Below are 218,210 nucleotides of genomic sequence, written 5' to 3' on the forward strand. Positions count from 1 at the left end.
CGCTAATCCACTGCGCTATGCGGTCTCGTGTTGTAAGCATACGCATGTAATTAGTTATATAAAGAATAAAAATGCTTTATTTCGTTCGGGCTTGGGATAAAGGACATGTACGCATCGCATCCTCTCCTTCTGTTTCTGGGGCTCTATGTGCTGCTTTTTTACCAAAACAAAAAATAAATAAATAATAGAATGCTGCTTGACCAAATATTTATTTGGTAAGATCTTTTAATATAATTTTTTTTTTTTTCCTTCTTAAACTAGAGCAAAGCCTTTTTTGACTCGAACGCTCTTACGGTTGGTCCCTGTCTACTACGTATTCCCATTTTTAAATATAAACTAACTCTTCGGTGGAGTCTTTGCACTCACTGCAACTTATTGGTTTGGTTTTGGGCCGAAACCATTTACAAAATGTGGAGTTCAATTGATTTCAACGTCGGATCGATTAGTTTCGTTGAAAATATGAATCCATATTTAATTTCATTTGGGTTAGGATAAAGTGCCCCTCGGGGAGGGGGAGGGGGCGGAGCTGAAAGCCTGAAACACAGTATTTTTTTCTCTTTCTCATGTTTTTATTTTTTATTTTTTTCCTTTTTGCGACAAAGGCCATCCCATTTGTTACCCATTAGAACTTTTTGTGTTTTCTTTCCCTTGCCCTTTTCTCTTAAAAAAACAGTTTTCTCTGTAAGATAGAACTTGGTGTGGGGTGGTTTCAAATTGACCGGCCCTGAAGATTCAAGTGGGAACCTTTTCTCTTAAAGGTTTGTTTGATAGGACTTTCTTTTAATATCTTGAATTTGGTGGAGCGGTTTCTTTTTGTAATGTATGACCACCACCGGTGAGTAGTTTAAGAAGTATTGGATTGGATTGATAATTTAAGAGAAAACGGTTTTCCTAAGAGAAATAGTGTTTTTTTAAAAGAAAAGGGCAATGAAAAGAAAATACAAAAAGTTTTGATGGATATTTTGGCAATTTAATCCATTCTATTATCCAACCTAACAAATGGGAGTCTTTGTCTAAGGTCAAAGTTCAGGAGGGCCTTTGTTACAAAAAAAAGTGTAAAGGGGTCTGTTTTCGACAAGGGGGTGCTTGTAATTTAACCAAATACGTGTCATTTGAAGGGCCACTTTTTATCCTTATCCATGGTGCTTCGAAGCAGTGGAACCAGCTTAATTGAATCTTTTAAAGTATATATTCATGTATGGTTATGTACTTCAAAAATTATATAGTTGTTTTTAAGTATAAATCCAATGCCCTCATTTTGTTTTTAATAAATTGTTTTTAAGTAGCCAATCCTATATAGTTGGGATAAGGTTTGGATGATGAAGAGGAAGATGAATACTCTCACACTCTAGGCCTCTTCATTTACTTGAAGTCTACATCTGAAAGTGCAATAATTACATTAAGAGGTATATTGGTATTTGTGAACTTTTCTTTCCTCTGAACTTTAAATATAGAAAATGTTATTCTGAATTCTAAAAATTATCAAATATTTATTTTGAACTTGACCTTTCATTGAAAATTATCAAATATGATCCCTATTTCTATCATAGCTGAAGAAATATTTGGCTGAACTTGATCTATCATAGCAAGTCCATGTTAGCCTTACACAACTACTGTTTAAAAGAGAATTTTTCAATTAACCACAAGTTCTGAATTTTTTTAGTTTTAATTTAAAATATATATATATATGCCAATTTCAATGGTGACTCACTCAAGAGAAAGTGGAACACGAGAGAGGGTTCTAAGTTTTAATAATTTTAATTACATTTTTAATATTTTATAATGTACTTATATTTATATTATTGATTCTATATTAATATTACAAAGTTTTGGGTAAAATAAATAATTGAAATTTTTAAATTTTTAAATTTCCGGTCAAAAGAAAAGCTCCTAAAATTTCTCATACATGATGTTAGTGATAATGTTCAGAACCTAACCAACCTTTAAACTATGTACCGGATTACAAGTGGTAGAATGTTGCTGCTGCACAACAAATTAAATTGGTCTAGATTTCTTTGGCATGAAAGGTGATTGAGTCCTTTTTCAGCCCAAAACCAATTGGAAAGGATTTCTTTCTCATGCAATTGATGCTTAAAATACTGAAACTCAAGTAGTGGAATGAAAGAAACCACCCAAATTTCTAAGTATCATAAGTAGTTTAACAAAAGAATCAAACTATAATAAGTTCGCCTAGAGATTTCTTTCTACTTTCAAGTGATGACTAGCTTAATTTTCCTATTCCAATTCATACAATAGTTTCCTTATCTATGGCCTCTTAAATTTCCTATCATCTTCCCACCCTCTGATTCACAAGATCAGTTTCTGTCAGGGCAAGCCCGTGCCCACACCGTTCCAACCGCCTTTTGCAACCTTGCATTAGGAATTTCTCCCCATGAAATAAAGCACATAAGCAGTGAGATATTCTCAATGCAATGCTGTAAGGGCTGCTCGAATGGGCTTTGCCCTGACCAAAGCTGAATTCTTGATCCACAAAATGTTGTTTACCTGCATATCTTATTAAGGCCATGTTTGGGAGTGCTTAAAAATAAGTGCTTATTTGGCATAGGACCACACCATTAAACACTTATTGGTATTTGAGAAATAAGTCTGAAATAAATGCTTATTTTAAAAATAATGACCTATTTTTTAAGCCCAAATTTCCAGCTTTTTTAAGTGATCATACAATAAGCACTTATTCAATTTTTTTTCTTCCAAAATTGTCTCTGGTAAATTTTTAGACTACCAATTATACCCTTTCAATATTGTTACTTTTAGCAACAATTTTGTTACTTTTAGGAAAGTAAAGTACTGTTATATGAAAGCACTTTATAAAAGCACTTTTACGAAAGTATTTTATTAAAAAGAACTTTTATTTACAAAAGTACATTTACAAAATCACTTTTATGAAAATACTATTATCAAAGTACTTTTATGAAAGCACTTCTATCAAAGTACTTTTATTCATTAATTTTGGATTGGATATTTTGACAATTTGAAAGAAAATGAAGGACAAAAGGATCACAAGTGATTATTGGAGAAAAAGACCACCAAACGCTCAATATAAAGCAAGTGCTTAAAAAAGTTAGATGTCAAATGCAAATAAGTGCTTATTTGAATAAACACTTGTTTTTAACATAAACACTCCCAAACATGGCCTAATACCTATGGGCAATGGGCTTATTTTATTTGCAACGTGTTGCTTGGAAAATAAGCTGAGTGTAAATTATAGTTAAATTTTTTCTTCAGAAAATCTATCTTGGACGTATCTGTTTGTGAGAAGTAAAATAGGAAGTAACATGAATGGTCCCTATTTTATATTTTCAACCTAAGCCATAATAGCAGTATAGAGGAAAATTAACTCCAATTTAAATATGAAGTAGTTTTCATTTTTTATTTTTGATAGTCAAATATGAAATAGTTAATCACCACCCCATCCCCACGAGTAAAGAAGAACTGCTGTTACGTATTTTGTTTAAGACCCACTAGTGTTCCTTTTTTCTTTCGAGAACAGAAGTGAATGCATTTTTTTTTAAGTAGAGGAACAGATTGCATTCAACATTTTCTATAACAATTGTCTCATGTATTAAGCGAGTATATATATATACTAACGAATGAAAATTCATCAAAATTAACGGGGGTGTTTTTGAATGGTCAAATGCTTGACTGTCATATCTCCTAGCTAGAATCATACCCATTCATACTCATATTTGAGTAGGGGTCAACTTGGGTGAGTTTGGATTGAATTTTTATTAACATTTTAATGGACTGGATTATATAGTTTTTATAATTCTTAATTTTTATATATTAAATATATATATATATATATATATATATATATATATATATATATATATATATATATATATGTATAAGTTTTTGTTTTTATAAAAAGCTTAGCTCATAATCAAGCTTAAACCAATAAAATTATAACCTACAAACTTTTGAGTTGAGCTTGACTCAAATCCGTATTTACATTTGATGAGGGCAGATTTGACCCTCTAATGATATTGTGACACATGGCACCTCGGAGCAAGTAGGTGACATCCGTAATTACTTTGGCAACAACTTGCCTTAGCCAAGTTGATGGTGTCCCACCTGGCGGCCCGGTACAGATGCGACCTGTCTCTGGCGCGAACTGGCAGCCTGGCATAGGCATGAACTGGCAGCCTAGCACAGGCACGGCCTGGCCCAAGTGCCGATCTGGCGGCCTAGCACAGGCGTCGACCTGGCAACCTGCGAGACATGCTCACCAACAAATTCAGCATGCATATCCTAACACTCCCACGATCCTTGGAAGTTGGCCCATGTGCTGAACGATCTGGAGGGTAGTCAACGTGCATGGCGACTACCTCCGGGAATCTCGAACCACTTAGACGATCTCGTAGAAATCTCGGATATGGCGCATGAAGCCCACGCCAAGCAATGCCTATATAAAGGCACCAACCCCAATGGCAAGTGAGGCAAGTAGGCAAGTAAGTAAGCAAATTCTAACTCTCATACTTTGTGATTTTTAGCTCGCAATCTACTATGAGAGTACTGACTTAATCATCAAAGCGACCTTGCCGGGTTAACCACCCTGGGTCCTCTGACATTTGGTTCCTTACAGGTCTCTAAAGAGCAACGAATCTCATCAATCCAGCTCGGCACCTCACAGGCAGCTCGACACCTGGTCAGCCTGGCACCTCGCAGGCAGCTCGCCACCTGGTCAGCTCGACACCTCACAAGCTGCTCGACACCTAGTCAGCCCGACACCTCACAGACAGCTCGCCACCTGGTTAGCTTGGCACTATAGTCAGCTCGCCACCTACCTGCCTAGCTTGACTCAGCTCAGCAGCCAAAGTCCTCCACTTCAACTTGAATCATCGACCACTTGAAAATAGACCAAATGACGAGTTATTTAGTCAAAAAATTGATACATCAACATTCAAGTCTTTAATTTAAATCAAGCTCAAACTGAACCCTCATAATTTTTATAAGAACCGAATTTAAATGACCATATATTTAATTTGGCTTGACTCAAATCCTCCCTACTCCGATCTATATAAAATGCTAACTCGGGACACGCACTCCCTACAAGGTTTTTAAGTGTAGGGGATGTGGACCCTTGTAATACATTTTTTTTTTAAAATCAAAGAGAAATTAAGCATGTATTTAATGTGACGAGAGTGGTGTACCACATGTTGGAAAGGTTATTATATAGTCACACTACGTGTACGTGGCAAAAAAAAACAGAGTGTGGTCACTGGTCAATCAAATTTGAATTTGAACTTAATAGTCATACTCGGTTGTGTAGAGCTAATCTAGTTTTGTCATTTATTCTCTCTCTCAAATCAAATCATATATGTAAAGTAAAGGAAGATGCTAAATCATATGATTCCAGAACTAATTGATACACGCCTCCTCATCGATCATACACTGTTACCAAACAAAACATATCGTATATCAATCAGGAAGCTCTAACCATAGAATTGAACGACAGTAAAGTCAAAATGCACCCAAGATTTATATTTGCATGCATTTCGCACTCCAAAAACTTTGTGCCTTCATCGGTGGAATGTTTCGGTGTGGATTTACCGATTTACCTTTCCGCGTCATACATGAGTTCATCATGTTTATGGAACCTGCAACGTAATTTCCATCTTGCGTGTCATTTTCTATTTTTATTCTATTTCCATCATTTTCATCGTAATCATCATCATATTTTCTTTTTCACCAGTCCTACCGTCGTCCATCGTCATATTCCACCAAAACGGCAAAAACCAAACTTTGTCATGCATGTGTTTCTGTTTTCACCGCCAAGATATATACATACATATATATATCGTATAGCTACGGCCATTCCTTATCTTCTTTGTTTACGCAATTGGTTCCACGCCCTCATTGCAGATGAGTATCACAAGATTGCAAGACCCCTCAATACTGAATGCTCTTCATGGCATGGATTGGTAAAATTCACATCTCTGCATATCTCAACCGTCTCTCACTAAACAATTTCGACAAGTGTTCTCAATGCATGCTGAAGTGAGCATATGGGGCGCAGATATGTGATCTCGGATTAATATCACCCATTTGATTCATCTTAATTAAATTGTGGGCCTTATCATCATACATCATATGGGTGAGAAAATGGATGGACTCTATCTGGTAGCCAATCTCGAATCAATCTTGGTAAGGTTCTCTTTGAGATTGACTATATGGATTTGAAATACCGATTGTTTATGATCAATTGGCCAATGTCAAAAAGCTTTGGGAGAAAAATAAAGTAAAACAATATATTATTATTATTTTATTAAAGAACAAGTTTCATAGATAAACTTTGGGGTCTACCTTGAAACCAAAATGACCCATACTAGCTCCTATATCTGTATTGTCAATGATGACTATATATCTAAAGCCTACTTCTCTTAACTTTATTAACAAATGCCCCAACTACTGCCAACTTTTAATAATAATTATTTTTGGCTGTTGCAAAATTATGACACTTCATTCAAACTTAAATATTATTAAATAACAAATATGACCTTAACCAGTTTTTGATATCATCTCATCCAATTTTAACATGACAAAATACCTCCTAACAAATTCCAACCGGCGCATGTCACGACATTACCCTTAATCTGTTGGACATCATCGATCTGATCAACTGCCCTGATAATTCCGTTATTAACTAGATGATAAGTTTACACAAGAAATTAAGTTGTTTTACTCATAAATTAGGCCCAGTGTCTTTAAACCTTCGTTAATTCAAACGGTTAGATCGTTCGGCTTAGGAATTATCCAGCTAATTTGTTCTGTACGTTTCACTCTTAGCCCATTTTTTGTCAAAAATTGTTGATTTGGTCAATGGTTTATTGGTTTGGATGGTTGAATCATCGACCCGTTCGACCTAGATAATAGTTTTGAACTATTTTTATTTTAATTATTTATTTTTAATTTGGAATAAACCGTTTGCTCGAATCGAACCACTGACTTATAAACTGATGGCTAAAGCAATTTTAGTTCCGAGTAAGTTTTTGAAACATTGATTAAACCGTTGGGTTGGATATATCTATATAAGTCTGGAAAAGAGAAAGTAAAGTCGAGGGGGAAGTTTTAAATAATTCCAATTTTATTTGAACCAGAGCAACATTAATATAGAATATTCGGGATTTTCATGTATACATCCATTTTATGGTGTTATTAGATATGATAAATAATTAGTGTTGCATTTGTTGAAGATGATGAATAATGTGACAATATTCTTTTATATGGCAAAATATATTATATTTTTTAAAATTTTGGATAGGATTTAAGTATAAACATTCTTAAATCGTTGCTATTTATAATAAATAATTCTGATATAATACATAATACATGAGCAAATGAAAAAAAAAAAAAAGATGATCGGCAGAATGTCGTTCTTTTTTAAGAATACATAATACATAATTATTATTTATTATTATTAAGAATAAAAGTTCTTTAAGGGGTGAGCACCTAATAGCTTGATTTTTTCAGGTTACACAATTCCTTAAAATTAATGGGATCAGAGACTATTTGAACAAGGGTTTTAGTGTTCAATCCTTATTACATATACAATTGACATTCGACGGTTGAACACCCCTTTGGCCACTCCATTGGCATACTGACAGTAATATATTGCAGAAGCCTACTAGCTTATTAAAAAAAAAAAAAAAAGTCATGGGGCTTTCAAAAAACAGGGGCCAGGTTGTGACTGGTTTAGATCACATTAATTAGTCAGTTTCCAGGAAAGCTTGAATTCTCACAACCCACATTAATTAAGTTGTTCACAGGAAAGCCTGACTTTGAGTTCTAACTGTGAAGTTTTGGTGGCATGCGTATTTTGTCATCCTGTTCACTGGGGAGGGTGCTATTCTGATTTCTTAGTATCTACATTACATGCTTTAATTTGTCAAGTTTGAAAAAGTTGCATTTGATTGGGTCTAGGTCTAGGAGGTGAGACCCCCATTCTTCATTCTTCATTCTTCATTCATTCTACTATTTGTTTTATTTTTTTTAACCACTGTCCTTATAAAATAAAATAAACAGGCCGGATGTTGCTTGTTCCACATAATTCAAGAACCCTTCCTTCTCTATAGCAAGCAGCTAGAGGTGGCGCACCGCGTTGCTTCCAAAGCTAGATCAGCAGCAGCCCAGAAGGCAAGCGTGTTTTCACTATTTCCAGCGCAAGCAACGCGCGGGTATTTGCGATTGCGGCTCAGGCGCTCAGCCCCTGTCCGACCCTTTGGTTGTTTCCCTTCCCAAACCGTTATTACTTACACACACATATTGACTTTATCAAAAAATCGAAAATTTTGAAAAAATGGTTACGACAGGGATGATGACAATGATGGATGGACCGCGGAACGTATACAGTCAACTCAATGGCTGGGTCAAGGTGACGTCTGACGAGTAAATCCAAATCCCAATCAACCTAATTAATCACAGTGGTGTGGACACACAGGGCCCATTCCCATTCCTTCTCTCCCTATTTAATCCCGGTGGTGATTTCGCCATGGCCACCATATCAATAGCCATAGCAGACACGGAGATACAGAGTTCGTCAGTACCTGCTCGTCCCCCAATTTGATTATTCAATTTAACCCTCTCTGCTCTGCTGCAGCCTCAAGAATTCCCAAGTTTCACATAACCTTTCAAGCGACCCCAGCTGCTTACTTGTTTCTTCTTCTTCTTTCTGTATTCACCACAACTTCGAAAGACGATTGAATCAATATTGTTGATGCCGAGGAAAGGAATGCGCACCGTCTTCTTCTCTTCCTCCAAGGATTCATCCCCACCCCCTTCTCTCTCAAGCCGCCCTTCCACTCCCCTCCACTCCTTATCCGAAACCATGATCACCGAGAACCTCCAAGTTGCAGAGTCTGTCATCACTAAATGGGATCCTAACTCTTCCACCTATGCCAAAGTCACCTCTCTCTTCTTCGAGAGCCGAACCGAAGCCATGGAGTTCCTCAAATCTGTCAAGGATTTGCAGAGATCCATGTATTACCTCCTCTCCCACCACTCCTCTTCTCATCTGCTCGTCCGCGCCCAGACCCTCATGCAGATTGCCATAAAAAGGCTTGAGAAGGAATTCTTTCAGATTCTCTCCGCCAATCGCGACCATCTCGACCCTGAATCCATTTCTGGCCGTTCCTCCCTCTCCACTGCTTCCAGCACTTCTGATTACGACGACGGCTCCGAAGACGATCTGCAAGTCACCACCGACTCTATCTCAGAGGTCGAGCAAGCCTCCACTCTCGCTATGTCCGACCTTAGGTCTATTGCCGAGTGTATGATCTCTTCTGGTTACGGTAGCGAGTGCGTCAGGATCTACAAGGTCGTCAGAAAATCGATCGTCGACGAAGGCCTTTACCGTCTCGGTATCGAGCGGCTCAGCTCCTCTCAAATCCATAAAATGGACTGGGAGGTTCTCGAGCTCAAGATAAAAAATTGGCTCAATGCTATCAGGGTCGCAGTGAAGACTCTCTTCTCTGGCGAGAGAATTCTTTGCGATTACGTCTTCTCCACCTCCCAGTCAATCAGAGAATCTTGTTTCTCGGAAATTTGCAGAGAAGGGGCCATCCATCTCTTCGGGTTCGCCGAGTCCATCGCAAAAAGCAAGAGATCCTCTGAAAAGATGTTCCGGTTTCTCGACCTCTACGACGCTATCTCTAATCTGTGGCCCGAGATCGAAACAATATTTTTCTTCGTGTCGACCGCCGCAGTAAGATCACAAGCCCTCTCCTCACTCATCAGACTCGGTGACGCGGTGAGAACGATGCTATCGGACTTCGAATCGGCAATTCAGAAGGATCCGGCGAGATCCTCTGTTCCTGGTGGTGGACTGCACCCTCTTACTCGATACGTGATGAACTACTTGAGCTTATTGGCCGATTACAGTGGAAGTCTTTCCGATATCATTGCCAATGGACCTGCGCCGGTACAATCTCCACTTCCAGAGTCTTACCACTCGAGCCCAAGCTGGGTGGATAACCAGTCATCGGCGATTTCCGTCCGATTGGTATGGATCATACTGGTCGTCCTTTGCAAACTCGATGGTAAGGCCGAGTTGTACAAGGATGTCTCTCTATCATATCTCTTCCTGGCTAACAATCTCCAATACGTCGTGTCAAAAGTACGCACGTCGAATCTTCGGTACCTCCTGGGGGAGGACTGGATAAGCAATCACGAGGCAATGGTAAAACAATACGCCGCAAGTTACGAACGAATGGGGTGGAACAATGTGTTCTCGGCGTTGCCTGAAAATCCGGGCGCAGTGGCGTCGAAGGAGGAGGCGAAGGAGCATTTCAAGAGGTTTAGTTCAGCTTTCGAAGAAGCTTACCGGAAGCAGTCGTCGTGGGTTGTAACGGACGGGAGACTAAGGGACGAGATAAAGTTGTCCATCGCCAAGAAACTGGTACCGGCGTATCGGGAGCTTTACGACAGATATCGGATAGCGTTGAGCGATGAAAAGAATGTACACGGTGTGGTCAGATTTGCCCCAGATGATTTGGAGAATTACCTATCGGATCTGTTTTACGGGACGGGAGCATCAGGAAGTACTTCGTCGTCGTCCTCCTCTCGTTCCCGTGGGTGGCGTTCTCAATGAGACGGGGCGATTTTTTTTTTCCGGTTCTAAACCGACCGTCAGTCTCTGAGTCTGAGGGGTTTTTTTACTTTTTCTTCTTTTTTCAGGAATCAGTCTTTTGCCGGCATTTTATTTCTATTTATTATTTATTTTACTGTAAATAACAAAGAAAATAAAATGCCGGCGAGTTTTTTCTTTTTCAAATGATGTATAAATGACAATATAGAGACGATACGACATAGACTATTAGATTTCAGAGGTTGACTTGCTATACAGTTCCTAGCGAATCCAACTTACCGCCTCTGCCGTGGCCCGTGGCCGGTGGCCGTGGGTACAGTGTTCAGAGGTTTGAAACGCTATTGAAAGAAAACCGGTCGGCCGGCAGGCGGAAAGAGAGAGTTGATGACGAAACAATCTCAAATAATATAGTTGAATAGCGAAGACAAGAACATTATTGCATTTGGAATTGTAGTTGTCGCTCTTATCTTCTTTTCGTCAAGCAATCTAGTCGTAACGTAATTATCGATTGCTACGCTAAGGATTTAACCGGAGAAGAAAAGAAAGTCAATAAAACTCTAATTTGTTACGTAATCAAGACCGCGAGGATGCTGGGCAATCTATATTACAACACAACGAGAGAATCCCATTTATAATTTGTTAACGGTGAGAATGACTGCTCAGCCCAGGGTCAGTATTTGTAGGCTGAAAGTACATTTGGGTAACTCAGAATTGATGCCAATTCATCCGAAGAAGGTATGGATGGATAGTGTGTGTTTTTTACCTTTTGATATTGATGCCGCCCTAAAGTGGTGGAACTCGGTGATATCCTGTAGGAGGAAACAATAGAGCCTGTGGTGATGTCCTGATCTTGTAACTCCGACGATCAAATTAGTATCAAGTGTTTAGAGATGGTTGAGAATTCAGGAATTCATAAAATATCAATTAAATGTTCACCCACCCCTTAAATAGGTTCCGGTATACCTATCAGGATGTATATGTGTTGGGCAAATGTAGGACACTTGTTGTAGTCTTGGAACACCTAAAGGTTGCTTTGCGGTGGTGGAGCTTTATCAGGACAACTGTTACTCGAGCTTGGCCACATAATGCTCGACCTAGACACATGTGGCCCACTTCAAGCTAACCAGTATCCAACTGAGACACCTGGAGCCCAATTGGTGCGACAAGCATTAGCCACTTGGTGTATGGCTGTGACATGCAATGTCGATCTGTCTTCCATGTCTTCAGTGCATGTGGTGGGCCCAAGATTGGTTACTTGGCAATTTTACCTCACGTGTCAATGATCTTGTTGCATGTACTGCTAAGTAGTCATTCAATGGGCAAATGTGAAGAGCTCTCCTAGAAGGGAGCTTGTCTTACTATGTAAAAGCTCTCCATATGGGAGCTCGTCTCAATAGGAAGATCTCTTCGGAGGTTGGAGGCTAGTGAAGCCCATATATCCAAGCAGAAACTGAGGAGTCCAAGGTGAATCTTATCCTTTGAAATGGCAACAAGACGGTGTTCTCCAAGCTAAAGGCAAGGTCGTTAGTTCACTCAAACATGCCACGTGTTCAGTAATTTGGAGGTCGGATTTATACTCATCAAATATATTGTCTTAAATCCCTGCATGTTCATTACCCCACCTGTTATATTTCTAATTAGTGGGACCCGTGCAATGCATGGATTTTGTTAAATGAAAGTTAAACAATAGAAATATATAAGAGTATATAATTGTTTTATCTTTTAACTTTTTAGTAATTAATCCAATTGAACTCGACCTAAGTTAGTTGGTTTCTAGTATTTCAGATCGGCATTAGTTTAACAATTTTCCAACTCAACTAAGTTAGGTCAGTTTCGGTTTGACCATTTGTAAACTGACCAAAATTGAACCGACCCGACCATAGATATATATTAATAGTTTATATTTTAAATATAATTTTTTAATATAGGAAAATGGGAAATTTTCCATATTTCTTAATCTAAAATATTTTATATCATAAATTTATTTTTTAATAATACCACTATAATTTATTAAATTTAAATTTAATTTTTAAGTTTAAATCTTTTGAACAAACAAACTAAATTGAAAATATACCCAAACCAATACAACCCGAGTTGGTGGGCTCACTAATGATCAATCGGTTTCAGGTGACAAACTCCCGACGTAACTAGGTCAATTTGGTTCATAAAACAGCCTACAATCAAACTGAGAAATCCTTGAACACTCTTAATTTCAACTAAATTAATAGTTTAATTTATAATAAATAACAATAATTTAATCTTCAATAATTATTGAAAATTTAATGTAAAATACACAATTATTGAAAATAAATTTATAATGAAAGTACAATAGATATCTAATAAAAATACAATAAATACTGAAAATATATTGAATTAGTCAATAAATAGTGTAATCTCAAATAATAGTTTAATCTCTAATAAATATTAATCAATAAATTATAGAAGAGCAAATTTCTTAAACTACCCAACTACTTAGCTAATTGACTAACTACACCCCTATTGTTTAAATGTTGTATTATACTACCCTTATTGTTCCAAACAATTACCATGGCCATTAAATCGTAAGCAAAGGGTTGGAAATGTCCATTTTACCCTTAGGTAATTTTCTCTCTCCTAATAATCGAGTTGAAATGACCCTAATAGGGAAGTATCAGCAGCCTCTCTGTATCTTCCATCAGATACAAGAGAAGGGGGAGAGGAAAAGTGGAATCGAGAGAAAGAGAGGGAGAGGAAGAAGAAAAGAAAAGCAAAAGGAGGAGGTATTGATGAGTTTGAATCCGTGCAGGGGCAGTGATGAAATAGGGGAAGGGAACGAGAGAGAAGGGGAAGAAGGAGGGAGGGAGAGAGAGAGAGAGAGATGGAAGTGGAGGGGGTTATTGCTGCCGCTAGTTCATAGTCGCGAGGATGTTCACAGTCGGGAGTTATCACTGGTTGCCTTCACCATTCTTCACTAGCCATGAAGACCAAATTGTCCTCACTGTCGTTCTTCACCAACCACGATGACGAACATATCCGTTCTTCACCGCTGTTCTAGAACGAGGACATGATGTTTGTTGTCCCCGAGCTATTGGAAGAAGACCACAAGGTCCAGGTCGCAAACACCCTGAATCTGCTCTTCAGTCACCAACAAACTTCCCCCACCTGCGGCGATGACAAAACTGCTCTAGTCCACCTCGTTCAAACACGGCATCGATCCAACTGTTATCAAAGCCCTAGCTAACACCGGAACCAACATCGACATTGGCACAGCGAACAACATACCCTTGTTGGCCTCTGACCCCAACTTCAGGAAGGAGTGGGTCTGTTGGAATCTCATCGCCTGCTAAGAGGTGGAGTTTCTCCCAACAGAACCTCAGCCCCATTCAGAAAGGTGTACGCGAGTAACGTGAGGCCGGAATTCAGTTAATCGGAAGCTCGGGTTGATTGTAGTCTCCCAGAGTTAATTCATAACGTTCATCTAAGTTATAAAAAAAGAGTAGCCAATCCTTTAATGGCCAGAGGTAGTCAATTGTCAAAAGAATTATGATGAGGTATTAAAAATTTAAAAAAATTGCCACGTGTCTCATGAAATCTTTTTAAGATGAAGTTTCTTTTTGTCTAAAGATCTCATAGTAGACATATGTTACTTCCCTTCGCGGGAGACATTACACGGGTGACATTAGGACTAGTCTGACGCTTAATCCTACTAGATGTCCTACTACCAGCGACTTTAATTGATGTATTTTCACATCGCAGGTCTGTGATGGTCTCAAATTCATCGCAGTTCATGAAGAACTATGAACTCATTGCGGATCCACATCGTCATTGTGGGTGTTTTTTTGGTTCCAATTTAGTAACTTTATTGCCATTGCCAAGGCAGTCGGGGTGAACATGTACTTACACCGACATATATTACCCTTCAAAGCCCAGGATAGGAATACGATGATGATGGTCTATTGACAAAAGGAAAAAAATTCTATGCCCATTTCATTCCTGGTCTTTTTGTTTGGGTCCTTTGCTTTTCTGATTGTTTGATCAATCCGAGCATGGATCAACGAATTTCGCCATTTATGGCTTCAAAAAACAAAATCAGAAAAAGATAAATAGCATAACCTACTTGTATTCTTATATATCTTTCAAGGGCTATTCAAACGTCTTCGGGTAAAATCTCAAATAGACACTGCAAAGAAAAAGCAACTTTATTTTAAATACAAGGTAAATATAAAAAAAAGGATGTACGTGATCTTGAGGCTCCTATGCAATTACTGTTTGTTCTGATGGTTTTGGGATGGACTGCCATCCCGTACAAATGTGGAGGACCTCTTTCAGAGCATCTGAAGGAGCTTCCATTGTCCATGTTGGGTAGTATTCGCTTGGATGGAACATGCTTTCCACAGCTGTCTCGGTCAATAAACAAGCTTGAGCTCCATTCAGGAAAATGTCACCCTCAGATCTAATACAACCAGACCTCTCCTGTTCCCTGTCTGCAGCCTACATAACCAGCATGATAAACCACCATTTCAGTCCATGTAACTACATGTTTTTTTTTTTTTTTTGTTGGGGGTGGGGGGGCGGGGTCATTAACAAGTTGAAGCAAGAACTTCGTTCAACTGGGAATCAAGTGCAATATCAACAGTTTGATCACCCATCCACCAACACAAACATATTAACAGACCTTGGAACAGCAAACAGAAGCATTAATGTTTTTCGTTCATCTAACAAGAGTTGGTCTGGGAAATTTTTCAAGTAGATGGGCCATTCTGAGAATCCCATGTCCAGGACAAAATGGACCAGTACTAATTGAAAAGATAAAAACATCGGATTGTTTTGTAGTTCCTCAAAGTGGAACATTATCATTGCAGCACAGTTTCTACTAGCGCTTTTTTTTTGGACAAGCATTTCTACTAGCAAATTTGATATTATCAACCTCAATAATTGAAAACGCACATACTAAAACATTCTCATGGCTTCAATAAAGGATATGGTTTTATTTTATCAAAACTAATGAAGGATATGATAAGTGAATAAAGTCAAACACAAAATTCCGGTCCTCTAAAGTGGGAGAGAATACTAAAGATATAGGCTACAAACCATCTTCTACTGACCACCAACCAGCTTCCCTAATAAAAATATATAACCTAACAAACGCAAAGGTGAGACAATAACAGTGGGATAGTGCAAACATAGAAGATCTAGCCTTGGCATTGGGCTGCAAATTAGGCAGATTGGCTTTCAAATACTTTGACCTATAACTGGAAACAAGGTGCATCCCCAAATTCAGGATCATATGATCTAACAGATAGAAAGAGTATAGCCTCATTAAAGCGAGTTTCCTGTCAAGGGAGGTAATCTCATTCATATCAAAATCAGTCTACCAAATCCACCCAGGCACCTACATACTTCCTCTGTTTCCATTCACAAAAAAAACAGCACACACCTTGGAAAAACTCTCATTGTATTTGCTTTGGCAAGGGTGAAGAGATGATTTCCCATTATACTCGGTGCATCGGGACAAAGTTTATCCTGAAGGCTATAGGTGGTATTAGGATTGAAGCATCTTTAAATGGTGTTAAGACTTCTCTGCGTGGAAAATGGTGTGAAGGCACAACAAGAACTAGACAGACTTCAGAGATAAGCTAGGGTTGCCAAATATAGAATGGCATGCATTATATGCAAGGTTCAAAGTATCGGAAACTTCAAGTGTATCGAAAAGGCAATTTTAAGAGATGCATCGGGATACGCCTTGGATATGCATGCGTATCGGAGAAAAACTAAGATACACTTGGAAACAATATAAATACTTTAATAAATCATAAAAATACATCAACAGCATTAAATATAAGACCTCAATGAGGTGTATATACATTAAATTAATATATTTTAATGGTTTTATGAACAAATACATTATAGCTAATTATAATTTCATTAGAAATCCCATGCTTAACTATAATTTATAAATTATAATTCTTAAGTTTTAATGTTTTATGGGATGAGAAAAAACCCAACTCTCCTATCCAACCATAAAACATGCATTGACACAACTCTATGAGAAAATATAATTAATAATTATTTATTGTTTAAATAATTATTACTTATTATTCATTTCCAAAAATTATAAACAACAAATAAACATTATATAATATATTCAGAAAACAGTTATTAAAGAAGAAATTTCAATTGCTTTGTGGATATGATAGATTATCCATAGAATTATAATATATTCAAGGGAAAATGACTAATCAGCCCAGATCAGAATTTTATAGCCCCATAGTACAGGGGGAATGCATCCTGACCGTGAATTGGATGTTTCCGTACTTCTCCGTATTTATTCAGTAGGGGGACTGGAATTCAGAATTCTGCATCGGATGTTTCCGTACTTCTCCGTATATTCAATCATTGTGATCAAATGATAAAATATAATTAATTATTTATTTATTCTTTAGTTCTAAAAAAAATATATATTAAAGAAGAAATTTCAATTGGTCTATGAATATGATAGATCATCCATAGAATTATAATATATTCAATTGTTGTGACCAAATGATAAAATATAATTAATTATTATTTATTTTTTTAATTCTAAAAATATAAAAAAAATCAAAAAAATATTAAAGAAGAAATTTAAATTGCTCTATGGATATGATAGATAAATCCATAGATCTAAAACAAATTTAGTCTTTATAGGTAGAGAAAAAAACTTACATTTTCAGATTTTTTGTTAATTTATATTTTCCCCGAATATCTTCATGAAATTTCCATAAATCTACTAATAGCACAAAAATTTTGTGATATTGAATGTAAGAAATGTAGATCACCATAAGTTTAAACATTCAAGAAAAAAAAATCACAAGAAATTATAAAAGATTGAAAAAAAAATTACTTATTTTTCCATATTTTTTCAAAATTTGAAAAATCTTTAAAAAATTAACGATTTACACTTGTTTCTTGCAAACTTTTGCAAATCTAGCACTCTAGGAATGAAGTTTGGAGTTTTAGAGTCATTTGGGGGTGAAAAAAGGCTTATTTCGGGGAAAAGAAGCTTGCTTTTCCCCTTTAATTTTCTTTTTTTTAGTTTTTGGCCGTATCTTTTTCATCGATACGCTACTGATACGCCCGGATACACCCCCGATACGCCCCCAATACACCCTTGATACGCCCCCAATACGGGTCCGGTACGCATGAAAAAAGACGAAACATCTAATTTCCATGCATATCTTGTATCGGTTTTTCAAAGATACGATATGGGAGCAGTTAAAAGGTGGGCCCTTCAAGCCTAGGAGCACAGGCGAGGCACATTTTGGGGTATGCGCCTCGCCCAGGTCCTGGTTGCACCCCTTTCAAAAGGCACACACCTAGGCTGAGGCGCAAGGCGCATCAGGCGCACCCGGCGTGCGCCTTTTTTAAAATTTTGCACGTTTTCCTTTTCTTTTTAGTCTAACGGCTGGGTCAGGGGCTCTGCCCCCTAGATCCCCGACCACACCTCTCAAGGCAAGCCCGAACAAGTCTATGTTAGGGTTTGAAATCCGAGAACCCCCTATTTGCTAATGTTGTTCATTCATTCATTGCAATAAAAAATCTTCTTATAAGGCAATGAAAGTTTTAAAATCATTACATTTTATATGAGAAAAAAGAATTTCAGACCCTAACATAGACTTGTTCGGGCTTGCCTCGAGGGGCATGGTACAATGGAACCTTCACTTGTGCTTCTTTTTTCAAGTCCATCTCTCAACTTCCTACTCACCAACCCTTTCCGTCAAAAGAAATTTGGTGTAAGCCAGTCCCCAAAAAAATTATGGCTTTTTGTTGGGAAGTTTTCCATGGGAAAGTACACACTTTAGACAACCTACAAAAGAGAAGACCTTTTCTCTGTATTTCTCCTAATTGGTGTATCTTCCAGTGAGGATTGTTACCATTTATTAGTATCTTGTCCCTTTTCTACAGACCTTTGGGCTTGGCTACTTCCGTTGTTAGGGGGTAGTTGGAGTCTACCAGCAGAAGTTCACATAATAGGGAGAATTATGTGGAGATGTGCTCGTGCTGCCTTGACTTGGACTCTTTGGGAGGAAAGGAATCTCATAATTTTTCAAGATAAGGAAAAGAACAACCAAGATTTGAAAGACTGTGTGTTAAACAGGGCAATACATTGGCTGAAAACCTTGGAAATCTTTCATCAATTCTCCTCTAATGACATTTGGAGAAATTGGTCAGCAGTAGCAAGGTGTTCATCTTTAAAGGCCAAATCAAGTACAAACTGGTCTCCTCCACCCGAAGGCTCAATTAAGTTGAACTTTGACGGAAGCAGCATGGGTAATCCAAGATTATCCGGAGTGGGGGTGCTTTGAGAAATGAGAAGGGAGAGATTTTGTAGATCTACTCAGGTCCTTTGGGAATTGGGAATTCCATCAGGGCAAAACTTTTAGCTGCTGTACAAGGGGTCCAATTTGCAAACCAGCTGGGGGTACAACATCTAATAATCGAGGGGGATTCCAAAGTGGTGGTGGATTGGTTAAAAAATTCTGAGGAGGCTATGTGGCGATACAAGAATGAAATGAAGAAATTTAGTTGGTTGACAAGGAATATGTCGGTCACTGTACAGTGGGTGGGGAGATCAGCAAATACCTTGTCAGATGTGTTAGCTAAGCAAGGGGTAAATAGGGAAGAATTATTTTGGGCTCAGTTGTGATTCTTGTTTTTCTTTCATAGTTTACTTGTAAGTTTCAAGGAGGGGCTGCAGCTCGCACCTCTCGTTGGGATGATGTATGAACTCACTCTAATTTGCTTATGAATCAATAAACTTATTATTATTCATCAAAAAAAAAAAGAATGCAATATGTTCTACATCACATTAAGGAGAAAAAGAGATTGTGGGTTTTACATGCTTGAAAATGCTTTATATGTTTGCTTTTATTTTTTAATTTTCATTTGAATACGCTTTACATGTTATGTTTATGTATTTTAATTTTAGATAATAGGTTTTTAAAACATTTATTTTAAATTTTAAGTTTATATTTTTTATTAACATTATATTTAATGTTTTTTGAATTTTTTGCATTTTCTTAATTTTTTTAATTTTCTGACTTTTTTTTTTATTTTTAGCTTTTTTTTTGTAATTTTGCACCTTGCTTAAAAGGGTGCGTGAGTGCGTGCCTCACCTTATGCCTTGCACCTCAGGCACAAATTGGCCCTTGCGCTTTTAAAACACTGTATGGGAGGGACAAGGGTACAATTCACCTATGATTATGTAGTATGGACAGGAATCGAGAGAGCAAAAGAATACTTCATCAAAGAAATTGACTATGAACTAGTAAATGGCTCTAGATCCAATTCTTGACTTCTTAATAACAGTTACCCTGCTTGCATGCAATATTTTGCAAAATAATGGTGTGGACCCTTATATTCAGAAGAGACCTGAACAAGTGAGAAATAAATGAAATGGAAACCTGATCAGGCCTGCTAATGCTAATTCAAGGATGTGGTTGTGGAACACATTGGAGAAGTTCACCGCCTGACCTTTTTTCAGAAACATATCCATGCTGGAGGGAGCAAATTTCCCAAGTCGATAGATATGAGAAACACTTGCCTCATCTGAAGTGGCATTTATGGTCTAAACATCCTTGGGAAAATGCCTCAGCAAGGATGATATGTAGATCAACCAAACATGGAGTCATGGACCACGTGTTGTATCAAGAAATTGAGGGGGCAATACAAGCCATCTATTCATATCAACGTTCAAAATTTCGATACGATGCACCCTGTATCGGGCGCATTGTATCGTATTGGGAGCTGCCCAAAACCCCAAATAAGGGGTGCTTTGGATTTTGATCATTTTCAGGGGGTAGGCATGCTTAAAACTGAACCCCTTATGCAATTTTGAAGAAAAAAACTAAAAAAAAACTAAAAAAGCAAAGTTATTAAATAGTGAAACACCCAATACACCTATTCATGCGTATTGGGTGTATCGATACTTTAAACCATGATTCATATACAAGGGACCACTGCTTGGGATAATAGTACAATCTCAAGCTAACAAATATGAGAATGAGGGCTCAAGTTAGAGAGTGGCAACTTTGTACAAAAAATCTCAGGCTGACAGATAGCAGGGACTTACATTGGGTAATGGCACAATTTCATCAACTCATATAATTTAACTTCAGCAAAGTGTATAGGTCATTCATAGGAATTTAGGAGTAGATCCAATAGGTGATAAAATGAAAGAAAGTAGACTATGATGGTGTTATGGGCCCAGGCGTAGGATCTCGTCATGGGTCAGTCCACAGGGAGAACCTCTTGCTTCCCCTTGCGCCTTCCCTTGCGTGCAAACCCTATTGTGGCAACCGAATGGGTGATTTGTCTAAGAGACCACCCGAACTCTCCTCACTCTTCTCTTAACTGGAAAACCGAATGCCTTTATTCCAATTCACAGCTCCTTAAATAGGAGATTGCAAGAGGTGGCTCCTTATTCCATTCGGCTAAGCTAGGACAATCCAACTTTAAATCAAACTCCTACTTCTAATAGGTAAGCAAACTCCTACTAAGAACTGAACTTAACTCCTATCTCTAATAGATAAGAACATAACTGGATAAAGTAAGCTAATGGAGAGCTAGCAGGATAAGCTGACGTGGCAAGATAGGTTGTTGTGTGGGCCCTCCTCACTGTTGCTACTGGCGGCGGCGATATGTACTTCCTACAAATGCATCCATAACATCACACCCCTCCTGGGCAACGAGCTTGTCCTCAAGCTCGAGATCCGAATAAGCACTGTGAAGATCAGACCAGGGAATCCAGGTGGCCTCAGCTGATGGTAGTTCGTCCCACTCTACTAGCACTTCTAAGGTCCCTCAATTGACGCGGGACCGGATAAGAGCTTGAGGTTGGAGAATGAGTCTGCCGTCCTTTAAGGGTGGTAGGGGAGGTATCTTCTCAGGAGGAGTCCCTGTAAATGGCTTGAGTAAGGACACGTGGAAGGTATCATGGAGTCTGATGTGGTCTGGTAGCTCGAGTTGATATGCAACCTTCCTGATCTGCCGTAAAATCTTGAAGGGCCCGTAGAATTTGGGGGCTAGTTTAGGGGAAGCTCTGCATATGAGGGAGTGTTGCCGATAGGGTTGGAGCTTCATCCATACGAACTGTCTGGGTTCAAAGGTTAATTCTCTGTGGTGCTGATCGTAGGCGTTCTTCATGCATGCCTGAGCCTGCTATAAGCGTAGGGAGACTTCGGCGAGGAGGGCATCGCAGTCTTGCAGGCCTCGATCCACTTCTTCCAACCGTGTCGAACCCGGTTCGTAAGACAATAGACGGGGAGGGTCCCGACCATAAACAACCCGGAAGGGAGTCATGCCAAGAGAGGAGTGATAAGATGTGTTGTAACAGTATTCGGCCCACGGGAGGTACTCCACCCAATGCCGTAGCTGGTCTCCCACAAAACAGCGGAGGTACATCTCTATCGTTCGGTTTACCACCTCCGTTTGGTCGTCCGTCTGTGGATGGTAGGCGGAGGAGAAGGCTAGGGCTGTTCCCTGCAGTCGAAATAGCTCCTTCCAGAAGGTGCTAGTAAAAACCAGGTCCCTGTCACTGACGATGGATTCAGGTAGCCCATGCAGTCGGAAAATATGGGTGAAGAAGGTGTGGGCGACTGAGACCGCGCTATATGGATGGGATAAGGGAAGGAAATGAGCATACTTGGAAAAACGGTCCACCACCACGAATAAGACCGATTTCCCGCCAACCTTGGGTAGGCCCTCAATGAAATCCATGGAAATATCGGCCCAGATCTGAGTTGGGAGTGAAAGCGGTTGGAGAAGGCCTGTTGGGTGCAAGTTTTCCCACTTTTGTTGTTGGCACATAGAGCAATTCTGAATGAAGTCCCGCACCGAAGCCCTCATGCCCCGCCAGTGGAAATCAGCGTGGATGCGGTGCAATGTTTTCTGGACACCTTCATGCATGGAGTTGTGTATGCTAGAGATGACGGAGGGGGTTAAGGGACAGTCGGCTCGAAGATATATCCGTCCCTTGTAGAGTGCTAACCCGTCGTGCATGGACCAGTTTGGGTTGGTCGTTCCGGACTGTATTTTCTGGACAAGATCATTCCACTCTAGTGATTGTGGCAGCGTGTTCCGGATGTCTTCCAGCAGGGTGGCTCGGGGTTGGGAGATCGCATGGAGGAGCATATTGTCTTCTTCTGCTCGGCAAGATAAGGCATCTACTACACGGTTCAAGGTTCCCACCTTGTAGTCCACCCAAAAATCGAAACCCAGTAGTTTGTTGACCCAATGTTGTTGCGGCGAAGTGGTAAGCCGTTGTTCCAACAAATATTTGAGGTTGTAGTGGTCCGTCTTGACAACGAAGGACCTTCCCCATAAGGTGGCAGTTGTAGTATGGCGCCGATGCCAGTACCGGATGCATCGCATTAGACAGTGAACTCGAGCTCAAAGTTTGGCAGTTGTAGGACCGGAGTGGAGGAGAGGGCTTCTCTTAAACTCGCAAAGGCTGCATCGGTTGTATGATCCCAGTGGAAAGCATTCTTCTTGAGTAGATTGGTTAGTGGTGCCGCCAAAAGTCCGTAATTTTGTACAAACTTGCGGTAGTAACCCGTCAATCCTAGGAATCCGCAGAGAGCCTTGGCGGATTGCGGTCTGGGCCATTCCTTGATCGCCTGAATCTTGGAATCATCCACAGTGACCCCTTGCCTACTGATCACATGTCCTAAGTAAAGGACCCGTCATTCCCCAAAGGAGCATTTGGATCGCTTAAGGAAGAGTTGGTGTTGTCGCAGGAGTTCAAAAACGATCCGTAGATGTTAAACATGTTGTACCCACGACTTGCTATAGACTAGGATGTCGTCAAAGAATACCAAGACAAATCTGCGGAGGTGGGAGTGAAACACTTCGTTCATCAGGGACTGGAACGTGGAAGGAGCGTTGTTGAGGCCGAATGGCATGACTAGGAACTCAAAATGGCCATGATGTGTCCTGAAGATTGTTTTCTCTATATCTTCGGGAGTCATTCGGACCTGGAAGTAACCTGACCGGAGGTCTAATTTTGAGAAGTATTGGGCGCCATGGAGTTCGTCCAACAGCTCATCTACGATGGGGATAGGAAATTTATCCTTGACCATTCGGCTGTTAAGCTCTCTGTAGTCCACACAAAATCTCCAAGTCCCATCCTGCTTGGGTACCAACAGAACCGGAGAGGAAAAAGGGGAGCAGGTGGGACGGATGATCCCTTGCTGTAACATATCTGCACACTGCCTATCTATTTCATCCTTTTGTCGGTGTGGGTAGCGATAGGGTCAGACGACGACGGGATCCGATCCGGCTATCAGAGGGATCCGATGATCGCAAGCTCTGGAAGGTGGAAGCCCCTTGGGTTCTTGGAATACTGCAGAAAAATCCGTGAGAAGCCTCTCCATATCTGTGGTGCGCAAGTTCTCACCTTGAAGTGTATGCAACTGCGTCTTTGATCTTATCCTAGTTCCCTGCCATGTAACTGGTTTTCCGTCCAACTGGAATGTCATAGTCAGGGCACTGAAATCCCATAGGATTGGCCCTAGAATGATCAGCCATTTGACTCCCAGGACGATGCCGAATTCATCCAAGGAGAGTAAGAATAAATCAGCAAGGAAAGATTCTGACCTAACCTGAATCTTGGTGTCCTTGCAGATTTCGGGGCTGTGAACTCTTTCCCCGTTTGCCACAGCTACTTGTAACTGCGGCCTGATTTCCATCGGTAGTTCTAACTGGCAGGCAGCCTGTTCACTGACAAAGTTGTGGGTGCTATCGGAGTCTATGAGAATATGTACTGGTTTCCCTGCTACCAGCGCCCTTAGTTGCATGGTTTGTGAGGTTTTGATCCCCGTGATTGCATGGAGGGAGATCTTAGGGTCTGATGCTGCAGGTTCATCCTCGTCCTCTTCGGGTTCGTCTACCAGAAGACAGAAAAGCTTCTTGCACCTGTGCTCGGGGGAGTACAGATCATCGCAGTTGAAGCACTGCCATCTTGCGCGCCGTTCTGCCATCTCAGCTCGGGATAGTCGTCTAATAAGGGGTGTTGTCCTGCTACTCCCTATACTTGATGCCGATCTGGAAGGTTTACCGGTAGGAAGCCTTGGTTCCCTACTGGCAGTTGAAGAAGGAGGCACTCCTGCTGCCTTTAAAGGAGCCCAGGTCATTGTTGGCCGACCTACACTGAGGGTTCCGTGGGTGAGCTGCAGTTTCCGTTCGAAGGCGCGTGCGAGGTTCATCGTTGTGACCAGGTTGGGAGGGTGTTGGATCCCCACATCCACCCTTAGGGGTTCTGCCAGCCCCGCGGTGAACATATCGACTTGCCAATCTACGCGAACCGAGGTTGCTCTGGCGAGAAGGGTTTGGAACAGGCGTTGGTATTCTGCCACTGTTCCAGTTTGCTTGAGGTTAATTAACTCGCCCAGCGGGTTGCTTGTCAACGGGGGTCCAAACCTGAGGAGGCAATAGGATTTAAATTGACCCCAACTGAGCTCGGGTTCTTCCTGCTCCAAACGGTAGAACCAGAGTTGTGCCTCTTCCGATAGGTGGAAAGTGGCCAGACTGACCTTGTCTTTGTCATCAGTGCGCTGATTACGGAAGAACTGTTCGCAATGATACAACCATCCTAACGGGTCTCTGGTGCCGTTGTAAGACGGAAATTCTAGCCGACTATACTTGGGAATAACTGCGGCTGTCGGGGCAGCAATCTGCTATTCGCTGGACGTCTCTGCCGAGTCCGGACGGCGACTGTTGGTGATGGCGGTTCCCTCGAAGTTTCTTTCTTTGTTGGAGAGGAACGTTTCCAGCAGGCGTCACAGCTCCCGGACATCATCCTTGACTTCACGAACCTCCATGCTAGTTTCTGCGAGCCTATGCTCCATTTCGTGGACCCTGGATGGCAGCGGCTCCTGATCCCCCATGACGATAGGCTCTGATACCAGAATGTTATGGGTCCGGGCGTAGGATCTCATCACGGGTCGGTCCACAGGGAGAACCTCTTGCTTCCCCTTGCGCCTTCCCTTGCGTTCAGACCCTATTGTGGCAACCGAATGGGTGATTTGTCCAAGAGACCACCTGAACTCTCCTCACTCTTCTCTTAACTGGAAAACGGAATGCCTTTATTCCAATTCACAGCTCCTTAAATAGGAGATTACAAGAGGTGACTCCTTATTCCATTCGGCTAAGCTAGGACAATCCAACTTTAAATCAAACTCCTACTTCTAATAGATAAGTAAGAACAGAACTGGATAAAGTAAGCTAATGGAGAGCTGGCAGGATAAGCTGGCAGTGGCAAGATAAGTTGTTGTGTGGGCCCTCCTCACTGCTGCTGCCGGCGGCGGCTGTATGTCCTTCCTGCGAATGCATCCATAACAGATGGTTTCACCATGTATATAGAAGACCATCAATAGCACCCATAAGAAGAAGTGATTTGTTATAAGTTGAATGGACTAGAAGGGTAAGAGGTAGACCAAAAAGGACATAGGTAGAAATAATAAGCGATGATTTAAGCACCAATAATTTAACAATGGATATGGCATTAAACAGAATGGACTGGCGAAACATGATTCATGTAGCCAACCCTATGACGATGAAAGTGTTGCGGGTTAATTACCTTGATATTTTAGGCATCAAGTGGTGCTCCTTAGTTGAGTCAATTTTTAGAAGGATAGTAGCCACTATAAACTCATGGTTCTCTGCTCACAAGTATGCAGGGAAGTATCCCCATCCCCTGCTTCTTTCTTTCCTTTTGAATCCTACCACAAGCTTTAATGATTTTTGCCTATGCATGGTATAGCCTAGCTCTAAATTTATAGTACTTAGTTGTACAGGAGCATACTTGTAAACACGTTTGGATTTTGGGTGATATCAATACAATTACATGTTACCATTTCAAAGAAAACTATAGATTCACTATAATGGTTTAAATTAATAAACTTTAAGTGCTTAACCTTAGGGTCTAAACAGTATCTGCCAAGTATATTATAATTTTTTATTAATAAGTATATTATAGGTTTTCAAACTGGATCCACAGCCCTGTTCACTTTTTCTCTCATCACCTTGCTAATGTTATGATGGCATAATAGTTTTTTCATCAGAGACTAAGACAAAACACATAATATTCTGAAAAGAAAGTATCAAGGTTCTAGATAGGTATAGTCCTAGAGTTTCTCCCAAGTCATCACATAAAACACTGGCTTTGCAAAAATCTCCCAAGTAATGAGACAAGACACAATTTTTGTGAAAAAAAAAAGAATTAAAAAAAAAGCATACCTTTTCAGTCATATATTTAAAAGTGACCTTCTTCTGTCCTGCTTCATATATATTGCACTGGGAGTATATCTGGTGCACAAAAAAGGCATTACATAATTTCACAATTATAGCAAAGATTTATATGCATTACAAATATGTAAATTCTAAAGGTCTAAAGAAATCCATCCACACTCATTCCCTAGATAGTTGGTCATGTTTTAGTCAAATGAACAGCAGAGCTGCCAATCTAATCTGTCCATCTTCAAGCCAGTCCTTTGGATTGGCCACATAGGTATATCTTGTCTGATCAACCCTGCTCCCTAGAAAGCAGTTAACTTTACCTCCATCAGTGACAGCAGTCAATTAGCTTTTTCTTTTCTTTTTTCTTTTGCTAAATAGATCAATAAGAGAAAATAACTTTTTAAGTCATGTAATTTAGGTCATTGGGCTGGGGAAAGGAATGAGAATACATAAACTGCATTGGACATTGGACTGACACCTCTTTCTGCACATGTAATAAAAGAAGATCCATCTAAAGAAGTTCACATTCCAGAAAAATTCATAATAAGCCTGTGCCCATCATCAACTAAACAAATTCATAGGCGTATCAGTACCTGCGACTCCACGCTAGCACAAACAGCATAAATACCCCAATTCCTGGTGTAATTGTTGTATAAATGAACCTTTCCAAATCTAACACGAGGATGCCGCTGTCTGGTCCCATTGAAAAAGCAATGGTGAATGGTTACACGGATACATCTATCACCAGTATGAGTGGGATCTGCTCCAATAAGCATGGTCTTGTCATGCTGTGAAAAGTGACATCTGATGAAAGTCAAAGAATGTGATTCATAGATTATCAATCAACCATAGTCCACAAAAAAATATTCCTACTCGAGTAATATGCACAATCATCTCCTCACCTAGAGATAGTAATATCAGTGCTTTCTCGTGTAATATCAATCAGCCCATCATCATAATCACGCAAACTGCAGCGGTCTATCCATATGTGCCTTGACTTGGGTTTTATTTGAATACCATCAACATCGTGTCCTCTACCACCTTCAAACTCTAGATTGCATATGATCACATGTTCACATTCCTTCAGCCTAAGACCTTTTCCCGTGAGTTTTATCCTTTGGCCCCGGCCATCAATTGTCTTATAAGATGCTACACTCAGGTAAGATAAAAGTTGGATGGTGCCCGAAACTTGAAAAACAATCCAGAGTGGTTCTTTTCTGCGACAACCATCACGCAGTGATCCAAGACCATCATCTACAGGCAGGAGAAGGGGGAAGTTATTTTGGCAGAATATTGATAACAATAAGCAGGCATATCTTAACACAATTAATAGCATCTAAAAACCAATTAACATGTCCTCCACAATGCCAGTGAATTGCCAATCCAAATCAAATTTGTAAGCTGAATGAGATGGTAAATTATGCACCGCTAGCGTTTTCTGAGGTTTTTCAACATATAACTTTTGAATCTGAAACCCTACCTTGGCAATTCTAGCAACAACAGAGATGAATCCGCATGGAAGGTAGAAATAGATCCAAATTGAATTGATTGAGAACATAATCAACTAAATCCACCAAAAACCACAGAAGGTTGGTCGGGGAGATCAAGTGTAATATGCCTCCATCCCATTTACCTATTTCTGTAAAAAGTTCGTTTAATCCAAAGCAACAACAGCTAACTACCCAGGTTATAAGTTGCAACTTACTAAACACGCTTCCATAGTGGATCTTTGTAAACAAACCGACACATGCACAGAAACCAATTCCACAGTTTTACATTGCGTACCTATCGCAAAGAAAGCTCTGGAATAAAACAAAATCGAGAGAGCTCGAAAAGGTCAAAAACAATAACCCAAATAAAATCCAACATATTCAGATGGAAAACCAGAGGCAATTAGCGTTCAACCAAAGCATTAGATTTGACAAATATATTCAACCAAAACTATTCCGTCTTTAAACCGAGAAAGTTTAAAATGAAAGGAACGAAAATAAATAAATAAAAAGAAATGAGTGAACCTGCTAAAGTAGTGACATGATAAAGTGGTCCATGTAGACCGCCGATGGCGAATCGACCAAAACCCTCGGCCTGTCCGGCCAAAGCTCTCAAGCTGCAATCTACGTGAGCGTAAGGCAGCGAAGCCATATTCGTCTGAGCTGATCCAATTGGGGTGGTATGGGCAGCTTGATTTGGCGGGGTATTATCTTTATTTTCAAAACCTGCAACGGCCGGCCTCCTCCTATCGGGAAAAGATCCGTTTATGCCGTTGCGACTATTGCGAAGCTTGGTCGAGCAACGCCCGTGGACGGTACCCATTAATTCCCAAATCGAGTAACCCCGATCGATGACTTATTGCTCTGCTCACACCTCACAGTTCAGTGAGAAAGTTGCTTGGACACGGTTTCGTTTCTCCCTCCACGCTCTCTTGCCTTGCTCAACTCCAACTTCTTTCATAACTCAGTCCGTAATTTACACGGGCTGGGTTTTACATTATCGGTCCTCGGCTGGCCCTGGGCCCATGACTTTCATTCTTTTTTATTTGTTTTATTTTTTTCAGGTTGGGCCCGGGCCTAATCCTTAGTTAGCTTGAGTCCGGCCTAACTTTATTTTCATATAAACCCAATCTCAGCATGGTCCGACTATATATATATATATATATATACACGAATGTCAAATTTTAAAATAGATTCATTGACCAAAGTGAGTTAAACATGAGTCTGAATACAACCTTATTGCATCAAATTTTAAAGAGGGTTGGGCCTGGATTGGGAAGATTGAGCTTTACCTCAAACTTGGTCTAAGCTTGGGCCTTATGCCCAAATCTTAGGGTTGGGCTTATGTTGATCATAACCCCAGCCCAGCCTACCCAACCTGCACCCGATAGTTTTAATAGGGCAATTTTCCCCTAAGAATTAGGACAGGGGGGTTCCTTATCTTAAATGGGAATGGACGGGACAGAATTTTTTTTTCTCCAAACCCAGAATGAAATCCACATATAATTACTCAAATTTGCCCCAAATCCAATAATAAATTATTAAAATATCCTTAGATTTAATTTTAATTTCTAAATATATAATATGACTTAGGGATTCCATCATTCTATAATCTCATTTCTAAAATACGATACAGGTTTGATGTATTTTTAGATAATTGTTTCAAGGGTTGAATCCTTGCCCTGCAACTAAGGATGAGGCAAGGAGCAGAGTAGGGGATTTTGTTTATGGAGTGTGGATGGGGTGGGGATTTCCCACCCCATACCCATCCCATTGCGATTCCTAAGTAGAGTTAAATCGAGAAAGTTATAAGTTCTGTACATTGTGTTATGTGCCAAAATATCTTATATTTCGGATTTTCCAATGCTTATTATTCACAATTGGTGATAGTGTTGTTTACTTTATACATTTTATGGGAGATTTTACTCATTTGTCGTTGCCGGTCAGTGATGTTTTATTTTATTTTATTTATTTATTTTGCATTGTGGAATATCAGGTTTATAAGTCGCTACATATGTCATTTCCAACTTCCCCCAAGTAATAAAGTTCCATCTAGAAATCATTAAGGTCTTTTTTTTTTTAATATTTCTTCGGTGCTCTCATTTTCGAAGTAATTGTTCCATTAGAGGAGACCCCATCCACCCTCGAAAATGTGAAGATGATAATGCTGCTCAAAGTTCAGTTAATTCAATTATAAATATATTTTGAATATCAACTCGAATTAATCATTTAAGAGGCGTTCTACAACGTAAATTGTTGTTTCTCAAAACAAAAATATAAAAATATGTTATCGATTTAGTGTTTGTTTTCTGTTTTAAAAATAAAATATAAAAATGTGTTCTCGAATTATTAAACTTCATGTTGCATGAATCATATCAAGATCTCACATAAATTTGGTATTTGGATGAATATCGATTGATAGGTTAATTATCAATTGTTTAGGAAACAATTATTCTGGAATCCGGACACGATTATGGTTTTTTCTTTTTAGAAGAAATTAAAGGACACAATTATGGTTCGCCTCAAATAGATTCTAACCTGCATTAAAAAAGTGTTTTTTTTACTGCTCAGTCCACTCAAAAAATCTTAATTCCATCATATAATTGGGGTAGGTGTAAGCTCGGGATTGATGTTAATTTACTGCTCAGAAGATGACCGTTAAAAGAGGTTTTTGCCAAGTTAAAATAGGGTCATTTCAGTAATTTTATATGTAAAATAATTATAAAAGGGTAGAATGAGTATTTAAAAAAAAAAAAAACTGATGCATCAATTTAACGGTTTCTATCTGGAAAAAATGACAAAATGGGACTTTTGTTGAATTTCTCAAAAATTTAGGAAAGATATTTATTAAAATGAAATTATAGGAGAGGTTTTATGATTGTCTGAAACTTTAGAGAAGGTTTTTTGTATTTTACCCTAAACATACTCAGGTTGTGTGTAAACTGTAAAGCCATCTAGGTTTCTTGGAAATGCGTGTTAAAGAAAATTGTGTGAAGTGTGAACTAATGTGTCACGTGGGAACGGGAAGTCAGCTCAAATTGTTGAATTTAGACGGTCAAAGATTTTTCTGGGTATGTGGTGGTTGTATGTTTGGACTATTTGAAGCAGCGAAATACACATATATGGATATAACTCGAATAGCAAAAGATGGATTTTCCCCGGTTAATTCACAACAATCCATTTTTTTTTGGAGACAGTTACCAACATGAACATGAGCATGATAAAAGTAAAAATCACCGTTGGATATGGGGTTATCCTCCTCTTAAGTCTCAAATCATTTGCTTTGTCTTCTAAGAGCATAAGGGAATTTGGTATAAAAAAGAGTTCATATTAGCGCCTCACAATGACACATATAACATCTAATACGTGCATGTGCATGCATGCACTAGGCACACAGCAGCCGAAGACCCGATCAAAGTGGATAACAATAGAAGACCCGGTCATGTTAGCTTTTAATTGGGATAAGCCTTAGTCATTCAGTTTTAATTCCGTTAGAATAGATAAGTCTTCAATTATGTTCCTAGACAAGTGCATTCTATTTCCTAGATAAGTGCATTAGATAAATCTTCAATTCTGTTCCTACATAAGTGCATTCTATTTTTTTGTTGATAAGCTCCTAAGATTAAGGGGCAGTAGTTCCTATTTCTACTCCCAGGTAGCACAATAAAGCTATAAATATAGTCTTAATGAATGGAGTTGGCATTGGCTTTTCTACAAACAAACTCTCTGTCTCTCTCTTCTCCTTATTCTAAATCATTCTCCCTCTTGTTAGATAACTTGAGCGTATCAACATCCCTATCTTATATTGAAAACATCTCTAGATGATAGCATTAGAGATAATGAGACTTCATGGGGAGATGTTTCCAATACAAGGTTGGGATGTGTTATGGGGCATTATGGGGCATTGAATATGAATTCTATAAAAAAAATGGCAGTAAAGCTGATATCACATCTGTAGCACATATAATGTGCCTCACAAATGCCCCACATGGCCACATGCACATCTAAGTGTGCATTGAAAACATCTCTCAAAGTTGTTAGTGGGAGATGTTCCCAATACATAGTCGGGATATACTGTGGGGCATGATGTGAATTCAGTAAAGCCCACCGGTTTGAGAAGGGCCTACCCTCATCCTAATGAGCATTGAGAATTGGGTTGGGTTGGATAACTTTTGTTAAAGTTATGGGAAAATTTCACTTCAGTACTCTAAACTTTGGGGGTAGTGTCAAGTTAGTATCCGAACTTTCAAGCGTGTCACTGTTGATGAAGGAAGATTTGGCCCGACCTCGTAACCACTCAACACGTGGCAAAGGCAACAGCTCGGCACGACAGTACGCCCAAGGCGCGAGCTCCGAAAGGAGGAACCAACAGTCCGAACTCCCCACAAGGAGCCCGAACTCTCCCTTTGACCCTGGACCTTACGAGCACAAAGAGCAACAACCCGAACTGGCCCACCCCAGGGCAGTTCGGGCCACACCCCTATCTGAACTCAAGACTTCACCTCGCACACCACTCCAGCACTTCGTCTCCAGGCCGCCGAACTGAACAACCGTACCTGACACTAAAGGAGTCTGTACCCTAAGGCGGCGCACCTGATTGACTTAGGATCTGACGCTTGACAGCCGCACTTCAATGGCCACTTGCCACCACCACCTCCAGTCACAGAGACGGCTCCGACAAAAAGAGCAGTGGCGGTTGCCTGCCTCAGCAGAGGTGATGACACCCGAATTGGCAGAAGTGCAGAGGTAATGATACCCGACCTGACAGGAGATTGGGAGTGAGTGTGCAAAGTGGTTATAAAAAACTCTCTTCCCCCCAAGAAGGAGGTATGTGATAACTTTGCGTTATCTGGTTTTTGTCTTGCCTTTGAGAGAATAGTAACTTGAGCTACGGAGCAATCTCACTGGGTTCCTCCCCCGAGATTCCTCACCTTCTTCTCCGGTTTCAGGCACCTGTTGCTCCAATCAGAGGCAAGGTCATTGACAGCTAGGACCGCCCAGATTGCGCACCATCAATTGGCGTCGTTTGTGGGAAACGCTTCTAAAAGCCTCCCTCTAAAACTCTTATAACCCTTTTTTTTCCAAGGAACCCCAACACTCATGGATTTTTCTAGCAATGCCAGACGTAGCACGGAGATGAACGCCCCCGGGGAACAACTTCAACTCCCCGTGGTGTGCATCAGACAGTTCACCATCCCCCTTCCGGTGGATGGAATCCCTAGCCTGAATGCACCACGAATAGTGGCGCCAGTGAACCTTTCCGCTATGAATGTCCCCCTTCCTCTACCTGTCGAGACAACCTTTATCGAACCAACTGCTGTCCCCTTGGCGACTAGCCAGAGCCAGTTTGACGACTTGATGCAGTGCATGCGAGCAATGCAAGCCCAAATGCAGCAGTTCCAGCAGCATCAGCTCAAGCAGCACCAAGTACTGCACCACCTCTCTCAATATCACTATCAGCAGCAGTTCCCCGAACAGCCTCCTCTGAACCAACCACAGCTTCCACCTCGGCACCCTGCTCCAAAGCCGGTTAAGCCCTCCCTCAAGGTGGACGCCATCACCGAGGAAAAGCCTCCCAACTTCAGAACCCCCCCAAGAGCCAAGTCTCATCCCCGGGCCAAGGGGAAAGAAGAAACACCCCCGTCTCGCAACTCGCCGGTGGGTCGGGAACCTCGCCCGCCAAGTCAGTACCTCGGCACCCCAAGTTTGAGCTCCCGCCCACAGAGAACCGATTCAGCGTCCTGGCAGCGGACTACAACATTTCAGGCCCATCAAGCTCGGCAACACAGAGGCCAACAGTGCTAGTACCAGGCCCACTCAGCAACAAAGACGCCGACAAAGTCACCGAACTGCCACCCATGTCCTGCCCGAGCTCAGAGGTAAAGAAGAGACAAACTCCCCCCTTTAGACAAGTATGATGGGTCCTTCGACCCCAACGACCACGTCGATACCTTATAGTCCCAAATGCTCATAGCAAGGGCCAGTGAATCGTGCATGTGTGTGGCCTTCATCACCACCTTCAAGGGGATGGCCCGCATCTGGTACAGGAACCTGGCCCCGGGTCAATAAGAAGCTGGACCCAGTTCGTGCAAGTCTTCACCGCACACTTCGTTACCATCAAGCGGTGCCCCAGAACCGAGGAAAGCATCTTCGAAGTAGTCTAGAGGGAAGGAGAGTCCATCCTGGGCTACATCAAGCGGTTTAATGACGCGTGCTTGCAGATACCGCGACTAGACCCACGGTGTAGCTCGCGGATGCCAAGAGAGGAGTAACACACAAGGAGTTCAAATGGCACATGGTAGCTAGCCGACCCGCGACCGTAGCCGAATTCCTCAAGCTCGCGGATAAGTTCATGAGAACAGATGAAGAAATCAACCAAAGGACCGAAAGCGAGATCGAGAAAAGAAAGAGGGAAGGCATGCCCTCCAACCCAGACAATAGAAGAAAAAAACCTGGCCCGGGAAACGAAGCCAAGCCAGTTGTTCCAAGCTCCCTTAGCAGCTCAAACGGACTACACACCCTTAAACACAAGGCGGGTCGAGATCTTGATGACGATCAAAGAGGCCCCATATGTAAAATGGCCACCTCGCCTAAAAGGGAACCCAAACGAGAGAAACAAAAACTTGTACTACAGTTTCCATAGGGATCACGGTCATAGTACCGAATAGTATAATAATCTCCGGGACGAGATAGAGGGACACATCCATCGCAGGTACTTGAGAAATTTTGTACAACATAATAATAATAACAACAACAACAATAATAATAATAATAATAAGACAGGTCGGCAAGGGGAGCACAGTAGGGACGCCCCCAAATCCAGCAGCAAGTCGGCCGAACCGTCGCAAAGACAACCTCCAAAAGAGAGGCCAGTTCGGGGAACCATCCACGTGATAGTGGGAGGTTCGGTGGTAACAGGTTGTACTTCGGCGGTGGCCCGGGCGTCAGTTCACGAAGCTGCCCGAGAAGAACAAAACCCTCCTAAGAGGCTGAAGACGGAGGAGCCGATTTTCTTCACGGAAGACGATACGCGAGGGGTCCACTACCCTCACGATGATGCGCTTGTCATAAAACTAAGGATCAACAACTTTGAAGTCAGGCGCATACTTGTCGATTCGGGCAACTTGACAGACATTCTCTTCAACTCGGCGTTTGACCAGCTTCAGTTGCAGAGAAGCGAGTTGAAGCCCGTGAACACTCCTCTGGTGGGCTTCAGCGGAGAAGAAGTCAGACCCCCCAGGAAAATAACAGTACCTGTGGAAGTCGGCACATGGCCTTGTGCGGTCAGACTCAACCACGATTTCCTGGTGGTCACGACCCCCTCCCCATACAATGTCATAATAGGGCGGCCAATCACGCATGTCCTATGGGCAGTGGTCTCCACCTACTACTTGGCAATGAAGTTCCCTACAGACTTCGGTGTGGGGGTAGCGCAGGTCAACCAGCTTGACTCCCGCAAATGTTATGTTGCCGCCCTGAAGGGAAAAACCAAGGTGGCCAACGACCTCGAACTGAAGCGGCCTACAGAGCAAGGCGAAGAACGAGCTGTGCCCACAGAAGAAACGGTCGCGATCCAACTTCAACTGCGGACCCAACACAGACGCTACAGATCGATGCTTCCCTCCAGGAACCTCTATGATCCAAACTGATAAGCTTCTTACTTCAAAATTTAGATATTTTTGCATGGTCCGCGACCGATATGCCCGGCATTGACCCCAACCTTATAACTCACAAACTTAATACTGACCCTGTAGTCAGACCCATTAGACAGAAGAAATGCAACTTAGCCCTAGAGCGTTGAAGGGCGGTCGACGAGGAGGTCGAAAAGCTTCTCGCAGCAGACTTCATAAGGGAAGTTCATTACCCGAGCTGGGTAGTCAACCCAGTACTGATAAAAAAGGCAAACGGCAAGTAGCGCATGTGCGTCAACTACACCGACCTGAACCGAGCTTGCTCGAAAGATTGCTTCCCCCTCCCCAGAATTGACCTCCTAATTGACGCGACCTCGGGACATGAGTCGCTAAACTTCTTGGACGCCTACTCAGGCTACAACCAAATCAGGATGGACAAGTCCGATGAGGAAAAAACCACCTTCATAACTGAGTTCGGCCTGTATTGCTACAAGGTCATGCCCTTCGGACAGAAGAATGCGGGGGCGACCTTCTAAAGACTTGTGAATAAGTTGTTTCAGCCCTTAATTTGCACGAAGCTAGAATGTTATGTAGACGACATGGTCGTTAAGATGCAGTTTTCGCATGAATTAATACATGACTTACATTCTATCTTCCAAATTCTGCGTCAATTTAGCATGAAACTGAACCCAAACAAGTGTGTCTTCAGTGTCACCTCAGGTAAGTTTCTAGGGTATATCGTCAACCGGCGCGGTATTGAGGCCAACTCGGACAAGATAAAGGCCATCCTAGATATGAGACCGCCTCAAAAAGTAAGAGGGGTTCAGAGGCTAAACAGCCGCATATCCGCTCTAAGCCACTTCATGTCCAAGTCGGCAGACCGTTGTCTGCCTTTCTTTAAAGCAATCAAAGGCAAAGGGTTCGAATGGACCCGAGACTGCCAGCTCGCATTCGACGAGCTAAAAAACTACCTCGCTAGTGTGCCAATCTTAACCAGGCCCGAGGAGGGCAAGGTCTTAGAACTGTACCTCTCAGCAAGCGACGAGGTGGTCGGTTCGTTACTAATAAAAGAAGTAGATTGGGTCCAATGAACCATCTATTATGTTAGTAAAATTCTACAGGGAGCAGAGACAACATACCCGCATATAGAAAAGCTGGCATACGCACTGATAATTGCAGCTCGGAAACTCCGCCCATATTTCCAGGCTCACACTGTCATCGTCTTGACTGACAAACCTCTGAGACAAGTCTTACTCAAGCCCGAGGTTTTCGGTCGACTGATGAAGTGGGCCATTGAGCTCAGTGAGTACGACCTCCAGTATAAACCACAAACTGCTATTAAGGCCCAAGAGCCCAGAGCTCCCAAGCTAATAGAGTCCGAACCCCGTGAAGTAGCAGCTAGGATGGCATCTCTCCTAGTTAGGCCAAACACGAACTGGGATGAGGAGCCCTGGATCCTTCACATAGATGGCTCATCGAACCAACAGGGCAGTGGGGCTGGAATAGTCCTGCGCAGCCCAGGTGGCACAAAATTGGAATACACACTACGCTTTGAGTTTGCGGCATCCAACAACGAGGCAGAGTATGAGGCATTGATAGCTGGGTTGAACCTAGCGTAAAAGGTAAGAGCAAAACACATAGTTATCTGCAACGATTCCCAGCTTGTGGTCAACCAGGTTACAGGCGAATACGAAGCACGCGAGCTAACTATGATCGCCATTTGGCAAAAGTAAAGGAGGCTCTGCTCAACTTCCAGTCACACTTCATCAGGCAAATCCCGAGGTCAAAGAACATTGAGGCCGACGCCCTGTCTCGGTTAGCCAGCATCAGTCACAACGCCATGAGAACCGTGTACATAGAGGACTTACCTCAGCCTAGCATTCTCGGTGGGGTAGAGGAGGTCTTTCCCGTCCTTGAAGCAGAGCCGAGCTGGATTGATCCACTCGTGAGCTTCTTGCTAGATGGAACCCTCCCGACGGACCGCAATACAACCAGGAGGGTGCAGCGCCAGACAACCAAATATGTCATAATAGACGAATGGCTGTACCGACGGTCCTACACGCTCCCCTACCTGTGTTGCTTGTGACCTGCCAAAGCCGAGCTCGTACTCCGAGACACTCATGAAGGGCTGTGCAAAGGACACTTGGAGGGCAGAGCCCTCGCCCAAAAGGCACTTCGACAAGGGTAGTACTGGCCAACGATGAAGGCAGAGGCCGTTGAGCTCGTCAGAAAATGTGACAAATGTCAGAAGCATGCCAATATCCACCATCAACCTGCCGCCGACCTCAAGTATCTCACCAGCCCATGGCCCTTTGCACAATGGGGCATCGACCTCTTAGGGCCATTCCCGCCAGCAACAGGTGGGAGGAAGTTCCTAGTGGTGGCGGTAGATTACTTCACAAAGTGGATAGAAGCTGAACCTCTTGCAACAGTTACAGCTCGAAATGTACAGAACTTCTTTTGGAATAACATAGTATGTCGCTTCGGGTTACCTCAGGTACTGATCTCCAACAATGGCAAGTAGTTCAAGGATATCAAATTTCAGAAATGGTGCCAAGTTATGGGGATTCGGCATAACCTCACATCAGTCGCACACCCGCAGGCAAACGGTCAAACAGAAGTAATGAATAGAGCTATTCTCCGTGGACCGAAAGCACGACTAGACCGAGCTAAAGGGTTGTGGGTGGACGAGCTACCAAAGGTTCTATGGGCTCACCGAACTACAGAAAAAACCGTCACGGGAGAGACCCCCTTTAACCTCACCTATGGCACAGAAGCGGTAATCCTGACTGAGATCGAAATACCTACACCTAGAAGTATACGACAATCAAACAAATGAAGATGAGTTACATACCAACCTTAACCTACTGGACGAGGTAAGAGACCTCACGTACATCCGGACCGCAGCTTACCAGCAAAGAGTAGCTCGGTACTACAACACCAGAGTAAAAAAGCGGAACTTCCGCGTCGGCGACCTGGTCCTCCGTAAGATCATAGAACCCGAGCCCGACATGGACAAACTTGGACCGAATTAGGAAGGGCTCTACCGAGTAAAGAGAGTGCTCGGGGGAGCATACGACCTCGAAACTTTAGAAGGCAAATAAGTACCTCAAGCGTGGAACGTCGTTAACTTGAGATGATACTACCTATAGATCACCAAGCGAAGTGGACTAAGTCACTACTAGAGCCTAAGGGCTAGGATGCCGAGCTAACAAGGACCTCAGCATGGGCAAACAAAGGCAAAAAAGCCAACCAAAAGCTCAGGCAAAGTGCTAACAATGAACTAATAGGGGCATCGACAAATGGTCAATTCGGAAGAAAGAGTGACCAACACTTAACCAAAAGAAAATCATTCCATTGCAAAATACTTTGTGTACATTTCAAAAAAAAACAAAAAACAAAAGCGAGCTCACAGGCCCAGAGGTACTTCTTCACCATCAGAAGGCACTTCAACGATACTCGAAGGTCCTGCCACATCCTCAGAATCCGGCTCACCGTCAGCAGCATTGGCCATCTCCTGAGTAATGCGCGAAGTGGTTATGGCGCTAATATTGAGCTCGGGGTACGTATTCTGGACCATCCACCGACTCAGTTTAAAGCCCCTTCTGTACGAGCCCACCATCAGGTCGTCAAAGTGCGACGAGGTGATATATTCATCGACGGCCTTCTTCTTGGCATCCTCGATGCCTTGAGAAAAGATCTATGTCCTCTCCCTAATATCCTCTTGAAGGTATTCAACCTGATGCTGCAAGTCAAGCCTCAGGTCCGCCATATGCTTCACCACCACTCCCATGGCCTTGGTATCTCTCTGAGACCTCGCCAGGCTGGCCTGTGCAGCACAAGAAGCCGCCTCGGCACCTTGGGAAGCCTCTTCGGCAGCCCGTGCCTGCCTCGAGCTCCTTTTCGCTTGGGCCGCCAAGGCATGGATAGAAGAATTCACCTACCAAAAGAAAAAATAACAAATGTTCAAAAGAGCAATGGCAAGAAAGATGATGACAAAGAGCCCGACAAGAAATCGTTGACTTACCACCATGGCATGAGTGGCAGCATGACAAGCTACCTGGTTCAAAGGAAGCTTGGTCCATGCCACGAACTCCTCAAGGTAAATGGCCTCCCTACTTTTTTGAAGAGCATGCTTCGGCGACAACACGCTCTTGAACTCGCCTTGGCCTCCCGAGCCTGAAGGCCCAGCTCGCATATAAGTAGACTCAGTGTAAGGAGTCCCCGTACAAGCAGACTCAGTGTAAGGAGCCCCCGTATAAGCAGCCTCGGCGTAAGGGGCCCCTGTCGCTTCTTGTACTGGAGGGGCCATCTCGGGCTCCCTGGGAGGATCCACTGGCGGGTAGCCTAGTACCTCGGGCTCCGCATCTCGGGGCAGCTCGGTAGAGTTCGTTTGGCGACTTGCTTCCTCCTCTTCATGACTTGAAACAGGTTCCCGCCACGAGTCTTCTCTGCGTCCATTGCACCTGCAAATAGAGCTCGACATCAGGAAAACGAAAGAACAGAGTAAAACAAAAGGCAAGCCTCTAAGGAACCTACCCGAACTCAGACCAGCCTCGATGAGCTTGGCCTCCGTCAGATAATGGTGACATTTTAGCCCAAGCCGTGCCCATTCCCGGAGGCCCTTTGCCGTCTCCTTATCAAGTGTAACACTGGCATCAGGGGCAGCCATCCCCCACCTGGTTTGGAACGGCCACCCCAATGCACTTCGCACCCCGAAGTAGTCCCGTTTCCACGCCAGGACCTTGTTGGGAAGATCGTGTAAAAGCTTAAACCCCGGGAGAGGAAACAGGTAATATGCCCGCCTACGCCCGGGAAGGGGACCCACTAGATCTCCAGGTCTAAATGCAAGATCTGTTTGCAAAATAGAGAGATAGTCCGCACCAAGTTACAAATGGAATTCGGGTGAGGCTGGCCGACAGTAATGCCGAAGTGGTTCATAACCTCGACAATGAGGGGGTGGAAAGACAGGCGCAACCTAGCGACAAGCTGCTCCCGGAATATCACGATCTCATCGGGACCGTGTTCCCAAGGGAAATTGCCTAAGGGTATAAAGTAAGTGTACTCCCTAGGCAAGTTGAACTGGGTAATAAGGGAGTGAAGCCCTTCAGGCATCATGGTCGAGGGCCTAAACTTGTCTAGTGTCCGACCTCGACGGGAGGAGGAAAACTACTAGAGGTGACTCGGCCTACGGGTTCAAGATCCTCCTCGAGCTCTACCTCAGGTTCACTAAGGCTGTCGGGGGATGCAGCTCGATTCATAGAACTTGCATCTGAACCCCTCGAATAATCGTTTGAGCTATCCAAGCTAGACATCAAGAGGAAAAGGATGCCAGGAAGAAAGTAGACTCACCCGGAAAAGGCAAATGAACTACAGAAACTTGGACGCGAGCTCAAGAAGCAAAACGCGGGAGAATGGCAATGAAAAGCGACTGGGGTCCCCCACTATTTATACTCATAGTAATCGAAAATCAACGGCTTTGATCAAGGCAAATCCAATAGCCCGCAGTCGCGTTGACCGCATGTCTCCTGAGACCGAGATGACTGACCGCACGTCTTTTGAAACTGAAAGAGCACCGGCACACGTCTCCCCGCGTTAAAGGCAGCAGCGGTGCGTTTTTTTTTTCAAATTTGAAATAACGCCCGCTGTCACGTCTCCCAGTGGCACGTTTTTTAAATTTTGAAATAAACGTGCACTATCACGTCTATCAGCATTTATAGATGGATTGATCCGTTTCCCGACTTTTTGGCGCTCGAGAAACCCGAAAAAATCCTGACGAACACACACTTCGCGCTATCAATCAAACCAGTCCGAAGTACGGGTCAAATCCACCCGCCACCTCGCGAACTCCCCGCGCCAGGGCAAGCCCCTTTGCACGAGGAGTGGGGGGCAATTGATGAAGGAAGATTTGGCCCGACCTCGTAACCACTCAACACGTGGCAAAGGCAATAGCTCGGCACGACAGTACGCCCAAGGCGCGAGCTCCGAAAGGAGGAACCAACGGTCCGAACTCCCCACAAGGAGCCCGAACTCTCCCTTTGAACCTGGGCCTTACGGGCACAAAGGGCAACAACCCGAATTGGCCCGCCCCAGGGCAGTTTGGGCCACACCCCTATCCGAACTCAAGACTTCACCTCGCACACCACTCCAGTACTTCGTCTCCAGGCCGCCGAACTGAACAACCGTACTTGACACTAAAGGAGTTTGTACCCTAAGGTGGCACACCTGATTGACTTAGGATCTGACGCTTGACAGTCGCACTTCAACAGCCACTTGCTACTGCCACCTCCAGTCACAGAGACGGCTCCGACAAAGAGAGCAGTGGCGGTTGTCTGCCCCGGCAGATGTGATGACACCCGAACTGGCAAAAGTGCAGAGGTAATGATACCCGACCTGACAGGAGATTGGGAGTGAGTGCGTGAAGTGGTTATAAAAGGCTCTCTTCCCCCCAAGAAGGAGGTATGTGATAACTTTGCGTTATCTGGTTTTGATATTGCCTTTGAGAGAATAGTAACTTGAGCTACGGAGCAATCTCACCGGATTCCTCCTCGGAGATTCCTCACCTTCTTCTCCGGTTTCAGGCACCTTTGCTCTAGTCAGAGGCAAGGTCATTGATAGCTAGGACCGCCCGGATTGCGCACCATCAACTGTAATACTTGAACTTTCAAAAAGTGTCAAATTAGTCTCTACTTTTAACCAACCATCAATTATTTATTGAAAATATCAAAACTACCCCTTAAAAGACTACATTGTTTGTTGTCTTTAGCTTGAGAGGAAAACAAAGAGAAAAAATGAAATATGATAAAGAGAAACATGAAAACAATACCTCAAAGCAAATAAATAAGTAGACAAGAATGCGTTTTAGAGTTAAAAGTAGAATATAATGAATTAGTTAATCTAGAATCTCAAACACCTCAACCGGTTCAACTTCAACGTAGAAGACGATGAACATTGTATTATATTGAAGGATAGTTTTGATATTTTAAATAGTGCACAGCTAAATTGGAGTACTAACTTGACATTACCCCAAAATTAAAGGTAATGGAATTTTCCTTAAAGTTATTTAACTGCAGCGGCCAGGCCATGTAGGGCACCGTTTTTCATACAAAGTGACCAGTGACCAGTGACAAAGCAAGCGACGACAATGACCTTCTTACCTTAAAGAAATGCAAGGCGGAAAAGCAAGCAGAGTCAGCAGTGAGGTCGCAGAACCCATAAAAGAAAAGAGCACCACTTTCAACTAAGTAGTGGTGGAATTTTAGATTTTTAGGGGCGGCTCTTGGCTCTTCACTCTTGCACTTCGCGCGGGTAAAATAGAAAAACAAGAGTGAGTGAAAAACAAAACAAAAGCAATAATATTAGCAACAAAACAAGGCATCTTCTTAATTTTATTCGTCTGTTCCTTCCTCTCGCCTTCCTCTCTTTCCTTACCATCATCATCTTCATCGTCACTTCTCCTTTCACTTCATTCCACAAAAACCCTAGAAATTGGACCTCTGCTGATGAAATTGTAGGCTTTGGTTCGAGGAGCACAAGATGGGGTCTGTGATCGAAGAAGGTACGCTTGTCTCTAGCTTCTTCCCTTCTCCTAGAGCACAAGATGTAGTTTTTTTTCTACCTTTTTTTCGGGATCGATCAAAACATCGATTGGCACCAAATATACCAATATTAATCATTGGCTTTATCCTGGAATCTTGCATCGATGCCTCTGATCATGTCTATTCTTCATGGTTTATTATCCAGTAGGTGAGAGGGACTTGGAGAAAGGACAAGGGCTGAACCCGAATCCTTTAGCCGAGCCTTTGCATTCGCCATCCCCTACGTCGACGGCGCCGGCGCCTGCTCTCGTTCTTTCTAATTCCGGTAAGAGGATCGATCAAGCGGGGAAGAAGAAGTACGTGAAGCAGGTGACCGGTCGTCACAATGACACCGACCTGCATTTGGCTGCGCAGCGCGGCGATCTGGTAGCGGTGAAACAGATTCTCAATGACATCGATGCGCAGATGGTCGGTACGCTTAGTGGAGCAGATTTTGATGCTGAGGTGGCGGAAATAAGGTCGGCGGTTGTGAACGAGGTGAACGAATTAGGAGAAACTGCCCTGTTTACCGCAGCCGAGAAGGGACACCTCGATGTGGTGAAGGAGCTATTGAAGTATTCAACCAAGGAAAGTGCTTCGAGGAAAAATAACTCTGGCTTCGATGCGTTGCATATAGCTGTTAGTAACGGTCATCAAGGTGGGATTTTTTTATCCGCTGCCTTTATTTTTCTTCTCTTCGTTTAGTTAGTGGGATTTATATTTCTTTTAGCTCTCTGTCCGTTTATGAGGAGGCGAGTATCATAAACATAAAAAAGGCCCTAAGAAATTAGAGTAATGAGAAGGGATTTAGTGGTACTGAGTCTACTGACTGATGACTACTGAGTAACTGAGATATTGATTTATTTCCATCTCTCTCTCTCAATCAAACGATCGGTTGAAAAGTAATTGTGTTCAACTTTCTTTTCGCGCATTATGATTACATTTATATGTCAGGGTATTCATTTTAGGGGTTTTTATAGTTCAGTCCACCTCAGAAATCTGACCCCCACCGTATAGGGATTTTTATTACTTATTCGACATTGATGACAGATTCTACTTCATCTGTTTTTGGTAGCACCTTCTAGTTTATTTTTGCAAGAAAACAAATTAGTAAATTAGATATTTTACCAGAGGAAAAGGAAGACTTAAAAAAAAAAATATTTTTGAGGTTCCGGCCTCTACAAATCTCCTAGGGACACAATTGATTGCACAGTAGTAGTAGTGCAAAATAGCCAACTCCAAATGGTTGTCATTAAGGTCGAGTTCAGTTGAGATTAGTATCAATGCAAAAAGTATATTAGATTATTTAAAATATCTGTAATGATGCAGAGGGAAATGACCGTTGCTTGGTTCCATGGTAAAATCTCAAGCTGTCAAGCATGAGAACATGAGCTCAAGTCTGAGAGAAGCCACTTATGTAAAAATGCCAAAGGTTGGGTTCCATATCCAATCCACTCTCCTGAGATCTGTGATATCCGTGCAAGGATGCCATATCATGTTTAGTGTAAATTTGGTATCTGATACCATATCCATCCATGAAATACATATTTACTGATAAAAAAATACCATATCCATCCATGCCCTTGTTATATCAGGTATGGTAACATAGGCTGAGATCCCAGATAGATGGGACCAACATTGGGTAATGGTCCTTACAGGGATTGAGGATGGAAAAATAAAAAATCCCAAAACTTCAGAAAATTAATGGTGGAAGGGGATTCAAAGGTTATAGTGGTATGGCTGAAGGACAACACCTTAGGCTCCATCTGTTTGCGGTGTAAAACCTCATCGATGTAAAAGTTCACTGCCGGTTTGGTTTTGTCAGTGTTTGGATGGAGTGGAGTTTTACATCGATTATCAATGTAAATACTACATCGGTTTTATCGATGTAGTATTACATCGATTAATCACAATTTTTGAAGCTCAGTGGTTCAGAAATTTTTAAACCGTTCGGTGACTCCAATGGACTTTTATATCAATGAGGTTTTACATTGCATACAAACACAGCCTTAGGTGCTAGGATGCATTTTTTTATCAGTAAAAGAGAATTTCATTAAGATAAGAAATTATAAATTATAGATTATGAGTAACCTCGGCCACCCCACTAAAACTTAAGTTGCCACCTATGACTTTTTGATTTCTCATCCTTACAACTGAGCCCAAAAACACGGATCCCTTTTTACCCCTTGTTTTGCTAGCTGTCTACAAATCCATTTGCCGCTCTTGGAGTCCACTGAAATGATAGCTGCAAGTCCTTGGAGATGCTTTTAATCTTCTTGATATCATTTCTATGCAGATAGGGTATCTTTTCAGTTTGCTTTAGCCAGCTTATCACTACTTTGGAGTCGCCTTCCACAACAAGCTTTTGCACCCCCAGCACCTTAGCTTTTTGGATCCCAAATACCACTGCCTTTAGTTCAGCTGTAGTGGAATAACCCATGCCAATAGGGCCTGAGAACAGTCCCACTACAATCCCTTGTCATCTCTAAATACTCCAATTCCAGTTCTTCCTGGGTTGCCAACAGTATGGCTGAGGAGCTAGTAAAATGATCAGCCAACAGTATGGCTGGTGCATTAGCATGGCAAGAGGTTAATAGAAATAGATGTATGGGAGATTGGGAGATAGTTCTTTGCACTGCAATAATAAAGAAATAAAAAAAGAAGGGAGTAGGTAGTGGCTGCTAGTCTACCAAAAGAGGTTCTTGGTACAATCCCATGTTTGTACCTTATTTTTATCCTATAAACTAATGGAATTATGTTTGTTTCTGATAAAAACATTTAGTAATGGCCTTAATATGGTCATTACGTAAAAGATCCCTGTACCTATGCAGAAAGCATTCTTTGCTTTCCTAAAACTTAAAAAAATATGATGAGTATAAGTATGCATTTTGCATAAGTTTGGACCTACTTATTTGTGCTAATCTGCCTTCCTAAGTACAGATATTATCATCCAAAAGAGGTTCTTTTATTTAATTATGGACTTGGTTTTCTATTGGCAAAAAAGGGTAAAAGTATCTTGGATTTCCATATCATTTGCATCTGCCGAAGGATTGAAGTATAAAGGATATTTGAAGGAAAAAATTAAATACTTGGTGATTGGTTGATGATGCTGGATCACTCATCATGGATTTTCTGATGGTACAATTGGATTTTGAGAGTATGGATTTGCCTTTTTTATAAGATATTGTTGTAAGTCATTTCAGGAGTTGTGACTTGTGAGTGGATGTTCTTTTGAGCTAGGTTTTTATTCTTGAAGACTTGGTTAGCTTAGGACTTTAGGCTACTTTGGCTCTATATGAGTTTTTTTTTTTTTGGATCAATTTGGCTCTATATGAGTTTTCCTTTCTCCATTGTGGGGGTTAATGGTTCCATTTGTGAATATATCCAGTCTATTCTTGCTGTAACAAGATATGGATTGGCTATTTTTTCTTTAAGATTTCTGGTCGTCATATAAGGTATGGCTTCAAGCCATTTCATGAGTTGTGAGTAGATGTTGGGAGTTGAGGTAGGTTTTTACTCTTGAAGAGAGGATTAGTTTAGACTAGTGATGATTTTGGCTCTATGAGATTTCCCCTTTCTCCATTATGGGGGTTAATGGTTCTACATGTGAATATATTTGGTCTGTTCTTGCTGTTATATATAATAAATTTATGGGAACCGAAGAAGGAATTGTTCTATCTGTATTGTAGAAAGCTTTTATATCCCAGTCTTAATGCTGCAATTTGTGATACTAATTTTGTGCAAATCCTAGAATATTGATTGTACTATTGTAGGAAAGCAAAATACATTGACCATTTGAATAGTTTACTGTTTTCAAAAAACCTTTCTGTTTGTGAACTTGATATATCTAAACAAAACCAGGTAAATGACTGTTGTAGTGACTATTTTTATACAGCTGTTGTCCAGGTGCTACTAGACCATGACCCAGGGCTAAGCAAAACAGTTCTTCCATCAAATGCAACGCCTCTTATAACTGCAGCTACCAGAGGGCATACAGCAGTAGTTAATGAGTTGCTATCAAAAGATTCAAGCTTACTAGAGATTTCCCGTTCCAATGGGAAAAATGCATTACATTTTGCTGCTCGACAAGGGCATGTTGACATTGTAAAGGCACTGCTTGACAAGGATCCACAATTGGCTCGAAGGACTGACAAGAAAGGGCAGACTGCATTGCATTTGGCTGTTAAAGGGACCAACTGTGAAGTTGTAAAGTTGCTTCTTGAAGCAGATGCGGCTATTGTGATGCTCCCTGATAGATCTGGTAACACAGCATTACATGTGGCAACCAGGAAAAAGCGAGCAGAGGTATTTTGTGAGTTTGATGCATCTTAATCATTATATCTATAGATTTTCTTTTTTGGTAATCTTCTGCCCTAGTTCTGTGACATTGTTTACCATTTATCACTTTTGGAAATGATGACTTTTTTATAAAAGATAAAAAAGAGATACAAAAGAGAGATCCAAGGCCATAAGGTCTCACAAGACCTTTAAGCTGTTGTGCTGCATACCCAACATATTCTCAAAGAAAATGAAAAAAGCTAGGGGTGCAAGTTGGCTACCAAATTTGAATAATTTACACTGCATCAGGCCTGGGCTTTTGGTCTGGATCCATTCAAATTTTAACAAATACCCAACCGGAGCGCACCCAAGTTGCATCCCTAGAAAAAGCTACCTAATCTTCTAATGTGGAACCTAGATACAAGTCACTTCGAGCAAGCCTTTTTCTAGATGGGAACTGAGGCTAGATCATTAACAAATCTCCTACCTGAGGCTGTTGATTGTCCAGGTCAAACTGATCATACATACATATGTATATGCACACATGTAGCTGTGTGTGTGTGTGTGTCTATGTAAAAGATACATGAATGTATACATATATGATTGGGTATATCTATGTGTGTATTAGCATATGAAAAAGATACCTCCCAACACTTGATATATATTCATGGTTTACTTGTAATAATTTCATATAAGATTTTTAAAATTGTTATTTAATAGGGGTATGCAAGATTTTTAGCAGAGACAACAAGAGAATTGAATTGGCAACTTTATAGTCAAGGTACCATGCTAAAGGCCTATTGGTTATAATCTGGTTTTTTATTGGGTCAGAGCCAATAAGCTCAATTAATAATAGAGTTGGTTCTTGGTCTATTACTTACAAACCCTATTATAGGGTCTGTGCTTTCCTACCAAAAAAATTGTACGTCTGGGCTGGTAATGGTGTATTTTTGTGTCATTTTGGGACTGTCTCTACCCTGACCTGGCCCAGACCCAGCCCTACTCCTAATCCAGTGGAAAGAGATGTTCCATCTGGTTGCCCAATACCATCTCATTCCTCTCTCATCCAACCCACCATTACCTGAGAGTTACCATCCACCTCCAGAGAAGTCGAGTGCAAAAGAAGGGTGAATGCCCCTCATAGGGGGGGGGGGGGGAGACAGGAGATACATTTGTTGGTTTTATGTGGAGTTTACTGTTGTCTAGTCGGTTTGATTACCTTAACATTTTCCTTGCTTATCTCCATTCTTGACTTCACCGTACTGTATCATTCATTGGTTTTCTATATATAACTAATTAGTAAAGTAGGCATGCAAGGTTGTGAGAATGATTGCTAGGGGATTACTCCAATGTTTTCATGTAGTTTCTAATCAGTCTTTTGGCTTCTATATATTTCTCCCTCTACTTCCCATCTTCTATGTACTCCTTTATCATCATCATGATTATAGTTACTATCATTATTTCCATTAATTCAGCATTGTATTAATATTGAGTAATGACAACTGCATTAGAATCTTAAAATGTATAAATTGAGTAATGGCCTTGTCTTGTTCTCCCTTTCATCTCTTGTAGATAGTGAATGAGCTATTGCAGCTTCCCGACACCAATGTCAATGCATTAAACCGAGAGCACAAGACAGCCTTTGACATAGCAGAAGGACTCCCTCTTTCTGAAGAATCCTCTGATATAAAGGAGTGCTTGGCCCGCTGTGGAGCGGTAAGGGCAAACGAACTTAACCAGCCAAGAGATGAGTTGAGGAAGACAGTGACAGAGATTAAGAAAGATGTCCATACTCAGCTAGAACAGACAAGGAAAACGAACAAGAATGTAAGCGGGATTGCTAAGGAGCTGAGAAAGCTGCATAGAGAAGGGATTAACAATGCTACTAACTCGGTAACTGTAGTTGCAGTGCTGTTTGCTACAGTGGCTTTTGCAGCTATTTTCACAGTGCCTGGTGGGGACACTGATGAAGGGATGGCAGTGGTGGTGGGGCATGCATCTTTCAAGATATTCTTCATATTTAATGCTGTTGCGCTCTTCACGTCGCTGGCAGTGGTGGTGGTACAGATCACTCTGGTTAGGGGGGAGACAAAATCAGAGAGGCGGGTTGTGACAGTGATAAACAAGTTGATGTGGTTGGCATCGGTGTGCACCTCTGTAGCATTTATAGCCTCAGCTTACATAGTAGTGGGGCGACATAACCAATGGGCTGCCATCCTGGTTACTGTTGTAGGTGGAGTGGTAATGGCAGGAGTTCTTGGCACCATGACGTACTATGTGGTGAAGTACAAACGGAATCGGAAGATCAGGAGGAAGGAGAAGAAATACTCTAAAAGGAGCGCATCCAACTCGTGGCCTCAATCAGAGCTTTCTGATTCCGAAGTCAACCCTATTTATGCCATATAATATAGGCTAATTAATTAATAGGCAACCAACCCACCTCCCCAAAGGCAGTATTCTTCTAAGTTCTATCTTGTGTTTCTAGTATGTAACAGAATGAAAACAAGAACAAACGATTTCTGTATGAGGTTTTTTGGCCATGTACTTCTTCTTCAGTGCTTCTTGTACATATAAATTCTGGGGTGCTTTTTGCTTGTGACCTCTTGTCACAAAATGCCGGAACCAGCTCAGGTGTCAGGACGAGGACGTCAACGAAACACATTCCCTTCCTCTTCCTTGTCCTGAAAATTTTTATTTTTCCTTTGAACTTGTCAGCCATACTATCAAACTACTTGTTCTCCTCTCGTTTGTGAGTTGTGATATTCCTTGTTGCTGTTCAATGTGGCTCATCTCATGGTCTTACTGCAATTACGAATTTGTTATGATTTAAAATCTTATGAAAATCATAAAATGTTACTGGAATTTGGTCTTCCGCCTCTACCTCTTTCATCTTTTTCATTTTTTAAGGCTCAGTTTGAAAACAGTACAAATACAAATATGAACAGTGCAAATATATAGAAAATAATATAAAATATAAAGTTTTACACTCTACATATTTATTATACGTATTAGGTTTTGCACTCTACACATTTATTATACGGCATCATGCCTTAAGGGGGAAAACATCTACCTAGACCTAGTCACGTTTTGTATTCAATCAGCTTGCAACGACAGGGCATTTCTTTTGCAATTTCACTTGTGGGCTTGTCGCCTATGGTCGACTTCCATTTGTAGCAAAGGATGACCTCAGATTTAACAAGTCAAAAGCTACAAATTAAAAGAAAAAACGAGTTTGACAGCTTAATGACTCAACTATCTTCAACCGCTTAACCTTTTGCTTCAGTTTTCGCAGTTTAAAAAATCACTCAACTCAAGCCAAGTAAAACAACTGGTAACCATAGTCGAACTAGAGTCGACAAACAGACATTGAAACAACTATCACAGGATTCACAGCTCACCGGATCCTGCCCCTCCTCTCCTTTTGGGATGGTAGCATTTATTTTAATATGCGGGTTTACCACTTAATCCCTCGGATTCTAATGTTAAACCGTGAGACCATGAAAATGGGCCTCTGTTTCAACTCCGCTCGGGTATGGGTTCGCATCTGCCCCCCACAGACTTGCCCCCCAAAAACGTCCCACAAAACCTATGTGCGACGCGTGTCATGATACACGTGCACTAGCGCGACGTGTGCGGACTCCTTTTCATGCCGTTTCCCGTACCTCCGTTAATTCCTCTCTCTTCCAAGAGGGTTTTTCTCCCATTCTACTTCGAACTGAAACCTTTCACGCCCAAAGGGTTTCTAGCACCTCCGTTTCCAGTACCTCTGGTCGAGTTCCGCCGGCCGACGCCGACGGCCATACTGGCAGGAGGTAAGTAGATTTTTGTTGTTTAAGAAGTAAAATGAAAGAAAGCCGGTTTCGATTAATAAGTGTTCGGGTTCCTAACTACTTCCCACGAAAACTTCGACGACGTAACCTTGTTATGCAACTAATGCTGTTTTAAGAAGTAAAAAAAAAAAAAAAATACTATATATATATATATGCTTTTTAAGCCCAGGCGGTGATTTTTTTTTGGGAAAATGCCCACACTAATTCATTCAACAATCAAAGTTGATTGTAAGATCTTAATTGGAACAAAAGAAACTGAGAAGGAATCGGGGTGATGCGACAAAATACACCTGCAACTAGAAATGAGCTTAAGATTAATGCTCTAAGTCCAAGGAGAGTGAGAATAATCCCCCAGCAAGAGTTTTACGATAATTTCTGCATCATCTTCAAACATAGCATTGGAGAGACCAAGAGAAATTGCAAACTGGATAGCTTCAGACAAGCTAAGGTGAGTGAGAAGAATCCCCCAACAAGCGGTGCTATCAAAATGAATTTTAATGGAGCCCGTAAGGCCTCGTCCAGGTTGTAGGCAAAGCATGAACCGAAGGGGCAAGAGGTAGTGATGTAGAGATAACACAATCAACTCGGACGCCAAGCAAATCAATTAGGTCTGAGCTAATCGACCGGAGGTGCTGGCGGCCGGTATGGCTGTCGGCGTCGGCCGGCGGAACTCGACCGGAGGTGCTGGAAACCGTTTTGGGCGCCAAGGGTTTCAGTTCGAAATAGAATGGGAGAAGAAACCCTTTTGGGCGAGAGAAGAATTAACCGAAGTGCTGGAAACGACGTGAAATGGAGTCCGCACGCGTCGCGCTTATTGCGCGTGTGTCATGACACGCGTCGCGCATAGATTTTGGGGGATGTTTTTGGGGGCAAGGCTGTAGCGACGGGATCTGCTTCACACAAATGGGCACCACAGGCACATCTACCATGCATTGGGAACATCTCCCGTGAATAATAACCAATAAATACGGGAGATGTTCCTAATGCATGATAGGATGTGCGTCTGAAGCGCCAAGGAGTAGATCCGGTCTCAAGTAAGTGGGGGGGCAGATGCGAACCCCTCGCGTATACATTGATATTTTCCACGGACAGACGGATTGACGGACACGGCGTACTACTGGTGTAGAATCGAACGGGTCGCTGAAACTGAAAGTAAAACTTCTCTGACTGTCGTTGCGCCCGGATCTCAATTCATCAACCTGTTGCTTTACAAACGCGCTTTTTTTTTTTTAATGGAGAAATCGGAGGCTGATGTGAGGACTGAGGTCCATCCTCCCTCATACATGCTCCTGCTAACGTGCCCCTCTGGGCTCTCCCAGGCGCAGGTTAGTCTCTTCACCTTCTTAGCTTTACAACTTCTTTCCTTTGATTATTGTTTATCCTGGTTAATTTTTCCGTGATTCGTCACAGGCTACAGATATTACTCGTTAGTTGATTCAGTAATCTGGATCCAGTTGATTTGACGCTTTCCCTTGATTTATTTAAAATTTATGTTTCCTGTTGAATGAAGGTTTCTGTAGATTTCAGTTCTTCATACGACCGGATTCCCCACCCTGACATTTACTTGGAGAACTCCATTTCTGAGGTAACATACCATACCTATGCTTTTTCTTTTGTTTTTGAATTCTAAGTTGTTATTAACTTTACCTCATTAGTTGGGTAAAGTTCGTTATGCTCTACGGAGCACTCCCTTGAGTATACTACTCAGCTTAATGCGTTTATTACATTTTTTTTTTCTTGTATAGATTTGGGATCGACGTCTTAAAGAAAATCCATCTCTATATAATGGCAAAAAGTTCAGGGTATGCTATTCTTCCACACCAATTTTGCCTGTTTGAACTTGGTTTTCTGTTCATGCACCTCCATTGTTCACCATTTGATAATGGAAATAGAAAATCTGAATTGCTTGGAAGACACGAAAACTTTCTTGGTAAGAGAGGTATATTTGTGTTCAATGTATGAAGAAGGAAGGAAGAAACTAAAATATACACATTAGATTGGTGATCAACGCTTGTCTATTGGGAAGCAAACAAAACGGGTGATGGGAAGGGTTTAAGTTATTATTAGATGCTATCTTTCTTAGGATCTGCACAGTAACTGTTAGAGGAGTGATAGTTGATTGTAGAAGTACCTTTCTGGTGGTTTATCCATCAATACTGGATGCCAGGATTCAACACATGAATAGGGAGTTACTGCTACAGAAGGGATAGAGACATGCTGCTAATCATAAGAGTTACTGCTACAGAAGGGATAGAATATTTCTAGGATGTAATTTAGCACAGAAGACTAAAAAAAAAAAGGATTTTGAAGTGGAAGTATGAGGAGTTGAGGGGGAAACACATGAATAGGAGTGGTTATAAAATGTGAAAGATTTACATGAACATTCTATTTCAATCACATATTCCAAATATGTTCTTAGATACAAACAAGGAAGATAATAAAGATGTGCCAAATTTAATTTTTTTGGGTATGAGGAATTTTCACAGTTTGAGATACAGATTTGCAGATATTTCCAGAAGATCAGCTTTTTTTATTAGTCAGAAGGCTGGCTATCTTCCATTTTTGTCTATTTCAACACACCTTTCTCTCTCTGTCATCTTTTCTCCATTAATACATCTTTACTTATATCCACAGGCATTTAAAATTTGACACTCTAATGCATGATTTACCTTGAAATTTACTTTTATTGACATGCTGAGCATTAGTAACTCCTATAATTTGGTCTCTCTATATATTTTACAGTATGGAGGTTATCTCTTGCAAAGTACTACTGGTTCTAACCATGAGCCCCATGTATGTCTCCACCTTGGTTTGACGGATTACAGGTCTGCTCTTTCCCTCTCTCTCTCTCTCTCTCTCTCTCTCTCACTGTGCACAAAGTGGCCTCTCTCAGTCTTTTTTTTTTTATATTTTTTTTTTTATCAGTGAAACTCTCTCAGAATGGGTAGATAAGATGGCACAACTTTTGGTTACAAATAATACAAGGGAAAATAGGAATCACTATTTATTTTAAATGGTAGACTTGGTTCCAACTAGGCCCACAGTACAAACATAAGCATTTTGGTGGGAATACCCATCAAGTAAATAGGAATTGCTATTTGCTCAGTGCTTTTCATTTCCTCTTTTCCTAGGACAAAATAGAGAATCAACAGTTCTATTTTCTGATTTTTGTTTTCTTTCTTCCATTTTCTCATGAGTAAGTTGATTTTTTATGAATGAAGTTTATACATTTTTTATGAAGATTATAGACAATTGATAGTGAAAGATGGTTGCTGATTGCTATGGAACCTAGGGAATTAGCATAGGATTCATGGTTTTTATTCAAAATAAAAAATCCCATCACCTAGGTCCCCCCTAGGTGACGATGCGCTCCCCTACCACCTAGCCTCGCCTCAGCACCTTGAAAACTTTGGCTTTAAGTATAAGCATTTCCATAGGCAATGGGAATATTTATCTTTGATCATAATTTTGATGTACATGGTTTTTGTTCAACCAATGCATTTTTGGCTTGTGATTTGTTGGTGAAGAACCTCATATTTCCCTACCTATCTCTATATTATTGTTGCAAGATTTTTTCTGGTGTTTATCAGAACTAGATACCAATAATATACTGTTTATTCCAAATTCTATTTAATTAGGCTTGCACCTCAAATGTAAAGATGATATTTTCTTCGTTTTTTTTTTCATTCAATGTTCTTTTATTCAGATAATCTACTTATTTTTCAGGACATTTGTAGGTACAAACTTAAATCCTTTGTGGGAGAAATTTCTTGTTCCTTCAGAAGGTAATGTTGCATGCAAATAATTTTTAGTTCATAAATTATGTGCATTTTATTTAGTAATTTTGTTTTTCGACTGTTTATACTTCAGAGATCACAATTGATTTTTCATGATAAAAAATAATTTATTGATAGAAATTAGTGTGAAGTACAGTAGCCTTACTGTTGAGTCTCATGGCCTGGATTGCAAATAAGGTTCTTTCTCAACCAGCCAGAGACCACATTTGTTTGGTGACCAACAATTACTTGTATTAGTTTGGGTGCGGATTATGTGCATGTTTGGGTGTCTTTGGATATTTATGGGCATCAGGGTTATCAGTAATGTTTAAGGTCCAAGAAAGTCCAATTTCTTGAGCACTACTAGGTTCTCTTTGGATAGTGGGAATGGATTCGTAGTTGTATTTTGTTTCCGGTTTAAATTTTTTGGAATTTAGATGATTAACCCCCCCAGTTGTTTCTAACATCAGGTAGAATGTGGCATCCAAACTTCCAAAGACTAAAAAGTAAAAAACAGGTGTTTTGCCAAGTTTAGCTCTGATGATGGAATCTGGAGACTCATGGGATTGGTCCCTCATGATCCCTCAATTCTGTCACTAATTCCATTTCCACTCTGATTCTAATGTAACCTTAGAATAACATCTCCGGCCGGTTCATTGCAACTTCATTGCTGAAAGTTAACCATTTGTTTGTGATAGGTATGATCTTGGTTTAAAATGTCAACATGTTTCTTAATGTTTCCATAAGCAGAAAGTTTAGCTAGAGGCGGGTTCAGAGAATTGATGTGTACTTCTTTTCATAACAACTATCAAGAGTTTTCTTTTTTTCTTTTTAAATAAACAATGGAGAAAATAATGGGTTGAATAATTTCAATACCAAGACTTCAAAGAAGCACTCATGACTGGAAGGCTGGTGAACTACTATCTCTGACGACAGAGATCAATAGGATGAGCTTGAATGTACATAGAGCTGTCAATTGGTATTAATTGGTTCCATATGATAGACCCAGAACCGTCCCATCTCCCATTTATTAATTGGGAGTCTGGGACAATCAGGTCAGGCCGAGCTATTCTTGAGATCCATAATTACCTATATAATAACAATTTAAAACTTTATTTTTTTATAATACCTTAATAAAAATGATTGTTGATAAAACAAGTTTTTAAACCTAAATTGCCATATATACAATTGATAAAATTTACCCTTTTGGACATAAAATATAACCAAATTTACAAGAAAACCAGGAGGCTTTTAAATATTATTAACTATATAATCAGTTTGGATCTGAATTGGTTCAGAACAGAAATAACAGTCCCAAACCAATTATTAATCTAGAAAAAAACAACAGAAATAGAGTCAACATAATCAGTCTGGTGTTTTCTGTCTGGAGAGGCGGCACCTTGCACCTCTCTAAGGGGTTGTTCATGTAACCAATCTTTGAATTAATGGAATATGATTCTTTATTTATCAAAAAAAAAATGTAAGCAGTCCGGTCAGTTTAGTTCTGTCAGGTGGACCAAACCCATTAACAGCCCTAAAAGTACAAGAACAAGGGAAAAGGTGGTGGATGGCTGATGGTTTTTGGCTTGTTCTCTGCCAGATCTTCCTATAATGTGATGGCAATGAAACATGAAGAAGAATACCCTTGGAAGTTGGAAGTGGATTTGGGGATTGGGTGCCCCATCCAAAGTCTGCTTTTATCCTTTGAAATGCAATTCTGGACAGAATCTTAACAATTGATAATCTTCTGTCAAAAGGATTAGTGATGGAGAACAGACGCTGCCTATGTGGAAGGAAGAAGAGTCTGTCAATCATCTTCTGATTCATTGCAAGGTGTTGTATTGCATATGGACCTATTTTTTGAAGTTATTTGGGTATCAGTGGGCAGCTCAAAAAAAAAAAAAAAACTTAAAATGCTTTTCTATTCCTGAATATTGAAAGGCTTAAGCAAGAGGGGCAGAGCCCTGTTGAAGTTGACACCAGCATCCATCTGTTGGTCAATTTGATTGGAACACAACAAGAGGATATTTGAAAGCAAAAGCATGTTGATGGAAGCTTTGATAGCTAGGGTGGAGACACTGTTGGCACACACACACAAGGAGTTTGCAGGGCTCAATAACTATCATTTTAGCAATGAGTGGCATCAAATCATATGGAATGGAGCCTAGAATTGAGAGGTGATGTAAATAATACTTGTGGATATAGTGAAAAATTGTAATCTTTTTTTTTTTTTTTTGGGTTTGAGGGATCACTCCCTCATATACTTTTATACAAACTCAACTTAAAAAAAATAATGGAGAAAATAGAAAGGAACTCCATATCGATCAGCACATGGATCAATAAGGGGCAAGTACTCTTGTTTCACCATTCCAGCTCTTGCTACTATGTCTGCCATGCCATTAGCTGTTCCAGGAGACCAAATGATTGAGACCCTCAAATTGTCAGACAAAGCTTTGGCCTCTTTTATTAGGTGTCTTAGCACCCATGGTTCCTCAATTGTAGAATCTATCCAGCCAATAAGACCTTGGCGGTCGGTCACCTTCCAATAACAGTCCATGCCAACCATGTGATGAAGGTGAGGAACAAAGAAACCATTGAAGAAGAAACTCAGTCTTCGTAGATTTTGGGATATTATAATTTTTAAAAAAGTTATTTTCTAGATTACTAGTGTCTCTAGGAATAAGGCTAGTTACCTTAAAAAGGTTGGAATAGTTCAAAGAGTCTTATTAGAGAATTTGTAGAGTTGTGAAATGGTGAAAGTGCAATCACGTCACTTTTGTGTTAACCTATTTATTAGAGGTTAAATCTTGTCTGTTTTGCATGAATTTGGTATTATTAGATAGATTATCATGTAATCTATCCAACAAGACCAAGATTGTATAAACTGGTGTAAGGGCACGTGCTATGCATGTGTGCAAGTGTAAAATATTTGGAGAACTGCTCTTTGTAAGTATTAACATTACATTACTTTGATTTAACCTTTGTGACCTGCATGGAAACCAAGGTAAGTATCAGCATTATGTAGTATAGACATGACATGTTTCAAGAAAGTTATGGTCAATTTAGTGATAGGGTTTAAGTCTGTGATATCATCATTTGGCCTTTAACAACCAGTTTATTGCAGATTTTCACATATCCAGATTTCAAGATTGCCATCTTGAGAAAGTATTATGCATACTTTCTTTAGTCTTTTAAGACAATGATATGGTAATTAAATGCTTGGTATTACATGACAAGTCACCTTGTTGGTCCCAATCCCATATTGAATTCTCAAACAACATATATTTTTATTTCATAAAAGTTACAACAGCTTACATTTTGGACAGTGTATTTCTTAATCCTAATTGTTAACGAGACTTTAGTTCCCTTGTTGTCTATTTGATTAATTTATCAGTCTGCCTAAATTTCTTGGAGCTTCTTCTAGTTAGGATTTTTAATCATTCATGGTGTGGATCAGTGTTTTAAAAGGTGTGGGAGGCATATGCCTGGAGGCGCACCTCCAGGCGAAGCACCCCCAAAATGCCTTGAGGTGTACACCTCATATATTTTTTTTTCATGAGGCATTAGAGGCATACACCTCATGCGCCCCATGCAGACCTCATATAAAAAGACAAGAAAAAAGAAAAGAAAAGGGAAAGGAAAGGAAAAGAAAAGAAAGGGAAGGGAAGAGAAGATAAGGGGAAATGGATATAAACAAGTGCTATGCATCTTCATTCTTTTTAATATAAAATATTTTTATTAGAAATAAAGAAAAATGAGATCCTCCTTCCTCTTCTTCCCCTCCTCTTAAAGAGGCTTACGCCTCACACATCTAGGTAGTGGAACACCTCGCCTCACGCCTCCACATTTTAAAACATTGGTGTGGATATAGTTCTAGCCCTTGATGATGCATGCTGTTTAAACTCACTGGTTTTACTGTTTTGCAGATGACTCCATACGATGTCAACACTGCTCAACTCCCTTGGGTAATGGTGCAGTTGTAGAGACAGCCGATAGAAGGATCCTTGTGCTGCAAAGAAGCAATAATGTGGGGGAGTTTCCTGGATACTTTGTTTTTCCTGGTGGCCATTCAGAGGTATCACTTGTAAAATTTAAAATCTATCACCAAAAATAGTTTCATAGTTTTCATAGTTGTCTGATTTCTCTTTAACTTTTTCTGGTCAAGAGTTTATGTTCTATTTTCTGATTCATGTATCTGCACTTTTTTGCCACCAATCTTTCCAGTGGCAATAGTCTTCCTTTTCCGTTGGGCCTTAGAACTTGGAATGTGTGCTCTTCCTGTTTAGTTTATGATTTCCAATTTTCCACTTGTTTATAGGTGGTTGCTCCTTTTTTTATTTAAATTTTTGCCTAGCGAGTGAGCCTATCTTACCAGTGATCTGAATTCCCATGGAACTTGAACATTTGTCCTTAATGGTTATTTTATAGGTGTAATGTTTATTTGCCCCATGAGTTCTTTTACTTTTTTTCTCTTGCAGAAAAGTAATGTCCATTTAAAGCAGAAATTGTTAATAGTTGTTTTTTTCTTTCTCATGATTGGCAGCCTGAAGAAATTGGAATAGCATCTCATCAGTATGACAAAGACTTGACAGACTCTGGACATATAAACAGGAAGGTTTCTCAGGAAATGTTTGATGGAATTATTCGAGAAGTAATTGAAGAAATCGGAGTACCCACAGCTTCTCTTGTTAAGTTACAACAACTTTGCTGAATTGGGGAATAACTTCTTTCACTTTATTCTTTGCAATAAAATTGTCTTTTATGCCGCTTCTAATATCTGATTGTTTAAATCAATGGTGATTGTGGTTTCATCTTTATCTCTCCCTTTCTTGTTATTTACTGGAATTGTATTGCACATGCATTTATTGCTTTCATGACAGTATTCATTCCCTTTTGTTCTCTCACATATGAGCAGAGGTAAGGTTGTGCGGTTGTGTTCTAACTGGATTGTGCTGCTATAATAATAAAAGTACCTTCCTTTCTATTTGTGGGTGCAATACATGGCAAACTTCTGCCTTGTCATTAAGAGAAACATCACTAATATATGAGTATGGATTTCATCAAACAGTTTCTTCTCATGACAATGACCTTGACATGCATATCTGCATAATCATAATTTGTTATGTAGCCACCATATTCTTTAATTGGAAAGCAGCTTTGGAAATGTTCACTTTGTGCTCTCAAACATCTTATCAGCCCTGCAAGTAATGATATGCTTGCTTCTTTTGTCTCAGGAATAAAGATTTTATTGCCATGTTTTCCTATTTCATTCAATGACTTGAGATGCATAGTATTTTTTTATAAGGTTGGTTTGCTTTGGATTCTCTGCTCCAGATTGCTTGATTAATTAATTAATTAATTTTTTATGGGAAATGGTAACTTTCATTAATGTTTAAGGAGATTAAGTACAACTGTCACCTTCATAAGCAAGGTGACCCCTCAACAAAAATTAAACACACATCCAAAAAAGGTTCTCACTACCAACTCCTTGCTTTGCTAAAGTATCAGCCATTGCATTGGCTGATCTCCTATTCCAATTAAAACAGACCTCCAGCTCCCTTTTAGGTGCATAATTTCCCTTACAAGTTGTCTAAGGGACCAAGTGCCCAAATTGTTTGATTGCATCCATCCTATTACCAATTTCGAATCTCTCTCTACTTCCAATTGTTGGAAACCTAGTTGTTTAGCCAGTTTGAGCCCCTGTAGGAGTGCCAAAACTTCTGCTCTAAGAGAGTCTCCCACGCCTATCGGGCCAGAAAACAGAGCCATAACTCATCTTTCCCCATCTCTAAAGATACTTCCATGCCTAACTGGTCAACCAAAAGAGCCAAGATCATGTGGAGGTGTGGTAGGGCTGCAGTGTGTTGGACTATTTGGGAGGGAGGGAAATTCAAGGGTATTTTCTAGTAAGGAGAGAAGCTTGGAAGTAATCCTGGAAACTATCCACATTGGGAGATTCACTAGTTAAAAACCTTGTAATTGTTTGCAGAGTTCTCAGTTGATGAGATGACCAGAAAGTGGAAGGAGATTGTGGAGTTAGGCTCAATCAAGAAGACCTCAAGTTCCAGCTGGACACCTCCACCTCATGGGTTTACCAAACTGAATTTTGATGGCAGCAGCATGGGTAATCCAGGGCCCTCCGGAGTGGGGGGAGTGATAAGAGATGAAAAAGGGAACCTGTTAGCTATGTATTCTGGCCCAATTGGGGTGGGAGATTCCTTGAGAGCTGAGATCCTAGGAGCTCTTGAAGGGATACAAAGGGCCAAGGAAATGAACTTTAAAATGTTGATCATAGAAGGTGATTCTGAAATTGTAGTAAATTGGCTAAAAGAGGACAATTCTATGCTCTCGAAATACAGCAATGAAAAGAGGAAATTCAAGTGGCTCACCAAGGATATTGAATTTCGTTGTACATGGATATAAGTGCTAATGCACTGGCAGATGGTCTAGCTAGGCAAGGAGTGAACAAAAACTCTATGTTTTGGGCTGTTTTGTAATTGTTCCATGAATTGGGGTTTATAGGGTATTCGGGAGTTAAGATTTTTTAGCTCCTTACCTTGTAATTCAGATTTTCCAAATTATTAATAAAATTCACTGTTATTGATAAAAAAAAGATCCCCCCCTCCCCACCAAAATTCCAGAGAGGCCTGGATTACCTACAGAGCTTCCGTCAAAGTTGCTTGATTAATTTATTGCACCATTAAATCAGGGTGTTGGTGGCAAGAATGGTAGAATTTTATGTGAACTCATTTGTCAGGCTTTTGGAGGTTGTAGCAAGAGAGGAATTGCCATACCTTAAAGGAAAATCAGCTTCCTACCTACCTAACCTTATAGACCTTAATTCACAAGGATTTAGGGAAATCAATTTGAACAAATTGAAGACAGGTTATTTTGTCTATCATATGGACCTAGCATATGAACTTGATGGAAGAGAAGAGGATTTAGGGAAATGAATCAGCTTCCTACTCTACCTAACCTTATAGACCTTAATTCACAATGATCTACTATCTCATCATATGGACCTAGCATTTTATTAATAGGCAAAAATGAACTTGATGGAAGAGAAGAGCTTTGCAGCTTTTAATAATGGAGGCTAATTCATGGGATAAGGTAATTGGACCATGGTGGTTGAGTCACTGCATTAGGGGTATAAAATCTTCTACCCTATCTTGTTTTGTCACTGTGACGAGTCTTAAGATATTGTAAAGCTCTAGTTTGGGCTCCCACCCCCGGGTTTCTAGTAAAACTTAATTTTGTACTTAATACAATGGATACCATTGCTTCACAGAATATACATGCAATGCATACACTATATACTTACTACGTTTTATGTCATGCATGGATGCCATAGATTATCCTTGTGAGTCATGGTTTCCTTTTCTTTGTATCCCATATAAATTACTTATGCTTGCTGAAACACTATATACTTGCTATGTTTAATGCCATGCATTCAAACTCATCTTGAGACAGTTTGGACTTCCAGTCTAGTAATTTGGAGAAATGTTTATCTGATGTTCTTTCTATTTATTGACTTCACATGCAGAGTGATCCAGTCTTCATTGGTATATCTCGTAGGGAGTTGAATGTTAGACCTACAGCCTTCTTCTTTCTTAAATGTAATCTTCAGTCAGAGAAAATTCAGCAATTATATTCTAGCGCACAAGATGGCTATGAGTCTACGCAGCTTTATACTGTTTCAAGGGTTAGTGCATATTCCATCCAAGAGTATTGATATGAAATTCCTTTGTGGAATAATTTGAACTCTTTACTACTTTACATTTTCTTATTGATGTTCTACTTGCTTATCAGATCGAGTTAGAAACTATGGAATCAAAAATGCCTGGCTGCCACCGAGGTGGATTTTCTCTTTACAAGTTGATGACAGAAGCTGTGCAAATCTGATAGAATGAGGAATCCAGAACTACTACTTTGGTCAAGGTTTTCAGTCTTAGTCATCTACATGATTCTCATAAAGCTATTCATTTTGAGTATTTTATTGCTCTGTAAAGAAATGGGATTATGAGGATGTATTGTACAGGAGAAGTCATCTTGAGGCATGCATAATGGTGGTGCACATGCAAGAGGGTCAGGACACGTTGTACACTGCTGCTAATATATCTTTTAGTTCAAGAGTCGTCCCAGTCAAAATGATTCTGATAGTTCAATCTGTTATTTATGGATCTATAGAAAATGTGGTTCATGGTCCAAAACATTGCCTATTGATTAGATGGGATCAAATTTCAGCTAAATATCCTTTCTTTTTCTTTTGATAGGTAATTAATGGTATGCAATTTTGATTTAGGTCTCATTGATAGACCCATTGAATGATGATTTCAAACTCCAAAATTTTCAGTCACATCTCGCGTGCACTACCAACATTGAGGGTAGCTATTCATGTCACCATCATTAGTTTACCTCTTCTTATTTATTTATTAATCAGATTGCTTGTACTTCATTCTATTATATGCAAAATCTGTAACTGGTATTGAGGCCATGATTTTGTTGATCCAAAGTTGTTTATAATTCCTATATATTCTTGAAAGTTTAGTAGGAGAAACCAATGGATCAGGAACTAGAGTGGAAATGTTCTAAAATTTTGCAGAATTGGCTGGGTTTTTCATGGGTAAGAAAATTTTGGCTATAGAAGTTAAAGCTGACTTTTGGAGGTTGCAAGGATTCAAATCAGCATAGGAAGTGAGGATTTAAATTAATGTAGTTGTATTTAAAATTTTATGATCGGACCTAAACTGACTTCTGTTGTAAAGCAATTAAATGAGCATTTGATTGGTTAAGAAAGAGTCCGGTTTTGCACCATCATTGATTTGCGTTGATTTAAATTGGTATTGACTAACAGAAACAATACTGTTGATTTGTTCCTCCACTTACCATATTGAATCATGTTACGTAGACTGAAGGGTCATTTATTAAAGCACCCCCATATTTTCATGTATTTAATAAAACCTACCTTACATTGTTGTGTTTTACTCAAATACCCTTGTAGTTTGCCACTGATTTACTTAACCAACCTTCCATTAAGAACACCGTTAGTATTGCCATCTGAAAATGGTCAAATGACCACCTAAACAATTACAAAGGGCATGGATTCATGGTTGTTTACCCCAAAAATACCCTTCACACTTCATATCGAGCTTTTAGAAAGAAAACCCTCCCTCAACAACAGAACAGAATTGTAATCTCATTGTGAATCGTGACGGTGGAGTTAAATTTTCCACTTTCATCTAACGCAAGGCCAATTTAGTAAATTGCTCATAAACCATAGGTGTATTTTAGTAAAATAAAACCTATAGTATAGGTTTTAGTGAATATGTGAAACTATGGAGAGCATTTTCATAAATGACCCCAGGCTGAAACTATAGAATGGTAACATATTATATTTTTCTTCATTCAACTATCAAGTCAGATTGTTTTATGCGGTCGAAATTGTTAATGTTAGTATATCCTTGTCAAAGCTAGAGCTTGTGTTTTTATCTATTTTCATTATCTCATATGCATATTAGGATAAGGCCATAGATGACCAATCCTTTTCCCTACCTTGCATTTATAATTTATTGTGTGGTTCCCTGCTCTAGTGTTGAAAGACTTGGTCAGTTGATATTTTCTTTTCTTTTTTTTTTATCTTAATAATTAATTGCATATAAAGGTTCTACAGCTACATGGAACTTAGGTATCGAAGAAAAGGATATTTTCTAGGAGGCATGGAGTTAGAGGAGGAAGTGAGATTAGATTTTGGTGATCCAAGCCAAAACTCAAAAGTCTTCTTTCTTAAGGTAAAGAAAGGGATGGGGTTTTGAAGGGAGAATGACATCTAAAGTAAGGAGGTACTGAAGCGAGTTAGTACATTCCAAGGAAAGGTTAAAAGAGACGGTACAACAACTATTTCTTACAGGCTTGCAGTCAAATCTGTTAGGAACAAAGGAGTTCTGCTACTGGTTATTGACAATTGCAACTAACCTCTTTGACTTGGTAGATAAATGCGAGAGTGGGTGAAGAAAATTCTTGTCCGCTCTTGTAGAAAGAATCTTGACCCTTTATTAATCCAGATGGTAGAGTAAAGCAGAAATTTTTAATTAGTTTCTTCACGATTGATGGTTCACAATAAGGCATCATCAGAGAGCAATCGAATCATCATTCAACCCAAACACAGTGCAACCATTTTCATGGTTCTTAGTGTTATTATATTATTCTTAGCACCTATAAAATAAATATGGTGATTGATTGGAGTGAGGAGGATAGGCACGTTCTGGAATCATTCCCCTCATCTACGCAGGATAATGTTCCTTTGGATGAAGCCGTGGGACCAACCATTCTATATTGTTGGGAGCATTACACGTGGGACAGACTTGCGGTGGATGATTGATTCCCCGCTCCCCCAGGTGGTGGTTATGGCAGTAAATAAGTCGGGTGTTGCTGGATTTATATTCTGAGCAGATTAATTGAAAATTCCCCTCGGGAACACATGTTTTCTATATATATAAAAAAAAATGTTTATCAGAGGCTCAGAGCATGTTGATTGTTGAGTATCCCATGATCCCATCCCATCCCATATCTCATTAGGGGAAACTAAGATTTGACAAAATACATTCCATCAGTTCCGTGTAATTAGTTCCATTATCCTAGTCTGGAATCCCAATAAAGATCGCAATAATTCACCTTTTTTTTTCTTTTTCTGAGAGCAAGCTTAGCTTGCTAGTCGAGTTGTTCAGATTAGAACTCTGAACGACCAAGGGATTTTCCACATGGCTGAGTCAGTTTGGACCTGAAAGGGCCCATCACATATTCCTCTAAATCAACGAAAATTTGAGCCCAAAAAACCTGTATTTAAAGTAAACATTATTAATATTAACTTTAAATTGTTGATGACACCGATGCAAGATTTGTATTTTTTATTGGTATTTGATTGTGTTTGTAGTATTGGGCTACTTGAGGCCTCAGTCTAACCTCATCTTCTATATAGCAAGCCAAATCCCTCTTTAATTTCTTTCTTTTCATTCTTTTCTACAAAAATTGGTTACCACAATGGCTAGCATGGAATGAAGATCATGCTATTAGGATCCTTGGCATCTTTTTCATTTTGATTTCTCATAAAAAGAAATAAAGATTCTACTACAATTTCAACTACTGTAGTCTGTATTCAAGTTATTTGTGATGAATGATGCTTTCTCTCTTTTGTTTTCTTTGACATTTACTTCTTACAATATTGGTCACAAGCTTAAATAAAGGAGGGTTGTTGGGTTGAGCTGAATTGACTATTGACTTTTTGTTTATTTTAATACTAAATATTTATTATCATTTTTTTTCACTCTATATGTCTCATAGTTGCTTGTGAAATGGCTAAATTGAATGATTCCTTGCTCTGTTTTTTAGTGGATAAAATAATTAAATAATAAAATATTTAAAAGTATAGTAAAAATCCAGCTTCAAATTGCCTATCAAAGGAAGCTGTTTTAACCTCCCAAATAACTTTTTCACTAAAAAAGACAAAGCAACAAGTATATTTAATCCAGTCACTTCGCAGCTTAGTTGTTATGCACTTAATATTATTTTCCATTGCTTCTTTTACTAAATTTAGATTAAATCGTAGACACCATAAGAGTTTTAATACTAGTAAGGTTCAAAATATCTATATATCCGACATGCTGGTAGGGGCATATCAGGCAACATTGATATTAGTTTTTACTTTTATTTTTATTTTTTTTTTCAAAAACAGATTCAGGAGGGCTAGTTTAAGGCTCCTCCACCCCCTGAACCAGTCAGAACTTCGATACATTGACTGTAACGACATACCAGAGAGATCCCAAAATAATATGTATTAGTTAATATGGGCCAATACTTATCAATACTTTGAACCTTGAATGCTAATTACAGTTTAAAATAAAAAGGATGGAGATGAGGGGTTCTTGCCCAGAGCCAGCTTTTATGAGCAAAACCCACCAACCATTACATGATTTTGTGATTATATACACAAACAAAAGGCAAGTCCATTTGCAGTGGAGATAAAAGATGAGAGATCAGAGATCCATAAAGTGGGGAATCTTTGAACTGTAAAAAAAAAAAGACTAGCAGCACGAAGACTCCATGAAAGACTTCTCAGTCAACTTGAAAAAGCCAGATTACTTGTTTTGCGCAAGTCATCATCTTGGCAAATAAAGCCAAAAGCATACCGACCGCTTGAGATGATTTTAAGGTGAAAAATTAAAAATTAAAAGAGTAAATTGGAATCGTATACTTTCAGGCCGATGAGCTAGCAACTGAGACGGTCACATGACATCCTCTCCATTTTGGGAACAAGGATATACTAGTATGCTACGTATATAAGTGTGTAAACTGGGCTATATGACCAATCACTTCACAAGTGAATATGACAGTGTTTTCAATACACAAGGCCCATGGTGTAGGGCCCCTTTGTATGAAACATTGGTGTGATTACTCGTAATTGATCATGTGGCCTGGTTCACATGTCGGTATTCGCAGAAGATTCTGGGAATCAATTTTGGAGGTATGGGGTCAATGTTACGGATATATACACTCCACCGCGTGGACTTCAGTGCACTTTCTCTGTCACACCCTGACGCCTGTTTAAAAAATAGGGTGAATAATAGATATCCTATACTTTGAGGGTAGTGACAGGTATCCTGAACTTTCGATTGTAATATTTGAATACCCTAATTCTCAAAAGTATAGATTTGGGTTCATCCAATAGCTAAAGTGTTAAACATTATTGATGTAATCGTTTTCGGCCACGTACCAATGTTTTGTGATGTAAAAATTTTTTGGCGAAATACCTTGTTATTTGACCCGGTGGTGGCATGCCTTAGTGATGAGCTACTTGGTGGCGAACTCCCTGAAGGAGAACTGCTTGGTGATGAACTGCTTGATGACGAACTGCTTGGTAGCGAACTGCCTGGTGGCGAGCTTCCTGGGGGCGAACTGCCTGGTGGCGAACTCCCCGGTGGTGAACTGCCTGGTGGTGAACTGCCTGGGGGCGAACTGCCTGGTGGCGAACTGCCTGGTGGCGAACTGCCTGGTGGCGAACTGCCTGGTGGCGAACTGCCTAGGGGTGAACTGCTTGGTGGCGAACTGCCTGGTGGCGAACTCCCTACTAGGCGGCCGATGCCTTAGAGAATGCTGGAGCTCCCTGGTGCGACGCAATCCGACTGCCCTCGGCATGATGTGGTCTTCTTTCCTTTGTAGGCTGCGGGAGATGAGGGACTTGCGACAATTTCATCTTTTCCTCCTCTTTGTAGGTGGCGGGAGCTGAGAGACCTGCGAGAACTGAATCTTTTCCTCTTCTTTGTAGGTGGCGGGAGCTGAGGGACCTCCGAGAACTCCATCTTTTCCTCCTCCTTGTAGGTGGCGGGGGCTGAAGGACCTCCGAGAACTCCATCTTTTCCTCCTCTTCGTAGGCGGCGGGAGCTGAAGGACCTACGAGAACTGAATCAGAGGTCCCGGGGGTATTTTTCCGATGGGGGCTCTCCGATGCTTAAGTTAGCACTCTTATTGTAGAGAGCTTTGAAGATAATATGAGAGAGCTAGAGAGCAGGGTTGCTTCCCTTTTTTTCATCCCTCTCCCCTTTGGGGGGTGAGGTCTTTATATACCAGAGTCCTCGTGGGTTAGGTGGGTGAAAAGCCTCCAAACGGTAAGACTCGTTGCATCCTGTCAGAACCGGGGTACGGTGGTGAACTCCTTGAGGTCGTTAGGCTGGTGCTTGTGTCAGGCGGCCAGGTCGGCGCCTGGGCCGGGTTGTCAGAGGGGTGCCTGCGTCAGTCGGCTGGTCAGTGTCTAGGCCAGGTCGTTAGGTCGGCGCCTGTGTCAGTCGGCGGGTCAGTGTCTAGACCAGGTCGTCAGGTCGGCGCCTGTGTCAGTCGGCAGGTCAGTGTCTAGGCCAGGTCGTTAGGTCGGCGCCGGTGTCAGTCGGCGGGTCAGCGTCTAGATCAGGTCGTCAAGCTGGCGCTTGTGTCAATCGGCGGGTTAGTGTCTAGGCCAGGTTCGTCGGTGGGCGCCTTGGTCGGATCATGCGCTAGGCTGGTCCAAGTCGGCCAGGTCGCACAGGCCGCGCACGCCGCGCAGGTCGCGTGTGCCGCACGCAGGTCGCGCAGTCGCGCGTCAGGCCGCGCGCAGGTCGCGCTAGGCCGGCCAGACTGGTGCCTGGGTGGGTCACCAACTTCGTAAGTTTGTTGGCTGGGTGTTTTCCTAGTTGTCACGAGGTGCCACATGTCACAATTTCACTGGAGGGCCAAATTTTTCCTCATCAATAGCCCCCCCACTCCCGAGCTGATAGTAACTCAGCGAAGGGAGTAGATTTCTTTTGGCCCGTAAGTCGATGAGCTAGTAAGTGCTGATCCAATTACTAGTGTGGCCCGTAGGCTTTGGGAGCGACTCGTAGTCTACTCTTTTTTGACTTTGCCCGTGCCGGAGAGGCGACCGGGTCTTAAGCAGTAATGTGGCCCGTAGGCTTTTGGGAGCGACTCGTAGTCTACTCTTTTTTGACTTTTGCCCGTGCCAGAGAGGCGACCGGGTCTTAAGTAGTAATGTGGCCCGTAGGCTTTTGGGGGTGACTCGTAGTCTACTCTTTTTTGACTTTTGCCCGTGCCGGAGAGGCGACCGGGTCTTAAGTAGTAATGTGGCCCGTAGGCTTTTGGGAGTGACTCATAGTCTACTCTTTTTTTACTTTTGCCCGTGCCGGAGAGGCGACCGGGTCTTAAGTAGTGATGTGGCCCGTAGGCTTGGCCTACATCAGCTTCGTAATGCCGGTCACCTACTCCTACAAGAAGCTACTAGGGGCTCGACCTTCGGGGGCAACACTACTAACTTTAGGTTGCCAGCTCACACGGGAGCCTTGGAAGGCTCGACCAATAAGGGCGCCTATGTAGTCAGTTGGCCACCAACTCTCGCGGAAGCCACGAAGAGTTCATCTTTGTAGGGGGGACCTTGCGGAGAGGACTGATGTGACATTATCTGAATTGAAAGTAAGGTTGGTAGAGCTACTTAGTCCGTTAGCTCCCTGCATAGTCTCTGAGTTCATAAAAAATGTAAACTATAAAGCGATAGCTTCAATTTCTAAAAAGTGAGGACTTAGTTTTGGCAAGATGAGAACTTAGCTTTTTGTAGCATGTTCCCATAGACGGCGCCAATTGATGTAACCGTTTTCGGCCACGTACCAATGTTTTGTGATGTAAAAATTTTTTAGCGAAGTACCTCGTTATTTGACCCGGTGGTGGCGTACCTTAGTGACGAGCTACTTGGTGGCGAACTCCCTGGGGGAGAACTGCTTGGTGGCGAACTGCCCGGTGGCAAGCTGCCTAGGGGCGAACTTCCTGGTGGCAAACTCCCTAGTGGCGAACTCCCTGGTGGCGAACTGCTTGGGCGCGAACTGCCTGGTGGCGAACTGCCTGGGGGCGAACTGCCTGGTGGCGAACTGCCTGGGGGCGAACTGCCTGGTGGCGAACTCCCTGGTGGCGAACTGCCTGGGGGCGAACTGCCTGGTGGCGAACTCCCTGGTGGCGAACTGCCTGGGGGCGAACTGCCTGGGAGCGAACTGCCTGGTGGCGAACTGCCTGGTGGCGAACTCCCTGGTGGCGAACTGCCTGGGGGCGAACTGCCTGGGAGCGAACTGCCTGGTGGCGAACTGCCTGGTGGCGAACTCCCTGGTGGCGAACTACCTGGTGGCGAACTCCCTGGTGGCGAACTGCCTGGGGGTGAACTCCCTACTAGGTGGCCGATGCCTCAGAGAATGCTGGAGCTCCCTAGTGCGGCACAATCCGACTGCCCTCAGCATGAGGTGGTCTTCTTTCCTTTGTAGGTTGCGGGAGATGAGGGACCTGCGAGAACTAAATCTTTTCCTCCTCTTTGTAGGTGGCGGGAGCTGAGGGACCTCCGAGAACTCCATCTTTTCCTCCTCCTTGTAGGTGGTGGGAGCTGAGGGACCTCCGAGAACTCCATCTTTTCCTCCTCTTCGTAGGCGACGGGAGCTGAAGGACCTACGAGAACTGAATCAGAGGTCCCGGGGGTATTTTCCCGATGGGGGCTCTCCGATGCTTAAGTTAGCACTCTTATTGTAGAGAGCTTTGAAGATAATATGAGAGAGCTAGAGAGCAGGGTTACTTCCCTTTTTTTCATCCCTCTCCCCTTTGGGGGGTGAGGTCTTTATATACCGGAGTCCTCGCGGGTTAGGTGGGTGAAAAGCCTCCAAACGGTAAGACTCGTCGCATCTTGTCAGAACCGGGGTACGGTGGTGAACTCCTCGAGGTTGTTAGGCTGGCGCTTGTGTCAGGCGGCCAGGTCGGCGCCTGGGCCAGGTTGTCAGAGGGGTGCCTGTGTCAGTCGGCGGGTCAGTGTCTAGGCCAGGTTGTCAGGTCGGCGACTGTGTCAGTCGGCGGGTCAGTGTCTAGATCAGGTCGTCAAGCTGGCGCCTGTGTCAGTCGGCGGGTCAGTGTCTAGGCTAGGTTCGTCGGTGGGCGCCTTGGCCGGATCATGCGCTAGGCTAGTCCAGGTCGGCCAGGTCGCGTAGGTCGTGCGCAGGTCACGCCAGGCCGGCCAGACTGGTGCCTGGGTGGGTCACCAACTTCGTAAGTTTGTTGGCTGGGTGTTTTCCTAGTTGTCACGAGGTGCCACATGTCACAATTTCACTGGAGGGCCAAATTTACCCTCATCAATTATATAATGTCGAAAATATCTTTTTCATGTATTTTTACGAGAAATAAAATTATCACCAAAAAATGTTGGGATAGAAAATTTTGAATATTTTATTTACTGTCTATGTGAGAACATCATCATGGGGAGACGTTCGATTACTTGGAAGTGATCTCAGAAATACTTGAAAATGATATTTTTGGTATTATATAATGTTTAACTGATACTCAAGTGTTACAATTGAAAGTTAAGGGTACCTATCAATCATTCCCCTAAAGTATAGGATATCAATCTGTTTTTTACCCTAGAAATAATAGAATTGTATAGTTTGAGCTTTGGGGTGAAGGGGTAAATGAAGATGACCAATGATAAGACTTGGTCGTGAATTTTGTTTTGTCTCAAAACAGAGATCAGATCTAACTTCTAAGTCTTACCTCAATATGGCTATGTGTGATCACCCCTCCCAGGATCAACATATCAATATATAACACCACATATTTAGTGGTTAAGAGATGCATGAATACCGATACATGTAAGGTTTGGGGTTTTGAAACTTTGGGATGATAGAAAGCATCCCTCTAATACTAATAAAGTTAAAAAGAAAAAAAAGAAAAAAAGCATTGTGGCATGTTTATTTGCTCTGATGCCTGATATTTGAAGTGTAATAATTACATTAAGAGGTATATTGATATTGGTGAACTTTTCTTTCCTCTGAATTTTGAATGCAAAGAATATTGTTATGATTTCTAAATTCTAAAAATTATCAAATATCCATTTTAACCTCATATATGAGGGGTTTTATTCGTCTATATAATTCAATAAAGAAATAGTATTAAAAATTTAAAAATTATTATAATGATTAATAATTACTAATATTTATTTTTTAACAAGTAATAATAATAATAGTAATAAATGAATAATGATTAATGATTAAATATTATAATAATAAGTATTAATTAATTATTAGTTATTAATTAAAGTATAATTATAATTAATAATAATTATTATTGCATATGAGGCTCTTGAGTTATAAGGAGGGGGAAGTGTTTTGTGTTCTGTGGATATCATTGAAAAACAAAAAATATAAGATTCAACTTTAAAATATAAGAGATAAGAAGAAACGAACAACCATTTTTCTTTTGAAGTTGCAAGATTCCTCTTAAGAAGTAAGAGTGAAACAAACAGGCCCTTATCATATGAACCAATACCCAATTGTTGATATTGGATTAGGGGTGATCATGGGCTGGGCTGGGCTTTGCACTTATGATAAGGGCTATAGCTTAGGCCCGGCCCGGCCCAGGGTTTTGGGTCTATAACATAAGCCCTAGCCCAGGTCTACACAAGCCCAGGCCAGGCCAGGCTAATGTCTTTCATATATAAAACATTATATATCTATAGTATTTTATATTTATATAACATGCATATAAACTTTTATTTTATATATTGTATAATATAAAATATTACATATGATATAAATTATACATGTCACGTTGTAATATTTATATATAAAATATATAATATAATGTAAAATAGCATGTATACATTATACACAAAATGTGTAAGTTTAAATATATGTAGGCCAGAATAGGCCTAGATTGGGTTTAATAAAGTGTTAAGTCCAAGCTCGGCCCTAAAATTTGCGGGCCTAATGTGGGCTTAGGCTCGGGCTGGGCCTGAACACAAAACCTAAACTCAAGCTTAAAATTTCTGAGTCGAACTGAAATGATCACCTCTATATTGGATGCATCTCTGTTTTGATCATTTCTTTTGAGAGGAGATTTTTTTTTTTTTTTTTTCTTTTAAAGGGCTACACAACTAGCGGAGGTAACCCATCCCCCAATCCAAGTGCAATCGGGATTAAATCCCAAGTCTCCACTGTGAATAACATGAGACCTTACCTACCCGCTTGTTGGAACTATATCAAGGTATTTTCAACATGAACTTTGTTAGACAAAGTTTTAGAAGAATAAAGAAGAATTAGGATTTCAGAAAAACAAAGGTTGTACTTAGTACCAATGCCATTTCTTTTTTAAACATTTGGTGTTGATGTGGAAAAGATAAATTGTCACTTCAACCAAAAAAATGCATGTAGGAGACTAGTGATAAGAGCCATTTGTACTTTAGCTACCCAACACCTCTTCAGAGGCATCGAACAGGGCCTTAGAATTGAGACATGCATTTTTGTTCATGTAACATGACAATTCATTTCACACCTGTTCATATCCTACGCAAGAAACAACAATAAAATCAAACACAACCTAAATTACAAAAGACCAAAAATAGTATCATGAAATAATCCTAGGGTGACGAGCCCCACTCCGTTAGCCATATCATAGAGAATTTGCAATTCCATGGATTTGATCCTGTGCCATACGCATTAGGAATCCTAACATAGGAATATGTTTTAGAAATGATTAAAAGAATATGGCTGACGAATGCTAAACGGGGAAAAATGCTGGAATCTAGAAGTATAGGGTCTTTGTTGCAAAAGTGCAGGAGATTACTGTCACTGGCTCACTGCTGCAAACTAATTGCAGAGTGGAGTGTAATTTACCCAAAAGTTCGCACTTATGCAGCTCTATGCGTAATATCGAGTCTATCGCTATACACTGCAGCAGCTCTATCCACGTAGGTTTCACACGTCAGCCTGATTAGTCCGGTAGCGTACTAACGTGTGTGGATTACCACTTACGAAAGAGAGGGACAACTGTTTGTTAGTTCTGGTCGTTATCAGTCCCTAGAAATTGGAATTTGGAAGGAACCGTGTTCACACGGCCAAGCCGCATACTGTTGATTTCGGTTTCCGTCAACGCAATGCCCGTCCGAACAGTCTTTATAGCCTTGTATTGAGAATATCATCCTATTTACGTGCTTTATTTCATGAAGAGAGATTCTCACTACAAACGGGGTGGCCACGAGCCCAGCCTTTTACAAATTATTCAAGCTCGGCTTATGAAAAGTTTGGCTCGATTCGGTTTAAACTGAGTTTTGAGTTTGATATATAGGATTGTTTGTTAATCGAGCTTGTGAGGTTTGGGAGTCTAGTATTAAATAAATAATTTTTATTATATATATATAAATATATATATATAATAATATTTTTATTTTTATGTATAATAGTAAATATTTTTTTGTCTAAAAAATAAAAAATAATTTTATACGTATAATTTTTATTTTTCAAAAAAAAAACTTGGCTTATAGCTGGAGCTAAGACGAACTCAAACTTGCGAGCTATGAATTGAGCCGGGCTCTAACTCAAGTCTCTAGTTCAAGCTCGAGCTTGGTACTATACTTGCCAACTAAGCTTGAATAGCCAAGTATTTGGCTCGAATCCACCCCTAAATGCAAGACTGCAAGAGGCTGTTGGTGTGAGCACAAACTTGCACTGACCTAAGCTGAACTCCATACTATTGGTTTGTGGCAAAATCTGAAATCAGATTTGGTGCTCACACGATTCTTACAATCCATTTTAGTGAAAGGGTTTGCTCCTCACAAATGGGCGACTCACAGGCACATCCACAATGCATTGAGAACATCTCCCATGAATAATAACTAAAAAATATGGGAAATATTCCCGATGCATGATAAGATGTGCATGTGAGGCACTTGTGAAGCACCAGGTGTGAGGAGCAGATCTGGTCTCTCCTTTTTAGCCCTGCATTGAGAACATCTCCCCATAAATAAAAAGATATAAATATGAAGATGTTTCCAATGCACAACTGAAAATAGCTCTGAGAATGGTGTGAGCACAATTTTTGAGGATTGAATCTGCTCTCTGAAAAATTATGCTCAAACCATTTAGTCCGCACCAAAACTCCATTGTGGGACCGTTGAGACTCGGATTGGTTGCTTTTGATGAGACTAGATCTGCTCCTCACACCTGGCGCCTCCTACCATGCATTGAACATCTCCCATACTTATTAATTATTATTCATGGAAGATGTTCTCAATGCATGGTGGATATGCATGTAAGACGCCCATTTGTGAGGAACAGATCCCGTCTCGCTTTTGGTATAGGACGTGTGGCTAGATTCATACTCACACCCAAGCATGATTATAAAATTAAATAAAGGATAAATTATAAAGACATTCCCTGTAATGGTTGTAATGGATTAGTGACAATTACCTCTAATTTTCATTTGCGATAAAGGAGCTCCTGAACTTTCACTTTGCGGTAATTACCTCAAATAAAGGAATGTGTTAAATTATCAAAATATTCACTTGAATTTTTCTTATTTTTTCTTATTTTTATATCTTAATTGACCTAAAAATACATTCATTTTCTATAAAGGAAACTCACTAAAATAACAAAAATAATCTATTGATATAGAAAAACAAAATTCTTTAAATTCTTGTTTTTTTTCACTAACATGAATATCTCTCTTCACCTTAAAATATTCTTTTTTTTTTCTATAAAAAAGAAATTTATACCATTTCATTTGAATATTAAATCTAATAAAAACCTACAAGAATCTATTAGAGCAATCTAGAGAGCTTCAATATTATATTTAAAAAACTAATTGAATCATAAATTATTCAAATAAATATAAAAGGATTACAAGGATTTAAAAAAGTTTAAATAATGGAATGAAAATCTTTTTTAAAGATCAAAATCTAATAAAAGAGGTATTTATTGCAATATTAAAAGTTAAAGGGAAGTTCATGCGGTAGTTGTCAGAGAAGGATTAGAATAACAAGTGCCGCTAATTATGGACGTGGGACTTGTCTTGTAGTGTTCATCGTCGTCGTCGTCCGTCCACGGACGCGGTCCACCAAGTCACCAACCCATGTGAGCCCAACATCTTGTGCGGCCTGCCTGCCTCAGGCCCAGTGCCTGGGTCAACGGTCAGTCTACGGAGATCGGTTTCCATCAGCATCACTGCATCAGGGTAAGTCCGTGCTCACACCGCCCCCAACAGCCTTTTGCAATGTTGATATTCTCAATACAAGGCTGTAAAGGCTGCTGGGAGCCTGGACGGGCGTTGCCCTGATGGAATATAAATTCCTGTTCTACGTCTCTTTCACAGTTACAGTCATCACCTTCTGGATGGCCTGAGGAATTCACATCCGCGTCCCATAATATATTCCAATCGTGTGTTCCACTGAGAACGACAACCTCAGAAGATATTCCGAATGCACGCTGAGATGTGCACATGAGGCGTTTATGGGGCGCAGATGTGATCTCCCTGTTGAATTTTTTTTTTTTTTTTGAAAATGATCTCCCTGCTGAATGGCAATGCTGTTTTTTAGAATTTAGATAATGGTGGTAGTGGTGTCACCACCGACCCACATTATTCCGAATGGGTGACAGAGATGACGGATCCTTTATCTCCCTTCACTGGCTGAAGGGTAGTTGATCATTCACCCATTGATTTTTTGCTTTCTTACTGTATTTCCTTTTTTTTTTCTTCTTTCTTTCCCCTTTCTACTTTTTTATTTGTTCTTACACCTCGATCCTCATCAGCTTTGCAACAGGTTCTCCTTTTAGGAGCTTTGTGATTTTTGGTGGGCAGCCATTAGTGAGGTTTAGAGTCGCTATATATACAAAAACATCTTTCACGCATGTGTGTTTCGTGCCTGTGTTACCTTGCTTCCTCATCACCTTAATAAGTGAATGACAGGTAGAAAGTTAGTTTTACTGTCAGTTGAAGGTTTTTTCAGCTCTGCTTTGACGATCCCATGATTCCTTGTACTTGTTGTTCCTTTTATATTGTTTCTTCATCCTCATTCCTGTATTTCTGATGAAGATGGACGGAAGAAGAAAAAGAAGAAGAGGCTCTGTTCTTCAAAGCACAGGTGCTTGGTTATGTTTTATTTTCCTGTAATTGTCTCTATCATCATCATCTTCTTTTTCCCCTGAATTTTAGTCTCGTGGTGTAGAGTGCAAATTCCAGTGTTAGACTGAGTAGATGTTAGAATTTCAATTTGGTAAGGGTAGCTAGCTATCTCATTTACAATGTAATAGTATCTTCTTTTTGGTTTTGTTTTGGTATTGTTTGATGACAATGGTCGTGGTGATGATATTAATAACGTGAACTCGTGATGATGATAGAGATAGTGTAATTAAGTGAAAGAAATCGGAATTGGCATTCATCTAAAATGAAATAATTTCCTGGGTGTTACCATGTACAGGACATTGATTTGAGGTACAGGAGATGTCAAAACAAGGCACTGAATACGGGAATCATAATTGAACCCCCTGTTTCTCACGGTTCACTTCTGAAGTGCTCCAAAGGTCTGCTTGGGGTAGATATAGATAAATGTAGTCTGAAATTAAGATTGCCTCTTAATCCCGGATTATCGTGAAAGAAAAGATTTTGACCTAGAGATCAAAATTAGCAAAGAGGAGGCTTTTATTTTTCTGTAATTGCTTCCATGGAGTCTCCAACTACGCAGACAAACATAGGCCCAAAGAAGATGACGAAGCAATTGACAGGAAAACGCGAAGACACTCCCTTACACTCGGCAGCAAGAGAGGGACATCTAGACGCGGTTAAAGAAATCCTCTCTGGGACCGGAGATGATGAGTTGAAGGGCTTGTTGTCAAAGCAGAACCAGTCGGGAGAAACAGCCCTCTACGCTGCTGCTGAATACGGTCATGTTGATGTTGTAGAGGAGATGATCAAATACTATGATATTGTATCCGCCAGCATCAAAGCCAAGAATGGCTATGATGCCTTCCACATCGCTGCCAAGCAAGGGGACTTGGGTATGGCCCTGAAGAATTCTTCGTTTCTTCTTCTCGTAGTGGTTTCTGTTTATTGGCTTAAGCATATCTCTTGAACATGTTGCAGAGGTATTGAAGGTGCTGTTGAAGGTTCTTCCAGAGCTACTAATGACTGTAGATCTATCTAATACTACAGTATTGCATACGGCTGCAACACAAGGCCACGTTGAAGTGGTGAATTTCCTCCTGGAGGAGAGAAGCAGCCTGGCCACAATAGCAAGAAGCAATGGGAAAACTGCCTTGCATTCTGCAGCAAGGAATGGGAACGTGGAGGTTGTAAAGGCCCTTCTAAGCAAAGAACCTAGTATTGCCAAACGGAATGACAAGAAGGGGCAGACGGCACTCCACATGGCAGTGAAGGGGCAGAAACTTGAGGTGGTGGAGGAGTTGGTCAACTCAGTCCCTTCTTTGATCAACATGGTTGATACCAAGGGCAACACAGCATTGCATATAGCGACAAGGAAGAATCGACCTCAGGTTGGATTACTTACTTTCATGACTTATTTTTCTGTTCATAAGCAAGAAGCCATTTCTTTGTGTATAGCCCACAAGATGAGATGCTATTAATTGTTTGGCAGACTTTTCCTCTGAAAAATGCTAATCTTGGAAATGAAAACAGGTAGGCACAGAAAAGATTAAATACTAAATTATCGAGGAAGAAAAAAGATGATGATAATATGGGTAAAGCAAAGTTTAGAGTCCTGATTCAACCTATCCAAAGTTCCATTGTTTAAAGTTTCACCTGTTAATCATTCACCTTATACTATACTGATAAAGTTCCATTGTTTAAAAGTTTCATCTGCATATCACATAAACCTTTTTATTGGCCTTGAGTCGGCCCTTTTCCCTAGTTTGATTAATCTTTTGTGAAAACAATGAGGCTGAAGGTTCCCTTTTCACTTATTGTAAGACCAATGCTAGCAAATATTTTCTCGTCCTTTCTTGAGAGTGGTATTTTCCTTGTCAATAGAATTACGTTGAAGTTCAAGGCTTACAGCCTTTGAACCCCATTGGATAACCTTTTCAAAGAGATGTCAACTTACTGAAAAACAGCTATCTTGCTTATCTCTTTTAAAGGTGTTGTATATCAAGGATATTGAGGGGTTTAGAAAGTAATTAAGTAGAAGGTGAAAATTTTGTATTTAAGATTGTTCCAAAAGGTAGACCTCTGCAAATCTTAATGTAACAGGTAGCATAAAGGATCTCCATATATGAATACAAAGTATTTGGTTGTTCTTACAATTATGGTGTTTCTTTACATAGAATATGTTTCTATATGTGCAGAAACTTGTTGCACAAAGGTCCTTTATATATCTTTTTGATTAATTAATACAAATCATACTTTACCTTATTCAAAAGGAGAAAAAGAAAATTATCAAGTCAATGTTAGTATTTTCTCTTCAAACCATACTTGTCAAGGTGCTAAGGCGAGGCTAGGCAACAGGGGATCTCCTTGTTACTTAGGCAACGAGTTTTTACATAAAAACCTGCTTAAATTTGCTTGTTTCTCTAGCTGCTGCTTTTTTTTTTTTTTTTTTTTTTTTTTTTTTTTTATGGATAGCTTGCTACCCTTTCCTAGTCAAAGTAGCAACTTGAAAACATTAAATGTGATCTAAAGTGAATGAATTAAACATTAAAAATAGAAAGGGACTTTGAAGGCAAATTTGTTAAATTTTCTACGCCATTGACTTCAAAACAAGTTTCAGAATACCATTGGCCAACTCATATTAGGGCAATGTTTATAAACCAAAACCCTTAACTATAGTGTAAAATAATAAAAACTAGCTGACCTGTCCTAAATAAACTCAGAAATTTCCACTCTCCAAGGTTCCTAATTGCATTGAAAATTGAAACAAAAGCTAGAAAAAAGGTGTAAAAGAAATAAAGAAAAACAAACAACCAGCCCACTCTTTAGAAGCAAATATCCTGCATTTAAATTAGAAAACAACACATCAGTTAGATTCTAATCAACACATTTAAAGAGAAGCAATTGCAACTTCTATTCCATCATCAATCATTGGATAAGAGAAGTTTCAAATTGATAGATCAAGTATCAACTCTATGACTATTCCAGTAGGTAATATCTTGCTAAAGAAGGGTCAGATATGAAAAGACAAAAACTAAGAACTAATATCACAGTTCTTGTACCTGAAAAAAATAATAAAGAACTTCAAATAAGTGAGAAGCAAACTACTTAATGTGCATTCTGTTTTAGTGGCATTATGACATACAGAATATTTATTCATTCTCCAATACTAAGAATGAATTATGTCTTACCTAGCAAAATAATAGATTATGTCTCATGACTCCCATAAGATGGCATACCACACCATTAAGATTCTATCTGCAGATAAGAAACACTATATATGAAACCCCATGTTGTAGAGAAGCAACACCAGAAATATATTAAGCTAAGGAAACAATAACTAAACAGGAATCAAATTTAAGGAACCAATGAAATAGGCAATGGAGAGGGAAATAGCATCATCTATAGGTTTAAAGAATACTTGTTTCTTGAAGACCAGACATCCACATTGAATCTTTCAAAAAGAGTTAAGCAGATAAAACATCAAGAATAACTCCAAACTAAACAAAGAAAAGTTGGATCCAATCCCCACCTGCTTTTTCCTCTTCTGTGTAGCCAGAAGGAAGAAAACAAACAATATTGGCAAGCAGCCTATTCATGTCAAGAATAAAAAGCTTTCTTCTGCAAGTAATGGGTGCTCTCTCTAATGAGGTAAAAAAATCTCTGTATTGGTTTATCCCCTCTTTGCATCTCACCTACAGGAACATCCGTTAGGGCATTTGTAGTTGATGTAGAAAGAACCATCTTGTCCTCCTTGCCATCTCTTGGAGATGCCTCAACATTTTCCTCCTCAATTTTACAACATTCCTTAACTGCTATAAAACTACATTCCTTACAGCATTTTCCTCTTTCTTCTTAGTTTTACAGCATTTTCCTCCTTAGTTTTACAGAATTCCTTACAGCATTTCCCTCTTTCTTCTGTTCCAGTTGTTTGGTAGAATGATAACAAGCCCAATCTTGTACACAGGTCTTTCTTAGTCATATCTTCTGGTTTCACAGCAGAAATGCTAAATCTGGAGATATCTAAATCGTTCTCTTCATAAATAAGTCATCTCGATTCCCCTTATACATTTTTTTACAGCAATTGTTTTGTCAGGATGGTTAACAGAAACATCATCCGTAAAGTCAAGGAGATACAACTCTTTTGAATTTGGCTCCCCATAGTTCTTACTTTGATATAATGACATCTGAACCTTAATTGACTGATCATCACTAGCAGTAGCATCTCCCATTTCTAGGTTTTGCATAACCTGCAGTTAGGTACAAAGACCCTCATTGTTAATCATCCCCGATGTGTTACTTGAGGAGCCAGACTTCTTCCCAAGTTCCTCTATATCATGTTCCCCATAAGGGTCCACTTCTCTAACAACTTTCCAGAGTTCCCTGAACTCATCATTCCTCTTCTGTACAAGGCATCCATCAGGATGGATAAGCATATACATATCATTAGAAGAACCATCTCCATCAATAGGTTTTCCTGAATTGTTCACCTCAAGGCTGTTCACCAAGGTAGCTGGAGTGTTTAAACAGTCAACGGACACAGATATTGGTGAACACTCTTCCAAACTTCTTTTCATTTCTTTCCATGCAAACTCTAACTTCTGATGCTTTTCGTTGCCCATTATAAAAACTCAAGAATATTCTTCTGTTGTAGCCATTCTTCAGAAAAATAACTATAAGAGTGTTATCCCTCTTCGCAATTTCGTTCTTTTTTATTTTGTTCTTACTTTTCTCTAATTCATGTGCACTGTCTGAACAAGCAACGGCAATATTCCCCATGCTAATTTGTACAATCTGCAATGAGCTGCTAACATACTTGTCTTTTTCTGGTTCCAAACCATCTCCTGAGGACCCAAACAACTTTCCTTCCTGCTTTTTATATGCTTGAACACTTTACACTAGGGAGGAATTACCATCAATTAACTTGTCACACTTCTGAGTTGAATTAGCATCTGAACTTTTTGATGGACCACTGGTTTTTTTCAATGCCAGATTACCATTCATAAGCGCTCCATGTTCCTTCCCTCCAATAGAATCCATTCTTGCTTCTTCTAAACAGCAATTGAATCCAGCTTTTTCAAGATGTTCAAAACTTTCCACCTTTTATTCATGTGGGCTACATGTTTCCAGAAGCTTTTGGCCATCAACCCTCTTCTTCCATCCTCTCCTTTTCTGATGTGTGCCCCCCTCTGGCAACTCCAAGTTACATTCTTCCAGCAGCTTATTTTCAAGGCCATTAGAGCTCATGCTCCCATGTCTCCCCTTTTGGCCATCACAATTCCTTCATGATTTTCTCTTCATAAAACTGAATCCAGATCTCCTCTGACCAATAATTCTTGGCCACCTTCCTTTATTGGATCCTGAAGCAGATCTGTCTTTGCAAGGATATCAGAGCTTTTCTTTTTTATCTTATTTTTTTTTATACCATTGCATTTTTCATGGTTTTCCTCTATTTGAAGTGAAGTTTCAGTGCTTGTTATTAACCATTTCTGCTCCTTTATTCGAATCCCCATTTTATTTGACTTTAAATCTTTGTTTGAAGGGGCATTATACCCCTTATTCTTCCTCTTTATCCTTGTGTTTATCATGCCAACTTCTCCATGGTTTTCTGTTCTATACAAAACTTAGCAGATATGTGGCCTTATTCTATTGGTGTGAGGAGATATAAGTAAAATATCTATGCATATTTATGTATGTGATAAATCAAAGAATGAAGAAACAAACAAACAGGGCATCAACACTATACCATGTTGAATTTGACAAAGATATACAAGAGAAAATGTATGTACACAGAGAGAGAGAGAGAGAGAGAATACTCTGTTAGAAATTGAGAGGAAAGTAGAAGAGGCTCCTTATAATGAATACCATGATGAAAACCACTGGCTAAATCCTTACTACAATGAACACTTATTTTATATTTCTGTTTATCTTTGCCCCAAACCCTTCTTATGGGCCTCTAAATTAAAAACTGATCTATTATGATGCTCTTTCACACCCTTTTCCCTTGTCTATACAATACCATATGCTTTAGCTGCACTACGCCTAAAATTTGTACAGCCCCATACAAAAATACCAAAGTAAGGCCTCAAGCAAACCAAAAAATGCCTTATTTCCAAAGAATCACTTAGGCGTTATCTTGACAACTTTGCTTCAAACATGTTTTTCTCATTTTCCATTTATAATGTGCATTTGTCTCTGATATATCATTTTATACCCAAGAAATCAATTTGTTTTCTCATTGATCTAATGTCTCATTTATTTTGTAACCTCCCATTCCAGCAAGGATAGCCTCATTGCCATCTTTATAAAGTTAAAATTACAAATAAGATTATATAGCTTTGTCAATTAGTATCCAGGATTTGATGAGGCAATAAACTATTACTCACTCTAATCCTTATTTGGTTAACTTACATTTCTGTTCTTTCAAAGGAATTTTAACATCCTCATGTTGGTCAATCTGAACTCAGAATTGCCCTCCCATTTGTCAAAGATGTTAACCTTTTTCCATTTTATTCAGTAGGAAGCACTATCTGCTGATTTGGTCAAGCTTCTTGTGAAAGGAAGAGGAGAAAGTTGTAGATTTCAGCAATAGGAAGAGAAAAGGGAAGAAAGGAGAAGAAGGTCAACTAGGATTGTGTCATAACCCTACCTGCCAGCCCCTCATTCTATTTATATTTAACTTAAATATGAGGTATTACAAAGATGCCCTTAGTAGGGCGGCAACTCAAACTAAATAGTTACAACTCTTTTAAAAATAAAAACTAATGGGCCCAAGGCCCAACAACTTCTTAATTTAAAAGAAAATAAACTAAACACAAATCGGCCCATTCAACACTCCCCCTCAAGTTGGGAGTAGATGTCACACATTCCCAACTTGCGTAGATCATGCTCCAGCTTATTCTTTGCAACGCCTTTTGTGAGAGCATCAACAAGTTGCAGATCAGAAGAAATGTATGGAAGACAAACTTCTCCAGAAGTTACCCTTTCTCTAATAAAATGTCTATCTACTTTAATGTGCTTAGTTCGGTCATGCTGGACTGGATTATGGGCAATATTAATTGCTGCCTGGTTATTGCAATATAGCATCATAGGTTCTTCTGCCTGTACACCGATTCGGCTTTTGCACTTGATCTTGCCACAATTGTTTGTTTTTTACTCTTCCATGAGATTAGGTTACCCCCAACTAGGGTGCACACCCCTGAAGTTGATCTTCTGTCATCAAGGCATCCAGCCCAATCTGCATCTGTATAAGCCTCTAGCTTCAACTGTCCATGATCAGTAAACAATATGCCTTTGCTTGGATGTCCCTTCAAATAAGCAAGGATCCTGTCAACTGCCTTCCAGTGCTGATCTCGTGGAGCATGCATGTATTGACTCACTACACTTACTGCATAGGAGATGTCCGGTCTATTCATACACAAGTATAGTAGCCGACCCACAAGTCTTTGGTATCTCCCAAAGTCTTTTACTAGTTCACCTTCTGATGCACTGATTCTATGGTTCTGATCAATGGGGGTGCTAGCTACCTTTGTTCCAAGCTTCCCTGTTTCTTGGAGAAGGTCCAAGACATACTTCATTTGAGAGATAAAAATTCCATGTTTCGATCTTGCAACTTCGATGCCTAAGAAGTATCTCAGTTCTCCAAGATCCTTAATCTCAAATTCCTTATGCAGGTTCCTCTTCAGACTATCAATCTCACTCAAGTCATTCCCAGTGACAATAATATCATCCACATAAACAATTAGGATTGACACCAAAGATCCCCTGCGCTTCACAAATAAGGTGTGATCAGATTGAGTTTGAGTGTAGCCAAAAACAATCAGGGCCTTTCTGAATCTGTCAAACCATTCTCTGGGAGATTTTTTCAAGCCATATAGTGACTTCTTCAGCTTGCATACCTTTTCCTTTTCAGCATTATCATAAAAACCAGTTGGAAGATCCATATACACCTCTTCTTGCAGATCCCCATTTAGGAAAGCATTCTTCACATCCAGTTGAAACAAGGGCCAAGAGTATGAGGCAACAAGAGAAAGGAGTATCTGAACAGAGGTCATCTTTGCAACTAGCGCAAATGTCTCTAGATAATCAATGCCATAGGTCTGTGTGTACCCTTTCACAACAAGTCTTGCCTTGTACCTCTCTATATGCCTTGTACTTTACTGTGTAAACCCATCTGCATCCAACTGTCTCCATGCCTTCTGGTAGGTCCCATGTCTGATTCTTAATCAAAGCCTCCATATCTTCCTGCATAGCTGTCTTCCACTCAGGTTTGGAGAGAGCCTCACTAACACCCTTGGGTATAGACACTGAATCAAGAGAAGAGAGAAAAGCACGGTAGGAAGGAGAAAGTCCACTGTAGGATAAGTACTGTGAAATACAATGAGCAATGCACTTTCTCTTTCCTTTTATAAGAGCAATAGAGAGAGCAAGATTATCTGTAATAGTGTTAGTAGGACCAATGGGAACTGAAATAGTAGTGGGATCAAGAGGAATACCTGAATCCGTATCAGTCGAATCTGGAGTCTCCAAGGGATTGACAGGAAGTGGTGTGAGTTCTGCTGTAGTGGAATCAATCGCCTTATGAAGTCTCTGTCATGAGTAATACTGTGAGACAGAACGAAAGGAGGTGGCAAGGTAGGTGACATCGGGTGGTGGTCAAGCACAGGAGTAGACACAAGGATTGGAACTAGGAGAGGGATAGACTTCTGACTTACTTCCCCAAAACACTCCCCCTAAGAAGGATTTCTTGAGAAGAAGTACGTAGATTAAAAAAAGGTAATGTCCATAGTAACATACCGGTTCCCAGAGACCGGATCATAGCAGCGGTACCCTTTCTGATTCTCTGCATATCCAAGGAAGACACATTTCTTTGCCTTGGGATCAAGCTTCGAACGGTAAGGACCAAGGATATGTGCAAAGCAAACACACCCAAACACCCTTAGAGGAATATGAAACATCTCCCCCTGAGGAAAATGAAGGCTGAATGGAGTGCTGAATCCAAGTATACGAGAAGGCACCCTGTTAATCAGATATATTGCTGTGAGAACTGCATCACCCCCAAAATGAACCGGAACTGTAGCTGTGATCATCATGCTTCTTGTCGTCTCAACAATGTGTCTGTTCTTCCTCTCTGCAACACCATTCTTCTGTGGACTGTAGGAGCAACTACTCTAAATGACAACACCATACTTCAATAGATATGAGGCAAGATGTTTCTCAAAATATTCCCTAGCATTGTCAGATCTGAACATCTTTATTCTCGTTCCAAACTGTGTTAGTACCATCTGGTGGAATTGCCTCACCAAGGATGGTACTTCAGTGCGGGATTTCATCAAGTAAATCTAGGAATATCGAGAGAAATCATCCACAAATAGGAGAAAATAGCGATTGCCGCCCATAAAGGGAACATGATAAGGGCCCCACACATCCAAATGAATAACATCAAAAGGAGAAGAACATCTTTTATTACTAGGTTTAAAAGAGTGTCTACAATGTTTTCCAAGTTAACAACCTTCACACTTCAAACTTGACAGACTCAAACAGTTTTGGAAACAAAGAACTCAAAGAAGAAAAAGACAAATGACCTAGACGATTATGCCAAAGCATAATCTGATCCACAGATTTTGACTCACTGTCCCTGCAAACATGATTACTTTGGTGAAGAGGAAGAGCATCTAGGAGGTAGATTCCATTCACTTCACGACCACTCCCAATCGTCATCTTTGAGTCTAGATCCTGCAAAATACAGCGTCCAGGAGAAAAAATTACTCAGCAGTTCAGATTTTTAGTCAAACTACTAACAGATAATAAATTGGTGCTCAATTTAGGAACATGGAGGACAGAGGGTAAACAAATGGAATCATTAATCTTGACAGATCCCTTCCCAGTAATAGGAACATGGGATCCATCAGCTATGGAGACCCTATCTCTGCCAGAACAGAGCTGGTAAGAGGAGAAAATAGTGGAGCAATGGGTCATGTGCTTTGAGGCTCCTGATTCTATAATCCAAGGAAATCTCTCCTTACCTGAAGCATAAACATAGTTTGCAGTGACATGTGAACTACCTGTGTGGGCAAAGGAGGTAGAGTAAGCTCCACTTGTGCTACTTGTACCTTGTCCGCTTGCGGCTGAACTGGAACTAGGTGTATCCCTCTGATTCAGAAGTAACCCAAACCTCTCAAGCTCAGCCCTTACTACAGCAGCTGCAACGGACTCCAAAGCAGCTGTAGTAGGGGGGCCCGGAGTGTCACCAGTAACTGCCATGTGCGCATTTCCTTTCTTATTCTTCAATCTGGTTGGCACAAGATGTGGGTGAAGCTTCCAACAAGTATCTTTTGTATGCTTAGGCTTCTTACAGTAGTCACAGACCAAGTCCCTTTTGTCTTTTTGTTTTCATTGCCATTCTGTTTAGATTTCACAACACTTACCATAGCAGATTGATCAGAAATGAGATTCTTCATTATTACATCCCTCCTGCACTCCTCTCTTGACACAAAGGCATATGCTTGGGAGAGAGTGACACTGTCCCTGGAAAGAGGATGCTGTCGTGTAATGTCATACTTAGGGTTAAGGCCAGCAAGGAATTCGAACACCTTATACTTCTCTAAGTGTCTTTGATAGGTAGCTGCATCCTTGGTGGTTTCCCAAGCAAAAGTCTCTAGATGGTCGATCTCCTGCCACAGGGTCTTAAGGACTGAAAAATAGGCTGCAACAAATCTATCTCCCTGCCTTGTAGTAATAATCTGATTTCTCAGTTGATAAGCCCTAGCAACATTCTCCCTTTGTGAATAGGTTTCTGCAACTCCATCCCATATCTCCTTAGCAGTATTTGCCCATAAAAAATTTTTACTTATATGTGGCAACATGGAATTACACAGCCATGTCATTACCATATAATTTTCCTGCGCCCACCGAGAGTTGCCAGTTTCAGGTTTCACCTCTTCACCAGTAATATACCCCAATTTTCCACGAGCTCCAATGGCCATCTTTGCAAATTGGGACCATTCCAAGTAGTTTGTACCATCCAGCCTAACTGTAGTAATGGTCCTAGCTCCGAAGGGGTCTCCAGCACCTCCTCCCACAGGTCCCATTTCATTTTCGGGCTTATATTCAACTCTTTGTCCCTCCATGCTTCTCAAAAGGGTATAGAAACAAATAAAAAAATGCAGCAGGAACAAACAAAACACCTTCTGGAACCAACGACACTCTGGTGTCTTGGACTTTCTTCCCACGAAAGATTCCTTTTCTGTAGGATGGGAGAAGAGAGAGAAAAAGCAACCACCCTCTCTAGGAGCCTCCAAACCACGTGGGACTTGAATCCCCCCTTATAAAAAACTCCAAGGAACCCTAAAAAATTAGGGCACCACTACCTAGGTCAAAATTGAAGAGTCCAACAAAAATAGGACTTTTTCTCTCTCTAGTTTTTCCTGATTCTGATGAGAAACCCTAGACCAGCTACAGGGCATACAAATCCATCAAGAAAATCCAAAAACTGGGCTTACCTGAGAGCTTTGATCAGCCTCTTAAATCTCCATGCAGTCGGCCGATCTAAGGCTGCATGAGAGAATCACTTCCAAAACCTTTAACATGCTCTGATACCAAGTAGGAACCACTATCTATTGATTCGGTCAAGCTTCTTGTGAAAGGAAGATGAGAAAGTTGTAGATTTCAACAATAGGAAGAGAAAAGGGAAGAAAGGAGAAGAAGGTCAACTAAGATTGTGTGTTATAACCCTAGCCGCCAGCCCCTCGTTCTATTTATATTTAACTTAAATATGAGATATTACAAAGATGCCCTTAGTAGGGCGGCAACTCAAACTAAATAGTTACAACTCTTTTAAAAATAAAAACTAATGGGCCCAAGGCCCAACAACTTCTTAATTTAAAAGAAAATAAACTAAACACAAATCGGCCCATTCAACACATTCATAAAGGCTAAATGAATAAGTGTGTTCTTCCACATAAATCTCCTCCCAATGTAAATGGACTATGAGATTAGCCTAAATTGTGAGTTTTTTGCCACAAAGTTGTTATCCTATAGAATTAATTATATTCTTCGCATGTTAGAAGGTGAGATACCTTCATTTCTTGACCTGCCGACAACTTCATACCAAACATAAAAATAAAACACTGCAGACAACTACTGTGAACAAAAAAATGGCTATTGCATTTGTCTTATAAATGGATCTTAAAATGTACTAGTGCCACCTCATGGTAAGGAGTAAATTGTATTTGTAAGTTCAGGAAGATAGTATGCCAGTAGCACGACACATCTAAAGTTCCTGCTACCTTAAATCACTTCCTGTTCATTAATCTTGTGTCAAAACTTTATTATGATCACCCCCTCCCCTCTCCCCCTCTTTTGTGACAGAAGGGTGGCAAGCAGGTTTTTTGGTTATAATATGTTGGCGAGTTAAAATGGCTTTCAAATACAGATCTGTGATGTAGCTGGCATCACTAATTGAACAGCTTGCTACAGAGCATTTGCAATTTCTGCCTCCGTTTGCTAAATATGCTTATTGCATAAAGAGAACTGCCCATGTCTCGGGCATGTAAGTCAGCACAAGTTTTTTCTCTCTGCTTTGCTCTTCTTGTTCATGCACGTATTCATGGTTGGTTTTGGAATTTCAGCTGGGGAAAACTAAACAAAGAAAACATGAGAAAAGAAAACTCAATCAAATGGACTTAACTCTTTCCTATTCAGCCCTCAGTACAGAAATAACATACGCTGATTTGCTAGAAAAGAGTCACGGATTAAATGCTAATTAATATTCTACTTATATTATAAGCCAGTTTTAACTTTTAACTGTGTGTTATCATTCTAAATTCTCTACTCCTTAGGTCTAACAAAGTAGTGCAGAAACATCTAATCACAGATTTTGGAAGAATAATAGAATCACTCATGCCACACTCCTATTCTTTTCTGCAGATTGTAAGGAAGCTTCTAGACTATACAGATACTGATAGAAAAGCTGTTAACCGATTAGGGGAAACTGCAATTGACATAGCTGAGAAAATGGGGTACTCTGAACTTGTGACACTCTTGGAGGAGTACGGTGTCCAGAGTGCCAGGGCTATGAAGTTGCCACCAAACCCAGCACGAGAACTGAAGCAGACCGTAAGTGACATAAAGCATGAGGTCCACTACCAGCTTGAGCACACACGCCAGACAAGGAAGCGGGTTCAGGGGATCGCCAAGCAGCTCAACAAGATGCATGCAGAGGGCCTCAACAACGCAATCAACTCCACAACCGTGGTTGCTGTCCTCATTGCTACTGTTGCTTTTGCTGCTATCTTCACCGTCCCTGGCCAGTATGTTGATGACCCAACAAATATTCCACCTGGCCTCTCCCTTGGAGAAGCACATATTGCTCCAAAAGCACCATTCATGATCTTCTTCATCTTTGACTCTGTTGCACTCTTCATATCTCTGGCTGTTGTAGTAGTACAGACCTCAGTTGTAGTCATAGAGAGCAAAGCAAAGAAACAAATGATGGCAATCATCAACAAACTAATGTGGTTGGCATGTGTACTTGTCTCAGTTGCATTTTTGGCACTTGCATTTATAGTGGTGGGTAAAAATGAGAGATGGTTGGCTATTGGGGTGGCAATTATAGGGACAACAATCCTAGCAACCACATTGGGGACAATGTGCTATTGGATTGTGATGCACCGCATTGAGGCCTCCAACCAGAGGAGCATTCGGAGGTCATCACTTGATAGCAGGTCTCGTTCCTGGTCTATATCAGTAGTCTCAGACCCAGACACCGAGTATAAGATGTATGCAATTTGAGACATACTACGCCATGTAATTTTTTTCTTTGTATGGCGTCTCAGATCTATTGCATCTTTAGATAATTATATGTATTCTCCCTGTATGTATATTTTCTTCCTTAACAATTGATGCAGCAACTGTCTCTTGCTCCAAGATCATGTAGAAAAGGATGAAATCATAAAAGTACAGTGTTTGTGATTAAACTAAAGGAAACTTTGTCTTGTTAAAACTTCAGATAATAATCACGTTATCATCACTTTATATCGAAACTCATCAATTTAAATCTACCCTATTCAGCGGGTACCAATCTCATGGGAGTTTTTTTCTTTTTTTAAAATGGATTTTGGGGTAAGGACAGGTTTTGGGATTTTATAACTCATATGGGTGCGGGTAGAATATGTTATTAGGCTAAATTTGACCTTATTTTACCCGCATTTTGTTGAAACGCATATGAATTTATGTATTAGGTGTTAAATTTAATAATATTTTGAATTTTATGTAAAGGATAGTTGATAGTTTGCATGTTTTTTACCCGTTTTAATTAAATGATTAAAATTTTTGATGTTTGTTAATACTTGTTGATTGCTTATATATTATGGGAATTAATAGAAAATAAGATGTGGGTTCTAGACTCAACCTACCAACCCCACTTGCACCACTTCAAATGTAGGGAGGGTAGGGTAAGGGAGCAAGGATTAGCTGAACGCAATGGCTATTCAGTGGGCCGTGGAACCAATGATAATATTCTACGCCATTAATAAAATACATGCGGACCTGTGCCTTTCATGCACAGTGGGACTGGGACCTATGAATTTATTATAGGCATGGAACATCATTACCGGTTCCGCAGCCTGCTGAACAGCCATTGCATTCAGCTAATTTGAATATAGATCAGAGAAGATTTTATATTTTCATGTGTAGAGAGGGTTTGTATTTTGACAATCCAACCCGTTAAAGTTTTGGTGGAGGGCATGGGTTGGGAGCTTTGGAGAAGTGGATAACGTCTAATTGAATTTACAAAACCTTCTTCGAACCCATCTAGTTGAATGGTGCTCTTGGAACAGTATTTGCTTCCCCAAGGGAGAAGCCACGTGGAATATTGTATGAGTCATCAACATAATGGCAAGGGATGGTGAATATAGCAACAATAGCTACGGGGACAGCAACTGTAGTTGATTGCGTTGTTGAGACCTTTTGCATGCAACTTGTTTAGCCACCTGGCAATCCCCTGAACCCACTTCCTTGACTGGTGTGCGTGCTCAAGTTGGTGGTGGGTGGACCACTGGACCTCATGTTTTACATGTATCAATGTAAATGTAAATTTGGTCAGAAAGAACAAACGCAAATCGGAGATTTACCTATTTTAATATTGATAAACTTTGAGAGTGTAAATTTGCTTTTAATTTTTGGGATTTTTAGTGTTTACTCCACCTAAGAATTAGGAAATTATTTTCTCAATTGTATTTATTCCCAGCTCCCCCTATAAATACCATCCCCATGAATTTGGCATCTTTCCACTTACACTGATCCAAACTGTACGATCAAATTATGAATTGTGAGGTGGAGTGGAAGGTAAAAACCCCCTAATTCTTTGGGCTGCATTTAATAAGATTGCAAATACAAAAATAGGTGGTTTTCTGGTCTTGAGATTAGTGTTTATTTATAATAATCACAACCAAACACGATACAAGGGTGTCTTGGGCATTGTGGTTTTGTGTAGGTAGGGGTCCAGTCTAATGTGAGTCCATTATAAATGGATCAGGTCCGATCCAGTCCAATGAATATTTTAGATTAATCCAATTCAACGTCTGGACCATCTAATCTGTTCAAATTCGTTTTGATTCAGATTAATTTCAATGCAAACCCGGTCCATTGACACCTATATTCTTGTCTTATGTCAATGGATCAGATATTGGCTTAGTCCAACTCAATCCAATATAAATTTATTACGAATGGACCAGGTCCAATCCAATCTAATAAATATTTTGGACTGGATTGGTCCAATCCAATATGTCTTGTTGGTCCATCCAAATTGATTTTGGATTGGATGGTGTCCAATTCAAAACCGGTTCATTCACTCCTCGTCTTCTATAGCACCTTTCTATTAAAAAAAAAAGGGTAAAATACAAAAAAGCTCTCCTGACAATTATAAAAACCTTCCTGTAATTTTACTTTGATAAAATCCTCTCCTAAAAAGTTTCTGACAATCATAAAACTTTTCTGTCATTCCACTTTAGTAAAAACCTTCCCTAGATTTTTAAAGAATATGACAAAAACCTCCCTTCCGTTGATAACCAAGACAGAAAATGTTAAACCGGTGAATCAATTTTTCCCCAAATACATATTTTACCCTTTTGCAAATGGTTTGCATCCGTTTTTACTAAAATACCCCTATCGACGTGTTATCCTCTTTTCCTCCTCTCCTATGGACCTCTTCACCCTCTTTTCCTATCCCAATTTATCCGGTAAGAGGAGGAACGTAAGACGCAATCTATCATCCAAACTCCATCCATTCAAAGAGGAGCCTTTTTTTATCCTCTTTTTCTTTCCGTTTTTTTTTTTTTCATATTATTTCTTTGCCGGTTTCTTCCTCTTCTTTCAATCTTCCATTGATTGCTGAGTCAACCCATCGAACTTCAACAATTTGCCATTCGAGATCTAAGATGTGGGTTGTATACAACTTTATAATGAACTGTGTGGCTTTCTCGTCTATATTTGGTTCACCCACCCAATGCCCTCTGTCTTCATCATTGCGATGCAGCTGTCCCTTGTTTCTTGCTTTGACACCTACATCGTCCTTGTTGTGCGGCTTCTAACACTTGAAGATGCTCAAGATGGAGGAGAGCAAGGAATTAGTGATGATGATTTCTTACTCTCTTTACCACTTGTGGTTTTGCTACCCATCATAATTAATTACACGTTTTTTTTTGAAGAGGAGATTTTTCCTTTAAGCAACCCATAAATTAAGAATACTTGTTACTGAAAAAACAGAGAAAAGGGGTTCAGGGTCACCAGTGCCATGCCTCAAGAAGAATCACATTGGAAATACTCAACCATGCAAGTAAACTACTCATCAATGCAAGGACACCAAGGAGACAAACTCTAATGTTACACGCCCCTTGGACCATGTGTCGATGACAAAATGTTATGGATGTTCCTCAGCAATGTAAGCGATCCAAACCATGGCCTTCCCTTGGATTCATTGACAGGCCAGTTATTTCCATGTTGCTCTACTATTTCAAAATGAAGTTTTGCCATGGGTATCCATTCTACTGGACTACAAAGATCAGAAAGCACAGTAGCTCTTGACCTGGTTTCTGACTTTTTCTTTAATTGTCCAGATGACCCTGTTTTTCCTCTCGATCCACCATATCCAAACATCTCATTCCCTTCTCTCTGTAATTTCTTGCTAGCACCAGCAACAACAGTGCTATTGTTGTCTTTCTCGTCATCGTCCAAATAATCACTCAATGCCCTACCCCGCCCCTTCTTGGAAGAGTGATGCGGCGATGGAGGCAGCGCTACCCATGCAGAGGGTAGATGTGTAGCGGACGACAGAAGGGGTGGAGGAGCATGAGGGATGTGGTTGGCAGAGACTTCCAAGGATGCTGCAGACAGTAAGGAGGAGGTGGAATTTATTGTTATCAATCTGGAGAAGGTCTTGGGAGTCAAGCTTGACAGGAGGGTTACTGAGGAGGTGGAGGACACCTTCGACGAAGCATCCATTCTTCCCAACGACTTTGAGGGCGAAGCAATGTTGTTGGAAATCGTAGAAGGTGTGGGAGATGTTCACGCCGCCGCCGAGGCTAGCGAGGTCGACGTCGACAGTTGATTTCTTGTTGTTCTAGCCAAGGATTTTGGAATGCATTTGCATGTATTATTCAAAGTCTTCCCATTGGAGCCTAATGAGGTTGGCCTCAATCTCTCTCTCAAAAAATAGAGGAGGAGGTTGAAAGAAAGAGGGACACTACCACACAGGAATGGTTTACATACTTTTCAGATTACCAACATGAGGATCTTGAATTGCACGTGCTTTTGCCTATTGGTGCTATTGCCTATAGTCTACATACTTCAAATCTTTAATCTGTGGGAATGACGTTTTCATGTCATGCGAGAATGATAACTGGGGCTCGAGAATCCTTTAAAAGGGTAAGATGGCCATTTTGAAAAATTAATGCATCGTTGAACATTTTCTGTCTGGCTCATTGACGGAAGGGAGATATTCGTAGAGTTTTTCAAAAGTTTAGGAGAGGTTTTTGTTAAAGTAAAACTTGAGGGAAGGTTTTTATGATTGTCATCTGGATCCGATCTATCGGGGTGTGATTCGGGTTCAGATATAACTGGATCCTATCATATTGCAGTTTGCACTTCGCAGCCCTAACCTAATCGTCGGACCTGTCCGAATCGATACAAAAATCGTCGAGGATTGACGGTGATTTATATATGATTCGTCCACGAAACGTTAACCCACAAAACGTATTCGCGCTGAACTCTACGTTAGTGCTATGATCTGAACTGAAACTGAATTAGAAGAAAAGGGAGTAAGGGACACACACAACATCCGATCTCCCGCCGAAAGCTCGAATTAGAGAAGATGGATGACGAATTGCTGGAATTGCAGAGACAGTTCGAATTCGCTCAACAAGCAAAATCGAGCATCAGATTGTCGGAAAGAAACGTAGTTGAATTAGTTCAAAAGCTTCAAGAGCTTCAAATCATCGATTTCGAGCTTCTCCACACTGTCACCGGAAAAGAATATATAACACCTGTATGCTTACCTCTTTTCTTATCTGATTTTCGTTTGATGGTTTTCAATTCGTCTTTTTTATTTTTTCACGTTCGTTCTATGCCAATCTGATCGAATTACATAGATTTCATGATTTAGATGTTACCACATGGTTTCCTAGCAAACTCTAATAGCTCGTGTTAGGGTTTTACTTGTTATTCTACATTATTAATGCTAATTTGGTGATCTGTTACAATAGGATCAATTAAAGCTTGAAATGGTGGCAGAGATTAAGAAATCGGGACGTGTTTCTCTGATTGAACTTGCTGACATTATTGGGGTGGACTTATATCATGTTGAGAAGCAAGCTCATCAAATAGTTTCGGATGATTCCGGTCTTATGCTGATACAGGGAGAAATTATATCACAATCTTATTGGGATACTGTAGCGGAAGAAATCAACGAGCGGCTTCAGGAGTGTAGTCAGATTGCTCTGGCGGAACTTGCTGCGCAATTGCATGTGGGCTCAGAATTGGTGGCAACTGTGTTGGAGCCTCGCATTGGGAGCATTGTAAGTTCTGTTGATACTTGCAATGATTCTTAGGATATATGCGTATGCAGTTTTGTAGTGGATTGTTTTGTAAGTTTTATTGTACTGCCTAACATCCAGGTGAAGGGGAGATTGGAGGGTGGGCAACTGTATACACCTATGTATGTCACACGTGTTAGTGCCATGGTTCGTGGAGCTGCCAGGGGTATAACAGTTCCAACTAATTTGTCAACGGTCTGGAGCTCTTTACAGCAACTACTGCAGGAAATAGATGGAGCCAATGGTGTGGCTGTTGAATCTGCCTTTTTCCATTCCTTGTTTAATGGGCTTGTAAAAGGCGGCGAGATCCTTGGATCACTTCGTGCAGGAGTTCATTGGACGCCAGCTGTATTGGATCTAATCTTCCTTCTGTTTTTCTTTAGTATATACATACATATACATATATTATCTGTAATGGTAATTGTTTGTACAATTGGGTGTACAGGTGTTTGCCCATGCACAAAAAGAGAGTGTAGATTCTTTCTTCTCACAGGTTTGAACCTTTAATCCTTAATGCATTTGTAGCCTTTTGGATTTTGGGTAGTTTACTTGGCTAGAAGACAAATCCTGTGTTTTAGAGCTTAGAGCTACATGAACAAATCTTGTATCATTCTATCCTTTACAACTGTACCATATAAGGGCACTCTCAGGATTTATGTCCATTATTTGTGAATTTACTCAAAAAAATCTTGGATACCAGATGATTACTTGCTGCTTGATTATGAGAATGTTCAAAGAGGCTAATGGATATTGTAATAAGGTCAAAAATTTTCTGGAGCTTTGGCCTTATTAACTTTTATCAAGGCTGATGGATATTGCATGATGTGGGGTGCAAATATGGAATTCTTTTGGGTGAGTCACAGCAGATGTGAAATTAAGGATTGTAGCTGAAACCAAACAAAGTGTAGATCTAAATTATGGGTGGTTACTGGTCAGGGATAATTGAAGTTTCAATCACACTCTTAATTTTGGAAGTTCGAAACTACAGCGTGTTTAGAGGATTTGCTAATTGGATGCTGCTAGATTACGTTCTTGCTAGAAATGTCATACACCCTTGCCCATATTCAGATTCACTCATCCATTCTCTAGCAGACTTCTTTTTGTTTCCTTCTGTCTGTTTGTTTCCGTGCCTATGTCAACTTTATCCCATTAATCTCTTTTCACAAAAAAAGTCATTAACTCATCCCTTCAGACTGTGACCTTGTTAGTTGTTTATTCAGCATTCCTTGCAGTTTTTACTGGGTCCTTTAAGATCTTTCCTTTTACTTTGTTTGTTACTGTCATTTTTTTTTTCTGTTGAATAATGGTTTGGTGCCTTGCAAATTCCAAATTCTGTTATTTTTATTTCTTTATTCAAACTTTTTCTTTTTTTGCACTACAGAATTCTTTTATCAGTTATGAAGTTCTTTACAAACTTGCAATACCCCAGCCTAAGCAATACTTACAGGTAGCAGAATGTATTTTATTTATGTTATATTATTTTTGCAAGAAATAATTGTTAACATTTCGATTGTTGAACTTTCTGCTCAAGGATGCTTTTTTGATCCTTATGTAATAAAAAATGTGTTTATGCACTCCAATTTAGTCCAGATATCCCGAAGGTATTCTACTAGATACTGTTTTTGTTCACCCTTCAATGATTGAGATGTTGGATGCTGCTGCAGAGGATGCTATTGAACATGCCGGTTGGTAAGGACTACAGTAATGCATTTTATTTTGTTTTGTTCTGTTCTGGATTGCACAACATTATCCTGGTTCTTCTTGTTTAATGATTTATCTGGTAAACAAGAATATCTTGTCCATGTGACATGAACAAATTTATGTACCCACATGCTGGATGATGATGAAACTAAAGTTCACACAGAGGAATAACCTCTAAAATAATAGCTACTTCCAGTTCTTGGGATGAGGGGATGCTTTTGTGAAAGAGATTTTACTCCCTAAAAAGAATAATACATGATTATATACTCCCAAAAAACAAAATGACAATTTTTTTTTATCAGAAATGATAACTTTCATTAGAGATAAATTAACCTGAAATACAGAATTCAACCCTTATTAGAAAAGGTTGATCCAATAAACATCAAACATTACAGCACTGCCCAAAAAAGACTCTCCCTTGCAGTCCCTTGTTTTGCTAGGGCGTCAGCAAAACCATTTACTGATCTCCTTACCCACTTGAACCAAACACCCACCTCCCTTGTTATGCTAAGAATTTCCCTTATCAGCTGTCTATATTGCCAAATTCCCAGCTGCCCTGATTTATCCACCCAATTACCAACTTGGAGTCTCCCTCTATCTCAATCTGCTGTAGCCCCAACTGTTTGGCCAGTTTTACACCTTGATGTAGTGCCAAGATTTCCGCTCTCAAGGAATCTCCAACTCCTATTGGACCTGAAAACAAAGCCATTATCTTGCCTTCATTATCTCTGAAAGCACCTCCTATACCAGATGGGCCTGGATTACCTATAAAGCTTCCATCAAAGTTCAGTTTCACCCTTTGTTGTGCCGGTGGGGACCAAACTTCCTGTATCATAGCTTTGGAAGTAGTAGTAGATGCCACAATACCCCAACTTCTATAAATGTCTTCAACTGAGAAATCCTTAAGAAGATCACGAGATTTCAACCAATGGATAACCTTAGTAGTTATTCCTTCCACAACCTCTTCTTTGGATCTACATCTACCTTTAAAGATCCTATTGTTTCTTTCCTCCCACACTGACCACAATACAACAACTCTAGTGGCTCTCCACATAATCCTTCCACGAACCGTTGGTTGCCTGTAAAAAGTTGGATCAAAGAGGTTCACCACGCTTGAGGAGGGAGTCCACCTGTAGCCAAAGAGAGAAGAGAACCAAGACCAAATAAAGAACACAAAGGGACATGAGATTAGTTAATGTGAAATTGTCTCACCAGAACCCAAACAGAGGCAACAAACATGGGGGGAGAGGCACATATTTGGCCTCTTTTTCTACAATAAATCCAAGGTGTTGATTTTTTGGAGTACCACTTCCCAACAGAAGGCCTGAATTTTAGGGGGTACAGGGCTACCCCACACCTCCTTTGAAGGAAAGTTCCCTACAAGGTTAGAGGTCTGAAGCAAAATGTTATAGAAAGAAGAGCAATTGAAAAAACTAGAAGGGGAAGGTTTCTAAATTCTGCTATCTCTACAGGACTGATCAAGAAAGACTTCCCCTAACCGAGTGATCAAATCATCAACCATCTCCATTTCAGAATCCCTTAGACCTCTTCTCAAGCCCAAATCCCAGGAGTTATCAACAAACACCGAAGAGATCACTTTTCTTTTGTTTTCAGACAAGGAGTAAATAGAAGGAAATCTATCTCTAAGGGAGTTTTCACCAACCCAAACATCTTCCCAAAACACGACTTTATTTCCAACGCAAGCATCATATTTGAAATAAGGAAGCATAAGAGGCAAAATACCTTGAATATCTTTCCAAGGAGAACACTGAGAAGCCCCAGGGTCGAGTTCTGCATCCCAGCCGTTATATGCCAATCCATGAATACTAACAGTCACTCTAGACCAAAGTCTGTCCTGTTCCATCGGTAGTTTCCAAATCCATTTCCCCAGCAAAGCCATGTTTCTTAATCTTATATTTCCTAACCCAAGGCCTCCATCATCCCTACTCCTAGAAACCATCTCCCACTTCACTAAGTGATCTTTCTTAGTATCCCCTGGTTCCCACAAGAAATCCCTCATTATCTTCTCTAACTGGTTAGCTACTTTCATTGGTACTCTAAAGGTAGATAGGAAATAAACTGTCAGGTTGGCTAAGGTTGACTTGATTAAGGTTATTCTACCCCCTAAAGAGATGTAATTCCTCTTCCAATTTGCTAACCTCTTGGAGAATCTTTCAATTACAGGGTACCAAAAACTCTCAACCATTGGGTTCCCTCCCAGTGGTAGGCCCAAATATTGCAAAGGCCAGCCCCCCACTTCACACCCCAAAATCTTAGCTACGGAATCTACCTCCTCTCCACCTAGATTGAGCCCTGCCACACAACTTTTTCCCCAATTCACTTTAAGATTGGACTTCCTTTCAAATTGAAGCACTAGACTCTTTAAGTTCCGTAATTCCCCTTCCTCTCCGTCACAAAACAAGATGATGTCATCTACAAATTGTAAGTGTGTGACCACCACCTCCTCCCTACCAATCATCTGCAAACCTGGTTATTTACTCTCAAACATCTACTCAAATAATTTTAATAATTAGCCAAGGGGACTCAACAAACGAAGTACTAGCTGTACTCCAAGGATTAAGGCTTGGTAAACACTTTGGGACTCCTGGGTAGTTATTGGATGGCTCCAAAAAAAGTGCCAAACTTGGGCGTACAAATTCATTGAAGTCAGATGCCTGGTTAGACAATTGAGGTCATCCTTTGTATGGACCCAAAGATAAGCAAAAAGAATTGCTGATGCATTAGCAAGACTGGGTGTGACCAGGAACCAGTTGTATTGGAGGATTAATGGATTATAAGTTGGGAAACCTGATTGTATGGAATGGTAGAACATGATTCATGTAGCCAATTCCATATAGTTGTGACAAGGCTTAAATGATGATGATGTAGGATGTAGCAAAAGCTAGCCTAAACTTCTTTTTTGGGTGCTTGGCACATCTTCTCCAGTGTATAATCTCGTTCTTTTATCTTATGCAATACAAATTGAAAGCGACTAATAAAAAAATCTATGGTAAGAAAACTCTATTTGTAGTTTTCTCCAAGGAAAAAAAAACTGGTTTCTCAGTAGGGTTAACTCATAGTTATTATCCTGGCATTTGAAAAGTAAAACCACTTCTAAAACCTTCCCTAGAAACAAAAGTTCTAAAAAGAAAGTACTTTAATTTGAGGAATGTCAAAGACCTAGAAGGGGAACTGAGGCAGCAATTATTTTGGGCTGTGTTGTAATTTGGGACAGAAAAGTGTGCTAAACTGGGAATAACGTTCCCACCACCAAGTTGTACAAACTTGTTTCATTCTTAACTTTAAAATAAAATACATGTCTACTGATAAAAAAATGTCAAAGGCCTACTGAATTACTCGATTCATTTTGTGCAATATTGGGTTTGTTAATTAATTGAATAACCTTTCTAATGCAACATGATCACACAGAAAGGACAAGTTCTGACACTGCAAATTTAATCCATAAGTTGGCTTTGGGTTGCTATTAAGTGATTGATCTATAGTTCAAACTTTCATTGCTTCAGATCCCACATCAAAAGTGACATGTATTTGATTTTTAATTTGCAGAAAACTATTCTACTATATTAATATTTTTTATCATTTATTATAATGTATATAGTAGCACTTTCCTAAGATCAGAACCCATTGTAGCAATGGAGCCCTTAGTTCCACAACCCATAATCTTTCCAAACCTAGGCCTAGCCTACTGCTGGCCTCCAATACAGTTCTGCCTATCCCTTCTCTAGAAAGAAAGCCAGCTATGGACTTTGCTGTTATTGTAACCCATTTGAATGAGGTATTCATTGGATGGGATGAAAGGCATTGCTTTCCTAATGTTTTGCCTATATCCAGGGAGTATTTCCTCTCCTCATCCAGGCAATCCCAAATTGCAAATCTCCTACCTCCAGTCTAATATTCAACTATATTAGTATTAATTAAATAAAAAGGCCATTACCCAATATTTTTGATATATGGCCATTACCCAATGTTGATCCCAGCTATATGGGGTCTTGGGAGGGGTAGATTGGAAACGGTTCTAACCTTTGGCATTTTTTACACCAACTGGCCACTCTCAAACTCGAACCCACGTTCTCATGCTTGCCAGCCTGAGATTTTACCATTACACCATGTAATTGCCCCTTATTATATTAATTAAATAAGGGTGCAAAACTGAGATGTAACTTTGGATGGTCTCCCCCTTCTTTTCTATGCTATTTAAATGAAGCATTGGAATTGATTTTTTTTTTCTAATATAATTTCTGATTAATTGCAGGATTGATTCTCTTTCAATTTTACCTCCATCTTTTGGATCACAAGATGCATCTAAACTTTTATCACTTTGTCCATCTGTTCAGAGGGCTCTTAAGGTAGTATTCTGTTTTACTGTCACCATTAACCGCACATGCATTCGAGTTAAAGTAATGATCACTAATATGTTGCTTTTCAGTCTGCAAAGGCACATATCTTTGGGGAGTCCTGTCTATTTAGCAATGCGTTCATAAAGGTAAAGCTCTATGATGTGCTGCTATAGGAAAATGCTTCTTAATGAGTTGCTTTCTTTGTAAACCATTTATTGCTTGTGTGCTTTCATTCCAGCATTGTCAAGAGTTATCTAGCTAGGCTATTAGGTGTATCTGAAGCTGACTCAATTCAGGTGGGATGGGTAAGGAGATCTGCCAACAGTTTGGCAGATAGCTTAGCAAAGCAAGGGGTTCAAAGAACATATATGTTTTGGGCACATTTGTAATTCTGTACTGGGTCAGCTTACTATGCTGATTTCTTTTGCAACTTCTTGTTGTATCCTAAAGCATTTTAATCAATAAAATTTTTCAAAGTTATTGATAAAAAAGGTGTATCTGAAGCTTACCCCATATAATTGGGCTTGGGTAAAGGCATTTCTGAGTTGAGGTGCATCTGAATGTTTTTTAGGCATTGTTGTACCTCTTGCATGTCGTTGGTAGGATTGCATTGGTGGTAGGAAACAATTTGTAACTTCCAGATAGACATCTTGGATTTGTTTTCCATTCTGAAATTCATTGTTTTGATGATCCCTTTCTTTTGGCTTTGGTTTAAGGTGGCATAATAGTGTTCCAATTGGGTATAAATGGCATCCAAGATTTAAGCTGAAAAGAAGATTGTAACTTTTATGAAAGATAAAATGATACTACCAATCACATGGCAGAATACATTGTACCTGTTAAGGTATTAATTAGGTCCCACCTAGGAGATCTATCCCTGGCACAAAAGCCTTGTTCTTTATATCCAGCTTATAGTCTCTAAGAAGTAAGATCTAACCAAATGTAGGAGTCTAAAGGATTCAATTGAGATAAGGAAATAGTTTTACAAGTTTAACCATTAGTGATAAAGCTAGCCTACACGCAAGCAAAGGTAAAAGATACGATCCAAGTATTACAATCTCTTACTCCATCAAAGATGTTTCCACTTCACATGATCTCCAATGCTAATATTATATTCAATGAAGAGAGTGGAAGTGTTTTTTTAAGGATCTCCACGATCCAAGTATTGCAATCTCTTTTTTGTTTTAATACAATATACTTTACCTTGAAAAAAATGATATATTGTAGATATTATTTTGAAGAGGTGAAATTGAACTGTTTAATGGGGTATTGGAGTATTGTAGAATTTTTCTAGCGGTAATGTATAAATTGCAGGGGTGGAAATGGTGATACTTGTTATGCTTGGTTTAGTGGCACTTTAAAAATATTATGACACCACCTATATAACAGATATTCTAATGCTTTTCAATATTACTAGAAACAAACACTAAATGTTTAGCGGTGTCTGTCAACTTTTTTGCCTCTTGTCCTCTTTGTGCCTACATCTTATTTATATTCCAAATTGTCTAATTTTTAAAATTGTCTTTCGACTCTTTCCATGATATTATTTGAACCACAGTGAAATGCAAGCTATATCCCTTTTGATTGATTTGGCCTGTTGACCTTTTCTATCAGTATTATTCTGGACTAAAAATGCTATTATTAATTCTATTAATGTATGATCCATAATTTCGTACCATCTCTATATGGAAAAGCATTGTTATCTATTGGGGTTTGCTAAATGAATCTCATTTCCACAATTTAATTTATCTAGGGCCGTATTGTATGTTGAAACAAAAGTTTGTTGATTGCTTTCCTTTCTTTTTTCCCCCTATTTTCTCTGTTTCAACAGAAACAATAGGTCTTTATATATTTCATTCTGATTACCAAAGAAATAGAATGGAATGTTAAAATAAAAAAAAAAAAATTGATTAAGTTTTGTCATTATTGGTGTCGCCTCAAGTTTCACATGAATGCATTTTTTTTTAATCTTATCTTTCTATTTGCTAATGTTGTTCATTCATTCAACCTAGTAAAATATATTTTTAACAGACAATTAATATTATAAAATCTTTTATTTTTGCATAAGGATTAAGAATTTAAGACCCTAACATGGATTTGTTTGGGCTTGCCTCAAGGAGCTTGGTCAGGGGTCCAGGGGCAAAGCCCCTGGCCCAGCCGTTAGGTTCAATAAAGAGCAAAAGGAGCAAAAAATTAAAAAGGCATATGCCTGGGCTGAAGCGCAAGTTACACCAGGTGCATGCCTTTTTGAAGGTGCTGCACCTAGGACCTAGGTGAGGTGCATACTGTAAAATGCACCTTTCCTTTATTACTATATTCAGTTACAAAAGTGGCACCTCCAAAAGTTTATGTTGATGCTGTTTATTTATTACTATTTTCTTTTCTTTAAAACTCTAATGCTTGCAGTAACTTTGTGTCTCTTTATTTGGCTAGGATGTGCTTGATCGAATGGAAAAAGAGATAGAAGCCTTCAATTATTCAAGACCTGGTCAAGGGCTAAATGAAGATTTAAACTTGGTCAGCAAAGCTAAAGTTGGACATGATTCTGGTCAGTTCAGTGAGTTGAATGAAACTGGTAATGAGGGAAGTAATAAAAATGCATCTGAGAAAGGATCAAAGAAGAAGAAGGGAAAACCAACAGGCAATACAAGGATTGGGACAGCTGAAAGTAGTCCTGATAACCAGGAAAATCTTTCAACAAAAGCGAAGAAAAACCAGCGGAAAAACAAGGAGTCAAGTTCTTCACAAGTGCAAGAGGCAAAATTGAGTGCGAAAAAGGATTTGGATAAAATGAAGGAGGACAACCTTATTCCTTCTGAAGAATGGATAGTGCAAAGAATCTTGATGCTTTGCCCAGATCTTGAAGGACAAGGTCTGTTGTACAATGAGTATATTTAGTTCTCTTGGTTGAATTTTTGCTTGAGATCCTATTTTTGACAATTGACATGGTTTGATTTGATAGTTGTGGATGATCCATATACATTTCTTAGACCCTTGGCAAACTATTTGAGACCTATGCTGCTTACTGCATGGAAGGAGAAAAGGAAGGCATTACTTACGGAAAATACAGAGAAAATTAAGCGATTGCTTGATAATCTGCAAAAGAAATTAGATGAGGTTAGCCTACTTATATCTGTTGTCTAATAATCTGCATCTTTTTACCATGTCCTGCCTTTATCTGTCTTTCAATGGTGTCAATATTCGCTTTACCTTTTCATGTTCACCAATTTATTTAGAATGTGGTTTGGATCCATAACTTAGTTTGCATACCAATAAAAAAACCATGAATCCACGCCTCCACGGGAAAGCTTTACAAGCTTTAAGCTACAAAGGCTTTGCAATAAAAGTGAGGATTTGCTATCCATCCTTTCCCTATCAACCCTGACTTTTTCTAAGTCTTAAGCAATATGTTTTAACTACTTTGGATGTATGCCTTGGTCTAGTTTCACCATCCCATTCTGTTCAGTACCATATCCATTGTTAAATTGTGGGCACTTAAATTATTTCTTATTGCTTCCACCAAGTCCTTTCTGGTCTGCCCCTAGCTCTTCTAGCCCCTTCAACTTGTAACATATCTCTTTTTCTAATAGGTGCTGTAGATGCTTTTCTATGCATGTGACCAAACCATATCAATCTACTTTCTCTCATTTTATCATCTATTGGAGTTCCTACGTTCCTTCTATTGACTTCATTTCTAGCCCTGTCCTTACAATTCATCCACATCTAAGCATTCACATTACTGCCACACACACTTTTTGGACATGCTGTTTCTTAACTGCTTAACACTCTGCTCCCTACAATGTAGCTGCCTTACAACTGTTTTATAGAATTTTCTCTTTAGTCAAAGTGGTATTTGCCTCTCACATAAGACTTTGGGTGAACCCTCCATTTTGCCTATCCCACTCTAATTCTATTGCAACATCCTCAGTCTCTCCTTTGTTATGAATTATTGAACCAAGGTAAAGGGGGAGGTCACATTGAGTTATCTCTTGGTCTCTAATCCTGAGGCCTTGTTCATTTTTGGGTAAACACTTATGATCAAAAGAAATGGTTTAATGCACTTACCCAGGTAAATATGCACTTACCTGGGTAAGTGCATTTATCCGGGTAAATGACTTATCAAAAAAAAAAAAAAAAACGAATGGGGCCTAAGAGTATTGCATCTTGTAATTATTAAATATACATTGCATATATTCTGTTTTAGTCCTGCATATTTTTAAAACCTCTTGTTTCTAATGCAGTTGTCCATAAACCTAATTTTGTATTTAATTTATATATAGTTTTATCGATTAATACCTTTTCATCAGCAAACATCAGGCATCATGGGACCTCCTCTTGAATATGTTTAGCTAATTTATCCATGACTAGTGTAAATGAATAAGGACCAAATGTTGAACCTAGGTGAAGATCCATTCTAATACATTTTGCACATAACTGGAAGGAGATAAGTGCCATTTTTACTTGGGTGCAGAGATCAGCAAACGGCTTGGCAGATACCCTAGACAAACAAGGAGTAAATAGGAAGTAGTTGTTTTGGGGTTTAGTAAAATGAATGTAAAACCCAAATTTGGGTTAGGTGGCTGAAACCAGCCTATTTGTAACAGAGATGCTTTGGCATACTGTGCATACCAATTCTTTTCAGTATTAATAAAAGTTACAGTTGTCCATAAACAGAGGCATCTGATCTCCTATCTCCAAGGGCTTGCATATTTTTGTATAGATGTATGAAACTATGCATGTATTCATATATACATGTGTGTGTGAATAGTTGGTTATAGGATTGTGGATATTGCTGGACTGAATAGTTGGTCATCTTTCCTTTTTAGGCCTTCTTAAATATGCAATTATATGAAAAAGCTTTGGAATTGTTTGAAGATGATCCATCAACCTCAGTAAGTCCTCCATTCAGGTTATGGCAGATGGTTTTCTGAAGCCTCTTCTCCCACTAATGGCTTTCTTCTCTTTAGAAAAGGAAGTCCTCCATTCATATACATATTTGAGTTGTCTGCTTTTAAAGTAGATGCTGACTTCTCTTTCACAGGTTATTTTACACAGGCATCTGCTGAGAACAACTGCTACTCCAATGGTTGACATGCTTTTACTTAACTTGGTAATGTTTATATTCAGAGGTCTTAATTTATATGTGTTAGAATTATATTGACTCTAGAATTTGATTGATTAAGAATATAACCAATCCCATGTAGGGCATGCACAGCAAACTGAAGAGTGGAATTGAAATTGATGAATCTCAAAATCCAGAGTCTGCTTCACTGGGATCTGGTGAAAGAATACCCCTTGTATGAAAATCAGTTTCTCATGTGAACTTGTGATATTCATGGTTAAGAGTGAAATGCTGCTATGATTGTTTCACCTTCATTTATTTCATTTTTTAAATGCAGGCAAAGAGCTTAGATGGATCTCTTTCAGTTAAGGCTCTTGCTGTAATCGAGGCTTTAGAAGGAAAGGTAAGTGAACATGCAGAAAATGACGTAATTCATCCCTCATTGAAGTTTTTATGATATTAAGTTGTGGCTTACTGTAGAGTCCCACTAAGTGTTCTTTCCCTATGATTCCTATAAGTAACCGGTGCTTATATACTTTGTTTCTATGTAAGAAGCTGTCTAGCTTTCACTTGTAAGGACCTAGAATACTTTGATAATTTAAACGGCTCTATATATGTGTTTCCTGACAAGTTCTTATCACAGTAATTATTTGCAACAATTTAAATATTTTCTTTTGTGTTTTTTGCTATTTATATATAGTTTCATACTTCTCACATACACACATACATACATACATACATACATATATATAATTTCATACTTCTCTACTTTACATAACTTGAATAAATGTAAACCTTATGTGACAGCAAGTGGATACATTCATGACTATGCTCAGAACACTTGCAGAGGAAAGGTAATGATGCTCATTATTATCCCCGTCTCTGTCACATCTTTGTCTAGAACCTGATATAAGTTTGACACTTTTGCTTTTTTTGCAGTGGAATTCTCTTAAAGAAACTCAATAAGAAATTGGAGAGGACACTCTTGCATTCATATCGTAAGGTATGCCTTCTCTTGGATTCTGGGAAGTGTCTGGAAATTGGATGATTAAAGGAATACCTGTATTTATCTATATCATCATCATCATTTAAGCCTTGTTTCTGTGACTGTCAGGATCTGACGTCTCAAGTTTCCGCTGAAACTGATCCAGTTGCTCTTCTGCCAAAGGTTGTTTCTCTACTCTATTTTCAGGTTAGTGTGTTCATATTGCTATTCTTTTGCATTTCTATCAATTAATGCTGCCTCATATGAAGGGATCTTTTCTTTGTTTTTTTTTTCAATCTTTCTTTCTTTTCATGTTTTTCCTAGGTGCATAATAAGGCTCTCCAAGCCCCTGGAAGGGCCATTTCTGCTGCTGTTTCTCGGTTGAGGGTATGCATTTTGTATTGCTTCTTACATGTATTGTTGGAAAGTATCGTGCATCTATACACTTTTTTCATCAGGATTCATGAATTGTAGCTTGAATATTTTTACAAGAAGGGAAATAAATGCACTTGGCGGGTAACAACAACTAATCTCCTATCCTTTTTCTTTGTCATGAATATGAGCCTATATGTTTCTAATTGGATGTTCCCAACTTCCATATATGTTTATTCTTTTCTTTTGCCTTCCCTTCTTTTTGATAAATTAATGATAGAAATTAAGAATATTCAAGTCAATAGTTCTCTGAGAAAGATGCTAAAACACATTATTTATACCATTGGAGATAAATCAAAACAGAATGTTTGTTTGAGATTCAACAAATGCTGTGACTGAGGAAACATGTCTATGTTTGGGCCTAGAACCTTAAGAAAAAAAAAAAAAACAAGGTAGAACACCTCATTCAGCTACATTCTTTACCAAGTAGCCTTGCTAGATCAACATCAGGAGTATACAGCCAAGCTCTATTGGGAGGCTATTATTCAAAGAGTTACCATGGGTTATCATTTGTTTGTTTGGAATTTAGTAGTTGTTGGGTAACCTTTAAGCTTATAATTAATGCTACTCCTTCCAAAAATTGAAAAATAGAAACAGATTCCTGAATCTGCCCCATGTATTATGACTTTTCAAAACCATTTTCCGCTTATTAATTCAGAATTCTCACTTCGGATTGTTGAAGGCATTTCACTCTAGTCCGTGCATCATAAAAGCAAATAAGTAGATACAAATTTCTTTTGTTTTTTTTTTTTTGGTAAAATATATGAGTTTCAATTACCAGTTACTGAGTGACTTCAACATATTTTAACATAGAGCAAACATCTATGCATTTTGGGGGATCCAGTACCTTTTATCTATTTATTTATTTATTTATTTTTGATCGGTAAAAGTTGTGAATTTTATTGATTTATTATGAGAGAATGATATACAGGGAAGTAAATGTGTCGAGCACCCCCATTTGGTAGGGTAGCTCTTGTTACCTTTACTCCACTTCAATCATTATGCTACAATAAGTTAGCCTGGAGGACCATTGCCAAAAGTTAGTCTCTATTTATCCCTTGTCTTGCCAAGGCATCAGTGATGCTATTGGCAGCTCTCTGTGTTTAGCAGAAAGAAGTTTACATGGACACAAGGAATCAGAATGAGATGTGTTGGAGTCTGACTTGACAAGAAGAAGAAACAGGGACCAAGAGACACATCTGTAGAAAAGTATAAGCTAATAGAATAGTCCATACTTTTTTGTATTTTAACATCACAAACATGAAAGTCTAAAAGATTTTTTTAGTGACATATCATTGAAAAATGTCATTCATTGTATACATTAACTGTTAATTTACATTGAATAATCAAGGAGGAAAAGAAAAATGCCATATAGAAGTATTCAAGAATCCATGGAGTATCAAATTCCAATATGTGTTTGACACAAACACTTCATCCATTTAGGGGAGTCCCTATCCAGTTTTTTGGCCTCTCTCATATAATATGCTCGTATTTCCAAGCATCCATCATGTTGTGCTTAAACAAGCCCACCACCACATTTGAGTCCCCCTCCATTACTACATTTCCATAATTTAGGGATTTACCCTGCCTCAGCCCTTGCAATACAGCTGGTAATTCATCCTGTGTAGAGCCACTATGTCCTATTGGGTCTAGAGGATAGTGCCAAGTTTGCACCATAACGATTCTTGAACAACTCCCCCTATTGAACTCCCAGGATTGCAGATGAAGTCATGAGTGGTAATGAAAGTATGGTTGTAGGTACTCTAGCCAATGAAAGAACAAGTGACAATCTGCCATTCTCTAATGTTGTCATCAAGATAAAGTTGAGCAATGATTTTACCCAATACACCATTCTCACCAGGGTGTTTTCTGTCATTAACTCCTTGGATTAACCTTCTGTCTTGAAATTTTTTTGCATTCCTCTCTTGCCAAAATTGTCCACAAGAAAATGTCAATGGGTCAGGTTTGGCTCAAGCCAGACCTTTGACCCAAAGTCAAACCCAACCTGACCTGTCCAAGGAACAGAACGGCTATTCTTAGCAGAAGTTATGTCAATGTATCTGGCTCAGTGCAGGTCAGCCTCAATCCAAGCCCAACCTGAAACCCAATCAAGATCGATTCGAGCCCAATCCTATGGGGTCAGCTCAAGGCAGGTTTACACTTAACCTGACCTACTGACATCCCTGCAGAAGATTGCTGCCTTGGTACATTACAGTGCCTTTTATTTAATATTGTTGGTTCTTATCTAGTTGGTTAATTAGTCGTCATTGTCATCATCATCCAAGTCTTATCCCAACTACATGGGTCAGCTACATAAATCTTGTTTCACCATTCCATTCTATCTCATGCCATATCCATTGTTAAATTATTGGCACTTAAATCATTTCTTACTACTTCTACCATGTTTTTAGTCATCAAATAAGAAATATATATTTTTAATCATCTTCCTTCTTTATGATGTTTCTGTTTCTAGTTTTCTTAGAAATGTATATGAATATGCCAGGAAAAATTGGAAAGCTCGGCGTATAAGATCTTAGTTGATTACCAGACTGCTACAGTAACCCTTTTGTCTCTACTAGCGGCTGCAACTGATGACGTGAGTACTGATCCAAAAAGAAAAACTACTAAATTTGTTCTGGACTCCATGTGCCTTAGTTACTAATAATAATTTAGTTCTCTGTGTTTTTTATTTTTGAAATCTTTATGTTTGTTTCTTTTTCCTTTCAGTTGGTACTTCTATGTTAATGTTCCTGAGGCTCAGTTTGGAAAGAGTACAAATACAAATATGTAGAGTGCAAAACCTTGTATTTTGTATTATTTTGTATGTATTTGCACAATTTCCGAATTGAGCCTTGAAGAACTTCTGTTACTTGATGCTCAGTTTGGAAGGAGTACAAATGCAAATTTGTAGAGTGTAAAACCTTGTATTTTGTTTTATTTTGTATGTATTTGCACTCTACAAATTTGCATTTGTACTCCTTCCAAACTGAGCTTTCTGATAACAATTCAAATATTACCTCTACTTGTTTGATGTTACTGTAGTTCTAGAATGCCAGTCATTGATTCACCTGTATTCTGGGTCAAAGAAATGTGACTTGGGAAGAGAGACTCCTGATTTTTTCCATGATATTTGCTGGAAATGTAGAACCCTGCAAATATTATTTTTGACTTGGAAAGTGAGTGGTACGATAGGGACGCTATCTGCTGAATTATTTTTCTAAACTCTGTGGTCAGGTAGGTGTTCTCTATGTTCTTATACATGAACTATAATCTGCTTATCAAAAAAATAAAAAATAAAATACATGGACTATGATGTATGATTGGTCTATACCAAGTAGCAGTTGATTATGGACGTGATAAATGAAGTTTGCATCGTTTATCCTTCTCTTTTTATTATCGTTAACCTTTTAGCTATTGTTTGTCAAATTTTGGTAAATCCTTTTTCTTCATTCTTCTGTAGGAACAAGACTGTTCTTCTGATAGAATTCTGAGTAAAAGGGAGTTTCTGGAGGGACTAATGCCAGACTTGAAAGGCTTGGTTCTGAATACAACTCAATCCTAACTAGGTGAAACGAACAGTAGAAAGAGCATCTTATTGAATTTGAATATGGTGATCAATTGACATGGAAATTGTGGAACAAAGAGCAATTTTAAACTGAAACATGTTAAGGGCACCTGCAATTCATTTGGACTTGTTAGGATGAACTGAAGATGCATTGGTATTTTTTTTTAATCTTTTTTTGTTCATTTGTTTTAGTTGCCTCTACATGCTGTAGAGTGTAGACTTTAGCTTACTCTGTTGCGCTCATATGCATATACAATGTTAAGTTGATCTGATGAAGTACTGATTCTGGAGAGATAATTATCATCTTTATTTATGAAATGAACTGAGCATAAAATATTTGCCCTTGTTTTTTTTTTTTTTTTTTTCGTTTCTTTCTTTCTTACCCTTAGAAACTGGATAGGGCGTTGAATTATTCAAGCATCCACATAAACGGTTTATGTGGAATATTTCAGTCAAAAATCAAAATATTTCTGTCTACTAATTTTTCCTTTTTTTGTTTTTGTTTTTTTTTAGTTTTAGTATTTATAATGTATTTTTGGACGGTTTAAACTTAAAGAGTTAAAGAGGACGGCTATAATTTTTAAACTGTATATATACAGCCAATCAGAGGGCATGCGAGTCAACAGACAACATTTTGTTCAGTTTTCAAAATATCGAATGGCCGGTGGTCGTAGGCTCGTAGCAGATGCAAACTCATAGTCCTAGATAATTACTAGACTCCTCTTCTCTGGAGTCGTCGGACCTATTCCTATTTCCCCCACCCCAATAAGCCAAGGAGTGCGTGCAATTAATTACCCATCCCAAGAAGCTTTGGCATGTCATTTATTTATTTGATGGGTTGCCTAACAAGTAACAATGTGCTAGGCTAGGATTGATTGAGGACACTTACAAGTTTAATCCATTTACAAGAACTGTGCGGCTTTGAAATTTGGACCAGTTTAATCTTGGTCTGCCAATAGGAATGGACTACGTGGGAGGTTCAATAAGAGACGAGCGGAGTTCACATCTGCGCCAACACATCCCCGCCATATATTAGGAACATCACCATCATCGGGAGATGTTCTCAATACACGGTGGGTATGTGCTCTGAGACGTTGAGGGGCGCAGATCTGAACTCGGACGAGTGAGTCCAGAGAAATCAGAAGACTCCAAGTGTGGACTACTGTCTGTTTGGTTTCAATAATCAAATATACGATCTCTCATTAACTATTACAGGTCACCACAACGAGAAGGACGTTCCCTTCATCTGGATGCTGGATTCCCCACCTCATGAGTGGAAAAGGAAAACTGTAACTAGACGATATCCTTTCTGGCTCTAGGTGGTCGATTGATGCAAAGGGCCGTCTGCTTGATAAATGGTCGTGATGTTCCAACTTATTTCTCTATGTCCACGTGGATGTTAGGCATTCCGTCCAGAAGACTGAAAATTTAGAGCGAAGCCCAGATTGTTTGTGTTGAAAAATGTAACAAAGACTTCGTCTGGTAAGCAAAACAAGACAAGGATGGTGCAAATCCAGGTGAAGCAGGACGAGGAGAAGCAATTCCTATACCACTGCCTGAGCACTATAGGGGTCGACGAGATTGCCAAAGACGTGATCGAGATAGCCAATCTTCAAACCAGGACACAGCGGCTCGTCCTCGCACTTGAGCCGCGTCTCCTCCAACTTGGGGTGGCGGGTTTGTCTCTCTCTCTCTCTCTCTCTCCCCTTACTTGCCTGCAAACCAAGATGCAACGGTTCGTCCTCGCACTTGACTGAGTAACAGAAGCGTATTTTGACATTTCAGGAGGTTATCTAAATGCAGCATCAATACCTTTAAGGAGAGCCTTGTCAGAAGCCAAGACATATGCATCTAAGGTTTCATATAGAATCCCCTTATTTATACGTTTCAGTTTTAGTTCCAAATTGTTTCTCTATTACCCTAACTACCAGTCGGTTATAGCTTCGTAATGGCTTTTGGACCAGACTCCCTCTCTTTATGCCTTTTTATATAGTATTCCAGGACTGAAACTTGTTTTCTGTATCTACTAATCCTTTAACTGATTGCTGTTGGGGTTTTGTGTTTCTAGAGGGGATGCTTAATACTTTTGCACTGTGCCACAGGACCAAGTTCTCAATAAGAAGCCTTTATCACCTCATGTCTTGAAAGACCATATACAAGCAATAGAGAGGGAAGTCATGGTGAACCAATCTTTGGATTTGTCAGATTCCACTCAACTACAGCGACTATTTTCTGGTTCCTCCTCAGGTTAGAAGATATCGATCACTGTATATATTGGTATGCAAGAATGAAGTTATTCTTCGATGTTAAACGCACCTATACTTTAGTTGGAAATTAGCAATTGGCCTACTATAAAAGGCTCCGTTTGTTTGTGATACAAACGCTGAACCGGGGTATTTATGTACTCTGGTTTGTGTTTGCGAGAGTTTGTTTGATACGTAAAAAAGTAATGGTTATCAGAGCAAAAATGTATTTTCTGACACTTTTGTACGCAACATTACTGTACCTATTTTTTGGATACAATTTTGTGCTTAATTTTTTGACCAAAGTTAAGGCATTGGAACATAAGATAGTTGGAGCATTTAATGATGGGTCCACATTTTGCACCGATTTAAAACAAACAAGATGAATGCATAAACGGTTTAAAATGTGAACCGTGTTTGTATTCATGAACCAAAAAATGAGTAAATATGTAGCGTACATATTTGTGTTTGCATTGCAAACAAACGCAGCCAAAGGAACAACTGAAAAAGGCAGAAGAGAAAAGTGTATTTCCATTTAGGAATGCTTGACATTTATAGATACAATGAGAAACTAAATTAGTCATGTGGCTATGTGCTGCCAGCTGGAAGACTGGAATTTTTGAATTTGTTACAGCTGTTTGGAATTGAATGTTCTAGATTATCACCCCCGTCAAGTTGGAGCAGCGAAAACGACGCCCAACTTAGATCATAGCTGTTGAAAATTTTCGACACTCAATGCCTTGGTGAGTATGTTGGTGGGCTGTAAATGAGTGGAAATGTGGAACGTGGTAATGTGCCAACGTTGAATATGTTCCCTTTATCAATGTCGACATGCTTAGTTCTCTCATGAAAGACAGGATTGGCTGCAATGTGTAGGGCAGCCTTGCTGTCACAATAGCTGCATGGGAGAGGAAAGCTGAACTGAGAGGTAAAAAAAACTCGTTGAAGCCACAGTAATTCAGAAGTGGTGATGGCCATCGCTCGATATTCAGCTTTGGCAGATGATCAAGAAATTGTTAGTTGTTTCTTTGTCTTCCATGACAATGGAGAATTTCCCAACAAGGTGATATACCCAGAAGTAGATCTTCTTGTCAATGGGCAGCTAGCCCAATTTGAGTCACAAAAGCCTGAGTGTGAAATCATTTTGGGCTGGAAGGAGTATGCCATAATGAGGAGTACCTTTGAAGTAATGAACAACCCATAGGGCAGCTTCAAAGCGTTCTTGACGTGGAGATTGCATGAACTGGCTGAGACAATGAACAACAAATTACAAATCAGGTCTAGTGACAATTAAGTAGACCAGCCGTCCCATAAGCCGCTTATATCGAGTTGGGTCAGAATAAAGTGGGTTGGACTCATCAATAAGGTGATTTTGCTGCTCCATTGGGGAGAGGCAAGGCTTGCGGTCCAACATGTTTGTCTCAGTGATGATATCAAGAGCATGTTCGTGTTGACTGAGAAATATTCCGGAGTTAGTTCTGATCACCTCAATGCCCAAGAAATATGATAAAGGTCCAAGGTCCTTAATATGAAAGCGGTCATTGAGATATTGTTTAAGAGAAGATATTTTGACTCGATTATTTCCGGTGGTGATTAGGTCATCAACATAGACAAGAAAAACCACAAGGGAAGAGCCTGTGTTGCAAGTGAATAGAGAGTAATCCGTTGTAGATTGGATGAATCCAATAGATGTGAGTGACTGGCTGAACTTCTCGAACTACATCTGAGAGCCATATAATGATTTGTGTAGTCAACATACTCGTGAATCACCATCTTTTGCAAAGCCTTGAGGTATTTGCATGTAAGCCTCCTTACGAAGATCCTCATGAAAAAATGCGTTATGTACATCAAGTTGGTGTAACTCCCAACCTTTAGCAACAACCACAAAAAGTAAACAATGCATTGTTACTAGTTTTGCTACTGGAGCAAAGGTATCATGATAGTCTTGCCCTTCGACTTGGTTCTATCCTTTGGCTACTAATATGGCCTTATAGCGTTCTATGGTTCCATCAACTTTAAGTTTGATCTTGTATACCCATTTGGACCCTATGGCCCTTTTGCCAGGGGCAGTGGCACTAAAGACCATGTGTTGTTCCGTTCTAAGGCTTCAATTTCTTCATTCATGGTTTGCTGCCATTTGGGATCAAGAGCAGCTTGATGGTAAGAAGTGGGTTCCACAGGTAAGGTGGTAGAGGCCGGGTTGGCCAAGGAAGGTGGAAGTTGGCATTCATAATCTCGGAGAGCAGCTGGTTGTTGTCTAATGCGGTGTGGTCAAGGTAGGGACGGATTTACAGGGGCTGAATTGTGAGAAACTGTCTAGGGAATGGTTTCAACAGCAGTGGATGCATTATTTGTGGGTTCAACAGTGGTATCTAGTGCTGGAATAGGTACAACTAGGGTTGAAGTGATGTCAGGAATATTTTGATATGGAAATTGATCCTCATAGAAGATGACATCCCATGAAGTAAACACAACCCTGGTGGCTAAATCAAATACCCTATAACCTTTTTGTCCATGAGGATACCCAACAAATATGCATTTGATAGCTCGACTTGCAAATTTGTCACGTAGCTAAGGTCGAATTTGGACATAACAAACATCCAAATACTCTCATATGACTGTATGATGGTGGGCTCTTGGATAGTACCTCGAGAGGGGTTTTCCCATGGAGAACTACTGTGGGAAGCCTATTGATGATGTAATTTGCTGAGAGGAGGCATTCACCCCAAAATGAAACTGGAAGAGAGGCTTGAAATCTGAGTGCTCGAGCAACTTCTAACAAATGGCTATGTTTTCGCTCAGCCACGCCATTTTGCTGGGGAGTATCAATGCAAGATCGTTGATGAATGATCCCTTGAGTGTTGAAGTATTCTTGGAGTGGTCCACAAATAAATTCAGAACCATTATTAGATCGTATTTGCTGAATATAGCAACCATATTGACGAGAAACCATGGCAAAGAATGATAACAAAGAAGAAACTACTTCAGATTTGAATTTTAGCAAATACACCCATGTACATCTTGTATGAGCATCAACAATTGTAAGAAAATAGTGAGCTCTTATGTGTGAAGGTGTATGATAACCTCCCCAAATGTCACAGTGTATTAGTTGAAAGGGAAATTGAGCACGAGTAGTGCTGATGGGAAAGGGAATTCTGGTTTGCTTTGCCTAGTGACAAGCATCACAACAGGAGCCAACAGTAGTCGAGACACCAGGAACGGGTGCTAAACTCTTATTAGAGCATGGCCAAGCCACCTATGCCATGTTTCTGAATTGATGGTAGATGCAACAATGAATGTAGTAACAGAATAATTCAGATGGTAGAGACTTCCCTCAAGCCGACCCATCCCAATCATTGTCCATGAGGTTGGGTCCTGAATTACACAGAAGGAAGGAAAGAAAATAACAGTGCATTGGAGCTGTTCTGTTACTCTTTTAATTGAAATAAGGTTGCAATGAAAGGAAGGTGTATATAACACATTGTGAATATGAAGTTTAGGACCAAGAACCATAGTCCCTTACTGAGTTGCATAAGTGATGGTTCCATTTGGCAAGTAAATTGGCTTAGTGGTTTCCAATGAACAAGAGCTACTGTAAGCATTCTAAGTGGAGATCATATGATTAGATGCTCCACTATCAATAATCCAATCAAGGTGTGAGCCAGACGGCTTACCAAATACATTGGCTGTAGCAGGGGATGTATTCGATTCTTTGCTAAGCAGAGCGAGAAGTTGGGCATACTGATGAGAATTCAGACCAGCAATTGGTGAGGGGCTTGTGGTGATTGGTGATTCGACATTTGCACATGTTGTGGATCAATCAGATCATCCGGATTTGGATTGATTCCCACGATTTGTTTTGTCTTTTTTTTTTTTTTTGATCAATAACATCAACTTCATTAAATTAAGAGAAGAGAGGGAAAAGAATACAAAGGGAAATAAAATAACTTAGCTCCCCCAAAACAGAAAACATAGGGAATGTAAAGAAAATTAAAAACTAGCCCAAAAAACAGCCTCCCTATTCACTCCTTGCTTGGCCAACCCATCCGCAAATGAGTTGGCACTCCTCTTCACCCAGCTGTACTGAATCTCAATACCCCTACCCAACCATAAGAACTGTTTTTTCTCATTGTTAAAGTTCCACAAGCCACTGTCCTCTGTCTTCAACCAATTAACCACCACCTTCGAGTCACCTTCCAGAATCAAACGGCTAATATTTAAATCTTTTGCTATTCAAATTCCTTCAAGCGCTACAAGGATCTTAGCCCTAAGAGAGTCACCTTCTCCAATAGGGCCAGAGAATAAAGTAGTAACAATCCCTTCCTCACACTGCTGCCATCAAAATTCAGCTTTATAAAGCCCGAGGGGGGAGGGGACCAAAACGGACAAAGAGTTGTCTTGCATCTAGCAGTGGAAGCAATATCTTTCCAGTTTCTTAGCAAGTCATCCATAGGACAATCTGAAAACAACTCCAAAGATTTTAGCCAGTGGACCGCTCTTAAAAGGATTCGATCTAACAAATCTTCCCACAAAGACCAGCAAACCGCTGCCCTAATACACCTCCACATAGTCTTCCCTCGCTTCTTAGGCCAACTGAAAAAAGGAGAAAACAAACCTTGGACAGTCTCCGGAGGATACCAAGAACACCCAAAACGGGAGAAAACCCACTCCCAAACAGTTTTAGCAACCTTACAAGAGACCATGAGGTGGTAGTCAGATTCCCCATCAGCTTTACAAAGAGCACATCTATTAGGAAGTAGACAATAGTTGGGTCTCTTTCTTTGGAGTAAGTCTAAAGTGTTGATTCTTTCCAGGAAAATTTCTCAACAAAAAAACCCCACCTGAGGAGGAATAGGTCTGCTCCAAATTTCCTTAACTGGAAAGGACAACCCCAAGGGGGTAGGAGGCTGAGTTAAGGTTTCAAAGAAAGAAGCACAAGAAAAGGTACCAGAGCTTGAAAGGGTCCAAAATTTGGTGTCTTCCTTAGCAGGGTTTAGGAAGACACTCTCAAGGGAGGCTAGCAAAGCTACCAAGCTATCCAAGTTTGTATCCCTAATTGCCCTACGCAGGCCAAGGTTCCAACCAAAGCCCGAAGTGGAAGCTGAAGGGACTAAGAAAGAAGAAATGGGTTTATTTTCAAGTCTGAAAGAGCATACAAGGAAGGAAACTTGTCTTTCAGAGGAAAATCCCCGACCCAAAGATGTTACCAGAAATTTATTCGGTTACTAGAGTTTAGACCACACCTGATCCAAGGGGAGAAAACTTGAAGCAGATTGTGAATGGATTTCCAAGGAGAAGCAGCTGAAGCCCTTCCCTTTCCAAAGAGAACCTCCACAACCATTTCCCCAGAAGAGCCATGTTCCTTTTCTTGAAATTACCAATCCCAAGACCTCCTAGTTTTTTACACCTAGAGACCACCTCCCAACTCACCCTATGATCTCTCTTCTCCTCTCCAGGCTCCCAGAGAAAGTTCCTTATTAATTTTTCCAAAAGATTTGAAACCTTTGAGGGGATCTTAAACACTGACAAAAAGTAAACAGGAAGGTTAGCTAGGGTAGATCTAATGAGAGAGACTCTTCCACCTAAAGAAAGATAACTCTTCTTCCAGGCCGCTAGCCTCTTCTTAAACCTCTCCACTACCGGAGAATGCATCTTTAACCACTAAGCCAATTTTTATTTCATAGTTTTGTCTTTGTTATTAAGGTAGCCGACCAATTCATAGCAGTGATCTTTGGTGTGTCCTTGCTTTTTGCAGTGGTCACAAAAATATTTACTTCTATTTGTTGATCATGTAGTGGTTGGTTTCTATGCCACAGCCAGTGTCGCTGCTTCTGGTGCAGTTGGTCCACGAAGAGAAGCATTGAGTAAATGGATTTCTTCTTGGGTTACTAGAGTGAACACTCTATTCGGACTTGGGAGTGGTTCAGAAACAAGAATACTGGATCTTATAACATTATAAGAGTCGTTGAGACCCATCAAGAATTGATGAAGTTTATCTTTTTCTCTTTCAGCAATGAGAAGCTTCATGGCTCTGCCACAATTGCAATTAAGGAAGGTCGTGAGTTATCCAAGTTCATCCCACAGGGCCTTCAACTTTGTGAAATATCCGGTTACAAAGAGATTACCTTGCTGGAGTATGGCTAGATCTCGTTTCAATCGATGCAAGCAAGGGATGTTACTTTGTGAATAGAATTCTTCCAGTTCACGCTAGATTTCTGATGCTATTTCAATAAATCCCACGCTTTCATGTAGTTCCTTGGCCAGGGAGTTAATCAAACCAAGAAATCACCATTGCATTGCATTTAATCCAGTTTCTTTCTTCTGATGTTGACTTTGCTGGTCATGGATGAGAACTGTTGACGAAGACGTACTTGTTTTTTTCCATTAATGCATTTGTCATGGCCCTCTGCCACATTGGGAAATTTTCTCCAGTGAGAGGAGATGAAACAAGGATCGAACCAGGATTGTCTGAAGGATGAAGATAGAACAGCAAATCCTAGATCTATCTCTGTTCCAGTTCCAGCAGTCGGAAGACGTGAATTCGATTGCATTGCCATGATCGATACTTTTAGAGAAAATGGGAATAAGGACGTAGAGCCCACACTCTGATACCGTGTAAACAAAGGAACAACTGAAAAAGGCAGAAGAGAAAAGCGTATTTTCATTTAGGAATGTTTGACATTTATATATACAATGAGAAACTAAATTAGACATGGAAGGTCTGTTTTTTTGTGTGGGAATCCAGCTTAAAGAAAATCAGCACTTATGACCTCCTTCAGAAAAAGAACCATGGAAGGTCTTATCTATCTCCTCATGTTTGTTGTTTCTGCCTTAAAGCTGGGGAATCTACCAACCATATCCTGCTTCACTGTGAGGAAACTAGAAAAATTTGGAACTTTTTTATATCATTATTTGAATACAGCTGAGTTTTCCCATAAAATGTGGTTGAATGCTTAGGGCAATGGTCAAGAAGAGAATTAAGCAAAAGAGAGAAAACTTTATGGCAATTTGCTGCACATGCTATTTTCTGGAGCATTTGAGAAGAGAGAAACAACTGGGTGTTTACCAACAGTACAAAAAGCTTTGAGGAGCTGATTTCTCTAATATGTTACAGATGCTTCTTGTGGACTTCTAGCTCAACTCACTTCAAAGGTGTCACCTTTGACGACCTCCAAAGAAATGCCGTAAATTTTCTTCACTCTAATCAAATACAACTCATCACTCCCTGCAATTTCAGATCTGATGTGGAAGGTGAGACGACCTTGTACTTTGATGGGAGTGCTTTTGGAAACCCAGGTGTAGCGGGTATTGGAGGTGTAATTCGAAATAGAAATGGTATTATGACTATTATCAGTTGGGCTTTTAGTGGGCCGATTGGGATAGCCTCCTCAACAAAGGCCAAACATGGCAGCTCTAACCGGCATCAGGATTGCAAAAGACATGGGCTTACTAAATATTACCATTAAAGGAGATTCAGCCAACACCATTAATTGGATTTCTAATCCTGGCAGTGGGCTTTGGGCCTTAGCTCACTACCTGGCTTAAGCGAGAGACATCATCTCTTCTTTTTTCGAATAAAGTTAACCTTTTCTCAAAAAAAATAAAAAAGAAACTAAATTCGACATATGGCTATGTGCTGCCACCTGGAAGACTAGAATTCTTCAATTTGTTACAGCCGTTTGGAATTGAATGTTCTAGACTACCACCTACATCGTCCTTTCTTTCTTTTTTTATTCTCATTTAATCTAATCTGTATCAGGTTTTCATGGTCTTATTCAATGAGAGTTGTCTCTTGGATTTATAGAGCGGTGTTGTTGCTAATTTTGTTCTAATACAACTAATGCCTGCTCCTTGGCTTCAATCTCTGGAAATTTATCTATGCTATCGGTTAATGTCATATGTAAAGCTTCTTTTTTTGAGATAATGCCCTTTGTTTATGAATTTATACATACATTATGTTATAGGAATGCATTGAATTGGAGTTTTCCCACTACATTTTCACCTTTACGAAATCAAATGGTTGCATGCATCAACAATTATTGGTGTAGGTAATGTTTTAAGACTTAGGCCGGACTAGATAGTTCGACCGTGAAACTTGGGAACCTTTGGCCTTTCTGGGTCCTAGTTAAATGATGGTTTTGGCGGGTTGAGGCATACCATCCGGTTAACTGGTAAAGCTGGGATCCAAAGAGCATTCCGGTTTTGACTCCAGTCCGAGTCTTAAAACGCTGAAAATAACTAAACCAATTCAGATGAAGTTGCTTAAATATTGAGTATATTTAGGAAATTGCTTTTTTCCATCTCAATGAATGCAACTGAGCTGTTTGAGCATCGGCCGAAAATTTCAGGTAGTTATGGAGTAAAAATTAGTATCATCCCCTTCATCTTTTGCTTTGGTATTTGGAAGAAAAGGTATAGAAGAATATTTAATGTGAAGCCTATGTTAGATATATATGCTCTGTGTAGGCGGGGTAAGGTGCGGTTGGGGAATGGTCTCTTTCAAAGACAGAGAGAGGCCTGTGAGTAGGGAATGAGTTTTCTGGATTAAGGGTGTGAAAATGGGGGAATTGGAGAGAGAAAGAGAGTACTCGGGAGTGTTGGGTTACAAATGCCAAGGATTGGATGATTTTCAATTCGAAGAGGACCTTTATTTATGGGGGAGGTCCCGAGATCCTAAAAGGTAGGAGATAAGGGTATTCGCACCGTATCGGGAAAGGGGATATTGGATCCGCTATCAATTATTAAGCATGCTACTGGGGTTACGCCACGTGTTTCATGAGGATTTTCTCAAGGATCGGCTTTCCTTTTCCCCAAGATCCCTCATTATTCACGTGTACTACTTTTTGTGCACTTTATTTTAACCGACATGGCGTTTAATGATGTCACCATTTGGCGAGTGGCGTCATGTTAACCCTACATGGTGTCTCGCCACGTCATTTGATGGTATGCGCTCCACGTGGCTATGGTTCCACGCGCGCCTCGCCATGGGCTCAGCCTAGGTTTCTATCGGTTTGGCTTGCGATTGGGCTTGGTGAACCGTGGGTTTATCGCAGTTTCGCGATATGCCTTGTGATCGTAGGGTTGATGGTGTGTTGCGGGTTCATTGTAGCATAGGGATTGACTATAGGTTGTTCGCACGCAACTTTGTGGTGTTAATCTTAGTGTTTGATGTTTTATGAGGGTCCGAGCGAGCACTATGTACCTACACTCTGTACATGATTGGGTATTGGATTTTGTTTTGTTTTTTTATTTTTTATTTTTTATTTTTTTTTTTGGGGGGGGGGGGGAAGGGGTGATATTTACTTGATCAAAGGATTTTGGAAATTGGAAGTTGTTGGAAATTGTTAACATAATTATTGAGTATCGCATTGATGAATTCTTAAATAGAAATTTTGTTATATATAAAGAATAACAGAATCCTTAAATTTTATTTTAGAACAGAAAAAAACCTGATATCTAAGGCCTTTACTAGCTTGTACTTATGAATTATGATCCTTTATTTTATTTGTACTTATATCAGCTTGTCTCAAACGTTTGTTTGTCTTGTTAATTTTTGTTGGCCATTTTATTTAAGAGGTATACTTTTCTTGTTGAATTCAAGAGATATAACTAATGTGCCAATGACCTGTAGTCTAAGTGGTCAATTAGCATCCCTCCCATCAAACTTGAAGAAAGGCAGGCTCTCTGCATTGTGTAAACCAGTGGGGGGCCGGGCCGTTTTCATCCTGGTCAATTAGCATCCCTCCCTGTCAAATGAAAAGAAAAAAAGTGAAGGCATATATTTATCATATATTGTAAAGTGTGCTAACCTTTTCTGGCTAGGGGTTGTTCTTTATATATTGTTATTGTGTAGCACTTTGATCTTTTCAGTTCATGATAAAAGAGAAAAGGGGCTTAAGCAAGATTACTGCCTCTACTTACCAACAGGCTCTACTTCCTTTTTGTGTCAGAGAACACCTTGTTTAAGCTCCTTTGCTTTTGTGACAGTGGATTTAATTCAATCATTGAGGACATTCTTGCTCTTTGCTATGTTTAAAACCTTGGTATTTGCCATGATAATGCCACCTTTCGACAAACATCATTTTCCTTGTTATATTAATGTCATTATTGTTCAAAATGTGATAAAAGTAAAATGATCTAGCCCCTTTCTTTTCTGGACTACAGAGTTTTCCTTTTTCTACTAGCACAGAACCACTACCTGCGTCACCTCTGCTTCATGAAATTGACATCCTACTAATATTGGTTTTAGATACTACTAATAAAAAAATATTGGTTTTATATACTTAGGGTCGTTTACTCATTTTGTAACAGCTGAAGTTGCTGAATTGAATGACTTATTGCTTTGCCATTTAGTGGATAAAATAATCAAATAGTAAAATATTCAAGGGTATAGTAATCAACATAAATTCAGCTTCAGCTGATAAGGAGTCCATAACCTCCTTAAAAACTTATTTACTAAAAGACAAAGCAATAAACTTTTTAGTTCAGGCCATTGAGTTGTTAACAATGGTGCCTTAATTAGCACCTTGTAGTGAGAGTAAAAAGCCATTCGATAATGGTGGAGTGACTGTACCAAATAGCTTATTGCTTTGTCTTTTAGTGAAGTCATTAAGCAGGTTGTGAGCTCTTTAATGTCTGAATGGCATGTTGGTTTGATTACTATAACCAAAATGTTATTGCATGCCTGGCACTAGAAGATAAAAGCAATAAGTCATTCAGTTCGGCAAATCGAACTGTTATCAAATGGCCCCTAATTCTTTTTTCTTGAGCATATATCATGTGCTTAATTTATCAATAAAAAAAAAAAAAACATATATCATGTGCTTACTAGTTCCTTTTTTTCTTTTTCTTTGAAGCTTATTGACTTTCTTTATGCCTATAATGGGCTTTTCATATTTAATTGATGATGTTTCAAGGATGACAATCGAGTAAATATATACAATGTCACATATATAATTAATGTACAAAAATATCTCATTCTATTTAATTATCCAGACTTGAAACTTATGCAAGAGGATACTACCCAACTTTGGTGGGCGGGGAAAGAGCTAATGAGAAATAAACGACTCTGTGATTACATTGGTGAAAATGAGAAAACAAAGGTATCTACTTTGATGGATCAAAAGAATTCTACATTAACATAGTTGAAATCCTTCGCCCTCCAGGATGAACCTCTTAACAATACTTTAACCCATTGATCACAGATCATGATCCGATTGCAGCTGCCTGCCTCAGATCCAGGTCATTCTGTAAGTTACAAGATATTCATGACTAATTAGAAGCTCTCAAATTAGATGTTTAATTTTATCCTTAGTATATTTTGGCTGCATTTGCTTGTCTTTTTTGAATCAAACCTCAAAGTTCCTCCTGATTGATTTATAATTGCTTTTTTCTATTTTTGTTATTTATGTTCAAGATGATTGCAGTAACTTTAAGTAGCAATGAATGTAGGCCAACTGAAAGAGCACAAGGTAATTTTCACTCGAACAAGTTATCAATGCCAACATTGACCATGCAGCTAAAGCTGTAACCTTTCTCTTCTCTTGTTCATTTCCAATTCGTTTCCCTGTTTCAACCATGGTAGGTTGACATGAGAAGAATGAGGATGGAACATTGAATCTGCAATTCTGGTTGATTCTTCAAAAAATGTTCGTGAATAGAGTCTGAGGTTCCCAATGGTCCTGCAATTTTCATGTGTTTCGAGTGAAGAGAAGGTCCTTTGCACTCCGGTAAGCTGCCAACTATCCTTGTGAAGTAAACTGTTATGGTCCCAAGATTGCCCTTTCCATAGATGCTTACTGCAAAAAATATTATGGCAGATTTGGGTTTTCTTGGGCTTGTATGACAGATTTATAAAAGAAACAAGTGAAAAAGAATGGTTATAACTTTGACCCCCTTTCGTGTGTGGATAAAAATCACTGTTATCACATGGTGGGCAAGGAAAACCAGTGTATAAAGATGACAAATAAAAAAGTAATGGCATTTTAACTTTTCTTTCTTTGGGGGAGGGGGGAGGGGTGAGGGGGGGGGGGGGGGTCCGGAGAGTGGTAGATTTAACATGATGCCAGCATTCTTTTCCAAACAAAAATTAAAAAAAGTGATGCGGCATTTTCTTTTGTATCAATTTGAAATAAACTCGGAAGGAGATAGAACAGCATGGCAAAAGCTGAACGGATAAGCGAAGCCTGTTTTTCTTGTTATCTGTTCCTTTACCCATTTTATGGTTGGCCGTGATACTAGAAGACATGCATTGGAAAAAGTCTAAGAAAAATGACAAATTTCCCTACGGAGTCTTCGTCCAGAAATATCTGACATCAACCCACATGCGCCCTTTTCTGATTGGTTCAAGCAACTCCACAAACATCCTTCTGGGTTTATTATGGGATGCAATTTGCATAATTGTTTTGGGAAGACTACAATCAAATTGGTTGGTTTTAAGGAGCATGGATTGGTACAATTCTACAAGGTAATGGACATGAAGAGCGATAAACAGTTGCAACTAAGGGAACTTTCTACGAATTAACACAAGAAAAAACCATGTCTGAAGAAACTGTTCACCAAACAATAGTGACTACTCAATGATCATTTCAAGCGGTGAGATATGAATTATCTGTTTGGGTTTGTTATGGAAAGCAATATTCTGTAACCTTGGGCTTGCTGAGTGGTGACATCTGGGTTTCACAAGGGCATACCCATACAAAAGCTAATTGAATTCTTGAAGGAACTTGACATAGAGGACGACAAACCAACATCAAATTGGGTTGGTTTGACATTTTGACAAGCTAAGGTTACCGAATAAAAAACAAACCAACCCACTGCAACTATTTAACATTTTGACAAGCTAAGGTTACCGAATAAAAAACAAACCAACCCAATTTGATGTTGGTTTGTTTTTTATTCGGTAACCTTAGCTTGTCAAAATGTTAAATAGTTGCAGTGGCACCTGGATTTCCTCGGGGCATATCTGTACAAAAGCCAGTTTCATTTTCACTGGAAGTGGAACTACATAGAGGGTAACAAAACAATATTGACTGATCCATATAATTGATTCCGGTTTATGTGATAGGAAACAGGAAGAATCAACAGATTAGGACAATTTGTTGTGCATGTTCCAAAGGTAGGGCTGTCAATGAACTTGATTTCCAATCAAATGATCCAATTAAATTCAATCAAACTTGTTATTAGAAAATCCAATCCAATTAGTTACAGTACTTTTGGATATCCATCAAATCCCATTGAATCTAATTCAATCCAAGGATTCTGTTAGTCACTTAGTACCAATGCTGATATTAGTATGCCAGGTGATGATTATTAAAGCAGGGGGAGTAATTCATATCGGGACCCATCGCGGTACCAAAGTGACATCAGCATGCTAGGTTAGGTAATTATTACTAGAATAGAGTAATTAATTGAAGCATGTTTTATACATTTGCAATTGTATTTGTTATTTTATTTTAATGACAAACAAAACGCCATACCTCAGCTACCAAAGCCCTCTCTTTGTTGTAATTTGATCTATTAGATGATTGTTTGATTATCTTATTCAATCAAATAATACTTTTTTTTTTTAAATAGCTGACCCCATATAGTTGGGAGTTGGGACAAAGCCTAGATGATGATGGTGAATGCTTTTCTTTTTAATTGAAATCAATCTGATGAACTTGATGATTGTCCAAATCCATGTTAACTTGATTCGAATCGAATTAGATTGGAACAAAAATTCAATCTATTGACAGCCTTATCGTAAGGGATGAGTGGGTCTGCTAGTCAGGTCACTCAGCAAAGGAGGCTGAACAACGAAGGAATCCTCCATGTGGTAAACTTGGTTAGTTCCTCTTGCTATCCTTAGCAGGGAAAATTTGAGACCACACCATTGCCATGTAATAAAAAAAAAAAAAACCTTGTTTATGAGTCAATTCATTAAAATATTGAAGAAATGGCCAATAATTTGTCAATAAGAAGTGGGAGCATAGGGCTGGTTTTGAGTGGAGGATTGAACTGTTGGTCAATCCAGAGGGTCCCCCACATGGTGGATGGCTCAGATTGGCCACATCATCCCTCCATATGACAGAATCAGGGGTGGTCTATCTATATATATTAACAGCAAATGTCTATATCTATCTATCTATCTATCTATCTATCTATCTATATATATTAACAGCAAATATGTCTCTTCTTAAGAATAATAGATACTCTCATACACTTAAACCATGAAGAGTGGAGAGCAATTTGACCCTTGTAAAATTGGATATCTGCAATTATATCCCATCCCATGTACAAGAATCTGAGAGAAGGATACAACGGATTGCTTGAATTAAGAACCTGGACAGCAGAAGGACAAACTAATTGATGCAAAAATGCAGCAAACAAAGAAAAGTAAAATGGAGATGCAATTCAGTACAGTATATAATATAGCTTCTGCATATGCACTTGGCGTTTCAAAATCACAAAATCATTGGATTTTCACACGTAATGATTAATGCCAAATCGCTAATACAAGCATACGCGTGTCTCTGATGGATTCACACTCACGGTTTCAACTTTCAAGAGGGACCCAATTGGAGTGCCCTCCTTTCTGCTTCTGGAATAAACAAACAAATGCTTGTGATGGCTTTGTTATTAACAATAATCCTTAGTCCGTAGTGCTCAATAACATCAAAACTCAAATGGGTCCCCTTTGCTGCTTTCTTTGGCTTTAATCCTGTCAAATATATGGATGCCATGCTCATTTTTGTTTAAGGTTTATCCTCCACTCCTTAAATCATAAAGGAAAAAAGAGAAAAAGAAGGGTGGTGGCACCTGAAAGGCTGTTTGTTTGCACCTCAAGATTTCCTCTATCGTTTTTTTTTTATATTATCAATCAAGTAATTATACTGCATTTTTATATGGATGGCCTTTTTTGGTGGTATGATTAATGTAAGTGTCCCACTTGTACTCTTAAGAGGCAGACAAGTAACATTATAAATGCTGTAATTAGGACACTAAACGTTTTGTTTACAGGAACCGTAAAAGGTAAAAGCATTTTTGCTGGGTTGTAGTATTATGGTTCATGATATCATGTTCATTGGTGAGGGATAGGGGAACTGATCCAACTTTTATTTAAACACTTTTTCTTCTGTGTGTGTGTTTGTAAAGAAGGTTCAGTAATCTATTTCTTTTTCTTTACTGAAGATCGAGCCATGAAGAGAGAGAGAGAGAGAGAGAGAGAGAGAGAGAGGGGGGAAAACAAGTGGAAAGATAAACTCATAAAAGCAAGACACGGGCCCTTGTTAGAAATGGATGGATCCATAAAGCCTGAAAGACCCAAATAGAAGAAACCATTTCAGGGAGGTAGAGCTGTAAGACTATCTTTGATAAAAGCCTTCCTTGGTTGCTTTTTGCAGTATCTCTCTCTGCCTGACTTGTGATCATGTCAACTTCCCTGGAAAGCTTGGTATCATATAAAGGGATGTGAAAGTTGTTTTTTCCCTCTTTTCTTCTCTGTAAAAATCAAGGGGACTTGTTTGGATACATCCCATTTTTTATTAACTGGGCACATTCCTGCTGAAAGACAAAAGCTACCCTGACATGATGGTCCCAGTCATGGTTTTCATGAAATTTTGCAAGATTTTCAGTTTCAGACAGAGTCACTTCGATGATGAAATTGGAATATTTTTGGCAGATTTGTTTAGATTGAAATTTTTATTTAGCCTGTAATTTCAAAATATTATTAAAATAATGTAACTAAAATATAAAATATTGTAAAAGGTTAAAAATGTTTAGATTTTATCAAAATATTCTGTCCAAAATTTCTAAGTTGTGGAAAATTTCCAATGGTTTAAAATGACCCAAATTTGTCATATTTAAAAGCATCCCAATTGATGCAAGCTCTAAGTTTTTCTTTTTTCTTTTTTTTCTTGAAAAAAAAAACTATTTTTCAAGTCTATTTTTCCGGGTGACTACCAAAAGCTCGCCATCGAATAACTGAAAAAAAAAAAAAAAAAAGAATAACTGAACCACGTTAACCGATTTGGAACAATGCTGCATTGCAGCGTAACCTAGAACTTCTTTATAGTGTCCAAAATGCAACAGAAAACGCGCGAGTCATCTATTTTTATTTTTTCTCCCTCTACATTCAGAGAGCGCTCACCAAGAAAATTAATAAAACCAGTGGAAGGAGAGTTCCGATTGTTCTTTTTTATTCAAGCAATTACAGTTGGAAGTTTTTTAGAGGGTATTTCTACAGTTCACACAAACTGCCACAGGATGGTCTGATCTAAGAGTACAGGACAGACAGCCTTTCAGTTTCACAGGACTTTGCACTGAATCAGAGCATACCAAGCATCAAAAAAGAAGAAAATAACAGGAAATTTGTCTTAAATCAATCAAATATATGTACTTATTCATCCCCTTTCTCCTTCCCTCACCTAATAGGGGTTCTTCTTTTACTTATTTTTTCATTATCTACTAATGATCAATGATCATCCTCTACAAAGTGCTGGCCTTTCTTGTTCCTCACAAACTCCAATCCTTGAAGCAGACAATGAACAAAACCCAACTTCACTCATCGCATTTCTCGAACCAAACAGCTTCTGAGACTGTTTACAGTGAGCAATTGCTCCCTGGATTGAACTCTCAATCTCTGAATTGGCACTGCTGCTCCTCTTGAGCAGCTGTACCCCATAATGGCCGTTAGAATTACTCGAAAGTGATGATGAAGAAGAAGAACCAGATGAAGATGTAGAAGAAGAGGACTTGATAGTCGAATGCCATTTGATAGCCCCAGAGAAGGACCTTCTATGGCCAGTATCACCGCCACTACCATCCTCAATTATCTTCTCTTTATCAAAGCCCCTCATGACAGTAGTTGCATTTTGGCACCTCCCCTTTTGGATTTGGCCAAATGGGTTTTTCCTTGACACCTTGATATACCTGTTTAAACACTCCTTGGCTTTCGAAATGGTCCCTTCGTCTCCATTCCTCGCAGCTTCTGCGGAGGACTCATCCGAACACCCGGATTTACTGAACAAAGACTTAAGATAAGCACGAGAAGCCTTCAACTTCAGACCCAAGGAAGAGCTCTTGATCAGCTTGAGCTTCTTGGACCAAGACTTCTTGGGTTGGTCGCTGATGAAACCGTTTGCATCAGTACAACACTCGACGAAATATTCATCTGGGTTCAGTTCCCTACTGACCCGGCAAGACTCGGAGGGAGAGATGTTGCAGGATTCGAATGGGGTGGCAGTGGTGGGAGTAGGGGTTGTGGTGGAGAATGGAGTGGTGTAATTTTCATCCAAGGCTTCTGTATTTTCCTCGAAGTGGGTGTTGGAGTGCTGGAGGAGTTTCTGAACCATTTGTAAACGCGGAGGAAGGTGGAGAGGTAGAAGCTTCCCTTTGTAGAAGAGTTCATCAGCTGGAGAGGTTGTAGGTTCCCTATCAATGGGGGTTAATGAAGACATATGGAACTCAAACTCTCTAGGATGTGGCGGAGAGTTGACGGAATAGCAGAAGAATGCGGAGGAACCAACTTCCATGTCTATGTATTCTTCATCTGCATGGTCGCATGGAGGTGAGTTCATGGCCATCTTATTTGATCTGCTGATCTCTCTCTCCCTCTCTTTCTCTCTCTCAATGTGTATAGAAGCTTAATGGAACCTGGTGTTTGTGCAAGATAGGAGAAGGGCTAAGCCAACTTTAAAGGTGGGGATCAGAAAGTGCCAAAGTAGAAAAACGAAAATAGAAAAGTAAATAAGGATTAGGCACTGTCAGAGATTTGGGAATTTTGAATGCCTCCAAATAATCACGTTCATAAACTTATAATGGCCAACTGACCCGTAACTTTCTTTATTTGTTTTTTTAACCAAATTATGTGCTTCATCTCTCTCCCTCCAACTAAATTGTGTGGCTCGTCTCTCCCTGATTTGCCTTTTTTTTTAACAATTTATAAAGTTTAATTGAATGAATATACGGGACCATACCCTCCTCACAAGAAAGAAGGTATTATATGGGAATATCTCAGGTATAATTCGATTTTATGTTTTTAATATGTATAACAATTAATTAAAAAGATATACTTCTCTAGAATAGATTTATTTCTATATTTTCTGAAACAATTAATCCCCACTTACGCAAGCAACATACGTATTTGAATGCAGCCCATGTCTCAAAAGCTGGTTTTCTGCATTCCCCAGTTATTGTATTCCATTAAATACAAAACCTTTGGCTAAGACTCTGGGCTCTGCTATCCAGTACCAGTAGTAATTGATTTAATGTTTCATATAATACAAAAATTGTTTAATGAAATCTAGGAAGCTAGAGGGTCACTTCACACTTGAAGTACTTCACTACTTTTACTGGATTCCTGGCTTTGGGTCTTCTTATTCTTTTCCTTTATTTTTATTTTTATTTTTTTTATCTCAACAGTCTTTAGTGATCTTCCCCCTTCATTTGACTTGATTGGCAAGAGAGAGATAAAAATGTTGTTTGGCATTTGGGCATCTTTTTATCTCCTTTCCTTTCCTTTTAATTTATATTTAAGATTAGATATTATTGATTATTGCTGTTGGCATCACTCTCTCTAAGAAGTGAGGAACACACCATCCGACATTTCATGGTGGAGGTTTACATTGAAGGGAGAGATGCATGCGCAGCTCGAGGCCTTGTTTTTGTGCACCTTTTTAAAAACTCAGTCTTGATACCCTCACAGAATTCAGAAAGAAAGAAGTAGTTTTTCTTCCCTCAAAATAGTTCGTTACATAAGTTGATAAAACACAATGCTCAGTCATAACAGAAAACAGAGAGATAGAGAGAGAGAGTTGTTAAACAGACACTAACATAAGTTGGCTTTGCTTTGGCTACTATCAATTGGTATTTTAAGCAATGTAGAAGGAAAGAGCACCACTGTAAATTGTAGGACCCTGATTAAGGTCTCAAGCCATTGTCAAAGACTGTTCAACAGAGTCTAACTCCCCATGGTCTCAAACCATTATTTGTTTACTGTAAATTGTAGGACCCTGACTTGTGAGGGTACGTGTTTGTGGGTTGTGACTTCTGACCGAGAAAGCATCAGTGCCTCCTGAATCCTGAGCCACCCTACAGATATCTGGGCCAAGTCGATAAAACATTAAGAGGGACAAATCTTCGTCGTCGTCTTCTTCTTCGTAGGGTTTCCTTTCCTCTTTTTTTTTTTTTTTTCTTGGGGATGATTTTGAAGCGGTAAGAGCGAAATTTACGGTGGATCATCGTTCATTCATTCATTCATCAGATAAATTATCTTATCCAACCAAAGGATAAAACTTAAGAAAGTGATGGCGTGACAGAACTGTCACCAATGGAATCCCAAAAAAAACCAATTAAGTTCCACATGCAGCAGGCACTAGGCAGGAGAAGCAGAGAGCAGGCAAACGGCTTCATAAGTTTTCCCAGAAGGGTGATAATTGAGTGGAACTGCTCACGCTGAGTAAGCAAAAACTGTGATCCCTACTGTGTTCAATGAGTGATGAGCAGGGTAGGGCACTTGAATTCTGCACCAATGACGATGAGAGTAGTATTGAGTGATGAACACGGTGGGGCAGGGATTACCCCATTTACTCAACCAATGTGACCGCTCCCGCTGGAATCCTGAACCTGAGCCTTTTGCTACCTACCCTACCCTCGTAAGTTCCCAATTATTGTTAATAGAAATAATATATTCATTCATATGCCATAAAAAAAAGGATGGATGGCCATGAAAGATCATCCACCCAGTTTTATTCTCCAGTCTTGAGTAGTAGGTCAACTTAATTGAATGGCCCACACTCACACTCTTTTGTATGGTACTAAATGCTAATATCACTATAGTAAATGAATCATGCATCAACATGATGACGATGAAGAGAACCAACAGTTTCTCCCAACAAAAGGAATAGGCACATAGAAACTAAAAAGGTTTTAGAGGCTGAATGCGTCCATAGAACTGAACTGACCCACCAACCCAGAAAACCAGAAAGATATCGACTCTGGCTCAATGAAAGAAAGAAAGAAAGACAATTTAGAGTGTCTCGGATTCTAGAAGTTGAACTAAAGTGGGGAATCCCATGCCTCGTGCCCGTGGTCTCGTGGCTTACCTGGCACATATGGAATGGAGGAAGTGGTAAATATAATGCATTTTACAGCGAAATGGTTTTCAGCTAATCCCTTGGTCATCATCATTATTCATTGTTGGAACTCGGAGCTGCCTATTGATGAAATTTGGTATGGAGATTTTTAACACCACTAAGCTTTGTACCCTAGTGCTGAAAACATGGGAGCCCTTGACAATTATGTTGCCCTTCAAAAGCTGAAGCAATTTCCCAACTTCCCAAATAGGACACCATTTTTCAAACCAGAAAAATCTCACTCCACACCTCTCTTTCTTTACTTCTCCTTCCATGCCGTGGTTGGAATGCACATAATTTCAAAATATAAAATAAATATTTCATTCCTCGTCACCACCACTTTGAGCAAAGTGGCATATGGGCACACGCCATGCCATCACAATAATTATTTCCTAACTTATACAGCCTCCAAGGTTTAAACTCTTAACCGAGTTTAGGGCCTTGAACACGACTGATTCGTTGCAAATCAATCAATTTCTACTCCTGAACTAATCAGTAATGAAGCGTTAGTCGTCAAAGTGGAAGTCTCGTACCAATCTGCACCATATTTCAGCTCTGCTAACGCCAGAGTACTTAGATGGTTGGGTTGAGTGGAAGAGTTTGGACACGAGGGCACTCTGGGCCGTCCACCCCAAATAACAACGAAAGATTTAAGAAACTCAGAGAGATGAAGAATGGGATCCATCAGTTAATCGGCTTCTTATTGACAACCTAAGCGTAAATGGAGGCTATGTTGATCGTTATTAGTTATGTTCCAACTAGACCTCTACCCAGAGAAATACTTGCATCCAAAAGACAACATAAATGTAAACCAAGAATATTACATTTATTTCAACGAACCCATGTTATATTATCACAGTTTGCAAATTTACATCCGATCCAATGGATACAAGTTCATCTGGATCCACACTTTAAAAAATATAAACCTAGCTAAAATCTGGCTTTTCATTAGGTGGCGCCTAGATGCTAAATAGTTACATACAACAAAGCTGTTCATGGTTAACGGATACCAGAAGTTTCTATAGACTCAGAGCAGAAGGGTAGATCTGATCTATTTGTTTGTTGCCGAGTCACCTCTCAACTCCCTCTCAAGCTCATCAAACTCCCAGTCACCAATCTCCTCTGTTGAGTAGTCTCTGCTAACTTTACCAAATTCTGACTCCAGCTTTGCCAGTTCCGCTTCAGGGTCCAATGACTGTTCTTCCTTGGCTGAGGGTGGTTCCGAAGGTTCATCATTCTTAGATAGCAGTGACTCAATGGTCTGTGTGGAGGGAGGAGATGAAACCTTCTCTTGCATATTGATAGATGGCGTCTCTGCACTAGGGGTTGTTGGAGTCTCAATATCTAGGTTTGGTCTCTCAATGGATTCAAATTCCTCTCTCATTTTTTCAATAGCATCAAATAGCTCTTTCACTCCTAGATCATCTTTCCTGCATTATTAGTGACCTTGTGTCATATTTTCAGTGGGATCAGGTATATACCTAACATGACAACTGCACAAGTTCATGTGTAACAAGGGCAAAGTGGGAACAAATACTACAATCGCACCTGGAGACTTTCCCATGTTTAGGATAAAACTGTTCTTTCATGTTGTCCACTACACTAAAGGTGGTTATAATCTGCAAAAAATGAAGCATGCCATTAACAAGAGCACTCGAGGGAAGTAGATGTCAATGTATCCTTAAAATGCATTGCTTTTAATCATCTTAGGCTATGTTTAGTTTGATAGAAAATCAGAGAAACGGAAAGTTGAGGGAAATTACTAAACAAATTTTGTGAAATTCGTTAAGACTTTCCCCCAACTTTCTGTTTCTCCCTTATTTTCTATAAAACCAAACATATCCCTAACCTGATTCTTAATCAAAACCACAGCATATTTCAAAAGAAAGAAACAAATTACAAAAGTTTGGTTGTCATCAAATTAAGGACCACTACTAATAAAAAAAATCAAATTTAAAACCACACCACAAGAAACAATGGAATGCAAAAAAGATTCAACTTTATTTAATTCTTCCATCTGAAGCAGGATATTCCACAAAATCTAAATTAAGACAATTTTGAATGTGAAGGTAGGCAGAACCAAAAAGAGAACACATGCAGACAGATCCATACCTTCGCTTCACAATTCAGGTATTCCTCCTCAAGATTTCTTCTTGGGCTTTCTCTAGAATCATTGGCATCTAAACCAGAGGCCATCTCTAACCTGTTGTGTGAAACAAGGAAAGTAGTAAAAGACTTGTTACAGTGAAAGTAACAATCTCTTCAATGCAAAAAAACTGCATTACCCTTCATTTAGATTTTTCAAATTCTCCACAAGTATCCTGATACGGTTGATAGAAGGACCCAACTGTTCCTGTATGAGTTGTACAAGATGGAAAGGAATATCATCTATAGAATTTATGGTCAAGTGTGGGGATGTTCATACATCTATTGTTTTGATGATTGAATCAATACCTTGTAAGCAGAGAGGTGACAAGTGATCAATTCCACAAAGTAGTCCTCATGTTTCTCTAACTCATCACTTGAACATGTAAGAAAAGTAAGTACTCAAGCATCAAGGTAAGAACCCATGATATAGGCATACAAAACTCATTAAAGAGTAGAAGAGATTTCACCCCCCCCCAAAGGTTTCAAATACACAACAAGCGCACAAAATTTCATAAGCCAGATACAACACAGAGATACATACCTGGTCTGCTTTTCCTTCTGATCTATAAAGGAGGATTGGAGAACCCAGGTATCTTCAAGGAAGTTGATCCATGTATGAAGAACATCTCCTTCTACTCTACATGAAGCAATGGATCTTGATAGCTCATCTTCCTATAATTTAAACAAATGTTAGGCAAGCAAAATCTATTGGCATATAAATGATGACAAATATATTGATCTAGAATATATTAATTTCAGACAGATTAATCTGCTGGTACCAGCACAGAAACTGTAAGTAACAATTACATACCTTCGTTTTCAGGTGTGCAACAATTTGATTGCTTGCCTCATCAAACTGCTCCCTCTCTTCCCGGGTATTGCGAAGGCGTGCAAGAGCAGCAGCCAAGGAGATGTTAACCTACAATAGTTGCCCCCATCATTAAGAAAAAATCCATTGTTTATCAAAACAGGGAAACCAGTTTGGTCTCCACCAGGGGAAACTACTATGAATAAGCCTTTTGATTTATACATTGAAGTAAAACACTGCAAATGCTGAAAATGATATCATATCAATGGAATGCTATCATTTCGAAGTGCTTCCTAGCAAGTCAATATGCATCAATCAATCAAATGAACATTCTGAAGAGAACGCTCAGCTCTATTGCATACTAATGCCTTGGGAAGCACCTTCATTGTAGTACTAAATGGATGCTTTGGAAAGATAAGCAGTCACCAGAACCATTTATTGAGAGAAGGTTAGCACTCAGATAACTGAAGATCTAAACATAACAACCACAAAGATTTATGTGAAAGAAAATCCTCTGGAAAATCAGAAAATGTAAAATTCTCATCAGTACTTTCAGAGTAGTTAACAATGTACAAGTTGTTATTTAGTTATTGGTTTTAGATGACATCGTTGATGACTTTATTCAGTGCATTGGAAGCACCTCTTCATTTTCCTAAATTGTCCTTTTTCTTGGGATACTTCTAACAATGTCTGAATGACACTTACAGAACAACCCTCTCTCCTCCATCCTAATCAGCTTCATGCATTTCTTCTGTTGCTGTGTATTAGTTACGATATTGGAGCTGGGCTATGGATGTCTCTTGAAATGGGATTTAGTACAAAATGGTGCAATGGATACATGAACATATGGTACATTGAAGAATAAATATAAAATTTTATAATAATCATGAACTTTATATTTAATAACGTCGGTTGGTAGTTTTTGCTGGGAAGCTTTTTTGGAAAGAATCAACACTGGTGATCTTCTCCAAAAGAAGAGATCCAAGACATGTTTATCCCCTCACAGGTGTGTTCTTTGTAAAGCTGATGGGGAGACTGGTTTTCACCTATTGGGTGTATTTGGAACCCTCCATCAAACTTGCAAAGTCTTTTTTCCCCTTTTTTCTTTAGATGGCGTATGAAAAAGGGGTAGGACCATGTGGAGATGCCCGAGGGCTGCGGTATGCTGGTCTTTATGGGAAGAAAGAAACTCCAGGATCTTCTCTGAAGTAGAGAGAGGTGCTGAAGAATTGAAAGAAATGATCCATATAAGGATTGTACAGTGGCTGAAATCCTCAGAGCTGTTCACAAATTACACAATGGATGTAATGTTGAGGAAGTGGGGTGAGATTGCTAGTTGCACCCAGACCAAAACAGTAATGAGTGTCTTGGACCCCTCCACCAGCTGGTTTCTTAAAACTAAGCTTCGATGGGAGTAAGAGGAATCCTGGGCACTCGGGGATTGGGGGTGTGTTTAGGGATGAGAATGGGATTGTTTCAACCCTGTTCTCAGGCCCAATTGGAGTGGGTGACTCTCTCAGAGCCGAGATCTATGCAGTTATGGAAGGAGTCCAGAGAGCTAAGGAGATGAATATAAGAAAACTTATAATTGAAGGGGAGTCGGAGGTGGCGGTAGAGTGGCTGAATAAAGACAACAGTGGGTTATGGAATTACAGCAATGAGAGGAGGAAATTTAGGTGGCTGGTTCAAGAGATGGAAGTCAAGATCAGTTGGGTGAAAAGATCAGCCAACTCTTTTGCTGATGGGTTAGCTAAACAAGGGGTGGAGAGGGAGTCTATGCTTTGGGCTCAGGTGTAGTCCTTTTTATCCTTTCTTGGGAGCTCAAGCCTCAGCTGGAAGATAAGAAAGTTTATCTTCCCCTTTGTAATTATTTCTATGATTAATTAATGAAATGTGTTATTAATCAAAAAAAAAAACATCGGTTCATTCTAATAATCTCTAAAAGGAACATTCAGAAGTAGAGTACAATTATGAACTTGAAAAATGACAAAAAGCAAACTCATAATGCAATAAATAAATATGAAATATATAATGCATGCCTGCATGGAGTGTGGACATTGATCATTGAAATGCATTCAACTTCTAATTGCAGAACTTTGAAATTCCGAAGAACCATTTTGGAATAGTGTAACCTTCTTAAGAACATCAGAGACCAAAATTCAGGTTATACATAGATATTTTAGGGATAACGTATCGAATCTATGCTAGCATGTGGTTATTTGCGAACAAGTTGCAACATTTGTTGGAATAGAAAAAGCATGTACATCCATTTAGTGAAATAGAGAAGCCAAGAATACAGGATCATCTACAGGATAATGTAGGTAGGGAAGGTAGTTATAAAAGGGATAAATATGGTTCTTCCGAAGTTAGAATATTAGATTTATGTGGTGTGAGTACTGTGCCCTCCACTCTTGGTTTCCCAGTTTCTACCAAATCTCAGACTTCGAATCCTGTCCCATTCTCTCTTTTCCTTCTGTTTTCCTTGCTCACAACTCTTGGAACTCTTGATGTAAATTCCATGTTAGAGTTACAATCTGGTTTACTTTGTAGCCCTCTGGTGCAGATGGTTGAGTTAGGCATTTATTCTGGTTCACTTGATGCCTTGTCTTGATCCGCCGTCTTCAAGGATTTATATATGCACAAATCGGCACCTATTAAGTGGTTAAAGCTGTCTGCTGGGGTCCAACTCCAAAAACCAGGTGTTCAACTATGAAGTGATACATAAAAATAAAACATGGAAACTTTTATCTCATATGTGTACCATATCAAAGGCTAGTAGAGAGAAAATCCACCAATTCGTTATTGACTGTAAATTTTCTGCAGTTCTCTGGGGACATTTCATTTCCCCTTTTTTATCTCAATGGCAACCATTTGTTGAGGTACGCACCTCTTTGATTCTAATTTCCTATTCGCTTTTACAAAGAGAAGGAAAATTATGTGGCAACATAAACATGAGGTTGTGATACTACAAAGCATTTAGGAGGAGAATATTGCCAAATCTTCACAAACACAAATCAAACCTCAAAAGTGACTTGGTTACCATCAATGTAGCTCACATGAGTACCATTGACTAGAGAGGAGGTCTGTGACTTCCACATTGATGACAAAGAGATTGGCAGATTGGGGGCAGCCCATCACAACATAGATACAGTAGCACAGGATTTGTCACCATACTCTCCTACCCTAGTTTCTTCTCTTTTCTTTCAGAGGAGCTATCAAGCCAAATTTTGATTTCTTAGGAAACCAGGACATTTGAGTGCTGGTGACTAGGTGGGGGATTCAGGAACCCAAGGATGAATATTATGGTCCTACAGTTAATAAAGCTGTGTTTCATGCATTCTTCCAACGACTCAAGTTGATGTTTTATTTGGATTTTGGCAGAGTAGATGTGTTGAGCAACGCTCAGCTGGTTTATTGCTTGGATGAGGTGGCTTCCAAATGTTCCATGAGCTTTTCATAATTTTTTAGAGAAGGCTAGGTCATAGTTGTCTAGGCGACTAGGCGCTTTGTCATGGTCATCTTGCCCGAACGCCCCAGGTTTTACATACTAGGCGCCCGCCCAGAGACTTAGGCGGGCGCCTATTTATATATATAATAAAACTATTTTTTTATTTAATAATTGTTTTGAAATTTTATTGATCGTTGTATTGTTTTAAAATACAATCTGCTACATGGTATCATCTAGTATTAAGACAAGTTACATTAAATACTCAATCAAAGGGTTTTCTTTCGATTGGAGAGGGAGGAGAACCGAACACCAATTCGAGCTCAAGCCCCAGCCCAACTCCATCACACCTCACCTCTGGCAGCGGCAGGTAAGTTTTCTTCTTCTTCTTCTTCTTCTTCTTCTTCTTCTTCTTCTTCTTCAACATTTTCTCCTTTTTTTTTCAAAAATACGTCCGCACCCCGCAGGCCAGGCGCCAAACCTCTTCTTCTTCAAATTTCAGTTGAAAAAACTGGGGTTCCACCAAACCTCCTTTTCTTTTTTCTTTTTTTTTTGCCGAAAAAACAGGGGCTCCGCCCCTATGCTCCTCTCAGTAGTCAGTCCTCTCTCCACTCTTCTTCTTCTTCTTCTTCTTCTTCTTTTGATCAATAATTGTGGATTGTATTACTATTAATAATATGAAAAAGTTACAGGGCAAGGGGGCTTAACAATCTTAGCTTCCAAGAACAACCATTAAACATCAAAAACAAAAATTACAAAAACAGCCCAAAATATAGAATTTCTGTTCACCCCTTGTCTAGCTAGACCATTTGCCAAAGAGTTCACACTTCTTTTTACCCATTTGTATTGGATTTCCATGTCCTTAGTCAGCCACTTAAATTTACTCTTTTCATTACTGTAATTCCAAATTCTAAAACTATCCTCTTTCAGCCAGTTTACCACCACTTTAGAATCTCCTTCTATGATCAGCTTGTTAATGTGCATATCCTTGATTCTTTGTACCCCTTCAAGAGCTGCAAATATCTCAGCTCTCAAAGAATCTCCCACCCCTACTGGTCCAGAATACATAGCTAACAGATTCCCTTGTTCATCTCTTATTACTCCCCCTATTCCGGATGGCCGTGGATTACCCATGCTGCTGCCATCAAAATTCAGTTTAGTAAAGGCATGGGGTGGGGGGATCCAACAAGCATTTGAGGCCTTCCTCATTGGAAAAAGTTCTGCTATCTCCTTCCTCTTTCTTTGCAACTCATCGACTGAGAATTCTGCAAACAGATCCAAGGTTTTCAGCCAGTGTATAACCCTAATATGGATGACCTCCAGTATTGCTTCCAAACTTCTCTCCTTATCTGTAAATATCCATGAATTTCTCTCCTCCCAAATAGTCCAATAGACTGCAGCCCTAATACACCTCCACATAAACTTGGCCCTTTTTGTTGGCTGAATCGGCATAGATGTGAATAAGCTTTGCACATTTGAAAGGGGGTCCACCTGCACCCAAACAAAGAAGTACACCATTCCCAAATGACGTTAGTGAACCGACAAGAGATCAGTAAATGATATACAGACTCACCATCAGCTTTACAGAGGACACACCAGTGAGGACAAAAACAACTATTGGGTTTTTTTCTTTGAAGTAAATCTGTTGTATTAACTCTTTCCAGAAAAGCTTCCCAACACAACTCCCAGCCTTAGGAGCTATAGGATGACACCACACCTATTTAATAGGGAAAGACAAGCCAGAGGAAGAAGATTGTGTGAGAGCTCTAAAGAAAGAGGCACAAGTGAAGGAACTAGAGGGGGTGGGTGTCCAAATTCTACTGTCTGCCTTTGTTGGCTCTAGGAAAACCCCTTCAAGAATGGATAACAGTGATGAGATACCATCAAGCTCTGTGTCCCTAATATCTCTTCTCAGGCCCATGTTCCAACCAACCCCAGAAATAGAATTAGAAGGAACAAGGAATGAAGAAACCAGTTCATTTTTAAAAGTGGAAAGGTCAAAAAGGCTTGGGAATTGGTCTTTTAGGGAGGATTCCCCAATCCAAACATGTTCCCAAAAATTAATGAATTGCCTGAGTGCAAGCCATACCTGATCCATGGAGAAAACAAAGGTAGAATGGCTTGAATAGCTTTCCAAGGAGATGCTCTTGTACTCCTTGCCAGAATCACAGAGTCCCATCCACTGGCTGCAACCCCATGAATATTGCCCACTATCTTCACCAAAAGTTTGTCCTTCTCTAATGAGGATCTCCAAAGCCATTTCCCAAGTAGAGCCAAGTTCCTATTCCTTATGTTCCCAATACCCAAACCTCCCTCTCTCTTACTCCTACAAACCATCTCCCACCTCACCCTATGATCCTTCTTCTCCTCCCCCGGCTCCCAGAGAAAGTTTCTCGTTAGTTTTTCTAATCTACTAGCCACCTTTGTCGGAATCTTGAAGATTGACAAGTAGACATGAAGGTTACCTAAAGTATACCTGATTAGAGTGGTTCTCCCTCCAAGAGACAAATAAATTTTCTTCCAAGTTGCTAGTTTCTTTTCAAACCTCTCCCCAACCGGAACCCAAAACTCCCCTTTCTGAGGGTTACCACCTAGTGGCAAACTGAGGTAATTTAAGGGACAATTTGCTGTTGCACATTCTAAGATGTCTGCGGACTTAGAAATCTCCCCCTCGCCCATATTTACCCCAACTATACAACTCTTCTCAAAATTCACCTTAAGGTTTGACATTTGCTCAAAAAGTCATATAGTGAGCTTCAGGTTTCTAATCCTGTCAAGATCCCCTGCTTCACAAAAGAGTATGGTGTCATTTGCAAATTGCAAATGTGTGAGTGGCACATGCTCCCTCTCAACTCTCCAACCTCTTATTAAGCTCCTAGAATCTGCTCTATAAATTAGTCTCCCCAGAACTTCAGCTACCAATGTAAATAAAAAGGGGGAAAGGAGGTCTCCTTGTCTAATCCCTCTCAAGGCTGGAAAGAAATCTACCACTGTCCCATTTACCAGTATGGAGTAATGGCAGTTCCTGATACAACCCAAGACCCATTTGCACCATTTATCTCCGAAACCAAAATCGATCATCACCTCCATCAAGAAAGACCAATCCACCAAATCATAAGCCTTTTCCAAATCCAATTTACAAATCATCCCTTTTTCTTGGATCTCTTGAACTCCTCCAAGCTCTCATTTGCTATCAGAATCTTATCTGTAATCTATATCCCCTTCACAAAAGCTCGTTGATTATCTGCTATAATTGCTGGGAGCACTTTCCTTATTCTGATGGACAGCACCTTAGTGATGATCTTATAGAGGTTGTTAACTAGGCTGATCGGCCTGAAATCCTTCGGGTGACTTGCATTCCTCTTCTTAGGAACCAATGCAATGAAAGTGGAGTTCAGCCCTAGGTTGATCACCCCTCTAGAATGGAATTCATCAAACACAGACCACAGATCTTCTTTTAATATCTCCCAGCAATCTTGATAAAAAGCCATCGTAAAACCATTTGGGCCTGGTGCCTTTGATCTATCCATAGAGAACACTGCCTCCCTTATCTCTTCCACTTCAAATTTCCTTTCCAACCATTCCCTATCCTCTATCTACAAAGTTGGCCATTCCATACCCTCAATCCACACCCTACTATTTAGGGGTTTTCTAAAGATAGACCTAAAGTGATTTGCAAAAGCCCCTGCTATTTCTCTTTGGGTGGAAATTTTAACCCCTTCAATCTCCAGACTTGATATAAAATTCCATTCCACCCCATGAGGCCATGAGTCCAACTGTCCAAGTGTCCAACAGTCGTCAGCCCCTTGAGTTCTTGAGTACATTCTTTTATTTTTTTATTTTTTTGAAATGTTTTATTTTGATTGTATCATTGTATGCTGATTGCTGAATTGAAAATCTGATATATGTTTAAAATGTTTGAAATGCTTTATTTTGAAAATTTGAAATGGCTGATTTTTTATCAGTTTTGTTTTTCATTTTTTTTATTTTGGATGATTATATGGCAGATTTTTTATCAGTTTTCTTTGGCTGATTATATGGCTGATTTTTTATCAGTTTTGTTATTTATTTTTTTCTTTTATTTTGGCTGATTGGGTCCTTTAGGAAGTATAGAAATCTATAAATTAATATATTTACAGATTCCATCGCCTAGGCGCCCGCCTAGGCACCTAGGTGCTTGGGCACCCCATGGTCACCTAGCCTCGCCTAGTCACCTTGAAAACTATGGGCTAGATTTTTTCATAATTTCTGTTTAGATGGATCTAGATATCAGCCAACAAGCTATCAGATTCTCTGGCCAGGGGCAGGATTAGGAGGGCATGGTGCCATTTGGAGTACTTTTCCTGGAATATGAGCTTCTCACATGTGATTTTGTTTTGTCACATAGCCTAACTTGGCAAGGCTTTTTTTTTTTCTTTTTGTTTTTCCCTTCCCTTAAGCCAGATGGTTGTATTTTGCTCTTCTTCTTAGTATAGGTTTCTGTTACAGAAAAAAGGGAAATAATGGGATTCTACAAGCCTTTAGACTATTGATATAAATCTATACCATGGAGATTGATTGCAGTGCTGAGTGCAGGATTGTTAACAGCAACTGCATGGAAGGTATAAAACTGTCATAAGCTTAAATGTATTCCAAATGCTGGAAAAGTTCAGGAATCACTGCTTAGGCTTAACTGTGTCATGAGTGTAGATGTATTCATACTTCTGGGATTGTTGAGGATCTTGTAAACAGGCATCGTATTTGAAATGAAATAACACAAGGGTCAACAACAATTCACCAGTTAGTAGTACAGAACTCAGCAATCATCAAAGCTGAAAATTTATCCGATATCTGTCATCCAGAAGTTTAGGTTATGGTCTTGTACATATGCAGGGAAAAGATCAAAGAGAGATACCCTTTTCAATTCAGCTTCAAGTTCATCTCTTTGCCTCTCTAGACTTGAAATCTCCATAGCTAATTCCTGGAAAACGAACATGAAAGTCAAATACTAAAAGCTTACCTACATTTTTCCTTCTAAAAAGAACAGGAAAAAGAAAAAAGGACCTATTCTAAGTAAGCCAAGTATGCCATTTTAAATTAGCATATGGTGAAGCCAAGCAAATCCATGAACCAGAAAGAACCACTTAATGAACATAAGTCACATTTCTTCCTAACGGACATATGTACAAACACATGAAGCTGCATAATTAAGAATTTTGATTTAGAAAGGTTCTCCAAATGATTCAGAAAATGTCTAACTAAAGCAATGCATTTTATTAAAATATAAACTGGAACCACAGAAAACCTTTTCTTTTTTGGGAAAAAGAGTCAAACCATAGTGGAGTCGAATATTCATGTAGAAGAGTACTGTGTTTTAGAAGTATTCTGAAATCAGAATATGGTGGTCTTGAAGTGTGTGCAGCAGAAGAACAGAGTTTGAATGTGATCCTATGGGAAGAAAAAGTTAGTCTCCCTCTCCCAGTCAGCCACTACAAATAGGGGTTATGTGTAGAGTGTCTAATCTGCCAGTCTGCCCCATGTAAGTTAGGACGGATCTATACAAAATAGAACATAAACAAACATATGACTGCTAGGCCTGTGGTACAGAACTTAACATAACTTAAAATTAAGTGAAACAAACACCACCACACCACCATGCCTACACTTTTAACAAGAAGAAAAAAGCATAAAAAATTCAAGGATCACATAATTAATATCACCAAAAAATGATCACATAAATTAAGTTTAATATGAAAAAACAATTTGAATTAAGATTTGTATTGCTATTTATTTAGACATTGGACTGAAAAGTTAGCAGATTTCAATACTAATTTCAAAAGAAGCCATAGTACAAACTGTGTTGCATTAAGAAATCCTTCAATACTTATAAGAGAAATTTAATTAAAGATCCAGCCTTGCCAAAGAACCATTATGTCAGAAACTAGGGCCAGAATTGGGACAAGAATTGGCCTGCAATTTAGTTCAGATAGGAAGTTGACCTTGAGTTCAAACTAAGGCCAAGTCTATGTATGTATCTATGTAGTATATGTGCATGAGAGCCCAAAAGGACCCCACTCGGGAAACTTTCAACCCCAAAACATGTGCCACATCAGTAACTCCTCTTACAATCTTTATATTTAAGAATTAAGACTTCTAACTTAATTGATGAAATTAATGAATAATTAAATGTAAAATTAAATTTATGGACAAATATATTAGATGGTTTAAAATGTCCCCAATTTCCCTAATATTTCCATGGGCAGTGACATGAAATTTTACTGGAATCGACATTTCCGCAATAAACACTAGCAGCACTATGTGGAGTACAAGAGATAGTTTCCACAACATATTTCCATGTCCACTTCCATGGGTAGCAACATGAAATTTTACTAGAATCAACATATTCCCCAGTGAACACTACTACTACTATGTGGAGTCTAAGAGATAGTATTATAACATAAGTTGGTGACAATATTGTAGATATGTGAAGTAACAATGTCATTGTCTGCCTAACTTACATGATTACCACTTGGAGCTAGCTCAATATTCATTTCAAACATGAAGTTAAATATTAGTTTTTTTTTTTTTTTGTGTGTGTGTAATAGATTATCTGGTTGATCTATTACAACCATTTACATTTTCTATGAGATAAAATTTTGCTTTAACTCATTCTGTCATGAAGCTCTGAATCTTAAGGTTTACAGGGCAGCTTCAGAACATATTCTTTTGTCTGTAACCTTAGTTTCTTAGCCTTGTTTAATAATTTGGAACAAGAAAACAATTTAAAGAGGTGTTCGTATGCTTCTTTTATCATTTCATAAAATATAATTCTACATTTTGTATATTTTACAATGTTTCCACCATGTCTATAACTTTTACAATATTTTTTTTTATCATTGAATAGTAAGATTTATTAAATCATAGCCAAAGAAGAGAGTACAATTCAGGGAGAGGCATGAGATGTTACCTCCCCTTAAAGAAGGGGAGATGGAGGATTCCATCAACCCTTTAGTTGAATAAACAGAACAAAGGACAAAGAAAATTACAAGGAAGCCCAATACAAAGTAACCTGAGTAGCCCCTTGTTTAGCAAGATAATCAGCCAAGGCATTAGCCAATCTACCCACCCACTGAAACCTAACTGTCATAACTTTTACAATACTTCCATATGATATTTCTAACATTTCCGACATGTTTCTTATATTTGGATGACTGACATCAACATTTAAACCTTGCTTAGAAACAAGAGATCTTAAAATAACTAGGGCAAAACAAAATATAGGTTATGTAAATTTAATAATAATAATAACCTAATGTGACCTTCTTCATTACTTTGGTTTAACAATACAATACAAGAGATTGAGTATGTCACCCATAGAATTAGATCAGGATGGCCAAAATGGAGGAATGTATCTAGAGTCTTATGTGAATAGGTGAATACCACTCACGTTAAAAGGAAAATTCTATAAAACAGTTGAATAACCAGCAATGCTGTGTGGAGCATAGTTTTGAGTAGTCAAGTAACCACTTGTCCAAAAAAATGTGTGTGACAAAAATGCATATGCTGAGATAGATGAGTGGAAAAATTAAAAAGATGGTAGGGGTCATCATGGGCCAGGCTGGGCTTTGGGCCTAAAGCATTAAATAATGAAAATTTAATGAAATTATATCATATATATGTATTACATAGGCCCAAGTTGGGCTGGGAGGCTATGACACACAAAATAGGCCATGGGGCATGGGCTTCAACACATGGTTGTCTATCCTTATATACATTAGAACAAGTTGTTCTCTCCTATTTGAGTTGACTCACGAGTTAATATATATGTCAACTCTATATAAAATATCTAATATTAAATATATATAATTTACTATATAATATAAATATATTGCAGGTCGGGCCAGAACAAGATTGAACTCAAAAGCCTGGTCGCGTACATAGAATATCAATACTATCTACAACACCTGTAAGATTAAACAGTCAAGTTGAAGGGGCTAGAACCTAGGACTAGGAAAAGACCAAAAGGAACATGGATTGTAGTAGTAAGAAATGATTTCTGGACTTAAGATCTTTTTTTTTCCCACATGAATGAATTTTTGGCCAATATGAACACCATTGGCACCCTCTGATCAACTATGTTTTCATTCACCCAGTTCACATCAGCACTATCCTATCCCTACTTTTGTATTGGAGTTTCCCCCAAGTAACACTAACCATCTAAAATCCTCAATCTTTTGGTTTAAAAAAATATATCACATGAAAACTTGTAAATATTGTCAATTTTTTTATTGAAATTTATCCCCCGTATAAGCTTAAAGGGACAAAAATTGGAGTTTTTCTGGGGCCTGAAAAGTAGATCCTCACGGAAGCTTCCTAGGTCATCTGGACTCCACTAAATGACCTGATTAGCAGACATGTTCCCATACATACACACACACACAATATTTAGCTTCCATACACGAATATATACCTATTTCTGCCATGTGAGGGCAGACATTGTGGGCATTCTAGACGTTCTTTATTGGTAGACAATCCAATTGGCCATGTACTCAATCCCATAGTACATATCAGCCTATACCCACTATTATATTGGATATTTTCCCAATCAATAGTAGTCATACATTGCAAGGCCTGTTGGGCTGAAAATTTTCCATTAATAAAGGTTGGGGAGAGGAACATGGAGACTCCTATGGAGATCCTAAAATTGCCACATTGAGATCCCAGTGTCATTTACAGAAGCTCACTAAATAACCTGACTAGAAAATATATTATGTATAGTTATACATACAATATCTTTTTTTACCATATGCATAATGCATAGAATAAAGTACCCATAAACATGTGATATACAAATAACATGTATGTAAATAAATAAATAAATAAATATATATATATATATATATATATATATATTTTTAAGATATGTTAAATGCATAAGAATTTTGAGTTTGGCCAGCCCAAGGCCTGTCTGCTAAATTGAGCTGGGTTCAGCACAACACTTTGGGCTGAGTTTAGGCTCAAGCTGGAACTTTATATGGAGTTAATCCCAGGCCCAAACCCCTCCCCCAGACCAATGCTCACAGTTAATATTAAGTTTTTAGCATCTAAAAGGCGTCATGAGGACCTTAAGCACATTTAGACATTGTCCTTGAACCTCCACGAAGTGGGTGGGGTGGGGGTAAATAGTTCAGGTCCAAGGCAGTATATATAGACCTTGACTCTCATCAGTTATAGGTCTTATCTTGCCAAAGTCTGGGTAAGTTACAGGGGATTCCAATCAAACCTGCCAAATAATCAGTGGTAATCAGGTAAATGGCATGATCTATGAACATTGAAATACTGTGCTAGAAGTGGCCAACCTCTTAAAATCTAGCCAGGTTAAAACGCCTCAGCCTTTTTGTGAAACTTACACAGCTACTGGTTCTCTTACATGCAAGCAAAAGGTGGTATACCAGATCTTTGATATATGATATATGAACTATTTCACTAACCCTGTCTTTTACCCCACCTGGTAATATAGTGTACCAACTTAAAGCCCTTCTTTTATATATCATACACTTGGTAACTTTGGGATAGATGTTCTTGAAAAAGTGATAAGAGATAAATATGGCATAAGTGTATAAAACCCTCTTAATAGATATAAGCCTAGATATTTTCCAGGGAAAATATGGTTGAGGAGAAGTCCAGATCTTATGGTTCTTCCATTCTCCCCACTATCATAAAGGCAGAAATAACCTTTAGATCATGGCATCTTTGGTTGATGTGCAGCACTAATTCAAGTATGTTTTTTTTCCACAGTGAACTTCATGGCTTGTGCACATACTTGCTTCGCTAAATAAGCTTACCAGAGGCGGCTATTGTACCATCCCCCCCCCCCAACACCACACACATACATGCAAGCCCAAAAAATTAAAAAAAAAAAAAGAATATTCCATTTATGTGCATTAATTTTACCCTCAGATCATCACCATGTCTAAATGTATTATCATGTCAACAAACCTTACCCCTATAGTCAAGCCTTGTTCCTTGAATCATAAGATATATGAAAATTGACTTTTATATAAAAACACTAGAAAGTTTAGTTTATTGCACACACTTAGCTAAAGAAAATGGAAATAAATAGTTTACTTCCCTTTATAAACTTAAAGATCCACACACCCATATTTTTATCCTGTATGTGCCTAGAAACAGCCTAGATTCTCATGGGTCTTAAATATGGAATCCAAATTGGATGTTCTTATGATGAAGACAAATGCTTATGGACCCAAACCCTAACAACCAGTATGTTGATCAAAAAACCCTAATGATCAGTAAAAGTATGCCAGGTACCTGGGTGATCAGGTTACCTATTGACACCCCTATCACCAAGGTATAGGATTCACTCACTCTTTAAAAATTAAAATAATATTAAAGATGCCAAAGTTGAACATCTTAATCTAGACATGCAAAATAAGTAATATCAATTACCAGTTCCCAAACAGTTGAATTTTTTTTAACAAGAAAATGAATCGTAGATCATCTAGAAGCACCATACCTTCTCAATTTCGCTAACCTCACCAGCTTTGGCGAAACGAAATTTAAGAGCCTCTTCTTTTTGGTGCCTGTTTAGTATACACGAAGAATAATTAGAAATTTCGAATACTAAACTTCCTTATACAGAAATCGAGACAAATCATCAATCTGAAATAGAATAAAATGATGCTGTATTCAGATTTTAGCAACAAGAACCTAGTGGAGGGCATGATCTTCCCACCAACCATAGAAGGTCATTCATTTTCAGTCTTGTGTTTGGACAGGATGAATAGAAGAACTTGGGGAAAATAAACTAATATTACACCTGAGTAGTATATAACTATATATATACTCATTATGGATTGCACTGTCATTCTGAAGGTGGCATGTGAACATCAATCTTGCATAATTTTTTTTAATGGCAAGGACTAACATTTAAGTACTTGCAGGCATGCTTAAAATATATCTTAACAAAGGCACCCCATAACTTGTCAAATGATACTCAACTCTCTCTGCTTCTCTGGTTGAATATACCCTACAAGTACCAACCATAAAGTCAGAGCCCAACACATCCAGTTTGTCTTTAGTTTTTCCTATAGTAATTGATTAGGCACTTATATTAAGTATGAAGACCCTGTCCAAAGCAAAGACTGAGAACTGGCCCAATGCTTCTACCCCTAGCATGTCAGTAGCTTACTAGTATATAGCATGACATAGGTCTCCATACACATGCCAATGAAGGTTTTCTTTAGGAAGGCAAAAGCATAAGCAATAAAACTATCAGAAGATGCTATTTCTAACCTGTGATCTGAAATGCGCTTTTCGGCTTTCAAGGTGGAGTTAGCAAGAGAGTCTGACAAGACTTTCAACTTATCAACCTGGATGTCAATTAAATAGGTTAAATTGGCAGCTAAATTTAAATTATTCTAATGAAAATAATGCAGCATGTTTTGAATCTGGTGTCATGTGGACTTTCAACCAAGGTTTTAAGTATTGGCATATATCACATTGTATCACGTGCATCATATTGATATTGAGACTATAAGATACCAAAAAAAAAAAAATACTGAGACTTTGGGCATTTTAATGGTTTAAAATGTTAATGCACATCCTCAGCTATCCATCTGTGAATTATCATCCTGAAAAAGAGCATTGCACCTTTGAAACACACAATACGCAACTTTAGTGTATTGTGTGTTGATATTTTAGACCTTGCTTTGGGCAAAGAAGCAAGCAACATGTCAATGTACAAACAGATAGAAGACTATTGAGATGTTTCATCCAAGGAACCATCACCTCGCTGCTTACAAAACCTTGCAGAAAAACTGGCAAAGGTTTTGATATTTGAAGGTCTGTCAGTGGTATACAATCATCAAGATGTGTTAGCCCAACAACCAAACAAAAGGTTAAGAAATTTCATGTCCATTTTAGAAGTGTGAGCCCAAACTGTAGCATGCAGCCACAGTTTTATACTGAAGAAAGGTCCAAATATAGTGAGTTGTGGGGTGCACAGACAGTTCCATGCCTGTAGCCCCAGACATAAGAAGCAGCCAGTATGAACATAGGAACCTACCCAGACTACAAGACTATTACAGCATCTCATTATGTTGCACTTGATATAAAGCAAACAATAATTGCCACTTGTCTAGGAATGATTAAGGTATGCAAAAGCATAACCACAATGTGAGCATGGCTCAAACACCCAATAGTACAGAAATCAATAAGAAAAAGATCCAACATAATAAAGGCATAGATTCAGAGATAGAAAAACAATGACAAGAATAAGAGAGGAGATTAAAGCTAGCCTTTTGAGAATGGATCTCCGGTGAATCTCCATTATTTAGTGATTTCCTCTTTAGCAAGAGTGCTTCTAATTTGGAACAAAGTCGAACTTCTGCAAGCGCGTCTTTTAGAGACTGCAAGCTCAAAGTTGAGCATATACCATTATCATATGAAGCAAAAAGCATGAATACAGATAGAGAACAAAGTCAGGAAATAAGTAAGAACATGTATATGGATTGAATAGAAGATTTCAAAAGGTGATCCTATTAACATTAAAAGGTCCTATAGGCTCAGTAGACTCCTCTTGACCAAAAGATGATTTACAAGGCTTACTAATTGTTTTCATGAATTTTCAGAAAGTGGAGATAAAAGGAGATTCTCATTTAACTTTAGGCTTTTGGATGGCTAGTAAAGGACCACGGCTCCTCCAGAACAGGTGCTAGAGAGGCTAGAGCTCTTGCATCTGGAGAAAAAACCTCATTCAGATGTGTATTGATAACAACAAATTCTGTAGCAGACAATTTAGCAAGAGTAGATCGGGAAGGGGTAATATGTATTGGGGTGTCTCCATAGAAGAATAATGTAGCCTTAACAGTTGCTTTTGTCTCACTGAAGAATCTCTAATGCATTTTATATTTTAGTTTGTGTTTCTTTAAAAGGTTTTGGATCTGGTTTTCCTATCTTGGAAACTAGAGGATTGCATATTGCTTACCTGTTAACAAAGAACTTTGATCTGGTGATTGATAAAAAATTAAAAAAAAAAAAAAAAAAAAACTTAGCCATTATATACATGTACATAAACTTAAATATGCATCTATTAGTAAAGTTGGTTAGAATATTGCATGTCTAGAATCATAGGTTCAAGTCTCATATAAGTTATTTTCAAGTCATTGTATCCATGACATTACACTACCAACGTCATTTTTGGTTTATCTTACTAATAATATAAAATATTATGATCATTTTAATTTAATTTATTAATGGTATTTAATATCTAAAGCTGATCCGAGTCCTATCTAAATCCAATGGATAAGATTCTACTTGAATCCGAATATTAATGAATCAAATTTAGATCTGGGTATATCCAGTTCACTCCAATCCATTTTTTGTCATATTAACCTGATCTGGCCTATAAACTGCTCTCATAAATGAAGAAAATTTCTTGCATAATAGACCTTGCAAATTATAATTATTAATAACTATAATTTGCGCCTTGTCTCATTTGCACTCCTAATAAACCTTGCAATAACCTAAGAGCAATGACAACTATGCTAAATTTGTTCCTAAAAAACTAGTGCTTAATACTGTATTTAGAATCCAACTAAATATTAGACAAAGGCCATTACACAATGCTGATCCCAGTTATCTGGAGTCATGGGAGGGGTGAAGTGGATATGGTCCTAACCTTTGGCATTTTTTGGCACAAAGTGGCTGATTTCAGACTCAAACCAGCATTCTCACATGTCATCTTAAGATAATTAGATGAGATATTTGTGGGAATAATAAAATACAACTCACCTCCAGTGTTGCAATGGTTGTTTTTTCAGATGTTTTCTCATCTGCTTTGCTTGAAGACAGACGAGATGCTCTCATTTCATCAATTTTTTGTTGCAGTTTTGAAATCTCAGCATCTATTCTGTGACCAGAAAACAACAAATAGAATAGCACTAACAATATTAGTTTTTCCACCCACTTCAAGCTAGACATATAATATGCATTTTATTGGCAAAGACAAAACAATGCATTTCCAAGTAGAAAATAGAAACTAAACTCTACACCTGTCTACCTGGATTTATCCCTGGATAATCTAACGCACTCTATGCCTTTGGCACCAAAGAAGGCAAAATTTCTAGCTGTGGAGCCAATGACAAATTACAACTGGATACAGAGCTAATTTTTCGGCTGAGGCTTTAGCAAGGCAGGGGGTTCATATAAAAGATGTATTGAGGGATTGCATCCCAAGCGGATGAAAGTAATTTTGTGAAGATAAATAAGAGATAACCGATACAAGTGGGGTGAGTAGCAAATGCTAGCCTATCAAAAGGGATGCTTGGCAAAATCTCAATTTACTTCATTCTTTTATTTAAATTATTAAAAAGTCTTTTTTTATAAATAAAATTAAGATTTCATTAAGAGGTGCGAGCTGCATCCTCTCCTAGCAACAAGGAGAAACAGAAAACAGAAACCAAATTCAAATTACAACAGAGCCCACTACAATTGTTCTCTGTTTGCCCCTTTCTTTGCTAGGCAATCAGCCAAAGCATTTACTGATCTCCCCACCCATTGTATTCTTACAGTTAAGCTCCTTGTCAGCCACTTGAATATTTTAATTCCATTCTTAAAGAACCATACTATAGACTCTGAATTCTGTAGCCGACCCACTACCACCTTGGAATCCCCTTCAATTAGCAGCTGTTCCTCACCTAGCTGAACTGCAAGCTGTACACCCTGGATGAAAGCTAGCAATTCTGCCCTAGTAGAGTTCCCAACTCCTAGAGGACCTGAGTAAAGGAGAACCACAATACCAACCTCATCCCTCAACACCCCTCCCATCCGGAGGGCCTGGATTACCCTGACTGCAGCCATCAAAATTCAGCTTCAAGAAACCTTCAGGAGGGGGTTCCCAACTCATACTCTCTAATCTTAGAGAAGAGCAGCTTGCTACTGCTGACCAATTCCTCCAGATATCATTAAAGGAGAATTGGTGGAACAAATCCAGGGATTTTAGCCACAAAATTACCATAAATGCACTCCTTCAATTCTTGTAGGTTCCTCTCCTCTTGGAAAATCCTGGCAATCCTTTCTTCTCACTGTCCAAATCAAGGCTGCTCTTGCATACCTCCACATAGTTCTTCCTCTTCTTTGACACCAAGGGGAGGTAGAAGGATCAAAAAGCAAGCTTACTTATGCTGGCCTATGCCACCTGCACCCAAACAACAAGAAGAGCCACTCCCATAACTCTGCAATAAAGGAACATGATATTAGTAAATGGTAACAAACCTCACCATGAGATCTGCAAAGGATACACAACAATTAGGTGAGATACAAAGGAAAAGTCTTCTTGTTTGTAGGATATCAAGGTATTTATTTTCCCATAATGCACTTCCCAGAAAAAAGCCAAAACCTTAGAGGGAATAGGCTTGCACCAAATTTCCTTAATGGGGAAGAGTTAGTTGGAAGGAGACTGAGAAAGTGACTTGAAAAAAGAGGCACAAGAAAAAAGGCCCATTCTACCGAGGCGTCCAAATGCGCATATCTAGTTCAAAAGGGGGTCCAAACAAACTTTATCAAGAAGGCTTAACAGGCTAATTAGGCAATCAATTTCCTCCTTCCTTAAACCTCTACAAAACCCAAAACCCCAGTTTGGTGCCAATGGATTTTCTAGAGGGGAGAAAAATTTTGATACAAAGTTCTTTTTATACCAAGAAACAGAGAATAAAGAAGGGAAGAGATCCTTCAAAGGAGCCTCTCCAACCCAAATATCCTCCCAAAAGAGGACAAAGTTAACAACACAAACATCATAGCTGACAAACCTAAGAAATTGAAGAAGAATACCATGAATCGCTTTCCATGGTGTTGCCAAGGTTGCCCGCTGAGATACTCCAGCATCCCACCCATTTTTTCCTTGGCCATGAATACTTCTTACCACCTTATGCCATAATCTCTCTCCCTCTCCAAGGGCCATCTCCATAGCCACTTCCCTAGTAGCGTTGTATTCTTTTGAAGCAAGTCCCCTAATCCCAAACCCTCTCCTCTTTATTACAACATACCACCTCCCACTTTATCAAATGATCCTTCATACTTTCCCCTAGTTCCCAAAGAAAGTCTCTCATCAATTTCTCCAATTTATTGGCTTCCCTATGTGGAATCCTAAAGACAAACAGGAAGTAGGTTGGTAGGTTAGTAAGTGTAGCTCTAATCAAAGTGATTCTACCCTCCAACAAGATAAAATTATTTGTCCACAAGGCCAACTTCTTTGAAACCTCTCTACCATTGGGTGCCAAAAACTACTCTCCCTAAGGTTTGCCTCTAAAGAAAGCCCCAAATAGGTAATGGGCCAGGAAGAAATGAAGCGCTCTAAGCCTCTTGCAATAGCCTCCACCTCACTAGTTTCCAAGCTGACACCAGCTACACAACTCTTTCCAAGGTTGATTTTCAAATTAGACAACCTCTCAAAGCTTCTAACCAACTACTTAAGATTTCTCACCTTCTCAAGATCATTCCCGTCATAGAAAATCAGCAAATCATCTGCAAATTGGAGATGGGTAAAGAGAATACCATCTCTGCCTATTCTCCACCCTTTTACTACATCCTCTTTGCCAACCTTCAAGACCATTCTACTAAGCACATCTACTATTAAAGTGAAAAGGAAAAGTGAAAGAGGGTCACCTTGCGTAATACCTCTATAGGCTAGGAAGAAATCCTTCACCACTCCATTGACCAAGATAGAATAATGACAGAAACTAACACAACCAAAGATCCAATTACACCACTTGTCCCCAAAACCACAATTTCTCAAAACTTGTAAAACGAAATGCTAGACCACCAGATCAGCTGTTAAGATGTGCCGAATAGGGGTAGTTTAGTCTTCGTCTGTTTATTAAGTAACTTGCTTATGTGGCAGTGTTATTAGAGTTACTTTGCCCCACACTTAAGTAAGGGCATTTCTGTCTTTGTAAACATTATTAGAATCTAATATAGATTAAGGGGGTCGACTGGATGGGTTAACCATCAGATTTTCGACTGACCCTTCTTTTCTTCTTCATCTTCTTCTTCTTCTTCTTCTTCTTCTTCTTCTCTTCCTGTTCGGACTACTGTAGCAGCAGTCGAAACATGGTATCAGAGCCATGCTCCTGACCTACGTCAGTTGGTAAAGCACCTCAGCATTGTTCATGACTCTTCACCTTCGTTTCTGGTAAGTCGATGGAGAGAACTGGTTCGCCCTAGGTCAGAAACATTACAGCTTGTCTCTCTGCTGCGCATAACCTTCTTCAACAAGGAAAGTGACTTCAGCAGTGAATGGTTGATTGATATTCTCAAAGGAAGGTCGGTTCTCTCTTCTTCTAGTGTTACTTATATTTCTGGGTAGAAACCCTATAAGAAGCTGTTAGTATTGAGTAGAACCTAGAGAACTAGGTTCATTGTTGCCCTAGGAAGGGCTGTGTGTGCAGTAGCCGAATGGTGTAGGGCTGCTGTAAGTTGTTGAATGGTGTTAGGGCTGCTGCAAGTGGCCGAGTGGTGTAAGGTAGAATGCAGTGACCTTGCCGAACTCCTTGTGGTTGTGTAATGCCCTCTCAAGTGTGTTAAACAAGTCTGAATTGGGTGCAGCAGATTTGGCTGTGTTGTGGTGCTTGAGTGGTTGTAAGAGGGCCTCTACTTGTGATTAGTGAATGGTAAACTGATGCTTATGTGGGACGTAAGTGTGTGAAGTCAGCAGTAGTGTGAATAAGAACAAGTGTGTGCTTCCACTGTGGTGTTTTGAGGCTACAATAGGTGCTGAAATATCAAACTATGAACAACATCAATCAGCTTGTAGCTGAGAAGTAAAGTTAGAGACAACTGTGAAAGAGTACAATGGCAGCAATAGGAGATGGCTACAATGATCAGAAACCTAGTGTAGTAATTTCCTCCGACTACCTAGGGGTACAAATGACCCCAATTAAGCTAAATGGGGAGAATTATGTTCCATGGGCTAAATCAGTGGAAGTTTTTCTCAAGGCAAAGAAGAAAGTAAAGCATGTAAGAGATAAGAAGCCACCGGTTGACTCTCCAGGGTTTGATGATTGGAAACAAGAAGATGCTCAAATCATGACTTGGCTGTGGAATAGTATGGAACCCAAAATCAGTGTCGACTTCATGTTCCTTGATACAGCTAAGGATATATGGGAGCATGCTAAGAAGCTATATTCTGGACAAGATAACACAACAAGAGTATATCAGTTGTATCAGGAGTACTTTGATTTACAACAAGGAACCAAAACACTAGAAGAGTACTATGCCTGCATGAAGAATATAAGGAATGAACTCAATGTCTATCACCCCCTTACTCCAGATATTCAAGTTCAGCAACAGCAAAGGGAGCAGCTAGATGTTACAAGATTTTTAGTGGGGCTGAAGTCGGAATATGAACCAGTTAGAGCTCAAATATTGGGGGGCTCTACTCTTCCTACACTAGAGGAAGTATTCTCAAGACTTCATAGAATTTCTTTGGGCTAGACAGAGAACCCCACATAGTATGAAAGATCAGCACTTGTGACAGCTAGAGGTGGTGGACATAGTACAAGAGGGGGAGGTCATTCCAGAGGGGGCCGTGGCAATTCCATGATTGGTTGGGGTGGCCGTGACTCAGGGGGAGGCCGTGGCAGAGGAAAAAACAACTCTACAAGGAAGTGTACTCATTGTGGTAGGGATGGACACACAGTGAATTTCTGTTATGATGTACATGGCCCTCCCTCTAAATGGGCTAATCATGCTGTAGTAGGCGAGGTTGCTATTAGTGATAGTAAACTGGCAGACCGAACACCTCCCACATCTACATCTACTTCTGGGAGGGAGATGGTGAGTGTTTTGCGTGATGAGTATGAATAGTTCCTTCAAACTACTTCACAGCATACCACTGCCACATATGCCCAATCAGGTATTGCTTGCATGTCATCTAAAACTCCTTCCTGGATTATTGACTCTGGAGCCTCAGATCATATGACCGGGACTCCAGGTGTGTTCTCTTCTCTTTCTGAAACATCCACATCACAAACTGTTACACTTGCCAATGGGTCCTCATCTCCCATCTGTGGTGTTGGTAATGTTGACTTGGCTTCTGTCCCCTTATCATTTGTTTTATATGTACCTAAGTTTCCATTCAATCTTATGTCTGTTACTAAAATAACCAAAGCTCTTAATTGTTCTGTTACCTTATTTCCTTCCACTTGTGTTTTTCAGGATCTCAAGATGGGGAAGAAGATTGGTGGGGGGCATGAAACTGGTGGACTGTATTACCTTAACGGCGGTGGATCTTCAATTGCACTTCAGACTTCCCTTACTCCTCTACAATGGCATTGCCGACTGGGACATCCATCTCTCAAGGTTCTCAAGATGTTGGTTCCATCATTGAGTCAGTTGTCAGGTTTACAATGTGAGTCATGTCAGTTTGGTAAACACCGTCGTGTGTCCTTCAATCCAAGAGTTGAGAGTCGTATGTTGAGTCATTTTTCTTTGGTTCATTCATATGTTTGGGGTCCAATCAAAATAGAGTCTTATAATGGGTACAAGTATTTTGTCTCCTTTATTGATGATTGTTCAAGAATGACATGGATTTACTTAATGAAAGAAAGAAGTGAATTATTTTCCATTTTTCAAAAATTCCATGCTGAAATACTCACACAATTTGGTGTTCCAATCAAAGTTCTTCATTCAGATAATGGTCGTGAATACTTTCTTACTGCATTTCAACAGTATTTAGAACAGCATGGCATTATTCATCAGACCTTGTGTGCTTTCACCCCTCAACAAAATGGGGTGGTTGAACGGAAGAATCGTCATCTTCTTGAAATTGCTCGGTCTATGCTTCACCACATGAATGTTCCTAAACAATTTTGGAGTGATGTTGTACTCACTGCATGTTTTCTCATTAATCGGATGCCCTCTTTTATTCTTCATGGTTGGTCCCCCTTCTCCATCTTGTTTCCCACTTTATCTCCATTTCCATTAACTCCTCGTGTCTTTGGTTGTGTGTGCTTTGTTCATAATCTGAGTCCTAGAATAGACAAGCTAGATGCACGCTCAATTAAATGTGTCTTCATTGGCTACTCTCGGACTCAAAAAGGGTACAAGTGTTATAATCCCATGGCCTGAAAGTGCTATGTCTGCCCTGATGTCACCTTTTTTGAGTTTGTCCCCTTCTTCTCCAGTCATGAAGCACCCTTGTCCTCACCCTTACTTCCTCTTCCTCTTCCTGTCAGTGATTCAGTTCCAGAGGCTGTTGTTAGAGTAGACTCATCTCCTCATCTAGTGCAGGTCACCACTGAATGGCCACCGATCCGACAAGTGTATACACGTCGAACGACATCGGCCCCTCCTCCTGCTTCTACCTCATCTGCGGATCCTCTCATGGCTCCTATTGCTGAACCTTCAGATCTTAACCTACCCATTGCCTTACGGAAAGGTAAACGTAGTTCTACACACCAACCCGTTTTCAATTTTGTTTCATTATCTCGTCTTTCTACCTCACATCACCAGTTTGTTTCACTTTTGTCTTCTATTTCTATACCTAACAATGTTCAAGAAACTCTTAGTTCACCTGGATGGCGGCGGGCAATGAAGGAGGAACTTTCTGCTCTTCAACATACTCAAACGTGGGAACTTACTACTCTCCCACCTGGTAAGCATGATGTGGGCTGTAAATTGGTGTATACTGTGAAATACTTGCCAGATGGTAGTGTGGAGCGTCTGAAGGCCAGACTTGTTGCTAAAGGTTACTCACAGTTGTATGGTGTGGACTACATGGAGACATTCTCTCCGATGGCTAAAATTGGTTCCGTTCGTGTCCTAATTTCCTTGGCAGTTATGTATGATTGGCCTCTCCTTCAACTTGACATAAAGAATGCCTTCCTCCATGGTGATCTAGTGGAGGAGGCATATATGGAATAACCACCTGGGTTTGTTGCTCAGGGGGAGGGTGGTAAGGTGTGCAAGCTGAAGAAAGCAATTTATGGGTTGAAGCAATCTCCACGTGCTTGGTTCGGGAAGTTCAGTGAAGTGGTGAAGAGTTTTGGAATGAAGCAATGCTAGGTTGATCACTCAGTGTTCAGCTATGACTCAGAAGCTGGGAAGATTTTATTTAGTGGTCTATGTGGATGATATTGTCATCACTGGTAGTGATAAATTGAGGATTAGCAAACTAAAGGTATTTCTGCAAAATCATTTTCAAAAAAATGACCTTGGAACATTAAAGTATTTCTTGGGAATAGAGGTTGCCAGGTCAAAACAAGGTGTGAATCTGTGCCAAAGGAAATATGTCCTTGATCTATTGGAAGAAACAAGACTGTTAGGTGCAAAACCGGCTGAGACCCCTATGGAACCAAATGTTAAGTTGAGCAGTGATACAGGAGAAGTATTTGAAGATCCTGGAAGGAATAGACGACTAGTGGGAAAGCTGAACTATCTGACTATCACGAGACCCGACATCTCCTTTGCAGTCAGTGTGGTGAGCCAATTCATGCAGAACCCTCGTATACCTCACTGAGATGCAGTCCTTAGAATTGTGAGGTATCTGAAAGGAGCTCCAGGTCGTGGGCTATTGTATAAACCAAGAGGAAAACTTGAAGTAGTTGGGTATACAGATGCAGACTAGGCAAGCTCAATGAGTGACAGAAGATCTACTACAGGCTATTGCACATTTCTGGGAGAAAATCTTGTGACATGGAAGAGTAAAAAGCAGACGGTTGTAGCCAGAAGCAGTGCTGAAGCCGAATATAGGGCCATGGCTCACACTACCTGTGAATTAGTGTGACTGAGGAATCTCCTACAAGAAATTGGGTTTCACATGGATAAACCTATGAAATTGTACTGTGACAACCAAGCTGCACTCCATATCTCATCCAATCCTGTCTTTCATGAGAGAACAAAGCACATAGAGGTTGATTGCCACTTTGTGAGAGAGAAGGTTCTTGCTGGACAGATAAATACAGAACATGTGGGCTCCAATGACCAGTGGGCAGATTTGTTTACAAAAACTCTAAGCTCAGGGAAAGTGAACTATCTATGTAACAAGATGGGATTATATGACATATATTCTCCAGCTTGAGGGGGAGTGTTAAGATGTGCCGAATAGGGGTAGTTTAGTCTTCTTCTGTTTATTAAGTAACTTGCTTATGTGGCAGTGTTATTAGAGTTACTCTGCTCCACACTTAAGTAAGGGCATTTCTGTCTTTGTAAACATTATTAGAATATAATATAGATTAAGGGGGTCGACTGGATGGGTTAACCATCAGATTTTTTACTGACCCTTCTTCTTCTTCTTCTTCTTCTTCTTCTTCTTCTTCTTCTTCTTCTTCTTCTTCTTCTTCTTCTTCTTCTTCTTCTTCTTCTTCTCCTCTTCCTGTTCAGACTATTGTAGCAGCAGTCGAAATATAGGCCTTTTCCAAATCTAACTTACAAACAAAGTCTATTCTTTTAGATCTTCTCATATCCTCCAAACACTCATTAGCAATCAAAACCTGGTTTGTTATTTGTCTCCCTTATACAAAAGCCCCTTGGGATTGGTTGATTAAGGAAGAGAGAATTTCTTTAAGCCTTAGAGACAAAACCTTAGCTAAGGTTTTGTAATTTTTTTTGAAGAATAAAAGGAAAAATAATTACAGAAAGAAGATGATAAGATATCATCCGAAAGAAGAGAACAACTAAATGACCCAGCAAACAAGCATGCAACTTACATGCCAACGACTCATACTAAACTGGGCTCAAGCTAAAAACCTTGAAACACCTGGTAGAGATGCTCAATCTTCATCCACGATCTCATCCTCCTGATCTAAAACTTCCTCATCCCAAGCTTCACCTCCTTTCAACAAAGCTCTTTTCTTTAACTTCTCTTCCCTTTTTCTCCTTTCAAATTCCTCAAAGGCCCTCCTAGCAAACTCTTCTTCACCACCCCAAAAATAGAGACCCAAACTTTTTCTGATCATAACCTCTCTGTCTACCAACTTTTGAAGAGTCACACCGCCTGAAGCATTATCCTTAAACTCATCACTTTGCACCTTGGTGCTCATACCAAAAACAGAACCCTCATTGCCCTCCTTGATGGCTTGAACATCCTTCCCCAAAAGAGAATCTAGTAGTTACTCCTCCATCATTGTTCCTTTAGACTCAGCTCTAGGAGACAAATTGCCTCTCCTCCTTCTTCTCTTGTATACCCATTTGTAGTTTTTTGTGGGTCCTGCCCCTGCCAGATCGAGCTTCAACCTGGAGAATATTTTTGTAACATGCAATACATTAGAGTTTCTTAGGCTACACGATTTCTTACCATTCACTTCGTTGAACCTCTCATTTTTCTCTTCATTCCTGCTTCTTCGACCCAAGTCAACACCCAAACTTCCGACCTTCACCTTCTTAAGACTAAAGGCGTCTCCAACATGATTCTCATCCTAAACACCAACGTTATCTCCATCTTATCTCAGCCCTCTTCCTCCTACTACTTCCCCAAACTCAGAAACCACAAAGATCTCGCCAACTTCCTCAGTCCCCTCTTCTAACCCCCCACTCTCGCTGGGGAAAATCTTCTCAGAGGCCAAAAGGTCGACTGAAACCAAATTGTTTCTTGTTTCTTGTTTCTTGAAGAGTCGACAGATCAACCTTAGTTTCCAGTGTGATCCAGGCCACCGCAGTATTTCTTTCAACCTGAGCGAACAGACCCTCTCCTCCAACCGCAGAAGAGGCCTGACTTCCGACATGATCCTCCCCTATGCATCCATCTGGCTTCTTAATTCCATTTTTGTCGAATTTGGTAATCGCCCAAATCCACCTTTCCTTTCTATTAATTCTCACCTCATTAAGTCGATTGACCTTAGCCCTAATAACGCAATTGAAATTCAAAGTTTAGGCCCCACCTGTTTCTTCAAAGGATCTATTCTTCTCATTCGGGTTTTCAGCTTCCACCATTGTTGCTTTGTTCTCAAAGTTGTCCACGTGTCCCACCTCCCCAATCTTCTCACTAACTCCACCATCCTCTGCAGTACCCGAATCCTTCTTTCTATCTCTTTCAACCACCTCTACCTAGGTCTCACCCCCTTTTCCATTTCTCAAGTTCTGCCAGCCACCTCCATCATTAAAGCCCCTCAAAACCCCCTCGTTTTTCCTAAAATGCCAAAACTGCCCTCGTTGCCTACCTCTGACCTTCCTTGTCTCTTCGACTTCTCAAAAACGAAAAGCTTTTTTGCAACATAGCTCCTTCCGGTCTTGTATTCCCCTCCCATCTTCTAAGTGGTTCAACCATCTTAGAGGGTAGGGGCCTTCCACCACAAGTCTTAACTCGTAACTTTCCCCTATGAAGCAGAGAGTTAACAGAGTCAACACCTCGTGGACCTCTGCAACTTCTACCAAGATTCTTGCAGCACTCAAATTCTGCCAAGAATTTACTCTTGCATCTACAAATCTGAAACTGCCGCAGACATCTCCCACCACCTTGAACGTATGGAAGCTCCAAAGTCCAAACGTGTAAAAGAATGCCGAAGATCACAATCCACACCAAGCTTGTTAGACCCATGTCTCTAATAACGCCAACCATGGGAGACCACCTTCCAATTCTAAGCTCTGGGCGTCGTAGCTCACTTTGTTCTCATTCCAATTCTAAGACTTTGTAAATGTTGGTCACCAAACTAATTGGCCTAAAATCCTTAGGGTTATTTGCATTAGGCTTCTTAGGAACTAAGGCCAAAAAAGTGGCATTGACACCCGAGCTCACTATATGGTTTTCTGTAAATTCCTTAAGAGCATCACATAAATCATCTTTCAGTACATCCTAACAATCTTGATAGAAAGCCATTGTAAAACCATCCGAGCCTGGTGCCTTAAATCTATCCATCAGGAACAACTCTCTTAATCTCCTCCTCTTTAAGGTTCCTTTCTAACCACCTTTCTTTTTACTCTCCCAAACTTGGCTACTCTAACCCTTCCATTGGTAACTACTCATTCAACAATCTTCTAAATATAGATTTAAAATGATCCACAAAAATTCTAGCAATTTCATCCTAATTGGTAATCACTTGCCCTTCTAATTCTAATTTGGCCACTAGGTTCTTCCCTCTCCCATTTCCAGATCATGGAAGAACCTAGTATTCCCATCACCTTCCTTAATCCACTTATGCCTTGACTTCTGCCTCCAACAAACCTCTTCTCTGAATAAGACATCTTCTAATTTCTTTTTCATATGCCTTCTTAATTCTCTATCTTATTAACTCGATAGCACTTGGAATTCCTTCTCATCCAACTTTTCAATTTGTGTGATTAGATTCAATTTTTCTTCCTCAACCCTTCCAAAGTGATTGCCATTCAACCCCTTCAACCCGGTCCTCAGTCTCTTCAACTTCTTATGAAATTTAATTCCTTTCCATGTTATCCCCCCCAACTCCTCATTCCACCACTCCTTCACTTTACCCCCAAAGTCCAAACGAGTTAGCCACATATTTTGAAACCTAAACGGTCTAGGTCTACTAATCAAGGATTCAATACCAATCTTAATTAGGCAATGGTCAGAATGACCCTAGGCAGAGCTCTAGAAATCAGATTTCCCCAGCAATTCTCCCAGGCTGGGTTGAAGAGGAACCTATCCAACTAAGAAAGGTTCAATTGTCGATTCACTTGCTAGAGAGAGATAGAGAGTTCATAGACAAAATTTGTAGTATAGTACCTCATATGGTGGCTTTTTGTTTTTAAATTTTTTGATCAGCAAAAAGAACAAGCTTATATTAATAAAGAATAACAGAATTTACAGCAGTGAATAGCCTCGGCTACCCAAACAGTTAAAGAAAAAACAGTCATAACCCCAGGAATTTAGCTTTTATGATGGCTTTTTATGTTTCCTTTTGTAAACAAATATTAGTTGGGGGAGGTCGCAGTGATGCTAGCTCTCATTCTCTACATTGGAGAGGGTTTGGTTACTCTCCCTTGTTTTGTACTTTATTCTTAAGCCTATTACTTTTTTAACCAAATGTCCAGTTGCATATAAAAACAAAAGGATCACTCTCTTGATCTCAACTCTTTCCTTCCCCATAATGTAAATAAGTTGATCCCTCAATCTATCCTGTCACCTTTTTCTTTATTATGCACGAAATGGAGTTGTTGCTTCTTCAATTTGTTTTTTCCTGAAATAAAATAACAAAAAAAACCTTTCTTTATCCATTTATTTCATGGCTTTTCTCTACCAGATTACCTCTCTTCCTGAAACTTTGCTTTCAGTCTATGTCTATTAAGATTCATTCTGTCAAATTTAATAAGGTTCGAACTTCAATCAGAAACAGACAAGTTCCAAGAAAGGGAAAGGTACCAAATGCAATCATAACATTACTTCCACCTAGCATACTCAAAATAAAGGCCGAAGCTTCATATAGATACATTAAAGTATCAGACCACTTAATATATGCATTACTCTTTTTTTTTATCAATAATATATGCATTACTCTTAGAAAAGCATATAAGAAAGCAAGGACCAGCATTTGAGGCTGAATGCATATAAGAAAAAACAAAAAACGAAAAACAAAAAATACAGACTGTTAACCACCTTGCAAGATCAGCATTTATTTTCAACCCTGTAATTGCACCTTGTGCAAATTGGAGCAACTCTTCTCGTTTTACCTGGAAAAGGAAGAAACTCCCCAAATGTTAAGAACTGACTAATCTTTTTTTTTCTTTTGGTCAGTAAGAGAAACTGACAAATCTTAATCTTAATCTACCAAATGATTTTATGTTGGTTTTGACATTAAATTAATATTCCAAGCATCACCGTCATAAGATTAACCTCTAAAACAGGTTAATCTTTACAACATAATGAAACAAAGAGAATAGAAAAGAAAATTTTATAGGTGAAGATGTATAGGGTAGAATATTGTTCACCATAGTTACGGAAATGTCATACACACAAAGGTAGGAGAAAAACATCCATACCTCCTATCTACTGCACCATTAACTATGAAACCTGAAAATTAACTAAACAATAAGGCTATGTTTGGCTTGAAGGAAAAGGTAGAGAAAGGAAGGGAAAGACAAGGAAACCAATACAAGGGTTGTAAAGGTTTCCCTACATTTTCCTTCATACCAAACATAGCCTAAGTAGATGAATGATGCTGGTGACCAGATCTCACTACCAATAAATAAAAAATGATAAAAACGCCCTCACTTTCCCAAGATACTTGAAAGTACAAGGGAAAAAGAAAAATTCAAAGCATGAGATCCCTTTCTTAACCATTTGGCAGTCCCCACCCCCCCACGCCCCCCCCCCAAAAAAAAAGCATGGGATTACTGCTATGGGCCCATATTGTGAAAAGGTTAACCCAAATAGATATGAGAAGGCATGAATAATGACAACTACTAAAAGACCATTACCCAATGATAGTCCCAGTAATCCAGGATGCTGAAAGGGGTGGACTGTTTATGGTCCTAACCTCTGGTTATTTTTGCACAAAGTGGTGACTCTCAGACTCAAACTCATGTCCTCACACTTGTCAGCCAAAGATTTTTCCCTCTCACCAAGCAATGGCTCCTAATAAAGCAGCTTCATTTGAATAAATACTTACAGCAGACACGAATGTCAGAATAAATGCCAATAAATAAGCAAAGCATAAACCATGGGATAACTGTTTTTTCCTGATAAGTGTCAAGGATTTAAATGAATATGGATATGGCATGCAATGGTCAGAATCTGACATATGTAAGTCAATTGGACTTAAGGCCATCCAGAAATATGAGAGCACAAGCAATGAGGATGTAGCATGCACTTGCTCAGAATTTAAACATCAGAGTAAAAGAATCAAGGTATTTTTCGAATTTTTCTTAAAAGTAAAATGCATATAAAGATAAATGAAATCTAACATGAGTATACTTGAATTCACAATAGTGAAAAACCTCAAAAGGTCATGGAGATTACGAGCTACGACATGGAAGGTAAGAAACAGACTAAAGATGTCCAAGTGGAAAAGCCTGCTGGATTAAGTGATGATCGAAGTGATGAGAATGATCTTTCTTCTGGGACTTGCAATTTTAGGAACTGTAAGTCTTTGGAGGTAGGCTATGTTTCTATTGATCAGAAGGATTCTACACCGCCAAGTCAAGTGTGTGGCCCTGCTCAGGAGGAGCCTCTGAAACTCAAAGAAATTGTAGAAGATGAAGCTGGAGGATCCATCAGAGAAGCAAATGGCAGCTTTCTTTCAATGGTAAGGAGTTCATTTGACTCTGGGTCAAGTGGTGATCGAAGAGGCAATGAGAATGGTCATTTGGAGGTTTGCAGTGATTCTGTTGGTCAGAAGGATTCTCCTCTGCCAAGGCAATGTGTGACCCCAGGAGGAGTTTCACCTGAGAGGCACAGAAGATGAATCTGAAGGCATGGAGTAGGGTTGGAGGTGAAAAGGAAGACAGAGAGAGAAGCTGAAGATTTTCTGAAAGTCAAAGAAAAGGTCAAAGATGAAGAGGGAGGATCCGTCGGAAAAGCAAAGGGAACGATTCTTTCTTTGGATGATAGTTTATCTGATCTCGTCTTTTCTTGGAGGAAGTAGTGGGCTGCAGGAGGAAGGTTAAGGAAAGTCTTGAGGTTTTTTTTTTTTTTTTTTTGATGAGCAATAGTAAAATTTTATTAATTCAAAAACTGATTTAGAGTTGTGATTTCATACAACATCCAAGGAAGAGGCGCGAGCTGCAGCCCCTCCTAGAATCTTACAATTAAACTAGGAAAAAAATACAGAAATCACAGCTGAGCTCAAAACAATTATTCCCTATTTACCCCGTGCTTGGCTAACACATTGGACAAAGTATTTGCTGATCTCCCCACCCACTGTAGAGAGACCAACATATTCCTTGTCAACCAACTGAATTTCTCCACTTCGTTCTCGCAGCACCATATAGCATATTCAGGATTTTTCAGCCAGCCCACCACCACCTTGGAATCCCCTTCAATTATCAGATTCTGTACACCCAATCGGTTTGCAAATTGCACCCCTTGTACAGCAGCTAATAGCTCTGCCCTGATGGAGTCTCCAACTCCTAAAGGACCAGAGTAAAGCAAGACAATCTCTCCATTCTCATTTCTCAGAACACACCCCATTCCAGATAATCCTGGATTACCCATGCTACTTCCACCAAAGTTCAACTTCAGTGAGCCTTCAGATGGAGGAGACCAGCTTGTAATTAACTTGTCCTTTAAGGGTGAACACCTCTATATTGCTGACCAGTTTCTCCAAAGGTCATTAAAAGAGAATTGATGAAAGATTTCCAAAGTCTTCAGCCAAAGGATTGCCCCACGCAACACAGTCTTTCAGTTCTTGACTGCTCCTTTCCTTTTCTTGAAAAATTCTAGCATTCCTTTCTTCCCAAAGAGTCTAGATCAGAGCAGCGCAAGTGCATCTCCACATAAGTCTCCCTCTTTTTGTAAGCCAAGAGAAAGTAGAATGGTCAAAGATCATGCGAACTTCTACTGGTAAGTTCCAACTACTCCCAAACAATGAAAGTAACCAAGCCCAAAGGTCTGCAAAAAATGGACAAGATATTAGTAGATGGTAACAATCCTCCCCATGAGCTCTGCAGAGGATACACCACTTGGGAGAAATACAGAGGAAAGGTCTTCTCTTTTGTAGGTTATCTAGAGTGTTTACTTTCCCATAGAATACTTCCCAACAAAACACCATAATCTTTGGGGGAACTGGCCTACACCAAATTTCCTTTGACGAAAAAGGTTGCTGAGCAGAAGACTGAGAGATGGACTTGAAATAAGAAGCACAAGTAAAGGTTTCTTTGGGTCTAGGAGCCCACACTTTTATCTAGCTAGGAGGGATCCAAGCAAACCTGATTAAGGCAACATAGCAAGTCAGAGAGAGATTCAATTTCATATCCCTTAGTCCCCTACGAAACCCGAAACCCCAATTAGGAGCCAAGGGTGTTCTTGAGGGTGAGACAAATTTTGAGACCAAAAGCGAACAGCATTTCCAAAACAAACTTCACACCTGATAAAATTGAGAAATTGAGGAAGGGTGTTGTGTATGGCCTTCCAAGGTGTTGCTAGGTTAGCCTGCCTTGATACACTAGCATCCCATCCATTCTCTGAACTCCTATGAATGCTTCTCACCACCTCATGCCACACCCTCTCACTTTCCAATGGCCATCGCCACAACCATTTCCCTAACAGAGCTTGATTTTTTTCAATCACCCTCTCAAGTCCCAAACCCCCCCTCTTCTTTACTTCTGCAAACAATTTCCCATTTAACCAAATGATCCTTTTTTCCTTGTCTCGGTTCCCAAAGGAAGTCTCTCATCAACTTCTCCAGCTTCCTAGCTTCCCTAAGTGGTATCCTAAAAACAAACAGAAAGTAAATAGGTAAGTTAACCAAAGCATCTCTTATTAAGGTGTTCTCCCTCCCAAAGAGATGTAATTCTTCTTCCAAGAAGTTAATCTCTTCTCAAACTTTTCTAGCATTGGGGTCCGAAATCTGCTCTCCCTAGGATTTGCCCCCTAATGGAAGCCCTAAGAAGGGCATAGGCCAAGAAGAGATAGAACACTCAAGACACTCTACAATAACCTCAATCTCCCCAACCTCCAAATTTATACCCGCTATGCAACTCTTCTCCAAATTTATTTTCAAATTAGAAACCCTTTCAAATCCTTTGTTTAGCTCCTTTAGGTTTGCCACCTTCTTGCTAAAACCTCCTTCACAAAAGATCATTAGGTCATCTACAAACTGAAGGCAGGTGACTAGGACTTGGTATCTCCCTATTCTCCAACCCCTAATGGCATCTTCTCTATCAGCCTTAGTAATGATCCTACTGAATACAACAGCTACTAAGGTTAAAAGGAAGGGAGAGAGTGGATCCCCTTGCCCGATGCCCTTGCAAGCTAGAAAAAAATCCTTCACCACACCATTTACCAGAATAGAGTAGTGATAGGTACTAATACACCCAAATATCCAACTACACCACTTGTCCCCAAATCCACAGCTTCTCATCACCTCTAATAAAAACTTCCAGTCCACCAAGTCATAGGCCTTTTCAAGATCCAATTAACAAACAAAATCACTTTTGCCTGAACCTTTTCATTTCCTCCACACACTCATTCGCAATTAGAATTTGATTTGTTATTTGTCGCCCTTAAATCAAGGCCCCATGAGTTTCACTGATGATATTAGGGAGAACTGTTTAGATCCTCAAAGAAAGCACTTTAGCTAGAATTTTATAGATGCTTGTCACCAAACTAATAGGCATAAAATATTTTAGGTGATTGGCATCAATCTTCTTAGGGATCAAGGCAAAAAATTGGCATTGATTCCAAGGCTTATTACATGATTGTCTGCAAATTCCTTAAATATTTCAACTAAATTCTCTTTTAGCGCCTCCTAGCAGTCTTGATAAAAAGCCATTATAAAGCCATCTAGACCTGGAGCCTTGGATCTAAACATTAGAAAGACAGCTTTCTTAATCTCTTCTTCCTTGAAATTCCTTTCCAACCACCTTGCCATTCCGTCCTTAAGTCTTGGACATTCCACCCCTCCCACGACTGCTCTCTCACTCAAAGGTCTTCTATAGATCGATTTGAAGTGGTCCACAAATTTTCTGGCTATTCATCCCGGTTGGTAATCACCTCCTCTTCTATCTCTAGCTTGGTCACAAAATTCTTCCTTCGTCTCCCATTGGCCAAGTCATGGAAAAATCTAGTGTTCCCATTGCCTTCCTTAATCCACTTGATTTGTCAAACCATTTTGGGAGTCTTTTACATCCAAGTTTCTATTTGAGAGATTAGGCTCATTTTTTCTCCTCAATTCTGCCAAACTGATCTCTATTCCACTCTTTTATTTTGACTCTCAACCTCTTTAACTTCTTATGAAATTGACCCCCTTCCACCTTACCCCCCTCACCTCCTCACCCCACCACTCCTTCACTTTTTTACAAAATCTAGATGGGTAAGCCACATATTTTCAAATCTAAAAGGTTTGGACCCAATAGGAAAAGACTTAGTGCCTATCTAGATAGGACAGTGATCAGAGGTGACCCTAGGTAATGCTCTAGCAACCAAGTTTTCCAAACTATTCTCCCAGGCTAGATTAAATAAAAACATGTCCAACTTCGAACACAAAGGGGTTTCCTGAAGGTTGGACCAAGTACAACTGGTATTTCCTTCAACTCCAATCTTCAATAAAACCATTAAATTTCCTCATGCTTGTTGTGATTACCTGTTGGAGATTACTGGTTTCTTCAGAGAATCTAATGACGTTAAAATCCCCACCCAGGCACCAAGGGCCATCCCATAACCCCTTGATTGCATATAATTCCTCCCACATTTCATTTCTCTCTCTATAGGAGTTAAAGCCATAAACATTGGTTAGAACCCATACACACCCATCCTCTACATTCTTGAACTTACTGGAAATGGAGAATATCCTCCTATCAATTCTTACACCACGTCCTCCCTCCACAATGTTACAATCCCCCCCGCCCCCGAGGCTTCCCAAGAAGGAGCCAAAGTCTAACCTACACCTCTAGACCTCCAGAAACTCCTAACCCATCTCCCATCTAATTCCATCAGTTTGGATTCTTGTAAAAGAACAATGTTGAGTTTTTCCCTTTAGAGTAGGTCTTTGATCACCCTTCTCTTTCTTGCACTCCCTAGGCCTCTTACATTCCAGCTAATAATTTTCATCGAGACAAAAATAGCAAAACACACATGAAGAAGCCTTTGTCTCCTTATTTTAGGCCCTTCCTCCTATCCCCTCTACCACTAAATTCTAAATCTCCCTCAATGTCCGAGATTAGCCTTTCCACTTCAGATCTTTTCTTCTTCTTTTTTCCTTTTTCCCCCTTCCTAATACAATAAGCATACTCTTCCTTCTCTACATCCTTTCCACCCAATGTCTAAAATAGATCTTTACCACTCGCACTCATTTTGGCTGCAACGGCTCTCTATGACTCCTTCCTTTTTTAAGTTCCACCAGCCCTGTACAAATCAATTTCCAGATTCTATCCACCTCCTCACTTGTCCCCTTACCACTGCCTTCCACCACCCTCTCTCCTCCTTCCACTATCACCCTCTCTCTTACATCAAACCCTCCTAGATGGGAAGCTGGAGTATCTGTTACAGGCATAGCACACAAGCCAGTACCCAAAAAAGAAATGACACCCATACATGGTAGGACGGGGGGAGGACTAGGATCACTGGATTTGAGTTGCTGACAGGTTTTGTTTGGTTTTAAGGTCTTTCCCCTTTCTGGACAAAGTTGTGAAGTAGACGTAGTGAAAGTATCACTTTCAGACTACCTACCCACTTGGAATTCCTTTCTATGTGTTTCCGACACTAGAATACCCACATCACCCTCACGGCAGATTTTTGTCCCTCTCCACCAACATCCTGCAATTTGTTAGACTCAGGATCGGCTCCCTCGGTGGAGGGGAGAGGAGCTTGCACAGCTTCAGGACCAGTTTCTTCACCATTTCTAGCCTTCCCGCAACCTTCATCTTCGAACTCTTCCTCTATAAACAGCAGCTCTGTGTGCAAACTTTCTGTTTCAAGTAGATTATTGTTGCTTTTCAGAAGCACACTTCCCAAACTTACAGTTCCATCACTATCAAAATCGTCACTGCTATCCTGTTCACTCGGCCAGTCTTCGATCTCTGTTCTGTTAATATCACTACATTTCAGACACCTTGGATTGTGCCTATCAGGTGAGAGACGGTTCACCATGTTGGAAGGGACCCACTGTAAAGAGCTTCGGGGTCGAGAATCTTGAGGCCCTGTGCCTGAAACGTTCGATCGAAAGGAGGGATTCAAAGGAGAAGAAGATAGACGATTGTTATCGTCCATCAACTAATCCCCCCTCCCAGTCAAGTGAGTATTTAAAGGGTCCCTTGGCCCATCTAAGGAAAGTCTTGAGGTTGCTGTTGTTGATTCAGTCCCTAGGAAGTCTCGGGCTCCTGGTAAGATGCACATTGTCCACGTTACTAAAGTATTTTCTCAATTTTGAAGCTTGGCCTGGTTGGTGCAAGTCCAACAAGTATTTTCAGCTTCAGTTTGCACTGGTAGGGGAGATCTCATCATCCCCACTAATTCAAATAGGCAGCTGGAAATTTTGTAGCAGGAGAGGAAGAAAATTGTGGAAGGAGTGGTAGCTGATTTGAGAATGGATGGTGGGAGGCCAGAAGAAGAAATGGAGAAGGAAGGTGGTTTGTCTATTGAGAAAATTACAGAGAAAAATATTGAGGATGGTAAGAACCTTGGTTTGTTCTTCTTGGGAGATGAGGAATTTGCTAGAAGAGCCATTGAGGAGTTTGAGAGGAGGAAGGAGAGCTTGAGAAAAGTTTATGTGGGGGAAGGAGAAGTCTGGAACGAAGCAGATGATGGGAGAGATGAAGTGTTTGAGGGGGAGGGTTAATGGAGGTTTTGTGAATTTCTTTTTGGCTGTCCCTATTTGTTAGTTGATGAATGCCTGTAGTTGCGAGGGTCAGGGGTGAGGTGGTTGAGGGTGATTTGGGGGGAGGTTTTTTGTAGTCTTGTTTTGATTCTTGTTAGTTCTGAGGTCTTTTTTTTCCCTTCTTGTGGGTGACTGCTTGTCACCTTCCTCTTGTACTCTTATATTCCTTTAATATATATTTTTATTATAGAAAAAACATCAATGGCAATATTAGTCATAACCATTAGAAAAAAGGTAAAGAGGTCTAATAGGGCTCAACATGCAGAAGGGGGAACCTATATCCTTCTTGTAATCGACAGACAGGCAGAAGGACAATTATACAACATCAATGAAGTAACTGCTTCCAGTCAAAAGAAAAAAGATACAGCACTAAGTGAAGTTCCTTTTTTTTTTATCAGTAAATCATTAATATGAGGAAAAGGTGCAAATTATGATTACAGATCCTGAGTAGCCTCAGCTACCCCACTAAACTTGACATGTCAACTTTCAATTTTAGTACTTCACCTTTACAACTGAGCCCAAAAACAATGATCCCTGTTAACCCCTTGTTTTGCTAGCTGGTCTGCAAATCCATTAGCCACTCTTGGGGTCCACTGAATTATTAACTACATATCCTTGGATAGATTTTTAAATTTCATGATTTCATTTCTGAATTGCCAGAGTATTATTTCAACTTGATTTAGCCAGTTTGTCACCACTTTGGAATCACCTTCCACAACAAGCTTTCTCACCCCCAGATCCTTGGCTTTTGTGAAGTTTCATAATTTATAAGGAAAATCTATAGGGTACTGTCACACATCTAATAGATCGTACAACTAACCCCATATAATACTTAATGAAACATCCATTGACAATAAGATGCACAAGATATTGATAAAACAACCAAGAGAAAATAATAAAACATAAGTAGATTTTCCCAATTTCTAAAAGCCATGTGAAGTTTAGTTATTTACCAATACTTCATCTTGGTAGCTTGAGAATGATTTTGCCAAATCTTGTATACTGCTCACTATCGCATTATGTACTTCCCTTCCCCCTGTAAGACAGAGGCTGAAAACAATCACAACAAAAAGAGGTTTAGAGAAAATTCTAGTTGGTCCCAAGTATTGAAGCTTTCTGAATTTATAAAAACAGTGAGAACCACTACCAAAATTTTATTAATACTTCACTAATTTCTAATTGGTCATTCCCTAGTTTATATTGAAATTTGGATTTAGAAAGGTTTTTACAGGACTATGAAGCTTTTGAAGTAATCTTGTCACCTAATCTTCTACCAAATGTCTTTCTTAGCCCATTGATAATAATAAGATCTGTTCTTTGAATCTAATTGTTCTTTTCTGCTTATCCTTCTATGGAGTCCCGGATCCAAATGCATTTATTCCTTTGTTTTTTTCAAGAAATAACTGTATGGCTTTATCCTACTCCACGCACACACAAAATAAATAAATAAATCGAGATTTTTTGCTGGGAGGCCTTTCAAATTAAGATCAACTCAGCATAGACGTTTGAGCATTAGAAATCTTAATCCTTATTACCCCAGCATAATTCAATGGCCAATTGATTAATAAGATTAGTGGTACAAAAGGGCATCTTGGTATAGTGGCAGCCCTATTCCTGCAAAGTTTTTTTTTATCAGATTGAGGATTAGATCTGTACTTACAACTTTTATATATCAAAATGTTAGTCCCTTTTACATCTAAAGTTTTACCAGATGGCCAGGATTTCCAGGTGGAAAGAATGGTAAAATTTTATGGAGTATCATCCCTTTTGCAGTCTTTTTTGGCATTTGGAAAGAGAGGAACAGACATATTTTTTTAGGAAAATTAAGGTCTTCAAGAAAACTGGCAGATGTTCCAAGTCAGTAGAATGGGCTTTGGCATAGTTGTCAAGGTCACACCTAGGCAACTAAGTGGTTTTAGGTGCCTGCATCAATGAATTACCACAAATAATTTGACAAAGGAACATGCCAAAATCGTTAGGTGCTCAAGGAAGGCGTTTAAGCAACTTGAAAAGACCAGGCAAGCACTTTATATAAGTTCATATATATATATATATATATATATATATATATATATGTCTTACAGTATTAAAATAGGAATGGTGCACTGAATCATTTACTATTTTAACACATTATATTAATCATCTTGTCCCTCTTCTTTTGTTAGGGTTCAATCAGGCACATGGAAGCAAAGAAGCCACCAAATTCTCCTTTGATTGAACTGTTTGAAGGACTGAAGTCAGTCTCAGAGAATAGATGGACAGACACTACAGGTATGTTTTGTATATTTATTTATTTTCTTTCTTTACTTCTTTTCTCCTCATCCTCCTTTTCATGGACTAAATCAGTTCTTCTTTTGAATGCTGACCCCTTCCCTCGATGATTTAACATGCAAATCTTTTCTGGGAATCTTTTCACAGAGTCACTCGCTTGAACCAAAGCAATAGGTTTTTGAGGACCCTAGTTGGGTTCAATCAAGACCAAAAAGGACATGGATAGAAGTATTATTAAATGATTTAAGCAATAATAATTTAACAGTGGATATGACCTTAAATAGAACAGATTGACAAAAAGGTCCATGTAACCGACCCCATATACATATAGTTGGGATAAGGCATGGATGAAGAGGATTCATGTAGCCAACCCCATATATGAGGTCCCTAGCAAAATCAAGACCGAAAAGGACATGGGCAGTAGTAAGAAATGATTTAAGCACTAATAATTTAACAGTGGATATGGTTTTAAATAGAACGGATTGGGGAAAAGGATTCATGTAGCCAACCCCATATGTGAGGTCCCTAGCAAATTCACCTATGTCTTTGGAAGTTTTGTCTGCCTGTGCAGCCCTTCCAAGATTGATTAATTTCAGGTCTACTAATCACAGTTAGTTGATCTTGTAGCCTCTACTTCTAAATAGTTATTCACAATATTTTGGGGAAACTAATAGAGAAGTTTAATCCAACTTATATTAAATTTGTTTCTTTATCTTGCTCAAGATTTTAGTTCTTCTGATGCTCATTTGATTGGCTGATACGTGAAAAAGTTTACATGAATCTATCCATCAGAAAAGATTTGCATGTTAAATCACTAAGAGAAGCTTTACAACAATAATGTTTGACCCAGAAGTTTCAAGCAAAATCACTAAGAAAAGGTTTGTAATTGTAAGATTAGATTATTAATGGGGCCATAGACACTGATTGGAGACTGCATTTTTCTGCTCCGTACGGCCATGCCATTTGAATAAGTATTGATAAAGAACATTTAGCTTTTAGGAAGGGAGTTTGATTTATGGTAGAAAATGGAAGAAGAACTAACTTTTGGAGGGACCTCTGTTGTGGAGATCAATCACTCAAATTTGTACCCAACAACCTTTGATTTGGCCAGAAATAAGGAAGCTATGTAAGCAAGAATTTGGTGGAATTTGTTGTCACAAACCGGCAATAATATGGATGATGCTTCTGGCTGCATACCTCTTCAGTGTTCTCACCGACCCATGGTTTCACAAAGCTGAACTTTGATGGGAGTAGTGCAGGGATTGGTGGCATTTTCAGGGATGAAGAGGGCAGCATTATTGGCATATTTTCTGGGCCAATGGGTGAAGAAGACTCTTTAAGGACTGAGGTCTTGGCTATGATGGAAAGAGTGCAAAGAGCAAAGGATATGAATATCAGTAAACTGATCATAGAAAGGGATTCAAAACTGGTGGTGGGGTGGTTGCAAAAGGAAGAAGCTGATCTGTGAGAATTATTGCAATGAAAGGAAGAAATTCAAATGGTTGACAAGAGACATGGAAGTGAGGATTAGTTGGGTGGAAAGAATCATTAATGGTTTTTCTGATGCTTCGGCAAAAAAAGGGGTAGAAAGAAATCAATTGTTCTGGGCTCAGTTGTAAAAATTGTTTTATCTTTGGGGAGAGTTAAGAGTTTTTAGCTCTCCCCCCTTGTAATTCATGTTTTCTGTCTTAATGAAATCTGAAGTTATTGATAGAAAAAAAAAATACTCTTCAGTGTACATATCATCAATTCATCATTATCCTCTAAGCCTTGTCCCAACTATATGGGGCCGGCTTACATAAATCCTGTACCATCATTCCTTTTTGTTCAGTGTCATATCCACTGTTAAATTATGAGCCCTTGAATCAATTCTTACAACTTCAACCCATGCCCTTTTTGGTTTGCCCCTAGCTTTCTAGCCCCTTTCAACTTGTAACAAATCACTTCTTTGACTAAGTTCATTTCTAATCCTAACGCATTCTATTTTTCCCACTCATCCATCTCAACAATTGCATGTCTGCCACACCCTTTTTTGCACGTCTTGTTTATTGACTACCTAACACTCTGTTCCATACAACATTTCTGGCCTTACAACCGTTTTATAAAATTTTCCTTTTGGCCTAATTGGTATTCTCCTCCTATCACATGAGATTCCAGATGCACCCCCTTTCATTTTGCCCATCCTGCTCTATTTATGTATGCCTCCCGGTTCCCTTATATATTTCTCTTTTTCCTTCTAAAATAAGGTTGGTAGTACACTTCCCATTATAGCTTGCTCTTCAATACTCCCTCTCTCATTAAATAATTTGCAGCCAAATCAACAGCTCTAGGAAGTAAGAACTTAATGGAATGAAAGGCTCACGCTAGATGTCAAAAACCCAACCCCTTCAATCTGATAGTGCAATCTCCACACCTTTGTACTGTCCCTCAACCATCCGATCCCCAGTTCCCCTTATGTGAATCCTCTTGTAACCCATAGAGACATATACATGTATAAATGTATAAGGAAAAGAAGGGAAAAAGACAAATAGTGATGGCATCAACCTTTTTGTAAAACCCCTGAACATATCAGGTCAAGGACATCCTGAATGTCCATTCCTTCCCCTATACCAAATTACCAATTAATGAACGAAAATATTTCAAGGTGTGGAAATAGCCTCATTGAAGGGGCATAGTGTTGATGGGTCAGAGTGAGAAAGGGGAGCAATCAAGAAGGATATAGAGGGTTACAATTGGTGAGGTTTACCAGCTGCATAGGTCTCTTCCAGTTGATCAGATTGTCCACCATGAGGTTCAAGTCGAAAAGAAGCTGTGACCTCCTCTTTTTTTTTTCTTTTGAAGATAAAAAGAAAATTTTATTAAAAGAAAAAAGAAGTACAAGTTGTCACCTCTTCTACTGGGAGGAGATGATTTCTCATAGGCCACTTTTTGGCAATTGGAAGAGCAAGATAGGGCCATTCAATATTAAGAAACTCAGAGGTTGAGGAAAGCAACCTTCCCAGTTGATACGAGTTGGAGAAGTAAATAAGGAGTTTCAGGCTCCTTGAGAAGCAGCCTATAAGATAACCAGATGGATGCCCAGGGTTGATTCCTTTTTATGCTGCTCCCTGTGGGGGTTTTTTTTCTTTCCTTTTTGTTTGCTTTTGGGCCTAGGGTCCATTTACTTCTTGTAAATATTCTTTGTTTTTTCAATAAATTTACATTTACCATAAAAAAAAAGTTATGAAGGCTTGCTTGCAATGACAAAATGGAAAAATTCCTTTATGTGTTCTATCATGTGCATGTCAGACAAAAGCATTACAAGATTTCAACAGATCAAATGCCCTATAAAACTAAATCCAGAATATGATGAGAACAAACATGCTAAAGATTAAACAGATACATAACATCTAAATCCAGATCAAACCAACATCTGAGACAGATTCAAATGTAAGTATACAAAACCAGCTTATTGAAGATTTACTTTATGGTGGATACTTTATGAACTATCCATTTCCTTAGGCTCAGTTTGGAAGCAGTACAAATGCAAATATGTACAGCGTAAATACATACAAAATAATACAAAATATAAGGTCTTGCACTCTACATATTTGCATTTGTACTCCTTCCAAACTCAGCCTTATTAAAGGATACATAATTGGAAGTGAAGTGACCTGCCATAGATATAAGAGTGAAGAGACTCACCCAAATATCTCCAAAAGCAAAGAAATTTCTTCCTCGTTTGGTGCTTCAAGAATCTGAGTCATAGAAAAGAGTCAACCTGCGGTTAACCTCCATGATCAGCAAGTACAAATCCAACTAAAAATGCAACTTAATCTTTTTTATAGGAAAATGTTGTATATATTAATTCCATAAATATGGAAGGGGAATGGAAGCCCCCTACATAAAATTTGATAATTTTTTACCTGTAACAGTAAGTTTATTTATTAACGATGAAGAAATCAAGAAGAGTACAACAAAGGAGACACAAGATATTTTTTAATGGATGTCCATGGGAAAACATGAGTAACTCATCTTTTTAGGCTCGCATTCAATCCATTACCCTCAACACTGATATTCCCTATCATAAAATGTCAAAGTTTCCCAACCTCATTGAGAAACGTACACAACCACTGGCCCGGTAAAACAGGTTTCCTATCTTTCATTCTACCTATACCTAATACCTGTCTGCTTTCTGTTGACACACAATCTCCCAACTGATCAAATGATTGCTCTTAGAATTTCCAAGCTCCTTGGAAATATCCCTTTTCTAACCTTTTGCACTCATTAGGGCATGGATGATGGAACAATTAGAAAACTACACATGAAAGTTGAAAAAATAAATATGGAATTCATTAAGGTGATTATACCTCCTAAGGAGATTTAGTTCTTTTTCCAATCAAAATTATTCTAGCAAATCTAATCCAAAAAATGGGCTCCAAAAGGCAGTGATTCTAAGGTTTCCACCAGGAGGAAAGATTAAAGAATTTATATGTTATCCCAAAATACTAAAGCCAAGGCCACTAGCATTAAGACCCTATTGTACCCTCCTCCAATTTGATCCTACCCAATCAATTTTTACTTAGGTTACTGTTCACTACTGAAATCCTTTACAAGATCAGCACAGAGTCTGTCCACACTTAATTGACCTTAATCCTCCAGATATAAAGAACTACAGACTGGGTTCTTATTCTCCCAGATGAAGAAATCACAAAAGAAGACCTTGGTTCTGATTTTGGAACATCCGTTTTGGCTTAATAATTTCCCTTTTGTTTGATTTATGTATTCCTCCTTTTTCTATTCAGTGTCTCCTTTATGTTTTCTTCATCTCCTTTGTAGATTTGTTCTCTAGGGATATCTCATCACTATCAGATGTACTTCTTTCTTTTTTTTATCAGTAAATACAATCCTTTATTTTATTAGAAGTTACTGTGAAAGTACAAAGCAAGTCATCTTTTTTTTGAAGAAGAAGAAGAAAAAGAATAAGATAGAAATTCATTAGAAAAAGAAAATAGAATACAACAGGAAGGCGATAAGACATCACCCGAAGAGTAAATAAACCCAAAGAACCCAACAAAGATCTCAAAAGTCCCAAACTAAAACCCATAAAACCAAAACTGGCGAAACTTAAAGCTTTTCTCAAAACAATCTCAAGCACAAACCAAGAAATCCTCTAAACAGAAACTTAAACCCTCCTTGCTCCACGACCAAAGCCTCAATCTTCCACCGCAAACTCATCCTCCCGGCTTGAAACATCTTTGACCTAACGCTTGCCACCTTCCCAATGAGTTTCATTGTTCATCTTCTCTTTCCTTTTCCTTCTTTCAAACTCCTCAAAGGCCCTTCTAGTGAACTCCTCACCACCCCAGAAAAATAAACCCAGGCTCTTTCCAATTGTGACCTCTCTGCTCACCAAGTTTTGAAGAGTCCCACACCTTGTCTTGTTATCAACGCCATTGTTGTTCTGCATTGTCCCGCTCTTGCCAGAAGCAGAGTCATCAACACTCTCTTTGTCCTTCTGTTGCTCCTTTCCTGAATGAGAGGACACAGATTGGCATTGCGTTATTGTCCCCCTGTTTTCAGAGCCAAATGACCTACTGCCTCTTAATCTTTTCTCTTATAAACCCAAGTTTTTCATGGGACCTGCCCCTGCCAGACCAAGTTTTAGCCGGGAGAATATCTTCATCACATGCACTGCATTAAGATTTTTCAAACTATGAGATTTCTTGTTGATCGCCTCGCTTATTTGGTTCTCTTCCTTTTCATCAAGCTTGCTCCTACAGCCTAGATCGTCACCCAATCTACCTGTCGTCACCTCCTCGGATTTAAAACCATCCTTATCACAGCTCCCCTCCAGACTCCCCATGCCTTCTCCATCACCTGTTTCCTCTTTCCCCTTATTCTCACAATCTTTCTCATGTGCATCACCTACAGAGACACGTCCTTCCCCAATCTACTTCTCCCCCCCCCCCTCCACCACCTTCCAGCCTCTGTAAATCCGCACGGAGATCCACTCCCGACATCAAAACAGCAAGCTTTCCAGAGTCCTGCCTCCTCCCTGCTTACAACATATTACAGCAAAACAGCAAGTCATCTTTAAATGGCCCAGGTTACAACATATTACAGAATTGCCCAAAATAAAGTGGATCTATCAGCTCCCTGCTTTGCTAGAGTATCCGCCATGCTATTTGCTTTCCTTTTGACCCAATCAAAGCTGGAACTGAATTTTCTTGCTAGTGAACCAATTTTCTGAAGATGAGCCTCAACTTTCAAGGTGCTAAGTTGATTTGTTTTGCCCAATTTATGACTAATAGTGAATCCCCTTCAATTTCCATCTCTCTTACTCCCAACTTCTCTGCAAATTTCAAAGATGTACTTCTTTCTTTTACAAATAAATTTTCTTTTTTATTTATTACCAAAAAAAAGCCTCCGGATATAAGCACCATCTATACTATTACCAAAGAAAGTTTGAAGTATCAACGTGTATCATATTCTATCAGGCATACCATATCAGTATTTATTGTAGAACTTTGTTAATAAAATTAAGATCAGAAGAGTACAAACAATCCAAGCATTGCAAGTAGAATCGCAAGGTGCAGCCTCGCACAAATATAAGCATCTTTGCCAATCCATTTGCCGATCTTCTTTCCCATTGGATCCTCGCCACCATATTGGAAGTTAGCCACTTAAATCACTTTATGTCCTCTCTAAAAGTCCAAATTACTGAGTCTGGGTCTTTCAGCCAGCCAACTACCAGCTTAGAATCCCCTTCAAGATCAATCTGTTGAAGCTCCAATCCCTTGCTAAACTTAACCCCTTGCACAACTGCCTAGAACTCTGCTTTAATGGAACCTCTTACTCCTGATGGACCCAAGAATAAAGCAATGATGCTTCCTTCATTGTTTCTGAATACTCCCCCAATGGTTCCGGGTTGCTTTGGCAGCTTCCACAAATTTTAATTTTAAGAAACCCTCTTCTGGAGGTGACCAACTTGGAAATTTAAATGGTTTTAAATGTTAATGCCCATCATCAGTTATCCATCTGTGAGTTATTATCCTGAAAAAATATATATAAAAAAGAGTATTGCACCTTGGAAATTGCATGATATTCAACACTTGCATATCATGTGTATCAATATTTTAAAACCTTGTTAACAAAACAAGTAAAAAGATAATGTTGTTCCAATAATTGAAACATTGATCAAATTCAGGCCTTGGAATTCCTCCAAGATAGAAGATCAAAATTAGATGAGATATTCTGCTTTGCCTAACTGACCACCTCTTTCATTAAAACCCCAGTTGTTTCTCTTGTTCTATATGCAACAGCACAGTACAAAAGGCATGAAGTTCCTTGGGTTGTTCCGCTGCTTGTCAAACCCCTTTAAGAGCCACATGTTAATGAGGGATGAGATGCTACTTGAAATATTCACTGGCATGCCACTATAACGCAGTAGAGAAAGGGTAATGAAACAACAAATAAGCCACCAATTCAGGGGAGGTGCCAGACAACAAAGATATATCATTAACATCTCTCCCCCTGGAAGGAAGTGTCTTTTAGTCAAATTTCAAGATTTGGATTGGCTTTAGAGGCCATTTGTGGAAGAGGAAGTTTTACAAGCTCTGTCCAATATGTAGAGATAAAGACCAAGGACCAGATAATTATGGATACAATTCCAGATTTTACAGAAAATGCTCACATATAGACCTACAGGGTTTCATGACATTTAAGTTATGTTTGGTTTGATAGAAAATAAGAGAGAAATAGAAAGTTGGGTCCTTCTGAACTTTCTGCCAATTCCTGTTTTTCTTTTATTTTCTATCAAACCAAACACAGCCTTATGGAAGAGCTTCAAACTCCAGCATGCTGCATCTAAGTTTTAACATTTACAGGGTACAAGTCAAAGCACATCCAATGATAGACTGCTGAAGTTCATCCATCAAATAAAATAGATCGTTTAAATTCATCTAACTCACCATGGACAATGTTATGCCTTCCAGAGCTTGACTATGAAGGAAGACATCACGAAAATTCATTGGCTCACCACCCAATTCAGAGTCATAAAACAGAACCTATGACAATGAATGAAGTACATAGGATCAGCAGCCTAAACAAAGGGATGAAGAAAATTCATAATTTTTTTAAAATTTCATACTCTTCCAAATGAACAAGCAATAAGCATAATACAACGCCATGCACAAATTACTCCAAAAAGAGATTGCATTACTATTGTAAGACGTCCATGACAGGCAAAGCAAACCTCGTTATCCAACAAGGATAATATTCTTTGATTCCACTTGAGTGTTGGAATCAAGCTCTATTTTACTGGACTATGTCCACTAAAATCTGATTTAACTATCCACAAGGCAGAGACCACGTTATGGACCCAAGAAAAAAAGTCAGGAATTAGAGATAAGTCATTGACCAATGCATTTAAGAATGCATACAAGAATGTAAAAACTTAGAAGCTTCTTACAAGACTGAAACTTTATTATGTGGTTTTCATACATTTTGTGTCATCAAAATGAAACATGAGATAACAAATAAGTGTTCATAAAACTGAGTAACAACTACAAGGTCTCCAATTCTATATCTCTCCTTTTAAACTCATTGTAGTCAAGTGCTTTTCTTGGATCAGTAACATCATAATTTTGTTTAAATCAGAAATTATAAAGGTGTACAAGGAATTACAGAAAAAGAGAGCTATCACCCATTCCGCCGACTGAGAAAAGAGAGCAAATAGCCCCACTGCTGCTCTTCCCCACATACACCGATCTCAGATAATCAACAGAAAGAAAAACATTAGATCAGGGTGAGTTCCTCAAAAGAAAGGCCATCTACTGATTCCTCCATCAGTCCAGCTAGAGCATTTGCATGTGCATTTGTTGATATAGGAAGTAGGAACCCAGTAGAAACTAGCAATTGAACTATAAGAAAAGGCTCTAGCCTCCCTGATCTGGTACAAGTTAGATCAGTTTGTTTACACCCGTGAGCAGCATGTCAAAACTGACAATTAATAACAAGATGAACTGTACAGAAGTAGATAATGCAACCCTCAGTCAGTCACAGTTTTCAAAGAGCCAAGGCAAGGCTGGGTGACAGGGGGGCACCTTGTTGCCTAGTCAACCAGGCAATGGATTTTTTTCAAATAAAAAGCATGAACCTTAGGGTAGTTCCCTAGGTTCCATAACAACTAGCGACCATCTTTCATTAATAATTATCTATAATCTTCACAAAAAAATATAAATTCATATTAAAATCTAGAAAATTAACATATTCATGATAAAAAAGAAGAAAGAAAAGTGAAGTCAGAAAACATAGGGGCTGAGTTTTGTCCTAGGAAAAGACGAAAAGAAAAGGTGGAAGAAGAAGAAGAATGTGATGATTGGTCAAAATTTTAAGTCGTTCCTTCCTTAACAAATAAGAACATGTGTGTTGATTGAACCCTAACAAATAAGAAATAATAAAAAGAAGCCAGTATATAAAAGCACAAAATAAATATATAGTTTAATAGTCTATTTTATTATTATAATCTCAAAAAATTAAGAATATAAAAGTATTTTATAGTGCCATCTGCCATGTACAAATTAGCTTGGCAATTAAGCGAGGTGACCCTTCATAGCACGTCACGGCACCTTGTCGCCTAGGCACGTCTTGACAACCATGGCCAGTCAATAGAACAACCCCTCTCCAACACCCATCAATGATAAACATCAACTCCCCCTACTGCCTCAATGCAACAGGACCACTGAAAGATGCTTCCCTACAACCCCCTTCCTAGCCAATGTATCTGCCACGGGGTTATAAACCTTGGAGCCCACCAGAAAGAGAAGTTCATTCTAGAGGCCAAAAATATAGTCTCTGTAATATGATGTTTAAGAACCAAAGGTCAAATCTTCCCCTTCATCCATCTTATGGCCACTTTGGAATTTCCTTCACTTCCAAAGACAGCTTTCTTATGATATTGCAAATTTAAACCCAAGAATAAGGATAGTATCTCAACTTTACTGAGGTTCCCATGCCTTTGGACCGTCAATATGCCAAGATAGTAGTCCTTTTATAGCTGTTAAGGTCTCCTCGAACACCAATGGCACAGATTGCCAAGACTGCATCCTTCAAAATTTAGCTTCAAGACACAAAACTAGGGTCGCTGCCACTACTGTACAAACCTCACCCTATGGGATGAGGATGAAACAACAGTGCTTCAATTATTCATGGCACGTTCCCAATGAACTAGTCTTATAGTGGCTAAATCAATCAACACCTCTTGGGGCTGTTCCTTGTCTATGAAAAATCCATATTTTCTTTCTTTTCAAACTGCCCACAACAGAGCAACCATCAAATACCCCCACAATATCCTCCCCCTTCTTTTACTAGAGAAAAACATCTTGTTTGAAAAGGCTATCTACATCTGTAAGCTGCAACCACCTAGAACCAAACAAGGAAAACAAATGCAACCGAATGTTGATGACTCAAGGACCAGAAATTAGCAGGTGACAAATAGAATCGTTACTTATTTCATAATGTAGCACATGTGGGGTGAAAGATATCAAGGTCTCCCCCTTTGAAGAACATCACAGGTATTGACTTCCAGTATCATCTCCCAAGAAAAAAGCCCTTCTTCTGACAAGGTATAGGCTTCATTGACAAATTATTCTGTATATTTGTACATAGTTTCTATTTCAGCTGATAAAGACAACTAAGGAATAGATGGAATATACAAATCAAAACAGAATATTAACATGTTCAAAGTTTTTACATCAGGAAAGTATAAATTAAGCCAGTAAAAAACGCTTTGACTTTGTAGTAGCAGTTCAAAAGGCAAAGTCAAAAATAAATAAATAAATAGCAAAATGTGTTTGCTCACCATGGGGGGGTTTTTTGGAGAGCTGGATTCATCAGAAGCAAGATGCTGATCAAGAACCTTTTCTTTGTCATTAATAGAATTTCCAGATAATTTTTCGATTTCTTTAAGTGCAAACAACCACCTTCTCAATAATTGAATTCTTTCTAGCCCCCTACAAGAAATAGAAACCTCTTCCAATCTTTTCACAGTATGTTTAAAGCTTTTGAAATTCCTGGACCCCTGAAAAATTTGCAAGACATATTACAAAGGTAAGATATTGAAGAAACTAACCAAGTATAAGTTAAAAAACACTAGTCATAACATGGTTCACAACATCAGAAAGAATATGTCTGTAACAATAAAATGGGTGGGGAGATTAGCAAAATCTTTGGCTGGTGGCTTAGTTAAGCAAGGGGCAAATAGGGAAGTAATGATTTAGGCTCAGCTGTAATGTTTGTTCTTTTTTTATAGTCTCTTTGTAATCTGTTGGGAGAGGCTGCAGCTCGCACATCTTCAAGGGCTGTTGTATCAGTTTAAAGTTCTGAATTAATAAATTATCTTTTTACTCATCAAAAAAATATCAGCAAGATTGGTGAAATTTCCCTGGAACATCCTCACTTTGCTAGGGGGAGATATGAATGCCAAGAATCTTTTTTTCCTAATATCTCCAATATCAGCAATATTTCAAATTTCATTGATAGACTATATATTTGAGGTTTAAATATTTGAATATTATAAGAAATTTTTCAATATTTCTTTGAAATCATCATAATTTTTTAAAAACCTTTAACTAAAAGAATAATTTGGCTTACTATTTTGATATGATTCATTTGCCAAGTCACTACAATTCAAAAGAAAAAGGAAAAATGATACAAAACAACAAAAGATTATCTCAATCTAATGAAAAAGTATGGTAACAAAAAAAGAACAAATTCTGGCAAGTAAATGACATACATAATGAAGAAAAGATGGTTAAAAGACTAAAAGAGAGACAAAGAGAAACATACCTATTTAAGTCACTTAATCTTCTCTTACTTAATTTATCCATTTTTTCTATGCTTTTTTTAGCCTTAAATGTGCAATTATGCTTCTTCTAGTGATTACTTGAAGGCTTATAACTTATTTCATGTTTAAAAAAAATTCCTGATTTCATTAGATTTTCCAAATATCTTAGCAAAATCAGCAAAATATCCCCAAAATTTCCCAATCTCTGCATGGCAATACCCATGATATCGAAACTGAGAACCGTCATCAATAGAACAAAGCAAAAATACAAAAGACTGATTAAGAAAGGAACAATTTATTTAAATTTTAGATAGTAGCAAAGCTGATAAATATTACATAGATTTGAAAATACAAGCAAAATTATATCAAAAGAAAAGAAAAGATAGACAGACGGACAGACAGAGGAGGAGGAGGATGCATAAAAAGCATAGTCCAATAGAATCAACCAAAGAACAGAACTGAAGGGTAAAAATACAAAGAGGATAGTACCACACTATCTCTCCTAAGAATCCCACCCTTTGCAAAAGATTCTGCCCATTCAGCCACATGGGTGCAAGACATTAACACAATGTACAAGTCATGAATTTCTTTAGTGAATGAGAAAATCTCCAATTAACCTTCTTGTTTCTTAATAGCAAACTGATGCAACAACATAGACCAGACAAAGAGAGACTAGAACACCTTCCAACAATGAGCTTGTTTGAAGTTTCTGAAATCCCTCCACTAGAACAGTCTAACTGGTTCTTGGACCAGCTTGCTCAATCAGGTTACAGTTTAAAGAGACCATCATGGTGGCTTACTTAAATAAAAGCTCAAATCAGTTTCATTAACAAGAAAAAAGCACATTTAGTGCTTGAGGGAGGATATCAGTGGCCATAGAACTTTAAACAAATAAAAACAATTTTAAGAGAAAGTTTTCAATATGAATCCATTCTTAATACATCACTAAGAGCAAGTTAGCCTATATGATAAACAAAATTCATATTACTTTGCATGCTACTTGCCACAGTGGTTCAAGTAAGGAAACAACATAACAAGCCACAGAACACTTCTAAATCCGCATGCTCACAAATTTAACTAATATAATTAAAAACTTGCTAAATTTAAACAAAATTAATGACTAAATTGTATCTGCATATCATCTCAATTACTCAAGTGGATGAAGAAAGAGTTCCTGTATATGATGCCACAAGACACCCTTTTAGAAGGTAGCACAGAAATAGATCTATGGTGCTGAGGATTCACTATAATTAGAAAATGTGAAATGTCCAATAAAGAAGATCAAATTTTTTTCATAAGAGAGGACATACTTTAACCAGGTGGCAGATGGCATCATAGGTTTGGAGTTGTTTCTTCTCCCTCTACAGGAAGGATTGATTTAACTATACCAAGTTAAACAAAAAATGGCAAATATACCAGTCCAATTGAGGATTCTTTGTAAATTATGGGAAATTCTATCATATGAGAGAGAGAGAGAGAGAGAGAGAGGATTGCATTTTGTGGTTTTTCTCTGACATGCAAGACATAAGTGGGGAATATTTTTGTGAAAGAATTATTAGACAACTGCATATAATGCTGAAGCAGTACATGCAATAAATATACAGGGGAAGCATAGAAAACATGCATAAATCTTTTGTAATAAATCAATGAAAAGCTTCATTAAATGAAAATGATTATAATAGTGTATAGGGTGATGAACTAGCACCTATACATCAAAATAAGCTAGAAAAAAGAAAATTGACATAACTAAATATTTAAACTTGCTCCATCAAAATACAATTCTATAGTTCCCAAAAAAACCCATCCCAAAAGAAGCCCTCTCCATATAAGTTCTCTCCACCCCTGAAAAATTTGGTAACATCAAAACCAATCTATAATCATGTTTCAATATCTGCACACCACTCGTCATTATTCCTTTTATTTATTTACTTATTTATTTATTGATTGATAGATTGATTGATTCATTGATTGAAGAAGAAGAAGTATTGAATTGAATTATGATGAAAACCAATAACATCAGCCCATGTACAATGAGAGCTTGTACATTGGGGATATACAAAAAGACTCAACGAAAAAAGGTCCAGATTGCAAAAAGATAAAAGCTGGACACCATTGGAAGCCCTTTGTACACTTAACCAGAACTCAAAAAGCCTATAACCTTGTTTCTAACTGAAGCTAGATCAGAACAGTTGTTATCAAAGAGTCTTTCTATATCTTTTTAATTCAAATCCCCCAACATATTGCAAATGGAACACAAATCCCTCCGTTTCTTAATCACATTAGGTATGATCACTTTCCTAATAATAAAATTAGATTCTAAGAAAACCTTTGGATTGAAAATTTTCGATTAAAGGACTATACCCTTCTATTTTCTCGCTCTCTACCCTTAAAGGTAAGTCAATATCTGAGTTTGTTGTCCCATCTAATTCTTTTATTCTGGATTTGACTGGAATTTGGACCACAAAAAGAATCTTTGAGATTGTAAAATCACATCCATGTCTGATCTTGTGCAAATCCTTGCAGGGGTGTTTCTTGATCCTAGTTGGTATGCTTTTTCATCCATTTATAAATATCCTTTTAATTTAGCTTATGGTCACAGATATCATTATCATAAACTGGATTGGTATGGTTCAGACTAGATAGATATGGGTATGTTTAAGCACCTAGTCTATCATAAACAAAATTCGAAGAGAATCAAATCAGCCAATTTGAATTTGTTTAGATCCTTGATGTTTCACACATGGATGAATAAACAGGTAGGCAGTAAAAAAGTAAGGTGTAAAGCCGAATCAATAAAATCATGAACAGGATGATAGTTTCAGAGTTTTTTTTTTTGGTGATGATAGTTTCAGAATTAACATTCCAATAATACTCAAGTCTGCAAGTTCAAGTTAAAACCTAAATAATAATCTTAACCCATGGGCTTAGATAAGTTATAATGGAATATCGCCAAGTGGATATTATCTTCGTGTTTGCTTGGCATCCTTTTCCCTCATCACTCAACTAATTGTCCTTACATACAAAATTACCATTTCACATCCGTCTCACTTAACTACAGGTTCTAGTTAACACTTTGGCATCACTATGCTAAAAGGTAACCACAGTTAGGCAGAATAGCAGTGGAGATTAGTACAGTAAAACATAAAATATACCTGTTGTCAATCAACCTTAATGGATGTACTAAATGAACTATAACAAACAATTGATCCACCAAACTTGTGACAGAGAGATTTTCAAGAAATCCCAAGCTATACTATGAATGGATTTGTTAAATAATTTAAGGGTATTCACAACATCTGTCATGATGAAAGACGCATAACAAGACAAAGACTCAAAACCCACTCCAACTTTCAGCTTATGCCAATCCAAGAGGATCAATTCATTGCAACATCTCTGGGCTTGTATTAGAAGCTAAATATAACCTATGTCATGCCAAATATTGACCAGGAATATTTCAAGGTTCTGTCAATAAAAAGAATAGCTTCAGTATTTCAAGATCTGGAATTCATATGAAGGTGTCATCAAGTGACTACAAACATAGAATGCAGTATAATGCAAGAATAAGGTGGAGGAGTGGTAGAGTCCTAGTTTTCATGAGGAAACACAAGAGAGAAAGAGAGAGAGAGAGAGAGAGAGAGAGAGAGACTGATGTGGAAACCTTCAACTGATATGGAAGGAAGATAACTAGTTCTCTGCTTTGGAGATGCCTATCTTCATTCAATTTCCTTCAGTTCCCCATAGTGAAATAAAGTCTCATTTTCGCAAAATAAGTGGGGAGGTCTTATTCAGTTTCCCTATTGGACTGGAAAACAAACTGACAGAGGAGAGTTTGCACAAGTTGGAGGATAAATTGGCTTAGATGGAAATGTGATTCCCCACGTGAGATTTTTCTTAACTTGTTTCTAAAAAAAATCCAAACAAGTAGGAGACTTTGAGGGGATAGGGAAAGGCAAGGAGACCCTCTGATGTGGAAGTTGTCCTAAAGTGTGTGTGTGTGGGGAGAGAGAGAGAGAGAGAGAGAGAGAGAGAAAGAGAGAGAGGTAGGTGGCCTTTAATTGATTGATTTATGGTTATTATTAACACGGTTCATCACCTAAATGGTAAGGATCATTTTTCTTTTGGTGCTTGCAGCAGTGATCTTTAATCAGATATGACAAAGATATTGATAGTATCACTTAAATGCTTTGAAAATGTAAAAAATGGAAGTAATTAATGGACTTCAGATAAATAATTTGAGAATACGGATCAAAATTAATGGACTTTACATAAATAACATAAGAATACAGGTATCAATGTGTTTAGACCATAAATTAAGAAAGCGAAAGGAATTTCAAAAGAAACGTGGGAAAATTTATCATGAACCAATACTGTGATAGGACGAGAAGTAACAAAAGATATCAAATACGAAAACCTAACAGCAAGAAATTGAATAACCGAAGCTGAAAACGGCGCGCGCATTTCATCAAATTACCAAAACAAATTTGGATATATAAAATTGAATAAAAAAATATCATAACATTGTGGCAAAATTGTTAATTTCACCAGCAACTGACGGCTTAAAACTTAAGAGTACAAGTGAGCTCAAATTGGTCTAACAAAAGAGATTAAGTAAAAGCATAAACAGAAAATAAAACAAGAAGCAGAGAATAGGGAACTTAGCGATAGGGAGATTAGAAGATTACAATGCGATCCTGCAAAAGCTTGGCACCCTCAGCAACAGCTTGACCGGCATGTTGGACGACGGAATCGGCGTAGCTCCTGACGGTACGTGTAAGGTTGTTCTTGCCGCCGACCTCGACAGCTTTGCTCACTGCGGATCTCAACCACGACATAGTAGCCTCTGAGTGTTATGGGAAAAATTAGGGTTTGTCTATGGAACGATTAAATTGCAGAGGGGTGATTAGGTAACACGGAGAGCTCGAGAGGAAAGAAATAGTCTGTTGGTGTAGATTGATGGCAGTGATGGATTTCTAACTGTCAAATGAGAACAAGCAAGGGAGAAGTGTGGGGTCGGTGTGATGGGAGAAGAGGTGAGTTTGCATTGCATCTGCCATCTAGAAATCCAGATGGCATTGGCGTGTGGGTTGGGGCCTTGGGGGGGAGAGGGAGAGAGAGAGAGAGAAAGAGTCAGCGTCTTCGCTTCCCCGATATATTTTCAACGTATTGGGCTTTGGGAGTTAGTGCCTTGGCCTTGTATTTCGATTCGAGTAATTCACTGGCTAGCTAATTATAAACAAACACTTCGCGCAAACTTCTACTGTACTTAACATCGACAATTCGACTTCGGATTTGCTACTAACACCCAATCAAAAGTAAACACGTCACTAACGAAATAAATACGTCGCTCATCATTCTAAAATCTAAAGAAATAAAGAAATAAAATCCAAAAGGAGCTCCAATTTCTTGTTGACTTTTATTCCATTACGGGTAATGTTGCAGCTTGTAAAAAGCAGAATTTTACAATCAAATGATGGATCTGATTATATCTTATCCTCTATGTTAACTTAAATTCTTTTTTTTTTTTTTTTTTTTTTGCTTCGTGGGGCTGCAACCCCCCTCTCTTTTAACCACCCCAACCCTCGTGACAATGCGATTTGATCCCAAAGACTCACTCAAACGAATCAAATATCCTACCAGCTAGGCCACCAAATCAGTCTGCTAATGGTTTAGTGCTTGAGTTTTTTTAGAGCTAGTTCCCATTACTTTACAAATTGCTCACACAAATCAAAAACACATACATGAATTCACTATTATGAATTAACATATTTAAATTTAAAAGCGTATAATTTAATATCGAATTTGACTTAACTATGTATCAAATATATTGGTCAATATCAATCAAATGGCGCATCAGGCTACAGTTTAACTCTTGCCTTGATCGTGAAGTATATTATTTATATGTGATAAAATGGAAATTATATTAAAAAAATTGGGTACATATATAGCAAAATTCTACAACCTACCTTCATGGTTACTTTATTGTGTTATCCCTCCCGATTATCATTTGGAGTTTAGGGTTTTACTTTTCCAACCCTTCTTTTAAAATGCCATCATGTTATGATCGATTTCATCAATTACACCAGCAACATGTCATTGGAGTGTCAACTGGGGCACTGTACAAATTTTGCATTGCGAGGGTGCCAATGGTAATATTGTATCAATATTTTGATATATCCTAATGTCAAATCCCCAAAAACTTAAATGACTCTTTAAAAAGGAGATAAGTAATCAAAAAGGAACTTATGGTAGACCCCTAACTTATGCCTATACATGATTCATTAATGCATATGCATGCGACATGCCTATAGTTGATTCATTAATGCAATATAAAGTACCTTTTTACTAATTGTTTTGATAAAATAACAAAACTTTTACACCAAATTCTAGGTACTTATAATAGAGAAAGTTCAAGAAAAATTTGCAGATTTGTGCTCATTTTCCTTATAAATAAAATAAAGTTTGAGATGACAAGATTGCATATGCTTTTGGTGTTTATAAATGATGATTCTTTTAATCTTTATATATTAATATCTACAATTTCAAATCAACCAAATTAGCTTATTTTGCACTCTGAAAACAAAATAGCAAATTAAGGTTCTATTTGGTACCATTACTATTTTCTTACCTGCTGAAATGATGGATACAAATTGGTGAAATATCTTTTCTCACATTACACATAAAAGTTACATAAACTAAAAAATGCAAGCATGGGGAATATTCTCTCTCTCTCTCTCTCTCTCTCTCTCTCTCTCTCTCTCTCTCTCTCTCTCTCTCTCTCTCTCTCTTATGCAACACAAAGTGGCTTATGAATGTCAAATCCATTTCGATCAAAAGTCCATGTCTGGGCACCCCGATCAAATTCTTCCTGCACGCCTTTCCTCAGCATCCTCAAGAAACTAATGAATTTATCTCACAACGCGGTTATCAAGAAAGAATGCATTTGTTCTATTAGATACAATCGTGTATGTCCAAAACCTTGGGGGTGCTTGTATTACGATCCATTTGTCCCATGTTGGTAATATAGGATGCTAATGTGAGGTATCCCATATCGGTAGTATGGGATGTTGTTGCAAGGTATATATGTGATTGAGTTCCCTCCCTCTAATAGCTAGCTTTTAGGGGTGAATTCTCCTAAGGCACATAACAAATGGTATGAGCCTACACTATGCCTCCCAGTTGCAATCAAGGTTCAAAATATCGATAGGCGAATTGATATAGTGTTTCAGGCTTTTTTTTTTATTTTTTTTGCAACCAGTTCAAAGGGGCCGATTTAAGTCTCCTCTACCCCCTAAACTGGTCAAATCTCCGATACATCCACTGTAGAGGCGTATCAGAGGGGTCTCGAAACGATATGAATCAACCAATACGGGCTGATACATGTTGATACTTTGAACCTTAGTTGCAATCGTACAGCGCAAGTGATGACATCAATATTGCAGTGTTCAACCGAGACTAGGTGGATTAATGCAAAGCCAACCTGCATGGGCACCGAGACTATAGAAGCGTGATGGGATGTTATGATCCATTTGTCCCATGTTGATAGTATGGGATGCTAATGTGAGATCCCACATCAGTAGTATAGGATGTTGTTGTAGTGTATATGTGTTTGGGTTCCCTCCATCTAACAGCTAGCTTTTAGGGCGAGTTCTCCTAAGGCACGTAACAGTTTGCTACAGCAGTGTTGGTTTGCATTTTGGATTGAATGATACAAATTTGTATGAGGAATCTTTCTACTTAAAATGTTTTTTATTGATCAATAAATATTGATATTTCTACCTAAACGTCAAATTTGATGCTTCTCACATGCATTTTTCTAGTTGAAATGACAATTGACAATCATATATGAAGTGACAATACAATACATTTCTCACAGATTTGTATTGACCCACCCAAAATGCAACAGCGACCCATTGCCACTGTACCATGCACCCCCTTTATAAGGGGATCAAGATGACACCAGAAGTTGAAACCGATTAGTGGATGTTGGCCGTGAAAACATTCTCTGGATTCCCAGGTCTGTCTAATCGCACATGTCAGTAAAGCCATCAATCAATGTTTGGCAAAGGCATTTTCCAATAATTCCATGAGTTAAAATCCTCCTGCACAGGTTTGAATATCAAGGGCTTCATTATCAGATCACTTGTTTAAAGGGATAATAATTAACAAACGACATAAGCAGTAAAATTGAAACTGATCCTCTGTGCTCCTGCTTTATGAAATAAGAAGTCATCACCTGCTCAACTAAAGAAGTGGGTGGAAACATGTCATTGACCAGCGTGTGCAAGGAAGTGTACGACTTCACGTCGATGCAGTGGTTAATGGCCACTTCACCCTACCATTTTTTTTCGAGGAAATATGGTTGGAAAAAGCATATACATATATATGATGTGTTTTGTAATAAAAACATAATAGGAGAGAAAAATAATACCTTAGGATTAATGATGAAAATTTTCCCTTTTGGGATCCCAATCTTCCTGTAACTGAGTTCATCAGTATCCCTATTCCCAAAGCCCGCATAAAATGGATTGTAGTCAGATGGAAACAGGGCTTTGATGTCCTGTCAAAAAATGAGAAGTAGCTAATAAGAAAATGGTCAAAATGATCGTGTTCGATAATAACAAGACTCTAGAGAATTGCCTCGACCGGTTGTGATACTTACCTCTAAACACGCAATCTTGAATTCATGAGGCGCTCTTCTTATTACTGTCATCAATAAGAGAAAGCAAATGCCAATTAGAGGAGCCACGTCAATATGGTGAGTGCATTCACACAGCACAAAACAAAAGCTCCGGGAACCTATTCCATCTCTCTCTCTCTCTCTCTCTCTCACACACACACACACACACAACCCCACGTAATCAAGACTCTCATTATTTGTCTGAAAACTTTATTAAGAGTTCAACATGCACTCTTGCTCTGGCAATATCAAAAACAGGTTCTGGAATATCGTCTGTGCCCTTCCTCCAATGGGTCTATGTAACTATCAACTTCTTAACAATTTATTTAATAGAGAAGGTTTTGCTGGAAGTATGGGGAAAAGGAAAAGAAAGTAGAAGAGGTCACCCATCAGCAAGGAGAAAGGGGGAGCAACAATGAAAAGAAAGCACCTAAAATGCCACTACAAAGGAAGCCCTGGACCGATGCACAACTTTAATACTTCATTCCTGACTAGAGAATCTTCTAATCCACCAGCTGGTAGAATCCAAAAAAAAAGGTGCTGCATTTTTAATTAGGAAAGAATTCTTCTATGGTCTGACCAAGGCAAAAAGGAATGTCTGAATCATTAGCAACTCAGACAACAGATATCTTCAACACCCATGTGGTAAGGATATTAGAAGCCCCCAAAATATTCAGACCAAGATCACAAGTCCCTGCCCTCTTGAAAATGTCTTCGGCAATTACCCCCAAAATGGCATAAAGAATCCTATCCTCCTCATCATTCTAAACAACACTTGTATCCAAATGGCCCAAATTCTGTATAGAGCAAACATCAGTTGTCCTTACAAGTTACAACCCCTTCATCCAGATGACCCAAAGAAACAACATTTTGGTGGGGTATCTCTTAGTGATCAAGTTTAACTACCTTCAGTCTCTGTGTAAAGTTACCTTCAACAACATTAAATACCACTTACATTCAGACAAAAATAGGATACAGCAACTTTAACTCAGATTAAAGTCAAGACCTTCTACTTTCTAAATAAGTGCACTAAAACTAATTTTTCTCTGGTAACAATATTATGACTCACAATAGGATGAGATTTTTTTTTTATCAATAACGATAGGATGAGATTTCATACCCCCAAGTATCAAACAGCGACAAATAAATTTAGGGAGAATGACGATTCAGCCCAGGGTCAGAATTTGTACGCTCAAAGTACATTTGGGGTAAGTGCCAGCTCAGAGTTGATGCCAATTCACAGGAGGGTGAGTGCATAGAGTGTGGGTTTTTTACCTTTTGAATGTTTATAACTCTGCAGTGGAAATCAGAAATCTGCATTGGGCCTATCAATACTTCTCCGATAAATTTATTTAGATAAGGCATGTTCCCTTGTCAGTATGGTCAAAGGAGATAACTAAAGATAACCAACATATCTTTCATTAAGCAGGCTTAATTACTTCAGCAACCGAAGGCTGTAAGCATGCAACAATGAATAAACGGTTCATTGTGCTGAGTTGAGCATCAACTAATAGAATCCCATGCAAATCATAAGGTAGAAACTACCCTCTTGGTAACTAGAACTCACCTTCTCGGTACAATGAAGGAAACAATCCATCAGGTGAAATGACAACAGGCCCATTTGGTAAAGCTTTACCATCCTGGCAAACATGAAACATATAATCAATTTGTAGGAAAAAATAAATGCTGCAATTATTTTAGTATTTTTATCCTGTTCCCTTTCAGCTACAAAATAATTTACCAAATAAAATGCCAAGGAAGCATGAAATACCTAACATACTCTGGTTTGCTCAAATGAATACATATGAGATGCATAAATAACTAGAGCACAGATGGATATCAGGCTGAACAGACTGTTCAGATGGATACCTAGGATGGACAATGATTTGGTTGACAGTTGACTCCTTGTAGGCAAATCTGTTCTTGAGTGAGGGGGACCAGGCCCAAGGTTACCATGCTGATTCATTTTTTTCCCTTTATATCAGTATTATTGGTCAGCTCTATGCTGTGTAGTGTGCTACCACAAACTTGAAATCCTTTCATGTGAAGGGAGTTTACCTTTCTTCTCAACAATATTATTAATTGTAGAAAAAAATCTCTTTTTACTTTGTTATGATAAAAATGGAACAAAAAAAAAAACAACTGGTGCAGAGCTACACTTGATGCAAACAAGGACTGATATGCCCTCACAAATAGCAGATCATAATTCCTGTCTTTCCAAAGGAATGAGGACCCCCCCCCAAAAAAAAAAAAAAGAAAAAGAAAAAGAAAATACCAACACATCCACCATCCCAAACACAAAGCAAATAAGCATTAGAATAAAAACAAAAGGCAAGGTATATCACGACCTGTTTCAGATTGAGGAGAAAACTTCTGGTTAGATATGCCTGAACAATTGCACGTGCACTAAGAAAAAGCAGTTGATAACCGTTTTCCTACATTTGAATACAGTCCAGAATCAGCTCCAACCTTTGACTGCAAAAGGGGACATGTTTGAAAAGAAATTGAACACCCATCAAATATGTTATGTTCTTACTATACCTAGACTGTCTGATGTAAAAGAGAAAATACATCAAACTTAAAAGAAGCCAAACTTTCCAGATCGCTAGAAAAGCTCATGTATATATTAATATCAAAACAAAGAATCTGGGAAGAGGGCTTCTCTCTTCCCTACAGAGAACTGTCAAACCTAAGCAGATAAATAAGAGATCTGTCTCAATGAGAGGTTGGGAAAGAGTAATCCAATTGGATGATCCTAATAATCAAACCTATCAGAAAAGAATTCATTAATGTTATATTTGAACTGGCAATGAGGCAAGTAAGTCCAACCCTGTCAGCAGGAGGTGATCAAGGTTAACCTGTTACCTGTTGGTATCTACTGTCATAAGAAATTAAAATAATAATTTAAGTTCAATCAGTGGTTCAACTGTATGCATTGACTGGTCCACCAATTTAATTAGTTGGACTGGTTTTCAATCCCCTAAGTCCATAACCACAAACACCCCAAAAGGTCATTACCCAATGTTGGCCCCAGCTAGTTGACATGAAAGAGTGGACTCCAATTACAGAATCCTACTTAATAATATTCTGTTTTATTTTTCCTCGTTATTAATACAGTTCTCATGGAACTTTTAATGATTAAAAATCACTAAAAAGTTCACTAGTGATCTTTTCCCAAAAAAAAAAAAAGTGGATTAAATACATGCAACTGCTAAAAAGAAGAAACGAACCAAGTTGTTTTTACTATTGTTTAGGAACCCTGCAAGACAAAAGTCCTATGCATGAACCACTAGCTCCACTAGTTGTAGGACTAGTGTGGGTTTACAAAGAACTGGAATAAATTGTGAGGAAAAAACTCAGTATATTTGTAAACTAATACTGGTAATGGACGCCAAAAAGAATAGACATAGACTAAGCATACCTTAATGGCAGAGAAAAGTCGTGCTACCCCTGACTGTGTCCAATCCTTACCCACTAAAGGCATGAACTGGCCCAGGACATCTGACCTGAAAAACATGCGTTCAAGTAAAGTCAAGGGCTGCACCAATGGCTCATTTTCACAAAAAATAACATTGTCATTTAACAAAAATGGAAGCACTTCAAACTTGCTGCAAATGTGTCCTAAAGAAGCTTAAAGCTCCAATGCACCTATGACTTAGAGAATTCTTCAAATATGCCCTAATAAAGCATACAATCCCACAATGTGACATACTAAGGATCCATAAAACTACCACACTTGAAAGACAAGTGCATATGGTTTGACCATTATGTGTCAGGAAGTGTGCTATGTGTTTTGGATGTTGTCCCCATCTTGGGTAGTTAAACCGCTTATATATAATTGCCTTAGGGGCCATTGCTTGGTCTAATGGTAAATTCTCGGGCTGACAAGCATGGAACACAGATTTGAGTCTAAGAGCAGCCACTATGTGCCAAAAAATGTCAAAGCTGAGATCTGTATACAGTCCACCCTCCCTGGACCCAGATTGCCGGAACCAACATTGAGTAATGGCTTAAAAAAAATTGAAAAAACAAAAAAAAAAAGAAGTGTCAGACAATTGGTTGTGTCCTGATTTCTCAAGAACAATTTTGCCCATATAAACCAATAATACAATCACTGATTATGCTTGTAAATTTGTTACAATTTTCTCCTCAATGTAAATAGCAAATTAAATGCTATTATTTGCAACATTGTCCCATCTCTTGTCTCTTTAATCTCGGAAATCCCACTCTTTCATTTTACCATTCTTGCACGTAGAGGATTTAACACACATCCTTCTAGATACAAGAACAAATCTGTCAATCCTATCCCACAGGGCTAGTTCCCAATACAAACCAGTCCTGCCAGTTTCTTCCCTATTTAAAGACTGTGCTAGAGAATTAGCAGATCACTATACACATTTAAACAAAGTGTTCATGCTCCATGCCAAAAACTGTTCCTCCATAACAGAATGGAGGTAGAACCATGGACATGTTTCCTCATCCCTCATCCATCCAATTTTAACTTGGCAGTCTTAATAAGTTCTTTTAATTTACTTAAAAAAAAAAAAACGCCTGGTCTATTTCAATTTCCAAGCTTTCATATCTCAGTAATGATAATAGATCAGAGAGGTTCCAATGCCAATAGGTGGGCTATCAAGAAATGCCTTTCATGATTCCAGAATGCCCCCACCATCCTGGATTACCAAAACTGCAGCCATCAAATTCTGGATGTCTTATAGTTTACTTTTATGTCAAGTGACAATAGGACTCTTCAAAAACTTGATACAAGTTTAGGCCTTTCAGGTATGGAGTATGGAGAAACTAGCACAATGTCCAAATTGGAATTTCTTCAATTCTTTTTAGTTTTAGATAATAATGCTATGTGCTTATTAGAGAACCTGAGACTGATACACCAGGAAAAAAAACATGTGAAATACCACCTAGGCACACAGTTTGAACTGCACTTTGAACAATGTAAGCTTTTGAATGGAGGCTGATAGGTAACAATAGAGAGCAAAGGGTTCATGCAAAGAAGTGATTCAGGAAATTGATACAGACAATTAGGAATTCAAATTAACTATTTAACTTGACAACTTGGCAAACAGAAAAAGAAACAGATTTGAATAGAGAAGGCAGATTAGAAGATCCAGGTGCAGACATGACGTCTATCAAACCCAATAACAACCTCATGGTTTTTGTTTCACTACCAAAAATAATTTATTACCATACTGTGGATTATAGGTAACATTGTGTACATGTACTGTGAAGTGTAAAATGGCCATGCTTGTAGAGCCACTACAAACGTGTTTTGGAAGGCCATCATTACAATGATACAAAAGATAAGAAAGAGCCTCATGCGGTCCATTTTTATTATCTTATCATCAATGGCAACGTAGTCTAGGTGGTCAGTTGGAATCCCTACCATTAAGAACGCTTGGGTTTGAACCCACAAAAAAGCAGGCTATCTGCATTGTGTGAAACCGTTGGCCTCGCATGCATCCCTTCTACCCTCAGTGTTACATGGACTCTCCTAAATGGATATAAGTGTCTGTATTGGACATATTTTTTATTCTAACACTTGGATTCTTGAAGAACACTTCCACATGACATTTTTCTTTTTTCTCCTTGATTATTCAAAATAAATGAACAGCCAATGCACACAATGAATATAGTTTTTCCTATAAAATGTTATTAAGTAACAAAGATTATCTTTTAGACCTTTTCTGTTGGTTTATAATGTTAAAATCCAACAAAATATGAACAAATTTAAAAGTTTATACTTTTCTATAGATGCTTTTTTTGGTAATAAATAAAAAGGAAAAATTGTTCATACTTCATAGAGAAGAATCCTTGTTTCTTTGTCTTGCCAAGTCAAGACTCCTAGGCATGCATCATATTCCGATTCCCATGTCTGTATCCATGTAATACTAGCTACCCTAACCCCACTAACCTGCTAACTACAGGTCTAGGGTATAGCCCTTAGCCCCTCTTGGGGCCAAAACCACATGGCCTACCACCCAAAAAAAAAAAAAAAGAGCCAGGTATCAAGACACCTATTGATTCCCAAGCTTCCAGCTTAGGTTTTATTGTTTTTTTTCCCACATACATATTTCTGCTTCAGCAGTCTCTTTGTATTTTTTGAATTTTTCTCACTAAATTTCAGCATTAAAAAAGGTACTGGCCTATTAGAGAGGGTGTGTTGCCTAGGAGTGATCATCAAAAAACCAAAAAATCAAACCAAACCGAACTGACAAGGCCGAACCAAAACTTCTGGTTAATCGAACCAACCGGTATACATATATTTATATATATTATATAGTTATGTAGTATATTATACATATTATAAATGAATATATATGCATTATATATAATATATTATTTATTATTTATAATATAATATTTTTATAAAAAATATATGTACATTTTTATTTATAATATATTATAAAAATCAAAAACCGGAAAACCAACGAATCAAATCGGCAATTAACCGAACCAATCAACCAGTTAATCGATCAGCTTCGGTTCGGTTTCGGTTACTGGTTTTTTGACCGGTACTATCGGTTCAGTTAACCAAACTGTGAGCATTCCTAGTATTTCCCTCCATATAGTAATACAATAAACTGTTTTGTCGCCTTTGAAAAAAAAAAACCTATTGCGGAATTCTAGCATCTGGAGTGTTTGCAGTCTTGCATGGACACTCCCCTAGATGGATGAAGTGTCTGTGCTGGACATGTCTCAGACTCCAGCACTCCATGGATTCTTGTGATACACTTAATATGATATTTTTCTTTCTCTCATCTCTTATTTCACATAAATGAACCATTAATATACACAATGAATGCCATTTCTGTGCAAAGTGTTATTAAGTAATATTTTAAAAACTTTTTTCTATAGGTTTATAATGTTAAAATTCAACAAACTATGGAATAATCTAATAGTTTATACTTTATACTTGTCTATAGACATGTCCACAAGTCCTTGTTTTTCGTATTGCCAAAAGTTGGACTCCCAGACACAATTAGATTCTGATTCTCATGTCCATGTCCATGCAACACTGAATGCTCATCTCCTAGCCACAATTCATATGTCTAGGGTCCAAATCCTTAAGCAAAACAGGTCCCTTTATATGATTTTTTTACCACATTGACATACCTAGGCTATTAGGATCCATGACAACAATAACAGCAGTTCCTTCAAGCATAACCATGCATTAGGGCCTTAGATGCTACAAAAACTTACCTGGTAATCGTCCCATCAACATCAGAGATAACAATTTTTGCATTCCACTTCCATAGGTAAATATGGGCATCAACCTATGAAAGGAGACAGTGAATAAACAGTTGGAAAGTATAATACACCAAACCCCTATTTATCATCCTAAAACTACAATACTGTACAGCAAAGATGAATATAACCTGCTGGGTTCCTAGAACTCTGGTAGAGAAACTGAAGGTTATCATATTTTGACCTTCTTTCAGATTCAAGGAGGCAATCTGTTCAATAGTGGGAACATTTGTCCTTATTAACTGCTTGTGAGGAGACTCACAGTCACCACTGAATGTTTGGCTAGGCTCCACAAGTGCATTTTGCAAACCTGACTCTGAATCAACAAATATGTCTTCATTTGATAAGGTACTGTTTGTATGCTGGAGGGTTTTAACCCTTCTAAATGGAATTGGCCAGAGCCTCCACCTACGGCTAGAAGAGGTGGACATGGTTCCAGGTGCCTCATCCCTGGGATTCAGTGCCTCCTCCAGTTCCACAGGAATTGTATCTTTGGAAGAAATGGGTAAATCTAAACCAAATGTAGTCATTCCAACAATCAGAGGAGCAGCTTTATCCCATGGTAAGTATCTATCTTTATATCTGATAACAAGGTTTCCATTCTTAATGATTGATGCTGAAGAAGCTTTAAATTGTTCCTCAGATATGCGATGTGCATCAAAAACTTCACCAGCAGGACCCAACCCCATACCAGCACGAAGTGAATTCCCACATAGAGAGATCTCAAATCCTGTAAGCGATAAGCATGGATAAAACAGAATAATAACACATCAGAGTTGAGCAACACAAGAGAAGTCCATTTTCGTGATTGAAAATCACTTGGAGGTCCTTACCCATGCCTGAACCAGACGTTATCCCTTCAGCTGAAGGTTCAGAACTACCTGTTTCCATCTGATGTTGTGCTATCTTCCTTCTATTGCACACTTCTTCGGGTTCAGGTCTTCCAAGGCCATTTTGTGTACTTTGATCTTCTCCTGCAAAACCAAACTTTTCATCTTTCCTCCTGGGATCACTATTTAAAGATTGGACAGCCATGCCATCTGAACTTTCAATTTCGGGATTGTCCTTGGAAGCCTCAATGTCGATGCTTAAAATTCTAGATTTCATGTTGTTGAGAAAATCTGAGCTAGGAGAAAAGAACTCAGCACCATTCTCAAATTTAAGATCACCGGTGACTTCACTCTGCTCTTCTGCTGAACAACTGGAAAGACTATTCTCTTCCAAATCTTCAGAGCCCTTTATTGTCATCAATTCCATGCCAGGAGAACCTGCACCTTGTGAATCAACACCTCCAATGCATAAGGTTAATCTTGAAAGTTTCAAGTGGCTGCTGAAAATATCCTTCCTACTGATCCCACCAACTTCATCTCCTTCAATGCTATCAATATGATAAGTTTCTTGAGTTGTGATTACATCTACTGTAGAATCTTCACAAACTTCTGCTAAAATTCCATGAGCATTACCATTATCACAAAAAGGAGAGTTGCCTTCTGATGCAGTGTTAGGTACAGACCATGCATCGTCACTGGTACCAAAATCTTCATTACTTCCATTGAAGTCGGACCCTTCACCTGGACCAAGATGGAACTGTGGTGTACTTAATTGCACATTATCATTATCCATGGCCTCTTCTGATGAGATAGGAGCTGTCAGCACGTGACCATCAACACTCACCAAGACTACTTCTGAGTCAGAACCCTGAGACTCCACTACGTCTTCCACATGATCTAAGCTCTCATAGCTGTAAGCTCCGTAACCAGATGACTCAACAGAACCCCTTCCAGGAGATTCCTCGTCTTGGGGTTCATACGACTGCTTCTCATTATCAGACTCAATACTGTCAATTTGGTCCAAGTTTGACGAAACAGATTCAACAGAAAATTGTGCTACCTCCTCAGCAATGGATACAGTGCTCTGATTCAGAAAAATACTAGTATTGTCATTGTTATTATCATCACTCATGCCTCCATTGTCATTATTGTTCTTATCCAGTGGTGTAGCTTCAGAATCCTTAACAGAATCTTCGGTTTTGTTATCTTTGCCTGACACCACCTCTCTTATGAAATAAGCCTCACCCGAGTTATCAAGAAACATATGGAAACCGGCTTCAGTACCATTTACAGAGACGCGAACAATCTTCTCGGCACCTTTAAGAACACCTTGGAATTTACCAAAGCGAACATACCAAGGCGTGCTCCGGTAGGTTCCATCCTGCTGCTCGACGACAATAACATCAACAGCCCCGCCGAAAGGATGGAATGGGGTGGCAACGGAGTAAACACCTTGTGATATGAGGCTCCCAACCTTACCGACCACATTCATCTTTCCCGACTAACAACCAAGAAAATAACTTAGGAAAAAAATGAATACAAAAGCCTAAATAGAACCCACAAGTTTCAACTCTTCGCCTTCACATATGTGCGAAAAAATAAAATAAATTAATCTTTACAACAACCAGAACAACAGGAGAGTGCATTTTTTTCGTTTATTTTTGCTCGATTACAATTCCAAATTCTGCCGTGATATCTGCATGAGATATGAAATCGAATACGATTACGAGTAATTACACAAAATGAGCGATTAAATCAACAGATGAAACCGCGACAGAAAACAAAATCTAAACACAGATAATTACGTGAAAAAAGGATTAGCAAATGATCATTTTCGAATCAAATCGAAAAAACTGATAATTGAAAACCCTACATTTCGTAAACAGACTTTGATAAATTAAAGGAAACCAAAAAAAACGGAAACGAAAGAAAACCAAAAAAAGAGGGAGAGAATCGAGGAGATATTGATTTCCATAGTCGTATATAGAATCAAAAAAGAGTGCACTTACAGATTAAAAATGGCGGAATTCGGGCTCGAACGATCCCCACCGAAAAACATATTAACCATACTAACCTGATAGCTAATGACTTGGACGACTTTCCCGCTTGTTCCCCGTTTTTCTTTCATTTCCTATCTATGTTATATCTGTCAATCCCCCCTCCTTCATCAATACAATATGATCAGTCCGACTGCCCAAGGAAAGAGTAATAAATTTGGTATTCGTCGAGTAAATCGACATTAAATACCCCTTCAGTGTGCTATAACAACGGACTTACGTTTATACTGACTTGTATATATTGGATGTAGAAAAGGGTATTTGCGTAAATGCGTATATATTCGAGCTATTGTGTCAAGTATTTATCGAATCTGCTTATATCATTTTGACTCGTGGAAGACCACCACTGTCCAGTAAATTTCATGAACAAGTTTAAATTGACAAAATCACCATTTCAATAAATTAAATGCGAATCCTTCTACAGTCATTTGGCAAGAAAAAAAAAAGTAAGGGCCCATTTGGTTTGTGAGAAAAGGGGTATAGAATTGGAATGGCTCATTTCTATTTCAAATGTTTGGTTGGATAGAATTGCAATTATATTCTCATTCTTGGTGAAATGGCATTTCTTCATTTGAGGGAATGGTCATTTCCTCCCATTCCTTTAAGAATGAAATCTCATTCTAATTTATAGATTATGGGAACGGATCATTCCAATTCTGACTCCAATTATGTGATTATTGCATATTTTTGTTTTGATAGGCTAACTTTCAAGATCATAAACAAGAAGATCACGAAATATCATGCATGAATAAAATGATCAAAATATTTGTACTAAATGTCATTGATGAATTAAAATGAAATGATCAAAATATTATGTGTTACTATTTATAAAAAGGGAAATTGTCAAAAATTCACCATCAATTTTCATCATTTCTCTTAAACTCACCACAACTTTTCAAAATATCTAAAACTCACTATGTCACTAACTTGACGTTAAAGGGATTAGCGGCTGTTAATATATTACCATTTTAACATTCATAGAAAAATATAAAATATATACATATATTTTAATATTTAGATATGAAAAAAAGGAAAAAGTTCAAAAAGTATTTTCAAATATAAAATACATAAAAAACACATAAATTTCAAAAAATATAAAAAATTATTGAAATTGCACACAAAATAAAAAATATATTTTTTTTTAAATTATAGAAACTATAGAAATTGAAAAACAAAATCAGAAAATAAAAATTATAGAAAAAACCAACAATTATAGAAAAACACAGAAATTTCAAATAAATGACAAAAAATACAAGAAAATTTATAGATTGTAGAAAATAGAAAAATGTAAAAAAAAAAACACAAATTATAAAAAACATTAGAAATTATAACAAAACACTAAAATGTAAAAAAAAATGAAAAATGAAAAGACCATTTTCCTATAACCCGACATTCAAGGGTGATTTGGTCATAAAATTTGTTATTTATGTTGATGTGGACACCTCTATTAAGAAACATTAACGGTGCACTAACAGAAGGTTAGTTTTGGAAAGTAAAAACTTAATGACATGGTGAGTTTTAGACGTTTTGAAAAGTTGTGGTGAGTTTAAGAGAAATGTTGAAAACTCATGGTGAGTTTTAGACAATTCCCCTTATAAAAATAAATAAACATTTGATGTAGGCGCACATGGCAATGCCCAGGATCATGCCACGTGGCATCGATCGGATGATATCCTAGCCGTCCACCTCTAATTGCCTCCAATTACTCCATGGCAAGGTTAAGTATAAAAGGATGTGCCCAGCTCAAGTTAAACCCATTTTACTCACTCTTGCTCTCTTGCATTCTTACTCTCGAGTGACATTGTCTGAGCTCTCGTCTCAAGCCTAGTCCGACCCCTCTTAAGCGCTTAACTAACTTGACCGTTGGAGTCTTCGCCCTTAGGATAACACCTGGGGCCTCTGACATGTGCTCTCCTCTCACTCTCAAGTTGGACACATCGACCTCAAACAAAAGCAAAGTTACCTTGTTGCCCTCGGCCCCATCCTAGGCAGCAACAACATTATTCTTTTTAAAGCCAAAATAAACATTCTGATTTTATGAATGGAATGGCTGATAAATTAACTTTACATTAATAAATATAAAACATCCAATCCAATTTTAATAATATATAAATCATTTTCATGTAGATGTGAGCATATACATTAAGGGGTGTTCACAACATAAATTGTTTTTTGTTAGCCAAAAAAAATGTATTGTATTTTTTGTTGGCTCCAAAATTAAATGAACACCACCTGATTTGAAAACAAATTATTTCTCAAAACAAAAACAAAAAACGATGTTATTGGTTGTGTATGTCTTTTTCGTTTTCAAAATTAAAACTAAAATATATGTTCTTAGACTTCTAGTTTCAAAAATATGTTCTTATTTAATTATTTAATATCATGTTCAATAAATCACATAAATTCTATTCCACAAATTTTGTTCTTTTTTTCTTGTTTCTAAAAACATTATTTTGATGGTTCTAAAAACATGTACTGGTTTTCAAATAAAATCACTTTTTCCTTTTAAAAACAAAGAAAATAAGTTAAAAAACATGTCTTTGTTTTTGTTTTTGTTTTTTTTGTTTTTTTTTTTTTTTGGGGGGGGGGGTTGATGTATTGGCAATCTAAATAGAAAATGAAAACAAAAGCATTCATGTTCTGGAACACCCCTTAAATATCTATATCTATATTATTATAAATAAAATATTTGCCTCGGGCTCCATGAAAATTATAAAGTTAAATCCAAATGTGTGTTTGTTAGAGAGAGAGAGAGAGAGATTATCATTTCTATTTTAAGGTAAATAAATAACATTAAGGCTGTGTTTGGTTTGAAGGAAAAAGTAGGGAAAGGAAGGAAAAGGTAGGGAAATCTATACAAAGTTTGTAAAGGTTTCCCTACCTTTCCCCACTTTTTCTTTCAAACCAAATATAGCCTAAGAGATAGCATTTGTACTATATTCAAAGGCAAGGATCTTTCTGGAAAAAAAAATGTGTGGAGGAAGCTGCATGGGGAAAATACTTGTCTCCTACAACGTTGGATTATATGCATCTACTATAGCCATTTTATGTGCTAATTTTAAGATTTATGATTTAGAGTTTGGCATTTAGGGTTTATAATTTAAGGTTTAGGGTGGTTAAGATATAGTGGCATGGAATTTAGGGTTTAAGAGTTTAGAGTTTATATTTTGGATATAAGATTTAGACTTGAGGCTTGAAGTTTAAATTTTAGGATATAGTATTTAGATCTAAAAAAAAAAATCAGAAGGTGGTAGTATACATGTCCTCTAAAAAGGTAGGAGCCAAGCATTGCCTACGGAAATGATATGGATGTAATATCTATTTATTTCATTTTATTTTGCTTGCCCATAGTGATGAATTGCTGATCTCTAATTTGGATTTTTTTGTTTGTATGTATGTTTTTTTTTTTTCCGGATCTATATGTGGATATCCCTTAATTCCCAAGAGTTAATTAAGCACCATTGAATGCCATAATTTTTTACTTTCTAGCACTTCTAGGCATTTTAGAAAATGCCTACATGGAACTGACATGACAAAACATGCCTCACCCCCCCACCCATCATCTTAAGGCCCCATTCCTCAATAAGTTTAGGGTAAAGTTGGTCAATAAAAAAGTCAAACAGGTTTTTTATTGTTAAACATGGGACCCAATCACCCAACTAAAACAACATTCCATCGGGTAAGTTTGTTTTGGCAACTTACCTAGGAAAATTGGGTTCCCATCCAAAGGGAAAGTTGCTAATATTTAATATAACACAAAAATGCCCATTAAAAAATCGTAAAAAAAGGTATAGGGATAACAATAGAAACAGGAAAAAAAACTTACTTGAATATGAAAAACGACATATAATTGCATTTAACCAGGTAAGTATTACTTGAGAATATATTATTCACATACAGGGCTTAGTTTTGCCTTTTTATTAAGAGAAAATGACAAGGCCCAAACCCAAACTTGACCCTTATATAAGGCCCGAAGCCTAGACCCAAGCTTAAAAGCTTGATTTGGACAGATATATTATAACATATTATTAATATATAGGGCAAAAGACTCGAACCACCCTTCATCTTTGACCTAAATATTAAAACCTCCCCTATCTTTTTAAAATGGACTTAAGCCTCCCCTCTTGGGTAATTCATAGGACAAAGATCTCCCCTCCTCTAGCTTAGCAATTTGTTTACTTGTGACCTTATGTTTGGGTGAAAATTTTTAAAACCTCAGTTTTGCCCTTTTTATGGAAAATTTAGTGGAAAATACTTTTTCCTCTTTTTGATGGGAATTTCAATCAAATCTGATTTACTAGTGCAAGAAAAAGAAGTGAATATTGAGAAATTCCAGGTTGCAACCTAGGAATGATTTAGAACAGGTTGTAACCGAGAAATTCCAACGTGTTCAATCAAGTTCCATGTTCAATGATGACAATAGAGAAGGAGGGAAAGAAGGAAAAAGAGAAAGGAGGATGAGAAAGAGATAAAAAGGATATTAGGAAGATGAATAAAAAGAAAAACAAGAAAAAAGTGGGGAGCGGGTTTGGTTGACTGAACTTTGTTCAAAACATAGTAGTTGCAGAAAGTTTAAATCTTAACAACTTGTTATCTTAATTAGATTAAAAATATAATTTATCAAAAGAAATTTTCTTTTGAGCCTTTTTTCTAATTTATTTTTTTTCTTCAAAACCTGTGTAAACACTTCATTCCTTGTAACGGGTTTTATTGGACTGTCTTCTCTATGTATCTCCATTTCTTTGTTTTCCCAATGTTTGTTTCTTTTCATATTTCTCCATATGATGAAATATTGGATAGGCATCCGTAGTAGAAAAAAGAAAAGGGTTCTGAGAATGAAGCAAGGACATTACAAGTCATGGATTTCACCTTAACCAATGGAATTCAATTTCCAGACAACTAAAAAGATATCTGACTCCCGCTTATTATTTTGGAGTTTGATTGGTCTTATCTTGCAACATAAATTGTGCATTAATAGTATTTATTTATTTATTATTATTTTTATAGTTAAATAAAAAAAACCACTAAAAACATTAAGGATACATCTGCAATCTCTTACAATTCACCAAAATATTCAAATAAGATGGAGGGGGTTGTTCAAAAGTAGCAAAAGAGTTTGACTGTGTTGCTTTTCTTTTGCCATCATATGGGCTATTACAAGTTTACAACATCATTCCTATTTACATATAATAAGGTTATATATCATGTTTTCCCGGGTTCCTTTCAGCTTACCCAAAGCCACTTTAGCATCAGAAAATAACACACCTTTTCCCAACTTGTCAAAAGGAGTTTTCTCAAATCTTTAATTATAGCCCAGATTTCAATTTCAATGACCACACAACATCTTGGTTATGAGTAGAGGTATAAATTGAATCGTGCCGCCCACAGCCTAGCATGGTCCGGCCCGAATTTGGATTGGCCCAGCACGATGGCACGTAGGTCGTGTTGGACCTGGGGTTCTAGGTTTACGGGCCCGCATGGCTGAGCATGCCGTGCTGCTTGTCGACTCATGGGCACATAGCAAGTCACGCTCGGCCCGCCCGATGAATTAGCCATTGGGGGGGTCCCCAATGTCTAGTTTCAATTTTTGGGGGAATTTACAAAAATACCCCCAATAGCTATAAACAACTTATTTATATATTTTGGTTTAGGGGAAAAGAATGACACAAATGCCCCCAAATAGCTATATAACAACTAGTTTGAGGGGCATTTTGAGTAAAGTGATAAATAATTTTATAATGACCAAAATACCCCTCCCAATAACTAAAAAATGGTTAGTTTTTTAGAGTATTTTGGGAAATTGATTTATTGTCAATTCCTATAAATATCCCTATCCTCCACCATTTTCATCACACCAATTCAACAATTCTCTTAATCTCTTTAGTTCTCATACTCTCTCAAGTCTCAATATCCCAATTTCTTATACATTCTCTGGCTCCAATTCTCAATTTTATTAAAGTTCCAACAAGAAGAAGTCTTGCCCAATAGCTCAAGTATCTCAAGTTAGCAATTTTGGAGACTTGGACTCTTGGAGTTGAAAGACTTCAACCGTTGAAATCAAGTTGGGACTCCGAATCGACAATCCGGGTAAGTGCAACTAAACTAATTTTTATTTTTGTAGAATTTAAAAAATGGTTGGCTCTTCTTGAGACCAATTCCCCAACATGTCCAATGTTGATGATATTCAATCGCAGCATTGTGGTATTAGCACCGATATGGATGCTATTAATATTAACGGAACTTTCATCCCTATGACTGATACTATGGGAAAGAAAAAGGAGGCCACTGGGCTAATTAGCCTGGTTTGGAAAATATTTAAAGTATAGGAGGTTCGAGAGAAGGGAAAAAGAATTGTTTGCCAAAAATGTAGAAAAAACTTTAGCTATTGTAGCAAGGGTGGTATTGGCCATTTGGGCAGACATTTGCTCATCCATAAGAGAGAAACAATACAAACACAAATTGGGCACAGGGGTTGGTACTTTTAAATATTCTTAAGACAAAATGAGCCAAGAATTAGCAAAATACATTATGAATATTGAACAATCATTTTTGTTAGCTGAAGATAATAAACTTGAAAAATTGGTTACATAATTTTGTTAGTTGTGATCAAATGCTTTAAATTTTTTTTATTCATATAAACAAAAATTAACTTATATGTTATCAAATCTTAATTCTAAAGTTGCAATTACTTCTAATATTTGGACTTCTAAATTTAACATAAGTTATATTTGTGTCATCGGTCATTTTATTGGTGAAAATTGACTTTTAAATAAAAGAATTTTAAGTTTTATTAGGCTTAAATGGCCACATACTAGCCTAACTATTGTTGAAAGTATTTTAAATACTTTACATGCTTATGGAATTGACAATAAATTATTTTCTATTAATTTTGATAATGCTAGTAATAATGATCCAATAGTAAATATTTTAAAATCTTAATTAAAACCATGTTTAAATGATAAATTAATTTATATCAGATGTGACATGCACATCTTAAATTTATATATTCATGATGCTTTAAATATTTTAAAATTAGAAATCGTATTATATATATTAAAAGTTATGGAGCAAAAAAATAATAATTTAAATATTTATGTCAAGATTATGGTTTAAAATATAAACATTTTATATTTGATGTTAAACATAAATGAATTTCTACCTATGCTACTTTAGAATGTTGTATTTATCACAAACAAATTCTTAGTGATTTTTATAAAGCAAAAATGCCTATTGATATTATATTTGAGGAATACCAGGAAATGGGAAATTGTATAACAGATTTTTTTTTTAACATTTTTATGATGCAACTAATGAATTATCGGGTATTTATTATCCAACTATTTGTAATTTATCTTATCAATTAATGATGATTAGTGATTGTTTTGCAAAATATATAAAGAATTTAGAATTTAAAAGTATTATTAAAATAATGAAAAATAAATTTAAAAAGTATGGTTTATATATTTTACTCGAAACATATTGTGAAAATATGAATATTGAATTTGGAAATAAAAAAGAATAAATTAATAGTTTATTATTTGAAATGTATAGTTTATATGAATCTGAAATAGCAGGGAGTAATAAAAATTCTACAACTTGTATAGTTACATCTTCGACTTCTGAACTTGAGTCTAGTAGTGGAAGAGAGAAAACTTTTTTATTTAATAAGTAATAGGTAGAAATCTGTTGTCTCAACAACAAGTTCATTTACTAAACTTTTTTTATTTACAAGCAATTTTTTCTACTTTAGGTGATTCTTCCTTCACCTCGGAGGGAATAAATAATTTTGATATTTTAGCATGGTGGAGTGAACATGTAAAAAATTATCAAATTCTTGCGTGCCATGGCACATGATCTACTAACCCCTTTGGTGTCTAAAGTTCCATCGGAATCTTGTTTTAGTGCAGGTAGAGTGTTGGACGACAAAAAAAAACTGTATGAATGATGAAAGTATAGAAATGTGCATTTGCTTTAAAGATTGGTTTGATGCTAAATATAGATTATAAGACAAAGGCATGACACTACACTTGATGTTTCACCTGAAATAGATGATCAAAGTCAATAACAATAGGAGAAAGTGATGAAGTCAATATTTTTTGTATATTCAATAATTGTATAGCAATTTTTTAAATTATTGTAAATTTTGTTTTAATTTTATTTAATTTATTTGATATTTTTAATAGCGTAATTTTTTATTTTCAATTTGTAACTATATTGTATTTCTTATATTTTATTAATTTCTCCAATTTTCAATTTTCGTATTTCATTCATAAAACCATTGTATGCTTTGTATCATTCAAATTTAAATGAAATAAAATTCCTATTTTCTTCCAATTTGTTATTCACTTTGAGTCTTTGTCTTTGTGACCTCTTATTTTGTTAAGCTTTTTTTTCATTTATTTGTTAGATTTCTTATTTTTTCAAATAGTTCCCAAAGGAAAGTTAAATATTTTAGTTTTACTTAGCAAAGAAATAAAAGGTAAAAAAATGTAAAAAAATAAAACAATTTGGCTCGTTCGGCCTAGGGCCTAGCCCAACATGACCCAAGCCCACAACACAGCCTCTAGCCTGCGGCACAGAATGGGCCCACACGGGCTTGGGCCGTGGCTGTGCCAGGCCAACCCCCCAAATCACTTTGTGCGGGACATAGGCGGGCCATTCCAGCATGGCACGACTCATTTTACACCTCTAGTTATGAGGAAAAGTCAAATAAATGCCCAACACAATTTTTAATAACACAAATTCATTTTGAAAATTTGAAGAATTAGCAATGGCAAAAAAGACATTTGGATAATTTAGTGAAATATAACTTTAGTAGGGGGGAGGTTAGTCCATTTTAAAAAGAAAGGGGAGGTTTTAGTATTTATGTATATATATATATATATTATAGTATTATCGGGCAATCTCATTTGAGAAAACACAAACCTAACCCAAAAAATTCAATCCTAGTGTTCAGATCTCACTTCCGAGCCCGACTCCACGAGCTACTCGTTCTCAAGTCTACTTGGAAAACAC

The 218,210-nt window shown here is 38.9% G+C and overlaps 10 protein-coding genes, 1 non-coding gene and 1 pseudogene across 24 annotated transcripts in view; 6 read left to right on the forward strand and 6 right to left on the reverse strand.

Moving 5' to 3' along the window:
* TRNAR-UCG (transfer RNA arginine (anticodon UCG)) overlaps positions 1-25 on the reverse strand; it is a 74-nt gene extending 49 nt beyond the window's left edge. Inside the window, exon 1 of the tRNA in view lies at positions 1-25. This exon is cut by the window's left edge and continues 49 nt beyond it. This is a non-coding gene — a tRNA (tRNA-Arg).
* Positions 26-7,968: 7,943 nt separating this feature from the next.
* Positions 7,969-10,844, forward strand: LOC148868210 (exocyst complex component EXO70H1-like). The gene has a single exon (XM_088969657.1). It carries the CDS (start codon positions 8,738-8,740, stop codon positions 10,607-10,609), a length of 1,872 nt encoding a protein of 623 aa, XP_088825783.1. The 5' UTR covers positions 7,969-8,737; the 3' UTR covers positions 10,610-10,844.
* Positions 10,845-14,689: 3,845 nt separating this feature from the next.
* LOC148868211 (putative pectate lyase 4) lies at positions 14,690-29,320 on the reverse strand. Its single transcript, XM_088969658.1, has 5 exons — positions 28,873-29,320; positions 27,760-28,111; positions 27,451-27,661; positions 26,858-26,926; positions 14,690-15,076 (listed from the first exon to the last, which is right to left on the reverse strand). The coding sequence occupies exons 1-5, from the start codon at positions 29,168-29,170 to the stop codon at positions 14,840-14,842; spliced, it is 1,167 nt and encodes a 388-aa protein (XP_088825784.1). The 5' UTR covers positions 29,171-29,320; the 3' UTR covers positions 14,690-14,839.
* A 13,746-nt stretch (positions 29,321-43,066) lies between these two features.
* On the forward strand, positions 43,067-50,408 carry LOC148868212 (ankyrin repeat-containing protein ITN1-like). Of its 2 annotated transcripts, none has more exons than XM_088973473.1 (4): positions 43,067-43,536; positions 43,722-44,213; positions 47,451-47,860; positions 49,406-50,408. In XM_088973473.1, exons 1-4 carry the CDS (start codon positions 43,515-43,517, stop codon positions 50,237-50,239), a joined length of 1,758 nt encoding a protein of 585 aa, XP_088829599.1. In that variant the 5' UTR covers positions 43,067-43,514; the 3' UTR covers positions 50,240-50,408. The 2 variants fall into 2 exon arrangements, with proteins under 2 accessions (XP_088829599.1, XP_088829600.1); XM_088973474.1 differs by having other exon boundaries at positions 43,725-44,213.
* A 1,862-nt stretch (positions 50,409-52,270) lies between these two features.
* On the forward strand, positions 52,271-63,688 carry NUDT9 (nudix hydrolase homolog 9). The gene is made up of 10 exons (XM_088973475.1): positions 52,271-52,988; positions 53,174-53,248; positions 53,409-53,465; positions 54,406-54,488; positions 55,390-55,448; positions 59,366-59,514; positions 59,983-60,126; positions 62,983-63,141; positions 63,249-63,377; positions 63,478-63,688. The coding sequence occupies exons 1-9, from the start codon at positions 52,896-52,898 to the stop codon at positions 63,339-63,341; spliced, it is 912 nt and encodes a 303-aa protein (XP_088829601.1). The 5' UTR covers positions 52,271-52,895; the 3' UTR covers positions 63,342-63,377; positions 63,478-63,688.
* A 13,614-nt stretch (positions 63,689-77,302) lies between these two features.
* Positions 77,303-91,905, forward strand: LOC148868214 (ankyrin repeat-containing protein At5g02620-like). The gene is made up of 6 exons (XM_088973338.1): positions 77,303-77,439; positions 77,555-77,711; positions 77,838-77,886; positions 78,223-78,799; positions 78,885-79,294; positions 90,831-91,905. The coding sequence occupies exons 4-6, from the start codon at positions 78,466-78,468 to the stop codon at positions 91,692-91,694; spliced, it is 1,608 nt and encodes a 535-aa protein (XP_088829464.1). The 5' UTR covers positions 77,303-77,439; positions 77,555-77,711; positions 77,838-77,886; positions 78,223-78,465; the 3' UTR covers positions 91,695-91,905.
* A 2,775-nt stretch (positions 91,906-94,680) lies between these two features.
* Positions 94,681-95,781, reverse strand: LOC148868215 (FHA domain-containing protein FHA2 pseudogene; annotated as a pseudogene).
* A 73-nt stretch (positions 95,782-95,854) lies between these two features.
* On the forward strand, positions 95,855-113,428 carry LOC148868216 (E3 UFM1-protein ligase-like protein). 2 transcript variants are annotated; one of them, XM_088971948.1, is made up of 20 exons: positions 95,855-96,444; positions 96,662-96,973; positions 97,073-97,339; positions 97,437-97,484; positions 98,373-98,438; positions 98,577-98,680; positions 102,966-103,059; positions 103,140-103,196; positions 105,484-105,922; positions 106,013-106,167; positions 107,877-107,942; positions 108,092-108,160; positions 108,255-108,347; positions 108,450-108,515; positions 108,920-108,966; positions 109,052-109,115; positions 109,227-109,304; positions 109,422-109,484; positions 112,033-112,125; positions 112,990-113,428. In XM_088971948.1, exons 1-20 carry the CDS (start codon positions 96,271-96,273, stop codon positions 113,089-113,091), a joined length of 2,457 nt encoding a protein of 818 aa, XP_088828074.1. In that variant the 5' UTR covers positions 95,855-96,270; the 3' UTR covers positions 113,092-113,428. The 2 variants fall into 2 exon arrangements, with proteins under 2 accessions (XP_088828074.1, XP_088828075.1); XM_088971949.1 differs by lacking the exon at positions 107,877-107,942 and having other exon boundaries at positions 96,041-96,444.
* Positions 113,429-113,954: 526 nt separating this feature from the next.
* Positions 113,955-127,232, forward strand: LOC148868217 (uncharacterized). Of its 3 annotated transcripts, none has more exons than XM_088973807.1 (7): positions 113,955-114,771; positions 114,880-114,950; positions 115,197-115,341; positions 126,333-126,439; positions 126,542-126,586; positions 126,754-126,808; positions 126,922-127,232. In XM_088973807.1, exons 1-7 carry the CDS (start codon positions 114,597-114,599, stop codon positions 126,924-126,926), a joined length of 603 nt encoding a protein of 200 aa, XP_088829933.1. In that variant the 5' UTR covers positions 113,955-114,596; the 3' UTR covers positions 126,927-127,232. The 3 variants fall into 3 exon arrangements, with proteins under 3 accessions (XP_088829933.1, XP_088829935.1, XP_088829934.1); XM_088973809.1 differs by having other exon boundaries at positions 114,346-114,771; positions 126,764-126,808; XM_088973808.1 differs by having other exon boundaries at positions 114,346-114,771; positions 126,789-126,808.
* Positions 127,233-131,474: 4,242 nt separating this feature from the next.
* LOC148868218 (putative membrane-associated kinase regulator 4) lies at positions 131,475-133,055 on the reverse strand. The gene has a single exon (XM_088968446.1). It carries the CDS (start codon positions 132,899-132,901, stop codon positions 131,798-131,800), a length of 1,104 nt encoding a protein of 367 aa, XP_088824572.1. The 5' UTR covers positions 132,902-133,055; the 3' UTR covers positions 131,475-131,797.
* A 3,203-nt stretch (positions 133,056-136,258) lies between these two features.
* LOC148868219 (uncharacterized) lies at positions 136,259-195,573 on the reverse strand. Of its 2 annotated transcripts, none has more exons than XM_088969864.1 (18): positions 195,051-195,573; positions 189,385-189,603; positions 186,494-186,589; positions 182,226-182,278; positions 177,224-177,320; positions 168,395-168,468; positions 155,644-155,761; positions 154,149-154,259; positions 153,145-153,221; positions 152,366-152,432; positions 146,747-146,812; positions 138,411-138,518; positions 138,141-138,271; positions 137,906-137,972; positions 137,737-137,804; positions 137,564-137,654; positions 137,000-137,070; positions 136,259-136,881 (listed from the first exon to the last, which is right to left on the reverse strand). In XM_088969864.1, the coding sequence occupies exons 1-18, from the start codon at positions 195,198-195,200 to the stop codon at positions 136,503-136,505; spliced, it is 2,043 nt and encodes a 680-aa protein (XP_088825990.1). In that variant the 5' UTR covers positions 195,201-195,573; the 3' UTR covers positions 136,259-136,502. The 2 variants fall into 2 exon arrangements, with proteins under 2 accessions (XP_088825990.1, XP_088825991.1); XM_088969865.1 differs by having other exon boundaries at positions 182,226-182,301.
* A 2,522-nt stretch (positions 195,574-198,095) lies between these two features.
* LOC148868220 (phosphatidate phosphatase PAH1-like) lies at positions 198,096-209,404 on the reverse strand. Of its 9 annotated transcripts, none has more exons than XR_016107720.1 (11): positions 209,148-209,404; positions 207,142-208,834; positions 206,440-207,038; positions 206,264-206,337; positions 202,467-202,551; positions 201,394-201,520; positions 200,613-200,685; positions 199,028-199,071; positions 198,797-198,925; positions 198,602-198,700; positions 198,096-198,467 (listed from the first exon to the last, which is right to left on the reverse strand). XR_016107720.1 is itself a non-coding variant. In XM_088972215.1 (11 exons), the coding sequence occupies exons 2-11, from the start codon at positions 208,628-208,630 to the stop codon at positions 198,414-198,416; spliced, it is 2,733 nt and encodes a 910-aa protein (XP_088828341.1). In that variant the 5' UTR covers positions 208,631-208,834; positions 209,148-209,404; the 3' UTR covers positions 198,096-198,413. The 9 variants fall into 9 exon arrangements, 5 of the variants coding, with proteins under 5 accessions (XP_088828341.1, XP_088828342.1, XP_088828340.1 ...); XR_016107721.1 differs by having other exon boundaries at positions 209,213-209,391; XR_016107719.1 differs by having other exon boundaries at positions 207,142-208,639; positions 209,213-209,365.
* Positions 209,405-218,210: the final 8,806 nt, after the last annotated feature.

This window comes from Nelumbo lutea, chromosome 2 (genome assembly GCF_056320005.1).
Source record: "Nelumbo lutea isolate HS-2025 chromosome 2, American lotus-T2T, whole genome shotgun sequence".
Lineage (NCBI taxonomy): Eukaryota > Viridiplantae > Streptophyta > Magnoliopsida > Proteales > Nelumbonaceae > Nelumbo > Nelumbo lutea.

Excerpts from the sequence above, each read along its gene's own strand:
- LOC148868210 (XM_088969657.1), top strand. The coding sequence starts at position 8,738 with ATGCCGAGGAAAGGAATGCGCACCGTCTTCTTCTCTTCCTCCAAGGAT.
- LOC148868211 (XM_088969658.1), bottom strand. The coding sequence starts at position 29,170 with ATGGGTACCGTCCACGGGCGTTGCTCGACCAAGCTTCGCAATAGTCGC. Across the intron at positions 27,662-27,759 it reads ACTGATATTACTATCTCTAG|ATGTCACTTTTCACAGCATG; the intron begins GTGAGGAGATGA and ends GACTTTCATCAG. Across the intron at positions 15,077-26,857 it reads TTAAATATATGACTGAAAAG|GCTGCAGACAGGGAACAGGA; the intron begins GTATGCTTTTTT and ends CTGGTTATGTAG.
- LOC148868212 (XM_088973473.1), top strand. The coding sequence starts at position 43,515 with ATGGGGTCTGTGATCGAAGAAG. Across the intron at positions 43,537-43,721 it reads GGGGTCTGTGATCGAAGAAG|TAGGTGAGAGGGACTTGGAG; the intron begins GTACGCTTGTCT and ends TTTATTATCCAG. Across the intron at positions 44,214-47,450 it reads TGTTAGTAACGGTCATCAAG|CTGTTGTCCAGGTGCTACTA; the intron begins GTGGGATTTTTT and ends ATTTTTATACAG.
- NUDT9 (XM_088973475.1), top strand. The coding sequence starts at position 52,896 with ATGGAGAAATCGGAGGCTGATGTGAGGACTGAGGTCCATCCTCCCTCA. Across the intron at positions 52,989-53,173 it reads CTGGGCTCTCCCAGGCGCAG|GTTTCTGTAGATTTCAGTTC; the intron begins GTTAGTCTCTTC and ends TGTTGAATGAAG. Across the intron at positions 53,466-54,405 it reads ATAATGGCAAAAAGTTCAGG|TATGGAGGTTATCTCTTGCA; the intron begins GTATGCTATTCT and ends TATATTTTACAG.
- LOC148868214 (XM_088973338.1), top strand. The coding sequence starts at position 78,466 with ATGGAGTCTCCAACTACGCAGACAAACATAGGCCCAAAGAAGATGACG. Across the intron at positions 78,800-78,884 it reads TGCCAAGCAAGGGGACTTGG|AGGTATTGAAGGTGCTGTTG; the intron begins GTATGGCCCTGA and ends AACATGTTGCAG. Across the intron at positions 79,295-90,830 it reads CAAGGAAGAATCGACCTCAG|ATTGTAAGGAAGCTTCTAGA; the intron begins GTTGGATTACTT and ends TCTTTTCTGCAG.
- LOC148868216 (XM_088971948.1), top strand. The coding sequence starts at position 96,271 with ATGGATGACGAATTGCTGGAATTGCAGAGACAGTTCGAATTCGCTCAA. Across the intron at positions 105,923-106,012 it reads CCCAGATCTTGAAGGACAAG|TTGTGGATGATCCATATACA; the intron begins GTCTGTTGTACA and ends TTGATTTGATAG. Across the intron at positions 109,485-112,032 it reads CTGCTGTTTCTCGGTTGAGG|GAAAAATTGGAAAGCTCGGC; the intron begins GTATGCATTTTG and ends TGAATATGCCAG.
- LOC148868217 (XM_088973807.1), top strand. The coding sequence starts at position 114,597 with ATGGTGCAAATCCAGGTGAAGCAGGACGAGGAGAAGCAATTCCTATAC. Across the intron at positions 115,342-126,332 it reads ATTTTCTGGTTCCTCCTCAG|ACTTGAAACTTATGCAAGAG; the intron begins GTTAGAAGATAT and ends TTAATTATCCAG. Across the intron at positions 126,587-126,753 it reads CCTCAGATCCAGGTCATTCT|ATGATTGCAGTAACTTTAAG; the intron begins GTAAGTTACAAG and ends TTTATGTTCAAG.
- LOC148868218 (XM_088968446.1), bottom strand. The coding sequence starts at position 132,901 with ATGGCCATGAACTCACCTCCATGCGACCATGCAGATGAAGAATACATA.
- LOC148868219 (XM_088969864.1), bottom strand. The coding sequence starts at position 195,200 with ATGTCGTGGTTGAGATCCGCAGTGAGCAAAGCTGTCGAGGTCGGCGGC. Across the intron at positions 153,222-154,148 it reads CGGAGATCCATTCTCAAAAG|GTTGATAAGTTGAAAGTCTT; the intron begins GCTAGCTTTAAT and ends ATTGACATCCAG. Across the intron at positions 137,071-137,563 it reads ACCTGAATTGTGAAGCGAAG|ATTATAACCACCTTTAGTGT; the intron begins GTATGGATCTGT and ends CATTTTTTGCAG.
- LOC148868220 (XM_088972214.1), bottom strand. The coding sequence starts at position 209,266 with ATGAAAGAAAAACGGGGAACAAGCGGGAAAGTCGTCCAAGTCATTAGC. Across the intron at positions 200,686-201,393 it reads TTCTCCTCAATCTGAAACAG|GATGGTAAAGCTTTACCAAA; the intron begins GTCGTGATATAC and ends CATGTTTGCCAG. Across the intron at positions 199,072-200,612 it reads TCCTTCATTGTACCGAGAAG|TAATAAGAAGAGCGCCTCAT; the intron begins GTGAGTTCTAGT and ends TATTGATGACAG.